General features: G+C 40.7%; 5 protein-coding genes, 1 long non-coding RNA gene and 1 pseudogene across 12 annotated transcripts in view; 4 read left to right on the top strand and 3 right to left on the bottom strand.

Annotated features, from left to right (window-relative positions):
* The first annotated feature begins 492 nt into the window (after positions 1-492).
* Positions 493-35,166, top strand: PLAAT1 (phospholipase A and acyltransferase 1). 5 transcript variants are annotated; one of them, XR_009262095.1, is made up of 6 exons: positions 529-688; positions 1,502-1,620; positions 9,484-9,622; positions 15,325-15,593; positions 33,155-33,339; positions 34,455-35,166. XR_009262095.1 is itself a non-coding variant. In XM_058730858.1 (5 exons), exons 1-5 carry the CDS (start codon positions 622-624, stop codon positions 24,499-24,501), a joined length of 696 nt encoding a protein of 231 aa, XP_058586841.1. In that variant the 5' UTR covers positions 538-621; the 3' UTR covers positions 24,502-24,649. The 5 variants fall into 5 exon arrangements, 4 of the variants coding, with proteins under 4 accessions (XP_058586842.1, XP_058586841.1, XP_058586844.1 ...); XM_058730858.1 differs by lacking the exons at positions 33,155-33,339; positions 34,455-35,166 and adding an exon at positions 24,400-24,649 and having other exon boundaries at positions 538-688; XM_058730860.1 differs by lacking the exons at positions 529-688; positions 33,155-33,339; positions 34,455-35,166 and adding exons at positions 2,074-2,353; positions 24,400-24,649 and having other exon boundaries at positions 1,368-1,620.
* LOC131512337 (probable cation-transporting ATPase 13A5) lies at positions 26,390-142,967 on the bottom strand. Of its 2 annotated transcripts, none has more exons than XM_058730857.1 (30): positions 142,168-142,967; positions 118,520-118,693; positions 117,702-117,848; positions 117,405-117,433; positions 117,183-117,263; positions 113,306-113,375; positions 101,425-101,559; positions 91,967-92,039; positions 90,784-90,912; positions 83,465-83,635; positions 81,135-81,292; positions 77,960-78,148; positions 73,963-74,024; positions 72,223-72,373; positions 69,609-69,695; positions 68,864-69,020; positions 66,783-66,900; positions 63,472-63,596; positions 62,494-62,654; positions 60,178-60,303; positions 58,742-58,821; positions 56,444-56,486; positions 54,652-54,761; positions 51,196-51,292; positions 49,132-49,204; positions 40,894-41,068; positions 38,494-38,696; positions 32,869-32,957; positions 30,472-30,552; positions 26,390-28,542 (listed from the first exon to the last, which is right to left on the bottom strand). In XM_058730857.1, exons 1-30 carry the CDS (start codon positions 142,228-142,230, stop codon positions 28,282-28,284), a joined length of 3,618 nt encoding a protein of 1,205 aa, XP_058586840.1. In that variant the 5' UTR covers positions 142,231-142,967; the 3' UTR covers positions 26,390-28,281. The 2 variants fall into 2 exon arrangements, with proteins under 2 accessions (XP_058586840.1, XP_058586839.1); XM_058730856.1 differs by having other exon boundaries at positions 117,363-117,433; positions 142,168-142,965.
* A 9,423-nt stretch (positions 142,968-152,390) lies between these two features.
* On the bottom strand, positions 152,391-208,943 carry LOC131512339 (probable cation-transporting ATPase 13A4). Its single transcript, XM_058730862.1, is given in 23 exon segments — positions 152,391-157,204; positions 162,368-162,448; positions 165,810-165,898; positions 167,262-167,455; positions 168,452-168,623; positions 175,749-175,821; positions 177,344-177,440; positions 179,772-179,881; positions 180,271-180,313; positions 182,015-182,094; positions 183,307-183,429; positions 184,262-184,422; positions 188,921-189,045; positions 194,461-194,572; positions 195,720-195,873; positions 196,096-196,182; positions 197,811-197,961; positions 201,567-201,628; positions 204,138-204,244; positions 204,247-204,325; positions 204,930-205,087; positions 206,145-206,315; positions 208,813-208,943. Coding segments are annotated over 23 exon segments (2,703 nt in total). The 5' UTR covers positions 208,874-208,943; the 3' UTR covers positions 152,391-156,991.
* On the top strand, positions 173,121-173,774 carry LOC131512340 (large ribosomal subunit protein eL22-like; annotated as a pseudogene).
* Positions 208,944-217,047: 8,104 nt separating the features above from the next.
* Positions 217,048-227,207, top strand: LOC131513148 (phospholipase A and acyltransferase 1-like). The gene is made up of 3 exons (XM_058732522.1): positions 217,048-217,140; positions 217,818-218,159; positions 226,958-227,207. The coding sequence occupies exons 1-3, from the start codon at positions 217,048-217,050 to the stop codon at positions 227,057-227,059; spliced, it is 537 nt and encodes a 178-aa protein (XP_058588505.1). The 3' UTR covers positions 227,060-227,207.
* Positions 227,208-228,951: 1,744 nt separating this feature from the next.
* The window catches only part of LOC131512341 (probable cation-transporting ATPase 13A5), a 116,266-nt gene continuing 56,859 nt past the window's right edge, over positions 228,952-288,358 (bottom strand). For both annotated transcript variants that reach the window (XM_058730865.1, XM_058730864.1), the window contains exons 10-30: positions 285,731-285,901; positions 283,401-283,558; positions 280,484-280,672; positions 276,495-276,556; positions 274,756-274,906; positions 272,143-272,229; positions 271,398-271,554; positions 269,315-269,432; positions 266,004-266,128; positions 265,026-265,186; positions 262,710-262,835; positions 261,273-261,352; positions 258,976-259,018; positions 257,184-257,293; positions 253,727-253,823; positions 251,663-251,735; positions 243,444-243,618; positions 241,044-241,246; positions 235,431-235,519; positions 233,034-233,114; positions 228,952-231,104 (exon numbers count right to left, since the gene is read on the bottom strand). In XM_058730865.1, the coding sequence (XP_058586848.1) occupies positions 230,844-231,104; positions 233,034-233,114; positions 235,431-235,519; positions 241,044-241,246; positions 243,444-243,618; positions 251,663-251,735; positions 253,727-253,823; positions 257,184-257,293; positions 258,976-259,018; positions 261,273-261,352; positions 262,710-262,835; positions 265,026-265,186; positions 266,004-266,128; positions 269,315-269,432; positions 271,398-271,554; positions 272,143-272,229; positions 274,756-274,906; positions 276,495-276,556; positions 280,484-280,672; positions 283,401-283,558; positions 285,731-285,901 (2,717 nt within the window). In that variant the 3' untranslated portion in view covers positions 228,952-230,843. The remainder of the gene's footprint in view (positions 231,105-233,033; positions 233,115-235,430; positions 235,520-241,043; positions 241,247-243,443; positions 243,619-251,662; positions 251,736-253,726; positions 253,824-257,183; positions 257,294-258,975; positions 259,019-261,272; positions 261,353-262,709; positions 262,836-265,025; positions 265,187-266,003; positions 266,129-269,314; positions 269,433-271,397; positions 271,555-272,142; positions 272,230-274,755; positions 274,907-276,494; positions 276,557-280,483; positions 280,673-283,400; positions 283,559-285,730; positions 285,902-288,358) is intronic.
* Positions 233,915-237,728, top strand: LOC131512342 (uncharacterized). Its single transcript, XR_009262096.1, has 3 exons — positions 233,915-234,256; positions 235,717-235,901; positions 237,017-237,728. It is a non-coding gene; the product is annotated as an uncharacterized LOC131512342 (long non-coding RNA).

The raw sequence follows: 288,358 nt of genomic DNA on the forward strand, positions 1-288,358 counted from the left end.
AAACCCACGAAGCCACAACCTCTCAAGTGTTCTAGTTTCCACTTTGCCAGTAATTGTACCCAGATCCCTGATGCTTTCGATGTCTTTTTTACCTTCTCTATGTCTCCAAAGTTGCCAAACCCAGACTCACTTTCAAACCATGCAGATTCACCCTTAATCTTGACAGAACCTGATTCCTTTATAAAGGCAGCTGCATCTTTACATAATTCTTATCCCACTGTGGCAACACACACAAAATTAGCAAGCTATTTCAGCCTCTGAATCCTGCCTTTCAGCTGAGATTCCATTTAATTCAGAGTAAAAATCTAGGTTCTGACTTGTTTGCAGTAAAGTCCTGTGCAGAGCTCCAAAAAGTTCATTTAGCAGTCCGCCTGGCTTTCCTTACTTAGCTGGCTAGTATTCCTGGCCTCCCTTTTCTTAGCAGTGAGAAAGAGGATACTCTTCATGCCCAGCTTTATTTTTAAACTCACACGGTTTTATTTCTGGAAGCCTCTGCTGGCCTTCCAGGCCTGAAAGAGAGTCAGTTAGGCCCTGCTCTGTCACATGCACCTAAGTCACGCTGAATAAGGGACTTGCAGAACCAGACCTTTGGTAGGGGAAGGGCAGAAGAGGTGAGGGGGAATGAATGGGCTGCCTGAGAGAGAGAGACTTCTGTCTTTAAGGAAGGCCCCACCCCATCAGGATCCAGGTAAATTTGCCCCTGGGAGAAACTAATACCTGGCTGTAGCGGGAGGGCACACTCTTCTTTCTTTTCTCCTTTCTCTCCCCTTCCCACTCCGAAGTTAATCCTAGGCTAGAGGGTGGTAACAGAGAGGGGTCCAAAGGGAACGGGGTCCATGTGTGTCCTCACAGCCTTTGGGCTCTGGATCAGGCTCACAAGCGCTCACCGTGTGGGTAGGTGTGTGTGTGTGTGTGTGTGTGTGTGTGTGTGTGTGTGGTGCAAAGCCGGGAGGGAGGGTTTCTAAGGCCACTCCCTTTCCCCACCTTTGCTGAGTTCAAGACCCAGCTGCTTTCTTGGGGCGCAGGGACTATGGGTCCTTTCCTGGGTAAAGGAATTTGTGCCGCGCTAGAAGGGTGTGTACAGCTAACGGTGAGTGTGCATTCATGACGAGTGTCTCCACAAGACAAGTTCGCAACTGCAGCCCCTAGCACAGCCCTTGGGACCATCAAAGTTTGATGTAAGAGTGTCCTAGGGGCTGGGAGCGGAGGGCTGCAGTCATTGGTCGGATTCCATGCTGGGGCTGCGCTTTGACCGCTGTGTGCCTGTGAGTTACCGCGCGCGTGCGCGCGTGCGCGCGCGTACGTACAGATCAGGTGTTCTGTCGGGCTCCTCCAGGTGAGGGTGGGGACCCAGGCGGTGGCGCGGGCGGGTGCGGAAGACTTGAGCGTGCGCAGCAGTGTCCGAGGCGCCAGGACAGCTCCTCGCGGTGGGGTTGGCGTTGGCGCTGGAGGGCTGGCGCTGAGTGGGGGGGGTGAGCTGCTGTGGCCTTGACCTTCCCAGGGAGCAGATGGAGTGGGCCCGTGGCCAGTAGCCGGAGAGGCAGCAGCTGCGAGGCCAGGGAGACCCCAGGACCCCAGCAGCTGCCGCCGGTGGGAAAGACGACCCGGACCCCAAGCAAGGTGTGCTGGGGGTGGTGGGGAGGACCTCTAGGCTTCCAGACAACCTTGTTTGCACCACCTGTCAAATACCCCTCTTTGTTACAAATTGGAGAACTGAGTCCACAGGGAGAGACTCAGTCTCCAAGTCACACAGTTATTAAGTGTCCGAATCATGACTAGAAAACTGGTCCTGCCCAAAAAGGCTTTTTAATTTATTTTTTATTTTTTATATGAAATTTATTGTCAAATTGGTTTCCATCCAAAAGGCTTTTTTAAACCCACCGTCCTCACTGGATGAATGTGGATTATAATACAAGTAATTAGCATTATAAGATATTAGGTGATATTACTTTGGCTTTCAAGACTATTAATATGATTTATGTGCTGGAAAAACCCAGCCACTCTGTCCTCCCTGGGCTTGGGCTTCTCATTCCTTCATTCATTAGACATTTACTCAGCAGTTATTTGTGCCAGGCGCTCTGCTAGCAACTGAAGGTATAGAGACAAACGAGAACCAGCAGAAGAAATTATTCCCGGGACACCAGTAACTGACGCAGGTGTGGGAAACACAACGGGTGTTAGATAAAACGCACCGCGAAACTCCCAAGGAGATGTCATTTCTGGCCGACTGCAAGAAGATCTTGGAGAGGAGGTGGCATCTGACCTGGATCCCCAAGAGTGGGGCTTTGGGGGGCATTTGGAAATGGGCACTGTACTCCAGGTAGAAGGTGCAGTGTTAGCAATGAAATTCCAGGTAAGTGTGAGGAATAATGAATAGTTTGGTTTTCCTGGGATGCAGTGATGAAAATATGGAGGCAAGGTGGGGAGTCAGTAGTGGGGAGCCTTGGAAGGATTCCAGGCAGTGGCTGAGGATAGTTCATCTGGTTGGGAGGATGGTTCACTTGGCAGTGAGGTGGAACCCTCAGCTGCAGAGTGAGGATGTCTGACCAAAGATCCTTAGAGCTCTGAGGGGCTGTGAAGTAGTCATTCTGAGACTGCACAGCTTCATGGAGCCATTTCAGTGTAGGAGGACCAAGGATGGAAAAATGCAGCTGAAAGGGTTCAAATCACATTGGGAGACTGTTGGACTAGGGATGATCTGTGGTAGTATTTCAGACTTCCACAGCATTCTTGGGAGTAGTTTGTGAAAAAGTGCTCTTAGTGTTTCTGTAACACAGGTGGCCTCATGGACACGAGCAGAAGTTAATCAGCCTGTCCCTATCTGTTCAGGGGGGCAGTTATATCTTTTGGGACCAACAGGCAGCTATGAACAGGGTAGCCTGTTTCTTGTACAAAGATTACAGACTTACCTTCATGCCCCTCTTGATGATAAACTAGATAAACAAATCTGTGCAAATGAACTGTTAAAGTATTTTTTTATCTTAAAGGTGACACACACAGATCATAGTAGAGGACTTTATAAATGTATCTTTAATGGGTTCTTGTTAACTCATGTTTATGAAGCACAATATTATCTCGTGCCCAAATGAAATGGGTAGACGTGGTCCCTGCCTATCGACTTACCCAACCAGACGGGTTATAGCCATTTCCCTAACGTCTGAGTCTAGGTACCTTCTAGATGCTTCTAGCCCCACCTTGACACCTCTCCTGCAGAACAAGAGCAGGGATTCCCCAAGGTCCTTTTCCCATTACTCACTAGTTCTGCATATAAATGTTTAAACACTTCCTGTATTGTTACATGAAATGTTTATTCTTTGTGCTTTTGCAACTTCTCTACACAATGGGTTTTTGAGAAGAGGGAAAAATGAAATGTCGTTTAGTAATAATTCCTTTGGTTAGTGATGTAAATCAGTGGTATAAAGCAGGAACATGCAGTCTAGAATAAGAAGACAGACCTGGGATTGAGCTCTATCTCTGTCACTTACTACCTTTGTGACTTTAGGCCTGATGGTTAACTCATCGGAGTCTCAGTTTCCTTATCTATAAAATGGTGATCATAATAATTAGCTCACAGTTGTTACCTGGTCCAACAGTGTTCAAAAAAGGGCCACAGATGTGTCAGCAATGGAGGCAATGCAGTAAGAATGGGATTAGGAACCTCGTCTTGGAGGTAGGCTTATCTGAGTCCTGGCCCTTTTCCCCTGTGTGACTTTGGGTAAGTTCCTGAGCTGCTGTAAACATCATATGCCTCATCTGTAAAATGGGAGAAATAATTATCTCTACTTCATGGTGTTGATTTGAGGATCACGCCTTGCACAGTTCCTGGGAAATAGAATGAGAGAACATTAGAGCTTATAAGGGACCTTACAAGGCCTTCTTACTCTAACTATTGTCCCTCCCACCACCACCATGGAAATGTTATTTTCATCAACCCTTACTGTATTTAAACATTCTCAGTGACAGCCTACTATCTGCACAAGGTACTCTATTCCATTGTTGGATCACTTTCAAAGAAGTTTTCCTTATGCACAGCTAAAATCTGCCTCAGTATAACTTCCACATATTTATCCTCTTCTATGTTCTATATTAAAAAAAGCATTGGTCTGTTTTTTTAACTAATGTGTATGTTTTTAGGCAATTGTAGATTTACATGCAATTGTAAGAAATACGACAGAGAGCCCTTGTATCTTTAGCCAGTTTCCCCCAATAGTAACAGTGTGCAAAACTATAGTATAATATCACAGACAGGTTATTGAAATTGGCATGATCCAGATGAAAACATTTCCATGATCTCTAGAATCTCTCAGGTTGTCCTTTTATAGCCACACCTACTTCTGTCTCACCACTTTTTTTAACCCCTAGCAACAACTATTTGTTCTCTATTTCTATAATTTTGTCATCTCGAGAATGTTCTATAAAAAGAATGGTAGAGTATGAAACATTTTGGCATTGGCGTTTTTCACTCAGCCTAATTATCTGGGATTCCTTCAGGTTGCTGAATGTATCAATAGTTTGTTGCTTTTTATTCCCTAGTAGTATTCCACGGTATGGCTATACACATTGAAGGTCACCTGGGCTATTTCCAGTTTTTGACTATTGTGAATAAGCTGCTCTAAATTCTCACGTACAGGTTTTTGTGTAAATATAAGTCTTTATTGTCTTCAGTCTCTGGGGTACGTGTCTGGGTGTACAATCGCTGGATTGTATGGTAGTTAACAAGTTTTTAAAGAAATCGCTGCATTGCTTCAAGAGTGGCTATACCATTTTATATTCTCACCAGCAAATGGGTGATACACTTAGTGTGCATCCTTGCCAGCATTTTCTGTTGTCACTATTTTTTATTTTAGCGCTTGTGATAAGTGTGGAGTGCTATCCCATTGGGGTTTTAATCTGCACTTCCCAAGTGGTTAATGGTGTTTAACATGGCTTACTTGACATCTGTGTCATTTCTTTGGTGAAACGTCTTTGTGTCTTTTGAACATGTTCTAATTGTATTCTTTGCTCTTTTAATCTTCAGTTTTGAGAGTTCTTTACGTGTTCTCAATACTAGTCCTTTCTCAGATATGTGTTTTGCAAATCTTTTCTCCCATTTTATAGCTTGTCTTTTTGAGCTTTTAACAGGATATTTTGCAGTGCAAAAGTTTTAAACTTTGAGGATGTCAATTTGTCAGTTTTTTTTTTCTTTTATGGGTAGTACTTTTTGTATCAAGACTAAGAACTCTTTGTCTCCTCTAGATCCTGGGGAGTTTTTCCTATGTGCTCCCCCCACCTCTGTGTTTTATAGATTTACATTTAATTCCATGATCTGTTTTGAAATATTTTTTGTATAAGATGTGAGACTTATGTGGAGGTTTTAGTTTAGTTTTTTTTTTTTGCAATGAATATTCAATTGCTCTGGCAATTATTATTTTTTAATTTTTTAAAATGTTTTATTTATTTTTGAGACAGAGAGAGACAGAGCATGAGCAGGGGAGGGGCAGAGAGAGAGCAAGACACAGAATCCGAAGCAGCTCCAGGCTCTGAGCTGTCAGCACAGAGCCCGATGTGGGCTCACAAACCGTGAGATCATGACCTGAGCCGAAGTCGGACACTCAACTGACTGAGCCACGCAGGAACCCCTGCTCTGGCAACTATTGAAAATCTTTTGTAAAATAGTATATGACCTTTGACAAGTCAAATTACCTGCCTGTTTCTATTTCTTCTGTCTTGAAAACGAGGGGCTTCTGCTAGAACTAGATGGGTGTTATTCAAGCTCCATTCCTAGAATTTCTGGGGCCCCAGACAACCTCAGAAGCAGCCACAGTGAGGAGCAGATGGGGCTCTCATGCTCTTTCCTGACTTCATCAAGGGCAGAGCTACTTTTATGTTTTATATTTTTGTGGGCCCATCTGATATTTGGTTTAATTCAGGGCTCTGATGCTAAAAACAAATTTGGAGAGCAGTGGATTAGGTAATGTCTAAAGTACTTTTCTGCAGTAAATTGCTGCGATTCTAAGCACTTGGTGTGGGCACTCACTTTCCCCGTACATCTTAGCCTCCAGTCTCTTCCCTTAGTTTCTTGAGTGGTAACTCACAAGAAATATTTTCCTTGTTATCTTGTCATCCTTCATTATAAATAGGATAGGCTTCAGGAAATCAATTAGCTTACATTTATAAATCAGTTTGCAAACCATATGCCGGAATGGAAAATGTGTTAAATATATTAAAAGTGGGCAGTGAAATTACCCATTCCACAACATTATTGTGGCTGAAAGGCTAAGGAACCAAAATCACACAAAAGCCATGAACCACTGTGGCAACATGTACAAAGAGCCACTGCTGTTTTACCGTCCACCTGTCTAGCTCTGGCCAGTTCACAAAGCACTTGTGACAGCTTTTAGCCCGTCCATTTGGGATTACTTGCCACAACCTTTTGAGATAAACTGATATTCTTATACGTGCCTGCAAGGTGGAGAAACTGATGCAAAATATGTCAGTCAGAGAAAGACAAATAGCGTATGATTTCACTCGTATGTGGAATTGAAGAAAGAAAACAAATGGTCATGGGGGGAGAAAGAGAGAGACAAACCAAGAAACAGACTCAACTATAGAGAAAAAGTTGACTGTTACCACAGGGGGATGAGTGAACTAGGTGTTGGGGATTAAGGAGACACTTGTCATGATGAGCAACAGGTGAGGTATGGAAGTGTTGAATCACTAAACTGTGCACCTGAAACTAATACTACTTTGGATGTTAACTAACTGGAATTTAAATTTTTTTAATGTTTATTTCCGAGACAGAGACAGAGCATGAGTGGGGGAGGGGCAGAGAGAGGGAGACACAGAATCCGAAGCAGCCTCCAGGCAGCCTCCAGGCTCTGAGCTGTCAGCAGCTCCAGGCTCTGAGCTGTCAGCCCGACGCGGGGCTCAAACTCACAGACCGTGAGATCATGACCTGAGCCGAAGTCGGATGCCCAACCGACTGAGCCACGCAGGCGCCCCTAACTGGAATTAAAAAAAAAAAAAAAAGGAAACTGTGACACAGACATTTTGTCCAACTATTGCTATTTTTTAATAGCAAATAGACGACCTGAGACAAGAGCTCACATCTTTAACACCCGTTTCCATTATTCCCCCTCTGTAGTTATAATATAAATGGTCCCTGACTCAGCGATGGTTTGGTTTATGATTTTTTTTTTTTTACTTAAAATGGTGCAAAACTAATATGCATTCAGTAGAAACCATACTTTGAATTTTGACTTTGGATCTTTTCCCGGGCTAGTGATACATCCAATCCTGTCTCTGGCTGCTGGGGCAGTGGTGCTGAGCTGTAGCAACTACAACTGATATGCTTAGAACCATTTTGTACCCTTATAGCCATACAACCACATTTTTCATTTTCAGTACAGTTCTCCATACATTACATGAGATGTTCAATACTTTATTATAAAACAGGCTTTGTGATGATTTTGCCAACTGTAGGCTAACATAAGTGCTCTGAGCATGTATAAGGTAGGTTAAGCTAAGCTAAGCTGTTTGGTAGGTTAGGTGAATTAAATGCATTTTGACCTATGATATTTTCAACTAACGATGGGTTTATTGTGATGTAACCCCAACATAAGTGATCTGTATGAAGCTTTCAATGGGTATTTTCCAAAAGTTGGCATTAGCTACTATATCCTTTTTTCTATACAATGGAACGATAACATAAGTAGTGGTAGGTTTTAAAGAAGTTAAATAGGGTTAATTGCAATAGTGCATTTGAGAAAAAAAGTTATACTACAAAGTGCTCTCTGTTCAAAGGGTGATTATTATTGTAAGCTTGGCTAGGTCGCTGAATTCTAGTAGGCAGCTGTGTGTGCTTGCTGAATCCCATTCATGGGAAATGTGTTTGTTTATTTCATAGTATATTATCTATTTTTCCTTTTGGTGCCCATGTGGCCAAATTCTGAACCCCATATTAATAAGACTCAAACATATTTGAGAGAGTGGTTAGACTTAATGGTTCCTATAAAGTTGTTTTAATAGTTATTTTTCAACAGATGGACAGCGTACATTTGGCCAGATTCCTGTGACAGTGTGGTGATTGAAGTTTTCAACAGATGGCATACAAATACTTGGGAAAACACCCTTCCAATATTAAGTGTTGTAAAAAAAGACTTTTAGGGTGCCAGCAAAATGATAGTCAGTATTCCCAAGTCCTTAGTCTGTGCTATTATGAATATAATTTAGATGGTTTGGAAATTTCCCTTTCTGGCACTTGGATTTATTTTGTAATTGAGCGTACATATCTACATTAGAGTGAGAGATGATGAGAAACTCTGCTGTCAATTAGAGATTCAACATGGATATAGCACTAAATCTCCTTTTGAATACTGATGAATGTCTGTAACTTCTGCCTGCTGAGTCATTCTACTCCCATGCCATACATATGTAGAAAATGTAACCTTTCATAAAAATCGACCATCAGAGACTTACATGTTCTTTCTGAAAAATAGTGACTTAAAAGGAAAAAAAAACTCACCAAGCTTAGAATTTTCAGACATATTCGTCAACATGATGAACTCCCCAACCTTCCAAGTTGTCTCACTTCTACGGTGGCCACCTTAACACTGTTTCTGGAATCAGTAAGTCAGGAATCAGGCAGGAAATGGGGCAGTAGGGGAGGGGTGGAAATCTGTGTGGATATTTGTGGTTGTCACATGACAAAGAGCATTTACTGATATTTAGTGGGTAGAGACTGAAGTACCTAGATTGCACAGCAGTTTGGCACAAGGAATAAATGTCCCGTGTATTACAGTATGACTGAATATGTGACTGGCCACTCCTCTGAGTCTAGAACTTCTTTCTGCTTAAGTTAAATGAGAGAGTAAGTTTTGCAATACAAGGTATTTTTTCCACATAATATCAGTGTCAGTCCTCCCATACCCTGTTCTTTGATTTTACTTATTTGAGAGGCTGAAAGGCTTCTCATCTTCTGCCACTGACTGTTGACTCTTTCATGCTAAGTAAGTGCACACTTATGGACACTTTATTGTATCTTTTTGTATAGTCATGGACCGACTATTTACATAAGTAAAATACGTACTATTGTATATTTACTTCCCCTTTCTGTTCCAATAGGGCACCATATTACTATTTTTGAAATTTTGTGTATGGGTAAATCATATTATCTATGAATATCTGGATTTAAAGAGAGAACTATAAGATGCTGATTATCATAAAGGAGCCCTGGGGTTGATCAGGATGAGAAGCATTGCTATAGAAAATTAAACAATTAGCAGAAAAATTCTTTCCCACTTGTTTTTTCACTTTGGCACACATAATTCAGTGTTGGAATCATACAAAGAATGATCATACAAAGGACAGTGGTGTGAGTTTAAGTCTTTAATAAGGAATGCAATCCCAATAAATTCTGTATCCTTATACTTCTGTGGAGGTCTTAAACTGATTTTCTTTTGGCAAGTCATGTCAGCTAGATCGTCATTGTGTCTGTCATTGCAGATGGCGTTTAATGATTGCTTTAGTTTGAGCTATCCTGGTAACCCCCAGCCAGGGGACTTGATTGAAGTGTTTCGTTCTGGCTATCAGCACTGGGCACTGTACCTGGGTGATGGTTATGTTATCAACATAGCACCTCTAGGTAAGTTTTGTTACCCGCAACTCCTGGAGGTTTTGAATTCTCTTGTTATAAGAAGGAATCATGAATGAAATCATAAAAAAAAAGAAATAAAATGTAGAAAGTAGATAAATCTATCTGAAATAGGTTTAATGAAGGACATAGTAAGACCAAAGTGGCTTTGGCTAAATCACAAAGACCAATTAACATTAAAATGTTAACCAATTAACATTAGAATCCAGTAAAATCTCTGGATTAAAAAAAACATAATTAAAAAGGAAATAATCCACTAGGGAGAATATTGCTCACAAACATAAGCGTCAGTGTCTTTACCTATCACACAAATCATTTCAATTTGTTCAACATCTATTTATAGATTACCCAGTATGTGCCAAAGGCTATTCTAGATGCTGGGGATACATAAACAGCAAAATCCCAACAAACATATGGGTAAAGAACTATGAACAGTATGTAGAAGAAGAAAAGAAGTCAATACCCATCTTTAAAGGGACTGATCTAGGAACTGTACAACAGAATAACACATTTTATGCCTATCACATTAGCAAACATTTAAAAGTGATAACAGTCAGTGTTGATAAGGGTATAATGAAACCAAAGCAAGGATATTGTTGAAGGAAATGAAAGTTGATAACATCATTCATGAAAACAATTTAATATGGCACAAAAACAGACACATAGACCAATGGAACAGAATAGAAACCCCAGAACTAGACCCACAAACGTATGGCCAACTAATCTTTGACAAAGCAGGAAAGAATATCCAATGGAAGACAGTCTCTTTAACAAATGGTGCTGGGAGAACTGGACAGCAACATGCAGAAGATTGAAACTGGACCACTTTCTCACACCATTCACAAAAATAAACTCAAAATGGATAAAGGACCTGAATGTGAGGCAGGAAACCATCAAAACCCTAGAGGAGAAAGCAGGAAAAGACCTCTCTGACCTCAGCCATAGCAATTTCTTACTTGACACATCCCCAAAGGCAAGGGAATTAAAAGCAAAAATGAACTACTGGGACCTTATGGAGATAAAAAGCTTCTGCACAGCAAAGGAAACAACCAACAAAACTAAAAGGCAACCAATGGAATGGGAAAAGATATTTGCAAATGACATATCAGACAAAGGGCTAGTATCCAAAATCTATAAAGAGCTCACCAAACTCCACACCTGAAAAACAAATAACCCAGTGAAGAAATGGGCAGAAAACATGAATAGACACTTCTCTAAAGAAGACATCCGGATGGCCAACAGGCACATGAAAAGATGCTCAACGTCGCTCCTCATCAGGGAAATACAAATCAAAACCACACTCAGATATCACCTCACGCCAGTCAGAGTGGCCAAAATGAACAAATCAGGAGACTATAGATGCTGGAGAGGATGTGGAGAAACGGGAACCCTCTTCCACTGTTGGTGGGAATGCAAATTGGTGCAGCCGCTCTGGAAAGCAGTGTGGAGGTTCCTCAGAAAATTAAAAATAGACCTACCCTATGACCCAGGAGTAGCACTGCTAGGAATTTACCCAAGGGATACAGGAGTACTGATGCATAGGGGCACTTGTACCCCAATGTTTCTAGCAGCACTCTCAACAATAGCCAAATTATGGAAAGAGCCTAAATGTCCATCATCTGATGAATGGAAAGAAATTGTGGTTTATATACACAATGGAATATTACGTGACAATGAGAAAGAATGAAATATGGCCCTTTGTAGCAACATGGATGGAACTGGAGAGTGTGATGCTAAGTGAAATAAGCCATACAGAGAAAGACAGATACCATATGGCTTCACTCTTCTGTGGATCCTGAGAAACTTAACAGAAACCCATGGGGGAGGGGAAGGAAAAAAAAAAAAGAGGTTAGAGTGGAAGGGAGCCAAAGCATGAGACTCTTAAAAACTGAGAACAAACTGAGGGTTGATAGGGGGTGAGAGGGAGGGGAGGGTGGGTGATGGGTATCGAGGAGGACACCTTTGATGAACACTGGGTGTTGTATGGAAGTGCTTCGATGAGCGCTTGGGATGAGCACTGGGTGTTGTATGGAAACCAATTTGGCAATAAACTTCATATATTGAAAACAAAAGAAAGCAATTTAATAGTGTGTATGAAGAGTCTTAAAGAGTTCCTATGCTCTGACCCTGTAATTTTACTTCTCTGAGTCTATTCTTCAGAAATATTTATAAAGATGTAGAATAACATTCAGCATAAAGGTATTCACTTCTATCTCATAAAAGTTTAAAAAACAGGCAATGGCAGAATAACAAATGATGGTGAGGATGTGGAGAAAAGAGAATCTTCCTGCACTGTCAGTGGGAATATAAATTGGTGTAGCCATTGTGGAAAACAGTATGATATTTCCACAGAAAATTAAAATTTCCTCAAAAATACCAATGATCCAATAATTCCACTATTGGATATTTACCCAAAGAAAGTGAAAACACTAATTCGAAAAGATGTATGTACCCCTATGTTTATTGCAGCATTATTTACAAGGGCCAAGATAAGGAAGCAACCTAGGTGTCCACTGAGAGATGAATGGATAAAGAAGATGTAATATATATACTCGCTCACACACACACATGCACACACACAAATATATATATATACACAAGAAGTTATGTATATGTATATGTATATACACATACATATATACATAATATGTAATATATATATAATGGAATGTTAGCCATAAAAAAGAATGAGATCTTTGCATTTGCCTTAACATAGATGGATCTAAATGGTATTATGCTGTGTGAAATAAGATAAAGACAAATACCAGGGCGCCTGGGTGGCTCAGTCGGTTAAGCGTCCGACTTCAGCTCAGGTCACGATCTCGCGGTCTGCGAGTTCGACCCCACGTCAGGCTCTGGGCTGATGGCTCAGAGCCTGGAGCCTGCTTCCGATTCTGTGTCTCCCTCTCTCTCTGCCCCTCCCCCGTTCATGCTGTGTCTCTCTCTGTCTCAAAAATAAATTAAAAAACGTTAAAAAAATTTAAAAAAAAGATAAAGACAAATACCATGTGATTTCACTTCTATGTGGAATCTAAAAAAAAAAACCACACACCCACAAAAAAAACAAAACCCACAAAATCACAAATGAACAAACAAACCAGAAACAGGCTCACAAATACAGAGAGCAAATGGGTGGTTGCCAGAGGGAAGGGATAGGGGGATAGGTGAAATATGTGAAGGGGATGAAGAGGTTAAAAAAAAAAAAAGAAGCCAACAATGGCTTAGATTCAATAGTGGACTAGTTAAGTGAGTTATGACTTTGTCACAGAATATTGACAGAATTCTTTAGTTGCAAGTAACGGAAACAAACAAAAGTTAGCATAAGCAAAAAGGCAAATTCATTGCTTCACTGAGGAAAACTACAAAAAAGGATAAAGATGGTTGGTGCTGGCTTCAAGGATGCCTGGATGTAGGGGCATAAACATGAGTATCAAGACTCACATCTGCATTTCCTTTCCAAGTATTGTCTTAATTCTCCCAGACTATGCCTCTCTAGGAGACTGAACTGATAGTCATCAACATCCTTAGGCTCTTATTCTTACAGTCTTGTGATCTAATAAGAGAGGGCCAATCCCTGCCTGTTGCAGTTAGAAATAGCATGGAGAACAATCTGATTTGGGCGAGTGTGGATCCCATGCCCATCACTGCACCATCGTTGTGCCCTGGAGAAGGAGACACTGTGATTAGCCCACACAAAATCATTTCCAGAAAGAAAGAGGCAGAGGTGGGATGGGGTGCTAGATAAGCCAAAACAATAGCTATTTAACGGCCATTAAAAATCATATTTCTGGACATGCTTAATTGCTTGAGAAATAATCTTGCATGATATTTACTTGAAAAAAATCTAGATTAAAAATGCAGTGTGTCATATTATACCTACTTTGCAAAGAAATAATATATACCCATGTGAATGCACACATAAGCATGCTTCAATATACATGTGTTAATAAAAGACATAATAGAAGGATATGATAATATTATTATCAAAATAATAACATGATTATGGTTGGGCAGATAATGGGTGATTTAAATTTACACATTTATGTTGTTTTTTTTATATATTTCCTAAATATTTAGAAATAAGCACAAATTAATTCATTTTTTAAGAAAAAAACTGTATGCAAATAACAAGTAGCCTGGAGATTTTTTTTTCTTCAAGTTACGTTTACAAAGAAGTTTTAATAACCTTGGTCTTACTATCTTGGAGATGTCTGAGAATTTTTAATGTAGTGACTTTTGCAACATCTTGAGATATTTGCCTCTTGTTCTAGAATATTGGAAATGGAAATGGCAAATAAAGTGACATTTACGATACACACCCATTAGTTTCTGCAGAGTCTAGTGACTAACAGTAAGCAATGCTGCAATATCTCTGCAGTTTTCACGTCTGGAATACAATAAGAGATTTTTCTGCTCTTCCCTTATTTTCATGTGTTAAGCTCCATTTTAATATGGTTCTAGTACTGAGCTCTGATCCTGTAGACTGAAACGCAGTTTTCTGGTTCTATTGTTAACTACTCAGGTGGTATTTTGCAAGCCAGTTTACCTCTCTAAGCTTCAGTGTCCTCCTCTATAAATTGATAGCATCAGACTAGTGTAAATAAAACTTTAGTAATTCTAACTAGGAGATCTCTGCTCTAAGAACTTGTACAAGAACTTCCAATGTGTAGGATACTAACTGGAAATGCTGCTTGAAGGAAAAGGAACTTGGAAGGTAGGGAAAAAAAGGGAGTGGAAAAGAAAGTTAGCTTTTAGTTATTACAAAAAGGAAGACTCTCTTCACACCAGTTACATGGAGACTCTCTCATGATTGACTTGAACACATAGCCAAGCATAGCAGTCTTGGGCAGATGGAGAGGGACCAGGGCCAGGTGTTAGAGCTGAACACTGAGCAATCATCTGTCCAACCTCAGATACTGGCAGTAGCAGGCCAGGAGACAAAGGTATCTAGACAAAGGTAACTGATTGCCAACTGAGGCAGTTAAAAGGGAGTTGCAGGGGTGGGACATGTAACAGGTGGGTATGGCATTGCATGGGGCTGCATCTGGTGGACAGGGCCTACTAGGTTAGATTCAGTTTCAGGACTTAGTTTCTTGGCCTAAAGGAACTGGCAAGATAAAAGCAGGGCCCCAGCTTGACTCCAGCTGACCCCTTGAAGGGGTTTCAAATTGGAACCAAATTGAATCCAAGTTGAAAGAACAAGTGTAAAAAGCAGAGAAAGGGGTAAGGAGCACACTTAGATAACTAGGACGAGCTTATCAATCACAATGCACACAGCTGAGGCCCAAAGAGAGTAGCTGGGAAGGGTTCAGATGCTGAATAAAAGCATATTTTATAGGGAAAAAAAAGGAGACAATGGTTTTATTTGTATTCTGTTAGGGACACATACCAAGATCTCTAATAATAATGCCAATTGATAGAGAACTTGTTTCTCAAGAATGGGTAGTTTTCTCACTCAATTTTCTCTATGGGCAGATACAGGTTTCTCTTCTATTTTCCCTCATTATAGATAAACTACCAAATGAGTTATTAAGCCTGGTATGATTAAAGTGGCTTCTGGTTTGGTGCTAAGTTGGGAACCGAGCTGGGTTCAGTGACTCCATCACTTCCAAACATGTAGCATTGCAATACTCTGGCATTGGGGTTCTCTGAGCTGGGTCACCACATCTTGCTAACCAGAATTCTCCTTATAGAGGATGGCATTCCTGCAGCATTTACAAGCGCCAAGTCTATATTTAGCAGGAAGGCCCTGGTGAAGATGCAGCCCCTGAAGGATGTCGTGGGAAACGACACATACAGAATAAACAATAAATATGATGAAACTTATCCTCCTCTCCCCATGGAGGAAGTCATGCAGCGGTCAGAGATTGTTATTGGACAAGAGGTGGATTATGACATACTTGTCAACAACTGTGAGCATTTTGTGACTTTGCTTCGCTATGGAGAAGGAGTTTCAGAGCAGGTGAGTTTTCTTTAGAAGACATAGAAGTTGCTTACCTTGGGAAAATAAGCACTACTGACTATAAGATTCTCAGGCCTAAAACGAAATGAAAAGAATGGAGAAAAGGTGAGAATCCTGAAGGATAAGGACAGGAATTGAGGTGTCCAAGATCATGTAGCAGTTATGACCACATTAATGCGTGAACGTGGACATTTTGAATTTGGGGCTGGAAGGAGCTTGAAGCAGAATCAAGACCGTAGCTTTTCTGTCAGTCCTGTTGCGTTCTGTCCTTCAGGGTTCCTTCCTTCCATTTTTCTGCCATACAGCAGCCTCACATGCTGAAAGGGACATTCTGAAAAGAGTGTTGAAATATTTAAATGGAAGTTCATTTGCCAGAAATAGAGATGGTAACTCTGAGATTCTTCCCCATTACCTGACTGAGAGAGGCCAGCTAATGACAGACATATTTTGGTGGTTTTGAAAATTGTTTCTGTCTCCTTGCAATGCTAGTTTCAGAGGAATCTTGTGCTTTTAAGCAGGTCCTTTGATTGGTTGAGATTTTGGATGATTTCTTAAAATGGATCAATTACTTTATTTTTAAAGTAGCATGCAATGTTGTCGTCTCTCACACTATTTTGTAGCGTGGCCGATTCCTAACTAAAAGCATGCTTGGTTCATTTGCCTTCTTTCTACCTATTGTGGCACCAATCCAATTCCAACGTTGATGTTCTAACCTAAAGATTTATTAAAGGGATATTAGAGAATGAATAAAGGCTCCCAGTATCCTGAAATGGTTGAATCAGTTACAGAAACATCTGTTCTAAGGAATTAGTTTCCAATTCCCCTCACGGAAGCTTGGGAAGATGGGACAGGGAACATAATAAAAGGATACATTTGTTTTCATTAGGAAATAATTTAATTGGAAATGCATTTCTTTAGGAAATATATTAACATAATGAATGTGCTATTCACATGTAACAATAAATCGCTTGTGAGCCAGAGCACAGAAAATATCCACACAAAAAATCCTGTTCACCTTCGCATTAAAAACTAAGGGTGTAACTAGGAAGTGAAGTCCATTCCTCTCCTTTGTAAAGGATAAAGTTGTCCACTGTGTTCAAGAAGCAATTTTTTTTAATGTGGCTAAAAAAAAAAAAAATGCGATCAGAACCATCTTCTTGCTTTGGCTCTAATTTACCATCCCTCATCTTTTCCCCTTTCATACCCAGAATCAAGACCCATGAAAAATTAATCATTCCTCAACAACTAGAACTGTTCTCTAGCTGGTTCTGTTGCAGGAAGTACAGTGACAGCCCTAAGAACTCACCTAAGCTTTGAAATTGTGCTTACCTGAGCTACATCCACATCTTCCCCAGTTATTAGGTTGGTGGCTTGGAGAACATTGTTTATCAGTTTCCCAACCTATAAACTGAGGCTCTTTGGGGGATTATACTAGATATTTGAAGTCTCTTAGTGCACTGTATTACATATCATCCATTTCAATAAACAATGTGTCTTAGATGAATGTTATTTTTAATTATAGTAATTAAGAATTTTATAGCTCTGTATTGGTGCTCCTCGATAAAATTTATGTTGATCTGATAGAAACTGTAGCACTTTATTATTATTTTCATTATTATCAACAATTCATAATATTACTACCAACAATAGCTAGTGTTGGGTTAGTTTTGGGGTCTCCTCAGGGATTAAGGGCCTTTTTTTTGAAAGTTTCAACAAATTTATTTATTTATGTATTTATTTACTTATTTATTTATTTATTTATTTAAATCTAATTTATTGTCAAGTTAGCTAACATCAGCATATATAGTGTCCTCTTGACTTTGGGAGTAGATTCATTGCTTGCATACAATGCCCAGTGCTCATCCCAACAAGTGCCCTTCTCAATGCTCATCACCCATTTTCCCCTCTCCCCCACACCCCCCGCAAATCAACCCTCAGTTTCTTCTCTGTATTTAAGAGTCTTTTATGGTTTGCCTCCCTCTTTGTTAAAAGCTATTTTTCCCCCTTTGCTTCCCCCATGGTCTTCTCTTAAGTTACTCAAATTCCACATATTAGTGAAAGCATATGGTACAGTCTTTCTCTGACTGACTTATTTCACTTAGCATAATACCCTCCTGTTCCATCCACATTGTTGCAAATGGCAAGAGGTTGTTGCCTGTTTTCTCCTCTAGGGTTTTGATGGTTTCCTGTCTCACATTTAGGTCTTTAATCCATTTCGACTTTATTTTTGTGTATGGTGTAACAAAGTGGTCCAGTTTCATTCTTCTACATGTTACTGTCCAGTTCTCCCAGCACCATTTGCTGAAGGGACTGTTTTCCATTGGATACCCTTTTCTTGCTTTCTCAAAGATTAGTTGGCTGTACATTTGTGGGTCCCATTCTGGGTTCTCTATTCTATTCCATTGGTCTATGTGTCTGTTTTTGTGCCAATACCATACTGTCTTGATGATTACAGCTTTGTAGTAGAAGCTAAAGTCTGGGATTGTGATGCCTCTGGCTTTGGTTTTCTTTTTCAACATTAGCTTGGCTATTCAGGGTCTTTTGTGGTTCCATACAAATTTTAGGATTGTTTCTTCTAGCTCTGAGAAGAATGCTGGTGCAATTTTGGTATTTCACTGAATGGGTAGATTACTTTGGGTATTATTGACATCTTAACAATATTTGCTCTTCCAATCCATGAGCATGGGAATGTTTTTCCATTTCTTTGTGTCTTCTTCAATTTCTTTCTTAAGTGTTCTATAGTTTTAAGCATACAGATCTTTTACATCCTTGCTTAGGTTTATTCCTAGGTATTTTATGGTTCTTGGTGCTATTGTAAATGGGATCAATTTATTGATTTCTCTTTCTAGTGTTTCATTATTGGCGTATAGAAATGCAACTGATCTCTGTACATTGATTTTATATCCTGTGACTTTGCTGAGTTCATATATCAGTTCTAGCAGCTTTTTGGTGGAGTCTTTTGGGTTTTCCATGTACAGTATCATGTCATCTGCAAAAAGTGAAAGTTTGACTTGTTCTTTGCCAATTCGGATGCCTTTTATTTCATTTTGTTGTCTGATTCCTGAGGCCAGGACTTTCAACACTATGTTAAACAACAGCGGTGAGAGTGGACATCCCTGTAGTGTTCCTGATCTCAGAGGGAAAGCTCTCAATTTTCCCCCATTGAGGATAATATTAGCTGTGGGCTTTTCATATATGGCTTTATGATGTTAAGCTATGTTCCTTCTATCCCAACTTTCTTGAGGGTTTTTATTAAGAAAGAATGCTGTATTTTGTCAAATGCTTTTTCTGCAACTATTGACAGGATCATATGGCCCTTATCCTTTCTTCTTTTAATGTGATGGATCACACTGATTGATTTGTGAATATTGAACCAGCCCTGCAGCCCAGGAATGAATTCCGCTTGGTCATGGTGAATAATTCTTTTAATATACTGTTGAATTCAATTTGCCAGTATCTTGTTGAGAATTTTTGCATCCATGTTCAAAAAGGATATTGGTTTGTAATTCTCCCTTTTAGTGAAGTCTCTATCTGGTTTGGGAATCAAGGTAATGCTGCCTTCATAGAATGAGTCCGAAAGTTTTCTTTCCATTTCTATTTTTTGGAACAGCTTGAGAAGAATAGGTATTAACTCTGCTTTAAATGTCTGGTCGAATTTCTCTGGGAAGCCATCTGGCCTAGGACTCTTATTTGTTGGGAGATTTTTGATAACTGATTCAGTTTCCTCGCTGGTTATGGGTCTGTTCAAATATTTTATTTCTTCCCACTTGAGTTTTGGTAGTGTGTGGGTGTCCAGGAATTTGTCCATTTCTTCCAGGTTGCCCAGTTTGTTGGCATATATTTTTTCATGGTATTCTCTAATAATTGTTTGTATTTCTGTGGTATTGGTTGTGATCTCTTCTCTTTCATTCATGATTTTATAGGTCCTCTCTCTTTTCTTTTTGAAAAGTCTGGCTAGGGGGTTATCAATTGTGTTTATTCTTTCAGAAAACCAGTTCTTTGATGCGTTGATCTGTTCTACTGTTTTTTTCAGATTCTATATTGTTTATTTCTGCTCCCATCTGTATTATTTCTCTTCTTCTGCTGGATTTGGGGTTTCTTTTTTTTTTTTTTTTTTTTAGCGTTTATTTATTTTTGAGACAGAGACACAGCATGAACGGGGGGGGGGGGCAGAGAGAGAGGGAGACACAGAATCGGAAGCAGGCTCCAGGCTCTGAGCCATCAGCTCAGAGACCGACGCGGGGCTCGAACTCGTGGACCGCGAGATCGTGACCTGAGCTGAAGTCGGACGTTTAACCGACTGAGCCGCCCAGGCGCCCCTGGATTTGGGGTTTCTTTGCTGCTCTGCTTCTAGTTCCTTTAGGTGTGAGGTTAGGTTGGGGATATTTCTTGTTTCTTGAGATAGGCCTGGATTGCAATGTATTTTCTTCTCAGGACTGCCTTTGCTGCAAGGGATTAGGGGTCTTGAACATAGAACAGTTTTCTTGGGGAATGGCTATGTATTTCTCTGAAATTAAAAAACCTCAACAGCATTTAAAAAGATTAGAAAGGTGGAAGGATCATGGTCCATCTTTTTCTTCTTCGTGCTTTTTTGTGTTAAAAAAGTTATAGGCTTTATTTTTTTTTAGAGTAATCTACAGTTCACAGCAAATGTGATCTGGAATTTTAGAGAGTTCCCACATACCCCCTCCCCATCACCCATATACACGGCCTCCCCAACCATCACCGTTCCATATCAGTGTGGTATATTTGTTACAAATAATAAACCAATACTGACACATTACCCACCAAAGTCCATAGTGAAGGAAACTAGAATATCACCTCAAAATATGTGGCATAAGGATTATTATTTATCAAGAGCTGAAGGCACTTGAGAAGAAGCAGGCCCTGCTCTCCACATATTTGCCTAAAAGTGGGAGATACATTTTGAAAGGTGTCCCTCTTCCCTTTGCTAGCAGGAAGGACAAAAATTAATCATCACAGACAACCAGTAGAGGAATCTAAATAATAACACTTACTGGGGCACCTGGGTGGCTCAGTCGGTTGAGCGTCCGACTTTGGCTCAGGTCATGATCTCGCGGTTAGTGAGTTCTAGCCCCGTGTCGGGCTCTGTGCTGACAGCTCAGAGCGGGAGCCTGCTTCGGATTCTGTGCTTCTCCATCTCTCGGCTCCTCCCCTGCTCACGCTCTGTGTCTCTCTGTCTCTCAATAATAAATAAATGTAAAAATAAAATTTATATAACAACCCTTACTAACTAGCCTTTGCCATTAATTTCCCATGTTTACCTTACCGCGGTCTGCCATCCTTGGCAGCCTGAAACTGCTTTCTTTTGTCCTGCCATTACTCTACAAATGTATTGATCTTTGCTGAAGATGTGCTATGTAAGCCTGAATTCTAAGCCACCTCTTTGAATTACTCTTCCCTGAGTTTCTCCTGTGTATGTTTGAGATGTACATGTTAATAAACCTCTGTTTTTCTCTTGTCAATTTGCCTTTTATTAGTGAGCCTCAGCTGAAAACCTAAGATGCACAAAGGAAAAATTTTGCCTCTCCTAAAATAGTTTACATTAGGGTTTAGTCTTAGTGTTTTGCATTCTATAAATTATAACTGTATAGTGACATATATCCACTAGTACAGTATCATACGGAATAGTTTCCCTACCCTAAAACTTCTCCGTGCTCTGTTTGCCTATTCGTCTTTCCTCCTCCCAAGTCTCTGGCAACTGCTGAGAAGAATGCAATCTAAGCAACATGCATTTAAAATTCCTCCATGTCTTTTCATGATTTGGTAACTCATTTTTCTCTATCACCAAGTAACGCTCCATTGTCTGGATGTACATTCAGCAACTAAAAACCATCTTGGTTGATTCCGAGTTTTGGTAATTATGAATAAAACTTCTAGAAACATTTGTGTGCAGGGTTTTGTGTAAATACCAAAGGGCATGATTACTCGATTGTATGGTAAGAATATGTTTATTTTTGTTAGAAACCATGGAAGGTCTTACAAAGTGGCTGTGCCCTTTTGCATTCCCACCAACAACGAATGAGAGTTCTTGTTTTTCCCTGTCTTCTTCCACATTTAGTATTGTGAGCATTTTGGGTTTTAGCCATTCTAATAGGTACACAGTGGTGTCTCACTATCTTAATTTGCAATTCCCTAAACGTGTATGAAGTTAAGCATCTTTTCATATGCTCCTTTGTGATTTGCATATTTAACGATGTGTCTCTTGAGATCTTTTGCCCATTTTTAAACTGGGTGGCTTGCTTGTTTTCTTTTTGTTGAGTTTTAAGAACTTTTTACATATTTTGGATAACAGTTCCTTATCAGATTTGCCTGTTGGAAATGTTTTGTTTTGTTGTTTTCTAGTATGTGGTTTGTCTTTTCTTTTAAAAAAGATTTTAGGTAGACATGTTCCACTGGTATAGTCTTAACAAGGTATTGAAATGTGCCTAGCTTTGTGGAAGATGGTAGCACTCTTGCATAGGCCTGAACAAGCTGATCTACAATATACCCTGACTGTGCTTCAGTGCATAGCACTGTGAACTTCGAGTCTCAGAGGAAAAGGAATTTTGGTAGACCTTGTGGTCATCTGTGACCCAGCTATGCTATGTCAGGATACAGCACTCCAGATTCAACTAATGTTTCCCTGGTCATGTTTAGATCCTCAGAATGAGGCTTTTATTATGGCCCACAGTCAGAAAGCCCTGTAAAGGATAAAAGTATAAAGAGTCAGCTTAGGTGACTTTATAATCCTAAATTGTGAAATAAAAGCTCGTGTTCATATAGGTTCTGAGAACATTCTGAGATGTTACAATCTTGCAAGTCAGATCCTGTTACTCAAAACGCCAAGGGATTGTCCCAATCACACAGGGTTTTGCCATCTAGAATGTAACTTGAAGTAAGTGTTTGGGATTTGGGAAACCACGTGCACTGTAGGAAATAGTTTCCTTGTAATTGTATCTGGCCTGTGTGCTGTCAGGGGATTTTGGCTTAGGATCACATTGCTTTCCCCAGGCCTCTTAGATCTGTGGGATTTCTTTCATCTCTTGTATTTCTACTGGCTGAAAGATACCCAGTGAGTTAGGTCTGCGTTTAGCAGATCCCATTACACAAAACGCCAAGGGATTGTCACAGGATTTTGCCATCTAGAATATAATTTTAAATAAGTGTTTGGGATTTGGGAAGCCCACAGGATCTTCCCCAGGGCTGTACCCTACTGCCATTTGACTCTTCTCTCTAAAGATACCAATTGCATCTTCCTATTTGTTCATTGCCCCGCCACCACCACATTTCCCTGTATCAGATCTTGGGATCTCAGCATCTGCCTGGAATTATATGAGAGTTAGGCTTGATTATCCAATTGACTATCTGATTATTGATTTTGCCTCTCTTTGGAATTTTGTCCTCTGTCTTGTATCTGCCTCTCCCCCTGGCTCCCCATGGGTAGTTCTGGACTGCAGCAAATTCTGACTCTTTCTCCGGGAAATAACTTAGGTGGTGACTAATTAAAAATTATGAGTAAAATAATCAAGCAACCAAATAAAGTTAGGATTGTAAAGTAAAATAGCATTTGTCATTTGTTCGCCAGCTGCCACTCTCCCTGGCAGCTGGGGATGGTGGCACAGCAGGGAGTTTTGGTGCCTGGCCTTGTCCCTGCAGACCGCAGGGTGATATAAATGGAGTAAATGCTCCTGTCATTGGCCAGGCCCTTGCAGTCTGGTTCCCACAGGGAAGCTGCAGGTAGGGAGGCAGCACTATGTGGTGTGGCAGGCTCTGTGGTGGAGACCTGTGGGTTAGAGAGAAGGCATGCTCAAATGTGATCTGGGTCAGGCTTTCCAGCATTTGGGTTGGTCCCTGGAATCATTTGGGGAAAATGTTTTCCTTTATTTGAAAGCCTGATTTCTTCAATCCCAGAGAACAACTGTTGTTTTCAGAATGTCTGATGACTCTGAAGCATCTGAATATGATCTTTGGGTCATAAAACTGCATGCAAACTCATGCAGATGGAAGGCAATATTAGCTGAGTGCCATGAAAATCATGAATATTTATTAGATCCCTCATCATGATGATTAATACCCTTAAAGCTACAAACGTCTGAACTCCTTTATGGACAACTGAGCTTGAGAGTAGTTTATTTTAGTTTGTCTACATGAGAAATTAATTTGTGACACAATAGTTAACATCAGTAGTGACCTCTTTTGAAGTTTGTTTATCAAAAGAGAAATTGTAACTACCAAATAAGAGCATAGAGGTATTTAGTTTAGATTACATCTGTGAATTCTTTCTCTAGTAGACATTCTTGAGTCAGGAACACACATGCACACACACATACACACACACACACACACATACACATGATATTCACTCTGGTATAGACCAAACTAGGGTGTATTAAGGAGGTAGGGATTGTTTGGAAGAGAAACACATGGTTCATGGCTCAACCCATATCTAAACATGTTGGTGGTATGACCTCAGGCAAATCACTTAACTTACCAAGTTTTCCCAAATAGGAGTAACACTACCTCCCAGATGTACTATGATGATTATTAGGAATTGTGCCATAATGAGTTATAAACTATTGGGGGCCATAAAAATATGAGAAACGTATACCTACATGTATTTAACTATCTCTTTGTCATAATTATAAAAATTATAAATTTATTCATCTTCACACAGAACTTAATTTGGCATGAAGCTTTAAATTTTTCTGGTGTCATTGAAAGGGTCTTCAGTTTGCTTGGATTTAGGACACTGAGGTGCCTTTAGAATAAGCTGTGGTGTTTTTTGTTTCTCATTTCTCTATAGGCCAACCAAGCAATAAGTACCATTGGGTTTGTGACAGCTGCTGCTGGTGTCTTCTCACTCCTGGGCTTGTTTCCAAAAAGACAAAGAGCAAAATACTATTAACAATTTACTGAAGAGATATTGGAACTGAAGGAATTTGTGAGGAGGGAAAAGAAAACTGGGAATACTTATTTTCGATGCATCATTATTGTTCAAAATTCCAGTGATGGATGGCAGCCTCTTTAATAAATTGCTTACTGATGTTATCTCATTATTGAGCCGTGGAAATTTTTCTTCCTACCAGCAGAGATTTGCTGTGGCAGCTTAAACAAGAAGCAGTAGCCTTTTGAGCAAACCAGCGGAAGATCTTAACACAATCACATCATATTTTATCTTTTACCATAAATATTGGTTTCCTTTCTCCTGAGGGTGGGCTATTTTGTACTTGCCAGAGGAATGAAGAGCCATTTGTATGTGGTTTTAAAAGAAATGTTAAGATTCCCAAATTGTTCAGATTGACATCTAACTGAACAGAAAAGAAACTGGGAAATTGATGGGCATTGAGGTGGGCACCTGTTGGGATGAGCACTGGGTGTTGTATGGAAACCAATTTGACAACAAATTTCATATTAAAAAAAAAAAGAAACTGGGAAATTGAGCATTTGGTTAGGCAGTTTGAGGAGCTTTGATTCACAATCCATTTGAGGGTGGACTCCTAGCTCCTAGTTCCTGTGCAGATGGGGGTGGGGCGGATGGGAGCTGGGGTCCTTTGCTCTGGTGTTTGGGATCCAGATTTCCCTGGAAGTCACTCATTTGTCAGGAGTATGTGTCAGGAGTGAACAGCAAGAGTGGGTTGTTCTGTTCTACGGAGCTACATTGTTTTCTTTGAAGTATTTCGGGGGTTTGACCCTTTTAACCCTAACAAGAGATCATTAAATGTAGGTTTGAAATGCCATTTTTAGAAAACAATATCTTGTGTTACTGTTTAAGGCTTTTACTGTAAGTCAAGGAGTGTCATGATTTTATTCTTGCATTTTGTTGATTATATGTTGAATGAAACAAATTACTTTTTAATATGTTCCCAATGTAATTCCTGTTGGCAGCAGGTGGAAAAAAGTGAATGCAGGTCTCGATACCCTAGGATTGTATCAGACATTGTAACATTACCCTACCAACCACACCGCTAAGCAATGATATCCTTCTTATGTCATAATTAAAAGCATGACATTAAATAAAGAAAAAGTTCAATTAAATGGGGGTGAGAGGGTATGATCAGGGAATAAGGAACGCGGTAGATAAAGTAACTAAACAGAAGACTCAATGAATAGATAGGGTCTATGACCCTATCAATGATAGGGACCCCATCTCTCTTCCTTGTTCCCTGTCTAATCCGTTCCCTTTCTTATGACACCAGTTCTGTCTCCAGATAACTCCCAAACTCCCTCTTCCTCCACTTGTCCTCTGGGAGAGGTGGGTGTCTTCTACCGGATACCATGATCCAAAGTCACCCCTTCATTTTTATTCTACATGAAGTTTCTTCTTCCTTTTATGCTCTCCTTTCAAGTAATAGTAAAAAAAAAAAAAGAAAAGAAAAGAAAGGAATTTTTCTAATATTGTCAAACTAGGGTGAGATTGGCATCAGCTTAATGTGTTACCTTTCCCAGGGTGTGCTTACCTTTTAATAAAGTATGACTGCAGAGGGCAAATTTTACCCAAAGCAGGAGACTCGGGTGTGGTGGGATTACCACACCAGCCGATGGGAGAGGGAACGGAAGTGGAGACAGAAAGGACCTCCTGAGGATCTTCAGGTCAAACCTTACTAGTGAATTCTAGACCCCTCCACTCCACAAGGCAGTCCTAGCTGTGCTGGGTCACAAATGCACTTCTAAATTGAATTCGATGATACCTTTTCCACATAGGTTGTGTTCAGGCTCCAGTGGTGTTCACCCTGAGAGGAAAGCTCACAAAGTTAGTCATCAGTTTTCCCATAAAAATGTCCATTCTTCATGATGGGCAGCTTAAGACTGCCCAGGGTCATGCTCATTGTGCTTTTATCAAACATTTCTTCCAAGACTATTTTAAGCCCTTCTCTGAGAGTACTTTCAGCAAAGTCAAGCATAGGGTTCAACTTTATTATGTGCCCTCCCCACACACACACAAAAAAAGATCTATGAAATAGATATCATCATCTATCAGATAACTGATAGGGTGTTGGAAAAACTGGGCAAGGGAGGCTGTACATTTATTGAATAAAGATTTTTTTAATCTTTTTATGTTATCTAAATGTCATAGTGTGTCAATTGAATCTTCTGATTCTGAAGGTCAAATTACTAAATACAAATACGCCAGTTCAAGAAATCTGAGCTGCCATATATTTTAGGTTGGCATACATTTCTTAATCTAGAATTCTGCTTTGTCTTTTCATCTTTCATTGGTAGTCACTAAATTAGACACGTTTTAAAATAATCCCTCTCTAAAGCCATCCACCCAAGAAAAGGTTAAAAAGCAAATAAAATGTAAATAAAAAGGGTTTGTTTTTATAGGAATTTGCATTTATGCTGCTGTTGTGTATAACAAAGTATATAGTACTATATACAGCAATGCATTGCTGAAATGTTAAAAACATTTTTTCAGCTCTAAGGATTACAGAATTATAAAGGTATTATTGAATGCATCTATCACTGTTAGGCACATAACTGGAGCTCATGGGATAGAACTGGTCAGCTAATTGCCTATGAGCCATTAAAGATATGTTAAATTAGCAAAACTCAATTTATGGTCACAAGGAAAGCCTACTAGCTAATTTAGAAGGTTCACTAGAGATGTATGTCCTCTCAAGGTCACCGAGAGGTAGATATATATTAAAGGTAATAGCATACAGAATATATTTACAGAGGATATACCTTTTCTTGTGGCCATTAGTACGCACATAATGATTGAGTAAAATAATGAAAAGATGAAATGGGACTTGAGGTCGTTCAGCAGCCTGATGCTTGTCATGCTGTAGACACAAACATTAGGAGTCCCTACTCCAGGGTTGTGTTTTAAGATGAGCAATGCTGAGTTTGAACCAACTTTTTGACTTAGAACCTGAGGGTTTCATCTGTCCATAGCAAAAAAATAAATAAAACTGTCATGCTTCTTTAAGTGAAAAGTATATTTTAACATTTGTCCCATTATCTTTGTGATCTACCACGGACTTTCAGGCTCACTGCTCCCAAAACAATATACTTTGGGTGATGCCAACATCAGTGGAGTTGGCTTAGATATAAGCTATGCCCAAGCCAAGATTACAGGCAGTTAACAGGCACCTCCATCATTTTCTACTTATTACAGAGTTAATTTTTCTGAAGGAAATCTCAGTTCTTCTTTCTTTATTAAAGCCATACAAAAGAAGCAAAAAGAGGAATTTTGTGACCTTGGGCAAAGATAGGTACATAAATGGTCTTTGCAAGTGAATAGAAGGTTCAGTAAACCTGTGATAATTTATTGACAGAAAGACTTTTTCCCCCCACATTCTTTTATTTGTCTGTGAAAATAAAGATATATTGGTGAAACTTTCAAAGACCAAACTCTTCTTGAATTTTCCTTCTACTGATGTTCATACCACTAATTTCACTACCATAAAAGCTTGGGCATTTCAGCCAGGATAATGGTATGCAATATTAAGGAAAAAAAAAAAAAGACAATCGAGGAAGTTCATGTTTTTCCTCAGTAGTGGAGGATACAGTCAAAATAAGCATATTTAAGGTTCTTTTTTGCAAGGTTCAATACATCGAGAAATGCACCTTGAATTCTCTGATGGATAAAGAAAGGTAGAGGTAGACTGTCATCACCTCTCCACAATATGTTAGTTTCTGGGAGCAAGGAGATGCTGTTAACCCCATATGACAATAATTCTGATTACAGCCTGGTCCAAAAATGCTGTTCTGTGGTTTGGCCTTCCAATTCGAGTTTCGCTTTTGGAATCTGTTCAGGGCTTTCATAGCCACGGTTGATGTAGAATCCATTTTCACCATCGCCTGAATAATCCGTTCTGTTTGTGGGAGGCCAGGTGGAATCTTCTGCCAGCGTTTTTTGCCAGTGCCTATATTGACTTTTAGAATAGAATCCAAATTCTTTTTTGATCCGTAGCCAGAGCTTTCGATTTTGAAGGATGAAATCCTGAGAAATCAGGTGGAGAAAACAATCAAACCATCCTTCCACATTCCCCTGCAGCCAGGGTGCTCACCACCCGCCCGGGGCCTGTCTCTCAGATGTACTTATTTAAAGCTGCTTCTGCGGCAACTTTACTCCCTGCTGTCCCCACCAAGTCTAGCAGCTCCCTGGTTCTCTCCCTTGAGAAGGGAGTGTGCTTGTGTTCACACCAAAAGCTTACAGCCTTTCATTTCTACAGATTTCCTAGTTAAATCCTGGCTGGTGATTCACTTAGAATTATTTTACTGCCAGACTGAAATGATAACAAAATAACATACTCAAAATCAAGAAAAGGAAGAAAAAAAATCACTGCTACCTGCCACAGGCCACTTACAAGGTGCCCCCTGATGGTTTGTTGAATGAATGGAGGAACTCTAGAAATCAAATGGGTTTTGCTTTCCGTTTGGGGAGGGTTCTCTTTTTTTCTATGTTCACATGCACTCACAATGTTTACACATTTATAATAGGAATGGTCAAATTTTGCATTCCACTTCTGGTTATGCTAGACTTTCTGTCACATGTAGCCATAGTCTTCTCAATAATCACTTTTAATGATCCTATACCATTTTTTCAAATTGGTGTATAATGATTGATTTAAACAAACAGCATCTCTACTTTTGAACATATAGGTTGAATCTAAAATTTTACCACCATAGGGGTACCTGGGTGGCTCAGTTGGTTAAGCGTCCAACTTTGCCTCAGGTCACGATCTCATGGTTCATGAGTTCGAGCCCGCGTCAGCCTCTGTACTGACAGCTCAGAGCCTGGAGCCTGTTTCCTATTCTGTGTCTCTTTCCCTCTCTGCCCCTCCCCTGCTCACACTCTGTCTCTCTCTCAAAAATAAATAAACATTAAAATGTTTTATAATTAAGATAAAATAAAATTTTACCACCATAGATAATACTACGATGAATACCTTCATACATGTAGGCTTTTTTTCTCCCCCTTTGGGTTATTTAAAAATCTATATAGTCTCAGGCACCTGGGCTACTCAGTTGGTTAAGCATCTGACTCTTGATTTTTGGCTCAGGTAGTGGTCTCACAGTTTGTGAGATCGAGCCCTACATGGGGCTCTGTGCTGTCAGCAGAGAGCTTTCTTGGGATTTTCTCTCTCTCCCCATCTCTCTCTGCCTTTCCTCCACTCATGTTCTATCAAAATAAATGAATAAAAACTTAAAAAAAAATAAAATACGTAAAAATATATATAGTCTCAAATGGAATTCCTTAGAGTATGAGAAATTTTACACTCATTGTATACAATGATGTGTGTGTCACACACACACATATATTTATATAGATTTGTTTGAACCCTTTTCCCAAGGGATTTACAATACATGAATCTTTTTTTTTAAACTGTCCCTTAAAAAAAATAATACCCAGGACTTTCACTGACTAGGTAAAGTCATTTAATGACAGTGAATAGAAGAAAAATACTATAGGGGAAGACTTTCAAGAGTAAGAATTGACTAGATGAGCAATGGTTTCCTTCCACTCTTAATTAAGGAAGCCCTTCTGAAGACAGCTCTTCACGCTGAAAGGTCTCATTGAATTTTAGAGCTTGTAGGTCACCTGGTCTAGTCTCTACTAGCTTATTGATAATACTAGAAAAATACACTACGATGCCTTCATGGGAGACAAAAATTAGAGTTAATTTGATGTTTTGCCTTCCATGCTAAACATGGATCCTGAGAACATTTCTATGCAGCCTTTAGAGAAGTTTAAATCACTCTCCAAGAGTTTCCCCCAAAGAGAACATGCACAGTTCTTACAAACCGTTAACAACTATCACTTTGGGAGACAAAAACGGTCCATCTAAAAAACAGGTATGTGTTGAGAATGAGACCCTTTATTTGTTTATTTTCCCGGAAAGAGTGTAAGAGATGTACAGAAATTTACCTCTATGAGGAAGGCCACACAGAATTGGGTGAGGGCTGCCACCAAAATCGAAACCCTCCATGATGTCAGTGTTGGGATAAACTGTTAAAAAAAGAATCTTACCTTTATACCATGCAGACCTTAAATTTTGAAAACACACACACAGAAACATTATCTTATTTAATTTATGTATTTGTAACAGCTCTCTGAGCTTGGAGGGTAGGCATTGCTTTCTCCACTTCACAGATGAGGTCAGTGCGTTGCCTAAGGATGCAAAGCCAATCAATAAATAGAGCCAGAATTCAAATCAGAACTGACTGCCTCTTGGCCTGTGTTTCCTCCACTGCCTGAGAGCAAACATTCGGTAAAATGTGCCATGGGTCACAGACATGAGACAAAACACTTTGGAACCTGTGTGTCTCTCTTCATTTTTATCTTTTCAAATGGAGGTAAGAGGATGCAGGATTAAGTCATTCATCTAATAATGCTATCACTTCTAATCCTCCCAAAGTTAAAATCTACTTGGAGTTCATTCATTCAGTGAAATTGACGTATGAGTAAAACATAAAGGGCACAGAGGTTACCAGTTACTTTTGATACTAGGTGGAAACTTTCCGAACCAAGGTTCCCAGCCCTAATGGCTTGATCAACATTGAACGCACACAACCCACCTCCTTTTAAGGATTCAAGGGTACCTATTGGCCACCAATTATGATTAAATGATAGGTATTAACACTACAACTTCCCATGCTGGCATCAGTGGCAAAAGATTACTCCCACAACTCCCTTTCTGATCCCAAAGTCAAACATGGGGGCTGAGCTGTTGTTGGGACTAAAACCACAGATCCTCCACAGCATCTGATTGCCCCCTTGCAATTCTCATCCCCAGTCAGATACGGGTTATTGTGCTTTATTTTCTCCCGTCATGTAGAGACAGCCTTTCTCAGGGTTGTGAGACAGAGCACCTGGGTGCAGAGCTGTCTGGAGACTGTTGTGAGATCTGGCAGTGGGTCAGAGCGTAGTGGAGAACCTGGTCCTTCCCCTCCCTGCTGCTCCTGCCCTGATCTGAGAGGACTCCTCTCCATCCCTTGGCCTGGAAAACACTTGTCACACTGCTTTGGAATTATCTGCCCACGGGATGGTCTTCCCTCCTAGCCTCTGAACTACTTGAGAGCTGTGCCCACGTGCCTTACACATCTTGGGCTCGCTAGTGCCAAGCATGCTCTGGAGCTTCATAATGTCTTGTAAGTGACTAAATGGTCTAGGTTCTCTATTTCCTAACTGCATCTCCCTCCATAGACTCTCTGCTCAAGCATATAGCATCACGTAATTAGGCTGCCATCACGTAATTAGGCTGTCCTAAAAGCCCTGCTGGAAAGCCTGCTCAGATATCTTCACTGACTCTGTTGCTCTCAGGAGAAAGCCCAAACTCCCCTGGCCACCTTTGTCCAGCCACACCACGCCTTCCTCACATTCCACAGCATGTTGCCTCAGGCTTTGACAGTCTTCCAAGCATTCTGTGAAACAGGTCTTGCTTTCGATTTTTATTTCGGCCACCTTACATTCTTTTGCGTTTCCAAGACAAAAGAGATTCTTGCAGTCCTCTCTGCTTGTGCTCAGGCTGTTCTCCTGGTTTGAAATACCCTTACCTCCTACCTAGCAAAATCCAGCCTATCTTGTGGATCCAGATCAAGTTGAGCCTCCACCATGAGGCCCTCCATGATGGTACAGGGTACAGGCCCCGTGAGAGCTCCTCCTTCCTGTGTTCTTCCCACTTCTCTCTACACCCTCTACAAGCACAGGTGGTCTCAGGTGGCCATGTGATCATTTCACTCGCATAGGACACAATGTCCTCAACAAAACTATAGACTGCAAGAGTCAATCCCTCTCTTTCATTTCTCCCACAATGCTGGCTCTAAGAATGGGTTCAATGACCTCTTCTTAAATTTTATTTTAACCCACCACCCCTTGGGTTAAGTGATGCCCACTGAAATAAAACTCCCCATAGTCAATGACTGACAGACAGAACCTGATTGGCCTACAAGTCTACTTTTTCTTACTCCTTACAACTACATTATAAAGGATTTCTACTATATGTTTAAAAAACGACACTTGAAGAATTACTGAATAAGCACATCAATTTATCATATTAGCATAACATGGATGAATAAAGTATCCAAACAGCATTTTTAGGTGTGAATAGGATAAATTTTCTAGGTTGATAATACAGATGATATGGGAACAACCAGAGGTTAACATATATGTGATGAGTTATTTGTTCCTCTAGGAAGTCAGAATAGCCTCACAACATGAAATGGTTGGAGAGAATACGGTAATACCTGACTTGCAAATTACAGTGCAAATATGGTCCCATTGCACATATGAGTCACTCCAGAGGTGGAAATGAATACCACTTACCTCCATTCCACGATATATATCTTGAAAGTCAGAAAACAGAATGAAAACTGTGAGGCCCAAGGCAGATATCAGCAGAAATGAGAATATATCTGAAGAAACACCAAACGTTATTTTTAGATGCTAAACGAATGTTTCATATAATTTGGCACACACTGCAGAATCAATTATCTCTGTTGGGCAAATATCGGCTATATCTTCAGATGTTTTGATAGATCCTCATATGTTTTAAAATATGTTCTAATGCTTACCAGACAAAGGTGACAGCTTCACATCTTTCCTTTGAAAGGCATGCTATGGAAAACTGCTGATCTAATACAGGACACTCCATAAAGGAGTCACGTCAGCTGAGAAGTCCAGGAGGGCCGGGACGCCCTGCAGTGACCAGCCTACGTGAAGGGTCACCAGAGAAGCCCCAGTGCTTTATCACTGCGTGTCTGCGTGTCTGGTGAATTGTGCATGAATGGATGAACGGTCAGTCCTCTTAGTATCATTGCATTCTTTGTTGCCTGGAGAATAAAGTCCAAGGGTCTTCAACTGATATTCAAGGTCTTCCTTGAATGGAATCCAATTTCCATCTGCCTTTCTGTTCTAGTTTCTTATTGCTCTTTCTTATGTGTTGGAGGGGGGTTAAATCACAAACCTGCTACCTCCACGGAGGACTTTGTTCACAAAGTACCCTGTATAGCGGATATTCTTTATGTCTTGGCAGTTTTTCTTAAATTTTTCTTAAAGAGCCCAATTCAGATACCACGTTCTTTTTAAGGACTACCCAGGCCTCTCTCACAAAGTTTTCTTTCATATGGTTATGTAACACTCTGCTTTGCAAGATCTTCCTTTATGCATCTACTAGACTGTAACCACTTAAAAGTGACTTTGTATGCTCTTCTGTAGGACTCTGAATTGAAAGAATGAGGAGCTATCATGTACATCTGCTGGGTTCTTTCTCTCCAACCTGCCCGAATGGCTTTGCTTTAGGAATCTTAAACTTCCCAGGATGCACTGTGCCAACACCACTGTTTTTATCCCTCCAGCCCTACCCACGTCTGCATCCACAGAGCTTTTACACACTTTGTAGATGGGCCTTACAAATGTTTTCTGATGAGATTAGCACCTTCAGGCCCAAACAATTGGATTTCATCAGTGTTGCCATGATATAAAGGATCCTAACACGCTCTAAAATTTATAAACAAACTGGATGTTCTCTTATATTCTCTCTGCCTCGTTTATTCCAAAGTTTATGGCCTGCCAGCCCCCACCTCTATACAGGTCTATACGAACCAAAAATCGGAGATGACAGTGCCTCTGCAGCTGGCCCTATTTTTGTGAAGACATCAAAGCTCTGTTTCACCCCTGTGCACCTACACACCCCCTCATATTCATCCAAGCTTCACTTGATATATACAGCTAGATGCCACACCTCCCAGAAGAAGAGCCAGGCTTGCTTGGGAGGGGTGTGAAGCAGAGAGAAGAAAAAGCAGGGGCATCAGGATCGCTTATTTCCCAAAATAATGTGTGCGGCTGGGTAAGAAGAGCCCAGGAGATGGCTGTGTGGATTTTTCATTTATGTCATTGTTTCCATGTCCCAGGGACCCAGATGTTGGGAAGAAGATGATGCCCCAAGTGTCCATCCTGACAAAGGCCTGGTAGTCACAGCAACTGAGTGGAGTGCTGGACACATCACACCGTCCTTAGACTAATGATCTGAAAAGCAGTCCAGGTGGGCACACGAATGACCAGTGTGGAAGGAAAATTATAAGGCCTTCATGTAATTCAGCTTTGATTGGAGAACATAATGATGAACGGAAGTGATTGTTGCCTCCCTAGATCAGTTGCTGTTGATGAGGAAGCTTGAGAGAATGGTACTCTTTTTGCACACGTCATTTGGGAAGACATGTCCTGGGCAAGACACTACAGATTGCAAGGAAGGGAAGGGTTTGCAAATAGTCACATCTCTTTCCATAAAGATTAAGTTTGTATTCTTTCTAGATCATCTCATTATAAAGTTGATCTGCCAAAGGCTATCAAGATACAGAGTTGAAAATAAAATTGCTTGATATTGTAATAGAAAGTTCCAAGGACTTTTGAGACTAAGTGACTTATTAGGAGATTCTGTTGTTAGAATATTTGTTTATAAAACTTGTTTTTAACTTAAGATTTTCAGTTATTTTCGATGTAGGACTTGAGTTTACCCACAAGCTTTAAGTCACTATGATGTAACTAATTTGGTTCTCACTTAATTCAATGTATGTAAAAAGCTTTGTAGTTACTGTTCAAACTAAAGTACTTGCCAAAGTAATATATCATATCCTCCTTGTAAAATACATTCACAATCAAAAAAAGGACTATAAGTGATTTAGCTTAAAACATAAAGCAGAATCTTGATTTGTTGTGACAAGAGCCAAGGGCATTATCAAACACTGAATCAAAACTAAAAAATATCATAAGAAAATCAGGAAGAAGTTTATAGAAAATATAAAATGAAAGGAAGGTCTTAGCATGCTCTCAAAACCTTTGAAAAAACAGCTGTACCAAAAAAAATGGGGTGTGGTAGTGACAATAGATAGAATGGTAAATAATTACTAAAACTAGTTTAACATAGTCAAGGTATATTTCTAATTTAGGAATAGGAATGAGGCTTACTTTTCTAATATCTATGACTTATTTAGAAAATTACAGATTACAGGTTATGCCATACGATGGCAAAACTATAGTAAATTCCCCAGAGCAGAAATTTTACAGGCCAGGTTCTCTGATCAGGACAATAAAACTAGAAAGTATTAACTGAATTTAATGAAAAATCCCTTCTAACATACAGATTTAACACAAAATTCGAAACATCAGCTGGGACAAAAAAAGCAAATCAAGTCCATTTGCAGACTGTTGAATAAAGAGGACTAGAGGAATGAAAACGAAATCCCTTTCCACTTGAAAAGGAAACCTCTCTATTCTGAAAACTAGGTGGGTCAGAGAAGAAATCAAGTCATAATTAGAGACATGTGAAAATGTAAAGAACGTGGCCCAAACTTTGTTGATCTTGAATGATTTTCCTGTTTCACAAGAATCAAAAGAAAATACTTACATTATAAAGTCAATTCAAACATTACAATTTTTTCAGAGAAAGTAAGAAGGAAGAAAAAGAATGAAAACAGCAAAATTAATAAGTTAGAAAAGAGAAAGCATACAGAATTTATTAAATCTGAGAACTGGTCTTTTAAAGAAAACCAGCAAAAATATAGTTCTTGTAAGAATATATGAAAGGTAACACATACAGGATGAGAATATTCAAAGAGTTATAAAAGGAAATAAAATTATAAGAACATACGACTCAAAATCTTATGCTGAGACTCAATAATCTCAATGAACTAGAAATATCTGGGGGAAAACTTGTTATGTGAAAACACAGTTTAAAAAGAGGATAATTTGGGGCACCTGGGTGGGTCAATCAGCTAAGTGTCCGACTTTAACTCAGGTCATGATGTGGCAGCCCCTGAGTTTGAGCTCCCTGTCAGGCTCTGTGCAGACAGCTCAGAGCCTGGAGCCTGCTTTGCATTCTGTGTCTCCCTCTCTGTTCCTCCCCCACTCACACTTTGTCTCTCTCTCTCTCTCTCTCTCTCTCAAAAGTAAATAAACATTAATAAAATAAAATAAAATAAAATAATAGAAAGAGGGTAACAAATCAGTCCTTTAAAAAAAAACCTAATCTTTCAAAGGAAAGATTTAGAGCCAGATTATTTTACTGGGTTCTTGCAAATTGTCAAGGATAGACCCAGGAAAGAAAAAGTCAGAGTTTTCAAGCCTAATAATAAACCTAACAAAACACTACCCACACACACAAAATCAATCCAACAGGAAATGCAGATATCAAAAAGCTATAAAATTTGGGGGGCCTGGGTGGCTCAGTTGGTTGAGTGTCCTACTTCAGCTCAGGTCATGATCTCACAGTTCCTGAGTTCAAGCCCCATCTAAGGGTTTGTGCTGACAGCACAGAGCCTGGAGCCTGCTTCGGCTTTCTCTTTGCCCTGCCCCCTTCTCTCTCAAAAACAAACATTAAAAAAAATTTTTTTTAAATAAAGAATGAACAAATGGAGAAGCATAATATAGTATGTCTTTAAAACTGAGGACTTAATTGTGTAAACATTATAATTTCCCCAAAGTATCAAAATTCAAAAAAAGAATTTTAAAAAAGCCTTACAATTTATTCTAGAGTTTATCTGGAAAGATGAATAAGAAAGAGAAGTAAAAAATGTTTGAAAACTGAAGAGTAATGAAGATACATCAATCTAACTGCTTATTAAAACTTATTATAAAACTATAGCTAAATAAATGAAACTATAATTTTTAAAGTATAGTGATAGACCAAGAATAAGCTGGCATGTTAATGAGACAGAAAAGATAGTCTAGGAACTAATTAATTGTATATAAATTAATATGTAAGTATATAACAAATATAAAAACTCACATAATATAAATTATGTATATAATGAAGCCATAAATATACATGAATATGTAGGTATGATAAAGGTGGCATATAATGGGTTGAGAAATAAATGATGAAAAGAAATATTAAGTAAAATCTGCTGGGGAAACGAACCACTAGTTAGATAAAGTAGTTTGATCTCTACTTCAAACTGTATGATGAAATTAACATTAGATTTAAAAAGCATTAAAAGAAATTTAAAAAACAAGAGAAATTCTAATCTACCTGATTTTGCAATGGGAAAAACCTCTCTGTGCCTAAAGGCAATGGGAAGAAAATCGCAAAGGAATAAACAACTCATACAAATAAATAAGAAATAGAAGAGTGACCCTGTTGGAAAAGAATGGATAAAAATGTACGTAGGCAATTCAGAGAAGAGATGGCTAAAATCATGAAAATGTGTTCATCCTCACTGGTGATTCAAGAAATGCACAGAATAAAGTAACTTGCCCAATGTTGTGAAGCTACAAAGAGGTCAAGTTGTATCTGAATTGGTTAGAAAAGTCTTTTACAAAGTATCTGGATATATATATACTCAAAATCATTCTTGATGACTCACAACAGGACAGGACTCGTAACTATTTAATAATGCATGTGTGTATCTGCACATAAGGAGTTTCCTGCCCAGGTTTCTACCACTCATGAAAATTATCCTTCAATACTCCATTAAAAAAAAAATTTTTTTTTAATGGAATTACATTAAAAAAAATTTTTTAACGTGTATTTATTTTGGGGAGAGAGAGACAGAGTGCAAGTGGGGGAGGGGCAGAAAGAAAGGGAGACACAGAGTCTGAAACAGACGCCAGGCTCTGAGCTGTCAGCACAGAGCCTGATGTGGGGCTCAAACTCAGGACCTGCAAGATGATGACCTGAGCCGAAGTCAGACGCTTAACCTACTGAGCCACCCAGGCACCCCTCTTTTTTAATTGCAAGATAAAGCTGAGAAAATACAGAAAGTGAAAGAAAATAACAAAAAAAAAATGGTGGATAACTAGAGGGAGAGCTTGTAAGAATGAGAGCAAGTCACAAAAGCATTATACAACCATTTGTAGATACTTCATTCCAGAGTTCAGCCATCACTTTACCACTGAACTGCAACCCTGGGGAGGGTGGGGAAATGGAAGGAAAATTAAACTTCATATACTCACAGTTTGTGTAGATGGGTTTTCGAAATGGCTTTCCCTTAGAGAAGATAAACGCTGCTGTGATACAGTTGATGGTGGTGAGGGGCCACAGTGTGGTACTCTCAAAACTTAAAACTGAACCAGGAATCAGCGTTGTATTTTCAGTCCCATTTCTCTCCAAACTCATATTCATTGAGAAATTACTTTGGTTGTCCAGAAAGCACTCACTACAAGAGAATCGCCAACATTTATGGGATTTTCTATTCTATTTTTATCCAGGTGGCGGGAAAACAAAAAAAGTTTATCACTGCCATGGGGTCTCAGCTTTCAGATTGTCCCAGCCAGTAACTACCAAGACATATTTTGTTCACCTCTTGCAATGACAAAGCAGAAATAACACTTAGAACAAGTCAAAATTATTCTTTGTCTCTCATTCCATTTAGAACAAGTGATTTGTGTTGAAAGGGCTTGGATGACAATTTTCTATGAAATTCCTTTCAGTTCAGAACAAATGAACCATGGCTGCCCATGTGTGTGCATTCGTGCGTGTTGGGGGAGGGTTGTGGTGGGCACATGTGTGTGTGTGAGAGAGAGAGAGAGAGTATGTATGTGTTGTTTTCTCTTCTGAGGACTAATATAAGCCTACTACCTTAGGTCCTGAGTATGAATCTGCCTGCTCTATATCACTCTCTTCCTGAGGATCCAAGAATGACCCTCTCCTGTTTCTGAGTGTCAGTGGCTCTATTTTGCTAATAAATTAAATGCCAACTTCTCAGGCAAGCCCAGAAATCTTCGAATCTGGCTTTCTGCCCTTATCTTTTGCCAGCCCTTCTCTGCTCCTTATACTCCAAACACATAGGAAAATTTTCTGTTCCCCAAGTACTACAGTTTGCACACGCCTGGGTCGAATACTCTATTCCGTCTCCATCCCTCTGTTGTCTTTAGTTCACTGGAAAGTTTGCCTACTGCTCTCTGTTCTTGCTTCTAGTGCTGTATTTAGCTCATTGTTCTGCAATTATTCATTCACATGTATTTATTTTCCACCCCTGGGATGAGAGTTCCTTGAATATGGAATTTCTCTTTTGGGTTTACTTTGTTGTGATTTTACCCAAATTTACAACGCCTTAACACCTAGCACAGAAATGCCACAGAATAGTTCCTCAGAAAAACATTTGTTTAAAAGATGAGCCTTCCCAGTCCAGATTGATCTATTTGCAATGTTTATTTTTTTTAATGTCCAAACTCACAAATTAGTTTGTATCAGCTTTCTTGTTCAGCTTGAAACTTTTTACTCTTGTAACTGTTTATAGATGAAATTAGTTCCCAATAAATAGACTTAAGTCTTAATATCTTTGGTTCCCTAGGGTCCCACAATGTGTTTGGCATATGGTAGATGTTCAATTAATGTTTGCTGAGTACATTAATGAAACAAATAATCAGTAGTCACAAAATGTTTTTGCACAAGACAGATAGACCAGAAGGCCTGAATTATAGAGTTTAACACAAAAATATATTTAATCTGTTATACTTACATTGCAGATAAGAGAGTTAAGGTCTAGTGTTGCAGGGTTAGTGATAAAGGCAGGACTACCTAGCCATCATCCATTTAGCTATCCCTGCTTGTCTCCCAGATTCAGAATTTTACTTATCTGAATATATGCCTTCCGATGAGGAGAAAAATCTGGTTTTGAGACAAAAATGAATTCTCTACTCCAAGCAATACTTGAATTGCTGAATTTAGGGTGTAAATGGCAATCTTAGACATCATTCAGTAGTTTTCAATCTTTCACTGGTTGCTGGGGCTCCGGTGCTTCAGGAGCATCATGGAGTCTGTGAAGAGGAGTTTGTCCAAGCCTTACCTCAAGGCTTGAAAAACTCAAGCTAATTTAAGCCAATCTCTCTTGTAAATCAGGGGCCAGCTGACTAAGTCCATAGGCCAAATCCAACTCAACACCTCTTTTTGTAAATAAAGTTTTATTGGAACATAGTCACACCTACTTTTTATTGATTGTCTATGTCTGCTTTTCACTACAACAGTAGTACTGAGTAATTGCAACAGACACTGTCTAGTCCAAAGAGCCTAAAGTATTTACTGTCTAGCCCTATGTAAGAAACGTTTGCTGACCTCTGGTCTATATGATAACCAAACCACCAGGGAATGAATGCATTCATTTACTAAACACATTTAGTCTACACATTAACAACCAATGTGAAGATCTTCCCCCCCCTCCACTGACATGGCTCACCCCAGGACTCCACCTATTAACTGTGTTTGGTGTTCTATCCTGACATTGGTAGCATAGAACCCTGGAGACCCAACTGTTAATTAAAAATTTAGGGTGTATGTTCAACCAAGTTGTACAGTGACATTGGGCACTCGTTGTATCACCTTCAGAAAGGAAAACTAAAAAAACTGAACTTTACCTGTATCTGTAGACCTCACAATACCAGGGCTGCTGCTTCACATAGAGAAATGCACAGATTTGCACAATGCAGGTGAAACAGGTGTTCAAAAAGACTGAGAGCAGCAGAGGGGGAGAGAGGAGCTGTCCTGCCGGTCGGTAAGGAGCCAGTTTGGGGTAGGCATGAGTTGAACTCACTGAAAGACAAATGCATTTCCCCCTATTACGGTTTCATTATTGACAATAGAAGATTGAGATGCCTGTTATCTTGAGACTTCCGTTAGGATTCAGATTCAGCAAACATGAACTCAGGGTTTACATCTAGGGAAGCACATTGCTTAGGTGTATATCCAATGCTACCAGCCTTTGCCTCTTCCATGCTTTTGTTTCACCTTCAGAAACAAAAAGTAATAGGTTTAAAAGCTCTATAAATAATACATTTACCATATTTCATGGTGCATATATTTTCTTCACAACAAGATGACCAGGAAAGGTATGTAAAATAGAAAGGTGGCCTTCCACATGGATAAGCAGTACTATGATCTCTCAGTGCTGGTAGGAAGGCAGAGAGTTTAAGATAAGGAGAGTAAGAGGCATCAGGCTAGATTAATCTTCATATGCTGGAGATTATTTTTTAAGTACCGATTTTATTATTCATTCATCCAACATTCTCTGAGCACTTCAGTGTACCAGGATAGATGCTAGAGGTGTGTTCTGTTCCCTGCTGGATAAGTGTGTAAATGGAGAACTGCTAGAGTGTATTAAGCTTGGTTAGGAAAAATAACTCAAAACAGTCTTGCTTCCGGATGAGAGTATTAAAATGTATTATAGCTTTGATCCTAGAGTTTATGTATTTTTTTTTAATTTAAAGGATAGGCGATAGGCAGAGATTAAACAGAACCACAAAAACAACAGACTGCATCCTTCTTAGGAGCCATATGTTCTAACAAGCTATTGAAAATGGAATGTACTTTACTTCTTAGGGCAGTGCAGGGAAGAAGCATGGAAAAGTCAGGAATTAGATACATTACATCAAAGGTTTACACAAGAGTCGTGTTTCACTTCTTGTCTTCATAGCTGATACCTTTTCCTTTTTCATAGCAAATCATTGGTTTCTTTGATGTAAGGAAGAAAGTAGACTGTGTATGCTGAGGTTTGTGTTCATGAATGAAGGGGTAGGGTGGTAGGAGCAGGTGTCCAGTCTGGGATGATAAAACTCTAAAGTAGGTCTTCAGTTTGCTCGGTGGGTTCTTGGGTAATCACCTGAACCCTCTGGTACTTCATTTTTCTCAAGTATAAAATGAATGTGTTGGAATATCTAAATGGTCTCCAAAGTCTCTTCCAACTCTTTTACTCTAAAGCTCTATGACTATCTAAGGATTTACCTTTTTTTTGCTTACGTTTATTTATTTATTTATTTATTTATTTATTCATTTGGAGACAGAGAGAGTGAGCAGGGAAGGGGCAGAGAGAGGGGGGGAGAGAGAATCCCAAGCAAGTTCTGCACTGTCAGCATGAAGACTTGATGCAGGTCTTGAACTCACAAACCGCGAGACCACGACCTGAGCTGAAACCAAGAGTCAGAGGTTTAACTGAATGAGCCACCCAGGTGCACCTAAGGCTTTACCTTTACCAATTTAATCAATAGTTGCCTGGGACAGTGCTAGGCTGCAAGCTGTGAAGTATGCACAGATGAGGAGGTCATCTCATCTGCCCCAAAGAACTTGAAGTCTAATGGAAGACAAAGACGGGTTGTAATAGAGAATTTGGTTGGCTTTTATTCCCAGTTCCTGGGATGTATCCTCTAAGTTGTTGGGATTTCCTAAGTTGATAGGAGTGTCTTTATTCATGATAGCAATGATGGTTTATGCAAATAAGATGACAGATGGCAGGCATAAAGAGAGTTGGTGATAAAATGATAATCCAGCATATAGATGCCATGACACCAAAGGTTGAGATCAACTTGGGGCATCTGGATGGCTCAGCTGGTTTAAGCATCCAACTCCTGACTTTAGCTTGGGTCATGACCTCGTGGTTCATGAGTTCAAGCCCCACATCAGGCTGTGTGCTGGCAGTGCAGAGCCTGCTTGGGATTCTCTCTCCCTCTCTCTCTGTCCTTCCCCTGCTTGCCCTCTCTCTCTCTCTCTCAAAAATAAAACTCAAAAAAAGAAATTTGAAAAATAAAAAGATTGAGATCAACTTCATGGCAAATGATTCCACCAATCATGTCTAAATAATGAAACCCCAATAAAAACTCTAGACACCAAAGTTCAGGTGGATTTCCTTGTATGGCAATCCTCTGCATATTGTCACACATTGATATGCCAGGAAGATAAGGCAAACTGACACCCCACGAAGAGGACAATGGATGTGTGGGGATCCTCCCACCAGACCTCACTCTCCCTTTGGCTGGTTCTGATTCGTATCCCTTTGCTATAATAAAACTGGAATCATATGTATAGCACTTCCCTGAATGAGTTGTTGATATGAATCACTGAACCTATGGGGAGAAGAAGAACCCCCCAATTTTGCAGCCAGCTAATCAGACTTGTGGGTGTCATGGGGACCCCCAAACTTATGGCTGAGGTCTAAAGTAAGGGCAGTCTTGTGGAGGCTGTGCCCTTAAGTTGTAAAGTCTGGCCTCACTCTGGATGGTTGGTGTGAGAAGTCATTGCATGGCACGCAAGGAAGGGGCACCATGTGGACTGTGGTCAATACAAGGAGACTGTGCCCTGGGGCCACAGAAGGCAGAGAGGCTACAGTGTTTCTAGTTCTTCCCATGTTCCTGCACTCAAGGAAGAAGACGGCCACCAAAAGACTAAGTAGGCTATGGATAATGGAGAGAAGTCTAATTGCATCTCTGTGTATTCTGCTCTCCGGTACTCTCTCAGATGCTCGCTGAGCTTCTGACTTTTACACAGACTGTGCTAGATTGAATTATTGGCCTCATTGTGGTAGAGTGCACTTTACCACCCTTTAATTTTGGTTTTGCTTTGTGATTTTTTCTGGCCGAAGAGATGTTAGCAGAGGTTTGAGGCCTGCTTGCATGGCAATGCTCACTCTCTGCGATCATGCTCAGGTCTGTTAGGCCAGCCTGGCTCCAGAATTAAAAATGTGGAGCTGACTTGAATGAAACCCCTAACCTGGGGCAAGACCAACTGATATACCTCCTAAAACAGATCAGATTCAGCTGACCTAGACCAGCTGACTATCTACAGAGCAATGGTATTGTAAGCCACCGGGTTTTGGGGAGAAGTTTGTTATACAGTAGTAATGTGGTAATAGCTGATTGATAGAGTCCTAACATAAAGAATATTTTAACTTTTCCCATATTAGAAATCCTAATGCTTTCTGATAGAGAATGTGTATATCTGACTATAAAATTAACGGCTAGCGTTTAAGGGCCCCTACTATGTTCCAGAGGCTATGCTAACTTAGTGTCTTATACACATCATTTCTTTTTTTTTTATTTTTCTTAATGTTTATTTATTTTGAAAGAGGGGGACAGAGAGCCAATGGGGGGGGGGCAGGCAGAGAGAGAGGGAGACTGAGAATCCCAAGCAGGCTCTGCACTGTCAGCGAGGAGCCCGCTGGTGGGCTCGAACCCACAGACTGTGACATCATGACCTGAACTGAAATTGAGAGTCAGATGCTCAACTGACTGAGCTACCCAGGTGCCTCTAAATGTTATTTCTTTAAAAATCAATGCAAAATAGTTATCTCATCTCTATTTTACAGGTGAAGAAACTGAGCTTCAGAGAAGTAGGGCCCCTTATGTAAAGACCCATAGTTTGTGAGCAACAGCATGGTAAAATAAACTTAAGTCTGTAAAGCCCCCCATTCTCTGCTCTATAGCATATCACAGTAGTGTGGATTTCATGAATCAAAAAGGATAAAAAACTTTTCTGAATTGCCCAGGTTTCTTCAAAATGATGATGATATATGCAATCATGTTGCATGGAGAGAAATGTAAGCTTGTGAAGTGTTATATTTTATTCAGAATTAATCACTCTCTCCTCTGAGAGTCCACAGCACATTACTCACTTTGCTGCCCTGTAGTGAGGATGTCTCACATTAAATCTAGTCGTTGACACATGCACTCAGCAGACTGTGAGCTCGTTGAGGGAGGAAATCTAGGCTCATACCATTTCCTGTCCCTTACTGAAATTAGTACAGGGTCTGCTATGTGGGAGGACCTAGCAGTTTCAAATTTTTATTTTCAAAGGATACTCATAATTATTCAGCATTATTTGGATATAATGTGTGTGTGATTCTCCTAAATAGTTGGCTTGCTTTATATTATGGACATTTCAAGTCATGTAACTCAAATTTCCAGAGCCTCTTGAACCCACCTGAACCACATGCAAGATTTTGAATGTGCCTCATGAGGCTTTTAAGGTGAAAAGATCTCTGTCCTCCATGATACTCTCCAAAGGGACCAAGAACCAAAAAAAAAAAAAAAAAATTTACGATTCTTTGAAGCAATGTTGGAATTTATGTAAGAGATGCATTTACATAATGGATGGAGTCCCTCCTACAGCCTTTTTCTCTGGACAGTACCTCCTTCCACACACTGAAATGGTTGGCCTGAATGGAGCCAAATTACATGACCTCATTTTCATTCACAGAAATGACTGGCTTAAGGTAGACAATCTTACTCAAGTTAGGTCAATGAATTTTCTCTCCAAAATATTTGCAAATGAGACACCGAGAGGCTGAGCTAATTAGCTGTGCAAAGACAAACAGAAAGGTTATGGAGATTCAATAATAGAGACACAATTTAGGGTCATTTGCAAGGCGAATGAGTTTAAGTCAGATGAAAACAGAGTGGAAAGGAGAGAAAGAGACAAGATGATTTCTTGGAAATAAAAAAAGTGGCCTCTGTTTTTCACTCTTTGGTGTTCTAGTCCTTCTCTGGACTGGGTGCTTCTGAGTTTCTATTCTCAGATTTTTTCTGAGAATTATATTCATAAACATCCCCCTATCTCTATTTTCTTGATCTAATTTGAGTGGGTTTTGTTGAAGAGGATAGAGATGCAGCTAGAACAAATTCCTTTCAAAATGGCTCCTATACCTACTAGGGTCAAACTGAGCTTTAAGACATACATTTTCTTAATTGACTTCTCTGACTTCATTTTACTATTCTGCTTGATTTCCCCTTTAATATAGCTTATTAGCTACCTTTGTGTTACCTTAAAATCTTGTAAGAACAAGGTAGGGTATATATAGATATGCAGGTGCATAAAAAATTAAATATGCAATGGTATTGTCTTTGTGCCATACTAATTCAGGCTTGAGGTTAAACACCCTAACCTGGGAACCTGGAAAGAAAAGAGCCTTGGTGAGAGTGATTTTATATTAATCATCCAATTGTCAATGACTACTAACATCTGCAGATGAATGTCCACGGTTCTCAACCCGGTAGTCAAGTTCTATGATCTGACCCAACTCATCTTTTCAAATTGCATCTCCTGCTGTTCCCTTTCACATACGCTACAGTGTGGTCAAATTGAAAAACTCATGCCCCAGCTCTCTCTTGCTCATGCTGCCTCATTCTACTTCAAAAGCTCTTCTTTGGGAAAAGATTTTTGAAATCTGTCCATCCTTTCTATTTTGGTGCAAATGTTACTTCTTCCATGAAGCCATCCTTAGTATTTCTCTCTTTTCTCCATTGCCATCTCTGCCTATTATCAGAAATAACCTCTCGTTTCTCTGAACTCCCAAAGCACTTGCTGTGTTCTGGCACTCACTACTTTTGACTTTCATTTCCTTCATACATTTGTGTGAAGCCCCCTCCCCAACTAACTCTATACTTCAGTGATCAGTCTTTTCATGCCCCAGACACCTATGTGCCTAACATATAGTAGGAGGTGAACACATCTAAGAGGATGTTGAATAGGGCTTTTCCTCTGTCTGGGGAATTTTACTGAATCTCATATTTGATAATGATAAATCCCAACTGAATGTAAAGAGAGATCATGCCATATCTCTGTTGTACTCACTCAGAGGTATCCATACTGGTCCTTCAAGTGTAGCCATGCCCCTACCCCCAAGCAATTACCTATGTGCCAAATACATAAGAGAAAACCATGCTTTAAAGGAAATTGTTAAGAGCTGCAAGAATTATGGTTATCTTCCTAGCCTCACTCCAATCCAAAATTAGGGGAGGTCATAAGAACTCTAGGAGAGACCTGAAGTGTCTTGAGGGGGAAGATTGCCTTGCCACCTTCGGTTGCAATATCAGAGGAGAAGGACGGGGGGCAGCAGCGAGAGAAAGCTATATATCTATCCATTAGGTGAAGTGGATGCTATGGAAATTAGCCAGGCTGGGGCTGTGTTGGAAGGAATCTGCCCAGTGGGGGCAGTCTGCGGGGGCTAGGGAGCCAAGCAGTAGAAAAAGTCTTCGTGGTGTTTACCACCAGCAGGCAATTGTTGAAAGGAATCCTGGGGAGTCAGAGGGAGAGAGTACCACCCATGTCAGGAAGGAGTCTAGTCCAGAGCAATTCAAAGGAATCTGAAAAACCCCCAAACTCACCAGTGATCCCATACCAATTGCCTGAAGTTTAGATGCCTGCCACATTAGAGGGTACTTGACAGGACAAAACTACTATACCCCCACGTGTATAAAGGGCCATTTGCTTTTGTTGTTCCAAGGTTCCCTGAGCAAGGGGCCCAAGGAAAGTAGAGAGTATGGCCTTCTCTCCCACTGCTTGCTTCAAGGTCAGGTTTGATCTAGAGGAAGAAAAAGTTTGAACTGGATGCAAACACGAAATGTGAATTTACGATACCTAGACTTTTGATGTCTGAAGATGAAATCATTTTAATACCTGATATTGACCAGGAAGTGATGTGCCCGTGGGATGATTGGGCTTGCAGTGATGGAAAAACAATAGCGTTTGAAGGCAGAGGAGTAAAACACAAACACTACTACCCACGTTTTTGGATTTTGAACCAATCAGCCTAGCTGTACGCATTCTAACTCTGTTCAAGGGCTCACTGAGTTAGCCAGTTATTTCAAAAGAAGAAAAAGAGATTAGGTGCAGGGTGGTATCATTCATCTTGCTGTGAGTGCTTACAGTGTGTGACACACTGTGTTGTACCCTTCACATGCATTGTTTTGTCTGATCCTCACAACCATATGAGAACATTTCATGTCAGAAAATTATTTCATAAATAATTTGCCAAAGTTCTCAGAGATAGGGAGTGGTGGAGAATAGCCATAGCCTTCACCTTTATGCTACTACTGCTAGCTTAGCTCCTGGAAGTTCCTGGTGGGTTTTTCTTCTTCTTCTTCTTCTTCTTCTTCTTCTTCTTCTTCTTTTCTTCTTTTATTTAGCATCATCAACCATGTTCACAAGTAAATCATACAAAGTGCTTAAAAATAGCCAACACTGCAAAGGCAATATCATTGACTCATAATGTTCCAGTCATGTGACCATTAATAATGCACAGAAAAATAGGCTAATGGACTACAAATACACATTTTCACCTTAAGCATCGAAATTGATGTCACTTATGTTTCTGACACTGGTAAATTTTGCCACAGGGTTGATGTATCCGTTTCATGTTTTAAGATGCTACATGAAATTCTCAAGGTTATTAATATTCTGCATTGTCTGATTTTTTTTATCTGTTTTCATGACAGTCTCATTGTTGAACAAGTAAAAAAAGATGACTATGTCATTCTTTTTCTTTGCTCTCTGTTGAGGCAGTCTCCTTTCTCCCTTAAGAGTTAGTATGAAGCCCTGAGTCCTTGGATAAGAAATACTTTATCGCAGTGTCCTCGCAAAGGAAGGAAATGAGCAGTAGCTGCTGTGAGTCACACCTTGCTTTTGAGAGAATTTCTAGAGTTAAATGCTCGCATTTGTTCTCAACATGTCAAAGACCTAGCAAAAATCTGGTTCCATATCAGTGTGAAACATAGCTGAATAATGGAAAGTGACCTTTGGGTTTTAAACATTTCCCTTTCTAGGTTTCTTGTACAATTTTCTTTGTACAAGACACAAACCTACAAGGAACTCAGAATACATTGACCATTTTATGAAGCTAAGATTTATTTGCTATCAGGATGTTTTAGTGCCAAATCTCAGGACTTCAAGCCTCCACTTACTGCCAACACCTCTTTCAAAAAATTCACAAGTACAGTGGTTTCAGTAGTAAAGGTGTATCTTTCTCAAAAGCTTTTATTTGTATGAGCATTTCTAGAATGTCATGGGTAAATAAATACAAATAGTGCTGTTTACTTTGCTGAAGTACTTACTTGTTAAACAGACCATCAAGGTAATGGCTACGTCTTGCATGAGATACTGGTAATTCCCAAAGAGCTGTAGCTGCTGGAAAGGAAATAAAAGTAAATATAAATGTTGCTTCTGCCATTGTAGCATTTTTATTATTGCCAACTCTCTTTCTGAATGTAATCAGGAAGCAACTCTTATTTTTCTCTCCTCTTTAAAAAGAAAGTAACTTACCTATGATCTTTAGCATCTCATTGTAGATAATGAAGCCAGATCACTATTTTCCCAGTGTTTAACTTAATTCCATGTTAGCAACAAGAGTCAGTCCGTTGGGAAACACCCGGGCTTGGGCCACAGTAATCTGACAGCTGTAGTCTCAGCCTGGACATTTGAATTCTCGACATAAGATACCCGCTGGGAACTTCAAGCTTAAACATTTGAAATCCAAGCCTCAAATCATTCAACAGGTGTTCCTCTCCATCCTATCCATGGATTGAGTTCACAAATAGTTCTCTCGGGGTCCATTCATTTTTACAAACTGAACAACTGCCACTATTCCCAAGGAAGCCCATTACAGACTTCAGTCTGGTGTGCTTGACTTTCTAAGGTCTGTGTAGACATAGAAGTTGTTTGAAGTTTACATTTATGGAGTCATATATAAAAGTCAGCATATAACCTCCAGAAATTTGCCTTGCAATACCTTTTGCAGTCAGGTCTGTTTATGTGCTTCATAGCTGCTGACTGAGCACTAACTTATAACCTGGTCTGAGCCATTATAGACCAGATTTATGCAAATGAGAAATATTTCTGGATTTTTAGAGTGTGAACCCAAGGCCCTGAAGTTTCTAATTTAAGGTCTCTGGGGAACACTCTTTTCTGGGTCTAAACCATCAGAATGAATGGCTTCAGGCTAGACTATCATTCCAATTCTATGTGTGAAGACTTTGAACTGAGAAATATTTCAGATTTTTAAGAAGATACAAATGATTCCTCATCCTCCATAAAGGGTTCCCAATGGTTCTCATCCTCTAAGTCTCTGTCCTCTTTACATTTCTTTCTCACATCCTTCCTCTTCTTTCCCCCTCAGAATGGTGCAGTTATATATAGGCAGGGTGACACGAAACAGGGAGGAATTTTCACAGGCAGCTTCAGTATTTGTTCCGGAAGCAGTTTTCATAGAACTATGGGGATCTGCCAGCCTGACCTCCCAGAGGCATATAAAGGCTTGGTCAAGGGCAAGATCTTGTATGTTCTTAGTGATAAAGGCAGAATTTGATTCTAGGTTTTCTGACTCCCAGTCCAGTTTCTGTTTCTACCCACCTGGTTGCCCCTTAGCCCTCTGTGTGTGATTCTTGTGCTTAATAGCCCACCAGATGCTAGAGACCTGTGGTTCTCATTCATGTCTCAAATGTCCCAGGAAAGCAGTATAGTAATAAATGCTCTCTGAAGCACTCCCTGAGTCTGTTGGATCATTTTACTCTAGAGCAAGTTATGACTGAAATAATGAAGATTTTCAACTTATACATATCCCTTCTATATAGCTATTTAATTTGTAAGTGATTATTTTTATCATTTAATTGCAAAAGTCTTTTTTTTTTTAATTTTTAAATGCTAATCCTTTACTAATGACATGTCTATGTGTCTAACTTCTGGGCGAGTTCAGAAGTAAAGCTCCAGTATGTGAGTTTTCCTAGTTTTTGAGCCCTTCAAGGTCAAATTCCAGAACTTCTCTTTCTTTTTCTCTTCTTAGTCTTTTGCCCATAGTTGGAGACCGACTTCTTGTTGAGTTGTATTTACGCTGTTCTGAAGTTCTCTTCATACTCCAAGTGGAGAACTAAATGCTTGAAGAGGTCAAGTATCTTAGGTTATCTAGAAGAAAACAGCACTGCTAGAAAACTGATCTCTAGCTACTTATTTCTAGCTCCATGCTGTATGTGCAGTTATGTCAAGTTCCGAAGTTTGCAGACATCTGTTTTGAGAAATGTCATTTATTTATAAAACATTAAATCCTGTGTAGGAGCCACACCCCCAAGAACAAACCAAGTATGTAGATGCAATTAAAACTGGGAAGAAATTATTTTGGTTCATACCCAATAGAGCAGTGATGTACCAATAAGTTGGATTATGCCGTACATGGTCAAGTATTTAAATACCCCAAAGGATGAAACCAGAGCAGCTCGGCCTTCTCTGTTTAAGAAAAGATAAAAATAACTGGTTATGCATAATATACATCTCCCAGTCTTTTATATTTCAAAGGGAGTTCAAATTTAATAGCTTGTTAATATACATTCACTTAATCAATGATTCATCGTCTCAATTATTTGTTGAAACACTCATCTGTTCATTCATTTTCAGCTTCTATCATGACCTCACTCATTGACTCACTTTTATTTAGGGCTTATAAGGTACCAGCATTGTGCTAAGAGTCATGGAGGATATAAATGAATCAGGCACAGTCTTTATTTTCAGTGAATTAAAAAGATTAACACATATAGTAGAAACACATGACATTATGATGAGATACAAAATGTCAAGCATTGACTCAGCTGTGACTCTTTACATCCTAACAACAGGCTTCTGAGAACTGAAGTGTGTATGTTTTGGAGTCCCGTGGAGACATTAAGCTAAAGGACAGGTGCTTTTACATGTTAGAAAGTGTGGGTGTGCCTCCAATATGTGAGATGAATTGGGTTTTGTTGGTTTCCATACTCCAGGGAGAACCCATGGTAATAATCTGAGCTGGTGTGCCCTTCAAAAGACAAAAAGACAACAGTAAAAACCGCAGGTTAAGAACTAAATATCCACCCCCCCTTGAAAAATCCTGTTTGGCTGCTATTCCCTTAACTGAGGCTTGGTGTGGTGGTGGGTTATGACAGGCCAAAGAAGACAGCAACACGAGGCAGGAACATGTGATGGAGGGATGGTGAACTTGGTAAACAACCCCTCCTGCAGCCTGCTCTCATCAAAGCAGAAGCGAATTCACATGGGGGGCAGCCCATATCACCACCACCACCACCACCACCACCCCCACATTGACATGGGCATTAGTGCTACTTGAAGACTTTGTCAGTGAAATGGGGACTCGAGAAGGAAAACCTTAAAAGACAAATAACCACCTGGGCTCAGGCAGGATGAGATGTTTGGGAAGGATGGGCCAGGATGCATTGGGCAGATGTTCTCCACCAGGCTGTGAGGCACTAACATTTGTTTTCAGCACAGAGGGTGCAGCAGCAGACAAGCTGAGAGTGGGGCAGGCATGTGAAGCCTAGACGGTTTTCTGACATAAACTTGGTGGTTTCACCCTTTTTCTCCTTTTGTGAAGGGCTCAAGAAGCCATTCTAAATAAACTATGGGTCTCCAAAATTACTCCTATAATTATGAATTTTAAGAAGCCAATTCATTTATTTATGCAGCCTACAAACATTCATCCAGTGCTCTGTTGTGTCCAGTTTAGTGCTGGGCACAATAATACAGAAATGAATAAGGTGCAGTCCTTATCCTAAAAGACTTCCACTCTAGCAACAAGTCAGTCATGTTTCAAAAGATACAAATGAAAACCTGTGGACCTATGCATTTAAAACAGTACCTCGCTGCCCCTCTGGAGGATGTTTTCTCAGAAATAAGCATACATCAAGGATAGCAAGGGTAAAATGAGCCTAACAGAGCTGAACCATATCTAATTTTTATGAATCTAGGAAATAAAAAAGCAAAGAGCTTCCACCTTGAGTCTTACTAAACCATCTGCCGCTAGAGAAATTTTACACCATGGCGTGTATCTTAAAACACTGCATTCCATTCACAAATGAATTGGGCCATGTGTGTGAGACAGCATCTGAAGTTCAAATTGCACTGCTTCTCAGATGGATTAAATAGGCACTTGTGCAACCATCCAAGAGTTTAAACTCCCTCCACACACCTGTTGCTCCAGCTTACCCTCCATAACTCCCACCTGAGAAGCCTCCCAACAGGAGGCTTAAGGAGGCTTGAGAAGCCTGGGCTATTGGGCTCTACACTCTCCAGTTAAAATCCCATTTCTAAATGTGGCTCTCCACTTCTCCCACTTGGAATGTTCTCCCACCTCCTTCCTGTTTACGTACTTCCTATCCATCCTTCAAGTCCCAATTCCCCTCCTGAAACCTTCCCTCCTGGCTTGAGTTACCAATCGGAACTACTGGAACAATTACCATATTGTTTGAGCATTAATTTTTTTGAAACTAATTTGTTGAGCGCTTCTCACTGATCAGGCAGATGATTCTCTGTTTTGTGATTATATTTCTATCTCTCTGTACCTTTACTGGAACATGAGTCTTCCAGGACAAAATCTGTCTCATCCTTTATCCACCATATTTCCAAGCACAATATTTTAAAAAGCTCCATGAGTTGTATTGACATAGGGACAGGGTCCTGGGCACTCTCATTTCATAGTCACTGGCTAGGAACCAAATTTAAGGCAGTAGAGAGTAAGGAGAGGACTTGGAGACAGTCTCCCAAAGACAATCCAGTAAAACATAATGCTTGCTTGGCTATGGATGAAGAAAGGAGAGAGTTCAGATTTCTCTGAAGTTCTGAGGGCTCTAAGGACCAGATAGTTCTCAGAAGCAGAGAACATGGGAGTTAGGAAGAGGAGTCTCCTGCTCTGGAGGCAGAAGAGCTGCTGATGTTTGAGGGTGTGGAAGGACACAGGGACAGGCACCCCGAGATCAGAGAGATGTGTCAAGCCGTCTATTTGCTATGCAACCAGACACGGGCATAGAATTTCAAGCCTAGCACCTTTAGGTGAGTAACTTCTGCTAGTAGGTGCCCATTCAGATGCACAGATGCACCAGGGGACATGCTGGAGAACTTCATGTTCATCCCTTTGGAATAAACTTCAAGTTTCAGGGATGTCTTTCAAACCACTGGCCGTGAAGATGGCCTAAAGTTACCCCACAGTGTTATAGGGAGCAACAGAAGAGTATGATTTGTGAACAAAATATAAACCTAACATTTTATTCTTAACTACGTTTAAACTATGAGTAGAGACGAAAATCAGTAATGAGAGCAGAATGGAGGTGAAGGAGCTATCTTGACAAAATAATGGTCTTTAATTCCTTCCCCTTCCCTCGATTATAAAAGTCTTGCGATCATTTTGGATATTTGCTGATTGGTATCTTGGAGAGATAACATTATCTGGGGAGGCTATGTGATGGAGTGTTTTCTTTGTGCTGCCTCACCCTTCCCAATCCCCAGGAGGAAGGTTCCAGTAAGCACCCAACATACAAGATAAGGGAGAGAAGTAAGAAATGCAATCAGTTTTTAAATATCAACTCTACCTTTCAACTGTCCATACAATATAGCCTTTCATCCTTTCAGCCTCGGCAAAGGTCACTTTTTGTGGTTTTTACCAGCATTCCCAAGCAGCACAAATGGCCCCTTAACTGGTGCTCGGATAGCACTGTACCCATACCTCTGTGTGACATTTATCACTTTAAATTGTGGTTGAATTCTGTACAGAGCCAGACAATGAGCCCGTCGGTCATGAGGGTGGAAGGGAACTAGTGGCTTACCTGATGAGATGAGGCACACACGCGATGTTGGCTATTTTCGAGGTGAAAGGGGAGGCCACAGATGCCTCCTGCTCTGACAGCGAAATGCCCGCATGAGCCATTTTCAAAGCCTAGAAGGATAAATCCACGTTACACCCATGACTCCTCGGGCCATGTTCTATTTGAATACCATGAGCTATTCTTCACATTAGTGAGTTTATAACCCTGTAACCTTCCAGCCCTGGGTGTCTGTTTACGCTGTCCCTCCACATGGAGTACTATCCGCCTCCAGATCCAGAAAGTCATCAACCAAAGAGGCGCCAGCTAAATGATGCTCCTGGGGCAAAAGAGTGGTGCGTGCGTTCATATGCATGTGTGTGCATTGCTTGTGCGGATGTAGATGTGATAAGCAAAAGGAAGGAATAATTCAAGAAGTCAACTGAAAAGGTGATAGCATTTGGATGGGTATGTGTGGGGGTCTTCCTCATCAACAGTTCTTACACTCAGCAGACCATCTTCACGAACGATAGGAAAAGATATCAAATCCCCACCTTTCCCTGGGCTGCCTGATATAGCCAACCAGTTAACTGTTGGGACAAAGTACGGGGCTCACAGCATCTTCACTGGAGACAGGGACCGAATCGTACTTATCACACATCCTTCTAGGACCTGTGTTGCCTCACTAAAATAAAGGCTAATTCATTGTCACAAGACTCGAAATGGCCCAGAGAGAGCGTAGAGCAGACAGTGGCCAATAAGCAGGCCAGAGTCAATTTTTTAATCCCATAAGAATTGTATGAGCATAAAATGAGATTTCGTAGTTCTGTAGTTCTGTAGAACCGCAAAGCATCTGTTTACCGTGGCTGGCACATACTAAATTCATGTTCAATACACATTAGAATAGTTCCTTCTCCCTCTATTCTCTCTTAGTATTTTGTATCTCTATTACATATTTTAAGATCATCTGTTTTATGCTTGGGTTAATATATAATTTTTAATGTTTATTTATTTTTGAGGGAGACAGAGCATGAGCGGGAGAAAGGCAGAGAGAGAGGGAGACATAGAATCCAAAGCAGGCTCCAGGCTCTGAGCTGTTAGTACAGAGCCTGACACAGGGCTCAAACTCACGAGCTGCAAGAGCATGACCTGAGCCGAAGTCGGATGCTTAACCAACCGAGCCACCCAGGGGCCCCTGCATGATTCTTTCCACCACTAGATAATGAATTTTAGGGGGACAGAGACTATGTCCTTTTTTAGCATGATTTGTTTTGTTCTGATTTCTACATAATTATGGGAATGGGTAACTCATTTTAGGTTTTGAAGCATAGACTAACAACGAGCGTCTTCTCGTGAAGCATAAGGTAGAAAAATTCATAATAGATCTCTAAGCGTGAACACAATTTTTCACAGAACTTAGATGAAAATATTTAAAAAGAGAGGAGCACAACTACCCAGATCCTAAGGATCTAGTAGGCTTTGGAAATACAAAGCAATCCCGTTCAGTTTTGTGCTGAAGATTTTGTACTGAAAATATTTGCTTACGCACATAAGTCTTCAAGGTGGGCTATTATTTCAACCATATCTTCAACACTCAGAGTCTAAAACACGTACTGCTTTCTCTTGTGTATGGGAAGGCATCTGCTGAGAATTATTTAATTTAGGCCTCTCTATAGTTTGTAATAGCCACATAGTTTGGTCTGCGATTTCACTGATATGCTATGCATACATGATTTTATACATAATTCAACACTTTAAACCATCAGCTTCAAACGTTTCCTTCACTCGGCCTTTACCACTCATGTGTTCTACTCACCCCACAGTCATTAGCTCCATCTCCGCACATGCCCACGTAGTAACTGCAGGGGATGGATAAAAAACATTAATGCCTTAACGCCTCTCTTGGGTAATTTTCATCACAACCAACTCACACGTGATGTATGTGTGTGTGTTGAACACACGTGGCATCAGGCTCATGGCAAATGACTTGGAGAGAAATATCCCCAGAGGAATAAGGCTGTTGTATTTAAGTTGTTTCCACCATTTGAAAATTACAGTGATTTTGCCAAGGATGGCCACCAAGAAGATTACACATTTCTAAACAAGTCCTGGGTGATTGTATCCATCAGGGCTAAGCTTAAGCGTGTGCAGCCATAATCACAGCACTTCCCACACCTGATGCACCAAATAACCTGATCCATCTGTGTTTTTTGGTGGCTGATGCCACTGGAAGTTTAGACACTAGGATGAGAAACCTTTGGGAAATGGTTCAACAGAAAGAACCAAAAGCATATACACATAATCTTGAGGCATTCTGGAGTGATATGAGAGCATATGCTCCTAATCTCTACCAGTTTGGTGTGCAAACACCACAGCATGAATAGAAGAGTAATAACAAAACCAATACAGGCAAAAAATAAAGTTCTTGGACAGTTTCCTTATGATTAACTGACACATAAGAGATGGTCATTTTTATAAGTCAAAAATGGTCAAAAACAAACAAACTCATAAGATTCAACCCAATATTTCGCAGGTATATACGAAAATATTCTTATAAACATTTCATGGGCTCACACGCATGTCATGACTGTGTACATTTGCTGAAGTGGGTCCTTTTCTTCAGGCTCAAATCACATATTTAGTCTCTATATCACACAAAGAATCTTACATCTTCAAGTGCTCCCTGAATTCAGAAGACAACTCGGACAACCTTATGTGCATTGTCAGTGATAAAGTCAGGAGGAATAAGATGGGGAAATCGAGAAGACAGTTCATTCCGAGACAGCATATTTTCCTGAACTGATTTTTCTTTAAGGGAATATAGCTTTTCAAAAGTAAGCATATAAATTGGCAAAATTTCTTAGGCATTTGAGATGGGTAAAATTACTTTCTTCGCCCATTATCATATAATGACCATGTAAGTAAAATAGTCACTTAAACACTGGCTACTAACCCAGCCTCAAGGCATTATGGGAGTTGACAGGCATTCTCTTTAAAACTTCCCAAAGAATGTTTTGGCAACACAAAATAATAGTGAAAGGCAGTCTCCTGATTTTAGCTACTACTTGTCAGTAATTATATGAAGTTTCACTACTCTCTTTCCTTTTCACTTTCTGGAAATATGTAGCTCAGAAATTATTCCCAGAAAATTATAGGTAGGTCTGGTCTCAAGAAGAACCATTTCACTCTGATGTACATGGTTATCTATATTTTGAAGGAGATAAAAAAAAAAAGGACTTTTTTTTTTTTTTTTTTTTTTTTTTTTACTTTGGCCTCCATACCCAAACCATGGCCAGGGCCAGATATAGTGAGACTATCATTCCACCTCTTTCCTACTGGTCCTGGAATCATTCACATATCTTCTAATGGACCAACCTCAAATAATTCCAAGGGATGACCCACACACTTCCTCATTTTTCTCATTCTGAGATATATAAGCCCCTATTTTTTCTATTCCCCACATCCAAGCAGAGGATCTTCCTTTAAGTTATGCTGTATGGGCCACAGAAGGAATGCTGTATGGGGTAGGCAGCTTCCAAATGGCTCTATGATTGCCATCTCTTGGTGTTCAAGACGTTATATAAAGCCCTTCCCTGGGTGTGGGCTAGACTCAGTGAAGTGCCTCTTATTAGAGAATACTGTGCTGTATTAGAGCATTAGTGCTCTATTAGAGAATACAGCAAAAGTGATGCGATGTCTCTTCTGAGATGAAGATATAAAAAATGGTGATCTCTCTCCTTCTCTCTTTTGATCACTCTTGTGGATGCTAGCTACCACACTATGAGCTGCCTTATGAAATGATCCATGTAGCAAAGAGCAGAGGGTGGCTTCTGTCCAACAGCTACAGGGAACTAAATCCTGCCAACAGCACGTGAGGGAGGTCGGTGGCGGGTACCTCCTCCTCCAGCACTGAGGTAGCGGCAGTCCTGCCTAACACGCAGCTTCAGCCTTGTGAGAGGCCTGAGCCGGAAGACTCAGCTCAGCACACCTGGCTTTCTGACCCGTTGGAATGTAAAATAATAAGTGGTGTTATTCTAAGCCACTAAATGTGGGGCTAATTTGTTACGCAGCAATAGATAATGAATACACTCTCCTTTCGTGCAATAATACCTACTTTAATTTCTGAAATTCTTCAATAAGACTAGATTTCTGCCCAGGAGACATTCTTGCAAAAATGGTTCCATTCACCAGGATCTAAAGAGAAAAACAACTACTGCAATAAGATTAGGATGAAGAACACTTTTTTTTAATTTTTAAAGTTTGTTTATTTATTTAGAGAGAAAGGGACAGAGAGAGAGCAGGGGAGGGGCAGAGAGGGAAGAGAGAGAGAGAGAGAAAGAGAATCCCAAGTAGGCTCTCTGCTGTGAGCATGGACCCACCATGGGACTCGATCTTATGAACCACGAGATCATGACCTAAACCAAAATCAAGAGTTGGACACTTAACCACCTGAGCCACCCAGGAGCCCCCAAGGACACTTTTCTAAAAAAAGAACCGCCCTGAAAGTCATTCCCAGCCACTCTTTGAATATAGCAATAGGTGGTGTGTCGTTAGCCCAAATATCAGGACAGGGAGAAAGGGGACTCAATGCTTTAATATTTAACTTTCACTTTCATCTCCCATCACAACTTTATGACTTTTTTCCTGGCCATTTTTCTGAGATGGGATAAGCTCTAGTTAATAATAGCTGAAAAGCAGCAGAGTATATGGGACAAAAATGCTTAAGGAAATACAGTTCTTTCTACTAAACACTATCACCACAATTGCAGCATAGATAGAGGAAAAGTGATAGGTGAGGAGTGGAGACCAACGTTTCATTCTCAGCTCTGGTCCCACTAGCTGGCCAAAGCTTAGACAAGGGACCTCAACTCTCTGAGTCTCAGCTTCCCCATCTCCTCAATTAGGTACTGCACTAGAGCTTTCTAGAAACCTCTGGGGTCTAGATTCAATGGTCTTGTCTGTTAAGGTGACAGAATTTTCAAGAAACTGCTAACAGATGGTTGCTTGCCCTCAGCTTGTGCTCCACTTATCTCCTTCACACTGACAGCACAACCCTGCACAGCACTATTTTTAAATAGACACACAGAGGACAAGATAACAAATGATTTTGAAAATAAACCACGGGGTCTTTGTTTCCTGCTGCTGTAATTTAAGAATCCAGACAGGAAGGGGAATAGAGCTCAACCTGACATGAGTTGGTGGCTTTCAGAGAGAGGCTGACCCACAAAACAGGCAGCACATTTGGAACTATTTGGAGGTCCTCCCTGCTGGGGAGGGAAAGGAGGAGGGAGACTGGGATTGGGCTGGCCATGGGGGGGTGAAGAGCTGTACCAGAGCTCAGACTCTGAAGAGGGGGTTATGTGCATGTGCAGGATCAGGTAGGGCTGGGGAACTTCTGAAGGAGCACCTTTGGGGGTGTTTTTTCCCCAAATCTGAGACAACCTCACTGATCATCACCTTCACTATTCTCTTCTTTTTTTTTTTTTTTTTTTTTTTTTTGCCTCAATAATTTGAGAGCAAAACAAAACACTTCATTTCACCAGTACTTACTTTTGGAAGCAAGCTGTTGAAATGCTGAAATATCACTTGGTAGGATTTCCCACTCATTGCAAAATGGTAACAGCTCCCTCTTGCTCCATCAGGCACCGAACTGTTCCCAATGTTAACGCAGGTTTCCTAAATTCAAAAGGGCATTGTTTCCACATGGGCTCTTAAAGAATGTCTCTGCTTTCCTATGTTTTATGGAAGGAAGTGTATTCAAGTTATGCAATAGTGTGAGGGCCAGCAAATGCATAATGTGCAATTTGTCCATGGAACCTAGACTCCGATGAAGAAGACACTCAAAATGTCCTTCCCAAATTATATGAACATATGAGACATTGACAACACAATGTTCAGGATCATGTCCTAGGAGTTAATACATGTATGTCAATCTGCTGAGGAAATCCTTCCGAGGTACCCGTTAGTGATTCCAAGGAAGAGTAGAAAACATTCTTCCCTCCTCTTTCCTCTCCTCTTCATGCTTTTATTTCCTAAGATCTTTTACCAGTCATTCACTCACCAATCATTCTCCAATTTCTTCCTTGTAAAATAGGCAGACTCTTTCTTCAGAGCCTAGCTCCTTATAGCACCTACCTTCTCCCCACCTCAACAGGCAACATGTTCCTTCATGGTGTTCCACTCCTCTTCCATGCCCTATGTTCCATTGCACCGGCTCTTTCTCTCCTGCCCTCCACTTGTCAATATGCTCCCATCACTGCAATCTTGCTCTACCTGGCTCAGCCCCAAGAGAGAGCACCCGATGAACGCACATGCACTCACAGTGTTGACAGCTGATCGTGCTTTTTCATGCAACATTTCTCAGGGGTCCTTACATTAGTGTAGAACTCTGAGTTCAAATAGCATAGAAGGTGAGAACATTCTTTTCACTAGAAATTCATCTTGATATTCTGAATTGGGAGGCAAGGAGATACACCCCTCTCTTTCCACGCCCCTTCTCCCAACTGCAAAATAGCCAACAAAAATATGCTTAAAGCATTCCACATGAGGCAAGGAAAGAATTCCTTCTGCTTTCAACAGAAAGTTGGATAGGGAAAGTGTGGTGGGAGGGAACCAGACTACCCAGCGATGGCCAAAACTTCAGTAAAGGTATTAAATTAGTGAGTGGGTAGTGTGAGTGGACTGTTAAAAATTAGTGAAGACCTGATTTTTATCACACAGTGAAATGGAGGCAACATGCATCGACACAGAAGCAAGTGAGTTTGCAAGGATATAAAGCACCAGAAATCTGCTGAAAGTACAGATAGAGCTGTCATCTTTTACAGCCAATATGATGGGGTTTGAGCCAAGTAGGGGTAGGGTCACTGTACAGTTGTGCAGTTTGTATACTGTACAAGGTCTACTCTACATTTAACAATCCAAAGGGCTGGTCAGCCTGAAGGAAGGGAGCATTTTTGTAATTTATCACCCGGAGAACCATCTGGAATTCAGACAGGCAGAGGTGCCACATTTAATGATGGAATGTCAGGCTGCAGCCCATTTTTTTCACAAAAGCACAGGAAACTTGCTATCTCGAAAAGCTTGACACTTGCTAACTTAACGTCACGAACACAGCACCATCTAAATGGCCATGGATCTGGGGGCTCCTGGGTGGCTCAGTGGGTCAAGCGTCCAACTTCAGCTCAGGTCATGATCTCACAGTTAGTGAGTTTGAGCCCCGCGTCGGACTCTGTGCTGACAGCTCAGAGCCTGGAGCCTGCTTCAGATTCTGTCTTCCTCTCTCTCCGCCCTTCCTCAGCTTGCAATCTGTTTCTCTCTCATTCTCACAAAATAAACATTAAAATTTTTTTTTAACTTAAAGAAAAAGTACTTCTGAAAAGTCTTTAAAAAAATAAGTAAATGCCCATGGATCTGGGTGCTATCAAACAGACCTAAATTTGATTTCCTGCTCTGCAACTTGCCAGTGGTGTGTCTTGGGCAAGTTTACCTTGTTGGACCTCAGTTTTCACATTTGTGAATTGAACAGTTTGTCAACTGTATAGGCCAACTATGAGAGTCAAATGGGAAATATGGACATAAGTTCCCAGCCATATTGGAATCATGGGCTGATGCCAGCTCCCAACCCAGAGATTTGGATTTCACCAGTAAAACCTTGGCACTGGAAGCTTTAAAACTCTTCCAGGTGATTTCTTCATGCAGCCAGGGCGAGAAGTGCTAGTGGAAATGCTAAATGCTTTGCAAACTTCAGAACCTCCAGCTGTGAAGGGTTTTGACTTTGGTGACTTCTAACGCCCAGAGAAGGCTGCCCAGGCCAGGGCTGAATGCCATCAGCCCAGGCCACCAAGGGGCCTTCTAACATTTGCTCACATTCTTCTCTGGTCCATTCTCCTGGTTCTCAACCAGCTGCCAAGTCACAGAGGCAGGAACAAAATCTTCTGGTTCATTGGCTTCAACAAGGATCACTTGGCTTCCTCCAGGAATCATTTCAGAATTCTTTGCCACAGTAATCGCTGTTTGAAGGTTGTCACCTAGATGACAAAGAGAGTCAGCTTGCTTTCTGTGTAAATCTCTCAGCAGCTCAAATTGAGCTCTGCCTCCTCTAAGTGGGCATACCCCAATATTGGTGCTCTTTGTGGGGCATTTCCCACTTTTGGCCTTATTTGATAACCATTTGTCTGTCCCTCTTGCCCAAGCCTGTCTGTCTCTAGTGGTCAAAAACAATGTCTGCATCTCCCTGCCACAATGGCATCATGTCTTCAACATTGAATATTTCCAAAACATGCAAGGATGAATAAGGAAATGGTTACATGCTTTTTGATGAACCCTCACAAGACTGAGAGCCCCAAGTGGTGAAGATAACACGGGCCCACTCTGATCGCATGCAACCATTTTGGGGATCTGGATTGCAGTCAAACAGAGACTAGAACACTGAGGGCTGGGCCATGCGTGGACTGGATCAGCATATGCTATGCCTGCCCTACAGCCCTGAAGGACAGCTAAGTAGAATTTTACACACTTTACACAGACGTCTCACGGGGGTTCTGGATGAGCACATATCCGTTCTTGTGTTTAAACATTTACTGTGAGCCTATTAACTCTGGACCAAGCCCAAGTAGGGAGAAGGGGCATTAGACAAAGAGAATGAAGTATGGTCTCTGCTACCAAATCTCACAGTCATCTTGGGGCTGCTGCACTTGTGCCGCAAGAAAAGGAGTCAAAGAACAGTAACACATAACAGCTAAGTATTTTTCCTTCTGCCTCAGCCACATGAACCCACTTAGCTCACATGGTCTTTTTCTGACGCCTGGGATATTTTGAACGTGTCAGGCCTCCAGAAGTACACACCAGTAATCATCACGGTCCTGATGCAGGCTTCATGCAGTTCCTTCAAGACTGGCTTGCTTTCTTTTTTCAAGCGATTCTCCATTATGAGAAGCCCCAGAAATGTCAAGTCTGACTCCACCTTCTCTCTTGGGATTCAGGAGAAAATATTAAAGCTTATTTACGGAGTCTTGATGGTTGAATTTATTTCTTCCTTAAAAAACTTTTTCTAAATTTTATCAATGTAACGCATGCATATGTTTTAAAAATAAAAAAGAACCCAAAAGCTTATGATGAAAACCAATAGTCCCTGTCTCCACCCCTATTCACCCCCTCTCCTTCCCAGAGGCAACCACTTTTATATCTTTTAGCAACTTCTTCCATTTTTAAACTCCATTTTTTAAAAGAATGTGTTTATCTATCAACTCTTCTGGTTTTTAAAATTTTTGTTAATCACACATATTTTGTTTTTAATTTCAAAGAGCTTTTTTGTGACCTGGTAATCAGTTTAGTTAGGCATTTAGTAAGTGTACGGGATACTACGGTCACAGTTGAATATGGAATCATTCCTTTCAACCTCCATCTGTAACTTCCAGAAAATATATGATATCAGCTAAGCCTTCAAAAAGTTATCAGAATTTGAAATTGGAAGCTTGGAGTCTAACTGGGTTACACTCATTTTATAGGAACTCACCTCAGGAATGGAATAAATCTCAGGTGACTGTTTAAAAAGTCAACGTGGGGGGCCAAGATCTCTTTCTGAATCTCGCATTGTTCCTTTTTCTGCCCAGGGAGGAGTTAAGATTGCAGGAGGAGCTGGAGACCTAGGGACCTAACCTTGTTGGGTACAATCTCCCATGTTCAGTCCTGTCCCACGTCTACCTTCCACAGTACGTGATAGAGCTGAGTCTCTGCCTGTCAGGCTCTACAGGGTGGAGCAACTTCCCTCTCGCCATCTCTCTCTCTGTCATGGCGTAGACCACACTTCTTCCATCCCTACTGATTCAGACTCCATTCACCGCCCCCCACCTATTTTTCATCTTACAGAAATGATAGAAATCTCCTGTCTGCACTTAATCACCTTTCTAGTTTTCTTTGATGTTATTTCTTTTCTATCATGCTGGTAGGACTTGGGAGATAGAAGAAATAAACACGCAGTCAGTAAACCTTCTTCAAGAGAAAGAGCAGAGTTGGATTTCTTGATGAAAAATATTACTCAAACTTAGATGGGAACACAGTGAGGAAACTTCTCTCTGGAGTACAGAACAAGTTACTCCATCTTTCATTCAAAAGTCCACTCACCAATCACTCTGTTTTAGACCTTGTATTGGGCACTTGCTGAGTACTCAGATTATCAGATATGAATCCTGCCTCAGTGATCTCAGAGAATATTATGAAAGACCTACCTAAATACAGAATGTGTTAAATTTCTATCATTTAACTTCATAGCTGTCTATTATACATTGGATTCATATTTTCCCATTAGCCAGAACTAAAACACAGAATCGTCCCACCAGTTTCTTCCAGTTTTGGTCTCTATTTGAGGACTCTTCCCTTTTCCACCAATTCAAGCACTAGGGCCTCTTGCTACCTTGCAACATTCCCGGCAAATCCCTGTGTCAGGGCCCTTGCACTCACTCTTCTGACTGCCTGCAATACTCTTCTTCTGGATATCCTCATGCCATATCTCTGTTCAAATGGCACCTCTTCAGAGGACTTTCCCTGATCACTCCATGTAAAATGGTATAATTATCTATCTTTCCCAATTAGGATATAAGCTTCTGAGGGCAAAGATTGTCTCACTTCAGAATCTTCAGTGCCTTAAAGAGTATCTCGTGCACCCTCAAACTCAATAGAAATTTGCTAAACCAATGAAAGGGAGAATTTTGACAAAGTATTTCTTCTGTTTGTTAGTGTGGGTGTTTTATTTTTTTCCAAAAAAAAAAAAAAGAGAGAGAGAGAGAGACAGAAAGAAACTCTTCTACTTCCCTTTTATGACACACCAGTTTTTAAAGAAGTTTTTGATCTTTCTGATTCGAAAACTTTGCAAATATAATTTGATTCTAAAAAAAACCTGAAAACACTTTTCCCTTACTCTGTTTGAAAATAGTAGCGAAATTTTAAGAAGCATAATAGGATCCTGATAATCTCTGGGAAAATCTGAGATGATTGGAAATCTAGCACATTTGATCATCACTTTCTTATTCTGTTATATTTATAATAATGTCTACTCATCAGTGACTTTTAAATGAGAACATCACAGCTACATTAGTGTGTGGCAGCTGGGTGGTGGCAATATTCCTTGTCAAACTACATGAATTTTTTCTTCACACATAACCTTAGCTTTTGTTATTAAAATTTTTGCCTTGAGAAATTACAAAATCCTGTGTGTTATGGGTCTTCGTGCTCGCTCAAGAATAGCTAACACCTTTAATGTTAAATCTGAGAGTGCCATAATTTATTTCATTGATTTCAAAATGAGCTTTCTGATTCTATTTAGAAGATTAAAATGTCATGGCTGAAAGGCTCCTTAAAGATCATCCAATCCTACACTTGAGAGACGAGGGAAATAGACACAGTGCAAGGAAGGGACAAAGATTCTAGTAGAACACATGGACATAGCTTGTAAACAGTAACATTGAACCAAGGATATCCACATCTTATGTGAAGGTGCTAATTGTATATAAGTGAGGGTTTCTCTATCAGCAACACTACATCGAAGATAATGCGTAGTTTGTTATTCAGTGTTCCGCAGTATTTCACTACTCCTTTGTCTTAGACAATTCAAAAATGACCTTTAAAAACTGAGAAACATTAAAAGAGAAAAGAAACTGCAGATTATACTCTAAAGAGGACATCTTATCCATTAATGTAATTAAGAATACTGAATCCTATTTCATATAACTCAACTTAGACTCACTACATCTCCAGGTCTGAAACCAGGTTTAAAGCATACTGGAGGTCAGTGTGTCACAGCGCCCACTCTCTCCTTCTCAACCCGTTTGTACATGGGACCCCCAAGCCAGTCAGCCACATAATGTTCCAAGATTGAAGGAGTGTTGGTTATTTTTGATTGGATGATGGACTGCCGGGCAGAGATAGCTCACTGACAGCTGGGAGTCAAGAGATCTGGACTACCATCTTTGTTCTACCTCCAACCAGTCTTCCCCAGTGTGGCTTACGGTTGCCCGGCTCCAAGTTAGGAGATTGGATGAGACGACTTTCCATCTCCAGGAGGCTTCCTCGTGATTGGAGCTGTCCTTCTGTCCATCTCCAACATTCATTTATTTCACACACACAGAGCCTGCTCTAGTGTCGATATCTGACTTCCTTACCTGGCTAAATTCTCTACTTCTGAAAGCTTCTTCATCTTCAAGCCTTTATGGGCAAAAGCAATGACACGGAAGCCTTGTATTGTGTATTTCCTGAGTTCCTGTGGGAAATTCTTGGGTACTGTCAGGTGAGAGGAAAGAGGTAAAGGTAAGGTCACACTGAAGACTGCCCACCTCCTGAGCAAGACTCTGGGATCCACTGTACCTTGTTTTAAAATTCCAAAAAAAAAAAATATTTTAATAGAAAAACTACAGCTCTGGCTAAAAGCCACAACTTCATTAGGGTGCTCTTATTATTCTGACAGAAATGAATGCCAAGGATGCGCCGCTCATCCCCTGGGTGTCAACTCCACTGGCTGGCTTTAATAAGGTTAGACCTCACGACTATGTCTACAAGGATAAAATGAAAACAGCTGATCCTCTGGATCAGGGGTCAGCAAACTAAAGGCCAAATCTGGTCCATTGCTTGTTTTTGTAAATAAAGTTTTATTGAAATGCAACCATGTCCATTTGTTTATCATCTATGTCGGGTTTGGGGTCACAATGGCAGGGTTGAGCAGTTGAGACAGACACCATGTGGCCTGCAAAACCAAAGTTATTTTCCACCCAGCTCTTTGCAAAAAAGTTTGCAATCCCTGCTATAGAGGACAGACGACACAATGCTGTTTGTGTATTTTGACATGGTAGTCATTACCAATATTACAATATTTGTGAAATCTTTATGGCTCATAGGATGCCTAGAAGAGCATTAAAAAGAACAGTGTAATGGAAGTGTAGTGGCTTAGGTAGCAAAACACTTGATTTCTAGTATCCACTCTACTGCCAACTAGCTCTCTGACCTTGGGCTTGGTAGGTCTCTCTTCTGGCTCCTCAATTTTCCCATCCATAGAATGAGAGGGTGTGGACCTCAGTGTCCCCATTCAGCTCAAGCTTCCTGTAATTCTAAAATGATCCAGAAGGTGGGGATCAAGGCATCTCCTAGCTCTCTATTTCCTAAATACAGGGGGAGAAATCACTGACGTTATTAGCATATGTCAAAGATCTGAGGTCAGGACAAATAAGAATTGGGCTACCAGAAGGACGAGAGGTGAGAAGTGACAGGCCCAAACCCTTACCAGGGAACAAGGGCAATAATCACCAGTTAAAATTTCAAGAAGATACTCACTTGCATCTGTGAGACTGAAAAAAAAAATGTATAGCAAAATATAGGCCAGTCCATCAGTCTGTGAGGGATAGAGGGATAGAGGGATAGAGTGTTAGAGGTCATGGGAGTTCTGCGGAAGATCAAAGTCAGAAAAAGGGGCCGCTTCTAAGGTAAAAAAGGCTCTAAGTAGAGGGAGAAGTTAAAGCAATCATTTGCCAAATCTAAAATTGTGTGCACAAGTTGATGGCTATCAGCAATCATAGGGAGAATGTAGATGAAAATCAGGAGAAAAAGGCCAATTTTATCCAAATGAACTCATTTGAATGCAACAATATCCTTACAAATCTGGGCTGCCGCTTAGAGAGTGCATATGTTTGTAAGACAAAGAGACAATACAAATCAGCTCAAAATCTGGCCCAGAAAGATGAAATTGCTGTGAAAATGATCAATTGCATTGCTCTAATACCGTCTAATTTGCTCTAATTACTTTGTGTGTGTGTGAAAGATTTATCTTGTCTGTATTCTCCTTCCATTGACCGGCACGAGGCCCTTACATGGTGCCAGCCCCCAGAGGTGTCAGGTGGAGCGCCCCAGCTGCAGGCTGAGTGCAGGGCCCAGACCTGTCCCATTATTCCCTTCACACGTTCCTGGTTCGCTCACCCTTACGTAGCTTCCTGTTCTGGCTCCTGATGTTTGCTTCATATCTCCTTCCCTGATACCCCATTGTGGTTGGACTTTTCTGGATGGATCAAAGCCAGATATTTACTCTCTGCCTCATGGCCTTGAAATGATCACTTCTGTCTTATCAGATCTCCTGGGCCCACTTCTCACTCACTGAGAAAACAATCACTTCCACATTCATTTAGTCTTGTGTGCTTTGTGTGTTTGGGCTTCTAAAACATTTTTACCTCCTGAAAGAGAGAACAGGGTCAATTAGTACCTGTTTCAGACTTGCAGAACTTGGCCAGCATCTCCGGGGCACCCTTCATGTACACATGGAAGTGATCCTCCCCTGCCACCTGAGCGACCACAGACATCCTCTGCAGGCTTGAGGAAAATGGAAACTGGCGCAAGATGGCTATGGCTTCCACGGGACTCTGAGACAGCACCAACAAAGGGGAGCTTAAGATGCTTGTGAAATTTCACAGATGCACACCAACAAATAGGACTTGCTCTGCAATGAACCCAGGGACGTCATGAAGTGGTATGTTTGTCACAACATTGATACTTTTCTGTCTGCCTCGACGGCGATTCCCTCATCAAGTTGTCTGGTTCTGCAAGGCCTTTCCCTTTGATTGCCTGGAAAAATCCTAATCATCTTCCAGGCCAAGTTCACAGGTCCCTTCCTCTGTGGCACTTCTCTCTCATAAATAGTATTCACTCTCACCTCTGAACGCCTGCAGCTCTTTCTTCAGCCTTTATTATAGCAGTCGGCACAGGGTATTGCACTGATTTGCACCTATATGGATTTTTCTACCAGCCTCTGTACTCCTCCAACACAGAGCCCCACACATCTAGCTCTGAAATCACTCTATCCCTTAGCACCTAGAGCAGTGCTCTAGCATAAGACAGGTTCATGAATAAATTTAAAAATAGATTCAGGAATGAAGGGACGAGCAAACCAACTATGGACACTGTTAGTTTCAAGGAGAAAGAGCTGTCTGATTTGAAAAAGCAAGTCATACCCAACTGGCTTTCGGTCCTGGCTTTATTATTATGTTTGAACCTGGCATCCCAAATGTGCGGTAGTCTGCATCACAATCTTCCATTATCTGTTTCAAAATGAAAACATTCACAAGATTCCTTAGAGCAAAATAGTAAGAAAGAAATACCTCTCATTTGCATAGCACTTGAAACTTTTCAAAGCCCCTTCCACATATTTTCTCTTGTAGGCTAATTATCTGAATACCATCATTGTCAAATTTCTGTTGTGTTATTAAGGACCTTGGAGAATGTCAAAAAGCCAGAAATATTGTGACTACAGTTTAAGTGGTAATTGATGGAAGAAATGCCGGCTACAAGCCAATGGCTCTTCCTGAATGGTATGACTAGCAATTGGATGAGAATTTAATATAGCTGAGCACATTAGCCCTCAGTTGAGTTAGGATTGGGTCTTGAGATAAACCTGGGATTAATTCTTATTCTGTATCTACGTTACTAGCCTAATTGGTTAGCTAGAGAGTTAACAAGTTAGCTGCTGGCAAATTAGAAAGCATATTTGAAAACAGTTTGCATTCTTTGGAGGTTGCAACAGTATAAGTTACACCATTTGAGAAACCAATATTAACCTAAAATATAGGAAAGGCAGTCAGATATACAAATCAGAAAATAGGAGACATTTGGCCTCTGCTCCATCACTTACCTGTTTAACGTTGGGGACAATGCCTCCATTTCTCCCCAAATTTCTTCTGAAAAATATTCTGACATCCCTTGTAGCACTAAAATTATTGGGGTCTACAAGGATATTTTCCCTCCTCCTTATGTTTCATGACAGTTTCCTATCCACCAAAGGATATTTAATTCGAGACTGAAAGTTTCTCACCTAGCTTTAAATTCTGCAAATCATTTTGCACTTCCATACTTTGCTTGGGGTGGATAACACTGCTCTTAAAGACAGTTCTTACAGAGCTAATCCTAGCAATTTATGTTCCTGCACAAGACCCCAACTTGTATGTCATGTGTACAAATAGACCAACACCCCTCGATGGAGAAGAGCCACCGTCAGAACCAGGATCAAAGTCACATATAGTAAGAATGACCCTAAGCAGCTCATCATTGTGTCTACGTGAAGGATGCCGGTGAGGACAATGTGTAATAATTACACTGATTCCTCTCCGTTAAGATCCAGGAAAGTGATTATCCCTTTGTGTTTAAGTAGAAGATTTCTCCACAGCAAATGCTTAAATTTTAGCTTGCTGCTATCAAAAATTTCCATGTTTACCAGGTTTCCTCTTTTATTATTTTGGCTTCTAGAAAGCTACATTTTTGCCAGTACACACTTTTTAAAAACTTTTTAATAAGTTTATTTATTTTTAGATAGAAACAGTGTGGGGGGGAGGGGCGGAGAGAGAGAGGGAGAGGGAATCCCAAGCAGGCTCCACACTGCCAGTGGAGCGCCCAAGTCGGGGCTTGAACTCATGAACCCGTGAGTTCATGACCTGAGTCAAAACCAAGAATCGGACACGTAACCCACTGAGCCACTCAGGTGCCCCTCCCCCCACTATAAATCTATACATCTATAAATTTGCCTTTTTGTGAGGTGTATTTCATGTCCCTGCAGTCATGTGTTTTCGTTCCTTTAACATTCTGTTTAAATGCTGTCCTGTAGTTAAGATATCATTGTCAGTAGCTTGAAAACGTGTTTTGTTTTGGTTTGGGTTTTTGGAGAGCAGAGTAACGTAATTAACTAAATAGTGACTGCCTGAATGAATGAATGCTTTTCACTTGGTGGGCACTTTACAATGCAAGCAGCCCCTGTAGGCTCATAGGATCAGTGCTTACCACAAGTCGGTGAGTGAGGCATTATTATCACCAACGCACACCTGAGGTAACAGACTCAGAATCTTGGTTCTGGATTTGGGGTCACACAGCTAGAAAGTGATGGGGTCGAGAGGTCTGCTCACCATGTCATGACAGCCACGAGAATGGGTTTATACCCTTCAACTGTTCACACTCAGCTCAAAAAATTGATCCAGTTGGACTGGGAAACCTTCAGGCTAGTATCTAGACCTATACTGTCTAATACAGTAGCTACCAGCCACATGTGGCCATTTATATTTAAATTGATTAAAGTGAATAAAATTGAAAATTCAGTCCTTGGTTGCATAGCCAAATTTTAAGTACTCGATAACCACATGTCGCCGGCTAGTGGCTACTATACTGAATAGCACTGCTTTAGACCACTGTTTCTCTGTGAGTGTTACAGAGAATGTACCATGTTTTGGCCTGTCAAGGTTTTGTGGTCAAGAAGGTTTGGAAAATGCTGCTTATCCTATTCCTTCTTGAATATTCACAATGCACCACAGTATACTAAAGAAATCTGGTAGTCAAGAAATCAATTTTACTTTCTTAAAACAGCAGGTTCCCAAACGATTTGATCACGGAACCTTATTTCAAACTGCACTCATTAACAGAGTTCTTGGGAGCAGATACTGGGAAATTCAGGTAGAGTCGAACCTTCCTTCAACGTTGTTACAAATCTTCTCTGAGCTTCAACCAAAGTTAAAAAACTTTTCCACTTTCAGTAAGGATTTCTTCAAGTTTTTCTCATTTAGCCAAAACAAGAAACTATCATCTTACCCAGGCAGTGCCCTCAAACATTTTGAGGTCCAGTGGGTCTCCTTGGATGGTCCCATTGAGAAGGATCAGAGAGTGGCAGCTGGCCATGGCAGCACACAGCGGGCCCCATGGCAAAGCCTTGCCTGAGGCAAAGCTATTCACTTCCTGAAAACTGGGAGAGAAGATGATTAAGAAATGAAAGTCTTCAACAAAATCATTTTACACACTCTGCCCCTTAAATCTTGCCAACACAGAGTTTCAATAATGCTTAACCTTTATGTTTAAATCCTTCCAGAGCTCCTCATGCCCCGTATGATAAAGTCTAAGTGCCTGGATATAATCACAGAGACTTCTGTCAGGTTACTTGAGGTCAGTGCCTAAGGTGACAGTAAGCTCAGAACCTGCAGCCTGCTTCAGAATCTGTCTCCCTCTCTCTCCACTCCTCCCCCACTCATGCTCTCTCTCTCTCTCAAAAATAAACTTTAAAAAATTTTAAAATAAAAGAAAAGCACACCTGGACTCTGAAATATTTCTCATGACTCAGTCCTTTGCCCTATTTCTAGAAACTCCTGGCATAGATATCCAGCGTCTCATTTTCCTTTATGATGGTAGACTGGTACAGTTTACCATTCTCGTTTCCCATCTAATAGCCAAATGAGAATTGTAGACAGTGGTTTCTACACCCCGAAAACCTGAGCATTTGGGGAAAGGAAAAGAGAGGAGGGGTGAAAACCCTAAGCATCCTATTCCCCTTTCACTGGTCTGGCCAATAGAAGACAAAGCAGTGCCTGCCCGGACAAAAGCTTGGCCCGGCCATCTGAGCAACCAGGAGCTGAACCACATGAGTAGGGTTGAACCCAAGTATTTTCTGCAACATCGCACTGCCTGTCTGCTGTTATCTCGTGCCAGAGCTGTGTTTGGCCCCATCACTGTGCTGGAGAGCCCCTGCATGACTCAATGACAGAGGCTCAACCACTGTTTAGAGCCAAGGGGGGATATCTAGAGCTGAAGAGTCAAGGCATCTTGTACTTAGACCGAGAGGGCAGATCTCAGCCCTGTGAGGAAGGGGAGCAAGGGCCCTCTCCTCACTATCCATTCTGGGGTAGCATCTCTGTGATTGTTCTCCCCTCTCCTGTGGCCAGCTTTTCACCTGTGTCTGTAAAAATGGTAGCCATATACCCTTTAACATTCTATCTCAAGTGCTATCTTTGTCAGGCGTTTTTCCTCATTCTGTTCATTTCCAAAATTAATTTCGACCTTTTATTCGCTATGTTATTCCAAAATCCAAGACTGTGTATTATATCAAACAATCATTATTATTTTTTCTTCTCTCTTCTGATATGTGTGCCTTAATCATAGCTCTTTCCATGGACTGTATTATGCGTAGAAGATGAATGCATCTGTGTCTTTCAATCCCATGAGATGTGAGCTACATGAGGGAAGGGAGGGAACTCTTCTTTTCTGGACTCCTCCCCCCACCCCGCCCAGTCCAATAACCACCAGCAAATCTTTGTGGTTTTTAATTAAGTACACTTATGATTTCACTCTTTGCTCCTCTTTTTTATTCATTCAGCTTCTTACTTATCCAGTTTGTTCTATTTTTTCATGTGGAGTTTGAAGGCCTATTTTCCCCATCTGACTCTGAACTTAGAACCCATTTAATTTAACAAGTTAGAATAATTGGGACACCAGAAGGACGGACTTGAATAGAACCAAGGTAGCTACACCAATCCTACATCCCATCTTCACTGAAGTGCTTACCAGTTGTCAGCAGTAGGGACAGTCCCCCAGAGGTCCAGCCCATCTTCCGTAAGAGTGCCAGTCTGGAAGAAGTTAGAATTGGTATTAGCATAAGATTTAGAACTTTTGGTTATATCATGATTTAAACAAAACCCAACCTCCCAAAACATTAAGGTAGATCTAGTTGTCCAAAGTCCTTGTTTGTAAGCATTAAATTTTGTTTTTTTTTATTATTTTTTAAAATATGTTTTTAATGTTTATTTTTAACAGAGAGAGCGAGCATGTGTGCATGTCTTGAGTTGGGGGGGCAGAGAGAGAGGGAAACAGAGGATCCAAAGCAGACTCCGTGCTGACAGCAGTGAGCTTGATGCTGGGCTCAAACTGTGAGATCATGACATGAGCCAGTCAGATGCTTAACCAACTAAGCCACTCAGGCACTCTTGCAAGCATTAAGTTTTAAATCAGAGAAGGGTACCTGAAGGAAGAATTCAGCAGGTGACAAATGATTCCTGAAAAGACTGTGTCGATAATGAAATGATTCTAGATACTAATCATTACAATCAAATGTTAGTGTTTTGCTTTTGTGTGTTTATTTTTGCACTTGCTGTTGTTAAACGAGAAGCATTTAGTGAACGGAAATCCAATAAAGACCAGTACGAGTTTGACTTTATAGTTGGCACCTGCTATCTTTCTAAAGCAGAGTTCAGAATTTTTCTTTCTTTTTAAGACTGATTAGTTCATAGTCTGCCATCTGGCTCACAGCAATTTTTTAAAATATGGGTGACATGATGACTGTCCAGATTTGATAATGAAATGTTGATAAAGGGCTTTGAAAATTTAGAGAGAAATGAAGTGCTAATAATAAATACTCATTAATGCCCATGAATGGGTTTTATTGTTAGAATTGTCAAGAGGAAAATGGTTGGGAGATTTGATTTGCTATATTATGGGAGAGTATTTATCACATAATGTAACAAAGAAAGCAACATGGAACTACGTACTATGACAGCACTTTGAATTTGCTTATTGCTTCATAGCCCACCATTAATTACAGACCCCGGTGTCTTTATGCAAGAGGCCAACACCCAGTCAGAGTAACCATGTGGCTCCCGCTATTTCAGCGCTGTCAAGGCTGAGCAGAACATTCCCAAGTGCTGGGGTGTATCCCTTTTCAATACTGACACCCAGGTCTCTGTCATCATTCTTTTTACAGTCATTTCTGTAAAAGACACTGAATTTTCTAGCTTCCTATCAAATGACATTTCTTTCATTAGAGCACATTAAATTGGCATAATGCTTTATGATGAAGTGCTTACGATGTTTCTAATTCTTACAATCGACTAAATAGGGAAGGGACATTCTCAGGTTAGAAGTTAAAGGAGCAACCTCAAGGTCCAGTGGCTTGCAGGTTGGAGAGAAAGAACCAGAATCTGGCCCATCTAGAATCTCCCTCTAGATGACAAATGTTAAATAAATTTTGCAAAGCATGCAGAAAGACAAAACCCATACTGGACTTCCAATTAAAGAATGAAGGATTCTTTGTTTCATTAATTTATTTGGGCTTCACAGAAAGCTAACAAGCTTTGCATGAATTACTCCTTGAAGAACAATAGAAAAAAACCTATTTGCTTCATTTCCCTCCTGCATTTTATGAGGGTTCCAACCTGTGTGTTTAGATTCCAAATCCTCTTGAGTTATTCCATTTCAAAAAGAGTTAGCAGCTTAATGCAAACTGAAATGTTTCCCTGATGATCAGATTATATTTTTACACATCAATATTTTGAACATGAAAACAGAGATTAGATGGCAGCAAACAGAAATGGGACCGTGTCATTTCTCTATGTGAAAATGATTCTTATACTATAAAACTAGCCATGAACAGAAAGAAAACTAAATTATAGTTACAGTTGTAAAGGGAATAAGACAGAAAAAGCCAACTTCTTAGCATAAATACTAGCCCAGGCTTGGGCTAAGCTGAATAGAAAAGAGAGAACTGTTTTAGAGAACTTATAACAGACCAACATAAACTAGAAATATATGGGAATAAGAAGCACATGGTGAATGTCTTCTAAGTGGAAATAAAAGTAGAGGGGGACCTCGATTAATTGTGGGGTGCTTCATTCCAACACCATATTGGTAGAGTTTTACAATGTACAAGCTGGAAAGGCACCGAGAGATCATTGGAGTTCAAATTTCTCTTGATTTCTCATTTTGCCGATTCCCAACCCAGTGTTTTTTGCACTATGACATGTTGTCATGCCACTGGGGTTTGGCCAAGCGTGCCGAGGAGCAGTTCCTCAGTTGGTCTAGCAAAGGAGCACATGAGGACGTGGAGGGGAAAAGCTTTGTATGAGACGTAAAATGAACAACTGGAAAAATTAGTTTTAGGAAAAGACAAATATGTAACGAACCTAACTTTATAAATCTCCCTCTTATATTACAGGCACCAGTGAGGCTGCTGGGTAAATAATGGGAATCCTTACCAGAAAACTTCCAAGGCCGTGGAACTAAAAGAAGCTACTGTTAACCCTAGTGGTTAACTTGAGGAGTGGTGATTGAGGGTTTTCTTTGCCAGAGGAAACTCAGGCAGAATAGAATGGAACTAATTTTAGGGCTGAGCTGCTTCCAGTGTGGAGCCAAGACTTGTCAAGTCTACTCATGGTGTCTCTCCAGTTTGTCTTATACTCTCCATTCTTGCCCTCCTTGCTTAGGACAATGACCCATCTCTTCAGTCTTCCCTAGATAGCTTCCTGTCTCAGTCCTACCTCCCTTTTGTTCCTTCTCACCAATTACCCTCGATGGAATAAACAAAACACACCTATAAAAATGTCTTTGATCGTCTTTTAAAAAAATGGTACGGCTCCCATTCTCCTTCACAAGGCCCCACTTCTTAGCTTGACACATCAGGCCCTGAGCAATTGGGCTCTTCCTCTCCAGCTACATTCCCTACCACACAGGCCCTGTTGTAGCCACACCCACATGCCACAGGCCATGACATCCCTGTGCTTCTGAACTGCTCATCTCTGAGCCCATTCTAACAACCAAAGCCACGGCTCAGCGGTGACCTCCCATCCATGGCAGGTAACTTAACTTCGACGCTTTTCCATGCCTCTTTGAGCATGCATTTCACTGCATTATCATGGTTTACACTTCCATTGTACCTGCTTCCTCAGCTAAGTCACGAGCTTCTCCAGAGCAAGGACCCTCTTATTAATGGGACTCTTGGCCAAGGTAGGTTAATTAAAAAGTGTCAAAGCCTTAATTAATTATTCTAATACAAACAAAGTGAAGACTTGGAGGGACCAGCCAGGCCCACTGTGTTACAACAATTAAATTGGCCTGCCCAAGCAGAGGGCAGGATCGGAACAGCAGGTGGATGAGGCTGAGGTCCCTCCAGGGACACAGGACCCCCACAGGAGAGTCACAGAAAGAGGTTTTAGACCTGTCCCAGAGCAGCAATCCTTCCCATTTGGACATACTTCTCCCCTGCTACCTCCAGAACCCTAAACAGTTACAGGACAACATTCTTCTAGTCCTGAGTCCTGATAACCTAGGGCTCAAAGGAGAAAGGAGGGGCTGAGTGCATTAACACAGGCACTGTCCCCTCCCTCCCTTTCCTTAAAAGAAACAGAGGAGAAAAATGGAATATTTTCAATTAAACACAGGACAAAGTATTTCAGGGAACAGAAATGTTCCTCACAAATTTTTTTGCCTGAAAAAGCCAGTCAGTCATAGAAGTTATTACAATAAGAGATTGTTTTGAAACCCAATACGGGCAAAAAATATTAAATTTCATAGGGAAGAAATTTATGATGTGATATAGTTAATCCACTTCCTTAGGACTCTGTACAGTGGGCTTGTAGAGCATGGTCTCACACTAGCCCACTGTGTGACCTTCTCTGGCCTCAGTGTTCCTATATGTAAAATGAGAGCAGTGAACCAGGCATTCAGTTGGAGGCCTTTCCCAGCTCTGCTCTGCCTTGAAATCAACCTCCAATCAGGAAAGTTTAGATCATACTTTGTCAAAGCACACGAGGTTTATTTGTCCACACATATTGATTCTCTGTGGAGAAATACAGAAGATTTTCTTTTTCTTCAGCCTCTTTTGTGCATACACGATTCCTGTGGTCAGGGCAGCTGGTAGCACAGGAGGGACAGTCACGGTGAGGAGAAGCAGGGCCATGGTTGCCGTGTCTCTTGGAGAAACCTAGGGAGGGAGGGACATGGAAGTTAGCCTAGCAGCACAGGGCGGCACCCTTTCTAGCACCATCTCCTGCAGCACTCCAAGAGTTCTAGAAGCTCAAAATATTTAAAGAGAGCTGCTCTCTCTGTGGGGCTGAGAGATCTCTTGGGTGTGCTTAAGGAACAGACAAGTTGTCTCCCATTGTGCACAAAAGAAACTCTGATCCTTTTTCTATGTCCACCCTGCCCTTTTTGACTCTGTTTCTCTTTGCTTGGTATTCCCTCCACCCAGAGTACCATCCTTCCTCTGCTCATCATAACACACCCTCTTAGACTCCCCAGGCACTGAGACCATTTTTGAGTTGTAACATTTCACACACGGGCTTGACAGTTGGGTTATAAATCTCCCCCAGTCGCTTCCAAACCGCTTGGGTGCAGCAGCTTGGCTTATACATCTTTGAAGTCCTTTGCAAGTTCATCTTATTCATCTCTAGATATAGAGCCTAGCACAGTTTCTGACACAGGAACTATTAAATGAATGGTAACCTGATAAAAATGATGACCAAGAGTCTGCTAAAGGAAAGTCCGTAGTAAAAATAGCTTGTTCTCACTGCACACATTCTGGGGCGAGAGCTGGATTAGGCTACATAAATGATTTAGTTACTCCTCACAACAACCTTAGGATGTAAACACTGTTATTTTCTCCATTTAACAGATAAAGAAACCAAGGCTTAAAATATTAAAATAACTTCCCCAAGCCATCTGCTAGTTAAATGGTGAGGATCTGAACCCTAGGCTGTCCCACTCGGGGGCCACAAATATGTGACCAGTGTCTTATAGTATCCAGTCAATTCTCATAGAGTCAAGATCCCAGGCGGGTCCACAGAACTTCACATGGCTGATAAGAATAGGGCTTAGATTGGGGCGCCTGGGTGGCGCAGTCGGTTAAGCGTCCGACTTCAGCCAGGTCACGATCTCGCGGTCCGTGAGTTCGAGCCCCGCGTCGGGCTCTGGGCTGATGGCTCGGAGCCTGGAGCCTGTTTCCGATTCTGTGTCTCCCTCTCTCTCTGCCCCTCCCCCGTTCATGCTCTCTCTCTGTCCCAAAAATAAAAAAAAATAAAAAAAAAACGTTGAAAAAAAAAAAAATTTAAAAAAAAAAAAAAGAATAGGGCTTAGATCAAATCACAGCATGGCTTGTTTTATTTTTCACCTTCTCTAGAAATTAATGGCCTTACCCTAGATTTTTATGAAATTAACCGTAATTTTAGCCACTAAAGTCCTCTTCTGAGTACTGGAAATACAGATTCAAGTTCAATATCAAAGGCTGCTAGATACATCATTGGTCCAATCTCAGATTGTCACAAAATCCAGCGTTCTCTGTTTTTCCCAACCACAGCCACAAAGTGTTGACACTGAGGACTCAGCTTTGTCTATTCCTGAGACAGTACAGATGGAGGAAGCCAGCAGGGTCACAGGTTATGACCCACAAGAAGGTGGGGTCTACAGTTAGTATAGCTGCTTTGGTGTGTATTAGATGTTGAGTTCTACCCGGGAAATCTTCATTCCGAATCACTGTGGGTGCTTCCTGGTCCACAGAAGAGGGCCTTTTGCTTGTTTTCCTGCTCAGTGCTCCTGCTCCCCAGATGAAACTGGCACAGTGCCTCAAGTTCCAGTCCCACTTGCTTTAACAGTCTGCCCAGCTCTTTCCAGGGTCCCTTCTAGGGGTGCCAATATGTCCTGGCCTCCTTTGCCTTTGCCTGACCTAGAAATGCTGCCTGAAGGCTTATATCAGACTGAAATGACTACCCAGAGCTCAAGTACGAGAGTGAACATTGCCTGGAAATTCTCGTCACTCTGTGACGAGATATTTACCCCTCTCCCCGACAACACACACATAGAATGCACTAAATTTGGGTATTGTAATTAAGTCACCCATACCCAGTTTCATACCTATGTTTGGACCCTTTTATTTACATTTTTTTTCTTCTTCCCAATGAGCCCACATTGCTAACATCCCAGTATGTCTTAAAGAAGAGATTACACAGTTCACAAAAGAATCACACTCTCAGGACCAGAAAGGACCTCAGAGGTCATTTGTGAGAACCCTTCCTTCAGCCATCACAACTGTTAAGAGAAATGCTCAAACAAACCAAAACCAGACCACTATGAAGTTTAAAAGGAAGTGGGGATCCGTGCAGCATATAGTTCTGTAAAAGTGGACAGCCAGTTCTATTTTAGAACCTAACAAAACATAGAAAAACTCACTGGGTACATGGTATGTTGGGTATGCCTTAGACAATGTACACACTCAAATATCTCAGCATTCTCAAATAATCCAAATTTCTAAGCACGGCATTCAAGATCCCCTTCAATGTGACCCATTTTACCTTGCTAGACTTAATCTCTCAGTTGCTTGCTGGTTCCAGAAGACCCATCTGCATTTCTTCCTTTGTCCTTTTCTCACTCCAACTAGCATGCCCTTTCTCCTCCCTGATCTGATTGACTAAATCCTCTCCATTCTATCAGACTTGAGAAACACCTATTTCCTCTGAGGATGTTTGGGCTTCGGTATTACCAATGCCACACATGAAGTAACCTCTCATTCGCATCCAAGTGGTGAAAGAAGTCATGAACTTTGCAACTTTTCATAGCTGTGCCATCCAATACAATTTTCACTAGCTACATATGGCGACTTGAATTTAAATTAACTAAATAATCAAATCACTAAATTACTTAAATTAATTAAAAATAATTAAAATGAAGTAAAACTGAAAATTCATTTCCTTGGTCACACTAGCCACAGTTCAAGTGTTCAATAAGCACATGTGGTTAAGGGCTACCAAATTGGACCATGTAGGTATAGAATAGTTCCATCATCTAAGAAAGTTCTATTGGACAGAACTGATCCACAGAATGATGGGGCTAAGAGAGAACCTTATCCAACCCTTTTGAGTTAGGTGAGGATCCTTGAAAAAGCTATGTCATTAAAAAGCCTTACCCCCAGTACTTACTCCATGGTACATATATACACCAAGGGCATAGAAGAAACCCACAATGCCAAGGAAGGCCAGGAACACTATAAACTTGAAGGCATCATTGTATAGCTTGAAGTTCAGAGGTCGGGGATAGAGGATGGATCTCACCAAGTCCCCTTTGGCAGTATTGTAACCTGCATGAAGGTAATCACAGGTGGAGTAAGTTCCTTTAATACAGTTTACCACGACACCCAAAATGATTTGCATTGAATTAAGGATTGGTTAATAGTGTCATCTGAATATGGGATGAAGACATCACTGCAAACTATATTTACATTTATTATCCCTACAAGTCACTAGGAACAATAAGTGGTATTCACTTAACCTTGTTCAATTTCTCTTGCTCTGGAAGTCAGTGCTACAATGGCTCACACAGTGAAGCTCCTCACTCATGCATAAGATTGAGGAAAAGAAGACTGAGGACTGACAGACAGAGTCACCAGAGAAGACGAGCTGCTAAGAGAAGACATTAAAGCTCAAGTATGTGTTGAAAATAATAGAAAATGAAGACAAAAGGAAAGCACAAAACAAGTAATTTCTTAAACACATATACCTCTGATCATGTCATTCTTATGCCCAAACACCTTCCAGAACCCCTGATTTTTTGCAATAAAGTTAAAATTTCTAGGCACGGCATTCCAGATCCTGTCAACCCTCAGTATACTCCTGTGTTGCTAGACTTATCTCTTTACTGCTCACTGCTCTCAGAAAACTCCAAGGCAGTCCTTCTTTTGTGTTTTGCAGAAATAGATTAGCATGTTTTTTTAGCTTTCTGCTAGGACTGGCTAAATCTTTCCCATCCTATCAGGCTTGGCTCAAAATGCCGCCTCATCAAATAAATATTTTCAGAGTTCTACTCCCACACTTCCTATCAAAAATAATTTCTCCCCCTCTTTGGGGTCCCTGTAACACTTAATCATGTGACATCTATCATTGCTCTGTGTTTAGTTAGCTCTAACTCCACACTGTTTCCTGCACCAGACCACAATCCTCTTTAAGGGTAAGGAATGTCTCCTAATTTTTTTCTTTAGCCCTCAGGGCATAGCACTTAGTAGATCTTCATTAAAATCTAAGTTATTGGCAACAAAAGGGGGGCTACTAGATATGAACCACTGTTGTATGAAACACGCCTTAATCCCACTGCTTGGTAAACATATAGTCTCCTCAAACATGGCTTTGTAGGCTTTGGAGAAAAAGAGCAGAGTTTTCTCTAACTTGTTGCCTCAGCATTTTACAAGCTCAGATAAGGTGGTTCCCATGATTTCCATTCATAAGCTCATGCCCACTGACCCCTTTGAAGCAAAACTTGATATTTTTAATTTAAAAAAAATCAGGTAGAACAATTGAATCATAGGCTAACACATAGAGACAACAAAGTTCAAGGTGGGTTTTGGATCTGTGCATATGTGGCTGGCAGAAACACAGGTCAGGGGTAGTGTTGTCTGTGTGATGTCCTGTGAAAGACCGGGAGTAAGATTAGTAGTCTTGAAAACTTTTTGAGCATGGTGTGTGTAAACTGCTTCAAATTCTGCTTTAGAAATATGACTTGGTAGCAGATCCAAGGGGAGGTGGAACAAAAGACAAGGCAAAGTATTTGAGGCAAAAGCTGAAAGGGAACAGTCAAGAGAATATTTCTGTTGCAATGGTTAGACAGGAGATGATGAAAGGCCTGGACAAAACACCAACTGTCCTAGGGATGAAGGAAAGGGAGACAAGACTCAGGAGGTATTTGTAGAATTGACAGGATGTGGTGTCCTACTTGGTACGGGAGAAAGTGGGAAGCTAAAGGTGATGTGGACAGACCGGCTAGATGGTGATGCTGTCGACAGAAAGAGGAGGATAAGTCCTTTCGATGCCTTGACTTTGAAGTGTCTGTAGGGAACCCAGAGGGAGGCATCCAGCAGGGACCTGGAAATATCCCAGCAAGCAGCAGTTTGAAAGGAGAAAGTCCTCAGGTGATAATGGTTGGAACTTTTTTCTTGGGAATCACTTAGAGTTGGTATAGAGGGAAAAGGAAAGAAGCCTGGGGACATAAAAAACAAACAAACAAGAACACAGTCTTGCCTTTGAGGCAATGTATTTCATCTCTGTATCATCGATGTATTTCATCTTAGACAAGGGTTTTAACAATGAACCAGTGAGGTTGGAAATGGTGGCAACTTAGAATAAATAAGGATCTGACTAGAAACAAGTATGACTGTTATTACCAGAAGGTGGCAAACTCCATAATCCTAAACCTAATTTCCCCAATCCAACTCCCCCACCTCTAAGCAGGGACTACATTTACAAAAGTGGAATCTACTAACCTGTTTGCAAAACAACTGCTCTCACTGGCCCCTGCCCAGACGGCTTGACCTGGATAACTTCTGTCCCGCAGAAAAGGACATGTTTCCGATAGTCCTCCAAGCTGTGGGATTTCCAGGCCACGGTGTTCTCCGTATGGGGCAGTGGCGTCTTTGTGACAGGTATGCTTTCTCCTAAAGAAGATTGTGTTTTGTTGATTCTGTGTGAACTCAGGTATTTAGAGCTGGTGCCTGACAGTTTTGAGACAGTATACAAACCATAGCTATTCAGGTCTTAATGCCCATTTCCTGGGTCAGATGATTTCTCAAGGATGCTGGCGATGCAAGCAGTGGTGTACTTGGTTATATTTTACATATTTATTTAAGGTCCACCTATATTTTCCATACCTGGTCTGCATGGTTTGCTGCCGTAATTTAAAAAGCAGGCCATTTTAACAAAGATAGTTGTCACCTAATTGTCCCCTCAAGTGTTCTTTAAGCCCAAATTTATGCTAGGTAATTAAGGAGCTATAAAGCAAGTATATAGCTATTGTTATTTGCCTCTCATTTATTTATCAACCCATTCATCCATTCACTTGACAAATATTTTTAAGTGCTTATTTTGTGCCAGGCACTGTTCTAGGTGCTTAAAATAATGAACAAAACAGAAATCCCTCCCTCAGAAAGCCCAGGGAGTCAAGCCAGTAAGTAGCAGTAAATAAATGATTAAAGTACAATAAAGTAAGGATTTTGGTAGTATTACTGGGTGATCTGAAGATCTAACCCAGAGGACCAGGAAACATTTCCAGAACAACTAATAAATGACAACTCAAAAGGAAATGAGGCCAACTAGATCAAGGAGGAAAGGAAATTGTTCTTGGAAGAAGTGAAAGATCATTCTGTGCCCTTGGCACTAAAAATGGTTGAGAATGTTTGGGACATTGAGTGTAAGGGTAGAGGTAAGCCGTCCTAGAAGTACAGAGATGAATGAGAAATTATGCCTTCATAAAACCTCTTAAATGTTCTTCATGATCTTTGTGGAGCTTGCAGTGAAAGATAAAAACCAATATAACAAGACAGGGCCTCTCTTTTTTCTTTCTGGATGATCTCAGCTCCATTCTCATTAATACATAATTAATTAACAATTAAAGTGTTAATTAACAATTAATTAAATAGCTAGATCGATAATGTCTAATCTTCATTTCCTCTCTCCTGTGCTTTTGTTCTATGTTTCCCAATGGTGGGCTGTTCATCCCAACCTGGATATCCCACTAGCATCCCTAAGTCCACATACCTAAAATCCATACTATTTTGTTTAATTTTTATTTTATTTATTTTTGAGAGACAGAGTGGGGGGGGGGTCAGAGAGAGAAGGAGAGAGAGAATCCCAAACAGGCTCTGCGCTGAAAGCCCAATGCAGGCCTTGAACTCACAAACCGGGAGATCATGATCTGAGCCACAATCAATAGTCGGATGCTTAACTGACTGAGCCATCCAGGCACCTCCGTACTAATATTTTTACCACTAAACATCCTCCTGACTTTTTCTTTGTGGTATCATCCTTTTGCTGAGTGACAGGTTTACAGTCTCGGAATCACCTTTGATTCCTCCTCTTCCCGTGCTCTGCTCTCTCATGGTCTGATTCCCCAATTCCTAACTGCTTTTCTCCATGAGTATGTCTCACCAAGTAACTCTTGGACTCTTGCGTTTGGGTCCCAAGGGCTTCACTAGCAATCACTATCTAGTGGTGGCTGCCTTACCAATGGATTACCTATAATTGGCTCCTTGACATGAAAACCATTTTAATAATAATAATTTGAGTCTATGGTAGAACTAATATTTCTTTTTTATGAAAAAGTATCTCACCCACAATATGCCTTGACCTCTTGAGTTGGAAAAGACCTCCAGTCCTTCCTCCTATGTGTCTCCTTTGCTATGAGGCTACTACTGCACTCACACACTCTTGATGCTGTATGGATGGGGATTTTCCCACAACGAGCAATTCCGTGACACTAGATGGTTGTCCTACAATTCAATTCAATTCAACTCAATTCAATTCAATTCAATTCTAGATATAGCATCAGATCCCACAGGTTAAGGACTCAGTCCCACAGGACTGCTCCCATGCCACCTCAGATGCTAATTGCAAACCCACATTGTCAACTGTGCTTCTGACTAATAAATCCGAGGTTCCCATAATCCCCTTCTTGGGTTCAATTAATTTGCTAGAGCAGCTTATAGATCTCAGGGAAATACATTTACCAGTTTGTTAAAAGATCTGGTAAAGAATATAGGTAAATAGCCGGATGAAGAGATACATAGGGTAAGTTTTGGAGGGGTCTCAAGTGCAAACTCTTTTGGTAGATTTTCAAAGCCACCACAATCTGAGCATTACTGGCTCTTTTTCCTACACACTCCAGCTAATCTAAGCCACTTGCATATCCTGTTATACATATATATATATGTATTCTTAGATGATACCATTCCTCTACTTCCCCTGATGGTGGGAAGACAGGGTATTTAAGATACAAAGAAAATTAGCTCAGAGTTCAAAAGGATACATTTCAGAGATAAAAATAAAAGTGCTAATAACTTCCTCACTCCCAGATTTAAAAAGCATTAGAATGAATTTAAAATTCCATCAGTCTTTTGCTAAATGTTCAATTAGCAAAATAACATGTCATATTTCTAATTTGGAAATAGTATTCTATTGATTATAGTTACAAAATCTAGGTTCTATCTCTCCTAAGTAATAACTGGTGGCAAGGACTTTGACATATATAACTTTGTATATTCCTCATTTTCCTTGCTGGTATGTGATAGGTTGAAAAGACTTATTTTTGCTGAATGCCTGGATGAACTGAATAAAAACAACTGCCCAGGTTTTCCTATGATTGGTTTTTCAACAACCAGTTTTCTACATGGTGCATTTTTTTATATCCTAAGGTGCAAGAAGCCATACAATTTTTATTAGTGATCTTGAAAAATCTCAGGAAATTCCTTTAGCCAGGCATTGTCCCTAACTCACTGTCTTTAAAAATTATGATATTTAGCCTTTGTTTGATATTTATCCTTTGTTTGGATTTACCACTTGTAGTCTAAGTGGCTTTGGAAAAGGGATAGGACATTTTGACAAATCTCCAAATCATCATACCACATTGTTTTGAAATCTACCTTTGTGAAAGCAGATACTTAGAGATGATTTCTAATGTTTTTATGCCTATGAATCACTGAATATTAATCCATTATATATTCATAGACTAATATTAGTGGATAGTTTCTGCACACACAACCAATGACATTCGTGGCAGGCAGACATTCAATCAACCAGGGATGGAAGCCATTTGGAGATAATGTTCCAAAGATAACATTCAAATCAGATATGATTTTACACAGAAATGACTTTCAAGTCTCTTTTACACTACTCACATATTAAGGAGCCTCATGCTTGGCCTTTCTTGGAATCTCAAGAAAGGACAATTTGCCTACAAATCTATGAAATTCTAAGTAGCCCGGAGAGTGTTTCACAAGGAAAAACATTCATCATCCACTTCACCTGGCTTCTAGGACCCGGAAGTCCTGGTGCTGTGAAGCAGGATTCTCTCCCTTGTCCCCAGTGAGCCAGTGCCTCTGCATGGAAGCAGTGTTTGAAATGCCATGCCCTTCTTTGTTTCTACTTCTGGGGCCATTAGACTGTGAGCTGTGTAAGGGCAGTGGCCATCTCTCATTTGTCTTGGTGACTCCAGCACACAACATAGTGCCTGGCACAGAGGAGGCATTTCTGAACCTTTACTGAATAAGTGGATAGGCAAATGAATAACTGAAAGAAAAGGAGAAGTGAGAGACTGGAGGAAAGGAAAAAGGAAGAGGGAAAAGACTTATTAACTCATTATAAGCTTGTCGGACAGGATGTAAATGGGAAATCACCACTTAGGAAAATTTCTGTGTACCCAACTGGGATCTCTGCATACTTCCCCCCCACCACACACACACGTTTCAAATACATCGCTGATTCTGTGAGTAGAGGGAGAAGGATGGGATTGTGGCAGAGTGAATGAATCCTGCCACTCTCTGCCATAATCACCTCTAAGAGAATGAGGGAGCAGTAGTTTCAAGCATGGGCTCCCAGGTCAAAAGGCCTGGGTTTGAGTGTTTTCACTTCTTCATAGAATTTATAAGCATTGGAAATTTATGTCATTTACCTATTTTCATGTTTTCTTTGTCCCCACTAGAACATCACCTCTATGAAGACAGATTACTATCTGCCTTGTTCACTGTTGTATCCCTAGCACATAGTAGAGCATTCTGGAATAGGAGCTAATATACATTTGTGGAATGAATGAATGAATGAATGAACAAATGAATCCAAATAGCAACTCTACCACTTTTAAGCTGTGTGACTTTAGACCAATTACTTATCCTTTCTGGCCCTCAGATTCTCCCACCTTATAGATTCATAGGTTGAATGAAATAATATACGTAAAATATTAGCATAGTGCCTAATACATATAAGAAATAAGAAAAATTAGCTTTTGTGCCAAAAGAAAGTTTCCAGGCATTAACATAATTTCCCCCATAATATCCCCCTTTTGCCTCTTGACCACTTTATGAGGAGCTAGATCTTGAAGGAGCCCATTGTCTCCAGAGGCAGAAAGGATAGAGAAGTTGATAGCTGGCTTCTGGGTTTTACACATCATTTGTAAGTTTGACCATGAATTTTAAAGACTACATGAGAATAAGAACAAAGTTTTCCCGTTCACCTGCCTTCCCTCCACTACTTTTCTAGCTACATAAAAATCCCTAGATTGGGAGTTGGAAGAAAATCCAAAGGAAGCTTAGATGTTGTGTGTACTTGAGAGAAGGGGCCGGCACAAAAGTAAGGTAAGGAAAGACCCTAGAAGTTTGTGGAAACAGAGAAAGAGGCATCAGTAGGCCTCTTTTTACAGGGAGATAGGCTTGGGACATTTCTCAAGCCCAGAGCAGAGTGGAAGCAACAGAAAGGAGGGCTGCCCTAGACAGACCCACCTCCCCAGTGCCTTGCACAACTTCAAGTAGCCAGACTTGAGTCAGGAGACCTGCCAACTGGTGGGGACAACTGTCTGGCTTGGACCAGATATTTTGCAACACTGCTTACTTTCAAGGATGGCAAGATTTGGAGCAAAAATTAAAAAGTAAGTGTAGTTATACGATTACGTTTCTTGCATAGTTGAGCTTATGACAGTAGGACGAGGCTAAGGAGAGGAGGATGAAGAAGACCCTACAATGGATGTGTGTTATGGGCAGGACTACCCAGTGGAGAGAAAAAGATGAGGAGGCACAAGGAATGTCAGCTCTACCCCTCTTAGAATCTGCTTCCTCCTCACTCTGGTGGCCCCTCACGTCTGGGAGCAAAAAATACCACCTCCAGCCCTGATACTGGCTAGCTGGGCAGTCTGGTCCCTTCTCACGTGCATTTCCTCATTTGTAAATTGGGCATTATAATAATTCCTAATTTGTTTATCCTATGATGAAGTGAGATATAAAAATTATTTCTAAAACATTCATTGCTCTAAAGATGTTTGGAGTATTTGCTAATTCTCTTCTAAATAAAGACTTCTATATATACGAAAGACTGGTTTGCACATGGGACAAAAAACAAACAAACAAACAAACAAAAAAAAAAACCTGAGTCACATTCTTGGACAAATGCTCGAGGAAGACATATGCAGTTTCAGGAATCTAAGCATAATCTTATTGTTCAATCAGGATCCTTTTTACAAATGTATACGTGAGTGGGCAGATCTATGTAGACTATGTAATAAAGTATTTAGAGTATGATGGCCTTAGATCTTTCCAAAGAAAACAATGAGAAAGAAATATATTTCTGTTTTATGTGTCTGTCTCTAAAACGGATTTTTACCAGTACATAGTTTACACAGATATTAATGCTGGTGACCTTCTTTTTCTAGAAGTAGACCTAAGAAAAGCCACTCACTGCTTAAGATCATTTTAGGTCAGTTTTGCACATTGAAAGGCAGCTTTGTTTGCCATCTCCACCATTTCTTTCTCTGAGTTTTCCTCAGAAGTAAGGCAAGAACCAAACACCCCAGTCAGTAGACCCAGCGGAGTAAACACTGCGATCTCTCCTTCCCTTTTTTCTCACAGCCATGCTCTGTCACCAATGAGAGAAGCCATTCTTCACTGGCAGGCTGCTGGGAAATGTGAGACAGTTGCTGTCTTTGGTTTAGGAGGCCAGTTTTTCTTGGGCATGAGGTTTGCACGTGGGGTGCTATGGCAACATTCCAGATGAAAGATATCATCAGTATGCAAATCCTCATCACTATCATTATAAGGCAGTTAGATTTCAACACACTAAAGGGGCATTTTGTAATGATACCGAGCATAGTTATGTTTACTACATTTCCTTGTCTCAATTTTAAATTAAGCAGACCCATTTTTAATGTGAAATCTGCTTGTGTTGAACAATTTAGGAATCGATGATTCTCTTTACATTTAGGTGATATTAAAAAAGTGTGTGTGTGTGTGTGTGTGTGTTTTCCTGTCTTTAGCAACTTGGGAACAGAAAAACACAACAATTTGTAAGCACGAAAGACACATTCTTTCTATTTTTGTGTTGTATAGTTTCTTCTCTCATCATGATGTCCCATGTGTTTTGGTTTTTGCCTAAAGAATATTTTCTGAATAGTGCCTTCCTAATTACACAAATTCAAGTGAACTTTACAAAGCGCAAATGAGAGCAAGGACGACAGTTCAAAACGTTGTTACAAGAAAACTGGCTTTCTGCTTGGTCGGATCAACTGGAAACACAATTCTAAAGAACAGAATGTTACACTGACTTTCCTGAAGGTTCAACTCAATACTCTTCCACAAAAACTGGGGCTCCGTTTTCCATCCACAGAGAGCAGAGCTGTATAAAATCTCTGCATCCTGCCAATTATAAGAGTTGTTGGTTTCCGGTTGTGTTCTGTTTGGATAGGTGTGTAAACCATGCTCATGTTTATGAAGACATCGTGCATCAAGTAGTCTATTCTCTCACCGTCCTCTGAACCAAACGATCTTATTCACCCCACGCACCAGGAAATTAACCAATCACATATATTAGACTTTTCTTCTAATTTTGTATTTATTATTTGATTCTTATATTACGGGTATACATTATATAAACGGGATACATTTTATCCCGTTTGCATTTATGGAGTCTTCACCTGCATGAATAGCCTAGCCGTGTCTACCTCACCTATCTTTCAATATCTTAATATCAGGCAGGTAAGGATATGTTGATCTGCTTTGTTCTTGGCCGAGATGTTGGACAGGAAAGAAGCAGCTCCATGGCAATGGCCTACCTGTGAGCATGCCTTCAGTCACCACACAGCTTCCATCAATCAGGATAGCATCACATGGCAATGAAGTTTTTCCTGGAAGAATAAGAGTATCCCCAGGAACCAAGAGATGGGATTCCAGCTTCTGCAAACCTACACAACAAAGTTCCCGTGACTGGCTGAACTTTTCCTGTTTTTACTTAAGAATGGGGGAAGGGGAGGGGCGCCTGGGTGGCGCAGTCGGTTAAGCGTCCGACTTCAGCCAGGTCACGATCTCGCGGTCCGTGAGTTCGAGCCCCGCGTCAGGCTCTGGGCTGATGGCTCGGAGCCTGGAGCCTGTTTCCGATTCTGTGTCTCCCTCTCTCTCTGCCCCTCCCCCGTTCATGCTCTGTCTCTCTCTGTCCAAAAATAAATAAAAAAAAAAAAAAAAAAAAAAAAAAAAAAAAACGTTGAGAAAAAAAAAGAATGGGGGAAGGGGAAAAAAATTTTAAAAAGTACAGAGAGGGAGGGAGGCAAACCACAAGAGACTCTTAAATACTGAGAACAAACTGAGGGTTGATGGGGGTTGCAGAGGAGGGGAAAGTGGGTGATGGGCATTGAGGAGGGCACTTGGGATGAGCACTGGGATGAGCACTGGGAGGAGAGCACTTGTTGGGATGAACCACCCAGCCAGTTTCTGCTACTCTGGGCTGCAACTCCCTGCTCCTTACAGAGAGCCATGGCCACCCCAACCCAGGGTAAGTCAGAGCAAATACCATTTACAAGCATTCTTCGGGTCTGGATTCTGGATAACAGATTGAAGTGTTAGAATTCAAGGTCTGTTTGGGATCATTAGTTGGGGAAATCAAAACGCCTCAAGAAAGCTTACCCAGTAACATTCCAGTGAGTGAAATATGGGAAGGCAGAGGGAATTGGAAGCGACTCAGACACTGGGTCAAAATGGTTCAATCAGGAGGAGGCATGCAAGGTACTCAGGGTACAAAATTCAGTGAGGTGCTCACCGTCTGGGTCCTGGAAAAGCAGGTCAGAGTTTGCCTGACCTTTCCTCCTTAAGTTTGTCATCTGAAAAGTCTTATTTACCTTACTTTAGCCTCCGTCCTGGGTTTCATCAGAAGAGGTTTTCTCCTCAACTAATAATCGATAACAAATGGGACTGATTCCACTCTGAAATATCAGGATGCTGAAGATGGCAGAACATATCACGTACCTTTGTCCTTTACCATGACTGTAACCTGGACTTTGTTGTGATCCTCCACAAGGTTGTGCAGCTTCACTGATTGCTACCAATTCAAAGTCAACGTTTAAGTATCAGATAGTCCATAACCGGAAAACCACATGATCTCAATACTGTAAATACCAAGCCTGTCACACAGCAAAACTTCCTTGGGCAAAGGCTCACGCTCTACTTTAGCGTTTCTGCTTCCCTGCCCCAATTCCTACCGCAGCCAACCCCCGACTTATAGCAACAAATATGGTAATTAGTTTAGTGCTATTTCAATTCCAGGAAACATAATGCACAACCACTGTCCCCAAGGACCAACGCTAAGTCCCCGAGGTTGTACTTCTTAAGGGCGCACGATGACACAAGGGAAGAACAAGACCATGAACAGATTAGGTTCCCTCTCGGTACCCGTTTCCCTGTCTATAAAACAACAAAAATGAATTTGATCTTTCCATTGTAGAAGCCTGGGAATATTTGAGTTATGTTTTGATTTTACGTGGAATTTTATCCTCTCCTTTACAAACTGGTGGATTTTCCTATTGGGTCAGTCTGGAGACTGAAGCCATGATGCTCCAGAACCCTAGTGCTTCCCCTTAGGCATTATTCAGCTTAGTTAACTCCCTTTTCCTCATCTGAAAGTGGAGATATTAACAGTACCTCTTCTAGAGGGTTTTCAAAATTTAAGTAATGCTTCTCTTAGTTATCCCTTTGGATATTACTCATTACGATGGTAAGAGCTCAGCAAGGGTTAATGATTAATAAGAAAGTTGCTGTTGGAAAAACAGCATTGTTTTGTCTAATGCATCCCCTTGGAAGATTTGCTTAGGGTGGAATTCACTGAGATACCACCCTGGGCTAAGTGGAGGAAATGGAAGCAGCCTGGAGAAGCGAAGGCAGCATCTACTGGGATAACTCAGGAGACAGGAAGGCAGAGGAGTGAGGGCAAATTGTCCACACAGTTCCATACACTGACTGTAGGCGACGCCATTGGCAGAAGCATCCCTGGAAGGCACTGCCTCCTTCTGTATGGACGTCACTTACTTGGATACTTCTAACTGGAAGAGATCTGAATACCGTCAACAGTACTTTAAACATAGCTTAACCTAATTCAAGTATAAAACTTTCCCTTTTAGATGATAGGGTAAATTATTTTTATCTGCCCTCTTGATGATTTTTAAGGTAGCCAATGTCACCAGATAAACATTACACACAATTACACAATTTTCCTCTTGAGAGAAATTAATAAATTTCGTGTTTCTATTTATACAGAACAATTTCTTATTTACTCCATTTTTTTTTTAGGAAAGGCAACACTTCAATCATTTGGAACAACTGAATGGAAGAAATGCTACTGCTGTTCGTTAGGTACATAGTCATTGCCCTAACTTGACTTTCTGAGGCTTGCTTATTGGGGCATCCATTTTACTGATGGGTAATAGCGAGAAAGTCAGCCGTGGTTCTGGGACAAGAACACTGGATTCATTCAGGACTCCTGAGTCGTGGGTCAAGTTTACCCACTAACCAGCCATGTACCTGTATATAAGAAATTTCACTTTATGTTACTTGTTCTTTCTGTAAACAAATGACATTGAATTGAATCATTTTCAAGCTCCTTCAAAACTCAACATGTCTGATACGGATATGTTTTGCATATCAGAGATTTAGTCAAAGCCCCTAAGACTTCATAGAAGAAATAACCTGGGGTTTATAAATGGCTCACAGTATTATTATTAGGCACTTTAAAACAGTAAGCAACTACTACGTGCCAAGCACTGTTGTAAGCACTTGAAATGTATTGCTTGATTTTTTTTCTCCTCAAAATAATCCTATGATGATGTTATTGTCTCCAATGTACATATAACAAAATAAAATGACCAAAAAGAAACAAAAAACAAAAACAAACCAGGGTCTTGGAAATGTTAAAGTAACTTGCCTTCAATCATTTACTTACTAAGTATTAAGATTGACAGTAAAACCTGGGTTTATCTGACTCTAAAGCCTTTTCTGTTGATGAATATGTTCCCCTAAAGTGTTTGAAAATAGCTTTTTTCCTTTAAGAAGATAAATAACCTTCCTTTGTTATAAATTTCTTTAAGTTACTTTCTTGCTTAGCAAACTCTTCTAGTCACTGCCATGAGAATTTCACCCTAGCTTAAGAGGATGATAATCAACACATTTGGAAGTGGTGAAGTATAAGTTCAAAATGCCCTCTCAAAAATCATTATGGCATCAAGCTGGATTTATTCATCAGGCTTAGCATTCTGCGAAACCTGCCATGCTTCCATGCCTTCGTTCAAACTATTACCTGGAATGCTCACCCAGGTTTTCTACCAGCAAACTCCTAATCCTTTACATAAAGTCTGGCTCAGGGGCGCCTGGGTGGCGCAGTCGGTTAGGCGTCCGACTTCAGCAGGTCACGATCTCGCGGTCCGTGAGTTCGAGCCCCGCGTCAGGCTCTGGGCTGATGGCTCGGAGCCTGGAGCCTGTTTCCGATTCTGTGTCTCCCTCTCTCTCTGCCCCTCCCCCGTTCATGCTCTGTCTCTCTCTGTCCAAAAATAAATAAAAAAAATAAAAATAAAAAAAAAATAAAGTCTGGCTCAAACGTCACCTCCACTCCATAAGTCTCTAACATCTCAGAAAGAATTCATTGTTCTGCTCCCTGTGTTTCCGCCTGTATTAGTGTATGACCAATTCCATTACAGGCGTTTTCTTGTCAGGTCTCCTGTGTGAGGCAGGTGGTTCAAAGAGCCAAACACTCATCTATGTACCCCTGGAGTCTGTCACATAGTAGGCCCTCAGCAAGCATTTACTTAATAGAACTGAATTATTCCACGTCTCCCAACAACACTGGAGAAGGATAATATAAGCCTCCTCTCTGAGCTAATGTACCCAGAAACTCTACAAACACAGGTCTCTATGACAACCAACCAGCTAGGAGAAATCAGGTGCTATGATGCTTGCCGTGATTTGGAAGCTCGTTGCCTGATTTTCATTAGGCCCCCTCTGGTTTCTCCAGTCCCAGTTTAGTGGGACCAGGATCAGTTTCCAAGGCTAATTTGCATATTGTTATTATTCCGGCATCTGTTGCTGTGTGTCCTTGTGTTTGCTGTGGCTGGATTTCCTCCAGAGATGAGTAATGAGGGCACTAACTCAGGTGTCTTTTGAGCCCAGCTCAGTCATGGCTAAAGGCAAAGCACCATGGGTCAGATACTCTCAGTGCTATTTCTAGCGGCCGCCTGTGGAGCCAGCAATAGAGTATGCAACACGGCTCAGTGTAAATACAGTTGAGTGCCAGCTCAATTTACACTCATACCTACACCAAACTTGTTAGAGAGGGGCTGCCGAGGGTGTTTCTTGGCGTAGGCAAGGTGCCTCTCTCTTTGCTGCATGATTTGGGGCCACAGTAGATGCAGAAAGATAGTTTATTCCACTCCTGCAAACACCTCCCCTCTTGCAATTTTCAAAAGCTGTTATATTTTTAGCATGATTTGTAAATGACAGTAGATGCTCCTTCCATTTCTAGCAGCCCCTTTCCCAAATATTTTCGTAATAAAATTATCAATCGTTTACTGCTGCAAGGAAATGCATAGGTCTCTTTGAGATTTTGCTCCGTGGGACAGTGTGAAGTACTTGATGTAGAATCAGGAAACCCGGGGCTGGGATCTATAGCCACGATTACCGAGCAAGTCACTTCACCTCCCTGATTGTCCCCATCCCTCCGTCTCAGGTGGTGGGAGGACACCACAACCACATGCGTATCATTTTAGAGGCTGCCATGCCCCACACAAGCACATCTGTCACAGACCGGGGGAGCCCGTTACAAATTGTGCTAAAGAAATATTGATTGGTGAGCATTTGTGATTTAAACTGCAAAAATAGTTTCAGGCAACTGGCCCATTTTGTATAATGTTACAAGATCCCTTAGAGTTTGGGTCTGATAAGCTTTTGTTAACAAATATTAACTGCAAGGGCACCTGGGTGGCTCAGTCAGTTAACAGTCTGACTCTTGGTTTCGGCTCAGGTTATGATGTCACGGTTTTGTGGGTTCAAGTGCCCCATCAAGCTCTGTGCTGACAGCTTAGACTCTGCTTGGGATTCTCTGTATTTCTCTCTCTCTGTCCCTCCCCCCTCGCACTGTCTCTCTCTCAAAATAAATCAATAAAACTTGAAAAAAAAACCCAAATATTAACTGCTAATGGAATTAATGTCTCCTTGTTAAAGCTTTTGCAGTTCTGCCATCAAGTGAAGTTCCCAGGTCAGTTACTATTTTAAACAAAGACATGTAGGGATTTTAAGATGTAGAACCTGAATATTTAAGATTCATTAAAGATTTTAAAATAAATATTGAGAAAATTACAAATAGAACAGAGCATGCCTACTTTTAGAAGAGCACTTGAGCAGCAAAACAAGAAAGGCAGAAACCCAGAAAAAGAGAAACATATTTGACTGCACACATTTTAAAATATCTGACATGGGGCGCCTGGGTGGCGCAGTCGGTTAAGCGTCCGACTTCAGCCAGGTCACGATCTCGCGGTCCGTGAGTTCGAGCCCCGCGTCAGGCTCTGGGCTGATGGCTCGGAGCCTGGAGCCTGTTTCCGATTCTGTGTCTCCCTCTCTCTCTGCCCCTCCCCCGTTCATGATCTGTCTCTCTCTGTCCCAAAAATAAATAAATAAATAAATAAATAAATAAAAAAAAAATATCTGACAAAAGTCAAGTCAGAGGAAAAATGATAGACTAAGAAAGAAAACTTTTCCACATGGATGATGGATATAAAGAGACAATAAATAGAAAACAAAAATGCATATATCTATTGGAGGAAAATGTATCTAATCTCACTAATAATTAGTGGAATATAAATTAAAACATCATTGGGACACAATTTTTTTAAAATACACTAGACTAAAAAAAATTTAAACATCAATATATAACACTGGTGAGGATCTGGAGAAATGGATACTCTCATATGTTGCCGTTATTTTATTTAAGAAAATAATAAATATTGCAGGATCTATTAACATCCAAAATATACATACATTTAGATTCAACAACCTGGCTTTTGATTATTTTACTAAAAACAAATGCAAACACTCATATGTAAGGACACATCTATATTGTAGTTGTGTGTAATTCAGCATACTTGTGGTGGCAAAAATTGGAAAGGAAGCCCCCTATTTTCTAGAAATAAACGAATGGCTGAACAAATTATGATATACCATGGAATTTCACACCGTTATTTTTAAACGTGATTTAGAATTATTTATTTACTTGGTAGATAGCCGTTATATTTATTGTAAAGTGACAAATGCAAGTTCCAGATTAATGTACAAAGTATGTTCCTGTTTTATTAAAACAAATAAATACATAAGTAAATCTCCACATAAACTTGTATTTCTCTGCATCTTATAGAGGAGAAAAAATGAAATATATATTTAGCTAATGATGACATAAGTAAATAAATAAATAAATATATGTATTGTGGATCTTAGTGCTTGAATTTGTCTTTTGGTGGATTCCTCTGGAACAACAGCTCTTAAGCTTTCAGAATGCATGACAAGCACCTGTTATGAAACTGTGAAAAAGCACAGATTCCTCTTGTTACCTTGGATATTTTGACTTAATGGGTCAGGAGCTTAGGAATCTTGACTAATTCTCTCACTGAAACATTGCCCTCTAGAGTATTGAATCAAACCTGTTTTCTCTGTAACCCTTCCCAACTCCCACACAGGAATCTCTATATTTCTTTTCTGTTTCCTTAAAGACAGTTATACCTACGTTCCAAATGAAAAAAATAGTGTAAAGGAACTTGAGGAGAGACTGAAATTTGTCATAAACATGTAGATGGGAAGTATGTATTTAAGTCAGGGGAAATATGTGGAAATATTGTAAGGGGTGTAACACATCAAGTGGTAACACCACATTTACTTAGGACCCATTGATTACAGGCAACAGAAATTGGTTAAACTGGTTTAAGCAGATGAGAAATTGTGAAGATGCAGGGACATCTCACTAACCTAAGGTGGGAAGTGAAGCCAGAGCTCCCAAGGGCTTCAAACAAGAGCAGGAAATGCTATGAAGAGTAGGTTATTCATTCGGTCTCTGTCTCTCTGCCCTCTCCCTTTCTGCTGGGCTCCATATGGCTCACCTCTGTCTCTGTGTATTTGGTTCGTTCTTTGTGCAAGTTTTTTTCTCTGCTGTCCACACACAAGGATCAAGGGTTGCCACCCTGGTCCTAGCATCACTTTTCAGATCACATTCCTGACAGAGCATGACAGATAGCTTCAAGTCTTAGGCTTGGATCCCAGGCTAAAAGATATATGGGCATCATTCCTGCTGATGGACTGGCTTCCGCTGGGTCAGATACCCCCGTTCCAACTATGTGTGCCAGTGGAAAGAGAGAGCCACCTAGAGCAAACTAGTTGCAGGCTGCCAGAGTTCTAAGAGGAGGGGGGTTGCAGTGCTTGCCCCAAAATATGTGTACTACTTTCATGCTTGTCAGGGAATACGAGGCTGGAGAGAGTAACCCAAGTTCATGGGTACAGGCTCCATTAAAGTCCACTGTACTTCATGTCTTTCAGTCCTATGAGCTACTGGTACATATTTATAGTACATATCCCTTTGATGATTAGGGTAATTTAGACAGGTTTCTATTCTTCATACACATCCTGACTTGAGTAGTTTAGGACTAAAGTCCAAGTGAACACTATTAGGGTCCAATAGGAATTAACTCCAGTTTGCAGCACATGCTCTCAGATTTCCAGTGGCCAGAAAATTTCTTACTAGCATTCTAAAGTTTTCAAGGGCTTTTTTACATTCCTTGTCAGTGGCCCTGGCAAAATGATAGAATCCTAAAATGGTGAGACCTAAAAAAGTAGGGTATAACCTCCACCATGTATATAGCTGAGGAAAGTGAGCCCAAGGAAAACAGAGTCCTCGGGCTCATATGAGTGAACCAGCGGTTGTTACCAGCCCTGTCCCGATGGTCCCATGCTGCCTCCTGTTCTCTTCAATCTCTGTACCCCCTCCCCCTCCCATCTGTCCCTTGCCAACTTTCCCTAACTTTTAATAATAAAAACAGCAACAGCAATATCAATGATAACAAGAACTAACATTTTACTAAGTGCCTACTATGTACCAGAAATATAAGTATTCAAAGTGATTGTTTCATTTAATTCGCTCAACTCTAACACCAACACACACTCACATGCCCACACACATACACACCTTCTACAGATGAGGAAACTGATTATAACAGCACCAAGTAACACAAACAGGAGAGGTAAGGGGGAGGTTTTCAATCTGACTAGATAAGTTCTCCCTCCCAAAAGGCCTCAGAGAGTTCTGTGTTTTTCCTGAGAACACTTGGATGGTTTATGACGATATATCCGGGTGACTGTGCGTAGATGTCGCCCCAGTGGAAGGAACGACATGCGAGAAGGGCTGTATTCACTGATGTGTGACTTAAGCCAGAAAGTGTATGAATGGATTGCACGTATCAAATCAGATATTCCATTAAGGAAAGATTTCTCAAAACCCAGAAACTAGAAATTCTATCTGCTGGCTTCACATTACATACCTTTATCAAATGACTAAGGTAAAAGCTTAGGACACTCTACTTTTCTATTGAGACTCAGCAGAATAGTCAGATCTTTATTGTCTTGGTGTCTATGGTCATGCTTTTGCTCAAAGGCCCAGAGTTCACCAGAAAGACAGTTACTCTCCCCCAGGCCTCGGCAGCCAGGCAAGTTGCTGGTCACTCTTCACATCTTTGTGATATAAATTAGTTTGTGAAAAAACACACCTAGGTACTCACTTTTTAAAAAGGCAGAAAACCAGAAACAAAACAAAGTCCTAGTAGCCTGGTCTCCAGCTCAAAGTATCTCCATTCATCTAACTTTTCATTTTTAGATCCTGTTTCCTAACTCTTTACATATCTATTGTCTTTCATTTCTCATCAAAGACTTCATAACTCAAAATTTGTAGGATCTAAAACCAGATAACGAGCTGATATTAGATTTAATATTGTTGAGCCACTGAAATGGAATAGGAATGAAAGCTCCCTTTCAGTTAGGCTTATGTAAAGGCCCCACGCCTGCCTTTCTGACTTGTGCCCAGTGCTCACTGTGTGGACATCCAGAACTCATCTCCCTTCTCAACACTTGTGTTTGACTTTCATTCCCAGCTGTGACACTACTTTGGAAAGTGCCTTATGCTAAGGAAATATCGCACATGTGGCAGAATTTCATTTTATGAGGAGCCAGAAGCTCTGACTCTGTCACAAAACCAAACTCTGATTTGGAACAAGCTCCCTGGATCTTAGTTTTTTTCCCTGGAGATGAAGGATGAAACTTGAGACTAGGCAGTTTCAACAGTGCAGTAGAGTTGACAGGCTGACACAGTGTACCGTAACAATGCCCAGCCCCCAGCCCCATCTCTACAAAGCTAATTCCATAGTCAAGTTTTCAAAAACATACAGAAAATACAGTGAGACATCGTTTTTGGGGTTGCCTCCTGATTTTCAGGCTGATGATTCTTAAGCAAAGTAGTCAAACGTTTTCTAGAAAGATACTGTGGGGGCTGAGACTTGCAGGGACTGTGGAGTTATAAGTAATATTCAGCAAAATTCTATTTCAGAATGCACTGCTATCTCATTTAGAAGACTGATTATTTTGGGGCACCTGGATGGCTCAGTCAGCTGCGTCTGAATCTTGATTTCAACTCAGGTCATGATCTAGCATTTCATGAGATCAAGACCCATGTTGCCTTATTGGAATTCTCTCTCTCCCCCTCTCTCTTCCCCTTCCCTGCTCATGCTCACTTGCTCTCTCTCAAAATAAATAAACTTAAAAAAGAAGACTATTTTTAAAAAGGAAGACTTTAAATCGCTACAAGATGGGGCGCCTGGGTGGCTCAGTCGGTTAAGCATCTGACTTCAGCTCAGGTCATGATCTCACAGTCTGTGACTTCAAGCCCCATGTCGGGCTCTGTGCTGACAGCTCGGAGCCTGGAGTTTGCTTCAGATTCTGTGTCTCCCTCTCTTTCTGACCTTCCCCTGTTCATGCTCTGTCTCTGTCTCAAAAATAAGTTAAAACATTTTAAAAAATTTAAATAGCTATGAGATGAACAATGATGGAAAGGTATGCTGTCATCATTAATCCATCAAAGCATTCTTTCCCACCATACTCAGATACAGCCTCGGAGTCCTTCTGAACACTGTATGCGGGTCAGCCTTCAGTCGATAAATCCGGGTTTGCAAAGACATTTACATCTACCTGCTATTTCTGAAGATCTCCTCCTGAGTTCTCACATTTAGTAAGCCCTTGTTTTTTTTGCTTTATGACTTAAGTTTCACAAAGCTACTCCTTGCTGTCAGTGGAAAACCCATAGGCTTTGCTTTTTGTGCACCATAAGCTTAATAGAACCCAACTGTGATTTTAGCTCTTACCTGTCGCAAATCATACACACTTAAGACAATGGAGATAATAGACAAGATGATGATGGCCACAGAGTATTCTATGTAACCTTGAGACAGCCACAAAGTTAGGGTAAAGGCTTGGAACACGTAGAATGGATTTAAAACCTGCAAGTACAAAAACAGCATGTGAGTCACTTGCATGGATCACATCATTTCAAAGAAATTGAAGAAGAAACAAAGAAATGGAGAAAACTTTCATGCTTATGGATTAGAAGAGCAAATATTGTTAAAATGTCTAAACTACCCAAAGCAATCTGTACATCCAATGCAATCCCTATCAACATACCACCAGCATTTTGTCACAAAGCAAGAACAAACAATTCTAAAATTTGTGTGGAACCACAAAAACCCTGAGTATCAAAAAGTCATGTTGAAAAAGAAAAGTAAAACAATTCCAGACTTCAAGCTATATTACAAAGCTGTAATCATCAAGACAGTATGGTACTGGCACAAAAACAGACACATAGATCAATGGATCAGAATAGAGAACCCAGAAATGGACCCACAACTATAGCGTAGCTAATCTTCAACAAATCAGGAAAGACTATCCAATGGAAAGAAGACAATCTCTCCAACAAATGGTGTTGGGAAAATTGGATGGCAATAAGCAAAAGAATGAAACTGGACCACTTTCTTACACCATACACAAAAATAAATTCAAAATGGATGAAAAGCCTAACTGTGAGACAGGAAACCATCAAAATGCTAGAGGAGAACATAGGCAGCAACTTCTTTGATCTTGGCCACAGCAACTTCTTACCAGATACATCTCCAGAGGCAAAGGACATGAAAGCAAAAAAGAACTATTGGCACTTCATCAAGAAAAAAAGCTTCTGTACACCAAGGGAAATAATCAACAAAACTAAAAAGACAACCTACAGAATGGGAGAAGATATTTGCAAATGACATATAAGACAAAGGGCTAGTATCCAAAGTCTATAAATAACTTATCAAACTCAACCTCCCAAAAATAATCCAGTGAAGAAATGGGCAGAACACATGAACAGACATTTCTCCAAAGAAGGTTTTCAAATGGCTAACAAACACATGAAAAAAATGCTCAACATCACTCGTCATCAGGGAAATACAAATCAAAACCACTGCCAGATACCAGGTACCACCTCACACCTGTCAGAATGGCTAAAATTAACAACTCAGGAAACAATGGATGCTAGCAAGGATACAGAGAAGGGCGAACCCTCTTACACTGTTGATGGGAACGCAAACTGGTACAGACACTCTATAAAACAGCATAGAAGCTCCTCAAAAAGTTAAAAATGGAACTATCCTATGATCTAACAATTGTACTACCAGGTATTCATTCAAAGGATACAAAAAAATACTGATTTGAAGGGGCACATGCACCCCAATATTTATGCAGCACTATTAACAATAGCCAAATTATATAAATAACCCAAATGTCCATTGACTGATGAATGGATAAAGAACATGGGAGGTATATGTATATAATGGAACATTACTCAGCCACCAAAAAAGAATGAAATCTTGTCATTCGCAACAACGTGGATGGAACTAGAGTGTATTATACTAAGCAAATAAGTATATGCTTAGAAAGACAAATACCATATGATTTTACTCATATGTGGAATTTAAGAAAGAAAACAGATGAACACAGGGGAAGTGAAGGAAAAATAAAATAAAAACAGAGAGGGAGGCAAACCATGAGAGACTTAACTATAGAGAACAAATGGAGGGTTGCTGAAGGGAGGTATATGGGGGGGTTGGGTCGAATGGGTGAAGGGCATCAAGGAGGGCATTTGTGACGAGCGCTGGGTGTTGTATGTAAATGATAAATCACTACATTCTGCTTCTGAAACCAATAATGCAGGACATGTTAACTAACTTGAACTTAAATAAACTCTTGGAAGAAAAAACAGATGATGTCATTTTATCGATTTTTTAAATCATTTTTTACAACACACAATGATCTCTAATATTTATGAATTCACTTAGAACTCAGTTTCAGTGGAGTCAGTGTCAAGCACATAGCATGTGCTATGGTGGAAGCAAAATTATTTTAAGCACTCAGAGCCTGTCAAAAATTGATTATTCTTATTTATTTTGAATTTTGAAAAATGTTTTATAATATCAAAATCTAACGATTTACCTTTCTAAACATTATTTACCTACAATGGAGAATTCAGGCTCTTAAAACACACTTCATCTCTGACCTTTTTTTTTTTTTAACATTTATTTATTTTTGAGACAGAGAGAGACAAAGCATGAACAAGGGAGGGGCAGAGAGAGAGGGAGACACAATCCGAAGCAGGCTCCAGGCTCTGAGCCATCAGCCCAGAGCCCAACGCGGGGCTCGAACTCATGGACCGCGAGATCGTGACCCGAGCCGAAGTCGGACGCTCAACTGACTGAGCCACCCAGGCGCCCCAGATCTCTGACCGTTTTTATTGCAGTTTCTTCTTCCCATACTCACATGCTGCAGATTGAGTCAAGTTGTGTGATGAAAATAGAAGACTGCATTTTTATCCAGATTGTTGAAAAATAACATATTCGTCACATCACAGGTTTTTAGCAAGATGCTCTGAGCATCAGGCACGTCAGCATGGGCCCCTCCTTTGAACGGGATGGGGGGGTGGGAGTCATCTTACCCAAAACTGCAGTGAAATTCATGGGAAGAATGTATCACAAGCCCAAAGCTGGCCATCCATGCACATATATTTTGGTCTCTTTATTATACCTTTCACTTTTTTATTCCCTCAATTGTCCCCATTTTGGTCCTGCTGGTCCCACTGTTAATAATGATAGCAGAGAGGGCAAACCTGAGGAGGTAGATGTAGTCATCTGATGTACATAGTGTGAATGAAAAAACCCATCTGACCAAAACAAGGATTATTTTCTTGGTGAAGTGCTCTTTACGATGATTATGAATTAGATGAAATATTACCTAAAACTGGTGCCACTCTGTTACCTCTACTTTCTATATTCTCTAATATATTAAACTTCTACTTTAGTCTTCACAGTGAACTGACATCCAGTTAGTAAGTTAATAGGTTGCATTTTAAGAGTTTCTTAAACCCTTGGATATATTTTGTGCGTTAACAAAGCTTTTGTTCTTTAATGTTTCTTATTTCCATTGCAACATGCTTTTCTTACAAACTATAGCTCTTCTCTTTGCTTGGCATAAAATGCTCTAATTGTAGATGATACACTAATGATAATATGATTTTGAGTTTATATAAACTCAGTAGAAAATGTGGTTAAATACTTCTTGTATAAGAAACAACACCATCATAATTAATTTAACTCCCTTATTCAATATTCTTTTGAAACCAAAATACAAAGTAGTATTACTTGCTTTTTTCCTACTGAAGGCTTAGTAAGTAGATGGAGAAAATACTACCACTCCTTTCAAAATAACCAAATTGACACCTGGGAGAATCTTTGACAACCTGAAAATGTATTTGAACAAGAAGTTTAAACAGCAGCTGGCTTTTTGATAGTGGATGAAACTGCATATGTGGAGGACATGGGGTATGTGGGAAATCTCAGTACCTGCCAATCAATTTTTCTGCGAACTGAAGACTGCTCTAAATAAAAGTCTCATTATCTTTTAACATGTGACCATGCTAAACAAAGTGACCACTGTTGTGGATTAGAAATAGACTAGAAATGTGCAGTATGGAGTGGAGGTTAGCACAATCAGCTCACTGGGCTCCACCTAAGGAATGGAGAGTGGTGGGCTAGGGACTCATGCTACAGGGAATATGATTGACAGTGTGCCATAGCGGCAGGGGACAAAACCAGCCTTGCTCTCTGACCCAGGAACAGAGGCCAAGGAAAGTCACAACCAGCAGCTGTTCACTGGCAGAGGGCAAAATGGAAAAGAACAAAGTTCATGGTGCCACTGTGAACTTGGCCAAACCCCAGCTGGCTCAAGGCCTGAATCTGCTTGTACCTGGGGAGTAGAGCCCCACCCTACAGGAGTTGGTTCTGAACTGAGGGCCATGGGGACTACCAAGAGGCAAACTCAGAGCCATCCTACAGGGACAGTGGACACAGAGAAAAAGAGAGAAATGTAGACAAGGGAAGTACCACTTAAGGGCAGCTCACCAGAGCTGCCTCCATCACTACCAGAGCTTCCATCACCATCACTAATAATAATAACTTCAATATTTGCAAATGACATATCAGATAAAGGGTTAGTATCCAAAATATACAAAGAACTTATCAAACTCAACACCCAAAAAACAAATAATCCAGTGAAGAAATGGGCAAAAGACATGAGTAGACACTTCTCCAAAGAAGACATCCAGATGGCCAACTGACACATGAAAAAATGCTCCACATCACTCATCATCAGGGAAATACAAATCAAAACCACAATGAGATACCACCTTACACCTGTCAGAATGGCTAACATTAACAACTCAGGCAACAACAGATGTTGGCAAGGAGAAAAAGGATCTCTTGCGTTACTGGGGGGAATGCAAGCTGGTGCAGCCACTCTGGAAAACTGTATGGAGGTTCCCCAAAAAACTAAAAATAGAACTACTCTATGACGCAGCAATTGCACTGTTAGGCATTTATCCAAAGGATACAGGTGTGCTGTTTATCCAAGGGATACAGGTGTGTTGTTTTGAAGGGACACATGCACCCCCATGTTGATAGCAGCACTATCAACCATAGCCAAAGTACGGAAAGAGCCAATGCCCATCAATGGATGGATAAAGAAGATGTGGTATATATATATATATATATATACAATGGAGTATTACTCAGCAATCAAAAAGAATGAAATCTTGACATTTCATCCACGTGGATGGAATTATGCTAAATGAAATTAGTCAGAGAAAGACAAAAATCATATGACTTCACTCATTTGAGGACTTTAAGAGAAAAAACAGATGCACATAAAGGAAGGGAAACAAAAAATAATATAAAAACAAGGTGGGGGACAAAACAAATGAGGGGGACTCATAAGTATGGAGAACAAACTGAGCGTTGCTGGAGGGGTTGTGGGAAGGGGGTGGGCTAAATGGGTAAGGTGCATTAAGGACTCTACTGAAATCTTTGCTTCACCATATACTGATTTGGATAAAAATTTAGAAAAATAAAAAATAAAGTTAAATCAAAAAAAGAAGGAAAAAAATAACTTCAAAGCACACAAAGAAAATATTCTAAAAAATAAATAAATCCACTAACAAAGAAAGAAGTCATTCCCAAGAAAATTGACATAATAAAACAACCAGAGAAAGACAAAACTAATATGTTTAAAATCATCAAAAAGAGAATAAGGGTAGGAGATGCTCCGGAAGATGTCATCGTAAGAGGACGTTGGGCTCACTGCGTCCTGCTGATCACTTAGATTCCACCCACACCTGCCTAAATAACACAGAAAACCACCAGAAGACTAGTAGAATGGATTCTCCCGAGCCAAGCGTAGACGAGAGGCCCACGGAAAAGGGTAGGAAGGATGGAGAGGTGGTGCGCGCTACACAGACTGGTGGGAGGGAGCCGGCCAGAGGGACGGCCCGCCGGCAAAACAGAGCTCCTGAGTCTGGCTTGCAGAAGCGGAGGGGCCAGATGGAGTGTGTTCTGACAGCAAACGGGACTTATCTGGAAGGTCATATGTTAACATCTCTGCTCGGAGAGCGGGAGGGCTGGAGGACAACGGGAGGGAGAATTGTTGAGCCTCGGACAACAGAGCTCAGCTTGGAGGGGAACAAAGGCGCTCACCAGCACCATATTCCTTGCCCACCCCCCAGCCAAAATCCCAAAGGGAATCATTTCCTGACAGGGAACTTCCTTGCACTGCGCAAACACTCAACACTGTGCTTCTGTGGATCCATCCCCTCCGGCAGAGGGTCTCACTCCCTCCCGGTCCTGCAGGGCCCCTCCCGAAGCAGATCACCAAATGAAAAGCGAGCTGAGCCTGCCCCTCCCACCCCTGTGCACCTTGCTGATCCACCCCAGCTAATACGCCAGATCCCCAGCACCACAAGCCTGGCAGTGTGCAAATAGCCCAGTCGGGCCACCCCACCCCATGGTGAATCCCCCCCCAGGTGAGGGGAAGAGAAGGTACACACCAGTCTGACTGTGGCCTCAGTGGTGGGCTGGGAGCAGACATCAGGTCTGACTGCAGCCCCACCCACCAATGCAAGTTATTCAAGACAGCACAGGCGAAGTGCGCTGCAGTTCCCCACCATTGCAGAGACTATCCAAAATGACGAAACGGAAGAATTGCCTTCAAAAGAAACTCTGGGAAATAGCGACAGCTAACAAACTGATCAAAAACGATTTAAACAATATAACAGAAAGTGAATTTAGAGTAATAGTCATAAAATTAATCGCTGAGCTTGAAAACAGTATAGAGGACAGCAGAGAATCTATTGCTACAGAGATCAAGGGACTAAGGAACAGCCAGGAGGAGATAAAAAATGCTATTAATGAGCTGCAAAATAAAATAGAGGTGACTACAGCTCAGATTGAAGAGACAGAGGAGAGAATAGGGAAAAAGAAGATAAAATTATGGAAAAAGAAGAAGCTGAGAAAAAGAGAGATAAAATCCAGGAGTATTAGGGGGTAATTAGAGAACTAAATGATGCACTGAAGAGAAATCTACATATAATTGGTATTCCAGAGGAGGAAGAGAGAGGGAAAGGTGCTGAAGGTGTACTTGAAGAAATCATAGCTGAGAATTTCCCTGATCTTGGGAAGGAAAAAGGGATTGAAATCCAAGACGCACAGAGAACTCCCTTCAGATGTAACTTGAATCGATCTTCTGCACGATATATCATAGTGAAACTGGCAAAATATAAGGATAAAGAGAAATTTCTGAAAGCAGCTAGGGATAAACGTGCTCTAACATATAAAAGGAGACTGATAAGACTCGTGATGGATCTCTCTACTGAAACTTGGCAGGCCAGAAAGGAATGGCAGGAAATCTTCAATGTGATGAACAGAAAAAATATGAAGCCGAGAATCCTTTATCCAGCAAGTCTGTCATTTAGAATAGAAGGAGAGATAAAGGTCTTTCCAAATGAACAAAAACTGAGGGAATTCAACACCACTGAACCAGCCCTACAAGAGATACTAAGGGGGATCCTGTGAGGCAATGTCCAGAGGCATCGCTACAAGCATGAAACCTACAGACATTGCAATGACTCTAAACCCATATCTTTCTATAATAAAACTGAATGTAAATGGACTAAATGTGCCAACCAAAAGACATAGGGTATTAGAATGGATAAAAAAACAAGACCCATATATTTGCTGTCTACAAGAGACTCATTTTAGACCTGAGGACACCTTCAGATTGAAAGTGAGGGGATGGAGAACTATCTATCATGCAACTGGAAGTCAGAAGAAAGCTGGAGTAGCCATACTTATATCAAACTAGACGTTAAATTAAAGGTTGTAACAAGAGATGAAGAAAGGCATTATATAATAATTACAGGGTCTATCCATCAGGAAGAACCAACAATTATAAATGTCTATGTGCTGAATATGGGAGCCCCCAGATATATAAAACAATTATTCACAAACATAAGCAAACTTATTGACAAGAATGTGGTCATTGCAGGGGACTTTAATACCCCACTTACAACAATGGATAGATCATCTAGACACATGGTCAATAACCAAGGGCCCTGAATGATACATTGGATCAGATGGACTTGACAGATATATTTAAAACTCTGCATCCCAAAGCAACAGAATATACTTTCTTCTAGAGTGCACATGGAATATTCTCCAGCATAGATCACATACTGGGTCACAAAACAGCCCTTCATAAGTATACAAGAATTGCGATCATACCATACATATTTTCGGACCACAATGCTATGAAGCTTGAAATCACCACAGGAAAAATTCTGGAAAACTTCCAAAAGCATGGAGGTTAAAGAACACCTTACTAAAGAATGAATTGGTCAACCAGTCAATTAGAGAAGAAATTAAAAAATATATGGAAACAAACGAAATTGAAAATACAACAGTCCAAATGCTTTGGATTGCAGCGAAGGCAGTCCTGAGAGGAAAATACAATGCAATCCAGGCCTATCTCAAGAAACAAGAAAAATCCCAAATACAAAATCTAACAGCACACTTAAAGGAAATAGAAGCAGAACAGCAAAGACACTCTAAACCCAGCAAAAGAAGAGAAATAATAAAGATCAGAGCAGAAATAAACAATATAGAATCTAAAAAAACTGTAGAGCAGATCAACGAAATTAAGTGTTGGCTTTTTGAAAAAATAAACAAAATTGATAAACCTCTAGCCAGGCTTCTTGAAAAGAAAAGGGAGATGACCCAAGTAGATAAAATCATGAATGAAGATGGAATGATTACAACTTATCGCTCAGAAACACAAGCAATTATCAAGGAATACTATGAAAAATTATATGCCAACAAACTGGACAACCTGGAAGAAATGGACAAATTCCTAAACACCCACACACTTTCAAATCTCAATCAGGAGGAAATAGAAAGCTTGAACAGACCCATAACCAGTGAAGAAATTGAATCAGTTATCAATAATCTCCAAACAAATAAGAGTCCAGGACCAGATGGCTTCCCAGGGGAGTTCTACCAGACGTTTAAAGCAGAGATAATACCTCTACTTCTCAAGCTATTCCAAAAAATAAAAAGGGAAGGAGAACTTCCAGACACATTCTATGAAGCCAGTATTACTTTGATTCCTAAACCAGAGACCCAGTAAAAAAAGAGAACTACAGGCCAATATCCCTAATGAATATGGGTGCAAAAATTCTCAAGATACTAGCAAATCCAATTCAACAGCATATAAAAAGAATTATTCGCCATGATCAAGTGGGATTCATTCCTGGGCTGCAGGGCTGGTTCAACATTCACAAATCAATCAACGTGATACATCACATTAATAAAAGAAAAGATAAGAACCATAGTATCCTGTCAATTGATGCAGAAAAAGCATTTGACAAAATTCAGTATCCTTTCTTTCTTTTATACATTTTTTTTAACGTTTATTTATTTTTGAGAGAGACAAAGCATGAACGGGGGAGGGTCAGAGAGAGGGAGACACAGAATCTGAGACAGGCTCCAGGCTCTGAGCTGTCAGCACAGAGCCCGACGGGGGTTCGAACTCACGGACCGCGAGATCATGACCTGAGCCGAAGTCAGCCGCTTAACCGACGGAGCCACCCAGGTGCCCCTCAGCATCCTTCCTTAATAAAAACCCTCGAGAAAGTCGGGATAGAAGGATTATACTTAAACATCATAAAAGCCATTTATGAAGAGCCCACATCTAACATCATCCTCAATGGGGAAAAACTGAGAGCTTTTTCCCTGAGATCAGGAACACGGCAGGGATGTCCACTCTCACCGCTGTTGTTTTAACATAGTGTTGGAAGTGCTAGCATCAGCAGACAACAAAAGGAAATCAAAGGCATCAAAACTGGCAAAGATGAAGTTAAGCTTTCACTTTTTGCAGATGACATGATATTATACATGGAAAATCCAATAGACTCCACCAAAAGTCTGCTAGAACTGATACATGAATTCAGCAAAGTCGCAGGATACAAAATCAATGTACAGAAATCAGTTGCATTCTTATACACGAATAATGAAGCAACAGAAAGACAAAGAAACTGATCCCATTCACAACTGCACCAAGAAGCATAAAATACCTAGGAATAAATCTAACCAAAGATGTAAAAGATCTGTATGCTGAAAACTACAGAAAGCTTATGAAGGAAATTGAAGATATAAAGAAATGGAAAAATATTTCATGCTCCTGGGTTGGAAGAATAAATATTGTCAAAATGTCAATACTACCCAAAGCTATCTACACATTCAATGCAATTCCAATCAAAATTGCACCAGCATTCTTCTCGAAGCTAGAACAAGCAATCTTAAAATTCATATGGAACCACAAAAGGCCCCAAATAACCAAAGTAATTTTGAAGAAGAAGACCAAAGCAGGAGGCATCACAATCCCAGACTTTAGCCTCTACTACAAAGCTGTCATCATCAAGACAGCATGGTATTGGCACAAAACAGACCCAGAGACCAATAGAATAGAATAGAAACCCCAGAACTAGACCCACAAACGTATGGCCTACTAATCTTTGACAAAGCAGGAAAGAACATCCAATGGAAAAAAAGGCAGTGTCTTTAACAAACGGTGCTAGGAGAACTGGACAGCAACATGCAGAAGGTTGAAACTAGACCACTTTCTCACACCATTCACAAAAATAAACTCAAAATGGATAAAGGACCTGAATGTGAGACAGGAAACCATCAAAACCCTAGAGGAGAAAGCAGGAAAGGACCTTTCTGACCTCAGCCATTGCAATTTCTTACTTGACCTATCCCCAAAGGCAAGGGAATTAAAATCAAAAACGAACTACTGGGACCTCATGAAGATAAAAAGCTTCTGCACAGCAAAGGAAACAATCAACAAAACTAAAAGGCAACCAGCAGAATGGGAAAAGATATTTGCAAATGACATATGGGACAAAGGGCTAGAATCCAAAATCTGTAAAGTGCTCACCGAACTCCACACCCGAAAAATAATTCCCAGTGAAGAATTGGACAGAAAACATGAATAGACACTTCTCTAAAGAAGACATCCGGATGGCCAACAGGCACATGAAAAGATGCTCAACGTCGCTCCTCATCAGGGAAATACAAATCAAAACCACACTCCGATATCACCTCACGCCAGTCAGAGTGGCCAAAATGAACAAATCAGGACACTATAGATGCTGGGAACGATGTGGAGAAATGGGAACCCTCTTGCTCTGTTGGTTGGAATGCAAACTGGTGCAGCCGCTCTGGAGAACAGTGTGGAGGTTCCTCAGAAAATTAAAAATAGACCTACCCTATGACCCAGGAGTAGCACTGCTAGGAATTTACCCAAGGGATACAGGAGTACTGATGCATGGGGGCACTTGTACCCCAATGTTTCTAGCAGCACTCTCAACAATAGCCAAATTATGGAAAGAGCCTAAATGTCCATCAACTAACTGATGAATGGATAAAGAAATTGTGGTTTATATACACAATGGAGTACTACGTGGCAATGAGAAAGTATGAAACATGGCCCTTTGTAGCAACATGGATGGAACTGGAGAGAGTGATGCTAAGTGGAATAAGCCATACAGAGAAAGACAGATACCATAGGTTTTCACTCTTATGTGGATCCTGAGAAACTTAACAGAAACCCATGAAGGAGGGGAAGGAAAAAAAAAAAGAGGTTAGAGTGGAAGAGAGCCAAAGCATAAGAGACTCTTAAAAACTGAGAACAAACTGAGGGTTGATGGGGCGGGTGGGAAGGAGGGGAGGGTGGGTGATGGGTATTGAAGAGGGCATCTTTTGGGATGAGCACTGGGTGATGTATGGAAACCAATTTGACAATAAACCTCATATATTAAATAAATAAATAATAAATAAACTTGATACAAAAAATAATAAAGTCATCAAAAAGATCACGGAATTAATAATATTACCTCACCACCACCACCATTACAACCGCCATCAAAAAATTAAAATGAAAAAAACAGAAAATAATGAAACACCAATCTGTCTTTCACGGGTAGAGATTTTTTTTAATGGATTTTAATTTAAAACAAGTGGTTATTTAAAAAGGACCAGTTAGAAATCTTGGAATAAAAATATATTTATTGAAATATCAAAAAAATAAAATAAAAGGAAAAAACTTTCACAGACAGGAAAAGCATAAAGACAGAAGGGAAGAACAAAAAGAAGTTATATGAACCATAGATTTTGTTCATATCCAAGTATCCGTGTGTTGTCTAAAATTTCCTGAATACCAGGAAATAAAAATAAAGAACAAAAATTGTTTTTTTTCAAAGATAGATGAAACAGTTACCTGTTTAATAAGCAGCTTCCATATGAGCTGGATTTCTACCTCAATGGCATTGGGCCCACACACTAATCTTCTGTAAGAAAGTGATCACCAATTAAGTGCCAAATCTAAAACCTCATTGAAAGGGTGGGTGATGGGTATTGAAGAGGGCATCTTTTGGGATGAGCACTGGGTGTTTTATGGAAATCAGTCTGACAATAAATTTCATATTTAAAAAAAATTAAAAAATAAAAATAAATAAAAATAAAACCACATTGATAAGTGAGTACAACCAGACTAGGCAAAAGTCACTTCTCTACCTTTAAGGCTCTTTGTGCCTTTAATCAAAAAATTAATGTGCACATCCTAAAATATTAACATAGTTTTAAAATGAAAGTGCATGATGGACAAAGTTGTTTTTCTAGTTAAAAATATATCTTAATGCAACTCAAGAATCAAAATGCAGTTAGAAAGGCATGTTATTTTTTAAATAATTCAATCTCATTCTGAGAACACCTAACAAGACACAGATATGACGATGTTTCTAGAATTCTTAGGCATTCTAGATTGCTCTTGATGTTCGAGATCATATATATCTTACCTTGGTCTCTTCAGCACCTAGGACAGGTCCTTAGTATATGAAAATAAATACATGAATGAATGAGCTAACAAACTAGAAGATGATATATGGTCTTCACATCTAACACTTTGTTAATCCACACATGAGTACATTCCAGTAAGAGGCCCTCATGTTTGTACAGCATCTGACAATCTACAGCGTTCTCACACAAGATTCTCTCGTTTGTCACAACGGTCTAAAGGAAAGGGCTAATATCTCCCATTTTGCCAATGGGAAAAACTATTCATTTTGTGTGTTCTGCCAAAGGTACCCATATCTAGTATTAATTGTGACAATGCAACTCTTAGCCTTTTATACGTATTATCTCCTGTAATCATCACATTACCTCTACGAGGTTTCATATTATCATCTTTATTATAAAGGAAAGTGAAGTTCAGATAAACTCAGTAACTCCCCCAGAGCCACAGAGCAGGAAAGAAGCGGATCCAGGTGTCACAACGTGGGCTCCACGACTCCACCTCACACTCCGTGAGCACTGATGGTGCAATGTGCATGACGTGTCCTGAATCTAAGGTGTAACAGAGCTCCGCCCAAGTTTGTCTGATTTCCAAGCCACGCCTTTCCTACTGCAATGATTTGCATGGATCCCAGAGGACGCAAACCAGGGTCTTCTGACTCCATGTGTGAAAACACTGAGGTGCAGAGATGTTGGGAGACAGGTCAAACAGCGTGTGCTGCTGGGTTTGCTGCCTGTTACTCAAGATTCCTTTCCTCTGGTACTCACAGGCATGCCCTTTTTTCCCAGTCAGGTGACAGATGTTGAGAATTAAGTTCGGCCCTGATGTATACCCAAGCTGACAGGGAACATCTCTTCCAAGCTCCACATTCAGTGATGTCACGTTGGTGGCTTGAAGTCAGCAATAGCGGTTGTTTTTCCCACGATAGAATTTGGCAGACTCTCCCCATCCAAGCTTTTCTTCTTCCAGAGAGCTGGGTTACCAACAGGGTGACTGGTCTGGGGCCCACGTTAAGAGCTGTCTTGACCACCAGACATTTCTTCTACTTCAGTAGGGTAAACAAAGGAGGCAGGAGCAGGGCATTAAGTGAAAAGAAAATGAGGAGGGGCACAACTTAAAGACTGTCCTCATAAGATTATTGGATGGATGGGGGTAAGGTAGGTGTGGTTTTCCCTGTTTCTGTGAGATAAGAGAATTGTCTCAAGTCCCTGTGGACATATCTACGACAGGCAGTGAGAGAGAAAGTGGCATCCAGTTCATGAATAAGTGAAGATAGGAGCGGGGAAGCTCGTGGAATATTTTTCTTCCCAAGGCCTTCTGAAAATTTCTCTTCAGGATGTTGTCTCTCCTGATGTCCTGATTTGCTTTTTTGCTACCAAAAAGGTGACCACATAAATGTGTCCATTTTCCCTCTTTGCCTGGTTTCTGGGAAACCTGAAGAGAAAGTTGTATTTAGACTTTGTGGCTTTTTGTCATCGAGGAGTTCTCAGTATCCTCCTTCATTTCTCATGTTGCATCCTTGCTTTTCATGAAGGCAAACTCATCTCCAGTTAGGAATTTACTCAGATATCAATCAATCAATCGCATTTGAGTTTTGAAAAAAAAAAAAAATCCCTAGTCTTACATTAAAAAAAAAAAAAAAAGCCCTAGTCTTACATTAAAAAATGATGGGAAAAAATAATACAATAAAAAGTAATAAATAAAAAATGATGGGGGTAAGGGGAGGAGATCTTCACATTCTATTCACTCTCTTTACTGTCTCCCTAGAAAAACCCATGAGTAAAACCTGCCTGGGTATTTGAAAGTAGATTATTTCCTCTATCCTTCGCATTTGGGAAACTAAACTCTTTGTCTTGCTCATTACATTGTCAAGTTCTTTACGGTGTGGACCAGCTTTAAATTTAATTATTTGTGATATTTAGTAAAGCTTGGCACTTGCTAAGGACAAATGTGAAGGGCAATCCTTCCTGTAGAAATGGTGTCCTAGGAGAAGTAAACTTGCGTTAATCAACTACACCTCCTAACTTGGCTCAATCCTTCACGTGTCTGGTGCTTAATGCTATGAAACCAGTACGCTCTTAATGACTCTGACAACATGCTGTGTTTCAACGTAATCAGCATTACATCTGAAATCTTATACAGTGATACTATCTCTAAGGCGTTTTGCAAACATTGTCAGAATCTGGATGATGCCTTGTTCGTTTTTTCGTCATTTTTCATTCAGCAGGAGAAAAGTTTAAAGACAACAGATCGGTAATTCTCAGAGTTGGTGCGCATATGAATCGTTGGAGGGGGGGGTTGCTTAAAATGCAGTTTCTGCTCTCACCGCTACCCTTAGTTCCTACTTACTAAATGAAAATTATGAGGGTGGAGCCCAAGAACCTGTATTTTATGTAACAGAATGCTTCTTAGCTGGAGAATTTGTGTTTCTGATAGACTGTGAGGAAGGTCGGGCAGGATAGGTCCTGAAAATGGGCAAGAAATCAAGGTAATTATTAGGATTTTGGGGAAGTCTTGCAATGGTTTACTTTCAGACTCACCAGCATTCACTATTTCAAATTACAGATGAGGGAAGCCGAGACTCAAAATCGCTATGGGTTAATAAGTAGCATAAGCATTTTTATGGTACTACTATACTATTATGTCCTAATCTCTGTGCATTTATAGATATCATTCTCACAATTGTACCACTATTCTTTCCCAATAGTCAGTGAATGTCTCTGGGGTAGTGAGTAAGCCTTATTTATCCTTAGATCTTTAGTGCTTGCAAAGTGCTTAGCATAGTAAAGGCATTCGGTCAGTAGATTAATGAATGCATTCATGTATTCATTCATTCCACAAATAACTGTTGAGCGTCCACCATGAATCAGGCACTGTTCTCGGTGTTAAGAATGACACAACTACCTGAGCAAACAAAATCTTCATCTCCAGGCTGTTTCTTCATAGGAAAACTAATCATAATATTGTCTTTCTGCCTCTCCAAGGATTTAGAGGATGACAAATCAGAAGTCTATGAAAAGACTCAAGGCTTTTTAAGAAAAGAATGAAAACAACAACACAGACGAGACTGTTTTACAATCCTGAAAGAAAAGATCAAATATTTGCCTGCACTGTTCTTTTGGGCTCTTTTTAATAAGTTTGCTTGCGATGAAAACAACTTAAAATTTGTCTCTGTTGCTGGTAAATAAACTGGAATTAAATGAAGCTGGTGAAGCATTATGCCTATAGCTCACTGATCATAAGCCATTTGATATTTCAGTTTCTGCCGGCCGAGTTTACTCTCAGGAAGTATCACAAACCCTACCTGACCTCTTGCTCTTCACTGGTCAGGCCCAGTCCAAACGTGTGGTGGATATCATAGCAGGAGTTGCTGTCTTCCAGCAGCCTAGGGTGTGGTCAGGACAAGAAGCATACCTTAGTTCGTGGCACCCAACATTTCCGGTTCCTCCCTTATAGCCTGATGAATGCTGAGAAAAAGACTTACCCGACTTTCTGAAACCTCTTCTCCAAGTAGTCCCAAACATACCTGATTTTCCGCACTTGGATATATCGCAGCTGCAATTACAAATGTGATAGAACAGATGTCATTCACCAAGTAAAGCCTGTCAGGGGAGGTGAGGGCTTCTTGGTAGGGGTCCCCCACGCAGCTCTCACTTGCCTTGAAACATTGTTGTAATTCCCAGCCCAGCAGCCTCACTTGCTTTGACACACTGTTGTAATTCCCAGCCCAGCAGCATGACATTCAGAACTTTCCTCCAATAAACATTTGCAGTATTCTTTTTTAGCAAAGACATGCCATAACATTGCGCTCAAAATTGCTTACTTTTAATTCTGGCTTCAATACCGCATGGTTAATGACAGAGTGGCGGTCAGCCACCAGGGGTTCTTCTGGGTTCTTGCTTATAGGAAACTTCAGTGTAGCTAAGTAGAGGCATATAACCTTCTTCCTCGTATATCTTTGGAATTCATCCTAGAGAAATCAATCCAGCCCATGAAATTCTCAAATATTATTTATTCAATAAGTCACTCAATCAACCAAATACCTACCTAGACCAGAGATTCTCAAAGTTTGGGCTACAGACAAGAGGATTAGCATTAGCTTGAAACTTGCTAAAAATGCAAATTCTCAGGCCTACCATAAGCCTACTAAATCAAAATTCTGGGGTGAGGTCAGCAGTCTGTTTTAAGGAGCCCTCCAACTAATTTGAGAACCACTGTGCTAGAGAATAAAAAGACATACTTCACAGGAAAGTTTTTTTTATGAAGAAAACAGCTTCTGGCTATCTTATGACATTTAAGGGTTTAAAATATCTACTTCCCCTCAAAATTTGTATTCTAAAAGAACTGAAAAATATCTAAAAATACATCCTTCCTGTGTTATGTCTATAAGAGTTGTAATACCAACAGCCACTACTCATGTAATGGCTAAGGAAACTGAAAATTAGCCTGACATAGTAGTCTTTTCCCCAGAGTGACATGGAGGAAATGTCCTTCCTTCCTGAGTCAGAGAGGGCAAGTAAGTTCCAGGATACTATTGCCATCTCCTACTTGGGGACAAGAAAACTCTTAAGCAAAGAAAGATCTCTGGAACACCAGCCAGCCATTGGTGGCACCACCAATCCAATGCTGAAGGGCACGTACCGTTGTTCTTAGCAAAACAGTGTCTGCTTCTTGCAAAGGGCATGGGTTGCAATTAGCCCACACTCTCCACTGGGGCTTCCAGTAGAACACCAGCAGAAGAACCCCACACGTCAGCATGGTTGTTATAAGGCATAGGGCTCTGCGTAGATTCTGGGTCCGGTAACCAAACACCTCCTGGAGAGTAAAGAAAACATGACTCTACTTTTCTTTTTTTACATAAACACATCATTTTTTCCCAAGAAACACAAGCTTTAGATGCAGGGGTGTTAGATGGGAGACAGATCTGGTTTCGGCTGGTTGAAACAGATCGATTGTCACAGCTGTCAGCTGATACAATTAAAAAAAAAAAAGACCCATTTGGCTACCCTGGCATATGGAGCTAAAACAGACGGGCAGACCAAAGAATGGGCAGACTTATTTGGTTCTAGTTTTAAGAGTCACCCCATGATTTGTACCAGATTCACTTTTTTTAAGTATAAAGTTTAAAAATATATTAATGTAAATTTACTGGTGGAAGGTGATACAAATGGTGGGATGATATAATTTAAGAGATTATCTGTGAACATGAAAGATTTTCAAAAGACAGCTTATAGGAATTTACCCTGATGGTAATATGCTGAAAATTTTCTACTTTTAGTAGTAGGGGAGTTGATAATATCATGAAATGAATAAAGACTTTGAGACGCGGTTTTAGAGGGAAACAGTCGAAAACAATATATACCTTTATTTCAAACAAATTTCTAATTTCTCTCTTCCACAAAGAACTGTCACAGCATTTGTTTTTAAATTTCAAAAACTTGACTTTTAGTGTACTTGGGAGACCCAGAAGAATGTTGATTATGAATGACATTATTACTATACTATTATTTTAACCTCTGCTGTTTTGTGTGTGTGTTTGTGTGTGTTTCTAAGACTCTGACTTCCATGCCCACATCACAGAGATGTAATGTTAATAAATGGGTTTTTACTGAGTTTCTATAGCATTTTTAATGAGGAAATCTTCTGGAATTTTATGCCAGTTTAGATCATATTATAATAAATCTCTTGACTTAATATTTGGAATAGTTATCATCTTCAGTGATCATTTTCATTAATTTTTTCTAGTAAAGAACTCTGGTAAATGAAGATTTTAATAACATTTGTTGAAAGTAATCCTTAAACATGATGGAAAGGTCACAGGTAGCAAAGATGTTTGAGTCACTGCTCTACTGGGTATTAGCTATGTGACCTTAGGTAAATCATATTGTAAGGGTTAAATTGTAGTGTAGGGCTAACAGGAAACTTGAAAAATAACAGCTTTGTTCTGACACTGAAGGTGAAGGGATAACAGCCTTGCTTTACTCTTGTAAATCACATTTCATACTCTTGTAAATCAGGCTTTACCAATGAAGGAAAACAAAAGCTCAAAGAAAGCATCAGAGGCAAGGTCAAGGAGATCCACTGGTTGCAACTTAGTGGCAGAAAGTTTAAAATAATCACCTCATTTGGCAACTGTTTCTAACTCATCTGGCAACTGTTTCTAACTCATCTGGGAACTGTTTCTCCGTTCTGTTCCCAGGTAATGATAAAACGATGTGATCGGCTTTAAATACTCTGTACCCCGGCTGTTCGAGGCTGCATTCTTATCAAGAGTGTTGGTCCCGATCAGTTGGCCTTGCCTCTCATTGTAATAGACTTTGTTGTGACTGTCACTGGTGCCCCTAGCATTCTGTTTCAGGTATCATGTGGATGCAACATTTTGTGCATGGGCCGGAAAAGTTAAAGGTCTGAAACAGGGCTCTTTCCTTGGATTGCTCCACCAACACCTGGGAGGAAGTTCGGGATTGGGAGAGGTAAGGAATTCTTGGGGCGCACCATTTGAATGACTCAGGAGGGTCTGTCGGATGCACCTATAGACCCAGAGTCAGGGATGCTACTGGGACACCGACGGACCCCATTTGATTTGGTTTTTGTCAAGAAAAATCCTATTTTCAGGTGACTGCCACTGCCTACTGGCCTTGAGATCTCAAACTGTGTTGTCTTCGTGTCTTGTTTTCTTCCTGTTGACTGTGCGTCCCTGTCAGTTTTGCCTATCTTTGTCATGGGTCAAAATCAGAGTACCCCCACCCCTCTGAGTCTCATTCTAACTCATTTCTAGGACTGTAGGAGAGCTGCCTCAGTTTTCGGCCTCCACGTTAAGAAGCCAGTCCTTTGAACTCTGCGAGGTGGAATGGACCAACTTTCAGGTCGAATCGCCTCCACAGGGGACCTTTGACCTTACTTTGGTATATAATTTTCATGATATTGTCTCTTCTAGGCACGAAGACCACATTCGTGCCTAGAAAGACCTAGAAGACCACATTCGTGCCTCCACTGAGGCATGGAGGACCTTCATTGAAAACCCTCCAGATTGGTTAAAACTTCTCCTTCCCCTTCCCCCTTGCTTCCCTAAAGTACAGGCTTTATCACTCAAAGGCCGCCCATTTGGAGCTCAGAATAAGAATCTTGATGGGACTAGGTGGCCGCCCCCTCTATCACCTGCACCAGAGGAAGAAGAAGAAACCACCCGCCGCCCTATAGTTCTCGCTCAAAGAATACAAGTCAAGATGCTTCAGATCAGTAGGGACACTCCCCTGAGCCCGTCTCACACCCGGTCAGGGACTCCCGGAATTCCACCACCCTCCCACTGCCTTGCCCCTTCTTCCAGGGCCACTCCTGCAGGGTGATGTCCGACCCTTTATGACTTATGTACTCTTCTCCACTAGCGACCTTTATAATCGGAAACTTCAAAACCCCTCATTCTCAGAGAAACCCCAAACATTAATTTCTCTTCTTGAAACTGTATTTGTGACCCATCAGCCAACCTGGGATGACTGCCAGCAGCTCTTGCAGGTTCTCTTCACCACTGAGGAAAGAGATAAGATCCATCATGAGGCCCAGAAATTAGTGATGGGGCCAAACGGGCAACCCACCGAGGATCCCGCTGTACTTGAGGAAGTTTTTCCCTCCTCACATCCTGAAATTGGGACTGAAACACTCCTCACGGTAGGCCATCATTGACCCTATTTCGCCAGACTCTACTGGGAGGTCTCCCAGCGGCCGCCCGCTGGCCCACAAACATGTCTAAGGTAACAGTAGTTCAGGGGGCCGAGGAAAGCCCCTCAGCCTTCTTAGAAAGGCTCATGGAGACGTGCCACACCTTTACCCCTATTGACCTTGCGGCACTTGAAAATAGAAGGGCATTAAACCTGGCCTTTGTCTTACGAAGGCCCCAGACATTTGGAAAAAGTTACAAAAATTAGATGGGTTTGAAGGAAAAAATTTATCTGAGTTAGTTGAAATAGCCCAAAAAGTTTTTAACAATAGGGATTCTCAGGAAGAAAGACAAAAAAAATTGACTAGGGTGGTAGCAGCTGTCCTGGATGCCCGCGGGGAAGAGGACCCAGAACGTCTAAAGAATTCTGGTCTGGGCAAAAGAAGACACAGGGTTAAAGCGCCACTAGGAAAAAAACCAACGTGCATATTGCAAACAAGAGGGACACTGGAAAAAGGATTGCCCCAACTTAGCCCCACGCAAAACTCAGCCACTCCAGGTATCTGTAATGGGAGTCGATTCAGACTGACAGGGCCGCGGCTCAGTAACCCACTTCTGAGCCGTTGGTTACTGTTAATATAGAGGGCCAACTTAAGACCTTCTTGGTGGACACTGGGGCAACTTTTTCAGTTCTAAAACAAGATCCTGGCCCCACCAGGCAAGGAGCAACCCTAGTGCCCAAGGAGCAACTGGGTCCCAGACTTGTAAATGGACCACTGAACGACAAGTAGATTTAGGCCATAAAACCGTTACACATTCTTTCCTAATCATGCCTGAATGCCCCTACCTTGGATTACTAGGTAGAGACCTACTACAGTTTGAAATTCACTGAAGGGGGTATGCATATTAAAGTTGGCCCGGATGGCCCAACAACAGTAATGGTGACTGTGCCACTTGGGGAAGAGGGCCTGCTCACTCCGGTGCCTGATAAAAATGTCCATGCAGTTGATCCCCTCCTTAAAAGCCTCTAGGCGGCCTTCCCCCAGGTATGGGCCGAGGCCAATCCACCTGGGCTGGCGATTCATCAAGCTCCGATAATAGTGGAACTTAAGGCATCCGCACTTCTGGTAAGACTAAAACAGTATCCCATGTCCCGGGAGGCTAGGCGGGGAATCGTCGTTCACATCAAGCGTTTGTGTGACTCTGGCATTTTGACCCCATGCAAGTCGCCATGGAACACTCCGCTTCTCCCTGTCTGGAAGCCTTACTCATCCGATTTCTGGCCAGTTCAGGACCTAACAGCAGTAAACGCCAGGGTAATGGACATTCATTCCACTGTACCCAACCCTTATACTCTCCTTAGTTTGCTTCCCCCTTCTCAGGTGTATTATACAGTTTTGGACTTAAAAGATGCCTTCTTTGCCATCCCGCTGCCCCCACAAAGCCAGCCACTATTTGCATTTGAATAGACTGATCCTGAAGAGGGAAAAGCCAGACAGCTCACTTGGACGCGACACCCTCCAGGGATCTAAAAATTCTCCTACTCTTTTTAATGAGGCCCTGCACCAGGATTTAGAGCCATTTCGAATCTCCAACCCCCAGGTAACTCTACTGCCATATGTTGATGATATCTTGTTGGCGGCCCCTTCTCATTTAAAATGCCTGAGAGCCACCAAAGAACTCTTGAGTCTTCTGCAAAAACTGTGGTACCAAGTACCATCCAGAAAAGCACAGATCTGTCATATTGCAGTGACATATTTAGGTCACAACCTTAAAAAAGGTAAGCACTATCTCGGTGAACAAAGAATTTGGGCTATATTCGATATTCCTCAGCCTAAAACTCGCAAACAAGTTCGCGAGTTCCTGGGGGCAGCAGGCTACTGCAGACTATGGATACCTGGCTTTGCTGAACTGGCAGCCCCTTTGTATGCCACTCTCAAGGGGTCTCCAGAGTCCTTCACATGGGGGGAGACTCAAACTAAAGCCTTCCAAGCCTTATGAGGTGCTCTCATGACCCCACCAGCCTTGGCCCTGACAGATCCCACCAAGCCATTCCATTTGTTTGTAGCCAAAAAAGGGGGGTAGCCAAGGGAGTTCTGACTCAGCGCCTGGGACCTTGGCCCCGACCAGTGGCCTATTTATCCAAAGGGCTGGACCCAGTTGCTTCCGGGTGGCCCCCATGCATTTAACAAATTGCCGCCACCGCACTCCTAAAGACGCAAACTAACCTTGGGGCAAGCATTTTCTGTCATGGGACCCCGTGAAGTGGAGGCTTTACTGCAGGCTCCCCCAGAGCGATGGCTGTCAAATGCTCGGATTACCCAATATCAAGCATTGCTACTCGACCAGCCCCAAATATGTTTTTGTGCCCCCACAGCCTTAAACCCAGCCACTTTGCTGCCCAAAGGACAATGTCCGCCTCTGCACTCTTGCCCAGAAACCTTGGCGATGATTCATCCCTCCGCTCCGATATTACGGATGTTCCCTTACAGGACCCTGATAGCGTGTTTTCAGACGGCAGTAGTTTTGTGTTTCAAGTGCAAAGGCATGCCGGCGCTGCAGTGACAACAGACTGCGAGAATTTATGGCAACAGACCCTTTCCCCGGGAACTTCAGCCCAGGGCGCAGAGCTCATCGTGCTAACAAAAGCCCTAAAACTCAGAAGAAACAAGTCAGTTAATATTTATATGGACAGCCGCTATGCTTTTGCAACCGTGCATGTACACGGATCCATTTATTAAGAGCGCGGTCTCCTCATGGCGGAAAGCAAGGACATCAAAAATAAAGCTGAAATTTTAGATCTTCTAGCAGCCATCTGGGAACCTGCGAAGCTGGCAATCATTCACAGCCCGGGACATCAAAAAGGCGACTCCCTAGAAACAGTCGGAAACCTCCTGGCTGATGCAGCAGCTCAAGAAGCTGCCCTAACTAAAAGTAAAAGTGCCTTGGAGATACCGATCTTGACAGAGCCTTTGCTTCCACTGGAGCCCAGTTACACTCTTAAAGATTTGGAGTGGGTTTCAAGAAAAGGGGGAAGTATGATACCGGGACAAAAGTGGTTTCAGGATCCTGAAGGTAAGATACTCTTACCCACGGCAATCGGGCCACGCATGGTGTGTCAACACCAAGGGACTCATCTGGGAAAACCAAGATGGTGGAATTAGTGCGGAAAAATTGCAGGGTGAAGGGCTGGGAAAAGAGATTGAAGAGATGGTTGAAAGGTGTGTAAGTTGTGCCCAAGTAAATCAGGGCGCAAGTAAGAGGTTTCAGAAGCTAAAAGAGATAGAGGAACTGAACCAGGCTGGTTTTGGGAAGTAGATTTTACTGAAATTAAACCAGGGAAATACGGATATAAATACCTGCTTGTGTTTGTAGACACCTCCTGGTGGGTCGAGGCGTTCCCAGTTAAGAAATTATTAAATGAAATAATTCCTAGATTCGGGGTGCCTCTGAGCATAGGATCGGACAATGGCCCGGCCTTCACGGCGCAGGTGTCCCAGGGTCTAGCCCGGGCATTGGGAGTGAATTGGAAAATTACATTGTACGTATAGACCTCAGAGCCCAGCTCAAGTAGAAAGGATGAATCGGACCCTAAAAGAGACCTTAACCAAATTGTCCCTTGAGACAGGTGAAAATTGGGTTGATGTCCTGCCTTTTGCCCTTTTGCGAGCATGTTGTACTCCATTTGTCAAGGGATTTTCCCCTTATGAAATTTTATTTGGCAGACCTCCACCTATCCTGCCGAAGCTAGGAGATGATGTAATGGAACAATTGGAACAGGATCCTTTGCTGCCTTCGCTCATGGCCCTGCAACATGTACAAAAGGAAATAACCAGGGCCTTGAAAGAAGCCTTTGCTCATCCTCTAGTTCTTCCTCGCCCCTTTCAACCAGGAGACTTAGTCTGGGTCAAGAAGCACAAGCCTAAAACCCTGCAGCTGCACTAGAAAGGACTGCACACCATGATCCTGATATGCCCATGGCCGTGAAGGTAGATGGTATCCGAACCTGGATTCATCACTCTCAGTTTAAGAAAAACTGCATAAAGGCAGGAACACCCCAGACTGATACGAAACCAGACAACAAAACAGCAATGGAAGGTCCAAAGGCACCCAGAGGATCCTTTAAAGCTAAGACTGATGCGGGCATAATAATAATTGTCTGGGTTTGTATAATGATAAGTGTGGGGGACTGTACGGAATTGCATCCCCTATCTTTTTGGCCATACCAATGGGAACTCAGGGACACTGTCACGGGGTAGGTGATAGCATCTAATACCTCTTTCACTGTGCCTTGTTTTTTGTTTGATTTCTGTGACTTGGTGGAGGACTCATGGGGGACTTTAATTACTAATTATAAACAGCCAACGGGCTCCGCTCCTTCGGTCCCCAAAAACCCCTATGTGGTTACATATGGATGTGGACACAGGGATCAAGAACAAAAATTGTCTAACCTACCAGGGTTATACAGTTGCTTTGCAAATAGAAAGGTTGAATGTGAAGGAAAAGGCCAATACCATTTTGCAAAACGGGGTTGTGAAACGCTGTCTCCCTGGCTGGCAGGACAGGGCCATGACTGCTTAATCACCCGCCTTAGAAGTCCAGATCCCAAACGTAAGACTCAAGGAAAATGTAACCCAACAAAAATATGTTTAAAAAAGGCTTCTAGTTCCAGTAATTTTTCCTCTTCCTGGGACACTAGACACACTTGGGGGGGGGGGGTCTCAGAATGTATGCTCCAGGAGTTGACAAGGGCATTTCCTTTACTATACAAAGTGTGAAAAGAAAAACTCCACCCAATCTGGTAGGGCCAAACAAGGACATGATTTTACACCCCCTGCTCTTTCTGACTATCCCTTCCCAACCTTCCCTACGATCATGTGCCCCCACAAAGTCAGAATTACCAACAACAGGTCATATCCAGAACCCGTTCTCCCATGAGACACATTGGTTAGATGCAGTAGATTCTATGTATGCTTGGCTACATTCATCTCACACCAAGATTGTACAATATTGTTGGCTGTGTTTAAACCCTAAACTCCCATATTATGTGAGAGTGGCTACAAATGCCAGCATTGGACAAGACATAGACAAGCATGTCGTAAAATTGCTAAATCCAAGCATGACATTATGCCCTTGGGGTTCACGACCAATTTTAACCCTAGGAGACCTCCAAGGGCAGGGTTGGTGCATAGTGTCCCAAGAATATAATTGGCATACCTCCCTTTACAAAAACTCTTGTGCAGAAGTGTATATTCTAAGTAGATCAGATACTGATAGCCCCCCCAAATATAGCATACCAAGCCCTTACTGGAGCCTGGTTTGCTTGCTCATCAGGAATTACCTCCTGCATTGCAGCCACATACATTGGGGTTGGCACCCGAGAGATTTGTATCCTAGTTCATATTCTCCCACAAATATACCTATATAGCGAAGAAGCAGGTAGAGAAGAACATTTACTTCTGTTCGAAGGACATGCCAGGGTGAAAAGGGCAGCACCAGTCCTCATTCCACTCCTAGTGGGACTGGGAATTGTGGGATCCACAGCTATTGGAACTGCTGGACTCATTGTGGGGGACCAAAATTTCAAAACTGTAAGTGAGCAAGTAGACCGAGACCTAGGCTACTTGGAAATTTCAATTTCTCGGCTGGAACATTAAGTAGACTCTTTAGCCAAAGTTCTATTACAAAACAGAAGCGGACTTGATTTACTCTTCATGAAGGAAGGGGGTCTCTGTGTGGCCCTCAGAGAAACCTGCTGTTTTTATGCCAACAATTCCAGAGTAATCTGAGACACTCTCGGTTTGGTCAGGGATAATCCTAGGACCAGGGAACGTGCCAGGGAGGCCAGCAATAATTGGTATTGGAGTTTATTCTCTTGGTCCCCCTGGCTCACGTCACTGCTCACCGCCATAGCTGGGCCACTGCTATTGTTACTTCTTGCGTTAACCATTGGCCCATGCATAATCAATTGGTTAGTACAGTATGTCAAGAGGCGAGTTGGTGAAATAAAAATTATGATGATTAGGTCCCACGATATCCCCTTAGTTCCTAATGATGAATCAAGGGATTGATTCACTGGCAAGAAAAGGGGGAAATGTAAGGGCTAAATTGTAGTGTAGGGCTAACATGTAGCTTTAAAAATAACAGCTTTGATGGAAACCAATTTGACAGTAAATTTCATATATTAAAAAAAAATTAAAAAAAATAACAGCTTTGTTCTGACACCAAAGGTCAAGAGAAAACAGCCTTGCTTTACTCTTGTAAATCACGTTTCATACTCTTGTAATTCAGGCTTTACCAATGAAGGAAAACAAAAGCTCAAAGAAAGCATCAGAGGCAAGGTCAAGGAGATCCACTGTTTGCAACTTAGTGGCAGAAAGTTTAAAATAATCACCTCATTTGGCAACTGTTTCTAACTCATCTGGCAACTGTTTCTAACTCATCTGGGAACTGTTTGTTCTGTTCCCAGGTAATGATAAAACAATGTGATCGGCTTTAAAAACTCTGTACCCCGGCTGTTCGAGGCTGCACTCTTATCAAGTGTTGGTCGTGATCGGTTGGCCTTGCCTCTCATTGTAATAAACTTTGTTGTGACTGCCACTGGTGCCCGTAGCATTCTCTTTCAGGAGTCGTGTGGATGCAACAATATCACCTCTAGGGAATCCCAATTGATTCCTAAAAAAAAAAAAAAACAGAAATGCGTGCCTTACAGGGTACTAGTGCTCAAATGAGATAATGTCTCCTTAAGTGCTCTGCAAAGTAATTACAATTTTAAGAGTTCCTTTCCAGTGCTTCTCAGTTATTATTATCATCCACTTGGGAAAAAATGTTCATTAAGTTTAGCAATGCAGCCACTCTATTTTGAGATTATTCATGATAAGATTTTAATGTAACTCTAAAATGTGTTCACTCTGCCTCTAAGCTTATTTCCAGTTGGGTCTCCTTTCTCTCTTCCTATCTTCTTTTTGATTCCATAAACCTGTTCTAGTTTTATTTGTGAATGATAGTTTTATTAGACTCAAATAAAATGTATACGCCAGTTCACATATTATGTCATAAATATGCATTATTTCACTAAGTTATTCATGTGGACTTATTGCCAAAGTATTCAAAATAGAAGCAGAATGGTTTGGAATTTTAGGCCACCTCATAGGTTGAAAAAGCCCATCACAAATGCCTTTCCCTTTTTTGATTCACTTACATACTACAATGGCATTGGTAATCATAATTCTGATATCCCTTCAGTTCTTTTCTTTACAACATTTTTAAATTAAAAACAGAATTGACAAGGCCAGCAAGATGGCAAAAAAATCACTATGACTACATACTGCTAAAACCTTAAAATTGGAATAATTCTTTAGAGAAAGCAAGGTGACAAATTATATCAAGATTTTGTAAAGATGTTTCTATTTCTGGAATCAGTAATTCCACACTTGGAAATATACCCTAAGGAAATAATACACAAAGTAGAAAGTGATGTGTATAACAATGCTCAGTGCAGTATTATCTGTAATAGGAAAAGTTATTGGAAGAACCAATTAATAGCTAATGGCTCCATAAGATGTGGAACTCAAAACAGTGGACTATAGTGGCACCATTAAAAACAAAATTTATGAAGTCAATGCAGAAATGTGAGCATTCTTATAGCATTAAGTGAAGAAAAAAAAGATAAAGAATAGATAGAATAGATAGAAAACAGTATCTTTAACCCAACAATATCAGCAATTACATTCAAGATAAATGACATTAATACCGTGATTGAAAACAAAGATTGTCAGAGATAGTAAAAAACCCACTATATGTTGTTTACAAGAGACATCTTTAAATACAAAGAAGCAACTAGTTAAAATAAGAAAGAAAGGGAAATATACAATGCAAAGACTAACAAAAAAGAACTAGTATAGCTATGTTAATTTCAGAGAAAATAGACTTTAAAAATAAATAAAAATATTTAATAATTAATTATAAATAAATAATAAATATGAGAGAAAGGAGGACACTTTGTAATCTAAAACAAAAGAATCAATTCATCAAGAAGAAATAACAATTTTAACTTTGGGGGCACTTATAAGCTAAGTTTCAAACTTTGTAAAGCAATAAATAGCACTTAAAGCCACTGTCATCATGGGAGATGTTAACACCCCTTTCTCACTAACTAATAAGACCAGTACACCAAAAGAACAAAACAAAACAAAAACAAAAACAAAAAACTCACCACCATAAGAATACAGGAAGTATGAACAACCCTATTCACCTAATTAACAAATGAAGAAAATTTTAACCCCAAACTGCATACTTCAAATTTTTCTCAGGTACACATGAAATATTTACCTAAACTGACCACGTTCTGGAACATAAAATGTGATGACATTATAATTAAACTAGAAATTAACAACAGAATGGTAACTTAAAAATTCCCAAATGATTTGAAATTTTTTTCAAATAGCGTATTTCTAAGTAATAGAGTCAGGTGAAAAATTACATTAGCCATTAAGAAGTATTTTGAACTGAATAAAAATGGAAATTGACAAATAAAAACTTGTGGGATGAACCTAAGACAATGATTAGAGGGAAATATATAATTTTAGATGTGTATGTAAGAAAAGAAAATAAATGTTTGAAATCAATGAAACAAGCTCCCAATCAAGAAGCTGTAGAAAGGAACTGCAAATTAAATCTTAAAAAGTACAAGGAAGGAAATAATAAAGAAAAACAGGAAAAAAAGCAGAAATGAATAAAATAGAAATCAGACCTACAATGGAAAAATTCAATGATGTTGAATTTGTACTTAAAAGTTAACTAAAATTGATAAATTCAGAAATAAATCACAATATTTTTATGGCTCTTAAAGAAAATTAATGTGTAACTAAAAGCTTTCTACAAAGATATCTTCAAGTCCAACTGGCTTGTGAATGCTTTCAAATCTTTAAGGTAGAAGTGATATCAATTTTGCACAAACTCCTTCATAAGTAGAGGAGGTGGAAACGCTCACAACTTGTTTCATGAAGTTAGCATACTCATATACCAAAACCCGATAACGTTTGTTAAAAGAAAGGAAAATTACAGGCTAAGATCTGTAAGAAACATAGATGAAGTAATCATAAAATATCCAGCTAAATCAGTGATATATATTAAAAGGTAATATGTTGTTACCAAATGGAGTTTGTTCTAGGATTGCAGGAATTTGAAAATCAATCAATGAATTTTGGTATGTTAACATTCAGGAGGAAATTTATAACGTCATAGCAATTGGTATAGAGAAATACTTTCATAAAGTTCAACACTAATGCATGAGAGAGAAAGAAGGAAACAAGCAAACAAGGAAACAAAGAAGCCTCTCAGCAAACTAGGAATAGACAGAAACATCCTTCAGCTAATATCATGCTTAATAATGAAATATTGAATATTCCCCCTATGAAGTTATAAGTAAAAGAAGATTACCAATAATCACCACTAATGTTTAATACAGTTCTGATAGTTTAACAGTGCAATAAGACAAGAAAAAGTAACATTTATAATTGAAACATAAGTAACAGTACTATATTATATACTTGATAGTTTCTAAAAAAGTAGATCTTAAATGTTCTCACCACAAAAAAATAAATAGTAATTATGTGAAGTGATGGAAGTGTTAACAGACACTTTGATGGTGATCATTTCACAGTATTTAAGTGTACCAATCAACTTGTACACCTAAAATTTACACAATGTTACATGTTACATCGTTACACAATGTTACATGTCAACTAAGAAAAAAAAAAGTACAGCTCTCTGTGTGAGTAGATAATATAATTATTAAGAAATCCAAAATAATGTACAAATTATACAAGTTAATAAGTGAATTTGTCAAGGTTGCTGGATACTGGGTCAATATAGAAAAACAACTGTGTTTGTAACAAGCAATTTGAAAATGAAGTTAAATGCTATTTGTAATATCATCAAGCCAAAAAAATCAATATACTTATAATAGTCCTAATCAAGTTAGACAAACCTCTAGACTGAAAACTGAACAATATTGCTGAAAGCACAGATCTAAATAAAAGGAGAGATATATTAAGTTTGAGGGTTAGCCAAGAGCAATCCCATTCATACTCACATCATTTTGTGTGTGTGTGTGTGTGTGTGTGTGGTAATTGAGGAGCTGATTCTAAAATCGGTATGGAAGTACAAAGAACCTAAAGCAATCAAGACAATTTTCAAAAAGAACAATTGTGGAAGACCTACACTACCAGAAGTGAAGACTTACTACAAATTCCTACTAATACAAGCCAAAAATGAAAAAAAAAAAAAGAAAAAAAATAGAGAGTCCAGAAAGAGACTCAAAGATATTTCATCGTTTCATTTACAAAACTGAACCATTACAATTCAGTAGGAGAAAAGATGGTTGGCTCAATAGGTAGTTGCTAGAGCAAAATGAACGGTGCTAGAAAAATGAGTTTTCCCCCCATTTTACACCATACACAAATTAATGGTGGCACATGTACTTAAATGTGATAACTAAAACAATAGATCATATGAAAGAAAACATAGAAAAAATATTTCATGAACTTTAAGTAGGAAAATATTTCTTAAACAGGAAATAAAAAAAGATAAAAAAAGATATCTTACTTTAATGAAACTAAAAGCTTCTGTTTATCCAAAGGTCTCTGAAGATACTAGCTGTACCTATGTATAAAAAAAGAATCATATTTGGAAACATCACAAATGACTACGAATCAATAAAAAATGTAATGTATACACAATAAAAAATGAGCAAAAGACTTGAACAGTCATTTTACAAAAGAGGATTTCCAGGATAATATTCCACAAGGTGCTCAATATCATGTCATTAAGAAAATGCAAAATAAAACTACAATAACATATCACAGCCAGAATAGCCAAGGCAATCCTAAAAAAAGAACAAAGTTGGAAGACTTCACCAGATTTGAAGACTTACTCTAAAATGACACAACAATGATAAAATGACACAATGACATAGCCACAGTATAGCTAAAATGGAAAAAAACTGATTATACCAAGTGTAGATAAAAATGTGAAGCAATGGTACTCATATACATTGTTTGGGGGAGTGTAAATTGGTACAAATGTTTTGAAAAACTGTGTTGCTAAAGAAAGGATCACTCTATGAGCTAGTAACTCCATTCTTAGATTTTTACACAGAGAATTGTATATGTTCGCCAAAAGATTTGCACAAGAATATTTGTATCAGTTTTATTCATAAAGGTCCCAAATTGGAAATAATCTAAAGGTACATCAACAAGAGAAAGATAAATATTGTGTTTTCATATAACATAACACTACAAAATAATTTTTTAATGTAACTTTTAATGCGAAAAACAATAAATGTGAATTTCACATACGAGTAAAGGATGGTAAATCAAGACACAATTCTATTTATAGGAAATGAGCAAAAATAACTGATAATAGAAGTCATTGAACTGCCTGTTTAAGATCAGTGCACTTTGTTGACACCACTGAATTTATATATGTCAACAAAAAGTAATAAAGGGAGGGTGTTTATTAGACACCCTGTTCCAAGTTGGTGGAAGTTACTTTAATTACTTTAATGGAGTTATATCGAGAAAGAGAAAATAACAGCAAAAAGTCACAGTAACTTTCAGAAATATGTAGCTCTTTGAGCAAAGATGAATAGAAACAGTATTTTTGCTTCCTTGATAAATCGGCCTCATAAACCTTGGTAAACTTCCTATCATGTCTGTTTTCCCAAAGGTTATAAGCTAGATGTGGGACTTGAAGTTTCGGTTGAATCATTCTTTCATCTGGCATTCTTTTTAATCAAATCCTCTCAGTCAGCTTGCCAATATTTGTGTAATTTGAGTTTATCCTAGTGTATGTCTCCATTTTGACCAATTAATCTCAAGTATAATTTCAGTGTTCTCAATGATTAGTCTTCTGATGCAGTTAAGAGTCACTCAGATGTCTCCAAAGTACTGAACACCTGTGGGTAAAATCCACTAAGAAGTGCAGGGTAGAGGAAGGAATATGTGTGCTGTTAAGAGGAAGGTAAGTAGAATCTAGAGGCCTCGTAAATGTAAAGACATTGGGAACAGAGAGAGGAAGGATCGGAACCTCAAACGCACTACATGTAGTTCCTTGCGGTAAAGTGGCTTTTGCCACCTATAAGCTGTGTGACCTCAGGACTTACCTTCTCTAAGTCTCAGTTTCCATCTCTGTACGTAGGGAATAACAGCACACACCTGGAAGCATAGTTGTGAAGAGTAATAGAGGTGGAAGGTGTTGAGCACAAAGGAAGCTTTCAATCAGCGTTAGCAGGTGATGTGATAATTGGTTCAGCCAAAGGTGGAGAGAGTTTTTGGTTTTGAGTTGTGAGATACTGAAACAAGGTTGGTAATGGGAAGCGGCTGTGTTCCACAGGGTGAGGAACCCGGATCTACCACCTACTAGTGAGTTGAATAGCACAAAGGTTGCGCCGTCTTCATATAGACTTGATTTCTAGTCTCTGTTGCCAGTAATGTTCCCTCACTTTTTTGTTTCCTACTAGAATTCCATGCTCCCAATACCAGGAGAGGTACCACATTTCTAATGGTCTTTTCCTTGGCCCAAAATACAAAAGGAAGCAGCCTGGATTCGGAGTAACAATGAAATATGCACGTGCCTTTCAACAGAGGTTGCTGCTAAAGGGCACAATTTAGAGCCCTATCCGGGTCTAACAGCAGAGCCTCTGTTCTTTATACCCCACCCCATTGCCTTCTAGAAGCTCTCGCTTCTGCTCCTTGCTCCATCACTTACTAGTTAATATGATCTGGGTAAATGATTTAAGTTCACTAAATTTTTAGATTCCTCATGTGAAACTGTGGCTGCATGAGAAAACTCCGTTCAAATCATCCCTCTACCACTTAACCCCATATAAGTCATTGAGCAACCCACTATATTTCTTCTGATGACTCACTTTCCCCTTCCATAAAGGAAAATATCAGTATCTTCCGGGTTTGTTCCAAGAAACCAATGAGTTAATGCATGCAAAGCATTTAGCAAGGCTCTTGAAACATTTCAAGTATGTAGTATACATTAACGGTTAATATTAGCTTGAGTAATACACAGGTCAACAAAATTTCAGTAGATTAAAAACGGCTAGTCCCATTGGAGTCATTGTGAAATGATTTGACCACAGGCAATACTCAGAACTAAATGCTATTTGAGAAAACCGTTAAGTTGTATTTCTAAAAGTGATTGATCCAATGGCTTAAGTGGAATTTTTGCTTTTCCCACAGAGCACGAATTGTCAAAATTGAAGTCAAACCCAGGCCAAAAAGTAAACTGCTCACCTTTGTGATACATGAAACTGGGAAAGAGCTTTAAGATAAACGCCAAATTGATTGAAAAACTAACTAGCTTAGCAACTAATATATAATATATATTATATGAATCATGCATTAGAAATTATATGTACATATGTATTATATATATATGCATATATATGTATATATATATGAGCATACACACACACACAGTACAATCATCTTCACTCATATAGGAGGAAAACCGTGTAATAGGGGATCCTCCCCCCCCCCCCCCCCGGGTAATGTGACTTTGCATATGTTACTTAACTGAGCCTCATTTTCCCAGCATAAAATGTATATCTGAGTGGCTAGCTCATGGGGATTAAATGAGAACATACAATATGGAGTTCTAGTGCATAAAAGGCACTTTTAAAATCATTTTCCTTTCTTTTTAAATTTTTTTTAACGTTTTATTTATTTTTGAGACAGAGAGAGACAGAGCATGAACGGGGGAGGGGCAGAGAGAGAGGGAGACACAGAATCGAAAGCAGGCTCCAGGCTCTGAGCCATCAGCCCAGAGCCCGACGCGGGGCTCGAACTCACGGACCGCGAGATCGTGATCTGAAGTCGGCCGCTTAACCGACTGAGCCACCCAGGCGCCCCTCCTTTCTTTTTTAAATAAGTAGGTCTTATAATTACCATCAGAGATGGAACTAAGATTGGCCAAATTCCGCAGGAAAGGAGAGTTACAGGGTGCAGCTTCATCTAAACATTGTCTCTTCCCCCGAGTCCTCTTTTGGAGAGCTCCTTTTAGTTGGGGCGCAACAGTCCCCCAGCTCTCTGCTTATTTTTGTTCCTGAATTTTCATTGCATCTAGAGCACTAGCATTTGTGCATGACTGGTGTTGTGAACAGGTCCTTTTGCATTTTTGTAAACGCTTTTATTCTTGTGCTCACCTTTCATGTGTTTATCTAAATATTTCTTTTCAGCAATGTTTAAAGTTTATTTTTATTTATTTTGAGAGAGAAGATAGAAGAAGTGCAGGAGGGGCAGAGAGAGGGAGGCAGAATCTCAAGTAGGTTCCGCCTTGATGCAGGGCTCCGTCTAATGAACTGTGAGATGGTGACTGGAGCTGAAGAGTCGGAAGCTGAACCGACTGAGCCACTCAGGCGTCCCTACTTATCTACATATTTCTTGCGTACTTACCATGCACAGGCACCGCAGTATGTGACTCAACTCTTTTAGAATGGGTCTCTGGGTTACAGTTTGCAACACATTCACTTACTCAAACTCACATTCTCGCAGCACCAAGTCAGTATTTACTCAACCAAGACATAACATAAATAATTCTCAGTACGCTAATTACCTCTGGGAATGGCAACGCCAGTTTTTTGCTGTGAAGTGTTAAGCCCTTCCATGCAGAGGTGCTCCAATAGCCTTAGAATAAGTTAGCTTTTTCTGGGCAGGCCTCAAACTTTCCCTTGAACCATGGCCAAGGAGATGATACCTCTGAGTCCTTTTATGGGCCAAGAATTCATCGTGTTTGTCCTTTTTCTCAAACAGCAATCACAGCACCATGTTTCCGTTCATTATTCACAATCTACCCTTTGTCATCTTTATCTGGAGACCCAATTGTGTTCCTTTGTGTGATAGGTGAGTGAAGGTTCTCCTCTGCTCTCTTGTCTCCAACTCTGCCGTGTTCCCAGGTTCTTTTCTTTAATGTTAGGGTAAATATCTCTGGTTCATGGATCATGTTAACATTTTTAAGCCTACTTGTTAATTTTGAGAGAGAGACACAGAGAGCATGAGTGGCAGAGAGAGAGTGGGATAGAATCCTAGGTAGGCTCTGCGCGGTCAATGCAGAGCTGGATGAGGGGCTCGAACTCATGAATCGTGAGGTCATGACCCGAGCCGAGATCAAGAGTTGACGCTTAACCAACCGAGCTACCCGGGTGCCCCACTTAATGGATCATGTCAGTATAGTCATTGTTCCTTACCCCTCTATTACTGCTTTGGTTTGGCTGCATGTAGTAATTTGTGTTAGTCATCACTGATTAACAAGAAATTTTAGTTATAGTTTCATATATCTTGTCCTGTGTTTACGCATGGAGTGTCCCTTGAGCAGGGGGAGACAATGTCTTGGGTCACTTTCTCTTTTGTCTGCATTTGGCAATCAGAGCTAACCTTTCTCAAGCACTTACTCAGGTACCATTCAATCCTCACAACTACTCCATGAAATAGGCGTAATTATTTATGAAAATAGATATTATTATTCACAGTACTTATAAATTATTGTTTGTAGATCAAAAAATTGAGTCTTAAAGATGTTCAACATAATTATTGAAATAGGTCAACCTCTTAAGTCTTCCCTGTACGCTTCTTTCTGGAATAAGAAAGGCCCTTTCCTCTTTAGCAGTGTGAATCAAAACCCAATACCGAAGAGATGAACATATTATCACTCTCAGCTCCAGACATTCCCATAAATGTAGCACTCTAACAAAAGTGCTACTTCCTGGAAGTAAAAGTGCAAGTAAGGACTTTTGTTTGATGCAGCTAACAGCAAAAAAGCAGAAAGCGTGAGTCAAAAAGTAATGAGATGCATGGGCTAATCAGCAGAGGCCATTTCGAGAGCCAGAATTTGCCTTAGACCAGGACATGGGACAACATGGCATGTTCTGTTAAATTTTATTCCTGAAATGAGGGCATCGATAATACAAGAGGGGTATCTCAGAAATGATATGGTTCAAATTCCTTTCCTGACAAAAATAGCTATAGACCATCCTTCACAATGAGCATCTAGAGGCTACCAAAGTTAGGCTGCTCACTAATTTATAGGGCTATACCTTCCTTTGTTGGATAGCTGTGGTGTATTAGTTTTTATTGCCACATAACAAACTTAGTGGTTTAAAACAACACAAATCCATTATCTCGCAGTTTCCATGGGTTAGGGGTCTGACTGTGGATCCTCTGCTCAGTGTCTCACAAAAAGATCAAGGTGTCCTCTGGGCTGTGTTCCTTTCAGAGATCAAGGACCTCTTTCCAGATCACACGGTTATTGGCAGGATTCAGTTGTTTCTTCTAGCACCGAGAGAGAGAGACCACCACCCCCCCTTCTCTTGCTGGTTGTAAGCTAGAAGTTGCTCTCAGTTCTCAGTTCTTAGACACACTCAGAGCTCTTACCACACAGAGCTTTCCATCTTCAAAGATGCAATGGAAAAAGCTCCCTTGCATCAAGCCCCTATCATGCTCTGAATATCCATAACTCTAGAAAGAACACAAGCTCTTTTCTGTGCTCACCTGATCAGGTCAGGCCCACCTAGGCAATCTCCCTTTTGATTAACTCAGCTGAGTCTATGTTGATTACATCTGTAAAATCCATTTTGCCACACAACATAACATAGTCACAGGAGTCACAGCTCATCATATTTATGGGTCCCACCACACTCAACTGAAGGGAATTATACAAGGGGAAGAGTCAATGGAGAGGTATCATGTTAAGATTCTGCCACCAAAGATGGTTAAGAAATTGTCCTGTAATGAAAATAAATCAGGCTGGATTCTGCCAACTTATACTCTGTTCTCCACATCAGCCTCTCAACTATTGGAAGACAAGTGCCTTGATTATTCTTTGGGTAACTATTCCCAATACCTTTTAAACGATTCTTTTTTTTTTTTTTTTTTAATTTAAATCCAAGTTAGTTAACCTATAGTGTAACAATGGTTTCAGGAGTAGAATTTGGAGATTTATGGTTTGCCTCCCTCTCTGTTTTTATCTTATTTTTCCTTCTCTCCCCCTGTGCTCATCTGTTTTGTTTCTTAAATTCTACATATGAGTGGAATCATACTGTATTTATCTTTCTCTGACTGACTTATTTTGCTTAGCATAATACATTCTAGTTCCATCCACATTATTGCAGATGGCAAGATTTCATTCTTTTTGATCACTCAGTGATACTCCATTGTGTGTGCATGTGCGCGCGCACGCGCGCGCGCGTGTGTGTGTGTGTGTGTGTATACTACATCTTCTTTATCCATTCATCAGTTGATGGATATTTGTGCTCTTTCCATAATTTTAGCTATTTTTGTTAGTGCTGCTATAAACATTGGGGTGCATGTGCCCCTTAAAATCAGCCTTTTTGTATCCCTTGGATAAATACCTAGTAGTGCAATTGCTGCATTGTAGGGTAGCTCTATTTTAAATTTTTTGAGGAGCCTCCATACTGTTCTCCAGAGTGGCTACACCATTTTAAATGATTCTTGTTTGTGAAATCCAGATATCCCTCTAAATACACTATACTTCTTGTTTGAATCTTAGAATTAAATATAACTCCCTAGAAGTTTCCTAAATATTATAGATTATAATAGAACTGTTATTTCTTCTATTATGCTGAATGGGCTTCTAGTGAGACATCCAAGTACTAATTTTTTATAGCTATATCATAGTGGTAACTAAAAATTCAGCCATGACCAAATAAAGCACTTTAATTACTTTTTCATGCATAGCTACGAAGCCCAAGTCATTGATATCCCCACCTTGTAGTTTGAGAATAACTTTAAACACAAACTCAATACCGAGGCCTGTTACACCACATTGTCAATTTCTCTCTTACAATCAAGTCTAGAAAACTTTTTGAATCTTGGTTCTGTCGCCTATATTGTTACCTTTCCCTCATAGTGGGGCATCAGTCACAGATTAGATAAGCTTGCCTTCATCCAAGCTGTTAACATAAATTTTGACAAAAGACCCGAAAGAGGCCAATAGGGCGTGATTTTTGATTTTCAATTTTAATCCTTTGAGTAGGGTTTGTGTGTGTGTGTGTGTGTGTGTGTGTGTTTAAATTAAAGATGAGGAGTACATGCTGTTGTTTAAAATAATTCAGGGGCACCTGGGTGGCTCAGTTGGTTAAGCATCCAACTTTTGCTCAGGTCATGATCTCATGGTTCATGGGTTTGAGCCCTGCATTGAGCTCCATACTGGTGTGGAACCTGCTTGGGATTCTCTCTCTCCCTCTCTCTCTGTCCCTCCCCCCACTCATGCTTTCTCTTTCTCTCAAAATAAATAAATAAACTTTAAAAATATATTAAAATAATTCAGACATCCCAAGAACCTGATTTTTCTTACTAATTCATCACATACTATTTGGTTTCGTAATGGTAGCTCTCAAACAATTATCACTCCCCAAGTTTAATCAGACAAAGGGAGGATATTTCCAATACTAATTTCACTTACTATTTGCAAATTTCCCATAGTAAGTCCTGCCTCCTTGGATGTAAATGAACTCCTTATATTTTCACAGCACTTTCCACATTTCATATATGGCACTCGCAAAACTTTCAAATCAGAGGGGTTACGTGATACTGTTTTCAGGCAAACTAGCAAGGCCCCAAAAGGTGTCCACACTCGTGGTTAACAGCAGGTCCTTGACTAAAGCCCAGATCTGTGGTCTTAGAGTCCAGGAATCCTTCACTGTTTCCCAGAAAACAAATTAATGTGAAGTGAAGAGCTCTCCTGTCAAAACTGTATCTTCCACACCAAGTAGCCCTTTCCTCCCCTGGAGCTGCTCCCAGTTGTAATGTTGACATTTAGTTGGCAGGCGTCAGTAAAGAGGGGGAGAGCACCAGTGGAAAGATTGGCTTTGCAACTCATGTGAACAAAGCATCTCTTGTGTCTCAGAGGCAGAATCAAGACCACCTTTAGAAAGCAAATGCAGCACGAATGGCCTAAGAGAACCCTGAAACAACGGCTGACATGCACACTGTGTGCCTCAATACATGCCTGGCTAAGGAGAGAGACCTATGCACCCCACGTGATTCAGAAAATTAAAGTACTAGGCTAAAGACTTTATAAATACATCACAGAGTTAGAGAAAAAATAAAGAGCAGCCAAAGATTTTCATGAACAGTCATCTACATGTTGGGGAAAAAAACATCAAAACTGGCACAGAGCTGTTTAGTAGTGAATACAGGTAAGCAGGTTTTAGTTCTTTGAATCCCTTCAAGATTTGAAGCATTATACCATTGTCCAGATCAGTGTGGTATAATAGAAGTCGCTGATGTGAACCATGTTTGTAATTGAAATTTCCTAGTGGACGCATTAAAGAAGTAAAAAGCAGATGAAATCAATTTTTATAACATATGTTATGTAACCCAACATATCCAAACTATCATTTCAAAGTGTAACCGATATAAAAATTATTGAGCTATTTTACTCTTTTTTCTTTCACTATCTTCAAAATCTGGTGTGTATGTTACACATAGAGCACATTTCACTTTTGTCCCACTATTTTGCTAGCATTCAAGAACCATGTATGACCAGGGACTGCCTTCTTGAACAGTGTAGGTGTACGTGAAATCACTTATTTTTATTAGGTTAACAAAGAAGGGTGTGGAGAGAGGGTGGGTGTGGATTTCCCACAGATCTCATGGGGAACTGGAAGACCAAGCAGGAAACTGACACCCTTCTGCTATGTGACCCACATCTCATGGGCCCTTTCCATCTCCAGTGTTCCATCTCTGTCTGGGCCCCCATTCTCCTCCTCTCCTTTCTCATTGCCTACCTGCAGACACTATTGCAGTGTGAATAGCATGGAGTGTGAAGGGGGAAGAAGGGGGCTCGATTTCCAGCCTGTCCCTTGTAGACTGAAGAAGACCTTTTACAAGTTACTTAACCTCTTTGATCTCAGATTTCTTTCTATGAAATAGGATTAAGTCCTTCATCACTGAATTCTAAGCATCAATTAAAATAACAAATGTAAACTTGTCAATCCCAAACAGACCCTGCAGTTTCTAAGCTTTTAATGATTATTTTTCAAGATGGCTATATGTTTGGTAGAAGAGGCAGTAGGGAAAGAGAACTGGAGAAGTGAAAACTTTTTAAAATATATATATATATACTTAATACCAGGCCACAATGTTCTCTTTTTTTAGTACTTAGTGCTTAAAACCTCTCTATACTTTTAGCATAACTTCAACCCAAAGCACACCGAGCTTCAGTAATGCAGATATACCAAAAACATAAGAATTAACAAAAAACTTTCAGGTTTTGCTTGAGTTTGTCCAAGTAGATGGAGACCCAGATGATGAGGGGGAGACCCCTTCCTGAGCACGATGTGGGATATACACTGAATACTCCACAAAATGTCTAAGAAGGAAAGTTCATTCTGTCTGATGCATATGGGGTTGGCAAGAACTCCATCATCTAGAAGACAGTCTTCTCAGCCCGTTCCCCAACTATAAAATTGTGCCCTTGGATCTCAAGGAGCCTTACAATAATTAAATCTCTGCAGTTCCTAAAGCCAGTACCACTACAGTTGCACCTACCCATAGCCTCAGATACTTTGAGAAGTCCGTACTCCAAAAAAGGGAAGACTCACCAGTTCATTCTCCTCTCCTTGGTTGAGCAGAGCCCGGTGGTCCTTCTTACTCTTCTCCTCCATCTAAACCAGACTTGTTAGGGTCCCTCCTGACTAACTCTTTGGGGAAAAGTCAAAGCTGCTTGAGCCTTATGTGAACTCAGAGCAGTCACTACTTGTCACTGCTTTCTCAGGTGCTTTTAAAATCTCTTACCACAATCCTCACCTATTAGGCTAACAAAGAAAAGAGAGGAAATACTCTCCTCAGCCACAGGATTGGCCCATTCATCTATCCGCTTAGTGTGTTTCTTTTTTTTCCCCCCCTCCCTGGTGTTTATTTGCTGATGTGAGATGTGATAGGCTCTACTTAAGTTGTTGAACCAGAAAGATTAATAATTTCGTGCACTGCCCGTAAGTATCTCAGCCAATGAATGAGAATGGCCCCTTCACTAAAACCCCAAGGCAAAAAGATTAACTAGTTAGAGATGAATAAAAACCCTGTGGAACTTCGGGATATGGATATGTTGGGGTGACAATGAGAATCTAAGGAAGGGGAGTTGGGTTCATGATGGAGAATGTAGCAATCATTTTGGAATCAGGAAAACTTGAACTCTAGTACCTGCTCTACTGATGAGCTTGAGCAGATCACTTAAAATCTGAATTTTAGGTTTCTAATATATAAAGTGTCAAAAATAATTAAATAGTTGATATGACGATCTAAGATATTTGTAAAAAATCAACAATAGCACCTGTCACACTCAATAAAAGATAATCATCGTCACCATTATTGTAACTCTAATGAAGAAAAAAGAAGTTTCTAATAATAATTTGACTCCTTTCACTTTCTTTTTTCAGTTTGTAAAAGTTTTCAGATAAGCATATAATGCAGGAGGAGCTAGAAAGGCTGATTATTGGGGATATCATCTAAATTTCCACAATTGTATAATTACCACTGAACTTGATATTTTTATCAAAAAATAGGTGCACTGGGATCCACTCTAAGTTGTTCATAAGAAAGAATTTTATCTTTTTTTTTTTTTCTTTTTATTGCATCTAGTCCACTGAGCAAAATCCTTGCCAATTTGGCTATGGAAGAAAACTTACCAGGAGTGAAGACTACAGAGGATGACACTTGACTCTCTCTTCTGCCTAAGAGAGTCATTGGTTGCCTTCAAGGGAACCAATGCTGCCTTGAAGTTTAGGAGAATCCAACGTGCTCTCTGGCCCAGGAGGAAGTGGTTGATGGAAACAAATAATTACAGCTTTGCATGCCAGAGAGGCTGCTGAAGTGCCCACACTAAAGAGAAATATGTGATCACAAATGTGGCATTTTAAGTGTTACCAATCTGAGGTAGAGCTCAGATTTGGAGAAAGTTGTCCTGGGTTTTAGTAAAACGTAATCAAAGACTTGAGGAGCAGCTGTCACTTACTTCTTACCCATCCACTATTCACTCATATTTCTGCTAAAAGAATAGCTCCTTTGTCTGAGCAGTCTGACTTCAGCTGAAAGCACCAGGAGGAGTCACAATTTACCTAAAAGTGGGCATGTGACCCAGTTCTCAACAGTAACATGCAAAAGAAAGACAAATAGGGACAGAGGTCTTCTGGAAAAGATGAACCTATTGATGAAAAAGAGAAAATAGCTTATTTCTATCTTTTCCTCCCTTCCTTTGAAAGCGATAGGTGAGGATGTGATGCTTGGAGTATGGCAGCCATCTTTCGATCATAAGGAGAATGAAAATCACCATGCTAATGATGGCAGAGCAAAGAATAGAAGAGCTTAGATCCTTATGATACCACTGAGCCATGGCATTAAACCTGGGACTACTCGCTCCAGACACCTTGTTCCAAACTTAATGAGATGTTCTTAATAAAGCTGCTGCCGTTTGTGGTTTCTGCTACTTACAGCCCAAAGACACAAAAATGTAACACCCATCACAACTCTGTTCAATACCTACTCAGTAATTATATGTTAAACAACAGATACTCCAGACATTCGTGCTAGGCCTTTGGGATTTAGTGGCAAAAAGGAAATTCACTATCCTGAGGGAGTTTACGGTTGCTTAGGAGAAACAGACAAGTGAGCATCTGCCTAAGTAAAAAGGATCTAGAACTCAGAATGAATGGGATAACAGCTTCCTGAAGGAAGTGGCATCTGTGCCGACATCGCAAAGATGAGTGGAAGTTAACCAGGTGGAAGGAATGGGGGATAGAGCTGGGTGGTGAGCACCTGTTAGGCCAGAGAACAGAAGGACAGAATGTGGGAAAAGATTCAAGAGAGGTGAGAAATATATCCTGTGTGGGGTATCAAGAGAAATCAATGACTTAAGAAGAGAGGCAGAGAAGGGATGCACAGAGCATTGACGATGGAGATGTAAACAGGGGTGCACCTGGCCTGGAAGAGCTTATAAATCAAGTCAAACTGGTTGGTCCATTCTTTGAGTGGATTGCATGTGTGCCCGTGCATGTGTATGTGTACGTGTGTGGGTTCATTTGTTTTGTTTTGTTTTGTTTTGTTTTTGCTTAGTATGTGGCTAAAGAGTTCTCCTTACTAGCTAGACCTGAGACCTTTCTACTAATGAACATTCTTTCCATTCAACATTAAGTCTTTGTTTTTCATGTTTACTTGCTTATTTTGAGAGAGAGAGAGAGAGGAAGAGAGTGCAGGGAGAGGTGGAGGGAGAGAGAGAGAGAAAATCCCAAGCAAACTCTGCACTGTCAGTGCAGAGCCCGTTGTGGGGCTCGAACTCATGAACGGTGAGATCATGACCTGAGCCAAAACCCAGTATTGGATGCTTAACCGACTGAGCCACCCAGGCTTCCCCAACATAAAGTCTTCTAATCATTACAACTGTTCACAAATGGCCCACAGTTCATGAGCTTCCGAGCCCTAGTGGTGTGCATGCTGACATTTGGCCTGCTCACCATACAGATAATTGAGTCACCAGGTCAAAGTTTGTATTAGATACTCTTGAGGTTTTGTAAGTACTGAGCTGTTGCTTCAGCCACCAGAGGACATGCTCTGCAGAGAAAATAATCACATCTGCCTTAAACCCTAACTCCCAGAGGATCTGTAACTGATAAAGGTCAAAGGATCCACTGTCAGATGTCCATAAGCCAGATAAAGCCAGTCACACTCCTGTGGCTTAGCCAGCCCCTTGCAGGCCCACGTGTGGAAGAGTCGCCAGTTGTGTTTATGTGTGTAGCAGGGAAGTGGGGCAAGGGTGAAAGGATCTCTGGTGCGAGAAGCCACATCAGCATTAGTAGGAATGACTTCCTCCAGGCTGCACAGCCATAGTGCTCAGGAGTAGATAACTTACATTGGGACATTGGGACGTTAGGACTCTCAGATCCTTTCTATCTGAAGGCAGCAGATTCTTGATCCCCTGTGGCTGGAAGCAAAACACAGTTCATCCCGTGAACCCCGAAGGCAAACTCCTTACTAATGACAAGAAGTTGTCACCACCATATGCCATAAGGTAAGGCTTCCAGAGACAGGAGGGGAGGGAGGAGCAGGATGAAGAAATGCAAAAGGAAAGGGAGGGAAAGGCTCACCTCACACACAGTCCTGAAGAACTGATTCCCCTCAGAGGCCTAGTCTTAGACCTTACAAGGACTTACTGTTCAGAGTAAAGCCAGAGGAACTATAGAACTAAGAGTGTATCTCATTTCCTCCCACAGTCCCTGACTCAGAACACAATTTGGTTAACTGTTCAACTCTTGGTTTTGGCTCAGGTCATGGTCTCTTGGTTCATGAGTTCAATCCCTACATCAGGCTCTGTGCTGACATCCTGCAGACTGGGATTCTCTTTTTTTTCCCTCTCTCTCTGCCCCTTCCCACTCATTCTCTTCTTCTCTCTCTCTCTCTCTCAAAATAAATAACCTTAAAAAAACCCCACAAACTTCAATTTTAAAGATATTATTCAAAGTCAGCAATATATTTCAAGTATCAACTAAAATTTGCACTTACTATACAAAAATATTTCAGCTCACAACATGTACCTTGCTTTATTCTTTTTGAAGAGCCTTGGAAGAAAAAAACTAGATAACCAAGTTGAAGCCAGTGGATGGAAATCTGATCGAGCTAAGGAATTAGATTTTATGTGGTTGGCAAAAAAGCATCCCTTAGAGGTGTACAATGACTCACCGACCTGTTCAGCTCCATTCCATTCTGCCCACACAGGTGAAAAGCTGCCGTATGCAATGCACTGTTCTAGGCCCTAAAATGAGAATCTAGAGCTGAATGAGCCTCAAACCCTGCCCTTGAGCTCAGACTACTGGAGTCCTGTTCCAGAATCTAAATCTGTATTTTCTGCTTTCCTCCAGCTGCTCTTGTGACCCATGTCACAAAAGGGCTTTGACAAGCTCATCTTTCATCCACAAGCTCAGTTCCAACTAGTCATTGATATGTTAACCATTCACTGCTCAGCTAGATCCTTTGAGGTGTCTTCCTCCTGTAGAAACTGGATGATTCAGAATCTGTTGCCAGAAGTTATGTTTGAAAGTCACTGATTGTTAGAATATCTGAACTTATAGTAGAAAACAAGGCAGCTCAAGGATTTCTGATTAGAGAATGTGAAGCAAGGGGGAAAAGGTATTCCACCTCCCCCACTTACAACTGACTCCTGATTCATGAGGTTCTCATTTCTGCTCTTGTTGCAAGCCTGGCTGCCCATTCAGCTGCCCTCTGTAGGGGACAGAGACACATGTTAGGTAGCTGGGCCAGCTCTTCCATGGCCCTCATGGGGGTCAAGTATGAGAGCCTGCATCAAACCTTAGGATCTTCTTGGTTTTGATTATAAAATTAGTTGGGGCGCCTGGGTGGCTCAGTCGGTTGAGCGTGCGACTTTGGCTCAGGTCATGATCTCGCACTCTGTGAGTTCGAGCCCCACGTCAGGCTCTGTGCTGACAGCTCGGAGCCTGGAGCCTGCTTCGAATTCTGTGTCTCCCTCTCTCTCTTCCCCTCCCCCACTCATGCTCTGTCTCTCTCTCTGTCAATAATAAATAAACATTAAAAAGAGTTTAAAAAATTAGCTTCAGATGCATTGCAGATACTGTAATTTGGTGTGGAACATTGAAAGTTATTCTTGCTCATGCACTTGCTTATAAGCTGTGATTTTTAAAAGTATTGTATCTTCAGTAATTGAATAAGTATTAATTGACTTAATCTGTTATGGAGTCGATTATATTTTCCTAATGGTTTATACGTCCAGGTTTGGTAGCCCTCGTGGCCCGTGGGTTCACCAACTTTGCTCTGGGGTCCATTCCCATAGCATTTTATACATAAGTCAGTAACAAAACTCTTACAACATTCAAGGGAAAGGACCGTTCTTCAAATCCCAGCATTAAGTTCAGGGAGTGGCAGATATGGTAGGTGCTCAATAAATAATGTGTAAATGAATAAATCACTCTGTCCCTGCCTAGAGAATCTGCTTTACAATATTCCATGTTTCAGATTGGGCAGATGCGTACAGAGTTTTTCCTTTAGGATGGTCATTGGCAGAGTGGAAAACAGAACTAGAGCAGATACGATCTGTGGTCTGGTTAAATCCCTGTGGATGCCTTTGAAGCCTCAACAGGTGTTTGCATGTTCTTCTAATGACCTGCATTGGCCATTCTCTGCAGAGGATTGCCTTTGAGCCCTTTTGCCTGTCCCAGCAAAGACCCCAAAGTGCCTGGAATTTACTCCCCACCCCCACTCTCCCCAAGCAGTCCTGAGCCAATGATGAAGGCTGAGTCTGAGCCTTTTCTCCCTTGCCAAGAGTTAGGACACTGAGGTGAAGTTTGCACTCCCAAGCTCCCTGGCAGCATCAGGTTGAGGTCAACACTTTGCCAAAAATCACACTCTTACTTGTTTCTTCTTCCACTACTTTACCAGTTTCTCCTGGAACAGTTCCTTAATAAAATATTTGCACATAAATCCCTGTCCCGGTGTCTGTTTCTGGGAACCCAACTTCAGGAAAGAACTAAGGCTTCCTGGTATTTGTATCCCCTGAATCTACGTAGGTACCATCAACCCATTTCTATTGGGGGGAAGGAAACCACCGGCTATATAAGCAGATTTCACCTTCCCATGCCCTCACCTGGCTTTTACCCAACAACCTCACCTCAAGGCCTCCAATTTCTTCTCTCCCTGCTGTAAAATTTTCCATAAAACGCCTGAGTTTAGTTTTACCATTTTTTCTGCCTAAGGTTTTAAAAACTTTCCAAGAGAAGTCGTAACTTATTTTATGCTGCTGGAAATGGATTGACTATTGTCAAGGACCTTAAACTTGCCAAAACTTATGCCACATTGCCCAGGGTACTCTGTGTATTTAGTAGCTGCGTAAGAACAGAATGTCTGTGTAATTTGATATTTGGGAGGGCTTTCCTGATGACTGGTCACAAGAACAAATCTACACCGACTGCCAGTTGCATGGCTTGTCAGCTGAGCACAGTAAATGCCAGTGAGAATGATTGTCAAGTGTTAACTGTATTTGTCAGGTAAGTCACCAACTGGAATCTGACTAGTGGCCAAAAATGCCCCGGTGCTGTCAGATCACTACCATGGTGAACACTAAACCCCCACTCCTGCCTCCCTCATTGCTACTGACAATGCTGATGACCACTGAGACCAGTGATGGATGCTGAACAGAAGGGCAATAGCATTTCTGAAATTGATGTTGTCTCCGCTCAAAGATCAGGGTTTCGATTATATTTGTCAATCCAGGAGGTTTCCCTGGGAAGAAAACAGCCTGGATGAGGCCAGACGATTACAAACATAGGGAATGGGGGAGCCTGGGTAGCTCAGTCGATAAAGCATCCCACTTCAGCTCAGGTCATGATCTCCCAGTTCGTGGATTCAAGCCCTGAGTCAGGCTCTGTGCTGACAGCTTGGAGCCTGGAGCCTGCTTCGGATTCTGTGTCTCCCTCTCTCCCTGTCCCTCCCCCACTCCTGCTCTCTCTTTCTCTCTCTCTCTCTCAAAGATAAAAAAACATTAAAAAATGAAAAAAATCAAGGGCACCTGGGTGGCTCAGTCGGCTGAATGTCTGATTTCTGCTCAGGTCATGATCTCACAGTCTGTGAGTTTGAGCCCCATGTCGGACTCTGTGCTGACAGCTCAGAGCCTGGAGCCTGTTTCGGATTCTGTGTCTCCCTCTCTCTCTGTCCCTCCCCCACTCATGCTGTGTGTGTGTGTGTCTCTCTCTCTGTCAAAAATAAATAAACATTAAAAAAATTAAAAAAGGAAAAGAACAGAGGACTTAGAGTTTTAACAAAGAGCAGGGATAACTGGACTCATCTCAAGGGAGAGAAGTCTGTCAGTGGGGTTTCTTCCCACCAGAGTCTTTTATAACATGGAGTAGAGAATGCAGGGTGATAAACAGTATTTCCAAAGGAATTACACCAAAAAAAAAAAAAAGTTCTCTCCCCACTGCTGGAGTTGGCAGGAAAAAATTGTAGATGTATCTCTATGGGGACAAGGGCAAGATAGCACATTTAGGGACAATCTAAGTTATTCTTTTAGGATCACAGTTCCAACACCTGATCCATCATCAGAATCACCTGGAGAGCTTGCTAAAGATACAACTCCTCTGGACTCATCTCAGAGATTCCGACTGAGTACTCGTGAGGTTGGGCCCAGGACTTTATTCCTAATAAGCAACTTGGGGATTTTCACGACGGCTCAAGTTTGGGGACCAGGTTCCACAGGAAGCCTATAAATTGCTGTGAACTATTTCCTGGATAGAGTGAGCTAACACATAATGGGATTGCCAAAAAGCCAACTAAACACTACCTATAAATATGCCCCAACTTGGACTTCCTTGCGCAGGTCTTTGCATCTCATTTCAAGATCCAGTAGACTTGAAGGACCAACTGTAAAAAGCCTTCACCATAGTCATATGCTAGGATGACAAGGACACAAAACGAAGTCTAAAAATAAAGTTGACTCTTTTGAATTGCAAGTGACTGATTCTATAAACCAAGGCTGGAAGTAGGTCATTCTCTACCTCATTTTACATAACAATCAGGGGCACCTGGGTAGCTCAGCTACCTGGGTAGCTTCTTAGGTCAAGCACCTTTAGTTCAAATCATGATCTCATGGGATCCAGCCCTGGAGTTGGCTCTGTACTGACAGTGTGGACCCGGCTTGGGATTCTCTCTCTCCCTCTCTCTTTCTCTCTGCCCCTCCCCTGCTCATGTTCTCTCTCTCCCTCTCAAAAATAGACACCTAAAAAATAACAACAAATAAATAAATAAATAAATAAGAATCAGCAGACTACATAAAAAAGAATAATTTTAAATAATTAGTCAATTATGGATAATTACATTTTAATTAAACTAGAATTACACTCAAGTCCTAGAATTGTGTGTTCGTTAGTTCGTTCCTTCTTCATTTACGCATATTCTCTTATCCTCCTTTACTGATTCACACAACACATTGAAGAGCTATACTATGTGCCAGGCCAAGACTTAAGGACCCTCCTTAAAGTTTTAGAGATGAAGGAAAAGAAACTATTGCCACATTTAATTTTCTTTGACATCTGCAGTTATGAAGAAGGGCGTAAATAATATTCACGTGCCAATAGTCAAGATGTAGACACAGTGACTAATTTGCTCAAGTCGCAAATCAGGAAAGTCTGGATTAGAGTTCAGAAGGGTGTGATGCCTAAGCTCGTACTCTTAACTGACATATGCCATTGCCCAAAAGGAAATTTGAGGTTGGTTTTCTTTATCCGTGTACTGTGTGGTTACTGGTAATGGGGTCAGACATGGGGCTCTGAATAAGAGCCAATGACTTCAGCTGGCAAGACTGCTGTGCCAACAAAGCCAGCTCTGCCCTCACCCCAGCCCCAGGTGCACGCCCAGACTCCTGCTGGCTGGAGCCACCCCACTCTTCTCTGGGACACTTGTGAACTTTCCCCACTGTGCTAGGCAGAGCTGTGGGTGGATACACAAAGATTTGGCCTTTCCCAACTACCACTCTTGGCATGCAGACCAAATCAGTTTCTGGGATCCATTTAGGGAGGATCCAGACCTACAAAATTAGCCTCAAATCAAACCGGTTTCCAATTAGTCATGGATGGTGGCTTGATTCTTAAGACTGTCAATTTCACCAAATTCTCAAGGCTAGCCTCGGGTTAGGTGAGGACAGAATTGGCTCAGCTTTCAGACCACAGGATCCAGCCAGTTGCGCAGTCACCTCCTCTTGTGCTTTGTTCTGTCCGTATGCAGGCCAGGGACAGAGTGGCTTTAGGGCTCTGTGGAGCTTTCTCAGAGTGTATCCCTCCTACATGTTCCTGTATGGACTTCCACTAAATAAGCATTCGCCTAGGGGGGAGGAATCTTTCCTATCTTTATAAGTTATGTTTTCTGCTTACATAAACCTGGAACAACCTGGATCCCAGATGGCCTACCACTCTGAAGTCCCTCCTGAGTCACTGAGAATTTCCACAGAAGCCCTCTGCAAGTGATGCTGCTTGTAGGGCTCCTACTCACAGCATGCTCTCCCCTCCTGCCACCGGGCTTGGCTCTAGGTACCACAGGTCACCACTCTGAGATGATCTCTGCTCCTGCCCAAGGCTTCTGTGGGCCTTGTCTGACCCTGAGATTGGTTGCCAGGGTCCCCAGACTTCTGTGACCGCATGGCCACTCTGTGTCACTTGTCCATTCTCCATCCCCTTCAGGCACTTTCTATCTCCTTTAGCCATTTGGAGACATGCTCAGACTGTCCATGTTACTTGTTACCTATGTGTCTGTGCATGATACGATCAGCCATTAGCAACATGCATCTGTGCTCCCACAGCCACAACACTGTCAGGATTCTCTCCACCCGCCTTTTATTGCACTGTGACACACAGAACACAGGACGGTTTAGCTCTTCCTCTCTTTCTCTCTCTCCCTCGCTGCCCTCCCTCTCTCTCCATCACAGCTTCCCAAGTCCTTGCAAAAGTTCTGAAAGTTAGGGTGAAGCCAGAGAACAGAGAGAATACACACCCAGTCGTACTCAAACTTCCCTTGTCCTCCAAAACCTTGTTCCTTGGTTTTTAAACAAAGTGCCCTGCCCCAGTTTTCCCTCCCCTTGGGTTGAGCATATCCCTGAGAGAGCTTTTGTCCCTGCACACACATTCACTCCTTGGGTCTCCTACACATTGAGAGTGTCTTTGCAACACATGCCTAACCCATCTAACTCCACAGCATACCTCCGCACTCTGCCATGTAAATGGGCAGCCGGACTGATGAAGCTTCCATGTTGGAATCACTATACTTTGCACTTTGTGTTTTTATTCATAGTCCTATTGTTTTAGTTCAGCTTCTTTGTACTGCATGGAAAGCAGATGTTCACAGACAAAGGAGGAAAAATAAATCAACAAAATGTCCTAGTGATTACATTTTTTATTCAATCATGTCACAGCTGCTTGCCGAGCCCCAACCACTGCCCTGTGCTGGGTGCTGAGTGGGCAGATGAGAAGTATCAGGCTTGGTCCCTACCCTCAGAGAATGTGCACTCTAGTTAAAGTGGAGTTGGGTGGGAGTTGGAGGAATTCAAAATGGCACAGGACCATAATGCATGATCAAAAGAGGTGCCTGTCACACAAAGGAGACATTTGAGGACTGCGAGCAGTGTGTAGACAGAAGAGATCTCCCTTCGGGCTTGCAGACCAGGTGGCATTCTAACTGGGTCTTGAGAATGGGTGGGATTTGGGCGTGTGGGGATGAGAGTAAGAATTATCGATGCCCCCAAAAAGAAAACAGCATGAGCAAAGGTATTGAGTTGGGAAAGTCCCTGTATGCCTGGAGTGAGTGAATTACCGAGTGCTGGCAATAATGAGCTACCAATTGGCGTGAGGGAGGTTAGCCTAAAGCCAAGACAGAGTCCATATGACTCGAAAATGCTGGACAAAGTGGAGGCCAAGCAAAATTCAAGCAAAGATATAGGTTTCTGCTTCTGGAGACCTAAATCACAAACCAGAGCTATATCTGCTCCCACAAAATAAGCTGTAGGGCTCTGGTTATTGGATTTTACTCCTCAGCGATGGGAGTTGACCTTTCTGTGACTGATGATCAAATTCAAGAGAACTAAAATCTCTTTTTGGAAGCAATTACACTTGTCACGGCAGTCCACTGGATGGTTACCTTGCCTTGATTGCCTTCTTGTTCTTCAATGCTACAAACCTTTCATCCAGGAGAAACATGGGAGAGTGACAGAGCAGAGAACTCATTGGCAGAAGTCCTGCATCTGAACGCAGCTCCAGCTCCTACATGCCCTTGTACAAGTTACTGAGACTTTTGGAGGGTCTGGTACCTCATCAAAAGAAGGAGGATAGTAATTCTTGCCCTGCCTTCCTCTTTAGATTGTCATGAGGCTTAAACAAGAGAATGAGTGCAAAAGTTTTTGTAGACGGTAGTGCCCTGTTACCAAGCGGGGAATAATGGTGTCTACAGCATTAGGAAATGTCTAAAACTTTGTAAAGGTGTGATTTTGATTCCACATTCCTGGAGTATTAGCCACAGTGAAAGACCCCACTGCAGAAAAGGAAAAAGGTTGATTTTATAACACCAGAATTACAGATTGTGCTTGCCTCTTTTGCACAGAATGACTTATTGCAGCATAAACTAAATACAGGACTCTGAATAAATACTTGCTTTTCTAGCCATTGCATCTGCAAGTGTGCACACGCACCCTTCTGTGAGCTCAGAGGATGCAGATGGCACGGACATATTTCCATTCTCAGATCATTACACGTTTAGTGAGAAGAACCCAGAGCCAGAGTTCCTCTCTGTGGGTCAGAGCTGTGTACCTTGGAGCGAACATACAGGGGACCTTTTAAATGATGTGGATCAGATGACTGTGTCCTTTTCTCCTCCAAGTCCTGGTCAGACACGCATATCAGGCGCAGGTACTCTGACCTCAGGTTTGGCACGTTCTCCCACATTTTCTTTACTGATTTTTTTCAAGCAGCTCTTTCTATGAAAACACACACATCAGAAGTATGTCCCAGCTGTCAGTTTGGTGGTCAGGACCCATCAGTGGGTACCTGTTTTCTAGAATCTTATCCCCAACCAAAGCCACCTTCCAAGGTACAGAGCAGTCAAGCCCATTTGACTGTGGGACCTCACAGGGCTATAAATCTGTCCTCCCCAGCCTGTCTCCCCACAATAGGCAGCCTGATATTCTATGTGGGCAGTGACAGTAAATGGTTCACATCACAGCATAAGATTGAGACATGTGCATATCAAGTCTGAAAAGGATCTGGCAGGTAATTGAATTCCATCAGATAGTTGACTTCCACCTCTAATTGGTCTCTGAATATCCCCTTGTACTGCCAATGTCATGGGGCACACACCTCATGGGTCACCAGCTTCCACTGCTTTTTGAGCTGTTGGGGCAGTGGTCTTCGTGTCAGCCTGAAGCCATTCCCACTGTGCCCTTTACACACTGAGCGTGCCACCAGGCACAGGTGGGAGCCTTCTCTCCCACAGGAACCCTTCAAGTATTTGAAAACAACTCTCACATCCCTTGACAATACCCCCCCAACCCCATTTTTTCAAGTAAAGCATTTTCTCACTACCTCTCAGTTACAGTTAACTTCAAGTACAGTTTTCAGAATAAGTCTCTTTTGACAAAGATTTTAGGGTTGTTTGGCTGGTGAGGAAATGGAGTCTTCCCTCTCTGTTTTCCTGCCAGTCTTGTTGAATCACTGAGGATGGAACTTAGGACCAAGGTAAGAGCAACTCAGAGTCTCAGAAAGACAGACAGACACTCATGGGTTTTAGTTTTGTTTTTTTTTTTAACCTGCCTCTAGCCCAAGCTTGGCAGGGTGCCTGGCATTCATTTGAACATTAGGGCCTGGTATTAGCAAAAGGTTGCTTCCTTCCACCTGGCGAATAAGAAACCTATTCTTTGTTTTACTGTGAGATCACCCCAAACACCCAGCCCTGCTGGAGCTTTGTAATTAGGAGGTATTTGGAAACAACAGAAGGTTTGCTCAGGAGATCTGTGTCTGAGGCCTGGGTCTGCTCTCCTTACTCTGAATCTCAGTTTCCTCACGTGTAAAAGTGGATGATAAGCCCTTCCTTGCCTGAGTCTGAGTGAATCATGCAATGCAAATGAGACAAGAGAGGTGACAGCACCTGGTAAGGGGATCTTCTAGGTGGGAATGCCCTTGCCCAGGACTAGGTTGTAGACCATCTCCAGCCTGCCATGTTGAAAAATGAGAAAACTACGAGTTTTAGAAAAAGACATTCAGAGCTACCATATCTCTTCTGTGGCTAACTTTGTAAAAGGAAACATTTCTTTCTGTACCAAGGAAGACAATGATTCTGCAGCCTATTTACATGATTCTTCACACCCTATTTTAAAACCAGAAGCAACAAGATACTTTCATGGCTGAGAAACACTGTGTTTCCAGAATTATCTGCAGCCACAGAGCCTCCAGCCATGCTCCAGAATTCAGCCAGGGAAGGGAATGCTTGCAGAGGCTATTGATAAGGAGAAAAGCCAGCTTGGGACACTCCCCCGTCCAGAACCTTCACCTAGGATTTGAGGTTTGTAATGAAAATTTTGCTTTTGCTTTAAAATACTATCTGTGGATGTTTTCCTAAAACTCATAGTTGTCTGCTGAGCTAACAGAAATCTGGATGTTTTCTATGCTAAATGAATCCGAGATAACAAAATTGTAATAGTGATAAAATAAGGGCAATTTCTGTTTCCTGAAAATTGAAGCCTTTTCAAACTTAAGAAATGTGTAGATTGCACTTACATCAATTGATAACATATAATGTTGTGGTACAAGACTAATTTTTCTCAAAAATAATTTCCATTTTGTCCTCAGCCCCACAAATTATGTAGTTGGTCCAGCTTGGGTTCCTGGGAGAGAAACTAAAGTAGCATGTATCAAAGAGCATCAAAAATTAAGAATTTCGAGATGGCAGCAGCAAAGCATTAAACCAAATGTGGGGCCCTTCTAAGCATGGGGCCCCAGGTGACTGCACAGGTCATGTGCCCATGAAACCAGCCCTAAACACAGGAGACTGTACTTCCCAGCTCCTTTGCCAAACCCTTGATTAATGAGATGTGAGTAGTGGAAGAGAGGCGTTCCACTTTTTGGGTGAGGCAGTGAAAAGCCTTTGTGCCTTCTCCAGTCTCTTCCTTTCCCATCATAGTGAACGTGGAGTACTTGTTTTCAGCCGGTGGAGCCGACAGATTGAAGCAGTCACCACTGAGGAGAGCTAGTCTACAGAGTCACCTGGACCACGAAAGAAGCTCTTGTGTGTTAAGTCACCGAGACAAGGGACTTGTTTGTTACTGAAGCATGAGCTTAGCCCATCCTTCCAAATATGTAGGGGAAGGCCAGAAGCAGAAGAAAATGTCTCAACTCTGAAAGTATTATGCAGGAAAGGAAACCAGACAGTGAAGACTGGTATAATGGCTCTCATGCACTTGTTTTTCCATCAATAAAATAAGAATTCAAAGGTGATCCTTCACATGTTACAGTTCTATGGTTACACATAATGCTATTTTCAATTCATTTAAAAAATGTTACCTAAGAAAAGAGAGTATATATTCTCCTTGTCCTTTAGCCTCCCAGTCTCTGGGCTGATTGCCATCGTTAGCTCACTCTTGATTCACCAACACCATCAATACTTTCAGAATCAAGAGGAAGGCACTCTTCTGGGGGCAGTGTTCTGCTCTGTAGAAAGTATCTTATCAGGTAAACTTGAGTTTGCGACCGTGATTGGATAGGTTTTTTTATTCCAAAAACTCCAGCTGATTTTGTAAGAGTCCCATTGTTTGAAAATTACTGAAACTGGTCCCTTTTGTCATTGTTTCTATGGTTTATCACCTTAGAGATCACTCTGGCTTCAGAGTTGTTCCTCATTGCTCTCAAACACCGGATTGCTGTAAGACACCCCGCTGCCACACTCTGGCATGTCAGAGTAGGACGTTTGGTTTAGCGGGGGCCAGCTGGGGTCATCTGCCAAGGCCCTCTGCCATATCCGATACTGGCTTTTTGATTGATAGCCAAAACACCTTTTGAATGTTGTCCACAGGGCTCGGTTTTCAATAATGGCCTCCTGCAAAATAAAGAGAGTTATTCTTTACAACCAGAGGTTGGCTATGGTCCTCCATAGACCCTACAGAGGAGCTACCACATTAGCTGCTTAGATCCAGCTTGACAAAAAACTTGAGGCCTGTACGAACAAATCCAATGTGGTTTCATGAGATAGGTCTCAGCCTCTCAAGCTTTTCCACTCAAGGAGCTCTTCTGGGAAAAGAGAGAGTTCCCAGTTTTAAGAATCTGGAAACATAGGTTGAAGTAGTCTGCCTCGAGGGTGAAATTCCTTTTGAATCTCATATATAAATTAAATTTAAAATCATTCAAATTCTGCAGTCCACTCCCTACCACACCCCATGGAATAACCCTATAGAAAGATGTGGCTTTGGTGTGCCCTGCCATACGACTGCATAGTCCCGAATACAGGTCAATAAATTGGAATGTGGGCCACAGTCTTACACCTGGACAGATCTGGATTCAAGTTCCAGCTCTGACATCTATTATGGGCAAATCAGTTACCTTATCTGAGCTTCAGTGATTAGAAATAATAATTCCTTCTTTGTGTAACTCTCCTTACAATGTAGGGCAGGGCATGGTATAGATGCCTCCCTTTACCACCTTTATGAATTATTTATTTAACAAATAGCTATGGGGGCATCTGGGTGGCTTAGTCAGTTAAGCCTCCTACTTTGGCTCAGGTCATGATCGCGTGGTTTATGGGTTTGAGCTCTGTGCTGACAGCTCAAAGCCTGGAGCTTGCTTCAGATTATTTGTCTCTGTCTTTCTCTGCCCCTCCTCCCTCATGCTCTGTCTCCCTCTCCTTGAACAATAAATAAACATCAAAAAATTTTTTTTAAATAAATAAATAAGACAATAAGCTATGTACTGTGGCCCTATTCACTGTGGCCTCTTTCATCCACAAGTATTTCACTACAATGCAGATTACAGAAGATATGTCTCTTTGGAAACATTTTGGACTGCCATTTTATTTCATGAGTTAGACTGAGCCTCAAACAGATCTCAAGTTATAACATAATTCAGAGTGTATAAGAGGTTATTGTGTTATTTTTTCATTTTTATCGTAAGTCATAAAAGTTAACCATCTTAGAAGTTATCTTGAGAAAAACAAAAAATATGAGAAGCCTGCTGTCCCACAGAATGAGAACTCATTTTGGTGTCTATCAGTGGTATCTTTGCTAGACTGGAAGAATCAATTCTATGGGATTCCACAAGGACCTTTGTCAGGGTAGTAGTTTTCCTAAATTCCACCCATCTTTGATATTGGAGTCCCATTGCCAATGGAAATAATAGAGAACAGCTAGTCTGAATCTTTCTGTCTCAAAAAATGGATCATCTGTTAGCAGGCTGTTAAAGACCCACCCAGCCATCTCAAAAGCATCTTGTAAACTTCAGGGCTCACCTAGCCAGACTTGTTATTCTACTTTTTCATTTTGTACTCAGCCCCACAAATTATTACTTTCCCACAGCAAGTTGTTTTTTTGTTTTTTGTTTCGTCCTTCTTAATTAAAAAGAGAACGGTAGTTCTCCATCGAGCTGGAATAGGGCAGGATCATAGGTATCCAATTACTGGTCTTAAAGTCTAACTTACCTCTAGGATATCTTATCAGGTTTTAAACAAAAAAACAAACAAACAAAATGAAACAAAACCAAACACACATACAGACACACAACAGAGAGACTTTAGTGCTATAAGACATGCCTCGAGTGTTATCACAATTCTAGAAATATAATGGCCTGTCTCACCTTGCTGGTCTGGATTGGGAAACTGAAGGACCGAGAAGTAACCCGTTCTGTCACTCTACATTATAAATTAAATGTAGAACTAGAAACAAAAGGAAACCCTTGAAGAAATATGATTTGTAAAACAAAACAAAACAAAACAAAAAACATAAAACAAACAAAAACTTCACCACACAAGCTCTTCAGATTGGCTACTAAAATAATTCACACATACATACATACATACACACACACACATATATACACAAACACATAAGTAATAAAAACGAGAAGGATTAAAGCTATCCAGATTAGCTCCTATGCCTTTCAGTTGGAGGTTAGATCATGAGAAAGCAAGGTGAGGATAAGATCCCAATCAAAACTGCTCTAAAATTAGGGATAGTCTTAGTCCTCTCAGCAGACCAGGAAATATTTAGAACTGTGCAACAGGAGGCCAGCCATCCCCCATGCCTGTCCCTTGAAACCTCTCTGGACCATCTTTGTCACCAGCTGGCCACCAATCTTTAGTATCTCCTGTCAGATATACCTAGAGCTATGTGAGGAAAACATCTTGCTGCATCCGTGATAGCCTGCGGTCTTTACCTACTCTGCTCACCTCATAGGGCATGAAATCTTAGTGTCTGTAATTCTCCATTACAACTTCCTTCAACCACAGACTCAAATGGCTTTGGTTTGTTCCTGAATGCCTACTGACAGCAGAAGGTAACTTCGAATAAGTGAAGACTGCCATGCAGGAGCCTGGGGGTGAGAGCTAGGACCCCACAGCATCATTTCTCGGTGTGAAAGCTGCTGGGAACCCCACTGAACATCTACACCGGTCTCCATTTCTCAGTGGACTCGAGAAACAAAGGAGAAACTTAATCTTTCGTGAGTGTCAAATTATCCTCTCCATCTGCTGGAGGCAAGCAGCGTCACTTCTTAACACTTAATAATTGAACAAAGCTTTACCCAGTTTCTATTAGAATAAAGCAGGCTTTTAGACACTGTAGATACTGAGATGAGTTCTTGCCAGTGCCGTTTACACAATCTACACACTTGCTGTAGACTGTGAGCAGCACCCCTCCATCATCAGGATCTGCCTCGAATTGCACCCTAGGTCATGGCACAGGGTCAACAAATGTTTGTGGAGTGAATGAAATGAAAGCCTGCATGACTGATAGATACAAACTAAGAAATGCTAAGTATCACAAGAGATAACATAATGATAATAGTTTATATTTATCAAACATTTACTACATGCTTTTCTGTGTTCAACTTTCATGCTCACAGTAACCCTGTAAGGTTAGGTACCCTTATTATCACGGCATTTCAGATGAGAAAACGGAGACATAGAGAAGTGGAGTTGCAAGGGCTGCCCAGAGTCAGGCGGCAAGAAAGGATTCTAACCCAGGTGAACTACTTCTGGCTTATGCTTTCTTTTAACTGCAAACATAGTGACATTCGAATGGCTTCCTGCTAGAGGATTATGGGAGACTTTGTTGCTCGATTACCTATAGCACAATCCTCCCAACTTTTTCCTGCCCACCTAAGAGGAAAAAACTCACACACAATCTTAGCAAATCTGTCTAATGTTTGGCATAGATCCACTTTCCCAGAATCCTTTTCTCCTCAGGATGACAATAAGACACAGTTCTGACCAGTGAGGCATAAGAGGAAGTCTGCAGGGTGGCTATAGAAAATGACTTTGTTTCCTTATAAAAGGTTCATACTTAAGGGAAGAAAAGCTTGCTGGTGCCTCTCCTTCCATTTTTTTTTCCTGCATCAAAACACAGGTAATGCTCAGCTATGCGGAAGCTATCTGGACACCATAAGCAATACATGCAAATATGAAAGGCCCGTATCTAAAGATGGGGAGGCAGAAGAGAGAAAGATTGATGATCCCCAATGACACCACTGAGTTGCTGAACCAACTCTATGGCCACTTACCTCGAATCTTCCGGTTAAGTGAGACAATAAATATCTTGACTGTTTAAACCACTGTTACTTGACTCACCCATCCAGGCTTTGGGAAAGATTCATGAAGACGATACTACTACTGCTGTGCCATAGAGGATGGAATAGCATTCCCATAAGGAGATATTGGGGGAAGCTATACCAGGCAGAGGAAATAATGTGATCACTGACAGGGACAAGGTACGAACATAAGATTATCCTTTAAAGGGCAAGGTTCATCCTTCTGCAGCTGGGTATGAGGACACTCATGGGACCCTCTCTTATTAATTTGGTGGCTTTGGAGACCATATGGGTTAGCACGGTACTTCACAGTGTGGTCCCTCCACCAGCAGTATCAGAATCACCTGACAAACACTTGTGCCTATTCTAGACCTTTGAATCGGAAATGCTAGGGGAAGGGCTGGGCACCTGGGTTTTAATAAACCCTCCAGGTGACTCTGATGCCCACTCAAGTTTGAGAAGTCCTGGATATGCACACAGAGAGAGGCTCTAGTACCTTAATTCTATGTTCTTTTCTGCCACTGGCTCCTGTGTGGTTTTTACCGTGCCTGTTAAGGAAGGTGCTGCAGAGAAGTCAGGTTCCAGGGATTCTCCCCTCACTGGCATAAGGCTGTGTTTGCCACTGGAAACATTGCCACCCAGACTGGGGACAGATGGAATCTGATGCTCACCTCCCCTTTGACACAGATGTCTTTTCTAACGGTGACCCCTGTTCTCCAGGAGGCTTTGAAGAATGAAGATTTGGTCTAAATAACAGCGCTGAAGGAGGAGAGTGAACCACATAGCCAAAGAAAGGAGACCACAAACTCATTTCACTGAGGAAATGGAGTAAATGGGAGATGAAGAATCAAATCTAAGAAAAGCTCACTATGAATCTTATTTCCCATGTGTAAAGTAAAAGAAATAGACGTTGTTAAGTGAAAGAATCCAGACATAAAAGGCCACGTATTCTATGATTCCCTTTATGTGAAATGTCCTGATAGGTAAATGCGTGGAGACCGAAAGTAAATTAGTGGTTGCCAAGGGGTGAAGAAGGGGGAAGGGGGAATGAGGAACGACTGCTAATGGGTACAGGATTTCTTCTGGGGTGATGAGAATGTTCTGGAATTAGTGGTGATGGTTGCACAACTCAGTGAGCTGCACACTTTTTAAGAAGGCGAATTTTGTAGTATGTGAGTCATACGTAATTTCAAAAAAACGAATTGAGTCAGTTCTCTACTTGTGGATTTTAGAAACGAACAGGTCCTTAGACATCATAATCCCATTCTCTCCAGGTCCACCATGTCGATGAGAAAATTAACACCTTGTTTGGAGCTCACTAGAGGAAAGCACCATTGCTCATGTCACCAGGGCAGGGAGCCTCTTGGACTGCTGACTCTTATCCTCTAAGGCTGTTCCTTTTTTCAGACTCCCAAAGAATGCCCCGTCCATCCCTACCCACAGTGATCAGAAGCCGGAGGGCACTTACCTCCACCACAAGGGACACAATGAAGTTGGAGCTGAGCATAATTGTGATGTAAACCCTCCACAGAAGAGGAGTACAGAGAAGCTGGTGGGAGATGGAGAATCACTGTTAGTTTGAAGACAAATAAATGTCAGAAAGCTGTTCACATGTTCACAGTGTACATTTTCATAGGTTATAAATCACATGGGTAATAGACATGCTTACATGTAGACATTACATGTGTGCATATTAGAGGCACACACATAATAACGGAAACTATGATTGCTGCTTTTATTCTTTTATCTTTCTTTCTTCTCCTTTTTATTTTTTGGTGCCCCTGTAATTTCTCAATTTCCCCAAATCAATTCGATCAAAATTTGACAAATTTGATAAAAGTGTTTTTGTTTGCTTGCGTTGCTCGCTTTTATGAGGGAATACAGGAATGTGGCTCTATTCCCAGGAGGCTCTGATGGTACACAAGTCGAATGTGACAGGGGCAGTGTTGCCCTTGTCTCTCTGGTGCCACATCTCCCCTCAGCTGAGCCCTGCTTTGCAGCCCCGAGCCACGGCTTTACCCTCAGGGCTGTGTGCACGGCTGTACAGATGGTGCCATGACAAGGGTACTCACCAGTGGGGCAAGTGGAGCTGGATGGGAATAGATGTCTGGCTAGATAAATGAGTGGATGGATGGATGAAATGAAACCAAGTGCACACTGCTGTACCCGGCACTGTCTCATATACTGCCTTCTACACTGGGGGGATTATAAACTGGTACAACTCTATGGAGGGCAATGCCATTAAAATTAAAAGTGGAAAACCATTTCTGGGAGTTTATCCTAGAGACAGACTTGTACATGCCTGAAATGGTATATGTATAAAGTTATTTTATTGCAGCTTTGTTTGGAATAGCAAAACATTGGAAGCAACCTAAATGTCTATCAACGGGGGCTGCGTATAAATTATGGTACATATATGTATATTGAAACAATATATTAACGTAAAAAGAGGAATGAGGAAGCTCTATGTACTGTCGTGGGACAATTACCAAAATACACTGTAACATGAAAGATCGTGGTGCGGAACCGTGTGTGGTCGGGGCAGCCATGGGCATGCCCCATGAGGGTCTCCTGCCAGGAGAGTAAGTAGCAGGTGCTCCAGTGCTACCCTTGGAATCTCCCACCACATCTACCCTGAGCCCACACTCCTCATGAGTTGCTCCTCATGAGTGGCTCATAGAAGACCTGAGGATGGCAGGTCTTCTAATCACACTCATTCTTATGAGATACTAGAGACCTGTGATGGGCAACTGTGGCTGGGCTTTCTTAGAACTGCACTGCAGTCTGAAACCCTACCCTCTGGCCCTCCTTCTGTCGCTCCTTCATGGGGGTCAGACCTACATCATAAGGTGCCACCCTCCCCTTCTCTTTGGGCTTCCTCGTCTTTTTGCCCCTACAGGCATTTCCTCCATAGCTTGCTCACACGTCTCATCTCATTTTGCCATCTTCAGCTCAGAAGACCTGGAAAAATTTAATAGTCTGCTATTTGTGTAAGAATGTGGCAGAATACACATATAAGAAATATGTATATGGGGCGCCTGGATGGCTCAGTCGGTTGGGCATCCGACTTCGGCTCAGGTCATGATCTCACGGTCCATGAGTTCGAGCCTTGCATCAGGCTATGTCTGTCAGTTCAGAGCCTGGAGCCTGCTTCGGATTCTGTGTTTCCCTCTTTCTCTGCCCCTCCCCCACTCACGCTCTGTCTCTATCAAAAAATGAATAAACATTTAAAACAATTTAAAAAAGGAAATATATATATGTGTGTGTGTGCGTGTCTGTGTGTGTGTGTAGGCATATGTATAAAATATGTGTATAAAATAAAGTGTCGTCATCAGTAGCCTCCAGAGAGGAGACCTGGTAGCAGGGGAAAAAGGATGAGAGGACAGAACTTTTTAACTTTTGAATATTAAACTTTGTGAATGTATCTCTATTTTTTAAAAAATGCAATTTTTTAAAATGAGCAATAACTAGGTTACAAAACAGCATGATTCCATTTAAAGTAAACTGCATAAATCAGTCAATGCACTTTTATAATATACAAAGTTTCAAAGATGGAAGGATAGAGTGAATACTGTTATAATTTTCTCTGCCTGCATATTCACATTTTCTAGAATGTACCCACAATTTTATGTAATAAGAAGAAAAATAATTATTTTTAGGGCGAGCAATAATTCTCTGCAGACTCCTTGGCAGTCATGTTGGCAGTGACCCCACACAGGTCCCCCCAAAACTAAATAGGCTTCCTATTTTGTTGTACCAGAGGAATCAGCCTCTCTGTAAGACTCTTTCTTCTTAAAGAGTGTGACTAAACCCAACATATCTTAACCCTAACTTCTGCAGGATTAAGAAGTTTTAACTCACTTAGAAGTCTAGCAGCCAAAGACTATCTCCATGACTGCTTACTCGAATTCATGAACATATTTAACAATAGTGGCAATTACGCTGTTAACCACAGCGATACAATTATCACAAGGAAAACCGAATGTAGACATGAGTTTGTATGTCACGTGTCAAGAAGGGTTTGTGAAGGTTTTGCTGGTTTGCAATGAACTGTGAGCTTCCAGTGCTCATCTCCATTTAGGAACCTGATCTACAAGGATCAGTCATTTACTGCCCTTATGTGCCATGGGTTATGTTAGGCACTGGTAATATGAAACTGAATAAGATAGGACCTTGGCCTTCATGACACGTGTCTTTGAGTTGGAGAGGTGGGCAGGCAGGCTCACGTAGCACTAAGTAAAAAAAGTCCATTCCCTTTTACCATCTCTTCTGTATTCTATTTATTGGTCTAAAGGACATTTGGTAATAATAAACTAATTCAAAAGTATAGGTTAAAGGAATTGAAATGCACATTTCCCCTAGCTTGTATATGTAAAAATTGTCTCATAGATTTTGACATTTGCCTCAAAATTACACACTGTAAGAGAGTTCATGAGGTAAGTTATGGCTCTTTGCAAACAAGTTTTGCAGACATTAAGTATGAACATACAAACACGTCTTTATAGAGATTTTTTTTTAAAGATGTAAGTACAGATTTGAGAATTAACAGAAAAAGTGTTATAGGCAAACTGTTTTCAACAGCTTCAAAACAGAAGGGCTTAGGGGAAAAAATTTTCTTACGCTTGAAACAGTGTATGTATATAGATTTTTCCATTCTTACAGGGATCTTTTAAAAGAAAAATGGCCAATGCTTCTGAAATATTTGAAATCAAGACTAGACAGAATCTTATTTCCTGGCTGGCTTAAATTTAAAAAAAATACAAATAAATGTAGTATTCTTTTTTAACTCGACTATTCCAAAAGGATAATCAGTGTCACGAGTCCATGTCAATTGCCACCGTGACCTGCTTCTTGCAGTCAGGGTATTATATAACAGTAAACCATCATCATAGCCCAGAGATAAGACTTACATCCAAACGCCTATATAATTCTGGAATATCAGCAAATAGAATGAAGAGACACACACCCAGCTGTATGACCAGCACAAGGACAAATATATCTGAGGAAATAAGAACACAAGCTATCATTTAGAGAAATTGGAGTATATACGGAGTTTCACATCTATTGACAGACATATTCTAGATGAACACTGATTAAGCTTACTTGATTCCTACATCCAAACACAGCATAATAAATGGAAAGTACTCATTTCTATGCAATGGGTCTCACCTCCACAATTTCTATGCATGTCCTTGAAGCAGATGGAAATTTTCACATGCATGTTGTAAGTTTCAATTAATAAAAGTGGGAAATATAGAGAGAACAATTTTGACCTAATATATTTTCAAAAAATGCCTTCAAGACAGTTAAGTACCCAAGTCTTTTTAATTCAAATCCCCTGTTTCAAATTCTATTCTGGAAAAAAAAGAGGGCTGTAAATAAACAAATATTTAAATTGCAGTAATGTAGAGGTAAGCATTTGACTGCTTTCTCATCCCAAGAAGGAGAAAGGCAAAATAATTTTCTCTAAATAAACTAATTCTTATGAGGACATTGATCCTTCAACTTATGCTTCTAAATTTTCCCAATTAGGGGTGCCTGGGTGGCTCAGTTGTTAAAGCATCCAACTCTTGATTTCGCCTCAGATCACCATTTCATAGTTCATGGGTTCGAGCCCCACATCAGGTTCTGCACTGACAGCATGGAGCCTGCTTGGGATTCTCTCTCTTGCTCTCTCTGCTCCTCCAGTGCTCATGCTCTCTCTCCCTCTCTCTCTGTCGAAATAAATAAGTAAAGGTAAAAATAATTAACTAAATAATTAATTAATTAATTAAATGTTCCCAATTTGAGAGGTAGGGATGTATACAAATGAATGTTCCACAGGGTAACCAGGTCACCCACTTCTCCTAACACACACCGCACTCCAGTCCAGAATGTAAGGAGGTAGCATGTACTTTGGCCAAGAGCCTCCACAATTACTATAGCCAGGTTTCTTCAGGCTGGACCCCCTCCCAGGCTGCCAACCACACAATGCCATCTTAACCATTGTCTTCATGGCAGGAGACATGTTCCAACTGAGTGTTGTGACACTTCTCTCTCTCCACCTCCTCCCAGATGAATTCCGACAAGTACTGACACGTGAGGAAATAAATGCCTCGTCCCAATTTACAGTGGTGCCATGAAAGGACACCTGGAGACAAACTTCTGGTGAAGGAAAGAGGTAGAGGAAGAAGCCCTAGAATTTAATGCAGCTTTGAGGAAAGGAGCTAAGAATGAGGCTGCCAAATGTGTTTATAGAGCCCTGGAGTATAAAGTCAAAGGCTCCAGATAAGCATCAACTCCGCTGCTGCTCCCCGAGTGACCTGGGCATGTCTGTTCCTTCTGATGACCCCTCACCTCTGATCTGGTACAACGCTACTCACAATTTTTATATATGGGCTGCCTAAATGGTTTTCCTTTAGAGAAAATAAGAGCCACGATGATACAGTTGATTGTTCCCAAGAACCATATGGTCGTGTTTTCGAAGCTTGTGAAGGCACCATTACTTCCAATTTTTTCTGGAGCAGTGGGAGAAATGGTTAACTTTGAGATGCTTTCATTTTGCACTGTGCAGGCACTAAAAAGGAAATAAAAAAGGTAATGAACGAAGATGACAGGTCTTTATGGAGCACTGGTATCTACAGGATTCCATGCCCTCAGTGCTTTTGTAATTACCTACACTTTGGGAAAGAATATACTGAAAAATAAGGGGAAAGAAACCAACACAGATAGATCTATATTTTGGATAGATGAATAGATAAAAGATAGATATATGATAGGTAGATAGATAGTTAGATAGACAAGTTATTTATTCAATAATTTGGGTACCCTTCATGTGTAGTAAGGTTATGTGGGAAAAAGATGAGTAAGCCATGAGTTTTTCCTCTTGTGGCTTAAAATCTCTGAATATTGATAAATAGGGTGACCATATAATTTATCATCCAACAGGAGCATATTTGAATGTGAAAGGAAAAGACTAGTATCATCAGCAAAACCGGTAGTTGCCAGAGGAGACATGCGTGGAAGGGGTGGGAAAAATAGATAAAGGGGATTCAGAGGTCCAAACTTCCAGTTATAAAATGAATGTTATGAGGATGCAAATTACAGCATAGGAGCTGTAATCAAAAATAGCATATTAATATATGGTGACAGATGGGCACCACATATCATGGTAAGCAAGGAATGATGTATAGAATGGTCGAATTGATAACTTGTTATTGATGTAACATTGTATGCCAAATATACTTCAAGGATTAATTAATTTAAAAAATTTCACTGGGATATCAGGCTCAAACTGGGGATGTCTGGGCAAATTATAACGCATGGTCACCCTAGGTGTAAAAGAAGGTCATGGATCATTATCACACAAGACAGGCAAAAGTAAGTGCCAATGGATAATATCCTCAAACTGTGCTACAGAGGAGAGAAGATCACTGGAAAATTCCCCAAGGGACTTGAAAGAAAGCCAACGCCTCCAGAAGAATGAAGAACCCTTTACTTCTTGTCATAAGGGCCAGACCATGTTTGATGGAAATTAGGATGTGAGAAGCTGGAATCAGAGCTGTGATAGTACCTGTGCATCTCCATGGAATACCAAGGCTGCCTCTGAACCAGAATGAAGCCCGCAATGTGCATGGCTAAGCTGAGAAGAAGGTTGAGAATCACAGAGAGCAGCAGAGGTGGGGAGATCAGCCGTCCTGCAGGCCTGAAGGGCACCAGCTTGGGGTAGGCACCATTCAAATTCACTACAAAATAAATTCAAGTGTTATGTTTGTGAGAGAAGGAAAATACTGTATTCTTCATCAGAAGAACGGTGTAACTTCTTGGGCCCACACAGCCAAGGAAACTGACAAACTGGAGTACATCAGGGTTTTGAGGGAACAAAATACAATGAATGGCTTCAAACTCAAGTCATAGGAGCAATTCTTCAGGGAGAAGACAAAAACAATCATGAAATGCTTTCAGTTTTGGCTATTTTTTTTAATATATGAAATTTATTGTCAAATTGGTTTCCATACAACACCCAGTGCTCATCCCAAAAGATGCACTCTTTAATGCCCATCACCTACCCTCCCCTCCCTCCCACCCCCCATCAACCCTCAGTTTGTTCTCAGTTTTTAAGAGTCTCTTATACTTTGGCTCTCTCCCACTCTAACCTCTTTTTTTTTTCCTTCCCCTCCCCCATGGGTTTCTGTTAAGTTTCTCAGGATCCACATGAGAGTGAAAGCATATGGTATCTGTCTTTCTCTGTATGGCTTATTTCACTTAGCATCACACTCTCCAGTTCCATCCACGTTGCGACAAAGGGCCATATTTCATTCTTTCTCATTGCCACGGCACTCTCAACAATAGCCAAATTGTGGGAAAAGCCTAAATGTCCATCAACTGATGAATGGATAAAGAAATTGTGGTTCAGTTTTGCCTATTAAATAGGCAAAGCCCATCAAATTATAGGTGAGGGCATGATGATAATGTACACTCTTATACACTGCTTCTGGAAACGTACACTGACACAAACCTTCTGCAGGGCAATTTGGCAATAAATATGAAAACACCGGAAAATGTTCATAACATTTGACATGGTTATTCCATTTCTGGAAATTTGTCTTAGGCTAAAAATATCAGAGATGTAGAAAGATGTTCTTTAGTGCATCACTTACAGTAAACTATGGTACATCTACGTAATGAAACAACAGGCAGTCACTAAGAAGCAATGCTTTAAAATATTCAGTGACAATGGGACACCTGGGTGACTCAGTTGGTTAGGCATCTGACTCTTGATTTCGGGTCAGGTCATGATCTCGTGGTTCGTGAGTTCGAGCCCCGCCTTGGTCTCTGCACTGACGGCGTGGAGCTTGCTTGGGATTTGTTCTCTCTCTGTCCCTCCCCTGCTCACTCTCTCATTCTCAGATAAATAAACATAAGTAAAATAAATTAAATAAACTTAAAAAAATATTCAATGACAAAATGAGAAGTGACATCGGAAAAAATGGCAGAGCAGACAGCCCTAAGGTCCCATCCTTCCACAGAAACATTGAAAAACAAGCAGAAACTATCAAAACTAACTTTTTCAGAACTATGAACAACAAAGGTTTACAGCAGTCAAACAAATGCTGAATCAAGAAAAAGGCAACTTAAAAATGGTAGGAAAGCTTTGTGACATCTGTACTTGCCATTGCCCTACCCCTCCTCAGCTCAGTGGCAATTTCAAAGTCAGTCATTGGCCCTCCCAGTGGAGGACTCTGGTCTGTGGTCACAGAGAGGAAGAGCAAACTGCATCCACTGGGTATGTCCATTCTAACCTGTCTGGGGGTACCTGAAGGACTGGTGCAAGGCACTCATCTCTGTTTCACCTAATGCAAGACTGAACTCAGGGCAGCAGCATCCACTGCTTGAAAACAACTGTAAGGCTCACCAACTACCCACAGTCACCTGGGGCAAAAGATGGCAGTTGAGACATAAAATAATAGCTACGATAAAGAAAAGCTAAAGAATGTTTCTTTGGAAAATTACGGCTTTCAAAAACATATGTGTATTTTGGGGACTATAGAAAACCATGCACACACCTAAGGCAAGTTACCCACTCAGGAAAGACTGGAACAGCCCCTCAGTTTTGAGCTCTGGATGATCTCTGCACTCAGCACAAGCCTGGCTGAGTGTTGAAGGGCCCCAGCACAGAACAAATCTGCAAAGACTGGGAGAGGTTGTTCTTTGTTCATGGTTTGGCACTCATGGAAGTCAAGAAAATCTCTGTCAAAAACACTAGCTAAACAAAAGCTAAAGGAACAGAGATTTCATTGACCATACATGGCAACTGATACAGTCTTTGCAAAAAATAGTTTAGGAAAGTCACCAAACAAATGGACTATGACAGCCTTCAAAAACTAGCAGAACAAAAGCCATCAAGTCCTGGGGAAGGGGGATTTCCAGAGTTATCTGGATTTCCAGAGTTACGACATTATAATATTCAGCAGAACAAAATAAGTTGACAGAAATAACCTCTGAGGACACCCAGACATTGGACTTACTAGACAAAGACTTTGATTATTTTTCTCCAAATCCCAGCTTTTTTTAAAATTTATTTTTTAAATTTACATCCAAGTTAGTTAGCATATAGTGCAACAATGATTTCAGGAGTAGATTCCTCAATGCCCCTTACCCATTTAGCCCATCCCCCCTCCCATAACCCCTCCTGTAACCCTCTGTTCTCCATATTTAAGAGTCTCTTATGTTTTGTCCCCCTCCCTGTTTTTATATTATTTTTGCTACCCTTCCCTTATGTCCATCTGTTTTGTATCTTAAAGTCCTCATATGAGTGAAGTCATATGATATGTTAGACAAAGACTTTAAAACAACTGTTTCAGGGGCGCCTGGTAGCTCAGTCAGTAAAGCATCCGACTTCAGCTCAGGTCATGATCTCGTGGTTTGTGAGTTCGAGCCCCACGTCGGGCTCTGTGTTGACAGCTCAGAGCCTGGAGCCTGTTTCGGATTCTGTGTCTCCCCCTCTCTCTGCCCCTCCCATGCTCATGCTCTGTTTCTGTCTCTCAATAATAAATAAATGTTAAAAAAATTTTATAAAACAACTCTCTTTTTTTTAATGTTTCTATTTATTTTTGAGACAGAGAGAATCAGAGCATGAGCAGGGGAGGGGCAGAGAGAGGGGGAGACACAGAATCCGAAGTGGGCTCCAGGTTCTGAGCTGTCAGCACAGAGCCCGACACGGGGCTCGAACCCACGAACCATGAGATCGTGACCTGAGCCAAAGTCGGACGCTCGACTGACTGAGCCACCCAGGCGCCCCGAAAACAACTCTTTCAAATATGCTCAAAGAAATTAGGAAACAATGTATGAACAAAATGAAAATGTCAATAAAAAGACAGAATATATGAAAAGGAGCCAAAAGAAATTCTTTCTAAAGAATCTTTTTTATAATTTCTACCTCTTCATTGACATTCTTTCTTTTGTCCAGTAAAAGTAACTATTTGAGTGGCGCCTGGGTAGTTCAGTTGGTTAAGCATCTGACTTTGGCTCAGATCATGATCTCACAGTCTGTGAGTTCACCATCTGTGCTGACAGCTCAGAGCCTGGAACCTGCTTTAGATTCTGTGTCTCCCTCTCTCTGGCCCTCCTTCACTCGTGCTTTGTTTCTCTTTCTCTCTCTCTCTCTCTCAAAAATAAATAAAAATAAAAACTAAAAATATTTTTAAAAAGTAACTATTTGAGCAAATATAAAAGGCTGTAGGGGCACCTGGGTGGCTCAGTCGGTTAAGCATCCAACTTGGGCACAGGTCATGATCTTGCAGTTCATGGTTTCAAGCCCCACATTGGGCTCTGCACTGACAGAACAACTGAGAGCTATTACTTAATGAGTACAGAGTTTCTGTTTGGGGAAATGTAAAAATTTTGGAAGTAAAGAGTGGCAATGATTGCACAAAACTGTGAATGTAATTAATGCCCCTGAACTATATGTTTAAAAATGGTCAAAATGGCACATTTTATGTTATGTATATTTTACCACAATAAAAAATAATTAAAATATTTAATGACATGGAAATTTATGACAAAGTTAAATGAAGAAAATGTACACACAACTATATAGAGAACATAATTCAAATTTCTTCATTTATATACATACAGAATGCTTTAATTCATTAGTTCTGAATGGTAGAATAAAGATGGATTTTTTTCCTTTGTTATATCTTGCAATGCTTTCCATCTTTGTTTTATAATGAATATATATTAGTAACCATAAGAACAAAAAATAATCAAGTTATTTATCAAAATATAGAGGAAAACCTGGAGATGCTTGTTACTAAACAGAGAACAATTAGAGCTGAAATGAGGGCTGTTTTGAAAAATGTGGAAGAAAGACTGATCTAGGGAGAAAACATAGATGGCTCTTTGCCACCCTAAATCGCAGAGCTGGGATGGGTGCAAGTTACATAGAGATAGGCTTGGCTTCATAAGAAGAATTCTGTTAACAGTATGGACTGGCCAAGGGTGTTCTTTCCAGAGATTTGAGCCCCTTGGATACACCTGACACTGTCAGAATTACAGGGAACACAGCAGTAGTCAAGATAGACAAGGTGCTGTTCTCACAACACACACACTCTGGGACAGGGGAGGCAGGAAGACGCAAATAAAAACACAGATAAAAGCATAACTTCAGATTGTGAAGGGCACCCCCCCCCCCACACACACACAAATAGAGCACAATTGTGCTTTCTGCCTCCACTGCCACCATGGTGCCCATGAAAAAGTTTCTGGTGAAAGGGGCAAAAAAAAAAAAAAAAAAAAAAAAAAAAAAAAGAAAAGAAAAAGGGAGAAGAAGCAGCAAGTTATGAAGTTTGCCCTTGACTGCACCCACCCTGTAGAAGAGGGAATCATGGAGGCTGCCAATTTTGAGCAGTTTGTTCAAGAGAGAATCAAAATGAATGGAAAATCTGGGAATCTCAGTTGGAGGGGCTCTAACCACTGAAAGGAACAAAAACAAGATTACAGTAACTTCTGAGGTGCTTTTTTCCAAATGGTGTTCGAAATAACTCATCAAAAAAATATTTGAAGGGGGCACCTGAGTGGCTCAGTTGGTTAAGCATCCAGCTTAGGCTCAGGCCATGATCTCATGGTTCCTGGGTTTGAGCCCCACATGGGGCTCTGCACTGACGGTGTGGAGCCTGCTTGGGATTGTTTCTCTCTCCCTCTCTCTCCGCCTCTTCCCCACTTGTGCATGCTCTCTCTCTCTCTCCCCCCCCTCTCAAAATAAATAAACCTAAAAAATATATCTGAAGAATAATCCCTGTGATTCATTGCGAGTAGTTGCTAACAGCAAAGAGAGTTACAAACTGTGTTACTTCCGGATTAACCAGGATGAGAAAGAGGAGGAAGAAGCGGATTAAAACTCATTTATCTGGAACATTTTGTATGAATTCTTGAATAAAACTTAGGAACTAAAAAAAAAATAGAGCACAATTGTGTGATAGAGAAAAATTGACTTGGTGACTACTTAAAGTGAACTTCCTGAGGTGGTGACATTTGAGCTAAGATCTGAATAAGAGAAAACCAAAGCCATATAAAGATGGAAAGGGAGAGTGTTTTAGGCAAAGCAAAGAGCAAAAACAAAGGTACTGTGGTGATCACAAGCTTGACAACGCTCAAGTGACAAGAAGACCCTGGTACCTGGGATAAGAATGTAACAATGTGGTTGTAAGTGAAGCAGAAGCAGGCAGGGGCTAGAGCATTTTAAGCAAGTAGGTGGCAATAAAATTTACCTTTCAAAATTAACACTCTTACTGCTCTTTGAAAGGTAAATGGGGAGGAGGGGAAGCAAGATGAGTTGTGAGGCTGTTGTGGGAATCCGCAAGGGAGGTGACACGGCTCTGTGTCAGGGGGTACAGAGCTTCGGAAAGCAGAGCCAACAGGAGCTCCATCCAAAGGGATGTGAAGGATAAAGAAAAGAGAAACCAAGGATGGCTCCAGGTCTTTGAACAACCAGGTTGTTTTACCAGAATGCAAGGAAAGGGAATTTTTTTCCCTTTCACTGATGTGTTCTAAGTGCCTATTATGGTAAGTAGTACAAATTAGGCACTCAAGAAATAGCTAATAATTTTGTTGAATACCAGATCTGGTAGAAGATAAGAAAATATATTTATATGCTGATCCAGCAGACCAGAGAAAAGTTGATGACAGTGAAGAAGGAGATTATAACAGAAACAAAATCCCCAAGAAGGTAGGAAGAGGTAGGATTAAACGTATAAGTGGAGCTGTTGGCATTTATATGTAACAGAGAGGAAAGCAGGGAATATGGTGGATGGTGGGGAGTGGATGGGTTGGGGTGAAAGCCTACAGCAGGGAAATTGGGAAGACAATTCATGTTAATCAAGAGGTGGAAATGGGAGTGGCCTAATGGCAAGATTATCTTTAATCTTCATTCAAAATCCCCAAAGGCTAGGATTTAAAGATCTAAAACATGGGCACCGGGATGGCTCAGTCGATTAAGTGTCCAACTCTAGATTTCAACTCAGGTCATGATCTCACAGTTCATGAGATCGAGCCCTGTCAGCACTGACAGCATGGAGCCTGCTTGGGATCCTCTCTCTCCCTCTCTGTTCCTTCCCTACTTGCTCTCTCTCTCTCTCTCAAAGCAAATAAATAAACTAAAAAAAAAAAAAAAGATCTAAAGCATAAAAGCTATCCAGCCTCTATAAACTGGGCATATATTAACTATAATTACACCTGAAAGCATACTGAAGACATCATTCCTGATTTTCAAAGTGCACTTGAGAAACTGAACAAGAAGACCATGGGAGAAGGGAAGGGGGAAACGATAGTTACAAACAGAGAAGAAGGGAGGCAAACCACAAGAGACTCTTAAATACAGAGAACAAACTGAGGGTAGTGGGGGGAAGGAGTGGTGGACAGAGGGGAAAATGGGTGATGGGCATTGAGGAGGGTACTTGCTGGGATGAGCACTGAGTGTTGTATGTAAGCAATGAACCACAGGAATCTACCCCAAAACCAAGAGCACATTGCACACACTGTATGTTACCCAAATTGACAATAAATTATATTTTAAAAAAATGAAAAGCAATAAATTATCCCAAAATATAAACAATCAAATAAATAGATAAATAAGTTTAGTGACCATTATGGAAGCCCCGTATTTTGTGGAAAACAGAAAAATAACTAGCCAGCTTTTCCATGGCTAATACTTTTATTTCAATCCAAGACTCACAAATGGGGCTCTTATTTCCTCTTTCCCTCTCTGAATAGACCTTTGGGCGTAAGTCCCATATCCCTGAGGCTGCAACTGGTGTCCCTCCTAGTGGACCAGCCCTTCTGGAAGAGCCAAGAAAGTTTCAAAAATGTCTTACTTGTTACACCAATAAGAGTTGTGATGGCCAGATCCTGGAACAGAAACTGGTAATTTGAAAGGCTGTTTGTCTCCTGAAAAGAAAAAGGAAAGCAGGTCAAAAATGTTGTGACCATCTGGATGAAGTCTGACATCAGTTGCATTCATTTTTGTTCCTGCAACATGGGATTTTACAAGAAGAAGGTGTGGCCAGGGTCCTGTTTGTGTTGGTAGAAGTACCAAAGATAAGGAAGGCTGTGAAACCCCCTCCAACCAGGAGGCCACCTTTGTGTGCTTTCTAGGCTGGGTCTTTTGTACATCAACATCCTCCTGTTGAGGGAGATGTCTTACTCTACTAGATCCATCTCTGATCTCTTTTGTACCTGCTAGCAGAAAGTCAGGGTTTGGTCTGGAACAACAGGACAGTGAGTTCCCAGTAGTAACAAGAGACAAATGTGTGGTGATCTTACCCAAATTTTACCAGTGGAAAAAGAATAATTGAACCCACTATTTGCAGTCTTGGGTGTTATTAGCAAGTCCTGATAAGGCATCCTTGATATTCTTGGGGAAAAAAAGGTTAAGATCTTACTGATTTCAAGTAACTTGCTTCCTTGCCCCCCTTTTAGTGGAAAGGAGATCAAGATGACCCTAGTTCAACTCTAGTTTGTAGCATGAGTTGTTGGGATTCCAAAATAGGACCAAATTTCTGTGCACAGCCTCTCCTTCTCCATCTCATTCATTGTGAGCGGGAAAAGACATAAGCAATCTGAAAATAACAAAACTGAAACCTTCAGCCCAGAAGCAAGAGGGCAGGACATAGAGATGAATCTAACGAATCATCAGTAGGCTGCTTATACTCGCTCATGAGAGTCGATTGCAAAGTTTTCAGGGATTATTTTTTTGAACTGGCTGTTAAACACAGCCATTATAGTACCTGAAATTATACAAATCTACCATTAAATACATTATGCTAAAACAAAGCTAATAAATACCCCCAATCCAGCACTTCCTAATCCTTTTCCTACATTGTGCTGTTATCTATGTTCTTTAAGTTAAGATATTTACAAGTCTTCTATCTCTGGGGTGCAAGTACTACATAATGACATGCCATGTGCACATCTCTTCCCAACTCCATGCTCAGTGATGTCAGGCAGGCAGCTCGAAACCAGCCATGGTGGGCATATTTACACCACGGAAATCAGCAAACATGAATAACCAGGGCTTGCTGTCCCAGGGAGAGCGGCTCTGAAACATTTACCAGCTCCCCAGGCCCAGATCATCTCACTACTGAATGGTCCGCTCGGGTAGAGTCACACTGGAACAGAGAAGATGGAGACCTTGTCCAAGCAGCCAGAAGCAACCGCGAGAAAGTGCTATGCCTTGATCTTCAGCTACTACTACACACAAAATGTCTCTGTCAGAGAGTCAGAGAATTGACACCTTCAGCTTCTCCTGTGTGCATCTATTTCTGATTTACTTTCACCATAAAGGTAGTTTCAGAGGGGCCCTTGGTCCTCCAAGCTCCCCCAGGTGCACTCTTCCTCAAGAGGCATGCAGGTTGGGAGGATGCAACTCCTTGTTTCAGTTCTAACCAGGAGCTCGGGTCACCAGTCATACCCAGTAGAGCAGCAGAACACCAACATACTGGATCATGCTGTACAGAGCCATGTACTTGAACATGCAAAATGAGGTAACGAGAGCGGCACGTCCTTCCCTGTGTAAGCAAAGAAAGGACAGAGTAAGGAGATGGAAAGAAAGGTCAGTGCCTCTGCTGTTCAGCTGAGCTTAGGAGAAACACTCCAAAGCCTGATTATTCAACAGTTTGTCTGACAGACTGGATAGCCTCGAGCCAGAGGGAGCTGCCTGTCAGTATGCTAAACGACTAGACTTTCAGGAAAGACCAATTCCGGGCCCAGCCCCCCAGCCTTGGTCCAGTTCGAGAGCCCAGAGTGCATGGTAGCCTCGTGCTCTCTGTGGGCATCATGTCAGAGCGGAGTCAGAGGACCTGGGGATGCGTCCTAGAGCTCGTACCTACTCACAAGTGTAATTTGGAAGGTCATTTCCTTCTGTCAGTCACAGTTTCTTCATCTGTAAACTAAGGAATTTAAATAAGATTGCAGGCTTGGGGGCTATTTTCATGAAGGTGTTTCATTTCATTCAAATCATTTGGCCATCCCCGCTTTTTCTAAAACTGCACTGAAACAGTGTCTATGCTCAAATACATCATATATCGAATTTAAATAGACTGAAAACAACGAACGTGTTTGTTTCCGTTACTGTTGGTGGACTTTGAGTAAATGGTATATATTTAAAGCATAAAATAGATTATTTATGAGATGCCACTTTTATCACTTTCATTGGAAAGAAACGAGTTTAAATTTGCTTCTGGTCATAATGTTTTCCTGGGATTCCAAAGCCTGATTTCAGAGTGGGCTTTTCCCTGTACTGGGGCTCAGCTGCTGTCATTTGCTCTACCAGAAGGTAGTTTCTCGTCATCTCTCACCTCCTTAGAAAGGGTTTTCGCATGCCACACACCTGCAGCAGCCAATTCCACCTCCCCAGCCGCCTTCTTACTTTTCCCATCACCCTTGATTTATCTGTGTATGTGTTTATTGCCTGACTTCTCCACCAGAATAAAGCTTTATAAGGTCAAGGAATGTGTGATTTACTTGCTTCTGGGTCTCCAGGGTCTCCACCAGTTCCTGGCACTAAGTGCCTGCTCTATAAATATTTGTCAAATACACACATAAATTTTTTAAAATTTGGGAGGAGCCAGCAAAATCATCATTTTAATATGGTGGGAATAGTATGACATTTGTAGAGAAAACATTTAAATACCATCAGTTCTAACATAATTTCTAATCCTATATGGCTGTGTGAGCTTGGGAACCTCAGTTAAGTTCTCTAAACCTCCATTTCTTTATTTGTAAAAGGAAATAGTGACCACTCCGACATCTCCAGGCTGTTTGGAAGTATAAGATAATGGGTATTAAAGCACTTCACAAGCTGTAAATACATGTTAGTTATAATCACCCAAAGCAGCCACAGTGCTAACCATTTCTATCATCCCAATAAAATACAGCAGAAGTACATCTTCTGGGAGGTACAGATAAAGCACCAAGGGAGATTTTAGTAGAAGCAGCAGATGAGTTAATATTTTGAAAACTGGGGATGGGAAGGATATTCCAAAGAAGCATAAAGAGGCAAGAGGAAAAGAGGGCAATCGGGGAAAGGAAAGTTTGTCTCCACCCCCCATTATAAAGCACCTATGGAGATATATGTAAAAATAACAATAATAAGATCAACACTTTCAAAGCAGTTACAAGTTCCAGATTCCAGGGGTGCCTGGGTGACTCAGTGGGTTAAGCATCTGACTCTTGATTTAAGCTCAGGTCATGATCTCACAGTTTGTGAGTTCAAACAATGAGTCAGGCTCCGTTTTGCTCATGGAGGCTGCTTGGGATTCTCTCTCTCACCCTCTCTCTGCCCCTCTCCTGCTTCTGCCCCCTCCTCTGCTCATGCTCTCTCTCTCTCTCTCTCAAAATAAATAAACAAACTTTAAAATTAAAAAAAAAGTTCCAGATTCCAATTTTCTAAAAATAACCTATTGAGTGGTTTTCATTATGCCACTACTCTCCCACAGTTATTATTTAAAAAAAAAATTTTTTTTACATTTATTTATTTTTGGTAGACAGAGAGAGACAGAACACAAGTGAGAGAGGGAGACACAGAATGCGAAGCAGTCTCCAGGTTCTGAGCTGTCAGCCCAGAGCCCGATGCGGGGCTCGAACTCATAGATCGAGAGATCATGACCTGAGCCCAAGTCAGGCGCCCAACTGACTGAGCCACCCAGGCGCCCCTCGCACAGTTATTTTTAACTGCTGGTAAGTCCACTCAGGAGTAGAATGGCTGACTGCATTGTCCTGCAAAGCACCCACCCCACCCAGGGACACAAAATTTCCGTTGTTTCCCTGGCCGAACAATGGGATCTGAACTTAAAAGTCAAGAGAGATTAAAACAGTGCTGGTGGAAAGCGTCTACTTACTTGATAAGGTGAGGTACACACTCAATGTTTGGAGTTTTAGAAGTGAAAGGTGAGGCCACAGATGCCTCCTGTTCTGATAAAGAGATGCCCACGTGAGCCATTTTCAAAGCCTGAAAGCAAAGAGTCAGCTTACTCTGCTTGCACACTCACAGATGTCTCCCCTGAGGCCACACGGGAAAAGCCTGTCAAGCTAGCTACAGGATGGCCCGTGGACCCAAGCACGAGCCAGGAGGGGACCAGAATTTGTTCTGCCTATTGCATAACAAAGAGACGACACTGGGACATCTGGCCAAAGAAGTCAGTATACTGATCACTGAGTCATTGGGCGGCCTTGGTCAAAACCCTCCCAAACCCTCCACGTCAGTCCTTCTATCAAGAAGAATGGAGATAAGTGTATCCCAGGGATAGTATGTCTAAAGGACTCCAGGCAAGTGCAATTAAGTGTAAGTCCTGGTGTGTCCTGGTGTGATTATGGCCCCACACACCGGCAGCTACTTACCCCGCAGTCATTGGCTCCATCACCGCACATACCTACAAAGTAACTAAAAGGGAGCCATGTCAATTGTAGGGGAAATCAAAGCAATTTTAACTGCTAATTTCTCTAATTAAAAAAAATAATAAAGTGAACTTCGTTACTTAGGGGACACTCTGATTCTTTATTTTAAGAGAGTTTTGTGAAGGGTCCAGTTTGACTAAAAGTAAAGTGTGACTCTGCAGCTCCCCGATGGATTAGGAAACCCAGCACACCATCCTGACTCCAAGCATTTCAGGGAGACCCTGTACTTCACTGCTTAGAAAGCAGCTTTGTTGGCTGTAAAATGGGACGTTCACAATTATATAACATAACACCATGGCACAGTGGAGAGGGCACCAGATTTGAAGCCAGATCTAGATCTTTGACCTGATCACTTGACCATTTTGGCCATTATTTTTCTCTCCTACAAAGTGTTATGAGTATTCAGTGAGATGCTGTAGGGAAAAGTGTCTTCTGATTTCTAAAACAATAAACGAAAATTACTTGGTGCTGTAAATAGTAACAGGGCAGGAAATTTGCCATTTTAGCAGTCACTCAACTAACAAATGCCCAGACTTTGAAGAAAGAAAATATATTCCTGCGTCAGGATCGCTCTTTGAGGGTGAGTGCATCCTGCTGGCTTTAATTCTTGACAAAGATTATGGATAGTGTGCTTTTTAAGGTAGGAGTGCTCTGACAGTATTTATAGGATTTGCTGTACTTGTCTTCCACACTGTCCTATGAAGGCAACTAGTTTACTATCTAGGTTTTCAACCAAGTTAAGAAGACAGGACTTTCTGAATCAAGAAGCTTGCCTAGTGACTAAATCAGGGGGGATGAAGTGGGAGTGAAAAAGATTAGGAGTCATGTCTATATGGTCCAGCACCAGAAATGAAGAAAACTTACAGGACTCCATGGGTTCTGTTAACAGGAAATAAAGGGTCTCAAATGATGGGCACTTTATTTGAACTGCCTATTCTCTAATGCAGATCCTTTGTGTTAAAAGAGAAGTATTACTCTGATTCAGGACAGAGAAGATACTTTGCCATATAAATATTTCAGTATTTTTAAGGTTATGTGAATCCCTTGCCATACGAATCTCCTTATATCACAGCTGTGATGATAATGTATAATGTCTAAATTCTCATTGTACCTTCAGGAGCTGAACTCAAACTATCCTTCCAGGTTCATTTCTCACCACACACTTTCACGTCCCATATGTTCTAGTCCAGTGGTTCTCAACTCTGGGTGCAAAATTGACCCATTTGAGGAGCGTTGAAAAAACACTGATGTCCAAGCCTCACATGAACAACTGAATTAGAATGTCTGGACAGTGGGGTCCTGGGACTGTTATTTTTTCAAAGCTCCCAGGGTGACTGTCATAGGCAGTTAGGTTCAGAACCACTGCCTTAGGGGACTTCTTGTACCTCTTACACTCTCCCTGACTGTCATGCTCCAGGCACTTCATACCACCTGAATTGGTAAAGAACCGGGGCGCCTGGGTGGCGCAGTCGGTTAAGCGTCCGACTTCAGCCAGGTCACGATCTCGCGGTCCGTGAGTTCGAGCCCCGCGTCAGGCTCTGGGCTGATGGCTCGGAGCCTGGAGCCTGTTTCCGATTCTGTGTCTCCCTCTCTCTCTGCCCCTCCCCCGTTCATGCTCTGTCTCTCTCTGTCCCAAAAATAAATAAAAACCGTTGGGAAAAAAAAAAAATTAAAAAAAAGAACCTACTCCAGTTTCTGAAATTCTTCCACCAGACTGGATTTCTGCCCAGGAGACATTCTTGCAAAGATTGTTCCATTTATCAGTATCTGTAAGGAAACCAAGAGAAACTTTATATCACGTCAGTTGGTCATACATGAGATAATTGATAATACTTAGAACGCTGACTGGAAAATAACATCCATGAATGGCAAAACACAATTTGTTTCCAAGAAGTCTTTTTTTTTTTTTATTTTTTATTTTTAAGACATTGAGACCTTGGTCATCAAGTAAGTGACCAAGGAGACCAAAAATCAGTCAAGATGACTGCTTAATAAAAATATTGGATGAAAATGATGACCTTCAGATATTTAGCTGAACTGCCATCAAGAAAGTGGTCAAAAAATCCTGAGCTTAATGGAATCTTGAACCAGTAGAGTATGAGAAATTGCAAGATATTGAGAGGTCAGCATCCTAGGGAAAGGAAAGGAGGCAACAGCTTCTCAGAAAATTGTTCAGAACGAGCAGGAAAAACAGCCTCATGATGAAATAGTGACAATTAGTGGTCTTTGATTTAACCATGCCATCTGGGCTTGACCAATTGTGGAGCTCAGCTGATATCCCAAGTCTAATTTTGGCTATGGAACATTGGTGGTTTGGAAATATAATAAATCTATACCAGCTCCATCCACCTGAGCTTTATTCTACAGAGTCTGAATTCTTCTGTTAGATCTCTGTGCTCCTTGCTGTTCTTGAAAGTAACTCAGCTTAGTCTTTAATCTTTTTGTCTTAAACAGTGCCTAAGATGATAAGCAATTGAATACAAATAATTTATCTTTGGATTACACTAGACACAATCTTTCTCTAGTTTGTCCACCTGTTATGTATATAACTTACCTGCCCCTGCTATGGGTTTATTCTTCATCAGAAAATTGTTAACTTTGACCCTTTCTTGTGTAGACTCTCTATCAAAAACCTAACAGAATTCCTTTCTTGGGCTGCTTTCCTCTATAATTGATGGATTTCCCCTTCACCGTTAGACCCCTCACCATGGCAGTATGAAGACAGCCACCCAAAAGCAATCCTTATGACTTGAGAAGCTCCTAATACTTTATTTCTCTAGATGGTGAGAAATGGGCTAATCAAATTTACTAATTTTAAACCTATCTAGAAATGAGACAACAAAATGTTTTTGCCCCTTTATGACACATTCAATAGGTATTTCTTACCTACTTAAAAGTTTGAAATTACTTAAGAACATGCTCTGTAAGTGACTTCATTGGCATCTTTACTGGGAGACTGATAACCCTCTTAGAACTTACCTTTGGGAGTAGGCTACTGAAATGTTGACTTATAACCTGAAAGGATTTTCCACTTAAGGCAAAATGGTAACTTCCCTCTCTGCCATGATCAGAGACTTCTTCCTTGATATTAATGTAATTATCCTGCAAAAGCAAAACACAAGTTATTTTAGACACTTGATAGAGTGGTAAAGGACCACAAGTATATCAGAGAGAGGCAGTGACGACTGGCCTCTCTCTTTAAGAGAGACTGGGGTCTCTCTTTAAGAGTCACACTCCAGCACCAATTCCTCAGAGAAACACTTTGTCTTTGCTGGATCAATCTTTGCACATCACACAGCCTCTAGTGAATAGGAGAATAACACTCATGTCCTGTTCTCATCCTGATTTGATCTTGGTGAGTCCCAGAGAAGAGCACATTTCACACATTTCAAGTGTAAAATACAAAGCACTACAGCTTAACAAATCTCTCCCTGAAGTGAGAACTTACCATTTTTTTTCCTTACAGAATTAATATTGTTCCACAAGGACACAATAGAGATAGGATACTGAATGATTGGGAATACATGGATAAAACTTTTTTTTCCCAGCCCAAAGACATAGTCTAATTTTCCAATGTGCACAGCAGTTTCTCTCCCAGGGACTAAATCTCCTTAGGACCCAGTGGGATGGTTAGCAAGCAAAAGGAGGATGAGAAATTAGATTCACAGTCCCCCTTACTACATTTTTTCTCCTATAGGGCCAACAACATTATTACACTTAAAATAATGGATCCTTTCCAGGACCCACAACGGCACTATACATTAAAGCTCAGTAGGAACAGTATAAGAAATGGATATGAGTTCTTCGAATTGCATAGGTATTAGACATTTGGGGAAATATGTTGACCCTAGGTCACCTGTACATCTCTGCCAGTCAAAGCTGCTCAGAAGCCAACACTATGAGTCAAGTTAGAGAAGTCTGTTTTTAGGTGTACCTGATTGCTGTGTGCAATGGACTTCTCATCTACTAATTTCCAAGATATAGATGCTGATGAGGACCCAGTGATTTCATTCGCTTCAATCAGAATGACTTGTTGGCTTTCAGAAACCATTCCAGACTTTCTGGCCACTGTTATTGCGGTCTGAAGATTGTCACCTATAAGAAAGGAAGGGTATAGCAAGGTGAGGTTGAAAAGATAGAACCAATTCATGCAGGGTCTGGAAAACTAGGGTAAGGAGTCCAGAATTTATTTTAGGTGTGAAAAGAAATAATTTCTAAGTCTCTCTCATGCTGATTCTCCATGAATCCATGATCCCTTTCGTGATTCTTATTGCTTTTTATCTGGTTATTTCATAACCCACCAGTTTTTCTAGAGAGTGGAAAGAAAAAACAAAAAGGCAAAATTCAAATCTATTTCCATCATTTTTCAGCTTGGTAAACATTTACCAAAACCCTACTGATTTAATATAGTACCAGGTGTTTCCACTTTCAGCCAAATTGGAATAAGACCACTAAAATCTATCTCTCCCACTGATTACAATGGGAAACTATGGGAAAAATACAAAAAGCAACTATCTGAGGACTTTGAAAAGTAAGCAAAAGCAGGTAGAATGTGGAAGGGAGTCAAATTTGGAGAAATAATCTACAAGGTGGTGATATTCTTGGTTTTATTTTTTTCTCTCACATGTATGACCTGAATGTGAACCCCAGTCCCAGCGCTGTGAAGGATGCTACATACAACTCCAAAAGAAACTTAGTCTCTCTGACCAGAGAAACTAGAAAAAGAAAAAGCTTGAAGGCTGAAGAACTATGGGGCAGACCCTGGAAAGGAGACAGCTAGACAACCAGACTAACTTACTGGGTGAACTCAACCCAGAGCTGTGCATGTGCAGAACAAACCCAGGGAAGGAGAGTAGAAGCCTCAAGAATTGAACTATGATAGGAATCACCTCCCATGTCCTAGAGTTTTGCTTGCTCAAACAAACAAAAATCACCCTCACCATTCTCCAGGGGATTTTAACAAGATCCGAAATCTCACACTATAATATTTTAAATGTTCAAGAAAGTCAACCTATAAAACACCTGGAAAATGTGGTCAATTCTCAAGAAAAGAAAAGACAATCAACCATTGCTTGTACCAGGATGACCCAGATGCTAGAATTTACCAATGTTCTTAAAGCAGCTGTTATAAGCTTCCTCCATGAGGTAAAGGTTACCACTCTTAAAATAAATGACAAGATAGAAGTTCTTAAGAGAAAAAAATATATATACTCTATAAATAACCAAATGACTGCTTTAGAATTGAACAATATAATAACTGAAATAAAAAATTCCCTGGATGCTCTCAAAAGCTGAATAGAGGTGACAGGAGAAGGAGGCAGTGAATTTGAAGATAGGTAAGTAGAAATTATACAATCTGAAAAACGGAGAGAAAATTAAAAAAACAAAAGAACAGAGACTGGAGAATGACAACAGTCATGTCATTAGAGTCCAGGAAGGAAAGGAGAAAGGAATCAAAACAGGAAAAAATATTTTGAAGAAATAAAGCAGGTAAGTTCCCAGATACGGTAAAAGATTTAAATTCATAGATTTAAGAAGCCCAGCGAATCCCAGTAAGATAAACTCAATGAGATCCATACCCAGAAACATTAAAATCAAACTTCTAAAAACAAAGATAAAGAAAATACCTTAGAAACGGCAAGAGAAAATAATACATTATATATTAGGGAATGATTATTCAAATTATTACAGATTTGTCATCAAAAAACATGGAGGCAAAATGACAGTGAAATATCTTTGAAGTGCTGAAGAAAGAACTGTGAAGCTCTGAAAGTACCCTTCAGAAAGGAAGGAGAGATAAGACTTTCTTAGAGGAAGGGAAACTAAGATAATTTGTTGCTAGCAGACATACTCAAAAAGAAATGCTAACAGTTCTTTAGGCTGAAAGGAAAGGACACCAGAGGGAAACTTCTAACATTAGGAATAAAAACATAGCAACAGAAATAATGAAGATCTGGGTAAATATAAAAGTCTATTTTTCTTCCATTTGTGTGTAACTCGTGCCTATTGAAAGTGAAAACCTTAACATGGTATGGTGGGGTTTTCATTGTCATATACGCGATAACCATAACGTAAAGGAGAGAAGGCAAAGGACGTTCATGGTTGTAAGCTTTCTTGAAAGGGTAGGTACAGATGTGATTGCTAGAGCAACCACTGAACAATAAATAACATCTGACTGCCTATCCCTAACATGGCTTTCTTCAGGTCTCTACCAAAGTACGTATGAGGAAGCCCAGAAGAGCTAACGGTGGGCAGGAGTTTCTCTACCCTGAGAGCGAAGAAGTGTCCACAATGCCTCAGCAGGTCACCAATAGTTGGGCTGCTTTGCAGCACAGGACACTTTTGCCATCCACTACCTGAGAAGTTCCACGCCTGAGCCTCAGTCATCTGACAGAGAATATAACAACCTATTTTAGAAGTCTCAGAAGCTAGAGAGGAAAATATCAGGCAGAACAACCAGAACAACACATGACAGACAAAATAGAGCAGTTGTTGGAGATAGATAAAACCTGCAGTAACTCCGGGAGCCTTGCAGGGCTCAATCTGTTAAGCGTCCGACTTCATCTCAGGCCATGATCTCACCACGGTTTGTGGGTTCAAGCCCTACCTCAGGCTCTGTGCTGATAGCTCAGAGCCTGGAGCCTGCTTCAGATTCTGTGTTTCCCTCACTCTCTGCCCCTCCCACGCCTGCTTGCACGCTCTCTTTCTCTTTCAAAAATTAAAGAAAAAAACCATTTCTACACATTAAAGAAAAAAACCTTTGCATTATCTCATTAAAAATAATAAGTGCACTTAAGAAAACTCAAATGTAGCCCTTCTCCTCTAACGCCCCCCCACCCTTAAAAAAGGTTTTCTAGAGCTATTCCCACCCCAAAATGTGATTTCAGATCTCAACATTAAGAGGTAATTTGAAGGAGATAATGGTCATTTTTGGAACCTGAGTTTATGGTTTGGAAAAACTGGATGCAAAAAAAATCTTAAAACATGGAGGCAAATTATAAAAATATGAGAATAACAAGAAAAAAGATAAGAGACTGAGAAGATAAATCCAGAAAGCCTATCATGTGAATAACAGAAATTCCAGAAGGGAAAAAGGAAGAGAGAGAGCAAAGGCCATAATTAAATGAACAATAGAAGAACTTTCCCTGACAGGAAGAAGATAGATTAAAAGTGTTTACTTTTAATTAGTTAATGGAATCAATGGGACAAAAAGACAAACATATAGAAATATTCTGGTAGTATTTGTAAACTCCGAAGTTGAAGAAAAGGACAATATACAGAAGAGAATAAATTACCTACAGTGGACTGGCATTGGACTTATAATAACACCTAGAGATCATTAAGGAAAAAACAGGACTATAACCCCCAAATCCTACACCCAGACAAGATGGCATTCACCTGTCAGAGCCAAGAAAGATACTCCAGGGTATGTAAGAAATTAGAGACCATAACATCCTTCTATCCTATCCAAGGACAAGCCTTGAGAAGAAAAATTTAACCCAGCAAGCAAAGAAACAGAACAGAAATTCCAATATGAGTGAAGAAGTGAAGAAGCGGGGTACAGAGTGATGCGTCCTTATTTCTACCTAAATCTCAATACTAAGGATAGATTATGGAAATGTGTAAAATAAGTGCTAAATAAAGATTTTTGAAACAGATGGGTCATGATGTAAGGGCAATTCTAAGTAGCAAATTAGCTCAGCAATACCTACAAGTTGGATTGAGGGACTAAAAAGGAAGAAGGTAAAATGGACCCCTAAGTCTCTTGTATTGTGGGGGTAGAATGGGAGGTGGGAGGTACAGAGGAGAAAGTAGAAGTATCCTAGAGCTTCCCACAGTGAAGCTGGATTCAGGGGAAATGGGCTGGGGAATAAGGGCTCTGGTGGGGAAATAGTGTACCTTGGCGACACAACTATCAGAGTTCAATGCACCTGACTGGAAAGCAGGGAAAGAAAGGCGCACACTTAAATTTGAACACATGAAGAAATGATCTATTCTCCACTAAGAAGCATTCATTAAGAAATTTCACACACTTTTCTTGCATGATCCTTTCTCACCACTCCCTTGATTTGGGGTTTGAGAGAAGCACAGGGGACAGTTTTTTGTTTTATTTTTTTGTTTGTTTTGTTTTTGTTTTTGTTTTTGTTTTTACCACCAGAATAATAAATGGGCCTTCAGGGTAGTTTACACACCATGCTGACTAAGCATTTCTCTTCCTACTAACATTTAACAAAAATTGTCATCTGTGCCTGACCCACGTCTTCTTGTCAGTCAGGGGTTATTTCAAATGGCCTTTCTCAGAGAGGACACCACATATAAAGTAGCCAGTTAAGACATCACCCTGTTTTGTTTTATGTACCTCATAACTCTTATTGCCAGCTGCTTGTTTGATCAACTGATTGATTTCCTATCTCATCCCACCTGGATGGAAACTTGGTGAGAGCAGTAATTTTGCCTTTTCTGTTGCAGATCTCCAACACCTAGAATGGTGTCCCACCCACAGTAGGTAGTCAACAGTCTTTGTGAAATGAATGGGTCTTGTCTATTTCCAAATCAAATTCTTTCTGTTTCCATGTACAACTTTGTTATATACCTGTGATCATTACAGTCCTTATCCGGGCAGAGATGAGCTCTTCCAGAACTGGTTTTGTTTCTTCTTTCAACCGATTCTCCAAGATGAGCAATCCCAGAAATATCAGGTCTGCTTCTACTTTGTCCCTGGAAACATATATATAATTGAACAGAAATAACACAATATGGGGGCTCCCGGGTGGCTCAGTCAAACATCCGACTCTTGACTTTGGCTCAAGTCATTATCTCATGGTTCATGAGATTGAGCCCCACGTTGGGCTCCACACTGATGGCATGGAACCTGCTTGGGATTCTGTCTCTCCCTTTCTGTCACCCTCTCCTCTGCTGGTTCTCTCTTTCTCTCAAAATAAATAAATTAAAAAAAAAGAAATAGCACAATGTGGTCTTTCTTAGGGGAAGCAAAACCAAAGCAAAGGCAAATATGATCCTATCAGAAGTGGTTCCCATTCACCCACTTAAGCACCATTCCTTAAACACTGAATATGTGCCAGTAAATATGCAGAAAGAAGACAGGAAGGGACATGAAGGATACTGAGATATTTGCTCTGACTGAATCAATTGGAAGAGAGAGTATTTACTAAACAAAAGATTTGCTTTAACCTTCCTAGAGAATGAACTAAATGACCCCAAGTCTTCTTTCTGCTGTGGCTAGTCTGGTTTCCAACACCTCACCTGTTAGCAACCCCCAGAGAGGTATTCTAGAATGGAAACATGAAAAGTAAGTGAGACTCAAGAAAAATAAAATAAAATGCTAGTCTCTCCTGAATCCAAGCCTATAAGCAGTATTATTTTAGCCCCAGGAGTTCTCAGACTCAAAAAATAGCCCCTCTTTTATTTTTATTTATGTATTTATTTAGTTTATTTATTTTGAGAGAGACAGCACAAGTGGGGCGGCAGGGGGTGGGGGAGAGGAGAGAGAGAGGACCCCAAGCAGGCTCCGTGCTGCCAATGCAGAGCCTGATGTAGGACTCAAACTCACGAACTTTGAGATCATGATCGGAGCCAAAACCAAGAGTCAGATGCTTAACCAACTGAGCCACCCAGGAAAGAGCCCCTATTTTAAAGCCAAGCTCCTCCCTCTCTTCCTCCCTCAGTGGAGAGCATTGTTCTTCTGCATATCGTATGAATGTTTCTGGAAAGAAGAGGGGCTTCTGAGGCTCCCATCCACCTCAGTAAAATTTCCAAGACATTCCATAGGATTAAGTGCAGGGAAGTATATCTGGGGTTGGAGCTCCAAAAATTCTGCCATGATTCATTTATCTGAGACCCAGACACCTCTAGCAGACACAAGAGCAACATACCAGCATTGCCTAATTCTGTCTGAAATGTGGGTGAAAGCCGCACCCAGCAGGACCCACCTTGCCCTACTTGCCATGGGAGTCTCACAGCTGGGTCTTCTGTCAGCCAGCAGCATCAACTAGAGTTAGTCATGCTTCTAGGACCCTGCTAACACCTCCACCAGAGTGGTCAGAAGTGGGCACAGTTTGCGCTACTCGCCCCAGGCATTCCCCAGTCTTCTGAACCTGGCATTGAAATCTCTCCATAATCTGGTTCCAAACTATCTCTCCAGCTTTACCTATCACTAAATTCTTCACCTACCCTAACCTCCTGACAAGGTGGACCAGCCACCATGGCTATGTTCTGTATTCAACCATCTCTAAACATTTGCTCTGAACTGCCATGAGACATTCTTTCTTACTTTACGGAAAAGGTTGTAAGTTCACCATGATCTGCCATTGAAGAAACCCTGCCTGTTTTTATTCTGAGGCCCAATTCACAGGCCTGTCCCCATAAAAACCTTCCCATGGGGGTAAATATAATTGCTCCCTCAGGATCTTACCTCTAGCTCAGTGTAGCACACATTTTATTTGTTTATATACCTCTTGCCATTCTTTGTTATCTGATCTGTCTCAACAACCTGAGGGCAAGCCTGCCTAGTTCAGAGACAGGCTCAACAACACGTGCACGGCGCCCAACAGAGGAAGTGCTCAGCCAGGGTTCCCTTAGTTGAAATGCTTTGATGCCTGATGTGACCTTTTTTTTTTCTTTGACAAGCAGCCGAGGAAAATGTATTTTCTCTTTCAGAAATTCTGCTGCCAGAAGAGTTTTTATGGAAAGCAAAGCCAGTCAGTCTGTCAAGTGAATGACCATTTACTGAATACCTAAATGAGGGCAAGGAACAGGGCTGAGGAGAAGGGGGAGAGAATGTACAGAAACTATAGTAGCCCCTAATTCTGGGGATTTCACATTTAACCAGGAGGAGAAAGGGGACTTGATTGCCTCGTTTGTATGGAAGGCTGGGAAAAGTACCAAGAGGTACAAATAATGGTCCTATGGAGTCAGATAGGAAGGTGTAATCATTTCTGGGTACAGTGATAGGAGAAACTTTCCTGGAACAGGGGATATTTGAGCTACTCTTTGAAGGATAACTTAGTTGATGACTGAATGAGGTCCTCCAAACTTTCTAGTGGCCCTCGTATCCAAACCTCAGGCTTTGGCTATTTTCAGAGATATGACATAAGCCAACCACAAGGCACCAGGTTGGGTCAAGGAAATGGCCACAGAGTCAGCCATCTGATGTAGTCTGCAGCCTATCCCGGCACTCATGTTTCTGGTTCCCCCGGCACATGGCCTTCATAGGGTTCCATGCACAGTAATCAGGATATTAACTAGTTCTTAACCCAGATCTGCCACTACCTTTGCTGTGTGACCATGGGCAAATCACTTTCTCTGTCTGGTAATCTACTTCTTCTTTTGTAAAAGAAGGTAGTAAAACTAATGGATCTCCAAGATCTCTTCTAGCCCTAACACTACATGATTCTTCTTTTCATGAGTTTCAATATAAATCAAGAAGTAGAGAAGAAGTGGTCTCTTGAGGGATCTGAAGCTCTGCAACCTGGAATAGTGAGCTACCTTTTCCTGCTTCCTGAACAGACAGTATATCTCCTCCTGACGCATCTAAAAATAATCAAGAATGGGGAACGTGATGCAAAGGGGATATTGTCATCCATGAGATTACATTTCCTGTCCTTGGAATCCAGGCTGTTTTTAAAGGTTGAAATATGCAAAAAGTGGGCTGAGAACCCTCAAAGAAATTATGGTATCAGGGTTGGAAGCACTCTGCGCGCGTGCATGCACACACACACGCACACCCTAGAAAAAATTTTCTGCTCTAATTAGGGATTAGCAAAGCTTAGGTAAATTAACTAAGCTAGGAGTAGATGTATGGTGATGTGGTTTTAGCACAGGAGGGGCAAATTGACAACCTAAGATTAGATCCTATTGGATCCTATAAGGGTTTAGATCTTGCCAGACTTTGAAACGTTGGAATTTCAATGCTGTTAGCCCAGGCATGTACTCTCCTGTGTGCCACAGCCCTCACAATTCCCTATTGGTTATCCGTCTTCACCATTAGTGCTTTGTTATATGCACCAGCTCAAAAATCATGAGTTTGAAACTGGTAGATATGCAACTATTTATTATAATCATCAGAAATAGCAGAATAGCCAGAGTCTTAATATATATCTGTCAATGGGTTCTCAAGAAACAAAGTTCCATTCCCAATTCTGCCACAACCTGACCCCAAGTTTGTTTGTTTGTTTGTTTCTTTCTTTCTTTCAAATGTGAGATCCAGTCTCAAAGTTCACACTCTTAGCTCTCTGACTTGAGTAGCTTTAATGGCCCGAGTCAATTAAATTACAACAAATACCCAGAGTTGTAATAGCCCGAGTTTTAAGGATCAATCTAAGCGGGCCTCAGAACTCCAATACTCAGTAATCTTTGATGAGCCATTTCCCCCTCTGGACCCCACTATCCATTCACAAAGTGACAGAGTTGGACCCTGTTGGTGGTTTTCAGCAGGAGAGGCGCTGCCTCTAGAAGGCATTTTGGAAACCTTGTAGGCATCCAAGCAAGATTTCCTGCAATGAACGATGCACCATGAAGAATTCCCCTGCATCTCACATGCCTCTTGAATATTTTACAGGTCATCCATTCATGGACATTAAAAAATCATTTATACTTTCAGTACTGGGTTATACTGTTTATAATGTACTATTATTATACTATATGGTATACTGTGTTATTATAGCATATCTAATACTATGAATATTATATTAAACAAATATAAATTGTTATACTTCCCCCATGCTGTGTTTTACATATAAACACAAAGTATTTTTTAAACACTTTTGATATTCTATTGAATTTTTCAGAAATGTAACTGCCATGTAAAGTGAGAAGAGATTGTACTGTTTGATTCAGTTTTACCAAGTGTTTGTAACCATTTCAGAGTCACCTCGCTGACAGCAAGCAAGACTGCTGGCAGTATTTGCAACTCCAATATGTAAATGCACCTGTATCAGTCTGCACAGTGATTCTGCACACGGGGGCAAGCAACATATCGCTTCATTTAGATTTAGTGGAGTCAGCTGAGCATTCACTGAAATATTACTTTTTGTCATGAATTGCCTGTTTGCTTCTATGTTTACTATATAACAGGGCATGGTCTTTACTTCTATTTTTTTAAATTTTTATTTATTTATTTTTACATTTTTATTTATTTTTGAGAGACAGAGAGAGACAGAGTATGAGTCGGGGAGGGCCAGAAAGAGAGGGAGACACAGAATCCGAAGCAGGCCCCAGGCTCCGAGCTGTCAGCACAGAGCCCGACGCGGGGCTTGAACCCACGAACCGTGAGATCATGACCTGAGCCGAAGTTGGACACCCAACCAACTGAGCCACTCAGACGCCCCAGTTCTTATAGAAAATACGTGCCGATCAAATTACATACAAATTTTATTTTAAAGGAAGTGGTACAAAATATAATGACAATAGGAGTGTTGAATCTGATAGGATTGAGCACAAGTATGTTAGACCTCCCAAATTCAAGATCCAAAATAACAAAATAAGTCCTGATTATCTCCACAGCAGTGTTACCCCCAGAAGCTGATAGAGTACTGGACATGGCAGTGAAGGTGAAATAAACAAGGTAGCCTATAAATGGTGGAAAATACAACAACAAATTTGAGCGCATAAATCCTGGAGTCCATTTTAGTTTTTAGGCACCTCTTTTACATCTCAAAACTACCTCCTGAATGGCTCCTCTGATTCTGTGTAAGTCTAAGCTCTGTTCATTTGTTTCATTAAGTTGCAAATTTATCAATTGTTTTTCAGACAGATGTCATGTTTTCTAGCAACTAATTCGCTAACTCTAACAAAAAATGAGCTACTTGTATTTGTTTCAAAACGGGGTCGTCACCACAATTTCAAACTCTCTGAAACGTTGGTTATTTTCCTATGTCTGTTTTTACAAAGCTGTACAATGATGTCATATTTTATAGTTTATACAGTTTTTTCTCAGAAATTCTCCCAGGGTTCACATCAGCTTTGTGGCTGAGGCAGGACAGGGATGACTCTATCCCTGTTTACCAAGTTCAGAGACATTTTATGCACACCAATCCAGCAAGCTGTATTGTTCAGTCCACTGGCCAGTCCACTGCCCAGCAAACCATTCTGCTTTATCAAATCCTCCCTACTTACCTGGTGAAGGCAGTGGTGTGATGATCCATTTCTAGCTTCTTGTAGGCCAGTGCTATGACCCGGAAGCCCTGTGTCGTGTAAATCTGAAGTTCACTAACAAAACTAGTTGGTACTGTTCAGAAAATAAGGCAAGATTAGTATGCAACATTTATTCCGCTGGTACTGGTGGAAAAATTCTTTACAAACAGATCCAACTCTTTCCCAAGAAAACACACCTCGTAAAAGATACACAAATAAGTCAGTGGGAACCCTAGATATAATTATACTGTCAGGGTTGGGATCCAGTGAAGCTGAAATGAGAAAAAAGCAGGACAAAAAAAGAAAAGAAAAAAAGATGGGAATCGTGTGTAATTCTTTTTTCTCCAGTTTGACCAACAAGCATTCATTGAGAGTCTGCTTACCATGTATGTGTCAGATATTGGCTCTACAGAGACTGAACGGCAGACCCTGCTTTAAAGATCTCTGTCGGGTTAGTAACAACCAGTGGAACGAGATCATTGCCAGTGTAATGAGATCTAAGCAATTGCAGTGTGCTATGGAAACATTTCGAGGTGCTTGTATCATCCTGGCGGGAAGTGGGTAGATGAAGGGAGGGGAAAGGCATTTTGGCCAAGGGAGCATCATATGCTCAGACATAGAGACACAAGACAGCAAGACTTGAGTAGTGAGTTCAGCTCGGGGGAAGCATGAGGAGAGAGGATAGGAGTGGCAAGGCATATCTGGAAAGTGTGATAGGATCCAGATCATGAAGGACTTATGTGTGATCCTAAAGGAGTCTGAGACTATCCTGGAACCTATGGGAAGTGACCGAAAGAATAGCAGCAAGAAAGTGACAACAGGGTTATACTCTGTGGTGGAAAAACCAATCTGGCCACAGTATGAAGGGTGAATCAGAGTAGGGGAACCTGGGACCAGGATTTACCAAACATTGAAGTGATCCAGGGGAAAGGTGATGAGGGTCTGGGTAGATGGAATGAGAGGGCCATGGATTAGCAATTGATAAAATAGAGGCTCTGAAAGAGAGGGAGGAATCAGGGCCGAGTCCTAAATTGGGAGTAGTGGCAGAAATTCGTAATACCATTCACCAAGATGGAAAATACAGGAAGTGAGAAAGAGAAGTATTGAGTTTGGGATGCCAGTTGGGTTACCGAATTAGCAATGGCCAGTAGGCAATTAAATTTATAGATCATGTGCTGATGGGACACATTTGCGCTGGAAATAACAGATCCGTCTGTTGAATCACAAGTCTGTTCGCTTACCTGTCTCAGGTTGGCAAAAGCTGGCCACCCTTTCTGGTGCACCTTTCATGAATGCCAGCCGGTCACCCCCCATCTCTTGGACAATGACTGTCATCCTCTGCAGTGCTGATGAGAATGGGAACAGATGCAGGATTGCAATTCCTTCCACTGGGACCTGGTTGAGGGAGGGGGAATGGAGAGGGACATACCAACATAGCTTCTAGCTAGTCAAGAGTTCACTACTCCCTCAATTCTTATTTTAGCAAATACGGGAAGCAAGGTCTTAGCAATTTTCACCTATGGAATTCAAAGAAGACACGTCTGTCTTCAAAATTTTCCCTTCAAAAATTTCCCTTTGAGTCTGGGCATTTGGGAGTGGATAGCAGGCAAGGCTTACCTGGCTGGCTGTTTTGCAAGGCTTAACTACCATGGCATGTGCTGGCACTCCCTTGATGTGGAAATCGTCCCCAGAAACAGCCATCTCCTGTTTCACAAATGGGATATTTCTTTGTAGAGATTTAGTTCTTATTCATCCACTGATACCACGCTCAAACCCCCTCTTTGAGAAAATCCTCAGGCCACCTTGATGTATTCTCAGTGTCACCTCCCTCAGTCAGATGGAGGTGAACCAGACTTATTTTGCCACGGGGCGCGGCGGGGGGTGGGAAGTGCATTGGAAATGCCACAGAACTTGCAAGGCAGACACCTCTGAATTATTCATGCAATTTATCCTGCTTTCTCTGTTGGAATGTGCTGCATAAGGTTCATTCTCCGCTTCTGAAAAGCTTAACTTGAAAATAGTGAGCATGGAGAGGCAGGCTTGTGTGAGGCAAGCACCATACTGTCTTTGTTTTCCCAGAGTTCGACACTGTTCCCACCCTTCCTTCTCTGTCTAATTTGAATCGATAGTCCTCAGGGCCAGGCAGGGCAGGGACTGTGATGTACGTGGCTGGTGTTCAGGAAACGTTCAGTAATTGGTGTAATAATAACCCTAAATTATAGTCAAAGGAACCTTTTACCCAAAGATGTCAAAATGCTTTGTAATCATATCATCCAGCAGCTGAAATAATCTCAGAAAGGAAATTGTAATTCCTACTTAAAGATACAGAAAAACAGTAACCCAGAAGAAATGGGGGGACTGGCAGAGTGATATCAGACTGCTACAGAGCCATATCCCACTAGCGCTGGAGGGGACCCTAGAGACTGTCTCCTTTAGCAGGGTAGCACGCGGGAATCACTGAGGCCTAGAACTGCACAGGGCTTCCGGGAGTAGGAGTGGGCTTGTGGCGAGCGTTTCCTGTATTACACAGGGTCTATCTTCTATGTCAACCACAGCAACTCCAACTGTTGGTTTTTTAATAGAATGTTTCTGAATAGGTTTCCTTTGGAGAAAAGATTCCAGCTCTGTTATTTCATTTTGTTTGTTTGTTTTATATGAACACTGCTGATCTAATGCAAGCCCTTTTGTTTTAAGGTCATGGGAGCCAACACTTTAACAAGAGGGATGCCTTCACAGGGTCAAGCAGTCAGAGCAGAGCCAAAACTGGAACCGGGAAACCAGAGACCTGGTCCTGAACTATACGTTTTGCTCTTAAATCTACTTCAAAATCTCAACAAAAGCTCTTTCACGGTTTCCCTTTTTATTTCTTCCAGTCTTAGAAACAAAGTCAATATTCATTTAATAGGAATAAAACTTTTGGTAACAATGAATTATCCTAAGCAGTGGAGACAGTGCTGTTTCCTAATCCCCATGTTCTAGAAAACTTTACAACCAGACATTGCTCAAAAGTTGGAAAATAATTATACAGCAATTATGTTGTCTCAAGAGTTGGAAGATATAGAATAATTGTATGAATATGGTTAACCTACAATGTCCCAGGCACACTATCAGGGATTTTTTTTTTTAAATGCATCATTCCATTTATCCTCATAATAACTCCACAATGGAGATACTATTATTAGTTAAATTGTACAGATGAGGAAACCAGACTTAGCTTAGTTTGTCCATCACTATTGCATGTACCTCTATATTGAAAGTATTGAATACGATAAAATCTGTATTGCTCTGGCATTGAAGAAGCTTCTTAGGTCATCTGCAGAGCAGGATCTTACCCAGGTGGTGGCTTCAAACATCTTGAGATCCAGAGGATCTCCCTGGATGGTCCCATCAAGAAGAATCAGAGAGTGGCAGCTGGCCATGGCCGCACACAGCGGGCCCCATGGCAAAGACCTGCCGGACACAAAGCTGTGGACTTCCTGGAACCTGAAGGAGAAAAGGGAAGGGCCTTCAGTCTATCCATCCATGCTAAAATGGAGCTTGTGGAAGTAAAAATCTGTTGAAAAATTACTGCAGCATGCATGGTTACACTAGCATGCATCTTCTAATGCCCCCAAATTAATCATGCTTTATTTAACCGTTATTCTTCTATAAATTCAGCAAGCGTGAGAAAGGTCTTTGAGGTTTGTCTCAAACTCTTTCTTTTCCTTGCTCTTTCTCTGGCACTGATTTAATCCCAGAGGTATAGAAAAAACTAGAAGTATCACCCTTAGTTTGAAACACATCCACTACCACCCCAACTACCAGACGGCTTCATTTCCAATGCGGTGAGAAGCACAGGCTAGCTCATTGTATGGCTGTGTGTGTATATGTGCATCTTCACTCAACCCTTCAGGGCAGGCATACATTTTTCCATCTTTCTCTCCAACATATCTGACGTTTGGCCCACAGCAGATACTCAACAAATGTATGAATGAATAAATGAATGAGTTAATTCCTGGAAAACCAAAAGACTTTAATGATAAAGAACTTTAAAAAAAAGCATTTTTGAAAAGGACATTTTGTCCCCCTCTTCCATCCTGACATCTAGCGTCCATCATCACCATCATTTTTTTTATAGAAACTAGCCTCATCTAAAACCTACTGAGGTACAACTCCAATTGTCACATGCAGGGTTCTTTCACTAAGTCAGAGATGAAGTCATCAAGTGTGGCCTCAGGTTCACTAGATGCATGTCCTTTGAAGCCTTGCTGTCATGTCTTACACGTGGAGCACCGTAGGTGGTCCACAAAGCAGCCCATCCTACATGGGGGACCTCAGAGGGGCAGGTGCTTCCAAGGGGCCAGAGTCTACATGCTCTTGTTTCAGATTTGTGGACCTCTGGGGCTACATAGGACCTCTAGCTGTGCCTCCAATGTGCAGTTTCCAGACCTCTCTACCACCCTAATTACTCATTACTGGAAAAGTTTTTATGTGTCACATTTTGTCTTAAAACATGTTCTCCAGGATCAGATTATTATTTCCCATGATATGGGCACTGAATTTCTTTAAATATGGCCTTAGTTTGCTCTAGCCTTTTATTCCTGAAAGCCTCCCCATCACAGAGCTAACTCATAATCCAGGCGTATTTCTTCCTGGCTTCCTCATTCAAGTTTCCCTACAAGTTCAAAAACCTCTTGGCTGATTACTGACCCTGTTGATTATATTTATTATTATATATCAGTAGTTCAAGTTGTCTTAGTGGTTTCCAACATGTCCCCCAGTATTTTAGTACACATTAAGCAATCACCAGCAGCGTGATTAACACAGATGCTTAAGCTCACACTGAAAAGCACAGATTAAGGGGAAAAAATCTTATTTTTAAGTTGGCACACATATTGCCATTGCTACGTAATTCTGACTATATAATTCTGAGTTCCTGGGGACTGGGCCAAACTCTTGTTTGTATAACAAATAAATAGAACTCTCTCTCATCCTTGTCCTTGTATTTTTATTTGAATGTTTATGATTGATCCTGCTCAAGTAGCCCAGGTGGCCTTCTAATGGTTCTTGAAGTATCTGGCACATTGGGCAGGAATTTTTGGAAAGGAATTATTAAAGATGAGCTTACCTTTTACAAGAAGATATTTAATAGCCTGTAAGTCAAATGCTGACTTCTACCTAGTATTGAGTAGGTTTTCTCTGATGTTATTAATTAAATTTGGCAATCTTTCTTTTCAAATTTTAAATTTTCCTTTTAGGAAGCAAGAGTAGCAGGCTTAATTAATCAATCAATAACTTAAACATTGTATCAATGTTTTTATTTCAATTTGACAGGTTACATTTATTTATTTATTTATTTATTTTTAACATTTATTCATTTTTGAAAGGCAGAGAGAGACAGAGCGCGGACAGGGGATGGGCAGAGAGAGAGGGAGACACAGAAACAGAAGCAGGCTCCAGGCTCCGAGCTGTCAGCACAGAGCCCGACGTGGGGCTCGAACTCACGGACCGCGAGATCACGACCTGAGCTGAAGTCGGCCGCTTAACCGACTTAGCCACCCAGGCGCCCCTGACAGGTTACTTTTAGAAATAGAAAGTTTTGTGAATAAGAGGATGCCTGAATTCAATAAGTGGAAAAGCATTCAAAAGATGGAACATTAAAAAAAAAAAAAGGTGGAACATAGTAAGTTCATTTTAATTAAACATTTGCTGGGCACCTGTTATGTGTGCCCATGTGCCTGGTATAGTGCTACAGCACTAGGAACACAAATATAAATAAAAGACCAACTACTCTCAGGATGCTTACGTATTTGAACAAATACATACATTTTTTGTGGAAGCTGAAGCGGAAACATACAAATGAACAGGAAGACCAGGTCTATATCTAAATCTATGTTTGAGACGAAATGAAAAGAACTTGAGAACGTTTAATATTTATAAGAGGTTTCTCCTGTGGACCAAAGTGGCTAGAAGCACTGAGGTCTATTTGTTAACCCAGGAAATAGACTTGCTTATAAATAATATTTTCATATGAGAATGTATTACACACACGTAATTAAAATATTTTGTGGATAAATTATAGGTCACCTGCATATAAGAAGAACCACAATGTACCTTTTATGTATTAGATGCTTTTGTGATGGAGGATGTGAGGATACGGGGGAAATACTTTCATTTAAAAAAAAATGTAAAAGTCAGATGGTTCGTGTTCTGTTCGCAAATGGAGGTAGTGACCAGAAAAAGCGGGTGGGGGGGGTGCAATGTCAGACATGCCCACAAGAGGGCCACACAAGAGAGCCATGCAAATCATACCACTCCGAGCTGAAAATTGCCAAAAAACGAGTCTTTTCTGGCCAGAAAGGAGGAGTTGCCCTGCACCCAAAAGGTGGAGTTTCCAGAACTGCAATACCAAAGAAAATGAGTGCATTAGCTACAGGTTCACGGCTGCTGCTCTTCCTGAAACTCACTGTGCACAAGTCAGTGCAGTGTTCTCCTTCCAGGCAAACTGAAAGGCTTCAGTTTGTAGAAGGAATGTTACCTTCCTGAGGGACCATGTCCTGGTATTCTCCAAATCAGGTACACTGGGTCAACTTCAGGCCCCTCACTAATATGCTGACAGCAAATTACAGTTTTAAGATTTTTTTGCAGGGTGCCTGGGTGGCTTAGTTGGTTAAGCATCTGACTTTGGCTCAGGTCATGATCTGGGCTCTGTGCTGACAGCTCAGAGCCTGGAGCCTTCTTTGGATTCTGTGTCTCCCTCTCTCTCTGCCCCTCCCCTGCTCTCTCTCTCTCTCTCTCCCTCTCGCTTGCTCAAAAATAAATAAACATTAAAAAAATTTAAAAATGGTTTTACAAATCACATCTTAGCAAAGACGCGAAACCCCTCTGTCTCCTAGGTTTGCGAGTGGAATGGGGCAGGGGACAGGGTGTAGGGAGCTATGCATGTTTCAGTAAGACTTGGAAGTGCTCCAAAGAGACATTACATGAAGGCACTCTGGCAACCACTGCTCTGAAGCCAAAATGTCTTCATTATTAATTTTCAGGAGAAAATGCAGAGTATTTTCTCTGGGAAAAGAGAAACTCCAGTGCATTCAGTCCCAGGTACTCACCCACTCCTATCGCAGGGCACGGCTCCCCAGAGATCCAAACCATCCCTTGTTAAGGTGCCTGTCTAAACAGAAACGAGGGCTCGGTTTACTCTGAAGCGACAGCCCATAAGGTATGTTTTAACAGGGAAATATATGTCACAAACACGTTACTGAAATCAGCACCTCAAGGAAGGACACAGTCAGGTGGGAATCCTGGGGTCCTCGGCAGAAGCTTGGACGGCTCCTACCAGTTGTACCAAGCTGGCAATAAAGGAAGAAAACGGTATCTGTCTTACAGACTTCAGAGCCTGGTTGTGAGGATCTAATGGGAAAGTCTTGGTAAGCCTGTAAGAGCTATAAAGTAGGTGAGTCCCAGGTTTTACAGTAGAAGATAAAAGTATGTCATCAGAAATAAGTAATGGGAGTAGACTTTTTCCCTGCTCTAAACAAGTGGTTTGCTCTTTGACACCTGTTAGGTAAAAGAGGGTGCTTTTTGGTATTTCTCCCCGTACAGGATAATGATGAAGAGCTTGGACTCGTTTAAAACACTAGCTGTATGACCTGGGAGAGTTATTTAATCCCTCTGAAACTTGGAGCCCTTACCTGTACAATGTGCTTATAATCGGATGAGGTTTTTGTGAACGTCAAATTAGATAATACAAATAGAGTGCTTGATTTAATGTCTGACACAGAGTAAGAGCAAATTATGATAATTACCCCTAATTATTACTTATTTTATGCAAATTCATGTCATAATGATTTGTCCCACCCCTGCTTCTTTTGCCAAGTGCAGGGATGAGATGACCCCACAAATAGAACATTCTTCTTTGTTATGCTAATTGGATCACAAAATAATTCAGAAATGCTGGCAAGAGCCATGTTAGCCTTCTGATCGTGGTAGGTCTCTCTGATAGTCCAGTAACCATGTAATATAGCTCTGATCCTATTACTTTTCTGTCATCAAGAACCTCAATGTCCTGTTTAATGGACACAGGGTTTCCATTTGGGAAGATAGAACAATTCTCAAGATGGCTGGCGGTGATGATTGCGCAACAATGTAAGTGCACTTAAAGCCACTTAAAGATGGTTAAAACGGTAAATTTTATGGAATGTTCATTTTGCCACAACAAAAGTAAGAAAAAGGAGAACGACAATTAAAAAAGCAAAAACAGAACCAAAAACCACTCTCAAAGGTTCCGCACTGCCTGAAAGGTATGTACAAAAGTCTTACCCAGATAGCAAAGGTGTACAAACCTCTCCCATTACTGACGTCTTGCTCTGGTCAAAACCACCGGCTCTATTGCTTTCCTAAATCCACTCATTTGCCCATATTCACCTGCCTATTATACCCTTGTGTTGTATTAATTTTCTATATATAATGATGATTTGACACCTTAAAAAACCTTTCTAAGGAAAGACTCCATCTCCTGGGCTAGCCAATTCTTAGAGATAGTAAGGGACTCCGCGTGCCTTTGACATGCAAACTAATCATCTACCTGGCCCCTACTCCTCAGGAGGCAATAGTCCTCTGCCTTCATCATCCTGGGGCCAAGGGCCAGAGACTACCCTGCAGCCCAAAGCTCACCCAAATCGTTCAAACTAGCCAGTCATAAGCTGTTTACCCTGTCCTGACCTGCCTTCCCCGTAGAGACCCCAGTAAAGGCCTTGGTCTAGGCATTTCCTCAGATCCCTTATCCAAACTTGCCATTCCTCCCATGGCCCACAGGACTGTGCCTCTCCTTACCAGGAGAACTGTAATGTTAAACTTCTTTCAAAGGCATTGACCTCTCTCTGCAGTCATCAATCCCCTTTATAAATGAAGACCTGGACACAAGACAGCCCATCATCCCTGCCTTACGTTCTCACAGCCCCTACCCTCACTCAGTATAGGCAGACACCAGACCAAAAGAATATATGCAGGAGGAGGTAGAATAAGAGGCTGGTTGGGAATAACTGGCATATAGTCAAGAGTAATTTTAAGCAATATACTACAGATGGGAAAATACAGTAAGGATTTGATTGGAGCTTTCCTATAGCCAAGTGCAACTGCCCAAGTAAAATACAGTTAAATAAATTCTTCCCTTTTTAATTCATTCATTATTTATTATGATTAATTATTATTTATTCATAATTATGCATTATTCATTATTATTCATCATTATCATTATTATTTATTTATTTATTCATTATTAAACCAATAAATATTTATTGGGCACTGACTATACGCTAGGCAATATCCTTGACCATGGTAGTGGTCAAGCAGGGACCACAGTGAAGGGTTTAAGTTTTGTTCCTTGTATGTGGTTTTGTCTGGGGAGGGACAGAATGCTACCTTAATTAACTGTGTTTTAGAATACTAGAGCTGGAAGGACTTTCAAAGACCTGCTTGTTCAGTACCTACTCTCCCTCTTCTAAACCCTAGAATCTGGAAGCTCAAGAGACGTGCCTTTCCTAGATTACGCATCCAACCAGAGATAAAAGGAAGGTAGATAACACATCCTGTGTTTCCTGCCCCAGAAAAGTGTGAAGCGCCTCTACCCGATGACAACGATGATAAAAATGACAATGATAATGAGGGTGAAACACACATACCTTGTCAAAGCAGACAAGGTTTAATTGTCCACATACATTGATCCTCTGGGGGCTGATGCAAAAGATGCCTCTCTTCTTCAGCCTCTTCTGGGCATAGATAATACTGTGGTCAGAGCAGCAGGTAGAGCAGGAGGGACCGCAATTGTGATGACATCAAGGGCTTTCTTCACCACCTCCTCTGGAGGCTCCTGGGACATAAAGTCACTCTTCAGCTATTACAGGTAAATCAGTCCTGAACAGCGTGGTGCATATGACTTTTTTCCTCCTTTTTTTTACTTCCTTAGGTCACATTCCCAGAAATGATATGAGTGGGTCACAAAGTATGCACGGTTTATGGCTCTCATAGATTTTCCAAAGTGCAATGAAACAGTTTGTAATGAGTCATTGCTGCTACCAGCAGAGAACAATGTACAAATTTGCCATGGCCTCACCAACATGGGGTATCCAGGTTTTATTTTCAGCTCCTTATTTAATAATGCCAAAATACTATGTTACTGGGATAAACATATTCTCAGATCGAAAATGAAAACATGGTGTAAGAAGTGTACAAGATGAGAGGCACTGTTGGTAGCTCAGGAAACAGCGTTTTGCCCCTCTAGTTCTGATTGTTATAATATTACTTGGGGATCAATCTCTCATATTGGCGAACTGTGAGTACATGTGCAGGTATCAGTATTTGGCTTTGTTTCCCAGGTTTATAAACCATAGCTGAGATTAAGGTTAACATGCAGAGTATAAATTACCTCCATGAGTGTTACGTGTGCATGTAGTAAAAGAACAAAAGCAACTTACCCCGTTGAGCACATAGACGCACAAAGTATAGATCATCCCAATGGTTGCTGTCCCTACAAGGCACAGGAGGAACCTGATGGCATCCCTGTAAAGCTTAAAATTCATTGGCTTCGGGTACAGAATGGATCTCACGAGGTCGCCTTTTGCAGTGTTGAATCCTGAAGTAACAAACACACAATCCACATTCTTAGGATGACAAATCCTACTAATAGCACGCTTCTAAGCCTCAACATAGCCTTTGTTTTTCTCTAGAGATATTTCAACGGTGCTTAAACCCAAACACAATTAAAGGATAATTGGGAAGACACCTGAGTGCTAGAATGGAAATATCTTACTTTTTCAGAGCCTATTCCCTTCTGATCTTTCTTCTCTCTACTTCCAAAATCAATGTGACCCAGAGATAGGAAACCACCACACTGGGATCAGAACACAGCCTTGCCCAATATAACTTCATTTTAAGGAAACGACTCACACACACACACATACACACACACACACGTTACTTGAAATTAAACCATAGGACCCAGTAAATACTGATGGACTTAATTTCTAATACTTTTCAGTGTCAAGTTTTCAATTTCTTTTTAAAATTTTTTTTAATGTTTATTTATTTTTGAGACAGAGGGAGACAGAGCACGAGTGGGGAAGGGGCAGAGAGAGAGGGAGACACAGAATCCGAAACAGGCTCCAAGCTCCGAGCTGTCAGCACAGAGCTCAATGCAGGGCTCGAACCCACGAACCGTGAGATCATGACCTGAGCTGAAGTTGTACGCTTAACCGACTGAGCCACCCAGGCGCCTTAAGTTTTCAATTTCTAACCCTGGCTAGAAAAACTTGGGATTTGGGGCTAAAAGATCTAAGTTCTAGACCCAGGTCTTTCAGTGACTAGCTATGTGATTTTTTTTTTTTAAGTTTGTTCAGATTGTGCTGACCTCAGCCTATTTATGTACGAAGTGGGAACAAGCATCTTTGCTGTGCATGTTTGATATATAGAGATAGTTTCTAAACTACAAAACACGTTAATAGTAATTATTGTCATAGGTATTTTGTTGACTAAAAGGCATGTGCCATAGTGCAATTCACACTTGAAATATGGAACTTTAATAGGTTTGGTTCGTTATCGAAAGACTATTGCTTACCTAATAGATTTCAGACACTAGACACACTGAGCAAAAATATTTCATTAAAGTAACATACCAAAGAAGGGATGCTCACCAGTCTGCAGCACCACCGCCCTCACGGTCCCGGAGCACGTTCCCTTAGCTTGGATAACCTCTGTCCCACAGAAAAGGACATGCCTTTTATAGTCGGCTTCACTCTGCGTTTTCCAGGGCATGGAGCTCTCCATCTTGGGCAATGGAGTTTTAGTGACTGGAATACTTTCTCCTATAGAAAACAAACATCTCATTTAAATCACGTATGCACTCACTAGGCATGCGGTGGACGTTTGTTATAAGCCTGCAGGGGGAGGCAGGGACAACCTTAGGTATTAGGGATACAAGGAGATTGTTTTTTAGGAGATTTGTAGTCCCAATAAATAATAATGTATTATAAATACTATAAGTATTGTAACATCCAACAAGGACATTAAAGAAGGCTAGAAATAGCTGTGTAGGGAATAGCAAGTTGTGAGGTCCAGAATGTGGGGCATGGGGAGTGAGGGGCCATGAGACCTGTGCAGGAAACCAAAGCGGGGAGGCCCTAGGTGCACATATTTAAGTGTTTACATGGTTTTTGTAGGCATTAGTGGCAGAAGGGAGTGGGGAGATATTTAAGTGTTTTTTTCAAGAGAGTAATATCACATTCATGTACAAGAGAGAGAGTACTCTATCTGCAGTACAGGGAATGGATTGAAGTCTGGTGAGGTTGGAAGCTGGACATCCAGATGGAGAGAACAAAGTCTGACTTATGGCAGCAGGCAGTGAGAGTAAAAAGAAGTCCAGGAGCTGAGAAATAAGAAGGTAAGAAGTTACAAAACTTGGGGAGGGTTTTATATTGGGAGGTCATAGGAACAGAGAAATTCAAAATGGCTTCTTGGTTTCCAACTTGGGGAAATGAGCAGAGGGTGGCATTAGTCATCAACAGAGGGATTATAGGAGGAAGGAAGAGTTGCTTTATGTTCACCACGAGTTGCAGATGTCTTGTGGGATGGCTATGTTGAGACGTCTTGCATTTATTTATTTGAGTCTGGAGTTCAAGGGAGAAGCCTAGACCAGAGACATTTACTCAAAGTTCACCACCTTACAGGCTATGATTAAAGTCACAGGAGAGAGAAGATTACTGAGGGATCAAGAGTGAGGATAGAAGAGGATAAGACTAGGACATAGCTCTGAGCACTACCAACAATCAGGAGCAGCATGGGCAGGTTGCTATCTTGGACAGTTAGGGAAGAGAGTTTTCCAAAAGGAAAGATGGTCAGAATCATCAAAAGCAGCAGAGAGGTCAACAAGAAGAGAAATCTAAAGAATCCATTGGGTTTGGCAATTGGGACATGGGTGACTGCTGCCAGTGACATCAAGGAGCAGATGGCAGTGGCTGAAGTGCTAATACAGGGTGGTGAATGACGTTGAAGAAGTAATTAGTGTCTGATCTGTGGAATAAACCTTGTAAAGCCTTCCACTGGCCTTTGAAAAGTGGGCAGTATAAAGTCAGAGATATGTCCCACTGTAGTAGGGCCACTTTTTGCCAGAAGAAAGGTACTTAACATTGCAGAGGTCCCAGCACTAAAGGAATTTTACAAATCTACGGATTCCTTATATGAAGAAACATGGCCTGCCACGCATTAAAAAAATTGGGGTGGGGGGAGACCATACGCCTGGGTGGCTCAGTCGGTTGAGTGTCTGACTTTGGTTCGGTCATGATCTCACAGTTCGTGAGTTCGGGCCCCATGTTGGGCTCTGTGCTGACAGCTCAGAGACTGGAGACTGTTTCCCACTCTGTGTCTCCCTCTTTCTCTGCTCCTCCCCTGTTCATGCTCTGTTTCTCTCTGTCTCCAAAAATAAATAAACATTAAAAAAAACCTTTTTTAATAAAAAAATAAAAAAACATTTTTTTGTAAAGTTACATAGAAGAAAGATACATGTTCTTGTCTCCATTTTATGCCTTCCTGGTCTGTCCTAGAAAAATGGATTCAATTTTGGCTTCAGTGGGAACCACAGTATGTCAATGTGTCTTCTCAGCCCCCTAGTCCATCTGTGAAAAAACCTTTATGATTCTTCTTTATCTTACAGAAATGTTGGCACAACATCTCCTCAAATGTGCACTCGTGAGAACTTGAAGCACTGTGATCCCAAGGTCTCTTCTCTCTGGACCTCAGCTTCCATATCCATGAGATGCAGTGACCTCTAAGGTCCCTCCCTGCTCTAGCAGCATACTACTTAAAAATGAAATTCAATAGTCCTAAAGTCCCAGTGTGTTTTCAGGCAGCAGATGTGTGACAAATCCTTTGTCGTGAATCTTTTCACATATTCAAGCCAAGGCAGGGAAGAGCTTGGACTTGACCTTCTGGGTTTCAGGATGTCATCAATAGCTTTCATATCTTCCAAGTTTATCAAAAGATATAATTTATGTGAAAATACGGAACATAAAAGTCACAGATGATTTGAAATGTCTAATGATCTCTACAGTCTTTTAAGGTAAAGCGACAGGGTTGCAATAACCTTTGTTCAAGAAGAAAATGCTAAGCACTCAGAAAATTACAACTGTATCAAACATAGGACACAGAAAGCAGCTTTAATTTGAACTCTCCCATCCAGAGCAGGACAGTCAAGAATTGTGGGAGTGTAATATCCCACAGCAAGCCCCAGCTTTGCCACTGTTGTTCTGATAGAGAAGGAACCTGGGAGAGCTTGCCAAGGCTGTATGTCGTGAGACAGAACCGTACCTGTCAGCATGCCTTCATCTACCACACAGCTGCCATCAATCAGGATGGCATCGCATGGCATTTGCACTTTGTTCCCCGTCAAAATTAATAGATCTCCGGGTATCAGGAAGCGTGATTCCAGCTCTTGGACTCCAGCTGGAAGTGTGAGATGGCAGAGTCAAGTCAGATTTTTTTTTCTCACAACTAGTCCAACATCTAGCTTAACTGGAAATCAATGAAAAAGCAATGTGGATGGAACTGGAGGGTATTATGCTCATTGAAATAAGTCAGGCAGAGAAAGACATCATGTTTTCACTCATAGGTGGAATATGAGAAACTTAACAGAAGACTGTGGGGGAAGGGAAGGGGAAAAATAGTTTCAAACAGCAAGAGAGGCAAACCATAAGAGACTCTTAAATACAGAGAACAAACTGAGGGTTGATGGGGGGGTAGGGGAGAGGGGAAAATGGGTGATAAGCATTGAGAAGGGCATTTGTTGGAATGGGCTGGGTGTTGTATGTAAGCAGTGAATCGTGGGAATCTACCTCTGAAGCCAAGAGCAGACTATATACACTGTATGTTAGCTAACTGGAGAATACATTATATTTTTAAAAAAGGAAACTATTCCTCAATGTTGATTCAATATCTGAGAACAATTAAGAGAAAAAAGTAATAAATTGCATAAAATGAAAACAGAGAAAAAACCTAAAGGCAAATTTAGAAAACGTATTTGAAATTTACAGTACATTACATTACAAAAGATTAATATTCCTAATATATAAAGAATTCCTGAAAAAAAGGGATGTACAGCAAATGACTATAGCAAAATTGCTAGAGATGTTAACAATTCATACATGCACACACACACACACATACACACACATACACACAGAGGCATACGCACAATGCAAATGGCATGCTAAACATTTGAAGAGATCTCATTCTTGCTCATAATTTAAAAAATGAAAGTTCCTTCCCTCCTACCTATCTTCCTTCCTCTCCTCCCGTCTGCTTTCTTTTACCTTTTTCCTTCTTTACTCAATCCCAAAGCTAGAGGGGTTAAATAAGATAGGCATCCTTGCAGAAGGTTGGGTGGTGTGGGGTGTGGGGGCAGCCTGCTGCAAGTTTTGGAGCCTAAGCAGAATGGACATGGGTTCACATGACCCGGTTAGTGAGTTCGAGTCCTGCGTTGGGCTCTGTGCTGACAGCTCAGAGCCTGGAGCCTGTTTCGGATTCCGTGTCTCCTCTCTCTGCCCCTCCCCTGCTCACACTCTGTTTCTCTCTCTTTCTCAAACATAAATAAACATTTAAAAAAAGAAATAAATTATTTCCTACATCTGTCTCCTAAAAAAGCCTAGCAACAGTGACTAACATGTAGAAACGAGCACTTCTAGTGCGCTGTTTGAGGTCTCTAACTACCATTACTAAGAGCTCTTTGGAAAAATGGATGTGTCCAGGTTTAGAGCAGAACTGTTCCAGATGAACGTGGAATATCATACCGTATCAGAAAGCAATAAAATTTTCAAAGACTGCTGAATTCATGGCAAAAGAATTCAGAAGTCAACCTGAGGAGGCACTCAACGGCCAAAGATGAGACAATTTGAGCACAGTAAGAATAAAAATTGCCATGGAGAGAAATGTACCAACAACGTTTAACATGATACATCCATATTGACTCTAAAAAAAAAATCCTTTGGATAATGCTAGAGGATCAACCCATTATTTTTAAAGCTGGTACATAAAAAAAATCAAATATTAATATTTTATTTCTTAAACAAATTGAATCTCAGGGTAATGAAATAGTTGAGGAGGGTTTTTCTTTACTGAAATATTCCGCTTAGTATGTGAAGATGGTATGATACAAGTAAAATTTGAAACTCCTAATGAAATAGTAAATCTAGGTCATAAACATTTGTTTGCTAATGTCACAAAAAGAAGATAGATAGTATGCACCTCCCTTTTTAGAAGTTCACAATATCAGAGTACCTGGGTGGCTGAGTTGGTGAAAAGTCTGACTCTTGATTTCAGCTCAGGATGATCTCACCATCCTGAGATTGAGCCCCACATCTGCCCTGACAGTGTGGAGCCTTCTTGAGATTCTCTCTCTCTCTCTGCCTCTCCCCTGCTCATGAGTTCTTTCTCTCCTTCGCTCTCAAAATAAATAAATAAACTTAAAAAAAAGAAGTTCACTATATCAACTATAAAGTATTCTTGCCAAAAACTCAAGCCTTGGATCTAACTACCAATTTACAGGAATTGCAAGCAATAGAAAATCAAGTTAAATAATTTTATGAATATGCAATCAACATAACCCAAACTGTAGAACCCAAAGGTTGAAAAACTTCCTTTCTTCAACAACCAAAAAATGTGCAAGGAAAATGTAAGATATGGAGGAGGGAATGTGTAGAGTTAAAATAAACTTGAGACTTGGGACCCCTGGGAGGTGTAGTCGGTTAAGCATCTGACTCTGGATTTGGGCTCAGGTCATGATCGCACAGTTTGTGAGAGTCGGCTCCATGCTGACAGTGTGGAGCCTGCTGGGAATTCTCTCTATCTCTCTCTCTCCAATGTTCTATCTCTCTAAAAATAAGCATTTAAAAATTATTATGAAAAATAAACTAGAAGAGACTTAATCAATTGCAGTATGTGAACTTTAGATCCTGATTTGAAGATGTATATACATGTATAATCACACACTGGTGACTCTACTAAGAAAATTTGAATACTTCTATATAATTGATTTTTTAAAATATGGAGCTATTTTATTTTTTTTGGTAAATAAATTTAAAAGGAATTTTTATATTTTGCATATATACTGAATTTTTTTCAAATGAAATCACGTGATATCTGGAATAGCAACAAAATAAATCTAGAGTGAAGGAGGTAGTAAGACAGTTGGAAAAAAAAAGATTCAATGAGCTGATAATCATTGATTCTGAGTAAAAGCTATATGGGTGTCATTATTGTATTCTCTCCATTATTGTCTTTGTGCGAAATATTTCATCATAAAAAATTAAGCAAGAAAATGACCAGGTTATTTTTAAAAGGTCAAGATTCACTTCCAGCCAAGAAGTAGTAAAAAAGAACAGATTTATCTTCCCACCAGAAACAACCAAACCCATACAAAATAAGTGAAACAATGGTTTGGGGGCACTGAACTTAAGCAACAAAAGACAGAAAACAAGTGAATGTGCCTTGCAATTGCTTAGCTTACTGCCTTTAGAGACTTCCCAGGCCACTGTGCAAGGAAGGGGAACCCAGACAAAATCCAGAGGTCTCTATGAGTTCAGAATACGGACCCAAGAGTGCTTAGAGATGAATCTTCACAGCATTTGAGGAAACTACTGGGAAATGAACAATTGAACATTTATATTTAAAAATACCATTCACAAGACCATCAAAATCATGAAATATTTAAGAATGAATCTTAGAGAGAATGTGTAAGGCCCACACACAAAAAACTGTGAAATATTGCTGAGAGAAAGACCAAATTAACCAAAATCAAATAAATGGAGAGACATACTATGTCCACAGGTCAGAAGACTCAAATTTATTAATATGTCAACTGTCCACAAATGGATCTACAGATTTCACACAATCCTAATCAAAATCTCATCATGGTTTTTTTGTTAGAAATTGACAGGATGATTCTAACAGTCCTATGAAAATGCAAAGGGCCCGATATCACCAAAGCAACTCTGAAAAAGAGAACAAACTTGGATGACTACATTATGCTATTTTTAAGACTAATTATAAAGCCACCTTGTGGCTTTGGTATAAAGACAGATCAGTAGAATAGAATAGGGAGTCTAGAAACAGATCGGCTTGTATATGAACAACCGATTTTTTACCAAGATGCAAAGGCAACTGAGTGAAGAAAGGATAGTCTTTTCAACAAATGATATTGGAACATTTGAATGTCTATTTGCAAAAAAAAAAAAAATGAAATTCAATCTTTAAAAAATTCAAAATACAATATACATCTAAATAAGAAACAAAACTATGAATATTCTAGAATCCAATGTAGTTTTTTTTTCTATTAATCTCTGAGGGAGACTAAAAACCAGAGCATTTACCTATCATGAATTTAACGTTATCTGATATGACTTACTAGCCTTTATAAATTAAGAGTTTCCAACAAGATTCAATTATGAACTAGAAGAGTTATAAACAATATAAGACTCAATCAGATTTTTAAAATCCAGGTGAATTTTAAGAACATTTTTCTCATCTCCCAACATGTCTTCCCAATTTTGTCATTCTGTTGTCTGTTCCTCATTGTACATCAAAGACCTCAGACGAAGTTTTTTTGTGATCATTAACACACAAGAAAGAATCCCAAATATTTAGGGGTGCCTTGGTGGCTTGGTCGGTTAAGCGTCCCAATTCGGCTCAGGTCACGATCTCGCGGTTAGTGAGTTCGAGCCCCGCGTCTGCCTGTGTCGACAGCTCAGAGCCTGGAGCCTGTTTCAGATTCTGTGTCTCCCTCTCTCTGTGACCCTCCCCTGTTCATGCTCTCTCTCTCTCTGTGTCTCAAAAATAAATAAACGTTAAAAAAAAATCCCAAATATTTCATGGTTTTAGATCCTGGCTTAAAAGGGTCCCAGAAGAAAAGCTTCACAGCAGGCAGAACTTTACTTATTACATTAATTTTCCTATTGTGCCTGAAAGGAGAAATTTCTAGAAGACAAGATCGATACTAATTTACAGTAGGAAGCAAAGGATTGTCCTGAAAGATTGAAAGTATATTTGTCCATTAGAAGCTTCATTAATGATGTCTAGTCTGGAGGAGGCCTTTTACACCTGGAGAAAAACAGAAACAAAAAAAATACACTCATGGTTATCAGCTAGCCACCAAGCACTTCACCGATAGTCTCATGAAAGAAGTATAGTGGCAGTGTTGCTGATTATTTATGAGTTCAAAGACGTGTTCTTCCACTCACCAGAGCTAACTTGGTTATAAACCGTGCTAAGCACCCAATTTGCCAGAAGCAACCCCAAACTCTTAGCCACCATAAGTAAATAAAGCTAAGCAAGCAGCCTGGTTTTTGCTACCAATTGTTCAAACAAAAACTCGGCACTTAATTTAATCTGAATGTGGCTTTTTTCTCTCTCATGAAGGACATTTCCCTTTTGGAAAGAACCCCATCACTTGGAGGTCTGAGAGGAAGGGTGACAGGGGGCATCACCCTGCATTCTATGTAACAATATGACCTGGAAACCAAATCGTTTCTGTTTGGGCTACAAATTTTATAACTTTTTATTGCTTGACTGTGTGATAGAAAAGTATGCATTGTAGTTGTTAATTATAGCCCTCTCTCTTCATGAGAACCAGGTGTGTTCCAACCTAAGGGTTGGATAAAGAAAGACTAGAATTTTGCCACCAGGTTACATTCATAATTACTATCCCATTTTGAAAACTATGGATTATTTCTTGATGAAATGAGTTATTCAGACTATTCAGTCCTTTAGGAAAGTGTCCTACTTGTACTCCCCAACTTCATATGCAACAAATTTGTTAATTATTGTTCCTATGCTCTGACCCTGTAATTTTACTTCTCTGAGTCTATTCTTCAGAAATATTTATAAAGATGTAGAATAACATTCAGCATAAAGGTATTCACTTCTATCTCATAAAAGTTTAAAAAACAGGCAATGGCAGAATAACAAATGATGGTGAGGATGTGGAGAAAAGAGAATCTTCCTGCACTGTCAGTGGGAATATAAATTGGTGTAACAATTGTGGAAAACAGTATGATATTTCCACAGAAAATTAAAATTTCCTCAAAAATACCAATGATCCAATATTCCCACTATTGGACATTTACCCAAAGAAAGTGAAAACACTAATTCGAAAAGATGTATGTACCCCTATGTTTATTGCAGCATTATTTACAAGAGCCAAGATAAGGAAGCAACCTAGGTGTCCACTGAGAGATGAATGGATAAAGAAGATGTAATATATATACTCGCTCACACACACATGCACACAAACAAATATATATATACACAAGAAGTTATGTATATGTATATGTATATACACATACATATATACATAATATGTAATATATATATAATGGAATGTTAGCCATAAAAAAGAATGAGATCTTTGCATTTGCCTTAACATAGATGGATCTAAATGGTATTATGCTGTGTGAAATAAGATAAAGACAAATACCGGGGCGCCTGGGTGGCTCAGTCTGTTAAGCGTCCGACTTCAGCTCAAGTCACGATCTCGCGGTCTGCGAGTTCGAGCCCCGCGTCAGGCTCTGGGCTGATGGCTCAGAGCCTGGAGCCTGCTTCCGATTCTGTGTCTCCCTCTCTCTCTGCCCCTCCCCCGTTCATGCTGTGTCTCTCTCTGTCTCAAAAATAAATAAAAAAACGTTAAAAAAAATTAAAAAAAAGATAAAGACAAATACCATGTGATTTCACTTCTATGTGGAATCTAAAAAAAAACCCACACATCCACAAAAAAAAACCCCACAAAATCACAAATGGACAAAAAACCAGAAACAGTCTCACAAATACAGAGAGCAAATGGGTGGTTGCCAGAGGGAAGGGATAGGGGGATAGGTGAAATATGTGAAGAGGATGAAGAGGTTAAAAAAAAAAAAAGAAGCCAACAATGGCTTAGATTCAATAGTGGACTAGTTAAGTGAGTTATGACTTTGTCACAGAATATTGACAGAATTCTTTAGTTGCAAGTAACGGAAACAAACAAAAGTTAGCATAAGAAAAAGGCAAATTCATTGCTTCACTGAGGAAAACTACAAAAAAGGATAAAGATGGTTGGTGCTGGCTTCAAGGATGCCTGGATGTAGGGGCATAAACATGAGTATCAAGACTCACATCTGCATTTCCTTTCCAAGGATTGTCTTAATTCTCCCAGACTATGCCTCTCTAGGAGACTGAACTGATAGTCATCAACATCCTTAGGCTCTTATTCTTACAGTCTTGTGATCTAATAAGAGAGGGCCAATCCCTGCCTGTTGCAGTTAGAAATAGCATGGAGAACAATCTGATTTGGGCGAGTGTGGATCCCATGCCCATCACTGCACCATCGTTGTGCCCTGGAGAAAGAGATACTGTGATTTGCCCACACAAAATCATTTCCAGAAAGAAAGAGGCAGAGGTGGGATGGGGTGCTAGATAAGCCAAAACAATAGCTATTTAACGGCCATTAAAAATCATATTTCTGGAAATGCTTAATTGCTTGAGAAATAATCTTGCATGATATTTACTTGAAAAAAAATCTAGATTAAAAATGCAGTGTGTCATATTATACCTACTTTGCAAAGAAATAATATATACCCATGTGAATGCACACATAGGCATGCTTCAATATATATGTGTTAATAAAAGACATAATAGAAGGATATGATAATATTATTATCAAAATAATAACATGATTATGGTTGGGCAGATAATGGGTGATTTAAATTTACACATTTATGTTGTTTTTTAATATATTTCCTAAATATTTAGAAATAAGCACAAATTAATTCATTTTTTAAGAAAAAAATGTATGCAAATAACAAGTAGCCTGAAGATTTTCTTTTCTTCAACTTAAGTTTACAAAGAAGTTTTAATAACCTTAGTCTTACTATCTTGGAGATGTCTGAGAATTTTTAATGTAGTGACTTTTGCAACATCTTGAGATATTTGCCTCTTCTTCTAGAATATTGGAAATGGAAATGGCAAATAAAGTGACATTTACGATACACACCCATTAGTTTCTGCAGAGTCTAGTGATTAACAGTAAGCAATGCTGCAATATCTCTGCAGTTTTCACGTCTGGAATACAATAGGAGATTTTTCTGCTCTTCCCTTATTTTCATGTGTTAAGCTCCATTTTAATATGGTTCTAGTACTGAGCTCTGATCCTGTAGACTGAAACGCAGTTTTCTGGTTCTATTGTTAACTACTCAGGTGGTATTTTGCAAGCCAGTTTACCTCTCTAAGCTTCAGTGTCCTCCTCTATAAATTGATAGCATCAGACTAGTGTAAATAAAACTTTAGTAATTCTAACTAGGAGATCTCTGCTCTAAGAACTTGTACAAGAACTTCCAATGTGTAGGATACTAACTGGAAATGCTGCTTGAAGGAAAAGGAACTTGGAAGGTAGGAAAAAAAGGGAGTGGAAAAGAAAGTTAGCTTTTAGTTATTACAAAAAGGAAGACTCTCTTCACACCGGTTACATGGAGACTCTCTCATGATTGACTTGAACACATAGCCAAGCATAGCAGTCTTGGGCAGATGGAGAGGGACCAGGGCCAGGTGTTAGAGCTGAACACTGAGCAATCATCTGTCCAACCTCAGATACTGGCAGTAGCAGGCCAGGAGACAAAGGTATCTAGACAAAGGTAACTGATTGCCAACTGAGGCAGTTAAAAGGGAGTTGCAGGGGTGGGACATGTAACAGGTGGGTATGGCATTGCATGGGGCTGCATCTGGTGGACAGGGCCTACTAGGTTAGATTCAGTTTCAGGACTTAGTTTCTTGGCCTAAAGGAACTGGCAAGATAAAAGCAGGGCCCCAGCTTGACCCCAGCTGACCCCTTGGAGGGGTTTCAAATTGGAACAAAATTGAATCCAAGTTGAAAGAACAAGTGTAAAAAGCAGAGAAAGGGGTAAGGAGCACACTTAGATAACTAGGACGAACTTATCAATCACAATGCACACAGCTGAGGCCCAAAGAGAGTAGCTGGGAAGGGTTCAGATGCTGAATAAAAGCATATTTTATAGGGAAAAAAAAGGAGACAATGGTTTTATTTGTATTCTGTTAGGGACACATACCAAGATCTCTAATAATAATGCCAATTGATAGAGAACTTGTTTCTCAAGAATGGGTAGTTTTCTCACTCAATTTTCTCTATGGGCAGATACAGGTTTCTCTTCTATTTTCCCTCATTATAGATAAACTACCAAATGAGTTATTAAGCCTGGTATGATTAAAGTGGCTTCTGGTTTGGTGCTAAGTTGGGAACCGAGCTGGGTTCAGTGACTCCATCACTTCCAAACATGTAGCATTGCAATACTCTGGCATTGGGGTTCTCTGAGCTGGGTCACCACATCTTGCTAACCAGAATTCTCCTTATAGAGGATGGCATTCCTGCAGCATTTACAAGCGCCAAGTCTATATTTAGCAGGAAGGCCCTGGTGAAGATGCAGCCCCTGAAGGATGTCGTGGGAAACGACACATACAGAATAAACAATAAATATGATGAAACTTATCCTCCTCTCCCCATGGAGGAAGTCATGCAGCGGTCAGAGATTGTTATTGGACAAGAGGTGGATTATGACATACTTGTCAACAACTGTGAGCATTTTGTGACTTTGCTTCGCTATGGAGAAGGAGTTTCAGAGCAGGTGAGTTTTCTTTAGAAGACATAGAAGTTGCTTACCTTGGGAAAATAAGCACTACTGACTATAAGATTCTCAGGCCTAAAACGAAATGAAAAGAATGGAGAAAAGGTGAGAATCCTGAAGGATAAGGACAGGAATTGAGGTGTCCAAGATCATGTAGCAGTTATAACCACATTAATGCGTGAACGTGGACATTTTGAATTTGGGGCTGGAAGGAGCTTGAAGCAGAATCAAGACCGTAGCTTTTCTGTCAGTCCTGTTGCGTTCTGTCCTTCAGGGTTCCTTCCTTCCATTTTTCTGCCATACAGCAGCCTCACATGCTGAAAGGGACATTCTGAAAAGAGTGTTGAAATATTTAAATGGAAGTTCATTTGCCAGAAATAGAGATGGTAACTCTGAGATTCTTCCCCATTACCTGACTGAGAGAGGCCAGCTAATGACAGACATATTTTGGTGGTTTTGAAAATTGTTTCTGTCTCCTTGCAATGCTAGTTTCAGAGGAATCTTGTGCTTTTAAGCAGGTCCTTTGATTGGTTGAGATTTTGGATGATTTCTTAAAATGGATCAATTACTTTATTTTTAAAGTAGCATGCAATGTTGTCGTCTCTCACACTATTTTGTAGCGTGGCCGATTCCTAACTAAAAGCATGCTTGGTTCATTTGCCTTCTTTCTACCTATTGTGGCACCAATCCAATTCCAACGTTGATGTTCTAACCTAAAGATTTATTAAAGGGATATTAGAGAATGAATAAAGGCTCCCAGTATCCTGAAATGGTTGAATCAGTTACAGAAACATCTGTTCTAAGGAATTAGTTTCCAATTCCCCTCACGGAAGCTTGGGAAGATGGGACAGGGAACATAATAAAAGGATACATTTGTTTTCATTAGGAAATAATTTAATTGGAAATGCATTTCTTTAGGAAATATATTAACATAATGAATGTGCTATTCACATGTAACAATAAATCGCTTGTGAGCCAGAGCACAGAAAATATCCACACAAAAAATCCTGTTCACCTTCGCATTAAAAACTAAGGGTGTAACTAGGAAGTGAAGTCCATTCCTCTCCTTTGTAAAGGATAAAGTTGTCCACTGTGTTCAAGAAGCAATTTTTTTTAATGTGGCTAAAAAAAAAAAATGCGATCAGAACCATCTTCTTGCTTTGGCGCTAATTTACCATCCCTCATCTTTTCCCCTTTCATACCCAGAATCAAGACCCATGAAAAATTAATCATTCCTCAACAACTAGAACTGTTCTCTAGCTGGTTCTGTTGCAGGAAGTACAGTGACAGCCCTAAGAACTCACCTAAGCTTTGAAATTGTGCTTACCTGAGCTACATCCACATCTTCCCCAGTTATTAGGTTGGTGGCTTGGAGAACATTGTTTATCAGTTTCCCAACCTATAAACTGAGGCTCTTTGGGGGATTATACTAGATATTTGAAGTCTCTTAGTGCACTGTATTACATATCATCCATCTCAATAAACAATGTGTCTTAGATGAATGTTATTTTTAATTATAGTAATTAAGAATTTTATAGCTCTGTATTGGTGCTCCTCGATAAAATTTATGTTGATCTGATAGAAACTGTAGCACTTTATTATTATTTTCATTATTATCAACAATTCATAATATTACTACCAACAATAGCTAGTGTTGGGTTAGTTTTGGGGTCTCCTCAGGGATTAAGGGCCTTTTTTTTGAAAGTTTCAACAAATTTATTTATTTATGTATTTATTTACTTATTTATTTATTTATTTAAATCTAATTTATTGTCAAGTTAGCTAACATCAGCATATATAGTGTCCTCTTGACTTTGGGAGTAGATTCATTGCTTGCATACAATGCCCAGTGCTCATCCCAACAAGTGCCCTTCTCAATGCTCATCACCCATTTTCCCCTCTCCCCCACACCCCCCGCAAATCAACCCTCAGTTTCTTCTCTGTATTTAAGAGTCTTTTATGGTTTGCCTCCCTCTTTGTTAAAAGCTATTTTTCCCCCTTTGCTTCCCCCATGGTCTTCTCTTAAGTTACTCAAATTCCACATATTAGTGAAAGCATATGGTACAGTCTTTCTCTGACTGACTTATTTCACTTAGCATAATACCCTCCTGTTCCATCCACATTGTTGCAAATGGCAAGAGGTTGTTGCCTGTTTTCTCCTCTAGGGTTTTGATGGTTTCCTGTCTCACATTTAGGTCTTTAATCCATTTCGACTTTATTTTTGTGTATGGTGTAACAAAGTGGTCCAGTTTCATTCTTCTACATGTTACTGTCCAGTTCTCCCAGCACCATTTGCTGAAGGGACTGTTTTCCATTGGATACCCTTTTCTTGCTTTCTCAAAGATTAGTTGGCTGTACATTTGTGGGTCCCATTCTGGGTTCTCTATTCTATTCCATTGGTCTATGTGTCTGTTTTTGTGCCAATACCATACTGTCTTGATGATTACAGCTTTGTAGTAGAAGCTAAAGTCTGGGATTGTGATGCCTCTGGCTTTGGTTTTCTTTTTCAACATTAGCTTGGCTATTCAGGGTCTTTTGTGGTTCCATACAAATTTTAGAATTGTTTCTTCTAGCTCTGAGAAGAATGCTGGTGCAATTTTGGTATTTCACTGAATGGGTAGATTACTTTGGGTATTATTGACATCTTAACAATATTTGCTCTTCCAATCCATGAGCATGGGAATGTTTTTCCATTTCTTTGTGTCTTCTTCAATTTCTTTCTTAAGTGTTCTATAGTTTTAAGCATACAGATCTTTTACATCCTTGCTTAGGTTTATTCCTAGGTATTTTATGGTTCTTGGTGCTATTGTAAATGGGATCAATTTATTGATTTCTCTTTCTAGTGTTTCATTATTGGCGTATAGAAATGCAACTGATCTCTGTACATTGATTTTATATCCTGTGACTTTGCTGAGTTCATATATCAGTTCTAGCAGCTTTTTGGTGGAGTCTTTTGGGTTTTCCATGTACAGTATCATGTCATCTGCAAAAAGTGAAAGTTTGACTTGTTCTTTGCCAATTCGGATGCCTTTTATTTCATTTTGTTGTCTGATTCCTGAGGCCAGGACTTTCAACACTATGTTAAACAACAGCGGTGAGAGTGGACATCCCTGTAGTGTTCCTGATCTCAGAGGGAAAGCTCTCAATTTTCCCCCATTGAGGATAATATTAGCTGTGGGCTTTTCATATATGGCTTTATGATGTTAAGCTATGTTCCTTCTATCCCAACTTTCTTGAGGGTTTTTATTAAGAAAGAATGCTGTATTTTGTCAAATGCTTTTTCTGCAACTATTGACAGGATCATATGGCCCTTATCCTTTCTTCTTTTAATGTGATGGATCACACTGATTGATTTGTGAATATTGAACCAGCCCTGCAGCCCAGGAATGAATTCCGCTTGGTCATGGTGAATAATTCTTTTAATATACTGTTGAATTCAATTTGCCAGTATCTTGTTGAGAATTTTTGCATCCATGTTCAAAAAGGATATTGGTTTGTAATTCTCCCTTTTAGTGAAGTCTCTATCTGGTTTGGGAATCAAGGTAATGCTGCCTTCATAGAATGAGTCCGAAAGTTTTCTTTCCATTTCTATTTTTTGGAACAGCTTGAGAAGAATAGGTATTAACTCTGCTTTAAATGTCTGGTCGAATTTCTCTGGGAAGCCATCTGGCCTAGGACTCTTATTTGTTGGGAGATTTTTGATAACTGATTCAGTTTCCTCGCTGGTTATGGGTCTGTTCAAATATTTTATTTCTTCCCACTTGAGTTTTGGTAGTGTGTGGGTGTCCAGGAATTTGTCCATTTCTTCCAGGTTGCCCAGTTTGTTGGCATATATTTTTTCATGGTATTCTCTAATAATTGTTTGTATTTCTGTGGTATTGGTTGTGATCTCTTCTCTTTCATTCATGATTTTATAGGTCCTCTCTCTTTTCTTTTTGAAAAGTCTGGCTAGGGGGTTATCAATTGTGTTTATTCTTTCAGAAAACCAGTTCTTTGATGCGTTGATCTGTTCTACTGTTTTTTTCAGATTCTATATTGTTTATTTCTGCTCCCATCTGTATTATTTCTCTTCTTCTGCTGGATTTGGGGTTTCTTTTCTTTTTTTTTTTTTTTAGCGTTTATTTATTTTTGAGACAGAGACACAGCATGAACGGGGGGGGGGGCAGAGAGAGAGGGAGACACAGAATCGGAAGCAGGCTCCAGGCTCTGAGCCATCAGCTCAGAGACCGACGCGGGGCTCGAACTCGTGGACCGCGAGATCGTGACCTGAGCTGAAGTCGGACGTTTAACCGACTGAGCCGCCCAGGCGCCCCTGGATTTGGGGTTTCTTTGCTGCTCTGCTTCTAGTTCCTTTAGGTGTGAGGTTAGGTTGGGGATATTTCTTGTTTCTTGAGATAGGCCTGGATTGCAATGTATTTTCTTCTCAGGACTGCCTTTGCTGCAAGGGATTAGGGGTCTTGAACATAGAACAGTTTTCTTGGGGAATGGCTATGTATTTCTCTGAAATTAAAAAACCTCAACAGCATTTAAAAAGATTAGAAAGGTGGAAGGATCATGGTCCATCTTTTTCTTCTTCGTGCTTTTCTGTGTTAAAAAAGTTATAGGCTTTATTTTTTTTAGAGTAATCTACAGTTCACAGCAAATGTGATCTGGAATTTTAGAGAGTTCCCACATACCCCCTCCCCATCACCCATATACACGGCCTCCCCAACCATCACCGTTCCATATCAGTGTGGTATATTTGTTACAAATAATAAACCAATACTGACACATTACCCACCAAAGTCCATAGTGAAGGAAACTAGAATATCACCTCAAAATATGTGGCATAAGGATTATTATTTATCAAGAGCTGAAGGCACTTGAGAAGAAGCAGGCCCTGCTCTCCACATATTTGCCTAAAAGTGGGAGATACATTTTGAAAGGTGTCCCTCTTCCCTTTGCTAGCAGGAAGGACAAAAATTAATCATCACAGACAACCAGTAGAGGAATCTAAATAATAACACTTACTGGGGCACCTGGGTGGCTCAGTCGGTTGAGCGTCCGACTTTGGCTCAGGTCATGATCTCGCGGTTAGTGAGTTCTAGCCCCGTGTCGGGCTCTGTGCTGACAGCTCAGAGCGGGAGCCTGCTTCGGATTCTGTGCTTCTCCATCTCTCGGCTCCTCCCCTGCTCACGCTCTGTGTCTCTCTGTCTCTCAATAATAAATAAATGTAAAAATAAAATTTATATAACAACCCTTACTAACTAGCCTTTGCCATTAATTTCCCATGTTTACCTTACCGCGGTCTGCCATCCTTGGCAGCCTGAAACTGCTTTCTTTTGTCCTGCCATTACTCTACAAATGTATTGATCTTTGCTGAAGATGTGCTATGTAAGCCTGAATTCTAAGCCACCTCTTTGAATTACTCTTCCCTGAGTTTCTCCTGTGTATGTTTGAGATGTACATGTTAATAAACCTCTGTTTTTCTCTTGTCAATTTGCCTTTTATTAGTGAGCCTCAGCTGAAAACCTAAGATGCACAAAGGAAAAATTTTGCCTCTCCTAAAATAGTTTACATTAGGGTTTAGTCTTAGTGTTTTGCATTCTATAAATTATAACTGTATAGTGACATATATCCACTAGTACAGTATCATACGGAATAGTTTCCCTACCCTAAAACTTCTCCGTGCTCTGTTTGCCTATTCGTCTTTCCTCCTCCCAAGTCTCTGGCAACTGCTGAGAAGAATGCAATCTAAGCAACATGCATTTAAAATTCCTCCATGTCTTTTCATGATTTGGTAACTCATTTTTCTCTATCACCAAGTAACGCTCCATTGTCTGGATGTACATTCAGCAACTAAAAACCATCTTGGTTGATTCCGAGTTTTGGTAATTATGAATAAAACTTCTAGAAACATTTGTGTGCAGGGTTTTGTGTAAATACCAAAGGGCATGATTACTCGATTGTATGGTAAGAATATGTTTATTTTTGTTAGAAACCATGGAAGGTCTTACAAAGTGGCTGTGCCCTTTTGCATTCCCACCAACAACGAATGAGAGTTCTTGTTTTTCCCTGTCTTCTTCCACATTTAGTATTGTGAGCATTTTGGGTTTTAGCCATTCTAATAGGTACACAGTGGTGTCTCACTATCTTAATTTGCAATTCCCTAAACGTGTATGAAGTTAAGCATCTTTTCATATGCTCCTTTGTGATTTGCATATTTAACGATGTGTCTCTTGAGATCTTTTGCCCATTTTTAAACTGGGTGGCTTGCTTGTTTTCTTTTTGTTGAGTTTTAAGAACTTTTTACATATTTTGGATAACAGTTCCTTATCAGATTTGCCTGTTGGAAATGTTTTGTTTTGTTGTTTTCTAGTATGTGGTTTGTCTTTTCTTTTAAAAAAGATTTTAGGTAGACATGTTCCACTGGTATAGTCTTAACAAGGTATTGAAATGTGCCTAGCTTTGTGGAAGATGGTAGCACTCTTGCATAGGCCTGAACAAGCTGATCTACAATATACCCTGACTGTGCTTCAGTGCATAGCACTGTGAACTTCGAGTCTCAGAGGAAAAGGAATTTTGGTAGACCTTGTGGTCATCTGTGACCCAGCTATGCTATGTCAGGATACAGCACTCCAGATTCAACTAATGTTTCCCTGGTCATGTTTAGATCCTCAGAATGAGGCTTTTATTATGGCCCACAGTCAGAAAGCCCTGTAAAGGATAAAAGTATAAAGAGTCAGCTTAGGTGACTTTATAATCCTAAATTGTGAAATAAAAGCTCGTGTTCATATAGGTTCTGAGAACATTCTGAGATGTTACAATCTTGCAAGTCAGATCCTGTTACTCAAAACGCCAAGGGATTGTCCCAATCACACAGGGTTTTGCCATCTAGAATGTAACTTGAAGTAAGTGTTTGGGATTTGGGAAACCACGTGCACTGTAGGAAATAGTTTCCTTGTAATTGTATCTGGCCTGTGTGCTGTCAGGGGATTTTGGCTTAGGATCACATTGCTTTCCCCAGGCCTCTTAGATCTGTGGGATTTCTTTCATCTCTTGTATTTCTACTGGCTGAAAGATACCCAGTGAGTTAGGTCTGCGTTTAGCAGATCCCATTACACAAAACGCCAAGGGATTGTCACAGGATTTTGCCATCTAGAATATAATTTTAAATAAGTGTTTGGGATTTGGGAAGCCCACAGGATCTTCCCCAGGGCTGTACCCTACTGCCATTTGACTCTTCTCTCTAAAGATACCAATTGCATCTTCCTATTTGTTCATTGCCCCGCCACCACCACATTTCCCTGTATCAGATCTTGGGATCTCAGCATCTGCCTGGAATTATATGAGAGTTAGGCTTGATTATCCAATTGACTATCTGATTATTGATTTTGCCTCTCTTTGGAATTTTGTCCTCTGTCTTGTATCTGCCTCTCCCCCTGGCTCCCCATGGGTAGTTCTGGACTGCAGCAAATTCTGACTCTTTCTCCGGGAAATAACTTAGGTGGTGACTAATTAAAAATTATGAGTAAAATAATCAAGCAACCAAATAAAGTTAGGATTGTAAAGTAAAATAGCATTTGTCATTTGTTCGCCAGCTGCCACTCTCCCTGGCAGCTGGGGATGGTGGCACAGCAGGGAGTTTTGGTGCCTGGCCTTGTCCCTGCAGACCGCAGGGTGATATAAATGGAGTAAATGCTCCTGTCATTGGCCAGGCCCTTGCAGTCTGGTTCCCACAGGGAAGCTGCAGGTAGGGAGGCAGCACTATGTGGTGTGGCAGGCTCTGTGGTGGAGACCTGTGGGTTAGAGAGAAGGCATGCTCAAATGTGATCTGGGTCAGGCTTTCCAGCATTTGGGTTGGTCCCTGGAATCATTTGGGGAAAATGTTTTCCTTTATTTGAAAGCCTGATTTCTTCAATCCCAGAGAACAACTGTTGTTTTCAGAATGTCTGATGACTCTGAAGCATCTGAATATGATCTTTGGGTCATAAAACTGCATGCAAACTCATGCAGATGGAAGGCAATATTAGCTGAGTGCCATGAAAATCATGAATATTTATTAGATCCCTCATCATGATGATTAATACCCTTAAAGCTACAAACGTCTGAACTCCTTTATGGACAACTGAGCTTGAGAGTAGTTTATTTTAGTTTGTCTACATGAGAAATTAATTTGTGACACAATAGTTAACATCAGTAGTGACCTCTTTTGAAGTTTGTTTATCAAAAGAGAAATTGTAACTACCAAATAAGAGCATAGAGGTATTTAGTTTAGATTACATCTGTGAATTCTTTCTCTAGTAGACATTCTTGAGTCAGGAACACACATGCACACACACATACACACACACACACACACATACACATGATATTCACTCTGGTATAGACCAAACTAGGGTGTATTAAGGAGGTAGGGATTGTTTGGAAGAGAAACACATGGTTCATGGCTCAACCCATATCTAAACATGTTGGTGGTATGACCTCAGGCGAATCACTTAACTTACCAAGTTTTCCCAAATAGGAGTAACACTACCTCCCAGATGTACTATGATGATTATTAGGAATTGTGCCATAATGAGTTATAAACTATTGGGGGCCATAAAAATATGAGAAACGTATACCTACATGTATTTAACTATCTCTTTGTCATAATTATAAAAATTATAAATTTATTCATCTTCACACAGAACTTAATTTGGCATGAAGCTTTAAATTTTTCTGGTGTCATTGAAAGGGTCTTCAGTTTGCTTGGATTTAGGACACTGAGGTGCCTTTAGAATAAGCTGTGGTGTTTTTTGTTTCTCATTTCTCTATAGGCCAACCAAGCAATAAGTACCATTGGGTTTGTGACAGCTGCTGCTGGTGTCTTCTCACTCCTGGGCTTGTTTCCAAAAAGACAAAGAGCAAAATACTATTAACAATTTACTGAAGAGATATTGGAACTGAAGGAATTTGTGAGGAGGGAAAAGAAAACTGGGAATACTTATTTTCGATGCATCATTATTGTTCAAAATTCCAGTGATGGATGGCAGCCTCTTTAATAAATTGCTTACTGATGTTATCTCATTATTGAGCCGTGGAAATTTTTCTTCCTACCAGCAGAGATTTGCTGTGGCAGCTTAAACAAGAAGCAGTAGCCTTTTGAGCAAACCAGCGGAAGATCTTAACACAATCACATCATATTTTATCTTTTACCATAAATATTGGTTTCCTTTCTCCTGAGGGTGGGCTATTTTGTACTTGCCAGAGGAATGAAGAGCCATTTGTATGTGGTTTTAAAAGAAATGTTAAGATTCCCAAATTGTTCAGATTGACATCTAACTGAACAGAAAAGAAACTGGGAAATTGATGGGCATTGAGGTGGGCACCTGTTGGGATGAGCACTGGGTGTTGTATGGAAACCAATTTGACAACAAATTTCATATTAAAAAAAAAAAAGAAACTGGGAAATTGAGCATTTGGTTAGGCAGTTTGAGGAGCTTTGATTCACAATCCATTTGAGGGTGGACTCCTAGCTCCTAGTTCCTGTGCAGATGGGGGTGGGGCGGATGGGAGCTGGGGTCCTTTGCTCTGGTGTTTGGGATCCAGATTTCCCTGGAAGTCACTCATTTGTCAGGAGTATGTGTCAGGAGTGAACAGCAAGAGTGGGTTGTTCTGTTCTACGGAGCTACATTGTTTTCTTTGAAGTATTTCGGGGGTTTGACCCTTTTAACCCTAACAAGAGATCATTAAATGTAGGTTTGAAATGCCATTTTTAGAAAACAATATCTTGTGTTACTGTTTAAGGCTTTTACTGTAAGTCAAGGAGTGTCATGATTTTATTCTTGCATTTTGTTGATTATATGTTGAATGAAACAAATTACTTTTTAATATGTTCCCAATGTAATTCCTGTTGGCAGCAGGTGGAAAAAAGTGAATGCAGGTCTCGATACCCTAGGATTGTATCAGACATTGTAACATTACCCTACCAACCACACCGCTAAGCAATGATATCCTTCTTATGTCATAATTAAAAGCATGACATTAAATAAAGAAAAAGTTCAATTAAATGGGGGTGAGAGGGTATGATCAGGGAATAAGGAACGCGGTAGATAAAGTAACTAAACAGAAGACTCAATGAATAGATAGGGTCTATGACCCTATCAATGATAGGGACCCCATCTCTCTTCCTTGTTCCCTGTCTAATCCGTTCCCTTTCTTATGACACCAGTTCTGTCTCCAGATAACTCCCAAACTCCCTCTTCCTCCACTTGTCCTCTGGGAGAGGTGGGTGTCTTCTACCGGATACCATGATCCAAAGTCACCCCTTCATTTTTATTCTACATGAAGTTTCTTCTTCCTTTTATGCTCTCCTTTCAAGTAATAGTAAAAAAAAAAAAAAAAGAAAAGAAAAGAAAGGAATTTTTCTAATATTGTCAAACTAGGGTGAGATTGGCATCAGCTTAATGTGTTACCTTTCCCAGGGTGTGCTTACCTTTTAATAAAGTATGACTGCAGAGGGCAAATTTTACCCAAAGCAGGAGACTCGGGTGTGGTGGGATTACCACACCAGCCGATGGGAGAGGGAACGGAAGTGGAGACAGAAAGGACCTCCTGAGGATCTTCAGGTCAAACCTTACTAGTGAATTCTAGACCCCTCCACTCCACAAGGCAGTCCTAGCTGTGCTGGGTCACAAATGCACTTCTAAATTGAATTCGATGATACCTTTTCCACATAGGTTGTGTTCAGGCTCCAGTGGTGTTCACCCTGAGAGGAAAGCTCACAAAGTTAGTCATCAGTTTTCCCATAAAAATGTCCATTCTTCATGATGGGCAGCTTAAGACTGCCCAGGGTCATGCTCATTGTGCTTTTATCAAACATTTCTTCCAAGACTATTTTAAGCCCTTCTCTGAGAGTACTTTCAGCAAAGTCAAGCATAGGGTTCAACTTTATTATGTGCCCTCCCCACACACACACAAAAAAAGATCTATGAAATAGATATCATCATCTATCAGATAACTGATAGGGTGTTGGAAAAACTGGGCAAGGGAGGCTGTACATTTATTGAATAAAGATTTTTTTAATCTTTTTATGTTATCTAAATGTCATAGTGTGTCAATTGAATCTTCTGATTCTGAAGGTCAAATTACTAAATACAAATACGCCAGTTCAAGAAATCTGAGCTGCCATATATTTTAGGTTGGCATACATTTCTTAATCTAGAATTCTGCTTTGTCTTTTCATCTTTCATTGGTAGTCACTAAATTAGACACGTTTTAAAATAATCCCTCTCTAAAGCCATCCACCCAAGAAAAGGTTAAAAAGCAAATAAAATGTAAATAAAAAGGGTTTGTTTTTATAGGAATTTGCATTTATGCTGCTGTTGTGTATAACAAAGTATATAGTACTATATACAGCAATGCATTGCTGAAATGTTAAAAACATTTTTTCAGCTCTAAGGATTACAGAATTATAAAGGTATTATTGAATGCATCTATCACTGTTAGGCACATAACTGGAGCTCATGGGATAGAACTGGTCAGCTAATTGCCTATGAGCCATTAAAGATATGTTAAATTAGCAAAACTCAATTTATGGTCACAAGGAAAGCCTACTAGCTAATTTAGAAGGTTCACTAGAGATGTATGTCCTCTCAAGGTCACCGAGAGGTAGATATATATTAAAGGTAATAGCATACAGAATATATTTACAGAGGATATACCTTTTCTTGTGGCCATTAGTACGCACATAATGATTGAGTAAAATAATGAAAAGATGAAATGGGACTTGAGGTCGTTCAGCAGCCTGATGCTTGTCATGCTGTAGACACAAACATTAGGAGTCCCTACTCCAGGGTTGTGTTTTAAGATGAGCAATGCTGAGTTTGAACCAACTTTTTGACTTAGAACCTGAGGGTTTCATCTGTCCATAGCAAAAAAATAAATAAAACTGTCATGCTTCTTTAAGTGAAAAGTATATTTTAACATTTGTCCCATTATCTTTGTGATCTACCACGGACTTTCAGGCTCACTGCTCCCAAAACAATATACTTTGGGTGATGCCAACATCAGTGGAGTTGGCTTAGATATAAGCTATGCCCAAGCCAAGATTACAGGCAGTTAACAGGCACCTCCATCATTTTCTACTTATTACAGAGTTAATTTTTCTGAAGGAAATCTCAGTTCTTCTTTCTTTATTAAAGCCATACAAAAGAAGCAAAAAGAGGAATTTTGTGACCTTGGGCAAAGATAGGTACATAAATGGTCTTTGCAAGTGAATAGAAGGTTCAGTAAACCTGTGATAATTTATTGACAGAAAGACTTTTTCCCCCCACATTCTTTTATTTGTCTGTGAAAATAAAGATATATTGGTGAAACTTTCAAAGACCAAACTCTTCTTGAATTTTCCTTCTACTGATGTTCATACCACTAATTTCACTACCATAAAAGCTTGGGCATTTCAGCCAGGATAATGGTATGCAATATTAAGGAAAAAAAAAAAAAGACAATCGAGGAAGTTCATGTTTTTCCTCAGTAGTGGAGGATACAGTCAAAATAAGCATATTTAAGGTTCTTTTTTGCAAGGTTCAATACATCGAGAAATGCACCTTGAATTCTCTGATGGATAAAGAAAGGTAGAGGTAGACTGTCATCACCTCTCCACAATATGTTAGTTTCTGGGAGCAAGGAGATGCTGTTAACCCCATATGACAATAATTCTGATTACAGCCTGGTCCAAAAATGCTGTTCTGTGGTTTGGCCTTCCAATTCGAGTTTCGCTTTTGGAATCTGTTCAGGGCTTTCATAGCCACGGTTGATGTAGAATCCATTTTCACCATCGCCTGAATAATCCGTTCTGTTTGTGGGAGGCCAGGTGGAATCTTCTGCCAGCGTTTTTTGCCAGTGCCTATATTGACTTTTAGAATAGAATCCAAATTCTTTTTTGATCCGTAGCCAGAGCTTTCGATTTTGAAGGATGAAATCCTGAGAAATCAGGTGGAGAAAACAATCAAACCATCCTTCCACATTCCCCTGCAGCCAGGGTGCTCACCACCCGCCCGGGGCCTGTCTCTCAGATGTACTTATTTAAAGCTGCTTCTGCGGCAACTTTACTCCCTGCTGTCCCCACCAAGTCTAGCAGCTCCCTGGTTCTCTCCCTTGAGAAGGGAGTGTGCTTGTGTTCACACCAAAAGCTTACAGCCTTTCATTTCTACAGATTTCCTAGTTAAATCCTGGCTGGTGATTCACTTAGAATTATTTTACTGCCAGACTGAAATGATAACAAAATAACATACTCAAAATCAAGAAAAGGAAGAAAAAAAATCACTGCTACCTGCCACAGGCCACTTACAAGGTGCCCCCTGATGGTTTGTTGAATGAATGGAGGAACTCTAGAAATCAAATGGGTTTTGCTTTCCGTTTGGGGAGGGTTCTCTTTTTTTCTATGTTCACATGCACTCACAATGTTTACACATTTATAATAGGAATGGTCAAATTTTGCATTCCACTTCTGGTTATGCTAGACTTTCTGTCACATGTAGCCATAGTCTTCTCAATAATCACTTTTAATGATCCTATACCATTTTTTCAAATTGGTGTATAATGATTGATTTAAACAAACAGCATCTCTACTTTTGAACATATAGGTTGAATCTAAAATTTTACCACCATAGGGGTACCTGGGTGGCTCAGTTGGTTAAGCGTCCAACTTTGCCTCAGGTCACGATCTCATGGTTCATGAGTTCGAGCCCGCGTCAGCCTCTGTACTGACAGCTCAGAGCCTGGAGCCTGTTTCCTATTCTGTGTCTCTTTCCCTCTCTGCCCCTCCCCTGCTCACACTCTGTCTCTCTCTCAAAAATAAATAAACATTAAAATGTTTTATAATTAAGATAAAATAAAATTTTACCACCATAGATAATACTACGATGAATACCTTCATACATGTAGGCTTTTTTTCTCCCCCTTTGGGTTATTTAAAAATCTATATAGTCTCAGGCACCTGGGCTACTCAGTTGGTTAAGCATCTGACTCTTGATTTTTGGCTCAGGTAGTGGTCTCACAGTTTGTGAGATCGAGCCCTACATGGGGCTCTGTGCTGTCAGCAGAGAGCTTTCTTGGGATTTTCTCTCTCTCCCCATCTCTCTCTGCCTTTCCTCCACTCATGTTCTATCAAAATAAATGAATAAAAACTTAAAAAAAAATAAAATACGTAAAAATATATATAGTCTCAAATGGAATTCCTTAGAGTATGAGAAATTTTACACTCATTGTATACAATGATGTGTGTGTCACACACACACATATATTTATATAGATTTGTTTGAACCCTTTTCCCAAGGGATTTACAATACATGAATCTTTTTTTTTAAACTGTCCCTTAAAAAAAATAATACCCAGGACTTTCACTGACTAGGTAAAGTCATTTAATGACAGTGAATAGAAGAAAAATACTATAGGGGAAGACTTTCAAGAGTAAGAATTGACTAGATGAGCAATGGTTTCCTTCCACTCTTAATTAAGGAAGCCCTTCTGAAGACAGCTCTTCACGCTGAAAGGTCTCATTGAATTTTAGAGCTTGTAGGTCACCTGGTCTAGTCTCTACTAGCTTATTGATAATACTAGAAAAATACACTACGATGCCTTCATGGGAGACAAAAATTAGAGTTAATTTGATGTTTTGCCTTCCATGCTAAACATGGATCCTGAGAACATTTCTATGCAGCCTTTAGAGAAGTTTAAATCACTCTCCAAGAGTTTCCCCCAAAGAGAACATGCACAGTTCTTACAAACCGTTAACAACTATCACTTTGGGAGACAAAAACGGTCCATCTAAAAAACAGGTATGTGTTGAGAATGAGACCCTTTATTTGTTTATTTTCCCGGAAAAAGTGTAAGAGATGTACAGAAATTTACCTCTATGAGGAAGGCCACACAGAATTGGGTGAGGGCTGCCACCAAAATCGAAACCCTCCATGATGTCAGTGTTGGGATAAACTGTTAAAAAAAGAATCTTACCTTTATACCATGCAGACCTTAAATTTTGAAAACACACACACAGAAACATTATCTTATTTAATTTATGTATTTGTAACAGCTCTCTGAGCTTGGAGGGTAGGCATTGCTTTCTCCACTTCACAGATGAGGTCAGTGCGTTGCCTAAGGATGCAAAGCCAATCAATAAATAGAGCCAGAATTCAAATCAGAACTGACTGCCTCTTGGCCTGTGTTTCCTCCACTGCCTGAGAGCAAACATTCGGTAAAATGTGCCATGGGTCACAGACATGAGACAAAACACTTTGGAACCTGTGTGTCTCTCTTCATTTTTATCTTTTCAAATGGAGGTAAGAGGATGCAGGATTAAGTCATTCATCTAATAATGCTATCACTTCTAATCCTCCCAAAGTTAAAATCTACTTGGAGTTCATTCATTCAGTGAAATTGACGTATGAGTAAAACATAAAGGGCACAGAGGTTACCAGTTACTTTTGATACTAGGTGGAAACTTTCCGAACCAAGGTTCCCAGCCCTAATGGCTTGATCAACATTGAACGCACACAACCCACCTCCTTTTAAGGATTCAAGGGTACCTATTGGCCACCAATTATGATTAAATGATAGGTATTAACACTACAACTTCCCATGCTGGCATCAGTGGCAAAAGATTACTCCCACAACTCCCTTTCTGATCCCAAAGTCAAACATGGGGGCTGAGCTGTTGTTGGGACTAAAACCACAGATCCTCCACAGCATCTGATTGCCCCCTTGCAATTCTCATCCCCAGTCAGATACGGGTTATTGTGCTTTATTTTCTCCCGTCATGTAGAGACAGCCTTTCTCAGGGTTGTGAGACAGAGCACCTGGGTGCAGAGCTGTCTGGAGACTGTTGTGAGATCTGGCAGTGGGTCAGAGCGTAGTGGAGAACCTGGTCCTTCCCCTCCCTGCTGCTCCTGCCCTGATCTGAGAGGACTCCTCTCCATCCCTTGGCCTGGAAAACACTTGTCACACTGCTTTGGAATTATCTGCCCACGGGATGGTCTTCCCTCCTAGCCTCTGAACTACTTGAGAGCTGTGCCCACGCGCCTTACACATCTTGGGCTCGCTAGTGCCAAGCATGCTCTGGAGCTTCATAATGTCTTGTAAGTGACTAAATGGTCTAGGTTCTCTATTTCCTAACTGCATCTCCCTCCATAGACTCTCTGCTCAAGCATATAGCATCACGTAATTAGGCTGCCATCACGTAATTAGGCTGTCCTAAAAGCCCTGCTGGAAAGCCTGCTCAGATATCTTCACTGACTCTGTTGCTCTCAGGAGAAAGCCCAAACTCCCCTGGCCACCTTTGTCCAGCCACACCACGCCTTCCTCACATTCCACAGCATGTTGCCTCAGGCTTTGACAGTCTTCCAAGCATTCTGTGAAACAGGTCTTGCTTTCGATTTTTATTTCGGCCACCTTACATTCTTTTGCGTTTCCAAGACAAAAGAGATTCTTGCAGTCCTCTCTGCTTGTGCTCAGGCTGTTCTCCTGGTTTGAAATACCCTTACCTCCTACCTAGCAAAATCCAGCCTATCTTGTGGATCCAGATCAAGTTGAGCCTCCACCATGAGGCCCTCCATGATGGTACAGGGTACAGGCCCCGTGAGAGCTCCTCCTTCCTGTGTTCTTCCCACTTCTCTCTACACCCTCTACAAGCACAGGTGGTCTCTGGTGGCCATGTGATCATTTCACTCGCATAGGACACAATGTCCTCAACAAAACTATAGACTGCAAGAGTCAATCCCTCTCTTTCATTTCTCCCACAATGCTGGCTCTAAGAATGGGTTCAATGACCTCTTCTTAAATTTTATTTTAACCCACCACCCTTTGGGTTAAGTGATGCCCACTGAAATAAAACTCCCCATAGTCAATGACTGACAGACAGAACCTGATTGGCCTACAAGTCTACTTTTTCTTACTCCTTACAACTACATTATAAAGGATTTCTACTATATGTTTAAAAAACGACACTTGAAGAATTACTGAATAAGCACATCAATTTATCATATTAGCATAACATGGATGAATAAAGTATCCAAACAGCATTTTTAGGTGTGAATAGGATAAATTTTCTAGGTTGATAATACAGATGATATGGGAACAACCAGAGGTTAACATATATGTGATGAGTTATTTGTTCCTCTAGGAAGTCAGAATAGCCTCACAACATGAAATGGTTGGAGAGAATACGGTAATACCTGACTTGCAAATTACAGTGCAAATATGGTCCCATTGCACATATGAGTCACTCCAGAGGTGGAAATGAATACCACTTACCTCCATTCCACGATATATATCTTGAAAGTCAGAAAACAGAATGAAAACTGTGAGGCCCAAGGCAGATATCAGCAGAAATGAGAATATATCTGAAGAAACACCAAACGTTGTTTTTAGATGCTAAACGAATGTTTCATATAATTTGGCACACACTGCAGAATCAATTATCTCTGTTGGGCAAATATCGGCTATATCTTCAGATGTTTTGATAGATCCTCATATGTTTTAAAATATGTTCTAATGCTTACCAGACAAAGGTGACAGCTTCACATCTTTCCTTTGAAAGGCATGCTATGGAAAACTGCTGATCTAATACAGGACACTCCATAAAGGAGTCACGTCAGCTGAGAAGTCCAGGAGGGCCGGGACGCCCTGCAGTGACCAGCCTACGTGAAGGGTCACCAGAGAAGCCCCAGTGCTTTATCACTGCGTGTCTGCGTGTCTGGTGAATTGTGCATGAATGGATGAACGGTCAGTCCTCTTAGTATCATTGCATTCTTTGTTGCCTGGAGAATAAAGTCCAAGGGTCTTCAACTGATATTCAAGGTCTTCCTTGAATGGAATCCAATTTCCATCTGCCTTTCTGTTCTAGTTTCTTATTGCTCTTTCTTATGTGTTGGAGGGGGGTTAAATCACAAACCTGCTACCTCCACGGAGGACTTTGTTCACAAAGTACCCTGTATAGCGGATATTCTTTATGTCTTGGCAGTTTTTCTTAAATTTTTCTTAAAGAGCCCAATTCAGATACCACGTTCTTTTTAAGGACTACCCAGGCCTCTCTCACAAAGTTTTCTTTCATATGGTTATGTAACACTCTGCTTTGCAAGATCTTCCTTTATGCATCTACTAGACTGTAACCACTTAAAAGTGACTTTGTATGCTCTTCTGTAGGACTCTGAATTGAAAGAATGAGGAGCTATCATGTACATCTGCTGGGTTCTTTCTCTCCAACCTGCCCGAATGGCTTTGCTTTAGGAATCTTAAACTTCCCAGGATGCACTGTGCCAACACCACTGTTTTTATCCCTCCGGCCCTACCCACGTCTGCATCCACAGAGCTTTTACACACTTTGTAGATGGGCCTTACAAATGTTTTCTGATGAGATTAGCACCTTCAGGCCCAAACAATTGGATTTCATCAGTGTTGCCATGATATAAAGGATCCTAACACGCTCTAAAATTTATAAACAAACTGGATGTTCTCTTATATTCTCTCTGCCTCGTTTATTCCAAAGTTTATGGCCTGCCAGCCCCCACCTCTATACAGGTCTATACGAACCAAAAATCGGAGATGACAGTGCCTCTGCAGCTGGCCCTATTTTTGTGAAGACATCAAAGCTCTGTTTCACCCCTGTGCACCTACACACCCCCTCATATTCATCCAAGCTTCACTTGATATATACAGCTAGATGCCACACCTCCCAGAAGAAGAGCCAGGCTTGCTTGGGAGGGGTGTGAAGCAGAGAGAAGAAAAAGCAGGGGCATCAGGATCGCTTATTTCCCAAAATAATGTGTGCGGCTGGGTAAGAAGAGCCCAGGAGATGGCTGTGTGGATTTTTCATTTATGTCATTGTTTCCATGTCCCAGGGACCCAGATGTTGGGAAGAAGATGATGCCCCAAGTGTCCATCCTGACAAAGGCCTGGTAGTCACAGCAACTGAGTGGAGTGCTGGACACATCACACCGTCCTTAGACTAATGATCTGAAAAGCAGTCCAGGTGGGCACACGAATGACCAGTGTGGAAGGAAAATTATAAGGCCTTCATGTAATTCAGCTTTGATTGGAGAACATAATGATGAACGGAAGTGATTGTTGCCTCCCTAGATCAGTTGCTGTTGATGAGGAAGCTTGAGAGAATGGTACTCTTTTTGCACACGTCATTTGGGAAGACATGTCCTGGGCAAGACACTACAGATTGCAAGGAAGGGAAGGGTTTGCAAATAGTCACATCTCTTTCCATAAAGATTAAGTTTGTATTCTTTCTAGATCATCTCATTATAAAGTTGATCTGCCAAAGGCTATCAAGATACAGAGTTGAAAATAAAATTGCTTGATATTGTAATAGAAAGTTCCAAGGACTTTTGAGACTAAGTGACTTATTAGGAGATTCTGTTGTTAGAATATTTGTTTATAAAACTTGTTTTTAACTTAAGATTTTCAGTTATTTTCGATGTAGGACTTGAGTTTACCCACAAGCTTTAAGTCACTATGATGTAACTAATTTGGTTCTCACTTAATTCAATGTATGTAAAAAGCTTTGTAGTTACTGTTCAAACTAAAGTACTTGCCAAAGTAATATATCATATCCTCCTTGTAAAATACATTCACAATCAAAAAAAGGACTATAAGTGATTTAGCTTAAAACATAAAGCAGAATCTTGATTTGTTGTGACAAGAGCCAAGGGCATTATCAAACACTGAATCAAAACTAAAAAATATCATAAGAAAATCAGGAAGAAGTTTATAGAAAATATAAAATGAAAGGAAGGTCTTAGCATGCTCTCAAAACCTTTGAAAAAACAGCTGTACCAAAAAAAATGGGGTGTGGTAGTGACAATAGATAGAATGGTAAATAATTACTAAAACTAGTTTAACATAGTCAAGGTATATTTCTAATTTAGGAATAGGAATGAGGCTTACTTTTCTAATATCTATGACTTATTTAGAAAATTACAGATTACAGGTTATGCCATACGATGGCAAAACTATAGTAAATTCCCCAGAGCAGAAATTTTACAGGCCAGGTTCTCTGATCAGGACAATAAAACTAGAAAGTATTAACTGAATTTAATGAAAAATCCCTTCTAACATACAGATTTAACACAAAATTCGAAACATCAGCTGGGACAAAAAAAGCAAATCAAGTCCATTTGCAGACTGTTGAATAAAGAGGACTAGAGGAATGAAAACGAAATCCCTTTCCACTTGAAAAGGAAACCTCTCTATTCTGAAAACTAGGTGGGTCAGAGAAGAAATCAAGTCATAATTAGAGACATGTGAAAATGTAAAGAACGTGGCCCAAACTTTGTTGATCTTGAATGATTTTCCTGTTTCACAAGAATCAAAAGAAAATACTTACATTATAAAGTCAATTCAAACATTACAATTTTTTCAGAGAAAGTAAGAAGGAAGAAAAAGAATGAAAACAGCAAAATTAATAAGTTAGAAAAGAGAAAGCATACAGAATTTATTAAATCTGAGAACTGGTCTTTTAAAGAAAACCAGCAAAAATATAGTTCTTGTAAGAATATATGAAAGGTAACACATACAGGATGAGAATATTCAAAGAGTTATAAAAGGAAATAAAATTATAAGAACATACGACTCAAAATCTTATGCTGAGACTCAATAATCTCAATGAACTAGAAATATCTGGGGGAAAACTTGTTATGTGAAAACACAGTTTAAAAAGAGGATAATTTGGGGCACCTGGGTGGGTCAATCAGCTAAGTGTCCGACTTTAACTCAGGTCATGATGTGGCAGCCCCTGAGTTTGAGCTCCCTGTCAGGCTCTGTGCAGACAGCTCAGAGCCTGGAGCCTGCTTTGCATTCTGTGTCTCCCTCTCTGTTCCTCCCCCACTCACACTTTGTCTCTCTCTCTCTCTCTCTCTCTCAAAAGTAAATAAACATTAATAAAATAAAATAATAGAAAGAGGGTAACAAATCAGTCCTTTAAAAAAAAACCTAATCTTTCAAAGGAAAGATTTAGAGCCAGATTATTTTACTGGGTTCTTGCAAATTGTCAAGGATAGACCCAGGAAAGAAAAAGTCAGAGTTTTCAAGCCTAATAATAAACCTAACAAAACACTACCCACACACACAAAATCAATCCAACAGGAAATGCAGATATCAAAAAGCTATAAAATTTGGGGGGCCTGGGTGGCTCAGTTGGTTGAGTGTCCTACTTCAGCTCAGGTCATGATCTCACAGTTCCTGAGTTCAAGCCCCATCTAAGGGTATGTGCTGACAGCACAGAGCCTGGAGCCTGCTTCGGCTTTCTCTTTGCCCTGCCCCCTTCTCTCTCAAAAACAAACATTAAAAAAAATTTTTTTTAAATAAAGAATGAACAAATGGAGAAGCATAATATAGTATGTCTTTAAAACTGAGGACTTAATTGTGTAAACATTATAATTTCCCCAAAGTATCAAAATTCAAAAAAAGAATTTTAAAAAAGCCTTACAATTTATTCTAGAGTTTATCTGGAAAGATGAATAAGAAAGAGAAGTAAAAAATGTTTGAAAACTGAAGAGTAATGAAGATACATCAATCTAACTGCTTATTAAAACTTATTATAAAACTATAGCTAAATAAATGAAACTATAATTTTTAAAGTATAGTGATAGACCAAGAATAAGCTGGCATGTTAATGAGACAGAAAAGATAGTCTAGGAACTAATTAATTGTATATAAATTAATATGTAAGTATATAACAAATATAAAAACTCACATAATATAAATTATGTATATAATGAAGCCATAAATATACATGAATATGTAGGTATGATAAAGGTGGCATATAATGGGTTGAGAAATAAATGATGAAAAGAAATATTAAGTAAAATCTGCTGGGGAAACGAACCACTAGTTAGATAAAGTAGTTTGATCTCTACTTCAAACTGTATGATGAAATTAACATTAGATTTAAAAAGCATTAAAAGAAATTTAAAAAACAAGAGAAATTCTAATCTACCTGATTTTGCAATGGGAAAAACCTCTCTGTGCCTAAAGGCAATGGGAAGAAAATCGCAAAGGAATAAACAACTCATACAAATAAATAAGAAATAGAAGAGTGACCCTGTTGGAAAAGAATGGATAAAAATGTACGTAGGCAATTCAGAGAAGAGATGGCTAAAATCATGAAAATGTGTTCATCCTCACTGGTGATTCAAGAAATGCACAGAATAAAGTAACTTGCCCAATGTTGTGAAGCTACAAAGAGGTCAAGTTGTATCTGAATTGGTTAGAAAAGTCTTTTACAAAGTATCTGGATATATATATACTCAAAATCATTCTTGATGACTCACAACAGGACAGGACTCGTAACTATTTAATAATGCATGTGTGTATCTGCACATAAGGAGTTTCCTGCCCAGGTTTCTACCACTCATGAAAATTATCCTTCAATACTCCATTAAAAAAAAAATTTTTTTTTAATGGAATTACATTAAAAAAAATTTTTTAACGTGTATTTATTTTGGGGAGAGAGAGACAGAGTGCAAGTGGGGGAGGGGCAGAAAGAAAGGGAGACACAGAGTCTGAAACAGACGCCAGGCTCTGAGCTGTCAGCACAGAGCCTGATGTGGGGCTCAAACTCAGGACCTGCAAGATGATGACCTGAGCCGAAGTCAGACGCTTAACCTACTGAGCCACCCAGGCACCCCTCTTTTTTAATTGCAAGATAAAGCTGAGAAAATACAGAAAGTGAAAGAAAATAACAAAAAAAAAATGGTGGATAACTAGAGGGAGAGCTTGTAAGAATGAGAGCAAGTCACAAAAGCATTATACAACCATTTGTAGATACTTCATTCCAGAGTTCAGCCATCACTTTACCACTGAACTGCAACCCTGGGGAGGGTGGGGAAATGGAAGGAAAATTAAACTTCATATACTCACAGTTTGTGTAGATGGGTTTTCGAAATGGCTTTCCCTTAGAGAAGATAAACGCTGCTGTGATACAGTTGATGGTGGTGAGGGGCCACAGTGTGGTACTCTCAAAACTTAAAACTGAACCAGGAATCAGCGTTGTATTTTCAGTCCCATTTCTCTCCAAACTCATATTCATTGAGAAATTACTTTGGTTGTCCAGAAAGCACTCACTACAAGAGAATCGCCAACATTTATGGGATTTTCTATTCTATTTTTATCCAGGTGGCGGGAAAACAAAAAAAGTTTATCACTGCCATGGGGTCTCAGCTTTCAGATTGTCCCAGCCAGTAACTACCAAGACATATTTTGTTCACCTCTTGCAATGACAAAGCAGAAATAACACTTAGAACAAGTCAAAATTATTCTTTGTCTCTCATTCCATTTAGAACAAGTGATTTGTGTTGAAAGGGCTTGGATGACAATTTTCTATGAAATTCCTTTCAGTTCAGAACAAATGAACCATGGCTGCCCATGTGTGTGCATTCGTGCGTGTTGGGGGAGGGTTGTGGTGGGCACATGTGTGTGTGTGAGAGAGAGAGAGAGAGTATGTATGTGTTGTTTTCTCTTCTGAGGACTAATATAAGCCTACTACCTTAGGTCCTGAGTATGAATCTGCCTGCTCTATATCACTCTCTTCCTGAGGATCCAAGAATGACCCTCTCCTGTTTCTGAGTGTCAGTGGCTCTATTTTGCTAATAAATTAAATGCCAACTTCTCAGGCAAGCCCAGAAATCTTCGAATCTGGCTTTCTGCCCTTATCTTTTGCCAGCCCTTCTCTGCTCCTTATACTCCAAACACATAGGAAAATTTTCTGTTCCCCAAGTACTACAGTTTGCACACGCCTGGGTCGAATACTCTATTCCGTCTCCATCCCTCTGTTGTCTTTAGTTCACTGGAAAGTTTGCCTACTGCTCTCTGTTCTTGCTTCTAGTGCTGTATTTAGCTCATTGTTCTGCAATTATTCATTCACATGTATTTATTTTCCACCCCTGGGATGAGAGTTCCTTGAATATGGAATTTCTCTTTTGGGTTTACTTTGTTGTGATTTTACCCAAATTTACAACGCCTTAACACCTAGCACAGAAATGCCACAGAATAGTTCCTCAGAAAAACATTTGTTTAAAAGATGAGCCTTCCCAGTCCAGATTGATCTATTTGCAATGTTTATTTTTTTTAATCTCCAAACTCACAAATTAGTTTGTATCAGCTTTCTTGTTCAGCTTGAAACTTTTTACTCTTGTAACTGTTTATAGATGAAATTAGTTCCCAATAAATAGACTTAAGTCTTAATATCTTTGGTTCCCTAGGGTCCCACAATGTGTTTGGCATATGGTAGATGTTCAATTAATGTTTGCTGAGTACATTAATGAAACAAATAATCAGTAGTCACAAAATGTTTTTGCACAAGACAGATAGACCAGAAGGCCTGAATTATAGAGTTTAACACAAAAATATATTTAATCTGTTATACTTACATTGCAGATAAGAGAGTTAAGGTCTAGTGTTGCAGGGTTAGTGATAAAGGCAGGACTACCTAGCCATCATCCATTTAGCTATCCCTGCTTGTCTCCCAGATTCAGAATTTTACTTATCTGAATATATGCCTTCCGATGAGGAGAAAAATCTGGTTTTGAGACAAAAATGAATTCTCTACTCCAAGCAATACTTGAATTGCTGAATTTAGGGTGTAAATGGCAATCTTAGACATCATTCAGTAGTTTTCAATCTTTCACTGGTTGCTGGGGCTCCGGTGCTTCAGGAGCATCATGGAGTCTGTGAAGAGGAGTTTGTCCAAGCCTTACCTCAAGGCTTGAAAAACTCAAGCTAATTTAAGCCAATCTCTCTTGTAAATCAGGGGCCAGCTGACTAAGTCCATAGGCCAAATCCAACTCAACACCTCTTTTTGTAAATAAAGTTTTATTGGAACATAGTCACACCTACTTTTTATTGATTGTCTATGTCTGCTTTTCACTACAACAGTAGTACTGAGTAATTGCAACAGACACTGTCTAGTCCAAAGAGCCTAAAGTATTTACTGTCTAGCCCTATGTAAGAAACGTTTGCTGACCTCTGGTCTATATGATAACCAAACCACCAGGGAATGAATGCATTCATTTACTAAACACATTTAGTCTACACATTAACAACCAATGTGAAGATCTTCCCCCCCCTCCACTGACATGGCTCACCCCAGGACTCCACCTATTAACTGTGTTTGGTGTTCTATCCTGACATTGGTAGCATAGAACCCTGGAGACCCAACTGTTAATTAAAAATTTAGGGTGTATGTTCAACCAAGTTGTACAGTGACATTGGGCACTCGTTGTATCACCTTCAGAAAGGAAAACTAAAAAAACTGAACTTTACCTGTATCTGTAGACCTCACAATACCAGGGCTGCTGCTTCACATAGAGAAATGCACAGATTTGCACAATGCAGGTGAAACAGGTGTTCAAAAAGACTGAGAGCAGCAGAGGGGGAGAGAGGAGCTGTCCTGCCGGTCGGTAAGGAGCCAGTTTGGGGTAGGCATGAGTTGAACTCACTGAAAGACAAATGCATTTCCCCCTATTACGGTTTCATTATTGACAATAGAAGATTGAGATGCCTGTTATCTTGAGACTTCCGTTAGGATTCAGATTCAGCAAACATGAACTCAGGGTTTACATCTAGGGAAGCACATTGCTTAGGTGTATATCCAATGCTACCAGCCTTTGCCTCTTCCATGCTTTTGTTTCACCTTCAGAAACAAAAAGTAATAGGTTTAAAAGCTCTATAAATAATACATTTACCATATTTCATGGTGCATATATTTTCTTCACAACAAGATGACCAGGAAAGGTATGTAAAATAGAAAGGTGGCCTTCCACATGGATAAGCAGTACTATGATCTCTCAGTGCTGGTAGGAAGGCAGAGAGTTTAAGATAAGGAGAGTAAGAGGCATCAGGCTAGATTAATCTTCATATGCTGGAGATTATTTTTTAAGTACCGATTTTATTATTCATTCATCCAACATTCTCTGAGCACTTCAGTGTACCAGGATAGATGCTAGAGGTGTGTTCTGTTCCCTGCTGGATAAGTGTGTAAATGGAGAACTGCTAGAGTGTATTAAGCTTGGTTAGGAAAAATAACTCAAAACAGTCTTGCTTCCGGATGAGAGTATTAAAATGTATTATAGCTTTGATCCTAGAGTTTATGTATTTTTTTTTAATTTAAAGGATAGGCGATAGGCAGAGATTAAACAGAACCACAAAAACAACAGACTGCATCCTTCTTAGGAGCCATATGTTCTAACAAGCTATTGAAAATGGAATGTACTTTACTTCTTAGGGCAGTGCAGGGAAGAAGCATGGAAAAGTCAGGAATTAGATACATTACATCAAAGGTTTACACAAGAGTCGTGTTTCACTTCTTGTCTTCATAGCTGATACCTTTTCCTTTTTCATAGCAAATCATTGGTTTCTTTGATGTAAGGAAGAAAGTAGACTGTGTATGCTGAGGTTTGTGTTCATGAATGAAGGGGTAGGGTGGTAGGAGCAGGTGTCCAGTCTGGGATGATAAAACTCTAAAGTAGGTCTTCAGTTTGCTCGGTGGGTTCTTGGGTAATCACCTGAACCCTCTGGTACTTCATTTTTCTCAAGTATAAAATGAATGTGTTGGAATATCTAAATGGTCTCCAAAGTCTCTTCCAACTCTTTTACTCTAAAGCTCTATGACTATCTAAGGATTTACCTTTTTTTTGCTTACGTTTATTTATTTATTTATTTATTTATTCATTTGGAGACAGAGAGAGTGAGCAGGGAAGGGGCAGAGAGAGGGGGGGAGAGAGAATCCCAAGCAAGTTCTGCACTGTCAGCATGAAGACTTGATGCAGGTCTTGAACTCACAAACCGCGAGACCACGACCTGAGCTGAAACCAAGAGTCAGAGGTTTAACTGAATGAGCCACCCAGGTGCACCTAAGGCTTTACCTTTACCAATTTAATCAATAGTTGCCTGGGACAGTGCTAGGCTGCAAGCTGTGAAGTATGCACAGATGAGGAGGTCATCTCATCTGCCCCAAAGAACTTGAAGTCTAATGGAAGACAAAGACGGGTTGTAATAGAGAATTTGGTTGGCTTTTATTCCCAGTTCCTGGGATGTATCCTCTAAGTTGTTGGGATTTCCTAAGTTGATAGGAGTGTCTTTATTCATGATAGCAATGATGGTTTATGCAAATAAGATGACAGATGGCAGGCATAAAGAGAGTTGGTGATAAAATGATAATCCAGCATATAGATGCCATGACACCAAAGGTTGAGATCAACTTGGGGCATCTGGATGGCTCAGCTGGTTTAAGCATCCAACTCCTGACTTTAGCTTGGGTCATGACCTCGTGGTTCATGAGTTCAAGCCCACATCAGGCTGTGTGCTGGCAGGGCAGAGCCTGCTTGGGATTCTCTCTCCCTCTCTCTCTGTCCTTCCCCTGCTTGCCCTCTCTCTCTCTCTCTCAAAAATAAAACTCAAAAAAAGAAATTTGAAAAATAAAAAGATTGAGATCAACTTCATGGCAAATGATTCCACCAATCATGTCTAAATAATGAAACCCCAATAAAAACTCTAGACACCAAAGTTCAGGTGGATTTCCTTGTATGGCAATCCTCTGCATATTGTCACACATTGATATGCCAGGAAGATAAGGCAAACTGACACCCCACGAAGAGGACAATGGATGTGTGGGGATCCTCCCACCAGACCTCACTCTCCCTTTGGCTGGTTCTGATTCGTATCCCTTTGCTATAATAAAACTGGAATCATATGTATAGCACTTCCCTGAATGAGTTGTTGATATGAATCACTGAACCTATGGGGAGAAGAAGAACCCCCCAATTTTGCAGCCAGCTAATCAGACTTGTGGGTGTCATGGGGACCCCCAAACTTATGGCTGAGGTCTAAAGTAAGGGCAGTCTTGTGGAGGCTGTGCCCTTAAGTTGTAAAGTCTGGCCTCACTCTGGATGGTTGGTGTGAGAAGTCATTGCATGGCACGCAAGGAAGGGGCACCATGTGGACTGTGGTCAATACAAGGAGACTGTGCCCTGGGGCCACAGAAGGCAGAGAGGCTACAGTGTTTCTAGTTCTTCCCATGTTCCTGCACTCAAGGAAGAAGACGGCCACCAAAAGACTAAGTAGGCTATGGATAATGGAGAGAAGTCTAATTGCATCTCTGTGTATTCTGCTCTCCGGTACTCTCTCAGATGCTCGCTGAGCTTCTGACTTTTACACAGACTGTGCTAGATTGAATTATTGGCCTCATTGTGGTAGAGTGCACTTTACCACCCTTTAATTTTGGTTTTGCTTTGTGATTTTTTCTGGCCGAAGAGATGTTAGCAGAGGTTTGAGGCCTGCTTGCATGGCAATGCTCACTCTCTGCGATCATGCTCAGGTCTGTTAGGCCAGCCTGGCTCCAGAATTAAAAATGTGGAGCTGACTTGAATGAAACCCCTAACCTGGGGCAAGACCAACTGATATACCTCCTAAAACAGATCAGATTCAGCTGACCTAGACCAGCTGACTATCTACAGAGCAATGGTATTGTAAGCCACCGGGTTTTGGGGAGAAGTTTGTTATACAGTAGTAATGTGGTAATAGCTGATTGATAGAGTTCTAACATAAAGAATATTTTAACTTTTCCCATATTAGAAATCCTAATGCTTTCTGATAGAGAATGTGTATATCTGACTATAAAATTAACGGCTAGCGTTTAAGGGCCCCTACTATGTTCCAGAGGCTATGCTAACTTAGTGTCTTATACACATCATTTCTTTTTTTTTTATTTTTCTTAATGTTTATTTATTTTGAAAGAGGGGGACAGAGAGCCAATGGGGGGGGCAGGCAGAGAGAGAGGGAGACTGAGAATCCCAAGCAGGCTCTGCACTGTCAGCGAGGAGCCCGCTGGTGGGCTCGAACCCACAGACTGTGACATCATGACCTGAACTGAAATTGAGAGTCAGATGCTCAACTGACTGAGCTACCCAGGTGCCTCTAAATGTTATTTCTTTAAAAATCAATGCAAAATAGTTATCTCATCTCTATTTTACAGGTGAAGAAACTGAGCTTCAGAGAAGTAGGGCCCCTTATGTAAAGACCCATAGTTTGTGAGCAACAGCATGGTAAAATAAACTTAAGTCTGTAAAGCCCCCCATTCTCTGCTCTATAGCATATCACAGTAGTGTGGATTTCATGAATCAAAAAGGATAAAAAACTTTTCTGAATTGCCCAGGTTTCTTCAAAATGATGATGATATATGCAATCATGTTGCATGGAGAGAAATGTAAGCTTGTGAAGTGTTATATTTTATTCAGAATTAATCACTCTCTCCTCTGAGAGTCCACAGCACATTACTCACTTTGCTGCCCTGTAGTGAGGATGTCTCACATTAAATCTAGTCGTTGACACATGCACTCAGCAGACTGTGAGCTCGTTGAGGGAGGAAATCTAGGCTCATACCATTTCCTGTCCCTTACTGAAATTAGTACAGGGTCTGCTATGTGGGAGGACCTAGCAGTTTCAAATTTTTATTTTCAAAGGATACTCATAATTATTCAGCATTATTTGGATATAATGTGTGTGTGATTCTCCTAAATAGTTGGCTTGCTTTATATTATGGACATTTCAAGTCATGTAACTCAAATTTCCAGAGCCTCTTGAACCCACCTGAACCACATGCAAGATTTTGAATGTGCCTCATGAGGCTTTTAAGGTGAAAAGATCTCTGTCCTCCATGATACTCTCCAAAGGGACCAAGAACCAAAAAAAAAAAAAAAAAATTTACGATTCTTTGAAGCAATGTTGGAATTTATGTAAGAGATGCATTTACATAATGGATGGAGTCCCTCCTACAGCCTTTTTCTCTGGACAGTACCTCCTTCCACACACTGAAATGGTTGGCCTGAATGGAGCCAAATTACATGACCTCATTTTCATTCACAGAAATGACTGGCTTAAGGTAGACAATCTTACTCAAGTTAGGTCAATGAATTTTCTCTCCAAAATATTTGCAAATGAGACACCGAGAGGCTGAGCTAATTAGCTGTGCAAAGACAAACAGAAAGGTTATGGAGATTCAATAATAGAGACACAATTTAGGGTCATTTGCAAGGCGAATGAGTTTAAGTCAGATGAAAACAGAGTGGAAAGGAGAAGAAAGAGACAAGATGATTTCTTGGAAATAAAAAAAGTGGCCTCTGTTTTTCACTCTTTGGTGTTCTAGTCCTTCTCTGGACTGGGTGCTTCTGAGTTTCTATTCTCAGATTTTTTCTGAGAATTATATTCATAAACATCCCCCTATCTCTATTTTCTTGATCTAATTTGAGTGGGTTTTGTTGAAGAGGATAGAGATGCAGCTAGAACAAATTCCTTTCAAAATGGCTCCTATACCTACTAGGGTCAAACTGAGCTTTAAGACATACATTTTCTTAATTGACTTCTCTGACTTCATTTTACTATTCTGCTTGATTTCCCCTTTAATATAGCTTATTAGCTACCTTTGTGTTACCTTAAAATCTTGTAAGAACAAGGTAGGGTATATATAGATATGCAGGTGCATAAAAAATTAAATATGCAATGGTATTGTCTTTGTGCCATACTAATTCAGGCTTGAGGTTAAACACCCTAACCTGGGAACCTGGAAAGAAAAGAGCCTTGGTGAGAGTGATTTTATATTAATCATCCAATTGTCAATGACTACTAACATCTGCAGATGAATGTCCACGGTTCTCAACCCGGTAGTCAAGTTCTATGATCTGACCCAACTCATCTTTTCAAATTGCATCTCCTGCTGTTCCCTTTCACATACGCTACAGTGTGGTCAAATTGAAAAACTCATGCCCCAGCTCTCTCTTGCTCATGCTGCCTCATTCTACTTCAAAAGCTCTTCTTTGGGAAAAGATTTTTGAAATCTGTCCATCCTTTCTATTTTGGTGCAAATGTTACTTCTTCCATGAAGCCATCCTTAGTATTTCTCTCTTTTCTCCATTGCCATCTCTGCCTATTATCAGAAATAACCTCTCGTTTCTCTGAACTCCCAAAGCACTTGCTGTGTTCTGGCACTCACTACTTTTGACTTTCATTTCCTTCATACATTTGTGTGAAGCCCCCTCCCCAACTAACTCTATACTTCAGTGATCAGTCTTTTCATGCCCCAGACACCTATGTGCCTAACATATAGTAGGAGGTGAACACATCTAAGAGGATGTTGAATAGGGCTTTTCCTCTGTCTGGGGAATTTTACTGAATCTCATATTTGATAATGATAAATCCCAACTGAATGTAAAGAGAGATCATGCCATATCTCTGTTGTACTCACTCAGAGGTATCCATACTGGTCCTTCAAGTGTAGCCATGCCCCTACCCCCAAGCAATTACCTATGTGCCAAATACATAAGAGAAAACCATGCTTTAAAGGAAATTGTTAAGAGCTGCAAGAATTATGGTTATCTTCCTAGCCTCACTCCAATCCAAAATTAGGGGAGGTCATAAGAACTCTAGGAGAGACCTGAAGTGTCTTGAGGGGGAAGATTGCCTTGCCACCTTCGGTTGCAATATCAGAGGAGAAGGACGGGGGGCAGCAGCGAGAGAAAGCTATATATCTATCCATTAGGTGAAGTGGATGCTATGGAAATTAGCCAGGCTGGGGCTGTGTTGGAAGGAATCTGCCCAGTGGGGGCAGTCTGCGGGGGCTAGGGAGCCAAGCAGTAGAAAAAGTCTTCGTGGTGTTTACCACCAGCAGGCAATTGTTGAAAGGAATCCTGGGGAGTCAGAGGGAGAGAGTACCACCCATGTCAGGAAGGAGTCTAGTCCAGAGCAATTCAAAGGAATCTGAAAAACCCCCAAACTCACCAGTGATCCCATACCAATTGCCTGAAGTTTAGATGCCTGCCACATTAGAGGGTACTTGACAGGACAAAACTACTATACCCCCACGTGTATAAAGGGCCATTTGCTTTTGTTGTTCCAAGGTTCCCTGAGCAAGGGGCCCAAGGAAAGTAGAGAGTATGGCCTTCTCTCCCACTGCTTGCTTCAAGGTCAGGTTTGATCTAGAGGAAGAAAAAGTTTGAACTGGATGCAAACACGAAATGTGAATTTACGATACCTAGACTTTTGATGTCTGAAGATGAAATCATTTTAATACCTGATATTGACCAGGAAGTGATGTGCCCGTGGGATGATTGGGCTTGCAGTGATGGAAAAACAATAGCGTTTGAAGGCAGAGGAGTAAAACACAAACACTACTACCCACGTTTTTGGATTTTGAACCAATCAGCCTAGCTGTACGCATTCTAACTCTGTTCAAGGGCTCACTGAGTTAGCCAGTTATTTCAAAAGAAGAAAAAGAGATTAGGTGCAGGGTGGTATCATTCATCTTGCTGTGAGTGCTTACAGTGTGTGACACACTGTGTTGTACCCTTCACATGCATTGTTTTGTCTGATCCTCACAACCATATGAGAACATTTCATGTCAGAAAATTATTTCATAAATAATTTGCCAAAGTTCTCAGAGATAGGGAGTGGTGGAGAATAGCCATAGCCTTCACCTTTATGCTACTACTGCTAGCTTAGCTCCTGGAAGTTCCTGGTGGGTTTTTTTCTTCTTCTTCTTCTTCTTCTTCTTTTCTTCTTTTATTTAGCATCATCAACCATGTTCACAAGTAAATCATACAAAGTGCTTAAAAATAGCCAACACTGCAAAGGCAATATCATTGACTCATAATGTTCCAGTCATGTGACCATTAATAATGCACAGAAAAATAGGCTAATGGACTACAAATACACATTTTCACCTTAAGCATCGAAATTGATGTCACTTATGTTTCTGACACTGGTAAATTTTGCCACAGGGTTGATGTATCCGTTTCATGTTTTAAGATGCTACATGAAATTCTCAAGGTTATTAATATTCTGCATTGTCTGATTTTTTTTATCTGTTTTCATGACAGTCTCATTGTTGAACAAGTAAAAAAAGATGACTATGTCATTCTTTTTCTTTGCTCTCTGTTGAGGCAGTCTCCTTTCTCCCTTAAGAGTTAGTATGAAGCCCTGAGTCCTTGGATAAGAAATACTTTATCGCAGTGTCCTCGCAAAGGAAGGAAATGAGCAGTAGCTGCTGTGAGTCACACCTTGCTTTTGAGAGAATTTCTAGAGTTAAATGCTCGCATTTGTTCTCAACATGTCAAAGACCTAGCAAAAATCTGGTTCCATATCAGTGTGAAACATAGCTGAATAATGGAAAGTGACCTTTGGGTTTTAAACATTTCCCTTTCTAGGTTTCTTGTACAATTTTCTTTGTACAAGACACAAACCTACAAGGAACTCAGAATACATTGACCATTTTATGAAGCTAAGATTTATTTGCTATCAGGATGTTTTAGTGCCAAATCTCAGGACTTCAAGCCTCCACTTACTGCCAACACCTCTTTCAAAAAATTCACAAGTACAGTGGTTTCAGTAGTAAAGGTGTATCTTTCTCAAAAGCTTTTATTTGTATGAGCATTTCTAGAATGTCATGGGTAAATAAATACAAATAGTGCTGTTTACTTTGCTGAAGTACTTACTTGTTAAACAGACCATCAAGGTAATGGCTACGTCTTGCATGAGATACTGGTAATTCCCAAAGAGCTGTAGCTGCTGGAAAGGAAATAAAAGTAAATATAAATGTTGCTTCTGCCATTGTAGCATTTTTATTATTGCCAACTCTCTTTCTGAATGTAATCAGGAAGCAACTCTTATTTTTCTCTCCTCTTTAAAAAGAAAGTAACTTACCTATGATCTTTAGCATCTCATTGTAGATAATGAAGCCAGATCACTATTTTCCCAGTGTTTAACTTAATTCCATGTTAGCAACAAGAGTCAGTCCGTTGGGAAACACCCGGGCTTGGGCCACAGTAATCTGACAGCTGTAGTCTCAGCCTGGACATTTGAATTCTCGACATAAGATACCCGCTGGGAACTTCAAGCTTAAACATTTGAAATCCAAGCCTCAAATCATTCAACAGGTGTTCCTCTCCATCCTATCCATGGATTGAGTTCACAAATAGTTCTCTCGGGGTCCATTCATTTTTACAAACTGAACAACTGCCACTATTCCCAAGGAAGCCCATTACAGACTTCAGTCTGGTGTGCTTGACTTTCTAAGGTCTGTGTAGACATAGAAGTTGTTTGAAGTTTACATTTATGGAGTCATATATAAAAGTCAGCATATAACCTCCAGAAATTTGCCTTGCAATACCTTTTGCAGTCAGGTCTGTTTATGTGCTTCATAGCTGCTGACTGAGCACTAACTTATAACCTGGTCTGAGCCATTATAGACCAGATTTATGCAAATGAGAAATATTTCTGGATTTTTAGAGTGTGAACCCAAGGCCCTGAAGTTTCTAATTTAAGGTCTCTGGGGAACACTCTTTTCTGGGTCTAAACCATCAGAATGAATGGCTTCAGGCTAGACTATCATTCCAATTCTATGTGTGAAGACTTTGAACTGAGAAATATTTCAGATTTTTAAGAAGATACAAATGATTCCTCATCCTCCATAAAGGGTTCCCAATGGTTCTCATCCTCTAAGTCTCTGTCCTCTTTACATTTCTTTCTCACATCCTTCCTCTTCTTTCCCCCTCAGAATGGTGCAGTTATATATAGGCAGGGTGACACGAAACAGGGAGGAATTTTCACAGGCAGCTTCAGTATTTGTTCCGGAAGCAGTTTTCATAGAACTATGGGGATCTGCCAGCCTGACCTCCCAGAGGCATATAAAGGCTTGGTCAAGGGCAAGATCTTGTATGTTCTTAGTGATAAAGGCAGAATTTGATTCTAGGTTTTCTGACTCCCAGTCCAGTTTCTGTTTCTACCCACCTGGTTGCCCCTTAGCCCTCTGTGTGTGATTCTTGTGCTTAATAGCCCACCAGATGCTAGAGACCTGTGGTTCTCATTCATGTCTCAAATGTCCCAGGAAAGCAGTATAGTAATAAATGCTCTCTGAAGCACTCCCTGAGTCTGTTGGATCATTTTACTCTAGAGCAAGTTATGACTGAAATAATGAAGATTTTCAACTTATACATATCCCTTCTATATAGCTATTTAATTTGTAAGTGATTATTTTTATCATTTAATTGCAAAAGTCTTTTTTTTTTTAATTTTTAAATGCTAATCCTTTACTAATGACATGTCTATGTGTCTAACTTCTGGGCGAGTTCAGAAGTAAAGCTCCAGTATGTGAGTTTTCCTAGTTTTTGAGCCCTTCAAGGTCAAATTCCAGAACTTCTCTTTCTTTTTCTCTTCTTAGTCTTTTGCCCATAGTTGGAGACCGACTTCTTGTTGAGTTGTATTTACGCTGTTCTGAAGTTCTCTTCATACTCCAAGTGGAGAACTAAATGCTTGAAGAGGTCAAGTATCTTAGGTTATCTAGAAGAAAACAGCACTGCTAGAAAACTGATCTCTAGCTACTTATTTCTAGCTCCATGCTGTATGTGCAGTTATGTCAAGTTCCGAAGTTTGCAGACATCTGTTTTGAGAAATGTCATTTATTTATAAAACATTAAATCCTGTGTAGGAGCCACACCCCCAAGAACAAACCAAGTATGTAGATGCAATTAAAACTGGGAAGAAATTATTTTGGTTCATACCCAATAGAGCAGTGATGTACCAATAAGTTGGATTATGCCGTACATGGTCAAGTATTTAAATACCCCAAAGGATGAAACCAGAGCAGCTCGGCCTTCTCTGTTTAAGAAAAGATAAAAATAACTGGTTATGCATAATATACATCTCCCAGTCTTTTATATTTCAAAGGGAGTTCAAATTTAATAGCTTGTTAATATACATTCACTTAATCAATGATTCATCGTCTCAATTATTTGTTGAAACACTCATCTGTTCATTCATTTTCAGCTTCTATCATGACCTCACTCATTGACTCACTTTTATTTAGGGCTTATAAGGTACCAGCATTGTGCTAAGAGTCATGGAGGATATAAATGAATCAGGCACAGTCTTTATTTTCAGTGAATTAAAAAGATTAACACATATAGTAGAAACACATGACATTATGATGAGATACAAAATGTCAAGCATTGACTCAGCTGTGACTCTTTACATCCTAACAACAGGCTTCTGAGAACTGAAGTGTGTATGTTTTGGAGTCCCGTGGAGACATTAAGCTAAAGGACAGGTGCTTTTACATGTTAGAAAGTGTGGGTGTGCCTCCAATATGTGAGATGAATTGGGTTTTGTTGGTTTCCATACTCCAGGGAGAACCCATGGTAATAATCTGAGCTGGTGTGCCCTTCAAAAGACAAAAAGACAACAGTAAAAACCGCAGGTTAAGAACTAAATATCCACCCCCCCTTGAAAAATCCTGTTTGGCTGCTATTCCCTTAACTGAGGCTTGGTGTGGTGGTGGGTTATGACAGGCCAAAGAAGACAGCAACACGAGGCAGGAACATGTGATGGAGGGATGGTGAACTTGGTAAACAACCCCTCCTGCAGCCTGCTCTCATCAAAGCAGAAGCGAATTCACATGGGGGGCAGCCCATATCACCACCACCACCACCACCACCACCCCCACATTGACATGGGCATTAGTGCTACTTGAAGACTTTGTCAGTGAAATGGGGACTCGAGAAGGAAAACCTTAAAAGACAAATAACCACCTGGGCTCAGGCAGGATGAGAATGTTTGGGAAGGATGGGCCAGGATGCATTGGGCAGATGTTCTCCACCAGGCTGTGAGGCACTAACATTTGTTTTCAGCACAGAGGGTGCAGCAGCAGACAAGCTGAGAGTGGGGCAGGCATGTGAAGCCTAGACGGTTTTCTGACATAAACTTGGTGGTTTCACCCTTTTTCTCCTTTTGTGAAGGGCTCAAGAAGCCATTCTAAATAAACTATGGGTCTCCAAAATTACTCCTATAATTATGAATTTTAAGAAGCCAATTCATTTATTTATGCAGCCTACAAACATTCATCCAGTGCTCTGTTGTGTCCAGTTTAGTGCTGGGCACAATAATACAGAAATGAATAAGGTGCAGTCCTTATCCTAAAAGACTTCCACTCTAGCAACAAGTCAGTCATGTTTCAAAAGATACAAATGAAAACCTGTGGACCTATGCATTTAAAACAGTACCTCGCTGCCCCTCTGGAGGATGTTTTCTCAGAAATAAGCATACATCAAGGATAGCAAGGGTAAAATGAGCTTAACAGAGCTGAACCATATCTAATTTTTATGAATCTAGGAAATAAAAAAGCAAAGAGCTTCCACCTTGAGTCTTACTAAACCATCTGCCGCTAGAGAAATTTTACACCATGGCGTGTATCTTAAAACACTGCATTCCATTCACAAATGAATTGGGCCATGTGTGTGAGACAGCATCTGAAGTTCAAATTGCACTGCTTCTCAGATGGATTAAATAGGCACTTGTGCAACCATCCAAGAGTTTAAACTCCCTCCACACACCTGTTGCTCCAGCTTACCCTCCATAACTCCCACCTGAGAAGCCTCCCAACAGGAGGCTTAAGGAGGCTTGAGAAGCCTGGGCTATTGGGCTCTACACTCTCCAGTTAAAATCCCATTTCTAAATGTGGCTCTCCACTTCTCCCACTTGGAATGTTCTCCCACCTCCTTCCTGTTTACGTACTTCCTATCCATCCTTCAAGTCCCAATTCCCCTCCTGAAACCTTCCCTCCTGGCTTGAGTTACCAATCGGAACTACTGGAACAATTACCATATTGTTTGAGCATTAATTTTTTTGAAACTAATTTGTTGAGCGCTTCTCACTGATCAGGCAGATGATTCTCTGTTTTGTGATTATATTTCTATCTCTCTGTACCTTTACTGGAACATGAGTCTTCCAGGACAAAATCTGTCTCATCCTTTATCCACCATATTTCCAAGCACAATATTTTAAAAAGCTCCATGAGTTGTATTGACATAGGGACAGGGTCCTGGGCACTCTCATTTCATAGTCACTGGCTAGGAACCAAATTTAAGGCAGTAGAGAGTAAGGAGAGGACTTGGAGACAGTCTCCCAAAGACAATCCAGTAAAACATAATGCTTGCTTGGCTATGGATGAAGAAAGGAGAGAGTTCAGATTTCTCTGAAGTTCTGAGGGCTCTAAGGACCAGATAGTTCTCAGAAGCAGAGAACATGGGAGTTAGGAAGAGGAGTCTCCTGCTCTGGAGGCAGAAGAGCTGCTGATGTTTGAGGGTGTGGAAGGACACAGGGACAGGCACCCCGAGATCAGAGAGATGTGTCAAGCCGTCTATTTGCTATGCAACCAGACACGGGCATAGAATTTCAAGCCTAGCACCTTTAGGTGAGTAACTTCTGCTAGTAGGTGCCCATTCAGATGCACAGATGCACCAGGGGACATGCTGGAGAACTTCATGTTCATCCCTTTGGAATAAACTTCAAGTTTCAGGGATGTCTTTCAAACCACTGGCCGTGAAGATGGCCTAAAGTTACCCCACAGTGTTATAGGGAGCAACAGAAGAGTATGATTTGTGAACAAAATATAAACCTAACATTTTATTCTTAACTACGTTTAAACTATGAGTAGAGACGAAAATCAGTAATGAGAGCAGAATGGAGGTGAAGGAGCTATCTTGACAAAATAATGGTCTTTAATTCCTTCCCCTTCCCTCGATTATAAAAGTCTTGCGATCATTTTGGATATTTGCTGATTGGTATCTTGGAGAGATAACATTATCTGGGGAGGCTATGTGATGGAGTGTTTTCTTTGTGCTGCCTCACCCTTCCCAATCCCCAGGAGGAAGGTTCCAGTAAGCACCCAACATACAAGATAAGGGAGAGAAGTAAGAAATGCAATCAGTTTTTAAATATCAACTCTACCTTTCAACTGTCCATACAATATAGCCTTTCATCCTTTCAGCCTCGGCAAAGGTCACTTTTTGTGGTTTTTACCAGCATTCCCAAGCAGCACAAATGGCCCCTTAACTGGTGCTCGGATAGCACTGTACCCATACCTCTGTGTGACATTTATCACTTTAAATTGTGGTTGAATTCTGTACAGAGCCAGACAATGAGCCCGTCGGTCATGAGGGTGGAAGGGAACTAGTGGCTTACCTGATGAGATGAGGCACACACGCGATGTTGGCTATTTTCGAGGTGAAAGGGGAGGCCACAGATGCCTCCTGCTCTGACAGCGAAATGCCCGCATGAGCCATTTTCAAAGCCTAGAAGGATAAATCCACGTTACACCCATGACTCCTCGGGCCATGTTCTATTTGAATACCATGAGCTATTCTTCACATTAGTGAGTTTATAACCCTGTAACCTTCCAGCCCTGGGTGTCTGTTTACGCTGTCCCTCCACATGGAGTACTATCCGCCTCCAGATCCAGAAAGTCATCAACCAAAGAGGCGCCAGCTAAATGATGCTCCTGGGGCAAAAGAGTGGTGCGTGCGTTCATATGCATGTGTGTGCATTGCTTGTGCGGATGTAGATGTGATAAGCAAAAGGAAGGAATAATTCAAGAAGTCAACTGAAAAGGTGATAGCATTTGGATGGGTATGTGTGGGGGTCTTCCTCATCAACAGTTCTTACACTCAGCAGACCATCTTCACGAACGATAGGAAAAGATATCAAATCCCCACCTTTCCCTGGGCTGCCTGATATAGCCAACCAGTTAACTCTTGGGACAAAGTACGGGGCTCACAGCATCTTCACTGGAGACAGGGACCGAATCGTACTTATCACACATCCTTCTAGGACCTGTGTTGCCTCACTAAAATAAAGGCTAATTCATTGTCACAAGACTCGAAATGGCCCAGAGAGAGCGTAGAGCAGACAGTGGCCAATAAGCAGGCCAGAGTCAATTTTTTAATCCCATAAGAATTGTATGAGCATAAAATGAGATTTCGTAGTTCTGTAGTTCTGTAGAACCGCAAAGCATCTGTTTACCGTGGCTGGCACATACTAAATTCATGTTCAATACACATTAGAATAGTTCCTTCTCCCTCTATTCTCTCTTAGTATTTTGTATCTCTATTACATATTTTAAGATCATCTGTTTTATGCTTGGGTTAATATATAATTTTTAATGTTTATTTATTTTTGAGGGAGACAGAGCATGAGCGGGAGAAAGGCAGAGAGAGAGGGAGACATAGAATCCAAAGCAGGCTCCAGGCTCTGAGCTGTTAGTACAGAGCCTGACACAGGGTTCAAACTCACGAGCTGCAAGAGCATGACCTGAGCCGAAGTCGGATGCTTAACCAACCGAGCCACCCAGGGGCCCCTGCATGATTCTTTCCACCACTAGATAATGAATTTTAGGGGGACAGAGACTATGTCCTTTTTTAGCATGATTTGTTTTGTTCTGATTTCTACATAATTATGGGAATGGGTAACTCATTTTAGGTTTTGAAGCATAGACTAACAACGAGCGTCTTCTCGTGAAGCATAAGGTAGAAAAATTCATAATAGATCTCTAAGCGTGAACACAATTTTTCACAGAACTTAGATGAAAATATTTAAAAAGAGAGGAGCACAACTACCCAGATCCTAAGGATCTAGTAGGCTTTGGAAATACAAAGCAATCCCGTTCAGTTTTGTGCTGAAGATTTTGTACTGAAAATATTTGCTTACGCACATAAGTCTTCAAGGTGGGCTATTATTTCAACCATATCTTCAACACTCAGAGTCTAAAACACGTACTGCTTTCTCTTGTGTATGGGAAGGCATCTGCTGAGAATTATTTAATTTAGGCCTCTCTATAGTTTGTAATAGCCACATAGTTTGGTCTGCGATTTCACTGATATGCTATGCATACATGATTTTATACATAATTCAACACTTTAAACCATCAGCTTCAAACGTTTCCTTCACTCGGCCTTTACCACTCATGTGTTCTACTCACCCCACAGTCATTAGCTCCATCTCCGCACATGCCCACGTAGTAACTGCAGGGGATGGATAAAAAACATTAATGCCTTAACGCCTCTCTTGGGTAATTTTCATCACAACCAACTCACACGTGATGTATGTGTGTGTGTTGAACACACGTGGCATCAGGCTCATGGCAAATGACTTGGAGAGAAATATCCCCAGAGGAATAAGGCTGTTGTATTTAAGTTGTTTCCACCATTTGAAAATTACAGTGATTTTGCCAAGGATGGCCACCAAGAAGATTACACATTTCTAAACAAGTCCTGGGTGATTGTATCCATCAGGGCTAAGCTTAAGCGTGTGCAGCCATAATCACAGCACTTCCCACACCTGATGCACCAAATAACCTGATCCATCTGTGTTTTTTGGTGGCTGATGCCACTGGAAGTTTAGACACTAGGATGAGAAACCTTTGGGAAATGGTTCAACAGAAAGAACCAAAAGCATATACACATAATCTTGAGGCATTCTGGAGTGATATGAGAGCATATGCTCCTAATCTCTACCAGTTTGGTGTGCAAACACCACAGCATGAATAGAAGAGTAATAACAAAACCAATACAGGCAAAAAATAAAGTTCTTGGACAGTTTCCTTATGATTAACTGACACATAAGAGATGGTCATTTTTATAAGTCAAAAATGGTCAAAAACAAACTCATAAGATTCAACCCAATATTTCGCAGGTATATACGAAAATATTCTTATAAACATTTCATGGGCTCACACGCATGTCATGACTGTGTACATTTGCTGAAGTGGGTCCTTTTCTTCAGGCTCAAATCACATATTTAGTCTCTATATCACACAAAGAATTTTACATCTTCAAGTGCTCCCTGAATTCAGAAGACAACTCGGACAACCTTATGTGCATTGTCAGTGATAAAGTCAGGAGGAATAAGATGGGGAAATCGAGAAGACAGTTCATTCCGAGACAGCATAATTTCCTGAACTGATTTTTCTTTAAGGGAATATAGCTTTTCAAAAGTAAGCATATAAATTGGCAAAATTTCTTAGGCATTTGAGATGGGTAAAATTACTTTCTTCGCCCATTATCATATAATGACCATGTAAGTAAAATAGTCACTTAAACACTGGCTACTAACCCAGCCTCAAGGCATTATGGGAGTTGACAGGCATTCTCTTTAAAACTTCCCAAAGAATGTTTTGGCAACACAAAATAATAGTGAAAGGCAGTCTCCTGATTTTAGCTACTACTTGTCAGTAATTATATGAAGTTTCACTACTCTCTTTCCTTTTCACTTTCTGGAAATATGTAGCTCAGAAATTATTCCCAGAAAATTATAGGTAGGTCTGGTCTCAAGAAGAACCATTTCACTCTGATGTACATGGTTATCTATATTTTGAAGGAGATAAAAAAAAAAAGGACTTTTTTTTTTTTTTTTTTTTTTTTTTTTTTTACTTTGGCCTCCATACCCAAACCATGGCCAGGGCCAGATATAGTGAGACTATCATTCCACCTCTTTCCTACTGGTCCTGGAATCATTCACATATCTTCTAATGGACCAACCTCAAATAATTCCAAGGGATGACCCACACACTTCCTCATTTTTCTCATTCTGAGATATATAAGCCCCTATTTTTTCTATTCCCCACATCCAAGCAGAGGATCTTCCTTTAAGTTATGCTGTATGGGCCACAGAAGGAATGCTGTATGGGGTAGGCAGCTTCCAAATGGCTCTATGATTGCCATCTCTTGGTGTTCAAGACGTTATATAAAGCCCTTCCCTGGGTGTGGGCTAGACTCAGTGAAGTGCCTCTTATTAGAGAATACTGTGCTGTATTAGAGCATTAGTGCTCTATTAGAGAATACAGCAAAAGTGATGCGATGTCTCTTCTGAGATGAAGATATAAAAAATGGTGATCTCTCTCCTTCTCTCTTTTGATCACTCTTGTGGATGCTAGCTACCACACTATGAGCTGCCTTATGAAATGATCCATGTAGCAAAGAGCAGAGGGTGGCTTCTGTCCAACAGCTACAGGGAACTAAATCCTGCCAACAGCACGTGAGGGAGGTCGGTGGCGGGTACCTCCTCCTCCAGCACTGAGGTAGCGGCAGTCCTGCCTAACACGCAGCTTCAGCCTTGTGAGAGGCCTGAGCCGGAAGACTCAGCTCAGCACACCTGGCTTTCTGACCCGTTGGAATGTAAAATAATAAGTGGTGTTATTCTAAGCCACTAAATGTGGGGCTAATTTGTTACGCAGCAATAGATAATGAATACACTCTCCTTTCGTGCAATAATACCTACTTTAATTTCTGAAATTCTTCAATAAGACTAGATTTCTGCCCAGGAGACATTCTTGCAAAAATGGTTCCATTCACCAGGATCTAAAGAGAAAAACAACTACTGCAATAAGATTAGGATGAAGAACACTTTTTTTTAATTTTTAAAGTTTGTTTATTTATTTAGAGAGAAAGGGACAGAGAGAGAGCAGGGGAGGGGCAGAGAGGGAAGAGAGAGAGAGAGAGAAAGAGAATCCCAAGTAGGCTCTCTGCTGTGAGCATGGACCCACCATGGGACTCGATCTTATGAACCACGAGATCATGACCTAAACCAAAATCAAGAGTTGGACACTTAACCACCTGAGCCACCCAGGAGCCCCCAAGGACACTTTTCTAAAAAAACAACCGCCCTGAAAGTCATTCCCAGCCACTCTTTGAATATAGCAATAGGTGGTGTGTCGTTAGCCCAAATATCAGGACAGGGAGAAAGGGGACTCAATGCTTTAATATTTAACTTTCACTTTCATCTCCCATCACAACTTTATGACTTTTTTCCTGGCCATTTTTCTGAGATGGGATAAGCTCTAGTTAATAATAGCTGAAAAGCAGCAGAGTATATGGGACAAAAATGCTTAAGGAAATACAGTTCTTTCTACTAAACACTATCACCACAATTGCAGCATAGATAGAGGAAAAGTGATAGGTGAGGAGTGGAGACCAACGTTTCATTCTCAGCTCTGGTCCCACTAGCTGGCCAAAGCTTAGACAAGGGACCTCAACTCTCTGAGTCTCAGCTTCCCCATCTCCTCAATTAGGTACTGCACTAGAGCTTTCTAGAAACCTCTGGGGTCTAGATTCAATGGTCTTGTCTGTTAAGGTGACAGAATTTTCAAGAAACTGCTAACAGATGGTTGCTTGCCCTCAGCTTGTGCTCCACTTATCTCCTTCACACTGACAGCACAACCCTGCACAGCACTATTTTTAAATAGACACACAGAGGACAAGATAACAAATGATTTTGAAAATAAACCACGGGGTCTTTGTTTCCTGCTGCTGTAATTTAAGAATCCAGACAGGAAGGGGAATAGAGCTCAACCTGACATGAGTTGGTGGCTTTCAGAGAGAGGCTGACCCACAAAACAGGCAGCACATTTGGAACTATTTGGAGGTCCTCCCTGCTGGGGAGGGAAAGGAGGAGGGAGACTGGGATTGGGCTGGCCATGGGGGGGTGAAGAGCTGTACCAGAGCTCAGACTCTGAAGAGGGGGTTATGTGCATGTGCAGGATCAGGTAGGGCTGGGGAACTTCTGAAGGAGCACCTTTGGGGGTGTTTTTTCCCCAAATCTGAGACAACCTCACTGATCATCACCTTCACTATTCTCTTCTTTTTTTTTTTTTTTTTTTTTTTTTTTGCCTCAATAATTTGAGAGCAAAACAAAACACTTCATTTCACCAGTACTTACTTTTGGAAGCAAGCTGTTGAAATGCTGAAATATCACTTGGTAGGATTTCCCACTCATTGCAAAATGGTAACAGCTCCCTCTTGCTCCATCAGGCACCGAACTGTTCCCAATGTTAACGCAGGTTTCCTAAATTCAAAAGGGCATTGTTTCCACATGGGCTCTTAAAGAATGTCTCTGCTTTCCTATGTTTTATGGAAGGAAGTGTATTCAAGTTATGCAATAGTGTGAGGGCCAGCAAATGCATAATGTGCAATTTGTCCATGGAACCTAGACTCCGATGAAGAAGACACTCAAAATGTCCTTCCCAAATTATATGAACATATGAGACATTGACAACACAATGTTCAGGATCATGTCCTAGGAGTTAATACATGTATGTCAATCTGCTGAGGAAATCCTTCCGAGGTACCCGTTAGTGATTCCAAGGAAGAGTAGAAAACATTCTTCCCTCCTCTTTCCTCTCCTCTTCATGCTTTTATTTCCTAAGATCTTTTACCAGTCATTCACTCACCAATCATTCTCCAATTTCTTCCTTGTAAAATAGGCAGACTCTTTCTTCAGAGCCTAGCTCCTTATAGCACCTACCTTCTCCCCACCTCAACAGGCAACATGTTCCTTCATGGTGTTCCACTCCTCTTCCATGCCCTATGTTCCATTGCACCGGCTCTTTCTCTCCTGCCCTCCACTTGTCAATATGCTCCCATCACTGCAATCTTGCTCTACCTGGCTCAGCCCCAAGAGAGAGCACCCGATGAACGCACATGCACTCACAGTGTTGACAGCTGATCGTGCTTTTTCATGCAACATTTCTCAGGGGTCCTTACATTAGTGTAGAACTCTGAGTTCAAATAGCATAGAAGGTGAGAACATTCTTTTCACTAGAAATTCATCTTGATATTCTGAATTGGGAGGCAAGGAGATACACCCCTCTCTTTCCACGCCCCTTCTCCCAACTGCAAAATAGCCAACAAAAATATGCTTAAAGCATTCCACATGAGGCAAGGAAAGAATTCCTTCTGCTTTCAACAGAAAGTTGGATAGGGAAAGTGTGGTGGGAGGGAACCAGACTACCCAGCGATGGCCAAAACTTCAGTAAAGGTATTAAATTAGTGAGTGGGTAGTGTGAGTGGACTGTTAAAAATTAGTGAAGACCTGATTTTTATCACACAGTGAAATGGAGGCAACATGCATCGACACAGAAGCAAGTGAGTTTGCAAGGATATAAAGCACCAGAAATCTGCTGAAAGTACAGATAGAGCTGTCATCTTTTACAGCCAATATGATGGGGTTTGAGCCAAGTAGGGGTAGGGTCACTGTACAGTTGTGCAGTTTGTATACTGTACAAGGTCTACTCTACATTTAACAATCCAAAGGGCTGGTCAGCCTGAAGGAAGGGAGCATTTTTGTAATTTATCACCCGGAGAACCATCTGGAATTCAGACAGGCAGAGGTGCCACATTTAATGATGGAATGTCAGGCTGCAGCCCATTTTTTTCACAAAAGCACAGGAAACTTGCTATCTCGAAAAGCTTGACACTTGCTAACTTAACGTCACGAACACAGCACCATCTAAATGGCCATGGATCTGGGGGCTCCTGGGTGGCTCAGTGGGTCAAGCGTCCAACTTCAGCTCAGGTCATGATCTCACAGTTAGTGAGTTTGAGCCCCGCGTCGGACTCTGTGCTGACAGCTCAGAGCCTGGAGCCTGCTTCAGATTCTGTCTTCCTCTCTCTCCGCCCTTCCTCAGCTTGCAATCTGTTTCTCTCTCATTCTCACAAAATAAACATTAAAATTTTTTTTTAACTTAAAGAAAAAGTACTTCTGAAAAGTCTTTAAAAAAATAAGTAAATGCCCATGGATCTGGGTGCTATCAAACAGACCTAAATTTGATTTCCTGCTCTGCAACTTGCCAGTGGTGTGTCTTGGGCAAGTTTACCTTGTTGGACCTCAGTTTTCACATTTGTGAATTGAACAGTTTGTCAACTGTATAGGCCAACTATGAGAGTCAAATGGGAAATATGGACATAAGTTCCCAGCCATATTGGAATCATGGGCTGATGCCAGCTCCCAACCCAGAGATTTGGATTTCACCAGTAAAACCTTGGCACTGGAAGCTTTAAAACTCTTCCAGGTGATTTCTTCATGCAGCCAGGGCGAGAAGTGCTAGTGGAAATGCTAAATGCTTTGCAAACTTCAGAACCTCCAGCTGTGAAGGGTTTTGACTTTGGTGACTTCTAACGCCCAGAGAAGGCTGCCCAGGCCAGGGCTGAATGCCATCAGCCCAGGCCACCAAGGGGCCTTCTAACATTTGCTCACATTCTTCTCTGGTCCATTCTCCTGGTTCTCAACCAGCTGCCAAGTCACAGAGGCAGGAACAAAATCTTCTGGTTCATTGGCTTCAACAAGGATCACTTGGCTTCCTCCAGGAATCATTTCAGAATTCTTTGCCACAGTAATCGCTGTTTGAAGGTTGTCACCTAGATGACAAAGAGAGTCAGCTTGCTTTCTGTGTAAATCTCTCAGCAGCTCAAATTGAGCTCTGCCTCCTCTAAGTGGGCATACCCCAATATTGGTGCTCTTTGTGGGGCATTTCCCACTTTTGGCCTTATTTGATAACCATTTGTCTGTCCCTCTTGCCCAAGCCTGTCTGTCTCTAGTGGTCAAAAACAATGTCTGCATCTCCCTGCCACAATGGCATCATGTCTTCAACATTGAATATTTCCAAAACATGCAAGGATGAATAAGGAAATGGTTACATGCTTTTTGATGAACCCTCACAAGACTGAGAGCCCCAAGTGGTGAAGATAACACGGGCCCACTCTGATCGCATGCAACCATTTTGGGGATCTGGATTGCAGTCAAACAGAGACTAGAACACTGAGGGCTGGGCCATGCGTGGACTGGATCAGCATATGCTATGCCTGCCCTACAGCCCTGAAGGACAGCTAAGTAGAATTTTACACACTTTACACAGACGTCTCACGGGGGTTCTGGATGAGCACATATCCGTTCTTGTGTTTAAACATTTACTGTGAGCCTATTAACTCTGGACCAAGCCCAAGTAGGGAGAAGGGGCATTAGACAAAGAGAATGAAGTATGGTCTCTGCTACCAAATCTCACAGTCATCTTGGGGCTGCTGCACTTGTGCCGCAAGAAAAGGAGTCAAAGAACAGTAACACATAACAGCTAAGTATTTTTCCTTCTGCCTCAGCCACATGAACCCACTTAGCTCACATGGTCTTTTTCTGACGCCTGGGATATTTTGAACGTGTCAGGCCTCCAGAAGTACACACCAGTAATCATCACGGTCCTGATGCAGGCTTCATGCAGTTCCTTCAAGACTGGCTTGCTTTCTTTTTTCAAGCGATTCTCCATTATGAGAAGCCCCAGAAATGTCAAGTCTGACTCCACCTTCTCTCTTGGGATTCAGGAGAAAATATTAAAGCTTATTTACGGAGTCTTGATGGTTGAATTTATTTCTTCCTTAAAAAACTTTTTCTAAATTTTATCAATGTAACGCATGCATATGTTTTAAAAATAAAAAAGAACCCAAAAGCTTATGATGAAAACCAATAGTCCCTGTCTCCACCCCTATTCACCCCCTCTCCTTCCCAGAGGCAACCACTTTTATATCTTTTAGCAACTTCTTCCATTTTTAAACTCCATTTTTTAAAAGAATGTGTTTATCTATCAACTCTTCTGGTTTTTAAAATTTTTGTTAATCACACATATTTTGTTTTTAATTTCAAAGAGCTTTTTTGTGACCTGGTAATCAGTTTAGTTAGGCATTTAGTAAGTGTACGGGATACTACGGTCACAGTTGAATATGGAATCATTCCTTTCAACCTCCATCTGTAACTTCCAGAAAATATATGATATCAGCTAAGCCTTCAAAAAGTTATCAGAATTTGAAATTGGAAGCTTGGAGTCTAACTGGGTTACACTCATTTTATAGGAACTCACCTCAGGAATGGAATAAATCTCAGGTGACTGTTTAAAAAGTCAACGTGGGGGGCCAAGATCTCTTTCTGAATCTCGCATTGTTCCTTTTTCTGCCCAGGGAGGAGTTAAGATTGCAGGAGGAGCTGGAGACCTAGGGACCTAACCTTGTTGGGTACAATCTCCCATGTTCAGTCCTGTCCCACGTCTACCTTCCACAGTACGTGATAGAGCTGAGTCTCTGCCTGTCAGGCTCTACAGGGTGGAGCAACTTCCCTCTCGCCATCTCTCTCTCTGTCATGGCGTAGACCACACTTCTTCCATCCCTACTGATTCAGACTCCATTCACCGCCCCCCACCTATTTTTCATCTTACAGAAATGATAGAAATCTCCTGTCTGCACTTAATCACCTTTCTAGTTTTCTTTGATGTTATTTCTTTTCTATCATGCTGGTAGGACTTGGGAGATAGAAGAAATAAACACGCAGTCAGTAAACCTTCTTCAAGAGAAAGAGCAGAGTTGGATTTCTTGATGAAAAATATTACTCAAACTTAGATGGGAACACAGTGAGGAAACTTCTCTCTGGAGTACAGAACAAGTTACTCCATCTTTCATTCAAAAGTCCACTCACCAATCACTCTGTTTTAGACCTTGTATTGGGCACTTGCTGAGTACTCAGATTATCAGATATGAATCCTGCCTCAGTGATCTCAGAGAATATTATGAAAGACCTACCTAAATACAGAATGTGTTAAATTTCTATCATTTAACTTCATAGCTGTCTATTATACATTGGATTCATATTTTCCCATTAGCCAGAACTAAAACACAGAATCGTCCCACCAGTTTCTTCCAGTTTTGGTCTCTATTTGAGGACTCTTCCCTTTTCCACCAATTCAAGCACTAGGGCCTCTTGCTACCTTGCAACATTCCCGGCAAATCCCTGTGTCAGGGCCCTTGCACTCACTCTTCTGACTGCCTGCAATACTCTTCTTCTGGATATCCTCATGCCATATCTCTGTTCAAATGGCACCTCTTCAGAGGACTTTCCCTGATCACTCCATGTAAAATGGTATAATTATCTATCTTTCCCAATTAGGATATAAGCTTCTGAGGGCAAAGATTGTCTCACTTCAGAATCTTCAGTGCCTTAAAGAGTATCTCGTGCACCCTCAAACTCAATAGAAATTTGCTAAACCAATGAAAGGGAGAATTTTGACAAAGTATTTCTTCTGTTTGTTAGTGTGGGTGTTTTATTTTTTTCCAAAAAAAAAAAAAAGAGAGAGAGAGAGAGACAGAAAGAAACTCTTCTACTTCCCTTTTATGACACACCAGTTTTTAAAGAAGTTTTTGATCTTTCTGATTCGAAAACTTTGCAAATATAATTTGATTCTAAAAAAAACCTGAAAACACTTTTCCCTTACTCTGTTTGAAAATAGTAGCGAAATTTTAAGAAGCATAATAGGATCCTGATAATCTCTGGGAAAATCTGAGATGATTGGAAATCTAGCACATTTGATCATCACTTTCTTATTCTGTTATATTTATAATAATGTCTACTCATCAGTGACTTTTAAATGAGAACATCACAGCTACATTAGTGTGTGGCAGCTGGGTGGTGGCAATATTCCTTGTCAAACTACATGAATTTTTTCTTCACACATAACCTTAGCTTTTGTTATTAAAATTTTTGCCTTGAGAAATTACAAAATCCTGTGTGTTATGGGTCTTCGTGCTCGCTCAAGAATAGCTAACACCTTTAATGTTAAATCTGAGAGTGCCATAATTTATTTCATTGATTTCAAAATGAGCTTTCTGATTCTATTTAGAAGATTAAAATGTCATGGCTGAAAGGCTCCTTAAAGATCATCCAATCCTACACTTGAGAGACGAGGGAAATAGACACAGTGCAAGGAAGGGACAAAGATTCTAGTAGAACACATGGACATAGCTTGTAAACAGTAACATTGAACCAAGGATATCCACATCTTATGTGAAGGTGCTAATTGTATATAAGTGAGGGTTTCTCTATCAGCAACACTACATCGAAGATAATGCGTAGTTTGTTATTCAGTGTTCCGCAGTATTTCACTACTCCTTTGTCTTAGACAATTCAAAAATGACCTTTAAAAACTGAGAAACATTAAAAGAGAAAAGAAACTGCAGATTATACTCTAAAGAGGACATCTTATCCATTAATGTAATTAAGAATACTGAATCCTATTTCATATAACTCAACTTAGACTCACTACATCTCCAGGTCTGAAACCAGGTTTAAAGCATACTGGAGGTCAGTGTGTCACAGCGCCCACTCTCTCCTTCTCAACCCGTTTGTACATGGGACCCCCAAGCCAGTCAGCCACATAATGTTCCAAGATTGAAGGAGTGTTGGTTATTTTTGATTGGATGATGGACTGCCGGGCAGAGATAGCTCACTGACAGCTGGGAGTCAAGAGATCTGGACTACCATCTTTGTTCTACCTCCAACCAGTCTTCCCCAGTGTGGCTTACGGTTGCCCGGCTCCAAGTTAGGAGATTGGATGAGACGACTTTCCATCTCCAGGAGGCTTCCTCGTGATTGGAGCTGTCCTTCTGTCCATCTCCAACATTCATTTATTTCACACACACAGAGCCTGCTCTAGTGTCGATATCTGACTTCCTTACCTGGCTAAATTCTCTACTTCTGAAAGCTTCTTCATCTTCAAGCCTTTATGGGCAAAAGCAATGACACGGAAGCCTTGTATTGTGTATTTCCTGAGTTCCTGTGGGAAATTCTTGGGTACTGTCAGGTGAGAGGAAAGAGGTAAAGGTAAGGTCACACTGAAGACTGCCCACCTCCTGAGCAAGACTCTGGGATCCACTGTACCTTGTTTTAAAATTCCAAAAAAAAAAAAAATATTTTAATAGAAAAACTACAGCTCTGGCTAAAAGCCACAACTTCATTAGGGTGCTCTTATTATTCTGACAGAAATGAATGCCAAGGATGCGCCGCTCATCCCCTGGGTGTCAACTCCACTGGCTGGCTTTAATAAGGTTAGACCTCACGACTATGTCTACAAGGATAAAATGAAAACAGCTGATCCTCTGGATCAGGGGTCAGCAAACTAAAGGCCAAATCTGGTCCATTGCTTGTTTTTGTAAATAAAGTTTTATTGAAATACAACCATGTCCATTTGTTTATCATCTATGTCGGGTTTGGGGTCACAATGGCAGGGTTGAGCAGTTGAGACAGACACCATGTGGCCTGCAAAACCAAAGTTATTTTCCACCCAGCTCTTTGCAAAAAAGTTTGCAATCCCTGCTATAGAGGACAGACGACACAATGCTGTTTGTGTATTTTGACATGGTAGTCATTACCAATATTACAATATTTGTGAAATCTTTATGGCTCATAGGATGCCTAGAAGAGCATTAAAAAGAACAGTGTAATGGAAGTGTAGTGGCTTAGGTAGCAAAACACTTGATTTCTAGTATCCACTCTACTGCCAACTAGCTCTCTGACCTTGGGCTTGGTAGGTCTCTCTTCTGGCTCCTCAATTTTCCCATCCATAGAATGAGAGGGTGTGGACCTCAGTGTCCCCATTCAGCTCAAGCTTCCTGTAATTCTAAAATGATCCAGAAGGTGGGGATCAAGGCATCTCCTAGCTCTCTATTTCCTAAATACAGGGGGAGAAATCACTGACGTTATTAGCATATGTCAAAGATCTGAGGTCAGGACAAATAAGAATTGGGCTACCAGAAGGACGAGAGGTGAGAAGTGACAGGCCCAAACCCTTACCAGGGAACAAGGGCAATAATCACCAGTTAAAATTTCAAGAAGATACTCACTTGCATCTGTGAGACTGAAAAAAAAAATGTATAGCAAAATATAGGCCAGTCCATCAGTCTGTGAGGGATAGAGGGATAGAGGGATAGAGTGTTAGAGGTCATGGGAGTTCTGCGGAAGATCAAAGTCAGAAAAAGGGGCCGCTTCTAAGGTAAAAAAGGCTCTAAGTAGAGGGAGAAGTTAAAGCAATCATTTGCCAAATCTAAAATTGTGTGCACAAGTTGATGGCTATCAGCAATCATAGGGAGAATGTAGATGAAAATCAGGAGAAAAAGGCCAATTTTATCCAAATGAACTCATTTGAATGCAACAATATCCTTACAAATCTGGGCTGCCGCTTAGAGAGTGCATATGTTTGTAAGACAAAGAGACAATACAAATCAGCTCAAAATCTGGCCCAGAAAGATGAAATTGCTGTGAAAATGATCAATTGCATTGCTCTAATACCGTCTAATTTGCTCTAATTACTTTGTGTGTGTGTGAAAGATTTATCTTGTCTGTATTCTCCTTCCATTGACCGGCACGAGGCCCTTACATGGTGCCAGCCCCCAGAGGTGTCAGGCGGAGCGCCCCAGCTGCAGGCTGAGTGCAGGGCCCAGACCTGTCCCATTATTCCCTTCACACGTTCCTGGTTCGCTCACCCTTACGTAGCTTCCTGTTCTGGCTCCTGATGTTTGCTTCATATCTCCTTCCCTGATACCCCATTGTGGTTGGGCTTTTCTGGATGGATCAAAGCCAGATATTTACTCTCTGCCTCATGGCCTTGAAATGATCACTTCTGTCTTATCAGATCTCCTGGGCCCACTTCTCACTCACTGAGAAAACAATCACTTCCACATTCATTTAGTCTTGTGTGCTTTGTGTGTTTGGGCTTCTAAAACATTTTTACCTCCTGAAAGAGAGAACAGGGTCAATTAGTACCTGTTTCAGACTTGCAGAACTTGGCCAGCATCTCCGGGGCACCCTTCATGTACACATGGAAGTGATCCTCCCCTGCCACCTGAGCGACCACAGACATCCTCTGCAGGCTTGAGGAAAATGGAAACTGGCGCAAGATGGCTATGGCTTCCACGGGACTCTGAGACAGCACCAACAAAGGGGAGCTTAAGATGCTTGTGAAATTTCACAGATGCACACCAACAAATAGGACTTGCTCTGCAATGAACCCAGGGACGTCATGAAGTGGTATGTTTGTCACAACATTGATACTTTTCTGTCTGCCTCGACGGCGATTCCCTCATCAAGTTGTCTGGTTCTGCAAGGCCTTTCCCTTTGATTGCCTGGAAAAATCCTAATCATCTTCCAGGCCAAGTTCACAGGTCCCTTCCTCTGTGGCACTTCTCTCTCATAAATAGTATTCACTCTCACCTCTGAACGCCTGCAGCTCTTTCTTCAGCCTTTATTATAGCAGTCGGCACAGGGTATTGCACTGATTTGCACCTATATGGATTTTTCTACCAGCCTCTGTACTCCTCCAACACAGAGCCCCACACATCTAGCTCTGAAATCACTCTATCCCTTAGCACCTAGAGCAGTGCTCTAGCATAAGACAGGTTCATGAATAAATTTAAAAATAGATTCAGGAATGAAGGGACGAGCAAACCAACTATGGACACTGTTAGTTTCAAGGAGAAAGAGCTGTCTGATTTGAAAAAGCAAGTCATACCCAACTGGCTTTCGGTCCTGGCTTTATTATTATGTTTGAACCTGGCATCCCAAATGTGCGGTAGTCTGCATCACAATCTTCCATTATCTGTTTCAAAATGAAAACATTCACAAGATTCCTTAGAGCAAAATAGTAAGAAAGAAATACCTCTCATTTGCATAGCACTTGAAACTTTTCAAAGCCCCTTCCACATATTTTCTCTTGTAGGCTAATTATCTGAATACCATCATTGTCAAATTTCTGTTGTGTTATTAAGGACCTTGGAGAATGTCAAAAAGCCAGAAATATTGTGACTACAGTTTAAGTGGTAATTGATGGAAGAAATGCCGGCTACAAGCCAATGGCTCTTCCTGAATGGTATGACTAGCAATTGGATGAGAATTTAATATAGCTGAGCACATTAGCCCTCAGTTGAGTTAGGATTGGGTCTTGAGATAAACCTGGGATTAATTCTTATTCTGTATCTACGTTACTAGCCTAATTGGTTAGCTAGAGAGTTAACAAGTTAGCTGCTGGCAAATTAGAAAGCATATTTGAAAACAGTTTGCATTCTTTGGAGGTTGCAACAGTATAAGTTACACCATTTGAGAAACCAATATTAACCTAAAATATAGGAAAGGCAGTCAGATATACAAATCAGAAAATAGGAGACATTTGGCCTCTGCTCCATCACTTACCTGTTTAACGTTGGGGACAATGCCTCCATTTCTCCCCAAATTTCTTCTGAAAAATATTCTGACATCCCTTGTAGCACTAAAATTATTGGGGTCTACAAGGATATTTTCCCTCCTCCTTATGTTTCATGACAGTTTCCTATCCACCAAAGGATATTTAATTCGAGACTGAAAGTTTCTCACCTAGCTTTAAATTCTGCAAATCATTTTGCACTTCCATACTTTGCTTGGGGTGGATAACACTGCTCTTAAAGACAGTTCTTACAGAGCTAATCCTAGCAATTTATGTTCCTGCACAAGACCCCAACTTGTATGTCATGTGTACAAATAGACCAACACCCCTCGATGGAGAAGAGCCACCGTCAGAACCAGGATCAAAGTATCATATAGTAAGAATGACCCTAAGCAGCTCATCATTGTGTCTACGTGAAGGATGCCGGTGAGGACAATGTGTAATAATTACACTGATTCCTCTCCGTTAAGATCCAGGAAAGTGATTATCCCTTTGTGTTTAAGTAGAAGATTTCTCCACAGCAAATGCTTAAATTTTAGCTTGCTGCTATCAAAAATTTCCATGTTTACCAGGTTTCCTCTTTTATTATTTTGGCTTCTAGAAAGCTACATTTTTGCCAGTACACACTTTTTAAAAACTTTTTAATAAGTTTATTTATTTTTAGATAGAAACAGTGTGGGGGGGAGGGGCGGAGAGAGAGAGGGAGAGGGAATCCCAAGCAGGCTCCACACTGCCAGTGGAGCGCCCAAGTCGGGGCTTGAACTCATGAACCCGTGAGTTCATGACCTGAGTCAAAACCAAGAATCGGACACGTAACCCACTGAGCCACTCAGGTGCCCCTCCCCCCACTATAAATCTATACATCTATAAATTTGCCTTTTTGTGAGGTGTATTTCATGTCCTTGCAGTCATGTGTTTTCGTTCCTTTAACATTCTGTTTAAATGCTGTCCTGTAGTTAAGATATCATTGTCAGTAGCTTGAAAACGTGTTTTGTTTTGGTTTGGGTTTTTGGAGAGCAGAGTAACGTAATTAACTAAATAGTGACTGCCTGAATGAATGAATGCTTTTCACTTGGTGGGCACTTTACAATGCAAGCAGCCCCTGTAGGCTCATAGGATCAGTGCTTACCACAAGTCGGTGAGTGAGGCATTATTATCACCAACGCACACCTGAGGTAACAGACTCAGAATCTTGGTTCTGGATTTGGGGTCACACAGCTAGAAAGTGATGGGGTCGAGAGGTCTGCTCACCATGTCATGACAGCCACGAGAATGGGTTTATACCCTTCAACTGTTCACACTCAGCTCAAAAAATTGATCCAGTTGGACTGGGAAACCTTCAGGTTAGTATCTAGACCTATACTGTCTAATACAGTAGCTACCAGCCACCTGCGGCCATTTATATTAAATTGATTAAAGTGAATAAAATTGAAAATTCAGTCCTTGGTTGCATAGCCAAATTTTAAGTACTCGATAACCACATGTCGCCGGCTAGTGGCTACTATACTGAATAACACTGCTTTAGACCACTGTTTCTCTGTGAGTGTTACAGAGAATGTACCATGTTTTGGCCTGTCAAAGTTTTGTGGTCAAGAAGGTTTGGTAAATGCTGCTTATCCTATTCCTTCTTGAATATTCACAATGCACCACAGTATACTAAAGAAATCTGGTAGTCAAGAAATCAATTTTACTTTCTTAAAACAGCAGGTTCCCAAACGATTTGATCACGGAACCTTATTTCAAACTGCACTCATTAACAGAGTTCTTGGGAGCAGATACTGGGAAATTCAGGTAGGGTCGAACCTTCCTTCAACGTTGTTACAAATCTTCTCTGAGCTTCAACCAAAGTTAAAAAACTTTTCCACTTTCAGTAAGGATTTCTTCAAGTTTTTCTCATTTAGCCAAAACAAGAAACTATCATCTTACCCAGGCAGTGCCCTCAAACATTTTGAGGTCCAGTGGGTCTCCTTGGATGGTCCCATTGAGAAGGATCAGAGAGTGGCAGCTGGCCATGGCAGCACACAGCGGGCCCCATGGCAAAGCCTTGCCTGAGGCAAAGCTATTCACTTCCTGAAAACTGGGAGAGAAGATGATTAAGAAATGAAAGTCTTCAACAAAATCATTTTACACACTCTGCCCCTTAAATCTTGCCAACACAGAGTTTCAATAATGCTTAACCTTTATGTTCAAATCCTTCCAGAGCTCCTCATGCTCCGTATGATAAAGTCTAAGTGGCTGGATATAATCACAGAGACTTCTGTCAGGTTACTTGAGGTCAGTGCCTAAGGTGACAGTAAGCTCAGAACCTGCAGCCTGCTTCAGAATCTGTCTCCCTCTCTCTCCACTCCTCCCCCACTCATGCTCTCTCTCTCTCTCAAAAATAAACTTTAAAAAATTTTAAAATAAAAGAAAAGCACACCTGGACTCTGAAATATTTCTCATGACTCAGTCCTTTGCCCTATTTCTAGAAACTCCTGGCATAGATATCCAGCGTCTCATTTTCCTTTATGATGGTAGACTGGTACAGTTTACCATTCTCATTTCCCATCTAATAGCCAAATGAGAATTGTAGACAGTGGTTTCTACACCCCGAAACCTGAGCATTTGGGGAAAGGAAAAGAGAGGAGGGGTGAAAACCCTAAGCATCCTATTCCCCTTTCACTGGTCTGGCCAATAGAAGACAAAGCAGTGCCTGCCCGGACAAAAGCTTGGCCCGGCCATCTGAGCAACCAGGAGCTGAACCACATGAGTAGGGTTGAACCCAAGTATTTTCTGCAACATCGCACTGCCTGTCTGCTGTTATCTCGTGCCAGAGCTGTGTTTGGCCCCATCACTGTGCTGGAGAGCCCCTGCATGACTCAATGACAGAGGCTCAACCACTGTTTAGAGCCAAGGGGGGATATCTAGAGCTGAAGAGTCAAGGCATCTTGTACTTAGACCGAGAGGGCAGATCTCAGCCCTGTGAGGAAGGGGAGCAAGGGCCCTCTCCTCACTATCCATTCTGGGGTAGCATCTCTGTGATTGTTCTCCCCTCTCCTGTGGCCAGCTTTTCACCTGTGTCTGTAAAAATGGTAGCCATATACCCCTTAACATTCTATCTCAAGTGCTATCTTTGTCAGGCGTTTTTCCTCATTCTGTTCATTTCCAAAATTAATTTCGACCATTTATTCGCTATGTTATTCCAAAATCCAAGACTGTGTATTATATCAAACAATCATTATTATTTTTTCTTCTCTCTTCTGATATGTGTGCCTTAATCATAGCTCTTTCCATGGACTGTATTATGCGTAGAAGATGAATGCATCTGTTTCTTTCAATCCCATGAGATGTGAGCTACATGAGGGAAGGGAGGGAACTCTTCTTTTCTGGACTCCTCCCCCCACCCCGCCCAGTCCAATAACCACCAGCAAATCTTTGTGGTTTTTAATTAAGTACACTTATGATTTCACTCTTTGCTCCTCTTTTTTATTCATTCAGCTTCTTACTTATCCAGTTTGTTCTATTTTTTCATGTGGAGTTTGAAGGCCTATTTTCCCCATCTGACTCTGAACTTAGAACCCATTTAATTTAACAAGTTAGAATAATTGGGACACCAGAAGGACGGACTTGAATAGAACCAAGGTAGCTACACCAATCCTACATCCCATCTTCACTGAAGTGCTTACCAGTTGTCAGCAGTAGGGACAGTCCCCCAGAGGTCCAGCCCATCTTCCGTAAGAGTGCCAGTCTGGAAGAAGTTAGAATTGGTATTAGCATAAGATTTAGAACTTTTGGTTATATCATGATTTAAACAAAACCCAACCTCCCAAAACATTAAAGTAGATCTAGTTGTCCAAAGTCCTTGTTTGTAAGCATTAAATTTTGTTTTTTTTATTATTTTTTAAAATATGTTTTTAATGTTTATTTTTAACAGAGAGAGCGAGCATGTGTGCATGTCTTGAGTTGGGGGGGCAGAGAGAGAGGGAAACAGAGGATCCAAAGCAGACTCCGTGCTGACAGCAGTGAGCTTGATGCTGGGCTCAAACTGTGAGATCATGACATGAGCCAGTCAGATGCTTAACCAACTAAGCCACTCAGGCACTCTTGCAAGCATTAAGTTTTAAATCAGAGAAGGGTACCTGAAGGAAGAATTCAGCAGGTGACAAATGATTCCTGAAAAGACTGTGTCGATAATGAAATGATTCTAGATACTAATCATTACAATCAAATGTTAGTGTTTTGCTTTTGTGTGTTTATTTTTGCACTTGCTGTTGTTAAACGAGAAGCATTTAGTGAACGGAAATCCAATAAAGACCAGTACGAGTTTGACTTTATAGTTGGCACCTGCTATCTTTCTAAAGCAGAGTTCAGAATTTTTCTCTTTTTAAGACTGATTAGTTCATAGTCTGCCATCTGGCTCACAGCAGTTTTTTAAAATATGGGTGACATGATGACTGTCCAGATTTGATAATGAAATGTTGATAAAGGGCTTTGAAAATTTAGAGAGAAATGAAGTGCTAATAATAAATACTCATTAATGCCCATGAATGGGTTTTATTGTTAGAATTGTCAAGAGGAAAATGGTTGGGAGATTTGATTTGCTATATTATGGGAGAGTATTTATCACATAATGTAACAAAGAAAGCAACATGGAACTACGTACTATGACAGCACTTTGAATTTGCTTATTGCTTCATAGCCCACCATAAATTACAGACCCCGGTGTCTTTATGCAAGAGGCCAACACCCAGTCAGAGTAACCATGTGGCTCCCGCTATTTCAGCGCTGTCAAGGCTGAGCAGAACATTCCCAAGTGCTGGGGTGTATCCCTTTTCAATACTGACACCCAGGTCTCTGTCATCATTCTTTTTACAGTCATTTCTGTATAAGACACTGAATTTTCTAGCTTCCTATCAAATGACATTTCTTTCATTAGAGCACATTAAATTGGCATAACGCTTTATGATGAAGTGCTTACGATGCTTCTAATTCTTACAATCGACTAAATAGGGAAGGGACATTCTCAGGTTAGAAGTTAAAGGAGCAACCTCAAGGTCCAGTGGCTTGCAGGTTGGAGAGAAAGAACCAGAATCTGGCCCATCTAGAATCTCCCTCTAGATGACAAATGTTAAATAAATTTTGCAAATCATGCAGAAAGACAAAACCCATACTGGACTTCCAATTAAAGAATGAAGGATTCTTTGTTTCATTAATTTATTTGGGCTTCACAGAAAGCTAACAAGCTTTGCGTGAATTACTCCTTGAAGAACAATAGAAAAAAACCTATTTGCTTCATTTCCCTCCTGCATTTTATGAGGGTTCCAACCTGTGTGTTTAGATTCCAAATCCTCTTGAGTTATTCCATTTCAAAAAGAGTTAGCAGCTTAATGCAAACTGAAATGTTTCCCTGATGATCAGATTATATTTTTACACATCAATATTTTGAACATGAAAACAGAGATTAGATGGCAGCAAACAGAAATGGGACCGTGTCATTTCTCTATGTGAAAATGATTCTTATACTATAAAACTAGCCATGAACAGAAAGAAAACTAAATTATAGTTACAGTTGTAAAGGGAATAAGACAGAAAAAGCCAACTTCTTAGCATAAATACTAGCCCAGGCTTGGGCTGAGCTGAATAGAAAAGAGAGAACTGTTTTAGAGAACTTAGACCAACATAAACTAGAAATATATGGGAATAAGAAGCACATGGTGAATGTCTTCTAAGTGGAAATAAAAGTAGAGTGGGACCTCGATTAATTGTGGGGTGCTTCATTCCAACACCATATTGGTAGAGTTTTACAATGTACAAGCTGGAAAGGCACCGAGAGATCATTGGAGTTCAAATTTCTCTTGATTTCTCATTTTGCCGATTCCCAACCCAGTGTTTTTTGCACTATGACATGTTGTCATGCCACTGGGGTTTGGCCAAGCGTGCCGAGGAGCAGTTCCTCAGTTGGTCTAGCAAAGGAGCACATGAGGACGTGGAGGGGAAAAGCTTTGTATGAGACGTAAAATGAACAACTGGAAAAATTAGTTTTAGGAAAAGACAAATATGTAACGAACCTAACTTTATAAATCTCCCTCTTATATTACAGGCACCAGTGAGGCTGCTGGGTAAATAATGGGAATCCTTACCAGAAAACTTCCAAGGCCGTGGAACTAAAAGAAGCTACTGTTAACCCTAGTGGTTAACTTGAGGAGTGGTGATTGAGGGTTTTCTTTGCCAGAGGAAACTCAGCCAGAATAGAATGGAACTAATTTTAGGGCTGAGCTGCTTCCAGTGTGGAGCCAAGACTTGTCAAGTCTACTCATGGTGTCTCTCCAGTTTGTCTTATACTCTCCATTCTTGCCCTCCTTGCTTAGGACAATGACCCATCTCTTCAGTCTTCCCTAGATAGCTTCCTGTCTCAGTCCTACCTCCCTTTTGTTCCTTCTCACCAATTGCCCTCGATGGAATAAACAAAACACACCTATAAAAATGTCTTTGATCGTCTTTTAAAAAAATGGTACGGCTCCCATTCTCCTTCACAAGGCCCCACTTCTTAGCTTGACACATCAGGCCCTGAGCAATTGGGCTCTTCCTCTCCAGCTACATTCCCTACCACACAGGTCCTGTTGTAGCCACACCCACATGCCACAGGCCATGACATCCCTGTGCTTCTGAACTGCTCATCTCTGAGCCCATTCTAACAACCAAAGCCACGGCTCAGCGGTGACCTCCCATCCATGGCAGGTAACTTAACTTCGACGCTTTTCCATGCCTCTTTGAGCATGCATTTCACTGCATTATCATGGTTTACACTTCCATTGTACCTGCTTCCTCAGCTAAGTCACGAGCTTCTCCAGAGCAAGGACCCTCTTATTAATGGGACTCTTGGCCAAGGTAGGTTAATTAAAAAGTGTCAAAGCCTTAATTAATTATTCTAATACAAACAAAGTGAAGACTTGGAGGGACCAGCCAGGCCCACTGTGTTACAACAATTAAATTGGCCTGCCCAAGCAGAGGGCAGGATCGGAACAGCAGGTGGATGAGGCTGAGGTCCCTCCAGGGACACAGGACCCCCACAGGAGAGTCACAGAAAGAGGTTTTAGACCTGTCCCAGAGCAGCAATCCTTCCCATTTGGACATACTTCTCCCCTGCTACCTCCAGAACCCTAAACAGTTACAGGACAACATTCTTCTAGTCCTGAGTCCTGATAACCTAGGGCTCAAAGGAGAAAGGAGGGGCTGAGTGCATTAACACAGGCACTGTCCCCTCCCTCCCTTTCCTTAAAAGAAACAGAGGAGAAAAATGGAATATTTTCAATTAAACACAGGACAAAGTATTTCAGGGAACAGAAATGTTCCTCACAAATTTTTTTGCCTGAAAAAGCCAGTCAGTCATAGAAGTTATTACAATAAGAGATTGTTTTGAAACCCAATACGGGCAAAAAATATTAAATTTCATAGGGAAGAAATTTATGATGTGATATAGTTAATCCACTTCCTTAGGACTCTGTACAGTGGGCTTGTAGAGCATGGTCTCACACTAGCCCACTGTGTGACCTTCTCTGGCCTCAGTGTTCCTATATGTAAAATGAGAGCAGTGAACCAGGCATTCAGTTGGAGGCCTTTCCCAGCTCTGCTCTGCCTTGAAATCAACCTCCAATCAGGAAAGTTTAGATCATACTTTGTCAAAGCACACGAGGTTTATTTGTCCACACATATTGATTCTCTGTGGAGAAATACAGAAGATTTTCTTTTTCTTCAGCCTCTTTTGTGCATACACGATTCCTGTGGTCAGGGCAGCTGGTAGCACAGGAGGGACAGTCACGGTGAGGAGAAGCAGGGCCATGGTTGCCGTGTCTCTTGGAGAAACCTAGGGAGGGAGGGACATGGAAGTTAGCCTAGCAGCACAGGGCGGCACCCTTTCTAGCACCATCTCCTGCAGCACTCCAAGAGTTCTAGAAGCTCAAAATATTTAAAGAGAGCTGCTCTCTCTGTGGGGCTGAGAGATCTCTTGGGTGTGCTTAAGGAACAGACAAGTTGTCTCCCATTGTGCACAAAAGAAACTCTGATCCTTTTTCTATGTCCACCCTGCCCTTTTTGACTCTGTTTCTCTTTGCTTGGTATTCCCTCCACCCAGAGTACCATCCTTCCTCTGCTCATCATAACACACCCTCTTAGACTCCCCAGGCACTGAGACCATTTTTGAGTTGTAACATTTCACACACGGGCTTGACAGTTGGGTTATAAATCTCCCCCAGTCGCTTCCAAACCGCTTGGGTGCAGCAGCTTGGCTTATACATCTTTGAAGTCCTTTGCAAGTTCATCTTATTCATCTCTAGATATAGAGCCTAGCACAGTTTCTGACACAGGAACTATTAAATGAATGGTAACCTGATAAAAATGATGACCAAGAGTCTGCTAAAGGAAAGTCCGTAGTAAAAATAGCTTGTTCTCACTGCACACATTCTGGGGCGAGAGCTGGATTAGGCTACATAAATGATTTAGTTACTCCTCACAACAACCTTAGGATGTAAACACTGTTATTTTCTCCATTTAACAGATAAAGAAACCAAGGCTTAAAATATTAAAATAACTTCCCCAAGCCATCTGCTAGTTAAATGGTGAGGATCTGAACCCTAGGCTGTCCCACTCGGGGGCCACAAATATGTGACCAGTGTCTTATAGTATCCAGTCAATTCTCATAGAGTCAAGATCCCAGGCGGGTCCACAGAACTTCACATGGCTGATAAGAATAGGGCTTAGATCAAATCACAGCATGGCTTGTTTTATTTTTCACCTTCTCTAGAAATTAATGGCCTTACCCTAGATTTTTATGAAATTAACCGTAATTTTAGCCACTAAAGTCCTCTTCTGAGTACTGGAAATACAGATTCAAGTTCAATATCAAAGGCTGCTAGATACATCATTGGTCCAATCTCAGATTGTCACAAAATCCAGCGTTCTCTGTTTTTCCCAACCACAGCCACAAAGTGTTGACACTGAGGACTCAGCTTTGTCTATTCCTGAGACAGTACAGATGGAGGAAGCCAGCAGGGTCACAGGTTATGACCCACAAGAAGGTGGGGTCTACAGTTAGTATAGCTGCTTTGGTGTGTATTAGATGTTGAGTTCTACCCGGGAAATCTTCATTCCGAATCACTGTGGGTGCTTCCTGGTCCACAGAAGAGGGCCTTTTGCTTGTTTTCCTGCTCAGTGCTCCTGCTCCCCAGATGAAACTGGCACAGTGCCTCAAGTTCCAGTCCCACTTGCTTTAACAGTCTGCCCAGCTCTTTCCAGGGTCCCTTCTAGGGGTGCCAATATGTCCTGGCCTCCTTTGCCTTTGCCTGACCTAGAAATGCTGCCTGAAGGCTTATATCAGACTGAAATGACTACCCAGAGCTCAAGTACGAGAGTGAACATTGCCTGGAAATTCTCGTCACTCTGTGACGAGATATTTACCCCTCTCCCCGACAACACACACATAGAATGCACTAAATTTGGGTATTGTAATTAAGTCACCCATACCCAGTTTCATACCTATGTTTGGACCCTTTTATTTACATTTTTTTTCTTCTTCCCAATGAGCCCACATTGCTAACATCCCAGTATGTCTTAAAGAAGAGATTACACAGTTCACAAAAGAATCACACTCTCAGGACCAGAAAGGACCTCAGAGGTCATTTGTGAGAACCCTTCCTTCAGCCATCACAACTGTTAAGAGAAATGCTCAAACAAACCAAAACCAGACCACTATGAAGTTTAAAAGGAAGTGGGGATCCGTGCAGCATATAGTTCTGTAAAAGTGGACAGCCAGTTCTATTTTAGAACCTAACAAAACATAGAAAAACTCACTGGGTACATGGTATGTTGGGTATGCCTTAGACAATGTACACACTCAAATATCTCAGCATTCTCAAATAATCCAAATTTCTAAGCACGGCATTCAAGATCCCCTTCAATGTGACCCATTTTACCTTGCTAGACTTAATCTCTCAGTTGCTTGCTGGTTCCAGAAGACCCATCTGCATTTCTTCCTTTGTCCTTTTCTCACTCCAACTAGCATGCCCTTTCTCCTCCCTGATCTGATTGACTAAATCCTCTCCATTCTATCAGACTTGAGAAACACCTATTTCCTCTGAGGATGTTTGGGCTTCGGTATTACCAATGCCACACATGAAGTAACCTCTCATTCGCATCCAAGTGGTGAAAGAAGTCATGAACTTTGCAACTTTTCATAGCTGTGCCATCCAATACAATTTTCACTAGCTACATATGGCGACTTGAATTTAAATTAACTAAATAATCAAATCACTAAATTACTTAAATTAATTAAAAATAATTAAAATGAAGTAAAACTGAAAATTCATTTCCTTGGTCACACTAGCCACAGTTCAAGTGTTCAATAAGCACATGTGGTTAAGGGCTACCAAATTGGACCATGTAGGTATAGAATAGTTCCATCATCTAAGAAAGTTCTATTGGACAGAACTGATCCACAGAATGATGGGGCTAAGAGAGAACCTTATCCAACCCTTTTGAGTTAGGTGAGGATCCTTGAAAAAGCTATGTCATTAAAAAGCCTTACCCCCAGTACTTACTCCATGGTACATATATACACCAAGGGCATAGAAGAAACCCACAATGCCAAGGAAGGCCAGGAACACTATAAACTTGAAGGCATCATTGTATAGCTTGAAGTTCAGAGGTCGGGGATAGAGGATGGATCTCACCAAGTCCCCTTTGGCAGTATTGTAACCTGCATGAAGGTAATCACAGGTGGAGTAAGTTCCTTTAATACAGTTTACCACGACACCCAAAATGATTTGCATTGAATTAAGGATTGGTTAATAGTGTCATCTGAATATGGGATGAAGACATCACTGCAAACTATATTTACATTTATTATCCCTACAAGTCACTAGGAACAATAAGTGGTATTCACTTAACCTTGTTCAATTTCTCTTGCTCTGGAAGTCAGTGCTACAATGGCTCACACAGTGAAGCTCCTCACTCATGCATAAGATTGAGGAAAAGAAGACTGAGGACTGACAGACAGAGTCACCAGAGAAGACGAGCTGCTAAGAGAAGACATTAAAGCTCAAGTATGTGTTGAAAATAATAGAAAATGAAGACAAAAGGAAAGCACAAAACAAGTAATTTCTTAAACACATATACCTCTGATCATGTCATTCTTATGCCCAAACACCTTCCAGAACCCCTGATTTTTTGCAATAAAGTTAAAATTTCTAGGCACGGCATTCCAGATCCTGTCAACCCTCAGTATACTCCTGTGTTGCTAGACTTATCTCTTTACTGCTCACTGCTCTCAGAAAACTCCAAGGCAGTCCTTCTTTTGTGTTTTGCAGAAATAGATTAGCATGTTTTTTTAGCTTTCTGCTAGGACTGGCTAAATCTTTCCCATCCTATCAGGCTTGGCTCAAAATGCCGCCTCATCAAATAAATATTTTCAGAGTTCTACTCCCACACTTCCTATCAAAAATAATTTCTCCCCCTCTTTGGGGTCCCTGTAACACTTAATCATGTGACATCTATCATTGCTCTGTGTTTAGTTAGCTCTAACTCCACACTGTTTCCTGCACCAGACCACAATCCTCTTTAAGGGTAAGGAATGTCTCCTAATTTTTTTCTTTAGCCCTCAGGGCATAGCACTTAGTAGATCTTCATTAAAATCTAAGTTATTGGCAACAAAAGGGGGGCTACTAGATATGAACCACTGTTGTATGAAACACGCCTTAATCCCACTGCTTGGTAAACATATAGTCTCCTCAAACATGGCTTTGTAGGCTTTGGAGAAAAAGAGCAGAGTTTTCTCTAACTTGTTGCCTCAGCATTTTACAAGCTCAGATAAGGTGGTTCCCATGATTTCCATTCATAAGCTCATGCCCACTGACCCCTTTGAAGCAAAACTTGATATTTTTAATTAAAAAAAAATCAGGTAGAACAATTGAATCATAGGCTAACACATAGAGACAACAAAGTTCAAGGTGGGTTTTGGATCTGTGCATATGTGGCTGGCAGAAACACAGGTCAGGGGTAGTGTTGTCTGTGTGATGTCCTGTGAAAGACCGGGAGTAAGATTAGTAGTCTTGAAAACTTTTTGAGCATGGTGTGTGTAAACTGCTTCAAATTCTGCTTTAGAAATATGACTTGGTAGCAGATCCAAGGGGAGGTGGAACAAAAGACAAGGCAAAGTATTTGAGGCAAAAGCTGAAAGGGAACAGTCAAGAGAATATTTCTGTTGCAATGGTTAGACAGGAGATGATGAAAGGCCTGGACAAAACACCAACTGTCCTAGGGATGAAGGAAAGGGAGACAAGACTCAGGAGGTATTTGTAGAATTGACAGGATGTGGTGTCCTACTTGGTACGGGAGAAAGTGGGAAGCTAAAGGTGATGTGGACAGACCGGCTAGATGGTGATGCTGTCGACAGAAAGAGGAGGATAAGTCCTTTCGATGCCTTGACTTTGAAGTGTCTGTAGGGAACCCAGAGGGAGGCATCCAGCAGGGACCTGGAAATATCCCAGCAAGCAGCAGTTTGAAAGGAGAAAGTCCTCAGGTGATAATGGTTGGAACTTTTTTCTTGGGAATCACTTAGAGTTGGTATAGAGGGAAAAGGAAAGAAGCCTGGGGACATAAAAAACAAACAAACAAGAACACAGTCTTGCCTTTGAGGCAATGTATTTCATCTCTGTATCATCGATGTATTTCATCTTAGACAAGGGTTTTAACAATGAACCAGTGAGGTTGGAAATGGTGGCAACTTAGAATAAATAAGGATCTGACTAGAAACAAGTATGACTGTTATTACCAGAAGGTGGCAAACTCCATAATCCTAAACCTAATTTCCCCAATCCAACTCCCCCACCTCTAAGCAGGGACTACATTTACAAAAGTGGAATCTACTAACCTGTTTGCAAAACAACTGCTCTCACTGGCCCCTGCCCAGACGGCTTGACCTGGATAACTTCTGTCCCGCAGAAAAGGACATGTTTCCGATAGTCCTCCAAGCTGTGGGATTTCCAGGCCACGGTGTTCTCCGTATGGGGCAGTGGCGTCTTTGTGACAGGTATGCTTTCTCCTAAAGAAGATTGTGTTTTGTTGATTCTGTGTGAACTCAGGTATTTAGAGCTGGTGCCTGACAGTTTTGAGACAGTATACAAACCATAGCTATTCAGGTCTTAATGCCCATTTCCTGGGTCAGATGATTTCTCAAGGATGCTGGCGATGCAAGCAGTGGTGTACTTGGTTATATTTTACATATTTATTTAAGGTCCACCTATATTTTCCATACCTGGTCTGCATGGTTTGCTGCCGTAATTTAAAAAGCAGGCCATTTTAACAAAGATAGTTGTCACCTAATTGTCCCCTCAAGTGTTCTTTAAGCCCAAATTTATGCTAGGTAATTAAGGAGCTATAAAGCAAGTATATAGCTATTGTTATTTGCCTCTCATTTATTTATCAACCCATTCATCCATTCACTTGACAAATATTTTTAAGTGCTTATTTTGTGCCAGGCACTGTTCTAGGTGCTTAAAATAATGAACAAAACAGAAATCCCTCCCTCAGAAAGCCCAGGGAGTCAAGCCAGTAAGTAGCAGTAAATAAATGATTAAAGTACAATAAAGTAAGGATTTTGGTAGTATTACTGGGTGATCTGAAGATCTAACCCAGAGGACCAGGAAACATTTCCAGAACAACTAATAAATGACAACTCAAAAGGAAATGAGGCCAACTAGATCAAGGAGGAAAGGAAATTGTTCTTGGAAGAAGTGAAAGATCATTCTGTGCCCTTGGCACTAAAAATGGTTGAGAATGTTTGGGACATTGAGTGTAAGGGTAGAGGTAAGCAGTCCTAGAAGTACAGAGATGAATGAGAAATTATGCCTTCATAAAACCTCTTAAATGTTCTTCATGATCTTTGTGGAGCTTGCAGTGAAAGATAAAAACCAATATAACAAGACAGGGCCTCTCTTTTTTCTTTCTGGATGATCTCAGCTCCATTCTCATTAATACATAATTAATTAACAATTAAAGTGTTAATTAACAATTAATTAAATAGCTAGATCGATAATGTCTAATCTTCATTTCCTCTCTCCTGTGCTTTTGTTCTATGTTTCCCAATGGTGGGCTGTTCATCCCAACCTGGATATCCCACTAGCATCCCTAAGTCCACATACCTAAAATCCATACTATTTTGTTTAATTTTTATTTTATTTATTTTTGAGAGACAGAGTGGGGGGGGGGTCAGAGAGAGAAGGAGAGAGAGAATCCCAAACAGGCTCTGCGCTGAAAGCCCAATGCGGGCCTTGAACTCACAAACCGGGAGATCATGATCTGAGCCACAATCAATAGTCGGATGCTTAACTGACTGAGCCATCCAGGCACCTCCGTACTAATATTTTTACCACTAAACATCCTCCTGACTTTTTCTTTGTGGTATCATCCTTTTGCTGAGTGACAGGTTTACAGTCTCGGAATCACCTTTGATTCCTCCTCTTCCCGTGCTCTGCTCTCTCATGGTCTGATTCCCCAATTCCTAACTGCTTTTCTCCATGAGTATGTCTCACCAAGTAACTCTTGGACTCTTGCGTTTGGGTCCCAAGGGCTTCACTAGCAATCACTATCTAGTGGTGGCTGCCTTACCAATGGATTACCTATAATTGGCTCCTTGACATGAAAACCATTTTAATAATAATAATTTGAGTCTATGGTAGAACTAATATTTCTTTTTTATGAAAAAGTATCTCACCCACAATATGCCTTGACCTCTTGAGTTGGAAAAGACCTCCAGTCCTTCCTCCTATGTGTCTCCTTTGCTATGAGGCTACTACTGCACTCACACACTCTTGATGCTGTATGGATGGGGATTTTCCCACAACGAGCAATTCCGTGACACTAGATGGTTGTCCTACAATTCAATTCAATTCAACTCAATTCAATTCAATTCAATTCTAGATATAGCATCAGATCCCACAGGTTAAGGACTCAGTCCCACAGGACTGCTCCCATGCCACCTCAGATGCTAATTGCAAACCCACATTGTCAACTGTGCTTCTGACTAATAAATCCGAGGTTCCCATAATCCCCTTCTTGGGTTCAATTAATTTGCTAGAGCAGCTTATAGATCTCAGGGAAATACATTTACCAGTTTGTTAAAAGATCTGGTAAAGAATATAGGTAAATAGCCGGATGAAGAGATACATAGGGTAAGTTTTGGAGGGGTCTCAAGTGCAAACTCTTTTGGTAGATTTTCAAAGCCACCACAATCTGAGCATTACTGGCTCTTTTTCCTACACACTCCAGCTAATCTAAGCCACTTGCATATCCTGTTATACATATATATATATGTATTCTTAGATGATACCATTCCTCTACTTCCCCTGATGGTGGGAAGACAGGGTATTTAAGATACAAAGAAAATTAGCTCAGAGTTCAAAAGGATACATTTCAGAGATAAAAATAAAAGTGCTAATAACTTCCTCACTCCCAGATTTAAAAAGCATTAGAATGAATTTAAAATTCCATCAGTCTTTTG

Source organism: Neofelis nebulosa, chromosome 5 (assembly GCF_028018385.1).
Source record: "Neofelis nebulosa isolate mNeoNeb1 chromosome 5, mNeoNeb1.pri, whole genome shotgun sequence".
Taxonomy (NCBI): Eukaryota; Metazoa; Chordata; class Mammalia; order Carnivora; family Felidae; genus Neofelis; species Neofelis nebulosa.

Excerpts from the sequence above, each read along its gene's own strand:
- PLAAT1 (XM_058730858.1), top strand. The coding sequence starts at position 622 with ATGAATGGGCTGCCTGAGAGAGAGAGACTTCTGTCTTTAAGGAAGGCC. Across the intron at positions 689-1,501 it reads CCCACCCCATCAGGATCCAG|GGAGCAGATGGAGTGGGCCC; the intron begins GTAAATTTGCCC and ends TGACCTTCCCAG. Across the intron at positions 9,623-15,324 it reads TATCAACATAGCACCTCTAG|AGGATGGCATTCCTGCAGCA; the intron begins GTAAGTTTTGTT and ends TTCTCCTTATAG.
- LOC131513148 (XM_058732522.1), top strand. The coding sequence starts at position 217,048 with ATGGAGAGGGACCAGGGCCAGGTGTTAGAGCTGAACACTGAGCAATCA. Across the intron at positions 217,141-217,817 it reads TAGCAGGCCAGGAGACAAAG|CATTGCAATACTCTGGCATT; the intron begins GTATCTAGACAA and ends CCAAACATGTAG. Across the intron at positions 218,160-226,957 it reads GAGAAGGAGTTTCAGAGCAG|GCCAACCAAGCAATAAGTAC; the intron begins GTGAGTTTTCTT and ends ATTTCTCTATAG.
- LOC131512337 (XM_058730856.1), bottom strand. The coding sequence starts at position 142,230 with ATGGAGGAGAAGAGTAAGAAGGACCACCGGGCTCTGCTCAACCAAGGA. Across the intron at positions 118,694-142,167 it reads AAGGAGAGGAGAATGAACTG|GAGGTGTTTGGTTACCGGAC; the intron begins GTGAGTCTTCCC and ends TTTACTCTCCAG. Across the intron at positions 56,487-58,741 it reads GAAGAATTTCAGAAATTAAA|TTACTACGTGGGCATGTGCG; the intron begins GTAGGTATTATT and ends CATCCCCTGCAG.